Source organism: Solanum lycopersicum, chromosome 2 (genome assembly GCF_036512215.1).
Source record: "Solanum lycopersicum chromosome 2, SLM_r2.1".
Taxonomy (NCBI): domain Eukaryota; kingdom Viridiplantae; phylum Streptophyta; class Magnoliopsida; order Solanales; family Solanaceae; genus Solanum; species Solanum lycopersicum.
The window spans coordinates 64063187-64334714 of record NC_090801.1 but is presented as its reverse complement, the minus strand read 5'-3'; the positions used below and the strand labels follow the sequence as shown (position 1 = coordinate 64334714).

Here is a 271528-nt window from a genome sequence, read left to right as displayed (position 1 = left end):
TTTCATAAAATACCTAAAATGCACAATTTAAAACAGTTTTAGTATAATAATTTAAATTAAATTAATCAGTAATCTATATATATATCTATATATATATATATATAAATGAAAGATATAGACCGCTGATGTGACATGCTTCTAATGCATAACTATCTTTTCTTTATATGATGTAACACAATTAATTTCAATCTTTTACTTTATGAAAAGGAAAAGGCATAAGTTGGACTTTTAAAGTTTTTATAACTCCTATTGTCCAATTAACCACACCCTTTTTAGTGTATTTCAAAAAGAATAATTCCTTTCCTTTTTGGCAACATTTTAACTTCAAATTTCCACAAGTCTTCTTTTTTTTAATTACATATTTTTAAATTGAGGGAGTAATATTCCACTATAGTTTATATTTAGGCTATAAAATGGAAAGATTATAACATCCATAGACAACTATAACTCACTTCTTAACTTTGTTGCAGTTTTATTTTTTATCTTCATGTCAATCACTTTCTAATATCATGGTGTATACATATTTCTATTAAGAATGTATTATGTCGATTTGATATTATTAAGAATGTATTATGTCGATTTGATATTATATGTATGTCAGCATCGTCAGCATTATCATGACTCATGATCAATTCATCATGTCAACGGTTTGTCCAACTTCATATTAGCGGGAATGATCCATTAATATACATTTTTCTATTTCATTCAAAAGGAAAAGAGAGATATTACATTGGTGTGGGAAGAAAGATTATGTTGTATCTCTTCAAAATAAAGGTTCGAAAGGATGTTGAGAAAAGTATTTATTTAGTGGAAAATTTATAAGTGTGAAAAGTACTCAAGGGCAAGAAGATTATTGGAGAAAAAATCAATCTATTTATGTAATTCATATTAAATTAGGAAGAGAATAAGGAAGAACTATTTGAAAAAAATTAATTTATTTAAAGAATTTATATCAAATTAGGAAAAGAATAAGGAGAAATTTGTTATGTAATTTAAAAAGTGACGAAATTAATATTGACATTATTTCTTTCTATCTTTTTTGTTCTACTAATTCCCTTTCTTTGATCATAATTAAGGATATGATGTTAATTTAGGAACAAGTAATATATATATATATAAAAGTTTCATTGAACATATATGTAATTGTGAAAGGAAGATTCAACAACGCAAACAAAAGTTAATAACAATCATTAAAAAGAGAAAGATAACTCGCGATAGAAAAAGAACAATAAAATTGACACAACACATTAAATGCTAATTTAGAAATGAGGAGAAGAGATCTTAGTGAAAAAAGAACAACGCGAATCTTTTGCTCTGTCTCTTATTCTTTTGATGAAAGAATGTTATTTTTTCATGAAAAAAGAAAGAGATGATTGCTCGTTATACTTCTGAAGATACTAAAGAAAATCATGTAATAATCAAATTTCGTCAAAATATTAAGAATTTTTAAAAGAATATTGCATTATAATTTCTATTGAGAGAAAATCATATTGATTGAGAAATCTGTAGAAAAAATAATAAGTGGTCCAAGACCTAAGAAAAATTATTTAGACAGAGATTCAATTTATTTATGGAATTTATATTAAATTAGAAGGAAAATAAGAAGAAATCTATCAATATTTTAAATTTCATTTTTTTTCCTTCAAATGTTTTTCTAATTTATTTTTCCTTAACTATCTTTAATTAAATTTTGTTTTATTATCTTTTATATATTTTTCACTGCAGTTTGTCTGTATTTTTGTAGTTTTTTATTTTTAAATATAATATTATTATTTTTATTTTTGAAAGGCTGAAAATTTCACTTTTAAATTTTATTGAATATCAAAGTTCTACCATATTTAATTTCTTTCATCATTAATCATACTATTATTATTTTTTTCTTTGCTTTTTTGCCTTAATTTGATCTATTTATTCTCATTTATATCATTTCTTTAAATTGCTTCTTTCTTTTTTCTTTTTTTTCTTAATTTTTTTATTTATTTATTACCAGAAAATAGTTATTATAAATTGATAAGAATTTCATATATATATTACAAAATTTATTTTATTTTATTTAAATTTAGATCATTTCTTCCGTTAAATTGTGTCTAAAAGTTTATTCATTTATTTTTCTAATCCTTATTTTATGCATTTTTTCTATTTTTTAAAATAATAGAGAGTTTTACCTTGAAAATTTGCAGAATATCAAATATGACCATATTTAAATCCTTTCATCATAGATGCTATTAATTTTCAAAATCTTCTGTCCTTAATCTCATCATTAATGTAATTTGTGTCATTTCCTTAAAATTGATTTTTTCCTTTCTTTGTTCTTTATTTATTTTTTATTATTTTAAAAGTTGATTGTTATACCTTATAAGAGTTGCATTTTTTATACATAAATAGATTTAAATTTGTCATTTATTTTTAATTTCCCTTTTTTTTCTTAAAACGTTTTTTTTTTCTTATCTATCTTTAATTATAGTTTTTTTAAAATTTTATTTTATATAACTTTAATTGAAGTTTGTTTTACTTTCTTTAATATATCTTTGATTAAGCTATATATATATATATATTATTATGTTATTGTTGTTGTTGTTGTATAAAAGTATTGGGGAAAATACTTTTTATAAGGTATTAATAAATAGGTGCCAGGAAATTATAAGTTTTGGAATGAAGAAGAAAAATTATGTATTATAGCATTATATATTTAATTTTTAATTATTTAAGTCGGGATACATTTAATTATTCATAAAATATTAAAATAATTATAAATCTTCAATAATTTAAATAAGCAAAAAGGCAAGGATAGGATTTACCTTGTAAAACGATTTTGAGAAATATAATTATCTATAGTTTTTAAACTATAAATAAAATATTTATTATTTTTCTTTTCTATAGTTTTTAAAATTTCTTTTCTTAATTTTAAAGCTGATAATTCTACCTTACAATTTCATATTTAAGATATATTTAAACTTTCATCCTATTAATGTCTTTTCTTACCATTCTTCAATTTATTCATTAATGTTATTTATATCATTTTCTTAAGTTATTCATTTATTTGTTTTTTTATTTATCTATTTAATTTAAGGAATTAGTTATTATTATAACTTTATAAGCATTGTATTTTACTTTTTTTTTAATTGTTTTACATAATTTAATTTTTCATAATTTGAAATTTTAGATAATTTCTTTTGCTAAAAACCTATACTTACATATAATATTAAAATCGAATGATAAAAAAAAGGTTACATGTCTTCAAAGCTATCGACATTTCTCCCCCCCCCCACCCACCCATTAACTATGGAGATTTATTTCATTTCTTCAAAGCATATCTTTGCTCTTTCTCTTTCTTTCATCTTCCTTTAAACAAATATGTATATAAATTTCTCATTATTGTCATTTTATTTTATTTCTTTAAAATATCTCTCGTCATTCTCATCTTAACATATCTGTTTTTTAATATATATATATATATATATATATATATATATATATAGGATTCTTAAATAAGGAAGAAAAACACGTAATAATAAAGAATATTAATATTGATTGAACAATAATTTAATTATTTTTCTCAAATTTAATATACAGTTTTGATAAAAAAAAAACATCTTTATTTCATTATTCTAATCATTTAAATTGTAATTATACAATTATGGTATTAAATTGTATTTAGATTAGTATTATATTTGTCTTTTCAAATTCACTATTCGATATAAAATTCAAAACATATTTATATATATTACATTTCTTTTCTCATTAATTATTATTCTTCCAAAAGTAAAATCTATTATTATTTTCTTCTATTTGTTTTTTTTTCTAAATTAATTTGTCTCAACATACTCAACTTGATTGAATAATAATTTAACCATTGTGCTCACATTTTTATTTAGAATTTCATACAATCTCTTCACTTTTTTTTCCATCCATCTTCACTTCATTTTCAACCATTAAAATAGTTATTATACAATTATGACTGTTAAGTGCATTCGAATTTTTATTTTATATTTTGTTCTTTCAAATTCACTATCTGATGGTACATTTACCATTATATATATTATTTATATTTTATCGTTATTCAACAATGAATTAAAAGAATGTGATATAATAAATTTTTTTAACAATTATAATAAATATATTTAAATTAATAATACAATACAATATATAACAATCATTCAATAAGATGTAATTTTTAAAAAGTGCAACCAACCAACACATATGTTCCAACAATAATTTACAATTATAAATATAATTTTTTTGTTTACTAATAAATTTATAACCGAAGCGCGACTATGCTCACTAGTTAATCATGAACATTATGAGAAGGAGTTACAAAGGGATAACAAGAGGCAAATGATATAATTCCTTCATGAGAATTATAGAAGGTTAATTTAACAAAGGAGTAAATTGGTAAATTTCAAGGCTAGAAGATCATATTATTTAATAGGTGTATATGAATTTGAGTTCTTTATTTGAGAATTTATGGTAATGTTAGTTCTACTAGTAGTGACCATAAATGGTATAACTTGATTGAATTTGTTGTTTTCTTCTCTTATTTTTTTATTATTGAAAGATCATAATCTAGAAAAACGAGGGTTTGATTAAAGAAAAGTTCATTTTAATAGTTTGATTGTTGTTCTCCAATTCTATAAGAGCTATGTTGTATCAAATATAATAGTTATACTATATCCAATTCAAAGATTTAAACTTGAATTTAATTACAATTTCAATAACTCCTTCATCCTAGGTCCGATTGAATTTTTGGTATGAAATCGTCTTTATTAAGGAGCATTTAATCCACTCAAAAAATTATATTTTTTAAAATTATTTTATATTGCACTAAATTTATTTGTTAGCTATGTTGTATCAAATTTATTTTTAATGATCATGTAAAAAAAAATTTAAAAATCTAAATTATCACTGTTTTGAATGTATTTATTTTTACTTAAAGGTCTCACATTAATTTATTTTTTTCATCATCCATTATAATAACACATCCTTTATTAGGGAGTGTTTTATTTCAATATAAGATTTTAAACAAATTTAAATAATCAAACTTTAAGGTGGAAAAAACAACAACACACCCTCTATGGGATTGTTGTGTAGGACAAAGTTAAAAGGAAACGTTATTCCACATGTCTCTACATTGGTATTTCAACAAGGTTCATAACTCTCTCTTTACCAAAGTGTCGGCATTTGCAGCATTATTTTCTTTAGTTCATAATCATACTTACATGCACTCAACTGCATCTTGTACACATGCAAATATTTTATTTGTTTTGTGTTTGTATATGGTAATCAAGCATAAAAAGTAAATCGACTAGTGAATGTATCGATTTAGTCATAATCAAATTCACGATAAGTTTTTTAATTGAATCGAATAATATTTTAAATTTGATATCTCAATGTATCTAAAACTACTGATATTATGATTTATCAACGATTATCTTAAGGTGACCACCGATATCCATGTCCGGTGCTCAAAGGGAGCATATTGACAATGATATTTGGCCTAACACCAATCAACCCAAACACAACGCCATATTCCAAATATGGAAAAATAGTATTTCCAGATTTATTTTGCCTCGTTAAATAAATTTGGGGAGGGATTATGACCATTTTCACTTATAAAACAATATATTGTCAAGATTGAAAAAAAAATTAAGTTTTTTTTTTAAAATTTTTTTTTTACACTAATTGTTAATTACACCTACTATTCGTGCAATTTATATTCTTTCATATATTCTTACTTTATCTATTTAGCTATAAAAAAAATTTAAAAAGAAGAGCTTGATGACCATTATTCACGGCAAACATGTATTCAAAGTGTATAGCTCTATGGATGATGACTTGAAGCAACGAATTATTCCCTAAGTTAAAAAAGTTTTCTCAACTATCACGCAGAGGGAACTCTTATGTAGGGAAAGAGGAATCTAATAATTTTGATTTTAGAATAGTAATATATATACATAAATAATTTATTAAAAATTAAGTAAATTATATTGTGTAAAAATTAAAATTCATATACTCAAAACTTAATCCTGTCCTTACTCTAACGATCAAAATTAAAGACACAACTCAAGTGCTTAGCACGGCTTTTCTAACTAGGGATGCAATGACTATGGACGAACGTATGTACACGGATAACACATGTTAATGTATTTACCTCACTTCATTCAGTCTAGAGTCAACTATAAAATCAATTTTTATTTACCTAATTTTAAATAAATTATCTAATTAATAAATCATATAAAATTTTTAAATACAAATATAAAATTTTATAATCAAATTGTTGGTGTAACATACTAAAAATATAATAAACTACAGCTGAAAATAAAATGACAAAATAAATAAAAAGGTATTCGATTGATCTCGCTCTTTTTAAGAAGATTCAAATCCATTATGACATAATTTATATCGATTCCACATTAATACTCTTGACTTGTTCCCTCCAAGATACAACAGTCCAACAATATCGTACAAAACAATCAAGTCCAGATTAGTTGAAGAGATCAAAGCTCCACAAAAGAAACACCTTCCTTCAACACATAAATACTCTCTCTTTTATTCAGTGAATGAAGTTTGAAAACTTAAAATATTTTCTTTGTCTCAATTCCCTTTTTACACTATATTTCATTTACTTCCCAATACAAATGAAGATACTATTTATTGGTGAAGAAGTCTTCCATGTAACCAATGATAGAATGAAGGGTGATTATGTGAATAGATAAATGTGATAGATTACATGAGTTATAAAAAAACAATTTTTATATGAGTTTGAAGAAATTAATGACCATGATAATAACAAAATCTAATAGTCATCTTCTACCACAACTTACATAATTAACATACACAGTCAATATTTTATTTTAACAATAAAATGGTTATGCACCAACATAAATTATATCAGACTAGTAATTAATACATGTAGACACGCAGTTAAAACTTAAAAACCAAGTGTGAATTTATGAGGCCTATTTATGCGTATTGTTGCAAAAGTTAAGAGAAATGAGAATAGAGAAGTTTCAAAATTTACATTTCTGCTGTATCTAAAATGTAAATTTATGCGCATTGTTGAATACCCTTTTCTTTAGTTTGTTTTAGAAAACATTATTTTATTATAATTATAAAGAAATTTTTATTTGACCTTAATAAAGTAATTTACAACTTCCTTAAAAATTTTATTTTCTATTATATTCTTTTAGTCATTCATATCGGTAATAAATTACTCTATATTTAGAATAATATGTCATAATGCTAACGAATTTCGCACCGACGAACTTGACATTTTTTTACCTTTATTTAATTTGAAAAAAAAAATGGTTCGTAACTCTAAAAATTTCAGCCCACTCCTTTTTTTTCCTTTTTTAGAACCTCTCAGAACCAACCAATTGGCAGTCACTGTTAACTTTTCTCCCATACCTGATAATACTTGTGGTGGTGGGGCCACTCTATTGCACAGAGCTTTATACAAATCCTCACCCCATTCTCAACTGCCAATAAAATGCTTTTACTCTGTGAACTTCAAAATCCACAATATTGAGAAATCAAAATAGAAATGAAGAAGCATTTCGCTTACGCATTTCTTCTAATTTTCTTGTTGCAGCATGTATGTTTATTCGTTCAAGTTGAAGCAGGGGATGGGTTCATTAGGACCAGAGGAATACATTTCATGTTGAATGGTGACCCTTTTTATGCTAATGGATTTAATGCCTACTGGTTAATGTATATTGCTGCTGACCCATCTCAAAGATCTAAAGTAACAGATGCATTTAGAGAAGCTTCGAGCCATGGACTCACTGTTGCTAGAACTTGGGCTTTTAGTGATGGTGGATACAGGCCATTACAATATGCTCCTGGATCTTACAATGAGGACATGTTTAAGGTCTTTTTGTACTACTCATTTAGTTCTATTTTTTTATGCCTAGTCCTAACTTTTGTGTAACTAATTGATTTTTGAAGGGTTTGGATTTTGTGATATCTGAAGCAAGAAGGTATGGGATTAAGGTTATATTAAGCTTTGCAAACAATTACGAGAGCTTTGGGGGAAAGAAACAGTATGTGAATTGGGCTAGAAGTCATGGACAGTACCTCAATTCAGATGATGATTTCTTCAAAAACTCAGTTGTTAAGGGCTATTACAAGAATCATATTATGGTAAAAGAAATTTAATTGCATTTTACAAAAATCAGAATCGTTTGTTTCTAATTGGTTTCTGTTTCTGTTTCTACTACTGCAGACTGTATTGAACAGATACAACAGATTCAGTGGAGTTGTTTATAAGAATGATCCTACAATCATGGCGTGGGAACTTATGAATGAACCTAGATGCACATCAGATCATTCAGGAAGAACCATTCAGGTACTTAGTGCTTTTGAGCTCTCTACTTTTCTCTTTCTCTGCTTTAAATTTTAAGAAGCAGAGTAGCGTCCCACATGAGTGGTTCATTTTCTCTCTACTCTTCACTTTAATGAATCATAAATACTCCAAGGATAATTTCATTAATTTATTTGATTTTTCCTTTAAAAAAATTATAATCTCATTTATATTATTTTAATAACTTAATTATAAAGATAAAATAGAAAGAAATTTAATTAATTTTTTAAATTGACAAGTAACTTGGATAATCAATAAGTATGAAAATGGAGGCAATATCTTTTAATTCCTCTTCGCTGAATTTTTAATTAAACTGTGGTCGGATTCCTTTTTTGTTTTGCTGGTTTTACTTTTACACTTTTGCAAGTTTAGATGCAGACAATTAAGCCGTGAAATGCGGGGATGAGTTTTGATATTAGTATGAGTAGATCAAATAACATTAATTTATTGATTTAACTTGAGATTATAAAAAATAAAGAATTGTTTATATCTTATGATTTTCTTAAAGTGAAGAATCTTTAAATGAATTAAAATATTTTTAAATTTTGTAAACATATTAGGTTATAAAGAACAATCAACAAAGGAAAAAATAAAACAATTTTTTTAAATTGACTCAAAAGGGAAGATAAGAGAAACAAGTTAAAATTTAAGGGAGTACATGAATTATAAAGTGAGATTAAATAATCCATAAACAATTATCTTATTATCTTGTGTTTGGTTTGTCCTACTAAAATGAGTATGTGACATAATGATTATATGGCTCGCAACTAGAGCAACTTTTTTTATCAATTTTAACTTTGTGGGACTTTCATAATGGAACACCCTACACTCATATTAGTAAAGATATAGCCTTTGTTAGCAATAAATAATACGAAAGTTGGTGAATATCATAATAGCACAGATCAGGGGTGGATCCACGTTGGGTTAAGCGTGTTCATTCGAACATTCTGGGCAAAAAAATACACGATATATATAAGGTAATTTTCTGTATTTTTATAGATGCATAAATTTTGAACCCCCTCAATAACAAATAAAAATAGATGGTTCAATGGTAAGACCCTGAATATTAAGCTGATTTAGAATGTGCAACTTTTATTAAATATGCATAATTCGATTCGAAAGCATTAAGTTGTCATCGAATACATGATCCCATCAAGTTCTCAATTAATTTTCATAGGACAACCCTCTCATAAGAGCCGCAAATTGACTAGAAATTACTGTCATCTGTTTTCCCTGCGATTTTCAAGTGCACTCATTTATTGCTTCTATTTTCTGGAGGGGAACAATATAGAAAGGAGTTGTGCTAAGTTTAATTTGTTGTTTGCAGGCATGGGCAACAGAGATGGCCTCTTATGTTAAGTCCATTGACAGAAACCATTTGTTAGAAGTTGGCTTAGAAGGATTCTACGGGCAAACAACTCCGCAGAGGAGAAATCTGAATCCTAATTTTGACATAGGAACTGATTTCATCGCCAACAACCGCATCCCTGGCATTGATTTTGCCACTGTTCATGCCTATCCTGATCAATGGTAAATTTTTCAGGACCACATTGCACATTGCAATAATATCCTTTACAGAAATTACATCATTTTCATTAGCTGTCTTAGAAATTCAAGTGTTTTATGTCATCATCTCATTTAAAATGTTTAAACTATTAAATAGAGTAGTCATTATGATATCGAACCAGCAATCCTGTAGAAACAAAAATAGTTGTGTGCTTGAAATGGAAAAAGAATCAGGCCTATACATGAGAAGCGTGTTACAAAATTTATGAGTTTCTTAATGATAAAGTTGTGATATGACAGGGTAACAAACTCAAATGATCAAGGCCAACTATCATTTCTGAACAATTGGCTAGACTCCCACATTCAAGATGCTCAATATATTCTCCGTAAGCCATTGCTGATCACAGAGTTTGGAAAATCTTCGAAAGATTCAGGTTTCAGCTCCTACCAAAGGGACCTTCTTTACAATACAGTCTACTACAAGATATATTCATCAGCTAAGCGCGGGGGAGCAGCAGCAGGGGGACTCTTCTGGCAACTTTTAAGTGAAGGAATGAACTCATTTGGAGATGGATATGAGATTATCTTAAGCCAGAACCCTTCAACTGCAAATTTAATTGCTCAACAATCTCATAAGCTGTACCAGATTCGGAAAATATTTGCAAGAATGAGAAACATTCAGAGGTGGAAGAGAGCAAAGGCTGCTAGAAGGAGTGATTGGACAAATAGGAACAAAGGAAAGCGAATCGGAAACTAATGATAAGATGCTTTACGTTTGAAGCTATAACTTATGATTTAAAGTAGTGTGTGTGACAGAAAAAACTGTCCTGAAGGATTTTGTATGACATATAGTGTTTGCAAAAGCCCTCTTAGAGATGATTATGGTTCATCCAGGTGGCTTAATAGAGATTATTACTTACGGTAACTATGTTGTTTTCTGGATACTTGACTACTTGTATTGTTACTTGCATGTTTGTTGTTTTCCAATTATATTCCTGTCAGTAATGGAAAAGAAAAAGAAAGATATTTAAATTTTCATTCTGCGTTTTACCCTATTATTGATTACAAAAAAATCTATTCAGAAGATTATCTTATAGCCGAAGTAACAATTTAAATTCCAAATGTGATGGAATTTAAATATCTCTGTGTATCAACTATCTTAGACGGTACTCTCAAAAGAATAATGCATGAGAAAATTTTTAGAATTGATGATGAAAATCTACTGATGAAGCATTTAGGTGGGTTCATGAAATGATGAACCAAAAGTGGCTGTGTTTGAAGCTTCATAAAAGGCCTGGACGGCTAGCCAGGATTCCATGAGTTAAGGCCCTTTTCTCAGCCACCAAAACGGAATTATTACGCGAAATGACAAACATTTATAGTATATACGCTTCATGGCTACAGTTTTAGATATTTAAATTGCACGGATACAGTTTCTTAAATTTTGCTTACTTGTTTCCTAATTGTATAAATTCAAAATTTATAGTTTGATTTTTGATTGTATAAATTAAGATTTTGTATATTCCCACCCTAGCTATTTATATATGATTTGCTCATACATTTGATTCGTATATGTTAAGAAAAATTCATTAAATTTCTTTATTCGTATATTAGCAAGCGAAATATACAAATAGAGTTCTGAAAAATTCCTATGGGTAGCAAAATATACAAAAGGTGTTTTGAAAAATTCTAAATATATATAAATACAGAATTTGTATATACTTGCCCTATTTGTATATTAACAAACAAAATATACAAACGAGAATACACATATCAAACGTAACTATAACCATGAAACGTAATTAAACTAGCTGTGGAACGTAACTAAGTTTAATCTCTTTGCGATTTGTGAATATTGGAAAAATTAATGGATCTCTTTTTAGAGGCCCCTGTTCGGGTTGGCATAGCAAGGCCTTTTTTTCAGCCAGGGCTCCTTGATCCGTTAGAAATTCTAGGCCCATAACCAATTTTACAAGACTAAATCCTTCTTCTGATATCCAATTAATCTCACTAAAGTTGGCAAATTTGAATTTCTACATTTTTAGAGTCAATAGTCAACAATGTTGCTTAGCTTAAAACGAACTCTGGAAAATTTGAGCATCGTTGTAACAACAAATCACATTGTCTTTCTTAATCATATCAAAATCTTTAAAATATTATGAATAATGTAATCTTTAATTTTTTCAAATCTACGGCCGTCTTTAATCTTACTAAGGTTGTTACATTTATTTATTTTTATTTTTTTTTACATTTTTTGGACTGAATATGTAGTTAATACTACCACTTAGAATACTAAATCGTTTAAAAGAGCATAATTTTGACCTAAATTCTTTAAATAACAGGCTCCTCTACTTTGCAAGATAGAGCAGATCCCATTCCATTAAACATTGAAAAATTTGAGAATCATAATCCACCTCTCCAACCCCACAACCTGGAAGACTCTTTGTTGTAAGCAACAAATCACACCATTTTTCATAAGAATACCAAAATTTTTAGAATATTGTGGAAAATTTTTACTCGTATTGTTATTCACAATTACTGCCACTTTTAATCTTATTAAACCTGGCAATTTGAAAATATTACATTTTTTTAGTCAATAGTCAATATTGTAACTTACCATGCAACAAACTCGGTAAAATTTGATAACGATGGACCACTCCTCCAACCCCCACCATCAAATAGACTCTTCATTTTAATATCAAATAATCTCATCTTCCTTAATCACATCATGATTTCTAAAATAAATAAATAATGTAAGTCTATTTCACTATTCGAAATTATTGTCCTCGTTAATCTTATTGAAGTATCAAACTAAAATTTTCTACATTTTTCAACGAATAGTCAATAGGATTACTTAACTTACGCAATAAACTCTTCAAAATTTTGGGAACTACCGCAATGCAATAGACTCTTTGTTATAGTATCAAATCCCATCTTCCAAAATAACATCAAAATATTTAAAATAATATAAGCCTCTCATTTATTTCCCCTGCTAAATTACTATCATCTATATATTAAAGGTGTCAAATTTGAATTTTCTACATTTTTAGAATGAATAATCAATAATATCGCTTAGCATGCAACAAACTCTGGAATTTTTTTAAAACCATGACCCACACCTCCAACCCCCACCACGACTAAGTAGCAACAAATCAAATCATCTTCCTTAATCAACTCAATTTCCTTATAAACTCAATTTCCATTTATATATTTCGTTTTTACTAAATATAAATTATTCTTATTATTTCTATTTTACAAAATTAATGCATTAGTAACACTATTTTTTCTATTTTATCCTTTAGAAATTATCATCCTTGAAGTTATGCATCTATCCAATATAGACAAACTAAGTAATTAATTTATTTTAGTTAAATGAGTTCATCAAAGTAAATCAATTCATGTTTATTTACTGAATACTTTACTTAAAAAGCACTAAATAACAAAATTACATATTTTTTTAAGAAATATAAAACCTAAATAGTTATACTAAATAGGAACGGAGGAGGTAATAATATTTCAGTAAATGCCAAGGTTGCTCACTACTCATCAGTTAGCAGTCAAAAGGCTATAACTCAACTACTCTATTTCATTAGGATAAATTTTTGGTCGGTTTTGTGTGCGACTACAATTATCTCCTTATCTTAACGCTACCATTCAAAATTAACCACACTTGTCACTCAATTCATATTAACTTTCACACACAAGTGTTAACTAATACACCTAACTAACATAACTACTACATAATGAAAAACAATAATTAAATTAAGACAAGGCAGAAAAAATAGCTCTAAAATATTCAACTTTTAGCAAATGTGGCATATCTCATCCTCCCTTTTATGATACGTGGCAATATTTTACCGCTCGCAGTATAGACACGCTTTAGATATGGGCCCACTTTTAACCTCCCTAACTCCTGTGGGGCCAGTTTTCGTTGAGATATGGGACTCTTTTTAAACCTCCATAACTGCCGTGGGACCCTTTCTTATTGAAGAAAATCTCTATAGATAGCCCACACCGAGTGGTACACGCCACGTGGCTAGAGTTAGACACGTGGCGGCATTTTGATGAGTTCGATCGTAAATAGGTTTGGGTCGGCTACAGTTACAACTTTGTCAATAGTCAAAACCCGCGTTGTTTAGGAAATGATTTTGTAGTTTATTGTACGTAAGCCAAAAAAAGGAAATATATTCTATATTATGGTATTTCTTAATCTAGCACCAGTACTCCCTCACATTATAACAAAAATAACTATTAATAACATTTAATTCTTAATTATTGTTAAATATAATTTTTTAAAAAAATCGTCATTTTTTGTATATTTTTCTAAAGTCTTTAGTGATATTAGTTTTAATGACACTTAATTGATGTCGGTAAAAATTTTAGCATTCTTTATTAGTGTCAATATTTAATACTGCTAAAAATTATTTTTATTATAATGTCACTCTCGTTTAATATTTTTAAATTATTTTGTTTTTATTTTATAAGTTTAAATTAAATTATATATAAATAAAGATAAAATAAAAATATATATAAATTAAAGTTTCTTGTATAAGAGCCTATAAGAAAATGACACGATACATAATTTAAAACCGTGAAAGTATCATTATATTTTACAAGGTCTTTATGTCATTACGTGGTTAATTCTATTTTTATATAACTATTTTCTCAGATATTGAGGTTCATTCTTTTTTATAATAATACTTTATGGATCTGAAGTCTATCAATTTAATTGAATAGTTCAAACTTCTAACCAAGCAATTGTCTAAACTTTTTAAATAATTATTTATAAAGTATGAATAAATATTAATCCTAGTCAAACACCAATTTTTCATATATTTTTTTGAACAAAAATATCATTTAATAAGATAATAAAATCAAGCGAGATCGGTATCCTAGGTTATGAAAGGTAGACCAACAATTTAAAATTAAAAAAAAAGAGCTAGACTTTGCGCAATCACTATCTAGTTTAAATTATGTAACCCTTTCATTTGCCACATTGTTCTTAGAAAATATTAAGAAAGAATAAAATATTTTTGCTTACCTTCTTATGAATAATATATCAGGAGCTCACTCAACTACAACTTATCAATAAGAGAAGGTTAATCATAATTAATTACTAAACTCCTCTAGCTAGCAATTTTTTTTGTCAAAATAATTTGTTGCATATAGTTAATTTGGGTGTTAGAAAAAATAAATCTTGGTCAATTTGTGGCCTTATGGGTGTTACATACCTTATAGACAACAACCGTAGCAATCAGTAGTTTGGTCCCCTGCCTTACAAATAGCTTGATGTGTTTTAATATTAGAGTTATAGGTTTAAATAGACTTCATATTTGTGTGTTATTTTCCATCAAAATCAAATTATATTAATTTTGTTTAATATTGATAAATATGCAGGACGTACGTGTTTGTGTTACATGGTTGATATTATAATATATTGTGCTGTATGATATTCAAAGGTTTGATCATAATACTTTATCCTAAATTAATAACTCAATTGAAAGCGAAATCTAAGATTTTAATTTTCGTGGTTAATTTATGGAGTGAGATAATGGTGGGCCAAATGAAAGATTATTCTAGTGTTTACTACTTTAATTAATTACTGTAGAAAAAGAAACATTTATTAATTATTACTCAAACCACCGCCCAGTTTCCAGAGATTTCTCAACAACAACAAATAACCGTCACTATTTGAAATTATAGAAAGCAACAAAAAAATCTGAACCGTTGGATCTTACCTGACCACAACACGTACAGTCCGATCCTTGTGGTGCAAAATATAATTTTTAAGATTTATAGGGCCCAAATGCTCTACTTCAAAGAAACTTACACAGACAATAAAAGTAAAACGACGTCGTATTGCGTAAACGCCATGCAATCTAATTTTTTATTTTTTTTTACATATTTTTAATTCCCACCCAAGGCCTATATAAACAACGTCAAAAACACTCAAATCTCATCAACAAACAAACAGCAATCTTCTCAAAAAACAATCTTTTCTTATTCAACTACTCTTTACTAGCTTCTTTTTTTCTCATTTTAAATCTCACAAAAAACACTCATTTCTAATTTACCAATTATAAAAAAAAAATGGCACCTAATGTTTTTGGTCTTGCAACTAAGGCAACTGGTTTAGCCAAGGCAAAAAGTTTGTCAAGCCGTGCCTATGTTACATTTTTAGCTGGAAATGGTGATTATTGGAAAGGCGTTGTTGGTTTGGTTAAAGGTTTGCGAAAGGCGAAATCCGCTTATCCACTTGTTGTGGCTTGTTTGCCTGATGTCCCGGAGGAACATCGACGTATACTCATTAACCAAGGTTGCATCGTTCGAGAGATCGAGCCTGTTTATCCTCCTCACAATCAAACTCAATTTGCTATGGCTTATTATGTTATCAACTATTCAAAGCTTCGTATTTGGGAGGTACAACTGTCCTTTCTGTTTCAGTAATTATAATGTTTATTTATTTTGTATATATGCTAAAAGTGTTTTTATTTTTTTTTTTGGGATGCAGTTTGTGGAGTATAGCAAGATGATATACTTGGACGGTGATATTCAGGTGTTTGATAACATAGACCACTTGTTTGACTTGCCAGATGGCTATTTTTATGCTGTGATGGATTGTTTTTGTGAGAAAACATGGAGTCACACCCCACAATATAAAGTTGGCTACTGTCAACAGTGTCCTGATAAGGTCCAGTGGACTGAAGACTTGGGCCCTAAGCCATCACTCTATTTTAATGCTGGCATGTTTGTGTATGAGCCAAGTCTCTCCACTTATGATGATCTCTTGAAAACACTCAAAGTTACCCCTCCTACCCCATTTGCTGAACAGGTAACAATCTTTTTTTTAAGCCCTTTTTCTGGACTCTAATTGTTGAAATGATTAAAAATTTTTATGTTAACTTTTTGCAGGATTTTTTGAACATGTATTTCAGAGATGTCTACAAGCCAATTCCGAACGATTATAACTTAGTTTTAGCTATGTTGTGGCGTCACCCTGAGAATGTGGATCTTGAGAAAGTAAAAGTTGTTCACTACTGTGCGGCGGGGTCGAAGCCATGGAGGTACACTGGCAAGGAAGAGAACATGGACAGAGAAGACATTAAGATGCTGATAAAAAAATGGTGGGATATTTATGATGACGAGTCATTGGATTACAAGAATTCCAACGTTGTTATGAATGCCGTAGATGGAGAAGTTGAAGCTCAAAAAATTATGGAAGCGTTATCAGAGGCTGGTGTTGTGCACTACATAACTGCTCCATCGGCCGCTTAGAATATTATAGGAAGCTTTCAAATTGTTTTTTATCTTTAAAAAAACAACAACTTTGGGATACATAGTCTTAAAGCAAATTATACTAGCTTTACAGAGTGCTTTTGTTATTTATTTTTTTACAAAAGGATTATAAATTGTCTGTATATAATAGGGGAGCAGGCAATTTAAGTTCTTCTATAAGTTAAAGAGTGTTTTTGTTTGTTTGTTTGTGGATATTGGAAGAACACAGAAATGAAAAAAAGTACGTATTTATGTTTATACTGAATCTTGAGATACGTATTTATGTTATGGCTCGAGTAATCTTTTGTCTTTTGTTAATTGCACTAAATATTTTGAGTAAATCCGTAGGTGGATAATTTATTCAGAAAGTTAAATAATTCATGTGATTGTTTGCAATAACTATAAGCTCCTAAATTAACTATAAGAATCCAAAAAAGTAGTAACTGTCTCAGTCTATGTGACAACAAGATAGCTATAGATGTGAAAGAGTTGAAGGGGAAATGGTTGAATATTCATTATATTGCTTGTGTATTTGAAACCTGTTGGTGTTCGTGGATAAGGACTACTTTTACTAAACTTGGAATTTTTTTGTGTTAATTCGATTCCAGATAAAACTTGTTATTCATAGGATATTTTGCCTTGCAGGTTTAATTTATGGAATTCATTTTTATTTCCTTAACTTAAATGTGTCGTACTAGTCTGTAAATCTTTTTTAAAAAAGATAAGCATTACCAAAAATATTTACTTACAAGTTGCTATTGTTTTTTCCGTTTCTACCTATTATTAATAATCCTTTAACTTGGTGTCTTATCGATTGATTATAACTCCAAGCTTATTAACACACGTACTCAGGTACAAGTAGTAAAATGCAAAATAATGACGGTTTTTGTATGAATAGAAATTGTGCTTTCTGTACACCTTAATTATTTGTTGATCACAATCACTGTTGTGTTTTACTCTCATCAGTCGTATACACTATAAATTAAGAATCAATGTTTGTTGTCATGAACCCATTTTTGAATATCTTATATACGTTTTCGTTAATATTTATTTATTTTTACTGAAAGCAAAATTGTCCAAAGTGAGAACAATTATCTTATAGACTTCATGTATACGAGTGTCTATGACAATTCTTTGTATAATTGAAAGTGTCATTGTCTCTTCCTTCTAGGCCAAAATCATGAATTTTAAAGCTTTATTCGTAGTAAATTCACAATGAAAAGTAATGTAATGTGAGTTATATTAACTATTACTTCTTCCGTCCGGTATTGTTTGTTATGCTGCGCTTTTCAAAAGTTGATTTGATTAATTTTCAAAGTTAAATTAGATCACATTAATTCGATATTTTAAACAAAAAAATTAGATATTCTAAAACTATATGAAAAGTATTATAAATTGCATTTTTTTTGCATATTAATATAATGAAAAAATGCATCTTAAAATATTAATCAAAGTTTTTATAGTTTGACTCTAAAAATAAAAAATCATGACAAACAATACCGAATGAAAGGAGTATTATATGTTGCGGAAGCCGAATATATAGAGAGTGATGGAATCACAACTGCTATATCTAAATGTAGCTAATAAATAGTAAATGAGACAACAACAAAAAAGAACGCCAGGAATTAACGAGGTTCGGTAAACTTTTGTTTTCTTTTGCCTAGTCCTCGGACACAACCAACCAATATTTATTTCACTCCAAAGGAGTACAAGTGAAATACTACAAGAGAGAAAGAAGAACAAATGCCTTAGGAGATGAGAAGGCAAGTGAGAGGTATGTTACAAATGAATTAGGAGCTACCTATTTATAAGAGTGAATTCTTCTTATTGATGTCATCCATGACATCACAATATGTCAAAATATAAACATTTACCTTGTGAAATCAAATGGTTCACCTAAATTATCCTCCTAACCACTATATCTTCTAATTAATCCATTTTTGAATCTTGTCAAATTTAACATTATATTCGTTTTGAATGAATTATTGTCACTTCTTTCATGTTTTGAATGAATTATTTCTTTATCCTTTTATATGATTATTAACCGAATCAAAACTAGTAACAACCAAACTAATAACTATAAATTACATTTGATTTGATTTAATTTTGATAATTTATAAATTAACTAAATTAATTTAATTTTAATCAATGACAAATTCAAATCGAGCGATGAACCCCATAAGATCAACCGACTAGCTAAACCTTTGTTTTTCTCGGTGAGAGTTGGATTCTCACTTTATAATCTTGTGTCCCATTTTTCTTTTCTGTACCCTGAAAGAGAAAATAGATTAACCAGGTTGTTGAGAGCAGCTTGAATTCCAGCGGAAGAAAAAATCATGGACCCATGAATGAGAGCTTCTTGTTCTAAGCCTTCAAAACGGGCACCTTCAGAGACTAAAATCTTTTAGTAAAGAAAATCATGTACAATTAAATGAGAATTGATCGCTAATCAGCTAACTAAATAAGTCAAACATCATTTGGCCGTTGCATAAGAGACAACAAATAGTATTATATCAATTATGTACATAAAAATACATATTTACATAAAAAGACCATAATCACGTTCATCACTAAGCTAATTTTCAAAACTAAATTAAATTAAAAATCATTTTTTTAAAATATAATATCAGAGCAAGATCTATTTTTTTAAAACATAATATCATAGCTAGCATTCATCCCAATTATTCTTTATTGATGATGGCTCTAGATTAAATTGTCCAATGTCTATATTGGGGGTAAAGTGGGGTGTTAAATAATCCCACATAAGCTCAATGAATTTTATCCAACTTTTACATTTTCTCTGTTGGTATCATATATATGAATGAAGTAAGATATTTCTCAACAGTTTCAGACAATTTGCCCAGTAGAAAGGTAATTTATTTTTGTAGATATTGTAATTATTGAACCCTATGATAAAAAGCTTTTAAGTCTCTGCATGTGGATGTTTAACTTCGTCCCTTGTCGATTGTATTCTAATACTATAATGCAAGTCTTTATTATGATGTCCTATTCAAAACTATACTTCATTCACATGACACCAAGTCTCCAACATTACAAGATGTAAAATGCAAAATAATGAGAGGTAGAATTTGAGAAGAAATTGTTTTATTTGTATACCCTAATTATTTCAATTGCTATACGAATAATCTTTACACATACTATATTGAATCAATGTAGGTCTTCAATAACCCAATTTCGAATCACATATAGGAGAAAACCAACACTAAAACCAGCTGCACCAACAACAGCTACAATCCGAACCCAATAGTGGTTTATAAATGCCTTCATGACTATGGCATCCCATAGCCAGAACCAGAAAATAGAGAAACAGAATCCTAGTATTGCACCCACTGCTACTTGGTTTAGCGTGTGAAATCGTTGCGAAACTCGTAGCCATGACTGTAAAGTGATAGTAAAGAAAACATGTATCATTTTCTGCACCAGTTTTACTTGGGATGGAAGTTACAATTCAGAAAATCACTTGAAGAACCAGTAATCAAATACGTTCTGCCAGCTTACTAATAAAATTAAAAGGTACAACTCCACACTTACAAAGTAAGAACCCATTGCAAAGATAAGCGTACTAGTGACTGCAGTCATTTCATTGAACCCGAAAAATTTAATCACTGTGTCAAACAATTCAAAAAAAAAAATGAGAAGTGGAAATGGATTATCTGGAGGAAAATTATCTCATCATTTGGTAAAGATGGAGTTTACTTACTTAAGATGATAGAAAATGCGACTGTGTAGAAGATAGATTGCGCGTGTGAAGAAGGCATCCCAGGATCCGATCTTAAAGTTGAAACGGGGCGTTCATGGTTAAGTATCCTCTTCAGTGCAATTGAAAGACAGGTATTGACAACTCCACCTGAAGTAACCCACAGGGCTTCCATATCATGCCTCCACAGCAAGATCATACCATAAACTGCAGCCATCAGCCACTTACTCTGTACTTATTCAGGACTACTAATCATTAAACAACAACACCAAAGCAGCAATTAGAAGTTCGACATAGCTAGTCACATCAAAATGATTATTGTGAGGAACATTACCTTAAACTAATTGTTGGGACATGCCATCATGCATAAGCTAATAATTGCAAACTTAAATGACGTTCAAGTTAGACTACAAAAGAAAAAACTTTAAAATGACTTTATGATACATGAATTTGATACATTAAGCTACGTATGATTAATGCTAGCTTTTTAACAATTGAGAGTAAACCTTTTCTAAACAAAACTCGTTAAATGACTATACTATTATGTTGTGTATTAGAAGTAAACATATCTATTTTAGAGTCCTTTTTTTACCAACAAGACAACCTTTTTGAGCTTTGTATTCAACATTTTAACATTTTTTCCATAATTTTCCATGTAAATCCAATAAACAAGTTCAAATTTATTCACCAGCCGGCAAATCGATCCAATAATTGTACGACAGAGTGCAGGTCAAACGTGAAGAACTGATAAAACAGAGCAGATCAAAGGTTGAATTACCATGCTATTGAGAAAAGCTTGAATTCCATCGGAAGAAAAATTCATGGATCCATCAATAACAGCTTCTTTCTCTAATCCTCCAAGACTGACTCCTTCATCGCCGGCAGCAGCTGCAGCTCGATTCTCGACGGAATCCATCATCATTTTAGGGGGAATTAGTGTACAATGCGATATGGACTTTTTGAACTTGAATTTTCCACAGATATCCAATTTGAAAGTGGAAAATCTATCGAGTCTGCGAAATTGAAGCTGATTAACTAGTATTGATCCATTTACAAGGGTAGTTGCAACAACCATTTTGCTACCAGATTTTTTCTTCGATAAAGAGCTGAGATATGTGATTTGAATTAGAAGGTGTATCAAGTGGAATTTTATTTTTCATAACCCTATAATAATCCTAACTAATTAAATTAGATTTGTGTCCTATAAAGTTATTTATGATATTGATAGCCAAAGTTTACTGTTCGTCTATTAAATTGACTCTTCAATGTTGTACACATTTTTTGACTTTAGTATTTGGCGCAAGATAACAAATTTGGCATCTGTCTGACGGGAACTTATAGCTCTAGGAGTCCGTTTTAACGGGATCTTGCCGTTTATTATTTATTTATGTATTACAATTATTTCACTTTTAAAATTTAATTTTACAATATAATTTTAAAAGTGTTAAAATAGGTTTTTAATGATTATTTTAATATTTTTTCTGCTATAAAAAAAAGAAAAAAAAAGTAAGTCAGAAACATTATATTTCCACCTCACGTGTAGTCAGACTTCCTTCTATCAAATCTAGCCAATTATATTTTTCATCGATAGAATTTATTTATTTTTTACAACAAGTACTTTTGTTTTCCATAAATAGTACTTTTAAAAAATGACTTTTTTAAATCAAATCATTAAAGCTATTTTCCACAAGTTGAAACCACCACGCTTGGCTAATGTTTAACTCAACGGCTATTTTGTTTGTTTTTCGGTTATTTAATATAAGGAAATTGCTAAAATTGAAATTTTAGTGCTACTAGACTTTACTCCACACAAATTTGGTCCAAGATTATTTAGATAGAAAAATTGTATATAATAGCAAACTAATAATCTAAAATAAATGGAGTAGCTAGGGTTTGATTTAATTGTGCTTCTTAACAAACGTTAGATAAAGTTTGTCAAGCGTCTCTCTCCCAAAAATCTCGCTCGCCACATAGGTGTATAAATTCTGTTTTTGTTTTGTATAAAGCGAGAGAAAATTGTATATACACTATATCTTCGTGTTATATACTTAATTATACAATTTACAAACATTTTACTTCAAATATTGCAGAGAAAAAGGCCAACGAATTATACAATTGCGAATTATATAATTGCAGTGGAATACAATTTTCTCTAGCTTTATACAACAAAAGTGTATATTGTGTTTCTGTTTTTGTATAAAGCGAGAGAAAAACATATATATCTTCTTGCTATACACTTAAATTATGCAATATACATATATTTTAATTCGATTCAAATGTATGCAAAGCAAATTTTATAAAAATATTGCAGCGAAATATGCAGCGAATTATATAATTGTGCAATATACAATCGCAATGAAATAGGATAGCGAATTATACAATTGCAGCGAAATAGATTAGCGAATTGTATAATTTAGGTCAGCGAATTATACAATTGTATATGTATAGCGAGTTATACAGTTTTATGTTTGCTATGGAACGCAATTATGCAAACTTTGTTATAGCATACAAATATAAATATTTTGTTTGCTATATATGAAAGTTGTCCTATTTAGATAGGAGTATGGACTTTTTAATGCTTTACGTCCAACTCAGGTTTATAGGATTTCAAACCGTACCCAACAATACTTCTTTTATCGGGCTTCAGATAGGCAGGCCCAATACCCTCTTTGCATCTTCAATATTGGGCCTAAAATAATAAAAGTATAGCTTATATAAATATTATAGTGTAAATCTTTATTCTTTAATTATCTTTTATTCTTATTATTTTTATAATTATATAAATTCATTTTTTTAGGCATTTCAGATACATAATTAAAAATTTGAATACATTATTGTTGATACATTATGTATCAATTATTGCATTTATTAAGGAAAAAACAGCTGTAAAATTAATTTAAAATCTCATAGTATCCATTTGTTGCATTAATTAAGCGAGAAAACTGAAGATTAAATTAAGATCTCATAAATTACGTTATTTCATTCAAAAATATTGTCAAAAATTCAAAATCCTATTGTGTAACAAACCAAAAAAAATTAAAAATTAAATTTCTTTTTCTTGTTGGATAAACGATTTCTTTTGTGAATCTTCAAGTTCATTGAATATCATTTCGATTTTGATTCAAGATTGTCGAAAATTTTGAGATTCAAAATTCTTCTCAAGTTCAGTGAAGATCCTTTACATTTTGATTCAAAATTGTTGAAAATTTTTAATTTTAAAATTATTCTCCTAGTTCATTGAAGATTTTTTCAATTTTGATTAAAATATCATTTTTTTAGAAGATACATCATGAAGATCATTTCAATTTAAATTGATAAGTGTTGTATTTTTACTACATACACTAAATAAGACTAAGTGTTGCCCATAAGATTTTAGGTTTGAGATCGATACATTATTATTTGGTAATTGTTATGTATTAGATACATTAAGTATAGATTTAAATTTACGTATAATAACTAAAAAAAATTAGTACATGATACATTATTATTTATTTATTTGTGTATCTTATTTTGTTTGAGATCATGAAGATCCTTTCGATTTAAATTGATAAATGCTGAATTTCTACTAGATACATTAAATAAATGTTGCCCATAAGATTGTAAGTTTGAGATCGATACGCTATTGTTTGGTAATTTTTATGTATAGACATATTCTGTATAAATTTACATTTACATATCAAAACTAAAAAAAATAGTGTATGATACATTATTATTTATATCTCTTATTTTGTTTGAGAAATATTACATTTTTAAATTTTTTTAAAATACATTATAGTAATTGCTTGAGATAGATACATTATTGTTTGGTAATTGTTATGTAGCAGATACATTTAGTACAACTTTGAATTTACGTATCATAACTAAAAAAAATGGTGTATGATACATTATATTTATGTATCTTATTTTGTTTGAGAAATTCTATAATTTAAAATTTTAAAAAAAAACAATATACATGGAATTGTTCTAAAATAGCATCTTTTTGATGTGTGTGATAAATAACACAAAATTTATGTATCAAATATATTTATATTGAACGTGATAAACAATCAAAGATTGAATAACATTAGAGTTATGTATCAATATCTTAAATATAAACATTATACATTGCATAAAACAAAAGTTATTGTAGCAGTGATGTATCAGATCAATGATAACACTAACAAAGATTAATTTAAGATTCAAAATAAACGGGATATAAAATTTGTATCTTTAATAGTGATGGTCATGCTACGGCAGATTCAATTTTTCTTCTTCTTTTTTTTTTTTTTGATGTTTTTCATTAATAGAAACATTAAAAAGTATATATTTTTCAAGAAAAATTTTCGACGAAAATATAATTAACTAACTATGAAAAATTTACAAATATTATACTAATTAATTATTATTAAATAAAAACTACTACTATTACTTTTTACATTGTAAAAGCCTATCCATCACATAATTATTTGTTTCATGTAGATATGTTTCTAATGTAAGATATATCTTAGCGAGTTTGTATATGTATTTTCTGGTAACATATACTTTTTTTTGTTATATCCTTAAAAAAAATAGTGATAATTCATCTTTTTACGGTTAAATTAAATTTCATCATACACTAAATTTTCAATTTTTATTCGGTAATTCAATAGTATATTTCAAATAGCAAAATATCAGATTTTAAACTTGAATGAGAAAATAACTTTTAAGATTGTGTAACTTAAAATAGAGAAAGATTTGTGGAGTGAAATAAGAAAGGAATAAACATTGATTTTCAGAGATATGATTTATGTATCCTTGGGGGTTAGAGAGTAAAATATGGAATTTTGGAAAATTTTAAAACTAGTAGGGAATAATAAAAATTATTGAAAGAAAGATGTGTATATATGTAATTTAAAAATATTGGGCCTAAAGAAAAGAAAAGTTCCAAAACAAAAAAAAATTAATTATGGTATAATTTCATAAATCTCACAGTGTTAAAAGTCTACTACATTATTTTTCAACTCTTTATCAAATTAAACTCTGTTAAGATTTATGAATTTCGATTACATCATTGGACTTCTGAATATATCATTGGACATTCAGATACATAAGTAAAGGATGTAACAGAGAGTGAGAAATGTATCAAAGAAGGAGTAAAACATCCGAACACATAGGTGAGAGATGTATAAGAGGGGGAGAGGTGTGTATCCAAAATGGGGATATAAATATATTAGCAAAAATAGAGAATTGAATTGAACTATTGGAGAGGAGATTTTCAAAAATTTTAAATGATAGATGGGGATATAAATATATTAGCAAAAGTAGAGAATGGAAATAATCTATTCGAGAGAAGATTTTTAAAATTTTTAAATGATAGAGAATTTCATAAATTATAATAAATTATGATGTGTATTAAATAATTTTCCCCTACTTATATCTAACAAAACGCGGGACAGGGCGAAGCAACGAGGGTTGAAAACAGTAAATTATGCTAATTATTATTTTTTCATAACGAAAAGCTCGTCCAACTTTACACAAGTATACTAAAAAGTATCTTATTTGTTTTCATTCGGTAAATTTTTAATACGAAAAATAATTGAACGACTCTTAACAATTTATACAAGCAACTTTCAATAATTTTTTTGGCTACTTGAAATAGTTTAGTACAATGAATAAAAAAATAATACAAGTAACTCAGGTATTGAGTAGTGACATACACGAGTTCGACGCGGAAACGACGGCATATTCGCATACAAAATATCTTAATCTACTACATATACAATCACCATAGAACAAGTTTTGATGCTTGATTCTCTTTGAGTTGATGGAACAAAATTTCGAATAGACAAATATAACAATTTAAAATAAATGGTGACACACACGCAAATCAGTTCCATATTCTCCTTTTATTTTATAATTAGTTAGAAAACTCCAAAACACCACAGATGCATGCATGCATGCAATGTCAAAATTCAAAAGCATAAAACGATTGGCTCAACAGAATCATGAGCATCGCAACTCCAAGTTTAAGTTATATGCACTATAATCAATAACAACTTATGAAGTCAAAATTACTAATAATTAACTTTTTTAGTGACAAATATTAGTTATGAACGTAAACATGATACTCCTAGCTACACTATTATTACACGAAAATATTTAATGGATATAAGATCAATCCATGCATAAATAAAGTTGGATATAAGTCATTTCGAATTAAAGAAAGAAAGCAAAGGGGAAGTTGTCGCATATATATATATATATAATCTTTTTGAAGGGATGAGTTCGACCGCATAAGTTGTCTCATAAAAGAAGCAAAATAAGATATAGTATTAAGGGTTTATCTAAAAGATGAGTAGCCTAAATGACCTTTACAAATATTCTTCAACCTCTTTACACGCAAGCTACTTCTATTGTGGGTTCTTATAATATATTCTTCTACTATATATAATTATCTAAAATACAAATTCAAATTCTCTTGGGAAATAATATGTTTGAAAATCAGTTGCCTTTTGTCAATTTTCATCAGAACCATAAGCTTTCACTGGCAGCAGATTCTCCACCACGAGGGTAACAGACACTTTTTAGGATAATCTTGGTAAGGACATGGAGCCCATATTTTTCAACATATCCGATCCTCTTTAATTTTTTTGTTCCAACCTATCTTTTTTTGTGACATGACTATAATTAAGTTGGATATTTTAAGTTATATTAAGTCTCTCAAGTCGCAAAGCGAATTTCTCATGGTCAACATTAAAAGTATATAAATTAGTCATATCAACAACTTATTATGTAGTGGAGCAGTCTCATATCGGTTGATAAAGATATAGTTTTTCGTTTTATGATTTGGACCATCCATGTTTTTTAAGCTAGTCGTACATGCACTCAGTTACACAATCGTCAGTAGACACCAAATTTTAAATTTGATGTAAAAGAATATGATGTAAAATTTGGTGTTTTGAGTTTTAACCACGCCAATTTTTACAAAATATAAAATTTAGTTTTTTATAAATTAATTTTTTCTATATTTAACTTTTTTAAAATAATATGTTAGGTAACAAAATAAATATATGTTAATTTTACTATAAAGTATAATATATATTATCAATGATATAAAAAAAAAACAATATGAATTCTATACGGAGAATGTTTTAGAAAGAATTTATTTTATGCAATAGTAAAATATAAATGAAATAAGAAATAATAATATAATAATGAAAAAAAAAATATTATTTTTTTTTTGATGTAAACTTTGATACGATGAGTTAAAGTTGATTACACAAAAAAATGATGCTAACACTAAATTAATACAAAATTTGATGTTTTGGATTGGAGCATTCTTCCGGTCCAAAATAGAACACATCCCAATTCTTTCTCTGTTGGCGGTCACTAATTAATATGTAAACGAAACGACCCTTAATTAATGCATTTGAGGAAGATTGCTTGTATTTCGAGCCATTTAATTGTAAGTATAATAAAAAAAATGAGAGTCAAAAAGATCTTGGATTTAAATAGTTTTTAAATCAGTTGAACTCTAAAACCCATTCCCAACACCAGAGTCAAAAACTAAAAAATGTATTGCATATGTAGTACTAGATCCAAATCAAAACAGTCACTCGACACTCGTTATCAAGTTGCTTAAGTGAAAATTACTTATAATTAATGGTCACGTGAAAAAGTATTTCAGGTTGTGTAACATGATTTTTAATTTTTTAAGTCCATTTAATTTTAGAATAAGATATATCTACACTTTTAAATTTGAATAAAATTAACTTTATATACTCTTTTTATATTTCACCCTTAACATGAAATTCACTTTATATCTGTAAAAAAAAGTTACGTTATGTTAAACAATATCACGTAGCAGCTAGGTAGCTAGTTGCTGCAAACAAAGCTTTTCGTTGAACAGTACGCATTATTGCCCTTTTGATTCATGGAAGAAAAAACAAAGTATAAACAGAGATTCAAAACAGCCTTTGTCGTTTTAGTTCATTTTTGTTTTGTCATGTATCCAATACAGCTACACGATAGAAAAAACGAGGGTGTATATAAAGTGTCGTTGAAGAAAATTTTTAAAATTGTGTCAGTAATATGTGTTAGTAAATTTAGTTTTGGTTTAATTTTTTTTTATTTTAGGAAATCATTTGGATTTATATGCCAATAAAATATATAGAGAATTATAAGTATTATGTATTTATTCTATACTATTATATTATCCTTTGATTAGGATGGTTTTGAATTTGTGATAGTGACTGAAATTCAAAAGTATTCCCTAATACACAAGGTTTGCATTTAACAATAATACTAGTAGATCAATTTATGAGTAAGTAATTGTGTGTTTGAGAGTTTGGATTTGGGATAATTTATTTATTTGGTAGAAGTATTTGCAAGAGAATTACATTTGCCAACTATTATATTAATAAGGATCTGGAGTGGATCGATGCGTCTTCACTCAAATCTCTCAATAAAAATTACATTATATATAAGTTAATATGTATTTTTTTATATGTTTAGTATATATAAATAGATATTGAATTCCTTGAACATGGCATAGAGGTTAGCCCACTGTCACTCTTAATGTGTGGTCTCATATATTTGTCAAGTAATTTATTCTAGCTTTACCTGAAAGAGTTCATAGTTATAAAAAAAAAAAAAAGGTATATGAATTGTTGCATAAATATCTTTGAAAGACGAAATGAGTGAAACAAGCACATGATGAGAATAATTATATTTGACTTCTTTAGCGCATTGTTGGTGAAAGGGGGGAAAGAAGAGAGTAGAATATGGGAGAAATTAAACAATCAACAAAAATATTTTCATTTCTTTTCCTTTTACATGAAAACAAGGTGAAGGGGAAAATATATTTACCTTCATTGTAGGTCTAAAAATAAGAATACAAACAATATACTTCACACTCAAACAACATATGCCCTCCATTGTAAAAAAAATTCCACGTTCAATTTTCGTACTTTGTTTTACTATATTTTTTTTTATTTTTACAAAATAAGTAGGAGTAGCATGTACCAACCATGTTGTTCCACCTTCTTTGCTACTCCCGTGATAGCAAGCTACTTGTGATTAGCCCAACCAAAAATATAAAGACTGAGATTCCAAGTGCAGGACGAAAAAGAAAAAATTATTTTTTGGTAGACAGAATTACCTAGTGCTAATATAAATTATCGATGGAAAGTTAAATTTGTACTAAAACTTTTCATGGCAACCCTATGTATCTCATGTGTTAATCAGACATTAATTAGTTTTAACCATAAGCGGAAAAAAAAGGAAGAATAAGTTAAAAAATATAAAAGCACAATGTTGTACGAGATGACATGCAATTTAAGATATAATATCTCTATAAAAGTTGTAAAAGCGTGCATAAGACAAATTAATTAAATATTCTTTTTCTTTCGACCTATGTGATTCATTTTAGCTAATTATATTATTTCAGTAAGAGAGAAAAATTTTTATATCGTTACAAAATATTTGTATAGATATAAATTATTCTATTAAAAATAAATAAAGAATTTAAATATATTTTTTACTAACTACATAATAAAGTCATATAAATTAAAATAAATAGAATATATCCTTTTATACATGTGAATGGGGCAAATCAAATCCCACCTACGAGGCTTAGCCTAAAAGGATTAGTGTTTAGAAATAAGAAGCATTGCCTGGTGCGGAATTAGATTCGAAACAAGTCCCATTCCATTATTGCTTTTGTAAACATGGATAGAGTCACTTAGCAGGGGATGGTAGTGCAGTAAACAGGACAAGGGAAAAAATCTCTATTCAATTTTTTATGAAATGATTCATTTTTTAAAACTCGAATTATTTATTTATTTAATTTTCACATATAAATATAAATTGAAACAGAAAAAAAAAAAAAGATGACGAGGGGTGGACTGGTCAAATGGGCTATAAAATTGAGAATTAGATTCATGGATGGGAAAGTGATGGACGTACCATGGGATTCAGAGTTAGGGTGCACCAGTTATCGCGTAAATGGTGCTGCCATTTTGCCGTACGCCTCTCTAGTCTCTTCAGTCTTCGCCTTGCACACTTGCGCTTTATGGTGGTCCCATTTTCCCAACTCCTACATTTAGCCTCTTTCATGTGACATAAAAGTAATTAAACCCTAGTTTAGACGGTGGTTATTTACGTAGATAACTCATGATCAAATTCTCTCGATGTTTTTCGAATCGAACCTATCATATAAAACGTATTTAACGAGGTTTATATTTTTCACGTAGTTTGCAGCTTATTACACAAACAAAGATTTTTCTAGTGCATACAAAGTGTTTACCAAAGGGCAAAAGCTACAGCGATAGTGGGTTATCCTAAACTCCTAAAATTACCCTTTTAGACCTTATTTTATCTAGTTTAACAGGAACAACTTATAGTGAATAGATTAGTTTTTTATTAATCATTTGATTCTTTCATAGAGTAATTTCTTTTCCCTTTTCGAAGACTAAGAGAGTTTAATATACTGAAGAGATTCCCCTCATGTAATCAATCTCTAAATTTGGTTTAATTTCATATACTTTATCTCGTAAAAAATCCAATGGACTGGATTGATTTTTAAACTAAATTACAAAGTATTTGTTTATTTGAAGTAATAATTAGAGAATAGCGCAATAATATAATTCAAATATGGTCATATGTGTCATAAATATAGACTTGTCTTTTAATTAATAAAATGTCACTGTTACATGTACCCTCCCGAGGCTCCTATCAGAATCTGGTTAGGTTTCTTTCTTCAGTATCTAACCTCTGTAAAAAAATAAAAAATTAAAAAAAATGATGTACCTAACTTATAAAAATAGTAAAAAAGCATTGAATTGTAGTAAGATTAGGTAAAACAAGATTTGCTCCACTCAGTTGATGTAGCCATGAGACTTAATCCCATATGAGTTCAAATCGTGGCAAAGTTTTATTGCTTTCTTCCATATTGTCCTTCCCTATACACACCAAAATAGGAAAGTGGAGGTTAGGGAACAATTGTCAAAAACAATTTTCGATAAAATAAAATAAATTATTGCAGTTTTAAACTGGAAAATAGAGTACAAGAACTGCAATAATGCAATAACAAGGGCATTCGAGAAAAAAAAAAGTTAAATTTTAGCTATTTACTGTTATATGTAAATTTAACTAGTTAAAAAAAGATCGAGATAAATTTTAAATTACATGAAGTAAGGAGGATAAGCTATTTACTATGATATTTTAAGACTATATTTCCATACATGATACGATCATCAATTATTTATGAAATGTGTGTAAAATGTTTTGATTTTAATAAAACCATAAGGAGGCCTAATTAATTTGCACGGGGATAATAGAAACTTGTATCTAGTCTAGTCAAAGAAATTAAAAGTTCTAGTTTAGATTCTCTTTTTTATCTTTGAAACGTTGACCAAATGAACTTCAGTATGCCACAACTCGTAGAGAATACACTAGCAAATTGTCTAATTTCTATGACCATCTTTAAACGGTAAATAATCTTTTATGCACGGGAATGCTTTGATTTAGTTTTTATAGTGATATATTTTACTTGATTGAAAAGCTTTTTAGTATATAATAAAAGTGTTTATTTTCTTTTTTGATGTATTTTATTTGATTGAATTGATCCTTAATATATAATAAAAAATATTTAATTTGATTCTTTATCTTAATTATAACAGATTTTTTTTTAAAACAAAAGTGTTTTTATTTAACTGTGACTAATAAAATTCATTATTATTGTCTTTTTTATTAACTCCAAAGAAAAACTCAATAAAATTTAACATTATTGCCTCAACTTTCTAGAGTAGAATCTACTATTTTCTCTTACTTAAAATAGAAATTGGTATTAGGTCGATGGAAATAATGTTTAGAAAAGAAAAAATAGTAATTTATTGAAGAAAGTAGAGAAAGTAGTGCTAAATTTTATGGAATTCTTTCTTTGAAGCTAATAAAAAAATAACAATTGTGAATTTTATCATCCACAAAAAAAGCAAAAAACAAAATGAACACTTCTTGTTTTGGATTAAGGATTATTTTAATCAAGTGATATATATTAAGGACCATTATAATCTCATTTATCATACATCAAAGACCAGTTTAATCATATGAAATATATTAAAGATCAAAATAATACGTTACTAATACGTTAAAGACCATTTTAATTATTTTATCATCTTTAAACACAAACTTCTAGAAATCCTTTTGCTATTAGGACAAAATAATATTAATAAAAATAACAGAAGTAAGTACTAAGAAATCAACAAATTAAACGAGATGGAAGCGTCTGAAGAATCAGTGATTGTTTTCTTCAATTTTGCAGTTTAGAAATCAAATACATAATTGACTAAGTTGAAACTAAAAGATGAACCTATTTCTATTAGATTCAGAGTAAAACTCAAAGGTACTTCTAGTATTTAAAAGATACCTTTTATTTTAATGGTGCATATCTATTAATTTATATATAATTTGATTTTTCTATAATATTCATCTTCTATGACAATATTTTACCATAGAAATTAAGTTTTATTTAAAATATATTTTCTCTTAATATAAGTTAAAATTATTTGACCAAATATTATGTAAAATAACAATAACATATAACAACATATTTGATATAGACAAAGTTGACATATTAAAATTTAAAGACTACTAATTATTTGATATAATTCCATAAGTGGAAGGTAGCCATTATAGGATCTAAATATTTAATTACATAATATATGTTACACTTGTACTATATTTTTGAAGAATTTTCACAATATATGGGGTTTGATATTTTAGAAGGGGTGCATAAGAGACTTAATATTATAAGGGTGTTGCAAGTAAATTATCATATTTTTGTAAGTATAGCAAAAAGTAGTTAAAAATCAAATCCATTACTCCCTCTTTCCAATTTACGTGAAATTAAACTAGTTTAATTGTACAAAGGTTATATATATATATATTATGAAAAAAAGGTTTTTAAATTTTTTTGTGAAAAAATAATCATTAATATTTATGTGATTTTATATTTATTTTAGAAAAACATGAATACTTTAAAATTTATTTTTTTACTAAATATAGAGATATATTAATATTTTCGAAAGAACACACAAGTAAAATTGAAACTATTTTTTTTTATCATTGATAAGGAAGATATCATGAATAAGTGATTAAATAAAAAAAATTCCAAACACAATCTTAAAAAATGATTTCTTATTATCACTTACAAATTAAGTTTTCTTTAAAAAAGAAAACTTTTTCAATGACATAAAAGATGGGAGATATAAAATTAAAATAGATTTATACAAAACTACCGAATCAAATCATTATTGGAACCTAAATTAAAATAGAACTACAAAATCAAATCTTTATTGGAACCTATTGTAGAACTCTTTGAATATCACTTTGTGTCAAATACGTACTATTGACCAAACACGAAGAGAAGATTTTTCTTTTTCAATTATTCGCCATCTGATTAAAACATAAATAGCTTTTGCAAAATCGTATTGTTTATTCTACGTAACAATATTACTACTCTATAAAATGGCACGACCTATTCATTTAAAACGGTTCTATTACTTCCATCCAATAAATCTAAATTCCTCACTCTTTTTCTCTTCCCTCTCTGTAAGCAAAACCGTTCTGTGAAAAAACAACTTTTTCTGTCGATCAGCATAGCTTGTTTTGATTGCTCTTCAAATGGATGCTTTCGATTTCGGTACTGAAAAAATGGAAAACAGAGTAATTCTGATAGTCCACAGTTTCAAAAGCGTTGCCAAGCTTTTCCGAATTGTTGAGCTTTGCGTTGGAGTTTTTGTGCTCTTATGGAGTTCTACTCGGTTACCTTTTGTCGTCAAAATATCCGGCGAGTATTTCCGTCAACTTATCTCCATGATACTTAGTCCTCTCTTCATATTCCTTATTAGCAACGTCATCGTTCTCACTCTCTTCTTCAAATCTGGCCGATTCTCCGTCGATTCATCAACGATCTCAAATAACACCGAAACTGAACTCTACGATTCATTCATCGAAAAGGAAACATGCTCCGGGAATTTCACCGCCGAAAACTCCTCACCCGCACCGGCACGTGAGCAAACTGTCTACCAAGACAAACAGACTATACTTGAAGTGAATGCTCAGACGATTACGGAATCAGACGGTTCCGAAGAAACAGAGACGGAAACTGAAAAGGATTTTTGTTCTCAAATTCCTCGGAGAACTAAATCGGCCAAGTTTAATAGGGGAAGCAACAAGGAAATATACGGTAAGCTCCGTAGATCGGAGACAGAGATGTACCGAAAAATCGATAATTCCGTTGATCCGTCGGAAACGGTTTATCCGGTGGATGAATTAAGCAATGAAGAGTTTCAGAAAGCCATTGAGGATTTCATTGCTAGGCAAATCAAATTTCATCAGGAAGAGAAGTTGGCTATTGTTCTTCATAGCTAAACTTAATAAAAGTGTATTTCTTAATATTTACTGTATTGCCCATTAAAAGTAAAAATAAAAATAAAAATTAGATAACATAAAATTAGGGGTTAATGTACAGAGTTAATGAATAATAGGAAGGAGGCGTAAATCTGATGTGGCAAATAGGGGGAGAGCTTGTAGTTAATCTGAGCCGTTGATCTTCGCAGCGGATAAAGAAGATTCACTAAAATTCCGTGAATGCGTTGCGCTCGCTGTTTTACAAGAGTGGGCTATGGTTGTTAGGCTCAGAAAGTTAAAAAAGTGTGGTTTGGTTTGGTTTTCTATCTTTTGTATTAAAATTAATTAATCAAGATGGAAAAAGGGAGGGAATGTATTCTCAAATTCCCACTTATGTTATTCTTCGTGTATTATATTTTAATTTTTTTCTTTTCAGGTAATATTCCTTGAGGAAAAAAAATAGTTTCTCGTGGAACTATTTTAATCTAAACCTATGTGCAATAAACATATCGTTAGTCTTATGTTCGATATCAGAAAAGATACTTGAACATACTTGATCTAAAAAGATAAACTAATTAACTAAGCAGGCATGTTTAGTTAAGTTGCAGATTTAGGAAAGATAAAATAAAAATGTCCCTTTTCACTTATTATTCTATAGTTTACACATGATGGTCAACATAGATATATAACAATTTAGAAAATTTTAAGCAAAACACAATAGAAGCGTTGATCAAGTGAAAAACACTTAACGCCTTCAATTTTAAGTTTGTGATTCTTAAACAAGTTATGTAGGGATATGAATAAAGGACCCAACGCGACATAGATTAGGCAATATAAACGAATTTGAAGAGCAAAAAATAGTAACTCGGGTAAATAATGTCCCTTAATCTCTTGATTAATCAATTATATAAGCTGCTGTAAAGCCTCTATGGAACAGGTATTAACATGAAATAATAATATCATGAGACCAAGAAGTGAATGACCATTCACGTGAAAAGTTGGGCATGCCAAAATATTTGGAGAGGCACAATGCAAGTTGATCTGTCTGAACTCTGAATAATTATCAGTATTACTGTTTAGGATAAATAAGGGATTAATGAAAAGACTTTGACTAGAAATAGTGTGGGTTCATTTTCAAACTTTGGAAAGACTAATTATGGATCATATATGAAACAAAAAGCCCAGACACTAAATCATAGCAAGGGACTTAACTATCATTAGGTTAGCAAATATTTATTGTACTACTAATTAGGAGTCCCTTTTCACCGCCATCATTAATATCCATTCCCCCAAAAAAACATGACGAAGATCTAGTAATATATGACATACAATTTACAATTTCTATTTACTATGAAACTGAGTTATAAATTTTTTTAAAAAAATAAAATAAAAAAACAATCGATCAAATTAATATATTCTAAGAAGAAAGATTATAATATCAATCTCATGCCTAATTTGATTCTCTCCGAGTTAATTTACTTGTCAATTTTTCTTTTACATTCCCTTTCAGACAAAAATTCTAAATAAAAAGTAGTTTCATTAATTTACTTCTATCTTAATTAATTATGTATTGTTCTTGCTATAATAATTAATCTCTTTCACATTTGTTAAGTCTGACATGAAAATATAAAGGATCCATTCTTCATTCTTTTTGTTTTGATTAAATGATAAGTATCTCTAAATAACTATGATGAGTAAAAAAAAGAAAAGAAATAATTTTACCTATAAAGATTCATCATTGCTAAATTAGTTTCACGAATAATTTATTATTTTTGCAATCATTTAGGTAATCAAATTTGGCTACTAATACCGAATTTTCAGCCCATAGGGCATAGACTACCCCCACTTTAAGATGGCTGTGCTTTGAACTTTTTGGTAAAGAGAATTTCCAATGGATTAATTAAAATTTTTAAAAAAATAAAGGAAATGAAGAAGAAGAAGCTTTTAGATTATTCTAGTGTGAAAAAAGGGACAAAGCAGTATTTAATGATCCACGCGTTAATATAATCTTTTTCACTTTAATTATCTCCGTAATCTCTGTTCCAAAAGAGCCACTTTTACGCTTTTTTTTGTACAATTAGTGATTAAAGAATCTTTAATTACCGACGCATTTGGATTTCTTCTGCTCAAACTTTGTTATAAAAAATGAGGATTAAATTTGTGTTTTCCTACTTGTTTTGGGAGACAACATGATTACAATTTCCACCAAAAATTGCATGTGTGGAATTTCTTTTGTAGTAGTTATAAGATGGATATCTCGTTGGTTAACAGAAAGAGTGAAGTGATATATAATATATATATATATATACACTTTATTAATATTTGATAATGTGCAAATGGGTAATATAATGATACTGTTTTCGTGGTCGTATGCCAAACACATTGAAGTCCTATTCTTTCAAGTTTGCCCCATTTTTCTCTTTTCCTTCTTTTTAAATTCCATGTGCTTTGGAGGGAAATGAAAAAGTATACATACTTACTTATATCTATCTTCTTTAATTTTAGGGAAAATATTAAGTGTATATTGATAATGGCCAAAAGGGTGCAAAGAGATATTGCCACTAGCATTTTTTTTTTTTTAACTTGAAGATTGAGTTGTCTATTCAATTGTGATCTTTAGATTTTGAAGCTAAGTTTGAATATATATTTACTTGATTTTTATCGTTTTTTTTTTTGAAGTTCTGTGAAAAAAAAAGTTAAAAAATCTGGTTTTAAAAATTTGAAATATTTGAATATCGAAGTATTAATATGATAAGTAAATATTTCTAGACTTCATAGGAATCAGGAGATGCATGTATTTCGAGACTTCAGATATAAAATTCTAAATTTCAAATATTATTTATATAAAAAATATTTTACTCAAAATAATCAATTATTTTTTAACTTAAAAAGTATGAATGTTAGTACATTCATAATTTTTGATTTAATAAATCCATAGAGTAACTAATTCGCAGTTCGCACCATCCGGCCAAATTTGTTTAAGATCAACACTATTCACTTTTCTACCTTCTCGATAGTATAGAACAATTTCTTTTAACCTACTCTTTGGGAATTTCTACTTTTGAAAATATTCTTATTGAATTCTGTTTTTTTTTTTTTTTTAATTAAAGGACAGTGTATAAAAAAAAAAGATTCTAACCTCATAGAATAATCTTTCTGAATAATTTGGACATGAGTGGATACACTGCGTGAATTCAAGTTATATACGTTAAACATGTTAAATTATCATATTAATGTGGCACGTGTTAATTCCTATAATTATAAAGTAATGTTCAATAGAAGTAATCCAAGTGAATTATTTCATTTTTGGTTTTTTCAAATTTTCGTTTTTCACAAGTTTAATTGAAAACAAACTGAATATTTAGATTCGAACAGTTTGCATTTGGTTGGCTGACTGCCACTCCAATAAAAATAATTTTTAGCGGCATTGAATATTGACACTAATAAAGAGTGCTAAAGTCATAACCGATATTAGTTAAGTGTCATTAGAACCAATGTCGCTAAAGACTTTAGAAATATATATGAAAAGTGACAATTACCGCTAAAAATACATATTTAACGATAATTAAAAATTAATTACCACTAATAATCATTTTTATTTTAGTGTTCACAATTTTTCATAATCGTGGTACTTCACAATAAACCAAAGACCACCGATTATAACCCACAAAATAATACAACAGCCAACTTTATTCAAATAATTTTTCATGATCGTGGTACTTCACAATAAACCAAAGACCACCAATTATAACCCACAAAATAATACAACAGCCAACTTTATTCATCTAAAAAATTTCTAAGTAGTACTTCACAATAAAACACTGTATTTTTCTTGGGCCACTGGTTTGGGCTTTAGCCTGTGTTGACAATTGGGCTATTTTTGAAAAATTCGGTTATCAGATTAACCGAAAAGTTGTGCTATTGCTATTTTGAGAATGAACTAATGCCCTGTTCAGGTATCTCGATTCAAATTCCCATAAACGATATTTTCGGAAGAAAGAGTTCGTACAACAAAAACTCCCACTACCCATATTTCGCTTCATTTTTTATGGACAATTTTGGAACTCGAACTTGCAAAATTCCTTAGCTAACCCACGCGCTACGGAATTGGCCTCATGATACATATGGTGTATGGGAGGATGATCCATTGTCGTGACTCTGGATAATAGAGCAGCTAATTAGTACCTGTGAATTTTGATTCTAAGTACAATTAACAACTGATAGTGAAACCCAATTTCAGTTCCTTAGATGTGAACCACGCGACTATGTGAACTATGTACCGTAATAACTTGGTCTTTTAACTATAGGAATGTGTGTATCAAATGCCTACTACTATCATAAATGATTAATATTGTGATCACAAAACCTTAAGAGGTTCACCGAGAAATTCACTATAAATACTCTCATATAGGGACGGACCCACTTGGGTTCCAGAGGTTCACTCGGTAAAAAAATTATACTATATATGTATGATAATTTTTTTTTTATATTTATGCGAATATATATATTTTGAACCTCTCAATGACAAAGAAAAACTGATAGCCCAGCTGAAGGACTTCCATTTTAGATTACCGATCTTTTAAACGTATACTACTAATACTAATAGTAAAGGGCAAATACGGCTCAACTTTCTTTGTGCACTTGATTGGAGGGTAAATCAAATGATCAATTAATTGCAGAGATATAGTAGCTGGATGTACAAATTAAACAATTATCACAACGACTTAGATATTATATACACGGATTTTTCTATGGTTTTCGAAGAACGAGAAGAAAAGTGATAGGCCTAATTTCCTCTTTCTCCATTTCTTCATCCACCAATCTACCATATTCTTTAAACAACCCTTCTATAATTGCTTCTCCAAAATGGTGAGCCAGCATTGATTCTTGGATTGATCTAACTGTCATAGCCACCATTGTCCCATAGCTCATGCCTTTTCCAATTGTTTTCTCTATTTCAAACATTTCAAGCCTCTCCACTTCAAAACACCCGTTTTCTCTTGCTACCTTTTCTATTTCTTCCTTGCAAGGTGCATAAAAGTGTACTTCGTAAGAATCAAGCTTTTCCTTTTCCACTTCACCCTGTAACAATAATCACAAATTAATAATTACATACAATCATCCAAAAAACCTAGTATTGCTTATGAAATTTCTCACTTATCGGTTTCTAAAGAGATCTTTGATTCTATCATTAAATACTACTACTAACACCTCACACCTGTTAAAGCATGACAAGTCTCACATCGGTGGTTAATGAGCTAGCTTTTGAGTGTGAGTTACGCCTAAGACCTAGTTTCACATGGTATCAGAGTAGGGCCCGTCTCACCCGATATTGGGACCCCCAAAAATCAAAATTGCCCATGCACTAGATGCTAAGCACTGAGCATTAGTTTGGGAGTTTAAAAATGATTTCACATAGGGCTGAACATTTGTGAGTGGACAACTTTAATGTTCTACGGCCCAAACTATACATGAGATGGATTTTGCTCTGATATCATAATAAAATTAAGCCTTGACACACCAAAAATAGATGAAAAGGAAGAGTGTTATTCAAACCTTACAAGGCGATCACCTGTCTCATTATCACGAAACTTTTTCCATTCCTGAACAATTACACTATAAGTGCTAGACATTAAATTGAGTAACGCATAATGTTTACTATATATTGTTAAGTATGTGCATTTAAATTTAATTGCATATCCGGTAAATTCTTCATTTATGAAAACTTTATACAAACAGTAAACTAAAAATTAATTACTAATGACTGAGGATTACCTTGCTAATTAAATTTGTTAATGCTTGATAGAGGATTTTCCAGAAGAAAGCATTTCCTCTGTCAACATGATTAAAACCTTCTCTTCCTAATAAAATTAGCACCATCTTTCCTCTACTAACCAGCTCATCCGACCGTGATTGAAGAAACAATGAGAAGTCTTCCTTAAACTGATCAAAGTAAACTTTCGAAACCTCACAAGGACTATTTTCAGATATGTATATGCTTTTTTTGTTCAAGGAATTCCCCTGTTCATCATACAGTCCTCGTGGAACCTAACACAAAAAAATTTAAAGAAATAGTTATATATCCATTTTATTTACTGTGATTGCTAACCTAGAATAATAGTATGTTGAGTTTTACTTTGTAATAATTGTTTTGAAGTTTCAAGTTACTTCGAATAGACATATTTGTTCGTGAAAAAGAATGATTCTTTTGATAAGTGTATTCTCAACTTCTTTACATAAAGTAAATATATATATATATATATATATATATATATATATATATATATATATATATATATATATATATATATATATATATGCTGAATGATCTTGTCCGTAAGTCTCCAAATAATAAACGGACAAGTCATTTTGACGCCACAAATAGTGTAAGTAAAAGATGATGGGTTTATAATATTGAATTGAAGAGACAAACCTTAGAAAGCCAGTGCAAACTATAAGAGGAATAGATAAAGTGCAAGCAATGATCTGGAAAAAGTCTTCCATAAAATGAGCCTGGATAAGCAGCTACATATATATTTGATGAATTAGTTACTCTATTTTCATCATCATCACTTCCATCTTTCTGCTTTAACCATTGATGAAATTCAGGTAAGGCCTGGAATATTGCGTTGAAATCGTTTGTTGGAAGGTCGTTTAGAAATACTCGAAACTCCGGTGCTGATTGCTTCAGCTTATTGTGGCTGATACCTTCGATTTTATCCAGGATGTCTTTAATGTTTGACAAAGTATTAGGTCCTGAGGAACAACCTAAGTCAGCTATGCCTATGCTTTTAGGCTTTGTTGCTACATATACTTCTTCCACTGTCTCGAGAGTTATATGCTTTACCATTTCAGATGCCTTCTTCTGCATAAACAAATACTTCATGTGATAATTAGTCCATATGAAAAGAATTTAATTTACAATTTTAGTTAGAGACGTGTAACGCCCAAACAATTCACTTATTTTGAACCAGAGTGAGTAAGTATAGTGAGCAAGTATACATTATTATGTGAGGGGAAATTTGATGTATTGTAAAAGAAAAAGAGTGAGAGACCTGAAGTGAAGAATTTCTGGAATAGCTAGTTTCTCCAACTCCTCCTGTCATGTGGAAGACTTTCTCAACATCCATGGTAGTGATGATGAGTATGAGAGTATGATTTCTTCAAGCTTTACACTCAATTGTGTGTTTTCCATCTCCTTTTAAAGGAGAATAAAGGGGTTTTCTTTTATTTTGGTGTCATCTCAAGTCTTATCAAAATTCAAAAGTAGTTGTCAAAATAATTATCATGAGTGGAGAAAAAAACTACTCCTATCGATCACTTTTTCTAATATCATAAATTTTAAAAGTTTTTTTTTTTGTGTCAAATCAAATAATGTTATATAATTTTTTAAAAATTAAGACAGAGGAAGAACGTAGAAATAGTAAGAAATTTTTCGGTCTTGGTAAATTTTTTGAATGACATACTCCATGAGCAACGAGATTATTAAGATTTAAGAGGGTGTTCGTCTACTCTTTAAGCTAAAATGAATCAAACATTACGATTTAACATTCAGGCAATAAATATGTTTTATTTGATCAAAATATCAACAGCATTATTTTATCATTGGTATTTTTTAATATGTATAATCAAAACTTTTGACTCTCTTCCTATACCATTCAACCATAGTCAATCTTTTTCGTTATATTATATGACTTGATATTTTCATTATATTGAATCGAAGAGACTAACACTAAGACATTTTTTAATTTACTTTTAATCAGTTGAAGCCAGATAAATTCAAAATACATTTAAACAATTGAAATTTTAGTAATATTCGATGGCATTTGATAAGACTTTAATTTTTAACAACAGAGTTCAGCGAAAGCTCATCGAAACCCTTAAATTTGAAGTGCTTTTCTGTTCTCTCTAGAATGTTTTGTGGCCGTTGTTATATCATTTTTCTTACCACCATCAAATTAAAGAATGTGATGCAATGAAATCGATGAAACTATTCTTTACTTCACTATAGATCTTGGGTTTGAGTTCTAAAAATAAAAAAAAAATACTAGGTAAGAAGCATTTTTCCTTGACTAAATCTCACGCGCCATGCGAATTTAAAATAGTCGAAATTCAATATAAGTACAAATGACTAAACCTCACGCGCCATGCGAATCCAAAATAGTCGAAATTCAATATAAGTACCTGACAACGGATGGAAAATTAAAAAAGGAAATACTTTCTCTATTCAATTTATACAACACAATTCGAATTTTACAATTCAAACAAAATTTATCTTCCATTATAATTTTTTTATATATGTTTAAATATTTTAAATTTTAATTTGTAGTATAACTTTTTCCTATATTACATCATATCGAAAACAGGTGTAAGAAGGGTTACAAATTAAAATTCCAAGTACTTAATGAAGGACCAATCAGGATTAAAGCCTTTTTTGTCGCACTTCACTTTTCATATGGATGAATTGAGGACCACGAATTACATCATGGGCGCAGGCCAAACGAATCGTATGTTTTTTCTTAAATAAAAATAATAATAATAATAATGAAAATAGGATAAGGTAAAGAAAAATGGAGAACGTAATTGGAAAATAAAATCTTCATCAATGAAAAAAAATCTAAATAACTATCAACGACGGTATTAAAATTCTCCTTTTTAAGTGCTCAACTTTTTTATGTTTTTTTGCGTGAAGTAACCGAATACAGATTATAATCGAACTGTCAACCACTTTGCCATATATACTCTCTTTTTTCCCCTATCTTTAGGTTCCAGTTCCACTAAGTACTCTTTTGGCTCCTATTGCAACAACGAACTTAGTTTCAAGTTCAATCACTACTTTTGCTTTTTGGTCAGTTCACTACTCATCTAATGATTGCGACCAAAGAAAATATTAATACTTTGTGAGAAATAATATTCTTTCTGTTCATTTTTATTTGTTTACTTTAGATTTTATTATGTTTTTCTCTAAATAATATGAGTATTTCAGTATAATATTCATATTAATCTTGAAAAATAAAATTATAATATAGTGTACAAATAAATGTGAATTAACTGAGCTAGTAGAAGAGGACTCTCACTTGTTAACCCCAAAAATGATGTAAATTATTATTCGGTAAACATCTCTTAATTAGGCAACCAATAAATCATCATTCATGTGGCCCGGCCCTTGCCTTATTTGTGCAAACTAAATGGGCAATAAAGCCTATTGTTGTGGCTATCAAGTGGGTTTATAGTGTTTTCTGCACTGGACATTTGATAAGACACTCAACTCACCACAAACTCTTATTATGCTTCTCAACAACACTTCTCCAGCCCCTGCCGTGTCTACACGTGTCATATGAGGGATTATAAATAGGATACAAATTTTGCATCTTTGAATTGGGGTGGGGGCGGGGGTGATAGAGATTCTAATATTGTTTGTGCCTTATTTGCTCTAAATAATGTAAAATCTCATTAATTAATTACTACCTTGATAAAAAAGATAAATCGTAATTAGAGATATCATAATTTTTTTTGGGGTTATCTACAAGCACGCACTTGATAATGCGGTGGCCATGATTAGTCCTAATTCTGGTGCAGAGTACTATGTCCTTTCTGTAGCAATTGATGTGAATGGAAGGACAAAATAAGTGAAGTTTGAGAAATTGTTACTCCCATTTCAGTTTTGAGTTATTGACAAACCTTTTTTATTTGACGCCCTTTTTAAAAAAGTAATAAATAAAATGATAAATTTTATATAACCCTTTCATCATTATAAATAAATTCAATGTTCGGGGAAAAATAAATTTATCTCTTATTTTTCTTAATTAAACACATATGAGAGGGTAGCGATTGTTTATTAGAAACACAAGACTTTGCTAAGTGGTAACACGATGTATAGAGTCTGACACCTGCTCGGTGCTGAAAGGTCGGGAGGAGAAGTAAGTAAAAATAAATAACTATTTCTAGTATATAAAACAAATAAAGTGATAATAGGAGTAAAATAATTTTTAGACCACACAAAAAGGAAGGAGTAACACAAGAAAGATGAAATTAAATAAGCTAATATATTAAATAAACCCTAAACACCAAAGAGCTACGAAAAGACAGTGTTCATCTTGTTTACTTATTATTTTTTAATGAAATCAAGCGTTGGAGGGAATGCCCCCTTGCTTTTCAGGCTTTTTTTTGCTTATCCCCACATAATGCTTTGAGCAATCATGTTGTTTGCTTCTTGCCATAGAATGCGCTTGAGCCATTTGTGCCACCCATTCTATTACTAATTAAATTATAACAATGTCAACTTATAAAAATGACTATAATTTTATGGCTATTAAATTAGAATAGCTATGATAAGTATGAAAATATTGGGGTATGGACCAATTAGAATGAGGTTTATGAGATACAATGTGCATTGTACGTGGGCGGCTAGTTAATTTCTTGATTCATCGCAATACTTTAATTTTTCTCCGTCCACAAAAATTTAAAAAAAAAAGTTTTGATTGTTGAGTTCAACATACGACACTTGACTAACTGGATCCAAGCTAAGTCCATATTGTTTGTTACATAGATGATATAACATTCGAGAAGAAATTAATATATAGTCAAATATATAAAGGAGGGGGCAGAAAAAATTGTACGTAGTAGAAAAAACCAAACGTTGAAAATAATTAGAAATATAACATTGTTTTCTAAGACGGAAAATGACAATTGGAATTTGGAAGGAATTGCATTTATTTATTGGAAACAAAATGAGAAGAGGCCGCCGGTGAACAACCCAAAGCATTTATTGGAGATCATAAATGAGAAGGCAATTGAGTTTTAGTGCTTCCTTTCAATAAACATAATTCATTGTCCAATTATTTTGAGATATATTCTGAAATAGATCCAAAAATAGAGCTTCTTGCTAATGGTGCAAAAGACTGTATTGAAGATTGATGTTTCTTGTGAAAAATGCAAGAAGAAGATCCTCAAAGCTGTTTCAGGTCTGCCAGGTACTGCAACTTTGTTTTGTAATTTGGATTGCTAATCAATAAATCTTTACTACCTAATTAAATTAAAGTATGTTTTCTTGTTCTGGAATAGAATTTGAAACAACATCATCTGTTGTCTGAAAATGTAAATTGGCACACAAAACTTATTAGGCATCACACTTTTTTGTTTCAAAGAAAGTTATGATGATATTTTTGGTGTTTTATCTAGTTCATGGCATATATTTTGGGACCTGATTAGTTTGGATTTGTATTGGAAAATTTTATTTTCGAGTAACGTGAGACAAGTTTTTTTCGAAGCTCAATTCAAAAACTTACTATTAAAGATTTTTTTTAAAAAAAATTACCCTATCGTACTACAATTTTTTTGTGGTAAATATGCCTAAAGGAGATGTGATCATATAGGCAAGTTTTATTTATTCTAATTAAAGTTTTTTCAATATTTTCATGTATCGAATACTCTTTCTGTGTGTCCTATTGATTTCATCTTACATATCATTATTATTATTTTGGGAATTGAACAATTTGTTTTTTTAACTAGAATTTTCGCAAAACTTTGTAAACTAAAAAATTAGGACATAGAGGTATTTATAACTGGATTAATTCAAAATTTTATCAAGAGCAACTTTCACATATAACAAACACAAAAATTCATATTTGTATGTTATAGTAAAGTTTGTATAATGCGCTCCATAACAAACATAAATATATATAATTTGCTATACATATACAAAGAAACCAATTGTATAATTCGCTATATATATATATATATATATAAAAGAAAGCAGTTGTATACAAATCAGTTGTATAATTTGTGTACGTATAAACGAGAAAAAGAGAAAGACAAAGAAAATTGGGCAGGAGAATATTTATATTGTATAATTATAAGTGTATAAGACGAGGATATATGATTTGCAAGTGTATATGCAATTTTCTCTTACTTTATACAAACATAAACACAATTTATACATTTTGTGTTTGTTTGTATAAGCGATAGAGGAGAGGGTGGCGAACGAGATCTGAGAGAGTGACGAGCGTGATCTGAGAGAGGGGAACAAAAATATATGTATATATACAATTTTTTCTCGCTTTATACAAACAGAAACACATTTTATACATTTGTGTTTGTATAAAAGTGAGAGAGAGAGTTTGAGGGAGAGATGTGATTGATAAACAGTTTGCTACAGGATACTATTAAATTAAAGTGTGATTATAACTTTTAATTTAATTTATTAATTTGCCATTATATACAATTTTTTCATTTATCAATTCTCATCCTATAGTTGGTTGGTTGTAAAGGAAGTAATTTATGAAACTATAACTCTAGAAATTTGATATGGAAGGTATAGAGAAAATTGAAATTGATGGAGCAAAAGGGACTTTGAGCGTAACGGGGAACGCTGACCCATACGAGGTCATTGTAAGATCAAGGAAAGCTGGGAAATTTGCGGAAGTGATCAGTATTGGGCCTCCACCAGCTCCTCCAAAACCAGATGGACCGAAAAAGCCCGAGGAGAAGAAGCCCGAACCGAAAGGGCCCAAGCCCCATATGTATGGGCCTCCCTCTCCCTTAATCTGTCCTTGCTGTCAGAGATATTCACATGTCGTTCACGTGACACGCAGGGAAGAACCCACCCCACAATGCTCAATTTTGTAAGTGCGCAATTTTGATATGGACCAATCAATGTTATAAGTTCGACTACTGATAGGGGCGAATTTATTAAAATTCATGATTACTCTTTGTATTTATTCAAAATTTTCAATTCGTTGTACGAAAATCTTTTTTTATTCAAAATTTTAAATTCGTTGTATTTGTCCCCAAGTACGTACTTAGACCTTTTCTTTTTTTCTTCTTCTTCATATTCATACTTTTGAATTATCAACTAGCAAAAGCACGGAAAAGTTGGATTACATCATCCATTCACATTATCAATTTTTTTGTAACTTGTTAATTGGCCCATTTGGAGTAGTTTGCTATTCATCCGGCAAGGCTGTCAAAGTTATTGGACACCCACTTCTTAATCTGGGAATATGGGCTTTTCTTTCCAAGCTGCGATCTGGATCGTCAACTGTCCATCTATACAATGATGATAGTAAATGTAAGTTAATAGGAAAATGACATATAAATTAGAATTAAGGATTTACTTACTTGTATCCAGTTGTTAATCTGTGCAAAAACACCAACATGGTGACTTTTGCCATGTTAATTCCCAAGCAAGTTCGGGGTCCTGATCCAAAAGGAATGTAGCTATATGGTTTTTGAATTTCCTGAATATGAGAAAAATAGGCATGGTTAAATAGTACTATGTGTTCATAACATTTATAAGTTAAACGTAATTAGTACGTCGAATCTTGAAGGATTGAACTGCATAGGGTCTTTGTATAATGTTGGATCGTAGTGTATGCACGTTGCATCTATGTTCGCATGCCATCCTTTCTTTATTTCAAAACCTGTCACCACCATACACATAAATTTAGTTGTCGGATGATGATTCTGGAACTACAACCAACTAACAAAAGGAATTCTGTTTTCACAAACTTTTGAACATATGGAGTAATTCTTAACTTGCCTTCAATACTACAGTCATTAAGTGCAACTCGAGGGAACCATAGCAAGACATTCGACATCCTCAACGTCTCTTTCACAACCTAAGTATAGAGGAAATAGAGTCGCATCTTATGTGATTCTTGTGCAGATATAATATGGTTAAAAATTATTAATAGTAAGAGTTAGATAAATCAAGAAGAACGACTATAAGTTGTAGTTTCTACAAACCTTTGACGCATAGGACATGCTGTTGAGATCATCCATGGTTAGTAAGGCTCCAGTAGGCTTGCTTCTGAGTATTGAGAGTTGTTCTTCCTGTAAGTTGATAGTATTATTATAAGTCATAATACCGACCACATGTTTGTGTTTTATATGAATAAAATTTCCGGATATGTTAGAGTTTTACTTTTATTCAGTTTCCATACCCGCACATGTAAGCCAAAGTTAATTGAAAAAATGTGTTTTTCAACATAATGTCATCAGTTACATCCAAGTCTAATAGAGAAATAATGCTTTTGAAATGTAGGACAATTAATCATTTTGTCAGCATAAAAGTGCATAAAGTAACAGAATGTCTTTGTGATATATGGATACTCACTCTGAGCCTGTTCTGGGCTTCTCTGTGCTCATCCAAAAACTTGACACTCCACATCATTGCAGCAGCAGTTGTTGTCTGCCCTGCAATTATCAGCGTTAACAAATTATCCATGATCTCTTCATCATCAAGCTTTTGATTGGCTGGACATGAATCCTTCTCCAACATGGACTGCAGGAAGTCTTCATAATATTCCTTCCCATTGCGCCGAGCTGCTATCATTCCCTTAAAGGTCTCCATTAGCCTCCCACGTGCCTGCACGAAAAATGAGATGAGCATAACCTAATAGTTCATGTTAATTTCTCTTATATTAAACGAAAAATCTTATTTATCTTGTCCCTTCTAATAGTGAATGATCTGTTTCCTCAAGTCCAATTTTGTTCACATGGTGAGTAATTTTTTCCAGAGATGTTGCAAGCCATCAAGTGCACTGCATTAACGGTCACCCCTACCTTGATGCCTTTAAAATATCTGGTGCCCGGAATCATGACTGGAAAGGACAGCATGGCATCAGAAATTGCAGTGCAGTCTTTTTCAATTTGTTCTACCACAGAAGAATCTTTGATGCTCATCAGCATATCGCACATCGCATCAAATGTTGTCTGCAGCCAAATTTCACATGGTCAGCGAACACTCACTGCAGCACACAACACTACTATTTCTTTTGGTAATTGTATACTTCAACATATAGCTATCTCCCTACAGTATGCTTAGAATCTAGTAATTAGGATGACACATCGATCTTTTTCTGCCTGGTTTATTGTATCAAAACTAAATCTTGTTTCAAACAAATCAAAAGGGACTAAATTTTTTCCAAGCTTTGTGTTATTACTAATTAAAACTAGTGGAGTAATAGATTATAGACAAGTTACCTTCATGTTGAAGTCAAGCACAGTGAAACTCTTTCTTTGCTTTTGTACTTTCTTCAATCTTTCATATAGCATTTCATCAAATCTCTGTACAAATTTTGACAGTGAATTCATAGAGAAAGGATCAGATAGTAGGCGCCTAATCCTTTTGTGACTCTCTTGAGGAACACATAACAAACTTTTCTTTCCCACAGCATCTGCCATCGATTTGACGTAGCCCTTGTTGAATAGAGCAAAATCATTAGTAAAAATTGCTTTCGCACCCTCAACACTTGGAACAAACACATGTATTTTCCCGAAAATTCTGGTTTTGAACCATTTCCCATGCCTGTATTAAACAAAACAATAATCAATCTAGCAAAATTTTGCAATATAAACTATAGCTGATAAGCTGGAGGAACTTTGGTAGGATTTTTATCATAACCATAGGAACTTATTTATAAACATTTGGGAAAAATATTGAATAAAAATCCTATGAACTTTCTCTGTTTTTTTTTTAAATCATTGGAACAGTTGACCTAGTATCCGTCATCTCAATATAAAATTAAAGCTAGTATATATGTTTGATCTCAATATGGAAAAAAGCAAATTGCTGGATTTGATATTGCATTAGAACTACATGGATTTAAAACAAATAGAGTTTCTTACCGCTCGCGTCGAAGTCTAACAAATTCATAACAACCTTTGACACTGTTGGTTGCTGATAGAAGTGCGAAGGTTTCACCCACGAAAGGTATTCCCAAACTCCCAGGTATGCAACTTTTTGCATTTTTAGCTCCCTTTGACAAGTAAAGTGCAGTAATACTTATGACAAGTATTGAAACTAGAAGAATATCATAGTATTTGCTTAGTAGGAGAAGTATGTCTTCCATTGACATAGTAAGCATATTCTGATTTTAATGTCAACCTGAAAGGACAAACTATCACTAATAAGTAATATATAGTAATGCACTCACTTTCTAAGACATAATTTAAAAATGCATTAGGTAGAGATTAGAAAATTCAAATGTAAGTATAGGACAAGATGCCATAAGCCTGGATCTTTTGTCTTCACTTGCTTTCCACAATGGCTACGGATCTATCTTTTAAGATACTACTTAAAATAAAATATAAGGATGACAAATATATGCAAGTTGCTTTCAATTACTTTTCTTTGTGCTCACTGAAACCTTATATACTCCCACCTCCGTCCGTTTCAAATTAAGTGTCATCTAAATTTTTTTAATTATACCCTTATATTATTGTCTTTTTAATAATCTCGTATTTAATTAATTGTCAAGATACATTTATTAAATAAGTATAGTTTAGCAAGCTACACGTTGTATTTATTGATTTTTTTAGCGAATGTGGTGAGTACCTTGGTAAGCCGGCATGGTCTATTATTATGAATGAGTGACCACTTAAAAGATGATATTGACAGCTAGTCATGAAAATTTGTGAACAATAATCAAACATATACGAGGTAGTGACTAGTGAGTACAATCTTCAAAAAAGAAAATAAAAACATAAGCAAACCTCTTGGTCTTGGATGCTTTTTATGTGTTCAAATGAGTTCTGCTCATTTGGCCATGTTTTATTATAAAAAAAAAGTATTAAAAATAGTTTTTGAAAAATGATATTTAGTAACTTTGAATATAATATAAAAAATTCATGGTCAAACACCTCGTATCAAGAGTGATTAGGTATGTTTATATGATTGTGACATTCAAAGAACTTAGATGGGATATAGGAAAAATGAATTGGTAGGTACAAATTATAGATAAAATTGGACATCTCCATTTTCCAATTGATATCCTTTGGCATGCCCAAAAAGAGGGCAAATTCTTGACATGTGACAAATGAGATGGTGCACTCATTTCGGCTGTGATCTAAATTCTATCCAGTTATCGGCATACTCTCTTTTGTTTAGTCTAAACTAGATTTTCAACTATCCAAATATTTTTAGAATTTCTCAACTTCAACATAATATTTTTAGAGTTCGTTACGACAATTGAGGTTTTTTGAAATTAAACATTTTCATCTCATAAAGATAGTAGTAAGGGTATAAGACTTGCCTGCCTGCCTCCTTAATTCTACTTTGTAAGATATATTAATATTTTAACTAAAACTCAAAAAGTCCAAATAGAGAATTTGAAGTTAAAAAGCTTATTTGAGGAGTATTTGATTTGAAATTATGATTATTTTTTAATAAGATTTTAATTTTTCTTTTTTCAAGTGAAATATGACAACAACACACACCCACACACAAAAAAAAACAAAAACTTTCATATATAGCAAACATAAAATTCATATTTGTATGCTATAACAAAGTTTGTATAATTGCGCTCCATAACGAACTTATGTATGTATAATTCACTATACATATATAACTGAAGCAAATTGTATAAAACGAGAAAGAGAGAAATTATATACAATTTGAATCGTATAAAACGAGAAAGCGAGAAAGACATAATTGAATTGTATAAAACGAGAAAGAGAGAAATTATATACAATTTGAATTTGTATAATATGAGAAGAGAGAAAGGCAAAGAGACTTGAGCAGGAAATATACAATTGAATCGAATTGTATAAAACGAGAAAAAGAGAAATTATATACAATTTGAATTCGTATAAAACGAGAAAGAGAGAAAGACAAAAGAGACTTGGGCAGAGAAGTACTTTTAATGTTCTTGGGCAAGGAACAAAAAACCCATTTTTAAGTGGACAGAATATTGGGCCTAATGAGGAAGCAATCGGGGGCCTTTTTAACACTAAGCCCATCTAGCGCTCATAGTCAGATGACTTGCTGAAGACGAATCATCAGTCCTTCAAATTGAATCTTCTTCTGCAACCCTAGATCCATCTCTCTTTCTCTCTACGCATCGAATCACCATGACGAAGCAGCAAGCTAACTGGTCTCCTTATGACAACAATGGCGGGTAATGTTTCGTAGATATTTACTTTTGTTTTTGCTTTCTTTCTTTCATTTTCTGTATCGGTGCTTATGCCCCTCGCGTTTCGACTTTGCAGAACCTGTGTGGCAGTAGCTGGAGCAGATTACTGTGTAATTGCAGCAGATACTCGCATGTCCACTGGCTACAACATTCTTACTCGCGATTACTCCAAGATCATTAAACTGTATGTTCCTTTTATTTATTTCAAATAACTTGTTTTCTGTGCCATTTAGCTAGTTAATACTATGAAGTAGGCTAATAACATCTTGTACATAGATCTATATATTTGATAGACAAAGCTCCATGCTTTGCAATCACTTTTTTGGTAGAAAGTAAAAGTTGCTCTTCTATACTGATCAAGGTAAAATTTATCCCATGCATAATGATTTGTACTATGGAATTGGAGAAAATTATTCAAACCGCCACTAGTCTTGCGGGATTTCTCGGTCATAAAAGAATGTTGTTATTCAATTTTTGTTTTCATATCAAATGGATGAACTGAACTATTAGTACTTTTAATTTTAAAGAAACGGACTAGCATAAAATTATCACAGTTCAAGATTAGTTATTGACTCAACATATTAAAAGGAGAAGAAGTGAACTAAATCTCATTGAGTTGCCGCCAGAAATCAAAGAGAGAGGGTTGGACTATGGGTGAGAGGGTGCTGGTTGGGAGTGGGTAGCAAGTTTGGAAGAGGAAAAAGAGGGAGCAGTCAAAGATCAGAATGCAAACCTGGGTTGCATTTCTCTGTTTGGATGAATCTCGAATGGAACTAATTTCAGTGCTGTTCTCGTTGTTTGCTTGACGAGGCGCAGTCAGTAATTAAAAAGAAAATTTAGCCAAGAGGCAAAATCAAGTTCCATGGCTCATAATTGTATAAAATGTGTTTGACCTTTACTATATAGACTCTGTATTTGCTAAGTACTCCCTCTATCCCTATTTAGTTGTCCACTTTAGAAGTGTCACACATATTTTTTTGGCAATAAACTGTGAATATTACCATACAAAAAAAAAACAAAGTATTACAATTTCGTAAAGTGAACACAACACTAACATCTAGCTATTAACTATCTACCACACATCCTATGTATTAAATCTTGACACTTTCTTGCTTTTCTAGACTCCTGTACTCTTTCTAATCTAACTAATAACTCCTTCTTTATTTGTGTGATGATAAAATTTGTATTTACATGTTCCTGCCTATAGTGCCTCCAATTCCTCACTTGCCAGGTATAATAAATTGTTGCTCCATACATTGCAGCTACTGCTTCCTTCTTGAATTGTTTCCAACGTCTTCTTTTAATCCACGCCACTATTTGTTGTATTGTGCGTCTTAGCATTGCCACACCCACCCAGTTAGCCAAATCCTCTCTCACTGCATTCCCCAAATGACAATCAGGAAACAAATGTTGATGTGTTTCATCACTCTCTTGCTGACACAAACCACATGCGACATCTTCAACTTGTATATGCATATGTTATAGTCCATCTTTAGTGAGCAGTCTTCCTTGGTATGTAAGCCATAAGATAAATCTCTGTCTAGGCTGCATAATAGAGCTCCAAAGTAAGTCTGCTTCTGGGCATTTATGTAGCACACCTAGCATGGCTTGGTAGCTACTGGTCATGGAGTATACACCATTTGATGTCAAAACATATTGTCCCCCTTGATACCATTGGAGCATTTCCGTCTTCAAAACATTCAGTTTTTTCCAATACCAACTACAATCTTGGGGTGGTATGTGTTCCCAAATGTTATCGGTATCCTTCATATAGATCCCATGTACCCATTTGACCCATAATACATCTTTCTTGTTTGACAGCTGCCATAAAAGCTTCCCGATAGCAGCTATATTCCATAATTTGCAGCTCTTGATATTTAATCCTCCATACTTCTGAGCTTCCCCACAAGAATTCTCTGCATTTTTTATCTACTTCCTGCAACACACTTTGTGGGAGGATAAACACTGTCCCCCAAAAATTATATATCGAGAACAAAACAGCATTAACTATCTGTAGCCTCCCTGCTTATGACAACTGCTTTGAATAACCTATTGTGATTCTCTTTGTGATCTTCTCCACCAATTGGTAACAATCCACCTTGTTCCATTTTTTTGAGGATAGTGACAATCCCAGATACCGTATAGGTAGTACACCCATTGAGAACCCTGTACTACTCAAAATTCTCAACTTTGCTTCCTCAGTCATTCCAGCAAGAAATATGTTAGATTTCTGCAAATTTGCTTCCACGCCAGTCACAGCACTAAAATGTTTCAAAGCCTCCATCACCCTTTTAATAGATTTTGTGTCTCCTTTGCAGAACACCATTAAATCATCTGCAAATATTAAATGTGTAAGTTTTGCTGCTTTGCACATTGGGTGGTATTTGAAATCAGCCAGATCACTCATCCTCCTAAGAATTCTCGTAAGATACTCCATAACTAACACAAATAACAGAGGAGAAATAGGGTCCCCTTGTCGAAGCCCCCTCTTGCCCTCAAAATATCCATAGCCTTCTCCATTCACTTTAACTGTGAACCTCGTAGTGGTCACACATGTCATTACCAACTGCACAGAGGTTCGTGGAAAATTATAACCCTTTAAAGATTCCTCTATAAAGTCCCAACTTACCATATGATATGCCTTCCGTAGATCTATCTTCATCATACATATTAAGGCACCAAGTATTATCATAGGTTAGTTACAATTATACCCTTAACTTAAAAGATTATGCAACTCCCCAAGTATAATAAACTTATTTTCTGGTTCCAAAAAGCATGCATTACAACTTAGTAGTACTAGAAATTTTCTAGAATTAAATAAGGGCATATTAGGAAAAAAATTGTTGTCCTTTCTTGATTTGTTAAAATAGACAAGTAAATAGGGACATATATAAAAGGAAATATGGACAAGTAAATAAGGACAGAGGGAGTATAACTTTCCCATGAATATAGAAATTCTTTTTGTGAAGCGGTTTTAAAACCAACTTGCCTTTAACTGCCTCTGCTTGGGGGATGAGAGTATAACAAGGTTTGCACTTTCAGGATTAACAATAAACTCATGTATAATTATCTCCTCCAGTCCTCCTATGCATCATAGCATGAGAGAATGAATTAGATGGGTATGCATACATGTAATCTTCACCTTCCGTCATGATACTAGTTGGTTTCTCTGCTTTTATCTTTACCCAAACCTTTTCCTAATACATCAGTTTTGCATGTTAACTGTCTGATTATGTAGAGCGGATAAATGTGTGATGGCATCGTCAGGATTTCAGGCTGACGTGAGAGCTTTGCAAAAGGTTTTGGCATCAAGGCATCTGGTAAAAATGCTAGAAGTTTTTGTTAATCCTTTATCTCTTCAGTCAGTTTGGTATGGAGCATGTAGGATGTTTTGTATCTTCGTTCAGTGTGCTTCACCTGTTTGTGCAATATGAACTTATCAACTCATTGTGAACCAAAAATTTGATTGTTAGCTTGCATGATGTGCGTGTCTTTATGGACAAAAGTGAGTTTGCATTATGTGATAGAGAGACAGAACAGTGACCATGATCTGATCCATGAGCTTTACAATATTTAGCCAGAGGATATGATTATGGGCAGGATTGGGGTGGGGTGGGGTGGGGATGGGGTTTCTAGGTGTTATAATTAATACATAAATTAGGCTTGTTTTCTTTTCTTCCAATTGATGGGGTGGCTTGGAGTAACTGGTAAAGTTGCTGCAATGTGACCGGAGTCACGGGTTCGAGCCTTGGAGACATCCTCCGGCAGAAATGCAAGTTAAGGCTGTCTATAATAGGCCCTTGTGGTCAGGCTCTTTGCCAGACCCTACGCATAACGGAGCTTTAGTGCACTAGGCCCCGACTGCCCTTTTCTTTTCTTCCAATTATCAATGACATGATCAGAACCTTTTTTCTGGGTACGCGCATTGTGTGTGTCCCTTATTGATGAGTACAAGTTTTCTAAAAAGTCACATAAATACTAGTAAAATATGTATTTGAGTTGTGAATAAAATTAAAGAAAAACAATTCAAGTCCCTGAAAATAGTAAAAATCAGTGATATTTAAACTAAACTCAATATCAAGGACGAAATTGTTCCTCTAAAAGGTACAAAAATGTCTTCCTGAGTCATTCACATATTGTTGAATATTACTACGACATAACAGCTTCTCCTCTTCACCCCCGAGAAAGCATGATCACTCATTTGTATCACTTAGTCACGTTAATCAACACAGATACACTGTCATTAACACTTGAAATCTTGGGTTCTTTTTTCAATAATCGAGTAATCTGTTGTTTTTTTGGTTTCAAAACTCAGTGGAAATGGTCTCACCCATCTATACTATATTTTAGGGCTCAATAGATGTTGACAATTTTAAACGCAGGGAAAAGTGTAAAGCATGTATCATTTAGCTTGTTTCACTTAAATGTACATCATATTTTTTGAAACATTTCTTGCAATAAAAATTGCAAATTGAGGAACTTCTCCTGACATTCTTTGGGATAAGGCATTAACTATTAAGGTACAACTGTTGCTTCCAAATCTAATTTTCATTCTTCTAGTTCAGTTGTATTTTCATTTCTTATGAAACTAAATATTGATTTTCACCTTACATGTTATCTACTTATGAAATGGTATGTTTATAGTATCCTAATGGGACTAAAATATAGGACGACATCTGAAATGGTAATCTGTAGTTCTTTTATCATGTATCATGTGCTGTCCAGAGTTTAGCATTTACATTTTTCTGTGATACTGGATAATGATCTTTTGATGTTTATTATTTTGCAATAGATCTACCAGCACCAGCACAATAAGCAGATGAGCTGTCCAGCTATGGGCCAGCTCCTTTCGAACACACTATACTACAAACGTTTCTTCCCCTACTATTCGTTTAATGTTCTAGGTGGCCTTGACAATGAAGGTAATGGGTTAGCTATGGTCTAAAGGTTATTTGTTTGTAGTCTTTTCTGGTAAAGAAGCTTATACAATTTAGTCCATAAAATTTGTAGGGAAGGGGTGTGTCTTCACCTATGATGCTGTGGGATCATATGAGAGGGTTGGCTACAGCTCTCAAGGTTCTGGTTCAACTCTGATCATGCCTTTCTTGGACAACCAACTGAAGTCTCCTAGCCCTCTTTTGCTGCCTGCTGTGGTTTGCTCCATATATTATCTGTTCAAATTTTCTCACATAGTCGAAGCATTTGAAATTGACCTAAAAATGAGGAGAAAAATATAGCCATTTGCTAACGGAGTTCCCATGACCTCTGCAGGATGCTGTTACTCCACTTTCTGAATCAGAAGCCATTGATTTAGTCAAGACTTGCTTTGCTTCAGCAACAGAAAGGGATATATACACTGTAAGTCATTTGTATGATATCATAGAGAAATAAACACTTTCACTATCAACCCGTATTTCTGAATGTTTTGCTTTCTTATTGCAGGGTGACAAACTGGAGATAGTTGTATTAAATGCTGATGGCATCCGTAGAGAAGAAATGGATCTGAGGAAAGACTGATTTCTTGTGTTTGTTATCCGATTATGAATGAATGTAATGAGATAAGATTGACAGTTTAAACTTGAACTAATTTGGTTTGAAAAAGAAGGTAAGTGTGTTTGATGGGTTATTGGGCTTCCTCGTTAGATCCAGACTGTGGAGTGAGTGTACTTGAGAATCTCTGTAGGGCGTGGATTTTATGTACTATTTGTTAAGTTTTCATCAAAAAGGAAATCTTTTGGCTCAAAGTGGTGCATTTAGTGGACAGCTTTGGAATCAAAACGGTGCTTTTCTTCCTTTCTTTCAATTATTATGTAATGTTCTGAATCAAACCAGTATCTTCTGACATTTGGCCAATGCTTGCCCTTCCACACCACATTAATTAGGTTAGGTGGGTGTTGTTATTTTATTGATCCCCAAATTTTCGACCAGAGCACCGTTGTCTGCGAGAAAAATTTCCCATCTCTTTCAAAATGATGATACTGTATTGAAACGAGTAGAAGTTATTTTTTTTATTCGTCTCTTTTTGTTCGGAACTGGTTGCTTGCACATGTAAATCACATGTTTTTAGGGGCTGATTGGTTGGGGCAATCTTTCGCTGTCCACTCGTCTTGGCTGGAAGAAGAAGTTACTACTCCATACCACCTTTTTTCTTTTAAATTAATGACCTTTATTTAGATTCACTGAACTTGTTGCCTCAGCAGTACTGAGAAAAACTATAGTTTGGCCATGAATAATACTAGTATTTTAGTATTTGCAAGTATCGGTTTAGCCTAGTTTCCTTTAAAATGCCTTCTTTTCTTTTTAGTCTGTTTTAAAAATATTGTCATCTTGTTATACTATAGTTGTTTTTTCGTTCTCTCTCCCCTATTTCATACGCTTTGATGTTAGTAAGTGTAGACTTGTCATGCAACCACCATAGAATATTTAAATTTAACTTTTAACTTTTTTGAATAATTTACTACTATTTTAACTTTAATACTACTTTTTTTTCCAATTTGCGTCAGATGTTATCCATAGAATGGAGGTTTTCTTGTAAAAGTAACCTTTCTACTGATGGCATAGTTTTGGCATATTGCATCTTGGTGATGTTAAAATTACACTAGTTGAAAAGATAGGTGACTTGGAATTAGGCTTTGATTGCGACCCACATACAAAATAGGCACTATGTAAGGCCAACGCCTATCCTCATTATTCGTTAAAGCATCAAGCAGTGTAATTCTACATAATTGGTGGGAAAAAGTTGTAGTTGTTGTTTGACCTCATTTTGATCAACCTTTCAGTTGATGAATGGATTAGAAGTGGCGTATTTGAATAAACAGGCATCGTCTTTTTCCTCATACTATTCTACTGCTCCTAGATGTCATTTACTTAAAATATTGTATCTATATACAAATATAAAATAATAATGACGTGACGCGACTTTTTTTAACGTTTTTTTTCTTCTGGAATTTTAAATTTTTCCCTTAAATTGTTTTCCATTTTTATTTATTTTAAATCTTTCCTCTATTTTCCGGAACTGCATGCAACAAATAAATGAATTAAACACACATTTTCATCCCTTTATGATTACCTAACATTTCAGGTTGTAAATGGAAACGATTTACTTTGAGATTTACTAAAAAAAACTTATAAATAATGAAATTTACAAAGTATATCTTTTCCCCTTAAAGAGTTAAACTTTTATAAATTTGACATTTCCTTTTTGTTCTCAATGATTAATTGATTAATTCAATTACGTGGATCTTCATTTTGATTCTCACCATGCTCTTATAAAAGTTTCAATTTTTAGCTTTGATTACCTATGATCAATACTTTCTTTAAGATATTCATTACAAACTATCAAAACAGTATAAACTTAGAGCGTACTCCAATTTTTTCTTTTTACTTTTACTTTTCTATCAATTCTGTTTTTTTCATTTCTTTTGATGTTTGGTAATTAACCCTTTGAAATCCTTATTTTTATTTTCTTTTATTTTTGAAATATTTATATAATATTATATTGTTACTTGTGATATATGTTGGTGAGTTTTTGCAAATCGAAAATAGGTGACTAATGGAATTATAAGTGGATGTAAATTTACCCTAGTTTGTTTGGTAAGTTATTAATGTATTACTTTTGATGAATTGATATGATTTTTTAAATTTATGTTACTCTCTTCTTTGTTTTCTTCTAATGTTCATAAACTTTCTTGAATTATTTTAGCAGGTACTATAGAGTATTTGATGTTAATTGTTTTTGTCTATGTTTTTATGATAATATGTTTTCTCATTCCTCTATCTTATATTACTATTACTATATGTAGATAGAAGATAGTGTAAGCATGTTGTTGTTGTTTAGTTGTTTGCGGTTAAAAGTTATAAATATATCAGTAATAATAAGTGAATACGTTATTTTACGATAAGTTTTACTAGTTAATTTTATATGTTCTCAATTAAAGTAACAAGTATACAATAAATAAAATTAAGTTTGTTGAAAGATGAATAGGAACTTGAAAATTCAGCTGTTTTTGGAATTCTCTCTTTCTAACAAGTATGTTTTATTCCCTTCACTTATTATTTTCGTGGTAATAATATCGAATTTTTCTTTTAAAAAAATAAGTATAGCTCTTGAAAGTTGGAAAACTACGTAGATATATGCATAATAAACAAAGAAAATTATATTTAAATTTTCTATACAAATCAACTTATCAATATAAAGATATAAACTTCTTTTTTTAGAAGATCACGTCCTTTTAAAGTAAATTATAGTTCCACTACTATAGATTATTATTTATTATACATAATTCAAGTATTTTTGGATAATAAAGAAAAACAAAATAAATGACAATAATAAAGTAGCTTAAAACTACAGATCCAATTAATTATAGTAGTTTTAATCATCTAACTAATTCACCACTATTAAAATAAAAAAAACTTTTTGAATGGTACTATATACTTAATAGGACAAGTGTCGACCTAGTACACTTTAAAGTACTTCAATTAAATATATTCAACGGTGAGATCACTAGGACAAGTTTCAGCTTGTCAGTCTACTTTATAATAAATTATGAAAATATTTTCAAAATTAATTAATCATTTTTGGAAGAATATAATAGGTAAAATATGATACTTTTTTCGTATCAAAAGAATAAATATTTTTTAGTCTGTTTAAAAAAGAATGATTTTTTTTTTTGCAACACTTTAATTTTTAGTTTACATGTGACATGTTTAAGATCATAATATTAAAGGAAATTTTGGTACATTAGACATAACTTTAAATTAGAATCACAAGATTAAAAAGTTCTTTTTTTTTTCTTAAACTTCATTTTAAGTCAAACTAGGTTAATCTTTTTGAAACAGAGGGAATAATTTATTTATAAATTTTACAAAATAATAAATATTGTGGTAATCCATTAATTATTTATAAAAAAAGGTATTAAGGGTTATCTTTTTCACTTTTTGTTTTTTTACCCTTTGAGATTGCTTATGTAAAGTTCGCTTTTTTCATGTAAGTTTCACTGTCCTTTTCCTATACAACTTCGCTTTCGCATTATTTAAAACTAGTCTTTTTCTTGTTTTCAAATTTTATGATTCAAAAGCCACACCAAGTAGGGTAAAGGAATTTTGATTCCTTATTTCTGTAGGAATAGGAATTAAAGGAAGTAGTATATTAATAGCAGAAGTTATCTGCTGAATATATTGTTTGTTGATATGATGAGTCTCTCAAGTATGCCTTCAGCGGCTACAATGTTCCAGGTGTATGCCTCAATATCTACTGCCATTACAATGTTTAAAACAATGATCCACCAGTTGGTCCCTCAGCAAGTTCAGTGCTATATTGAAACCAAAATTCGTAGATATTTTCGCCCAAATTCGTCAGATGTGACTTTGGTTATCGAAGAAAGAGATGGCATGGGCATCAACGATGTCTTCACTTGTGCTGAAATCTATTTGTCTGCACGAATCAGCCCAGAATTTCAACGTTTCAAAATTACCAAACGACCCAAAGACACAGGGGTCAATGTTAAATTTGGGAATTGTGGGAAAATTACTGATTCCTTTGAAGAGATTGAATTGGTATGGAAGTTTGTTAATGAAGCGAAGAAGTCGATTTCGAGATTTCAAGATGATGATGAAGGTGATTTTTCTGAGAAACATACGTTTGAGCTGAGCTTTAGCAAACAACACAAGGAAAGGATTCTGAATACCTACATCCCTTTTGTACTTAACACGGCCAAAACGATGCGGAACGAGAAAAAAATTATTCAATTGCATTCTCTATCTGGTAACTGTTATAGCTCTATAAATTGGGATTCTGTGAACCTTGAGCACCCTTCAACTTTTGAGACATTAGCTTTAGAACCAGCACTTAAAAAAACCATAATACAGGACCTTGATAGGTTTTTAAAGAGGAAGGAGTTTTACAGGAGAGTTGGAAAAGCATGGAAAAGGGGATACTTATTGTACGGACCACCCGGGACAGGGAAATCAAGCTTAGTTGCTGCAATTGCTAATTATTTGAAGTTTGACATATATGATCTAGAATTTTCAAATATAAAGCGGGATGCTGATTTGAGAAGGCTCCTTCTCAGCACAAAGAATAGATCTATACTTGTTATCGAAGATATTGACTGCAGCGTTACCATGCCCGAAAGAAATGTAGCTCGCACAAATCACAATATTCGCCGGGATCGGGATCAAGAGGTACGTATAACTTGTGTATTTAATTTCTAGGCCTAAATAATTCTTCTTCACTCAGTTTGTTTTGGTTAAACTTTTTCAGATTACACTTGGTGGGTTATTAAACTTCATAGACGGGCTATGGTCGAGTTGTGGTGATGAAAGGATCGTTATATTTACGACAAATCACAAAGAGAAGATTGATCCAGCTCTATTGCGACCTGGAAGAATGGACATGCATATTCATATGTCTTACTTAACTAGTGAAAGCTTTACAGTGTTGGCAAATAATTATCTGGAAATAAGTGATCCTCTTTACAACACTTTTAAAGAAGCAAAAGAATTGATTGAAGGGGCACAAGTTACTCCCGCAGAAGTTGCTGAGCAATTTATGAAGAGTGAAGATCCTGATGTTTGCCTTGAAAGTCTTGTCAAATTTCTAAAGCTAAAAAAAATTAATGAGCAGATGCAGAAGAAGAAGCACGAGGAGGCAAATACTACTGATGATGACAAACAACTTCAAAGGATCAAAACTTTGAGTATTGATAATTCACTTCACTCCTAAAAGTTGAAAAGATTTGTACACTAATTTAACTTATGGTAGTGAGTTTTTAGTTACACAAAATTTTCTTCATGTATTTTTTCCCTTCCTGACAACTTTAGTTTCATTATTATTCTTCAACAATTTTCATCTTGTTTGTTTTGAAATTTTTAGCTAGCTTTATTTTTTATGATGCATTAATCCTTCTTCAAAATATTTTGGGTGCGAAGAGTGAGATTGATTGCCGTCTCAATTTATGTGACATAATTAAAATTTTGAGCATCAATTAAATTTTTTAGAAAAAATTAGAATTCCTTCATACATGTCTTTTTAATATTTTAAGTTAATTACTTAATATTTTTATATAATTTTCAAATCTATCAAAATTTAAATCTTTTTAATTATGATGAATGAATTGAGTTAGAAATATTATAGTTATGAACTTTAAGAGTGTTGGGTTATCCCACATCGAAAGTGGAAGGGGCTGGTGGTCAATTTATAAGTTTGAGGGAAAGTCTCAACCTTTGAGCTAGCTTTTGGGTTTAGAAGGCCCAAGACCAACAAGTCTCAGTTCACCGAGAGGAACTGAATGGGGAGATTGTTGAGTTATCCCATATCGAAAGTGGCTGATGGTCAATTTATAAGTGTAAGGAAAAACCTCTAAGTAACGTAGTGGCAAAAGCTCAAGGGACAATTTTCGGTAGAAAAGTGCACTCGATTAATCTTTGATTTGAATGAACAATCAAAATTTATGCAACAATAGTTGGACTCTATTAAACATTTGTCTTTATATGGTTTTTCAGTGTATGTGCTTCTTTCTTTTTTAAAGATTACTTTACATGTGTTTTTTAATATATACAAAGGAAAAGGGTCTAAAACATAGTATACAATTATCCCTTATCCATCTATTGATCCCCAAATACCCTTCACATCCACCTTTGGGTTCAAATTTATCCCTTTATTAACGGACCAAAATTAAAAATAATTAAATAATATTTTTTAATTACGTGACACTTAATCATTGATACAAAATTGTTAATTAATACTTTTTCGATTATTTTTAACTGTCATAATTTTCCCTTTTTAAAGTTAAATTATAAAAATTTTGGTTAGTATTTTTATGAAATATTTTTTTATTATATTAACATACAAAATATTACAATTTACAATATTTTTCATAATACTTTTAAATATTTAATTGTTAATTATTTTATTTAAAATATTAAATTAATATAATTTAATTTTACTTAAAGCAGTGTCAGCACCCGTGCTATACATACAAGTACGAGTATTGTGACTTCTCTGTTTCTTTTTTGTTTTGTTTTTTTCCAGAAAACTTGACATGTGGTTTATTTTCTAAATAAAGATATGAGCATTAAAATACTCTCTCATTCAGACACAATTTGTGGTGATTAATTCACAAACAATAATAATGGTACAAGGACATTATTATCTTTCGATAAGTGTATTTGTGGGTTTCTTTCCTAATTTTCACACTTTTTTTCCCTCAAATTTTAGTCATTTCTTCTTTTACACTTTTTCTTTGCAAAACTTTTTTTATTTTATCTCACTATTTTTTTAACTAATGTTTCTATAGCTTTTTTACTTTTAGTCTTAAAATCTTTTGGTGCAAAAAATATATTGATACTATTATTATCTTTTACTTTCACAAATTCATTTGGTTGACTCTTTTTTTTTTTATTAATTTTAGTATCTCCTCCGAAAAAATGGTGCTATAAAAGTTTTATTTCAACATTAAACATACACAAAAAATTTTAAAAAAATTCAAAACAAAAACATAAAATTAATATTAGGAATAATTATTTGATGGGTGTCAAGCACGTAGAGAATTTAACCAATATTGAAAAAAAGATAATTGAGTTCTTAGTATCATTAATATATATTATTATAAATAATTATTATTCAGATAGATTGAGTGGTTACAAAACAAATAAAATATATTTAATAATTAAAAATTGCATGATTAAAACTAAAATTTCACTGTCTTCAAATTCATTCAAAGTTAGTATTTGAAATTTTCAAATACATTACTTTAATTTTTCCTTAAATAAATGATAATAGAGATAACTTAAACATATTAGATATTGGGAAATTTCCAAAGTTTGTTTATGATTTTAAAAAAAAACATATTACGCTAAGGAGGAAAAAAATACAAGTGAGAAAGAAAAGTAAAAGGAATGATTAAACTTGAAGAAGAAAAAGTAAAAATAGATAAATTGTGGGGCCTACAATACAAATGGCAGCCAACGAGACCTTCATACAACAGAAAATACTTGTATCTCTTACGTAATAAAATATTTTCTCTCATTCATGTTATATTTTGTCAAGGACTTCTCCAAAAATAACATTTGAAAATTAGTTTTCTATAAAAGTTTTAAATATGACAACACGCAGCGGGGCGGGCAGCGAGATTGTCTAAATTTTTATGTTAATAACGGCAGTTAAAATTAAAATCAAGAAATGTTTCGTGGTTAGTTTTCCCTTTTGATTTTCTTAAACATGATTAACCTGTCACATTTTAGAGGAAAAAATGGTTATTTTGACTTTGCTAACACCTTGTTTTCATATATTTGTCTCATGAAAAAAAAATTCTTAACTTTATTAGATACTCTATTAAACAATAATTATTACTCTATCGTTTTAAAATAAGTGACATAGTTTGATTTGATACAAAGTTAAAAAAAGTAAAAAGAATTTTTGAATTTTATGAATTTAAATTAAAATTATTTCAAATATATAAAGTTATCTTTTAATTTTACGATGTTAAACATTTCCTATGAAAAAGTGAAAATAAAATATTAAAAAAAAAAGTCATTTTCTAAGCAAACTAAAAACAGAGGTACTAGAAGTGTTTGGAAACTTGGAGATTGTGATCTGTGCTTTGCAGAAAAGTTCACATGTGTTCTTATTTCATTTCGTCCGCTCATGTGCTTTGTTTTCCAATCCAAAGTAATAACTAACGTGTAAATATAGCGGGAAATTCGTTTTCTCATAAGTTTGGAATAAGCACATTAAACTTTTTCAAAGCTACTTATAACTTGTAATTTGTTAAATTTATAAATTTTAAAGTTTTTAGGTTTATATTAATTGAAGTAGATGAATTAAGTTTTTAATTTGAAAAAATTAGATAAAAAAAAAGGAAAATTGAATATAATAGTAGCAAACTATCAATTTAAATTAAATGTTATGAATATAGTTTGATTTAATTGTACCCCATAACAAATTAATGTTATTTCGCCTCTCTCCTAGTGAATTTCGCTCATCATTCTCTTTCGCCTCTCTCGCTTTTATAAAAACACAAATATATAAAATGTGTTTGTGTTTGTATAAAGTGGGAGACAATTGTATATATACATATATTTTCGTTGCACTCTCTCCCCTCTCCTAGATCTCACTCGCCACCTTACAGATTTCGCTCACCACACTCACTTGCCTCTTACTTTATGCAAACACACATATACACAATGTGTTTGTGTTTGTGTTAAAGCGAGAGCTAATTGTATATCTAAATACCAATGCATATGTTTTTGTCCTATACACTTAGTATTATACAAATACGATATTTCACTTGCTCAGTTTTCTTTTCTCTTTCTCTTTTTATCACTTTATACAAACACATATTATACAGTTGATCATTTGTATATGTTTATCGAAACATAAGCAGATTATACAACTTTTTCTTGGTCTATATATAGCGAAATATACATATTTGAGCATAATTATGCAAACTATAATTATATCATACAAAGTATAATTTTTATATTTGCTTTATGTGAAAGTTACTCAAAAAATGTTAATAAAAATATAAAACAATAACAAAAATTAAAAAAGTCAATTTAGTTTCAAAGACCAAATCTGATCGAACTGAATTAGATCGAATCGGAATGAACCAACATTTATATATGGATATCAAACTATGATATCGTTATATTTCAAATATTAATTCAGTGTAACACATTTCATCCCGAATACTATCAAATCAGAACAAACTGAAACGATAACCGAGCCGAACCGGTAGGTCAGAGAGAAACAAATGGCGGATTAGATATACATAAAATAAAAAGGTCATAATCAACTAATAATAACCAGTCAACCAAAAAAATAAAAAATAAAAATAAGGAGGTAGTTGAGAATCAACAAACAGAAATACTTCGGTCAGAGTTGTTGTGCAGTAATTTAACTAGATGTCTCAAATTTAAATATAAATACAAATAAAATCTTATCAGAAAAGCCACTCAAAATAAATTTCAATTCAAATTTAATTAAAATTTCAATTTGAGCTATGTTATAACGAGTTCGAAGCCTAAAGGGTAAAAAATGTTAACAAAAATTTTAAAACGGTATAAGAAATTTCTTTTTAACCAAAAGGGCAAAATCGCTCGCGAAGTAGCGATTTTTTCCATTGGAAAAAGCAAAATCGCTGCTATAGCAGCGATTTTGTTAATTTTATTTTTTTTAATTTTCAATTTTTTTTTATAACCTTTTTAAGTAAGTCGCTGCTTATTCAGCGACATTACCTTAATTTATTTATTTTTTGCTTCTTTTATTTAAAAAAGTTTAAATGAAAAAAAATATTTTTTTAAAATTAAATTGCTGCGATTTTTAATTATTTCTTTTTCAATTTTTAAAAATTAAATCACAAAAAAAAATTTGATTTAAAATCGCTGCCTTGGTAGCGATTTATTTTTTATTTTTTTTAAAAAAAATTAATTAAAAATCATTACTTTGGCAGCTATTTGATATAAAAAATAAATAAAAAATTGATTTAAACTTTTTTTATATAAAAAAAAGCAAAATTAATTAAAAAAAATTATACACAAGTCGCTGAAAGATTTTTATTTTGAAAATCGCTCCCGAGGGAGCGATTTTGTTATAATTTTTTTTTTAAAAAAAACAAATTTAACAAATCGCTGCTATATCAGCGATTTTGCTTTTTTCAGTGGACAAAATCGCTACTTCGCGAGCGATTTTGCCTTTTTGATTAAAAAGAAATTTTATATATCGTTTTGAAATTTTTGTTAACATTTTTTTACCCTTTAGGCTCCGGACTCATGTTATAACCTCTTTCCGCCCAGAAAAAAACAAAACCACAATACACCACGTGAAGGATTCCCTCTGCTTGGTGCCCAAATTAGAGGTACATTGCCACTTTCTCATCGTACAACAATCGAAACTTCAATCACTGAAAACATGCAATGTCAGTAAGTTAACCAGAACTTGTGAGTTCTGAAATTTTGAACCAAATTGACAAATCTCTGAAGATTAAGTACCTCCGTACAGCCCTTTGAATAAGTTTGTATACATTAACTAATATATTTTTTAATACTTCGATAATCTCTATTATATTTTATTAACTCACTTTAATTATGATTTGTTCTAGTTTATCATTTGAATACATATCAAAATGTTCATATTAGATGTTTTCTAATGAAAATTTAAGACAACAATAATCACAAGTATTTTTGTAGATTAATATAAAGAGAGATTCTTAATAAATGGAGGATTTGGATTTTTTTTTTTGTTTAAATTTTCTTATGACGAGAATTTTAACATATATTCCCATACAAGGAAAGTTGATTTCTCGGTCTAGATATTTTGCTTGTGGTTCCAAAATATTTTCCCCGTTTTGCATTGTTTACTTCTTACACTAAAAATAATATTTTCCATTTGCTTATTTAGAAAATTTAGAGAAATTTATTATTTTTTCTCATACTATTTTAAAATTAAATTGATACATAAAAGGATGGTAATGATAAAATTTAACTTAAGAGTTATAAAACATCATTAAATAGATCGTTTTGTATGATACACCCATGATAAAAACTTGCTTAAGAATTATGTTAAGTTGACTTGGATCAAGTAAATAAAATAAATAATTATCATTTTAAAAAATTCATACAACCGATTATTTTTACTTTTTAATTCTTGTTCAATAAATGTGGTGAAAAGTAAAATAGCACTAATTTGTAACTAAACCTATTTTGTTTTAAATTATATTTTAATTACTAATATTTTGATAATTTTTTAAAATATGATAAAATAAAGTGTATCAAATGACACGTGGAGTATATACTATTCAATACCCACGCCCTAAGACCTAATTTAAGAGTATATTCTCTATTTTTAAATATAAATATAACTTCCTTCTCGTTTTAAATATCAAAATATAATTCGTCACAACTAATAAAAAAGAAAAAAAAAGATTAAACACAATATCATACGCTCTTAGCAGCACTTGTAGTTTGAAAACTTCATAACATTTTTACGTCGAGAACAATCAAATAAACATTCAAAGTTAAATTTTTTCAAAATATTAAACAATGTCATAAGGTTTTAAGATTCAAAGTACTTGATTTAGTAAAAGATAAATGTGATTAGGTTATCCCCGCTATCACTAAAGTTTTAATTTAATCAATAATTATAATTTCAAATCATAATTTTATATTTTGTAAAAAACGCTTGCTTTTCTCAAATGATCATTGTGCAACAATTCTCCAAATTAGTCCATTCCAGCATGGATACCAAATACTCAAAAGATTAGTGGATATGTGAAAACCCCAAAGATGAAATTTAATAAATAGTATTCCAGCTAAGATCTATGTACCCATATATTCGTGGCGACCAAGTTTGCTAAGATCTAATAAATAGTAGTTGAAATCCTCAAGCCTCCGCGTATAAATAGTCTCAATCTATCCCTGTCTCTCAAAATCATCGTGTCCCTAAACCATCGCCAGCCGGATTCACTGTGTCCCGGCAATCCAATTATCGAAAATGTACGACATCTCAAAAATGCAGAACACGGCATCGACTTTATTCTCGGCGTACGCTTCTCTTGCGGCGTCGATGATGCTTGTTCGCACCATGGCTAACGATATCATCCCAAAATCACTCCTCACATATATCCAATCAGCTATCAGCTATCTCTTCACTCCACTTTCTACCCAACTCACCATCATCGTCGATGAACAGTGTGGAATGACCCGAAATCAAGTTTACGAGGCCGCCGAAATTTACCTCCGTACAAAGATCGGTCCGAACGCCGACAAAGTCCGGGCCCACAAAACCCCTAAACAGAAAAACATCAACGTGAGCATAGAGAAGGATGAAGAGATCACTGATGTATACGGCGTCGTACAGATGAAATGGAGATTGGTCTCTGTTGAGCCTCAGGATAGACATGGGTATACCCCAGAGAAAAGATTCTTTGAGCTGAGTTTTAATAAAAGGTTTAAAGAAAGTGTTTTGAATGAGTATTTACCCTTTGTGTTGACAAAGGCTAAAGAAATTCAAGATAACGATAGGGCTGTGAAATTGTATACAAGGGATTGTCCTTGTGGTAGTGATGATGATGGGTACGGGTATGGAGGTGGGGGTGGTGGGGTTTGGGGTTCCATAAATTTGGATCATCCTGCAACTTTTGATACTTTGGCTATGGAACCTGAAATGAAGAAGATGATAATTGAGGATCTTGATAGATTTGTGAAAAGGAGGGATTTTTACAAGAAAGTTGGTAAGGCATGGAAAAGAGGATATCTTTTGTATGGACCTCCAGGAACAGGGAAATCTAGCTTGATTGCTGCCATGGCCAATTACTTAAAGTTCGATATTTATGATTTGGAACTCACCAGTTTGTATTCTAATTCGGAATTGAGAAGGATTTTGATCTCCACTTCAAATCGATCCATTATTGTGATTGAAGATATTGATTGTAGTGTGGAAATGCATGATCGAAATCTTGGACATCAACCCAGTGACACTAAGGTTTGACTTATTTCCTCTTCTGTTAGTATTTTCATTTTTAATCTTGTAGTGCTTTAGTATTGAGTCAAAATCTGATTGTTATTATTGTGTTTCTTGTGCAGATAACGTTATCGGGTTTGTTGAACTTCATTGATGGATTGTGGTCCAATTGCGGGGATGAAAGAATTATTGTATTTACAACCAACCATAAGGAGAAGTTGGATCCTGCTTTGTTGAGACCTGGTCGAATGGATATGCACATTCATATGTCCTATTGTACTAATCAGAGTTTCAAGATTCTGGCTTTTAACTACTTGGGTGTATCTGATCATAGACTATTCGGGGAGATTGAAGGCCTAATCAAGAATGTAGAGGTGACCCCTGCAGAAGTTGCAGAGGAACTGATGAGAAGTGAGGATGCTGAGGTTGTCCTTGAGGGAGTGCTTAATTTGCTCAAGCGAAAAGCTGATGAAGCCAATGAAATCAAGGAGGAGAAGAGTCCTAGCACCCCAGAAGACGATGAGAAGGAAGAGATTGAGGACAAAAAGGTTGATGAAGGTGAGATTCAAGAAGCTAAAAGACTGAGAACTGAAGTGTTGGTTCATACTTTGAGAAACCAAAGGAGAGGAAGAATGAGAATAGGAAGACCGAATAGAGGACGAGGGGGGCGTTGGTAAGGGAAACGGAAGATGTAGTAGGTATTATTCTAGTGCAATACCTCGATGCTTAATGTGTAAACTTATGCACTTTTCACTTGTTTTTTGATCAAATATAGAAGTGCATGGTAACGAGTAAAGAAATTTCTTAACTTTCGAGATCAGGGCAATTGCAATGCAGATGTTATTGTAACAAGTTCTCAGCAACTTTTCATGGTTCTTATGTTATCTTAGTACAGTATTACTAGCATTTTTTGAATCAATTGTAGTAGCCATTGCAGTAACGAGTCAGCCGAAAGGTGAAAGTGACACCACTACTTTTAACGTTATTTCACTCGTTTCATGAATCGGATCCATGCGAAACACGGTCAATTTACTACTGTTGAGAAATGTAGTAATCCAGTAACTCTCAACTAAGACTATATTTCAGTCCTCCAACTACCAAAATTCAGCTGTCAACACGTCGTTACATGCGGCCTCTTCTTCATCCAATGAAAATGGGGAGAAAAAAAAACTGTCTTCTTCTTCCAATGAAAAAAATGTGAAAATCAATCTAAGATTTCAATTGTAAACTTACCTTCTTAAGATCCTTCACAAGATCGAGTCATGAAAATAATTTATGGGCTTCATTTATATTTTATATTAATTATATTTAATTTTATTATAGTTTATTCTTGAAATTCTATCGTTGAAATATCATAAATAATGAAAAAATTATGCGGTTAAGTAAACTTATACTATTTAATTATTCATCATAGTTATAGTTTACTATAACTATCACTACGACTTAACATTATACATTAATTACATGGGTTGACTTCGAGTTTGTATAATTAGCCACGTTTGTATACGTATAATTTGCTAGAATATACAAATATATATGTATGATATTCAATTATCTAAGTGATATACATATACAATTCACCTCTCTCCCAATCTCTCGCTCACCTCTCTCCTCCATCCCCCTATCTCACTTGTCATATATACAAATGCATATGTATAATATACAATTATCTAACCGATAAACATATATAGTTCACTTCTCTCCCACTTTTTGCCCTCTCTCGCTCGCCTCTCTCCTCTCTCTCCCAGTATCGCCACCTCTCTTCTCCCTTTAACATGTAATTACGAATTTTAATTATCAAACTATAACTATTGAGAGTAATTAAGCTATTTTTGAGTGTCTATAAGTGAAAGTTCCACACTAAACATTACGAAATTCAAATTATAATAATTGCGCCAGTGCAAAGCACGGACTTCCCTTTTCTAGCTTTAAAAGAAAGGTTTACAACTTCATTCTTGGTTCTTATTTTTAAAGGAAAAATGACAGAAATCCCACATTTAAATTCTCTTATTACCATTATCCCTTATTAGTTTTACAAATTCCCAAAGTTTCTCATTTTCATGCATTAGATTAATGTACGGAAAAATTACATAAATTGGTACATTTTAATAAATAATTACTGATTTTAACGATTATTTTTATTTATTACTATTTATAACAATATTATGTAAAATCTGTAAAATAAATTAAAAGTGAATTATGTATGCAATATATATAAATTATAATTGGTTTTTTGAATATATTATGTCTGTTTGGTAAAATTTTGAAAGATTGTATTATAAATGTATTAAAATATGTGGAAAACTTATTATCTATCATTAAAACTTGTACTATATGTGAATAATAAATTGTTCTTTGTACTATGTATTAAACTTGTATTATAAATGAATTAAAACTGATGAAGTGAAAAAATAATTATTATTGCTATAAATGGTAAATATTTTTTTATTATAGTATATTTATGTAAATTTCCCTTAATGTATCAGCGCATCAGATCAATGTATCTTGCGTATCATATTAGTGTATCATATATAAAATGTATATCAGATTAGTGTATCATGTATAAAATGTAATGTACCTTACTTAAGAATTAATGTATATCACGCATCATATTAATGTATCAGCACTTATATTATTGTATCAGTTTGAGAAATTTCTGTAATTATAAACTTATAAGAGAAATGATAATTTTGTCTTTTTAAAGAATTATGTACTTGTCTAGATATGGTGATGAATGAGTAATTAGAAAATTAAAATAGGTACGAGAAATAAAATACTAATAAAAATTAAGGTCAAACTAAAAGAGCTTATAAGATAAAATATTTGATTTTGAACCATGAGAATTTTTGGTATTTTAGTAAGTACATAAATAAATCGAAATGTAGGTGTTTAGCCACTAAGATCAATTTCTATTATTATTACATATATGATTCATATGTATAATCATTATAGTACTAATAATATATAAAGTGGCATTAGAACTTAATTGTTTAAATAATAGAATATTGACTACTCTATAATTGACACGACTGTCTTACTATAACTTAATTGAGATGTTTTTTTGGAAAATTGAAATTATATTTCAGTATGGTATCCGATAAATTATGACTACTAATTCACCGCTGCAAATTAACGAACTTAAATATATTAATACTGAAATAATTTGATAAAATAATGATATAGTATTTTAAAAATATCAAGAAAATTGAATATCTTATTATACTTATCGTTGACTTGAAATAATTCTTCAACCGTGTTGGCCCCGTTTCACTCAATTTCTCGTCTTCTTCCTTTACTCATTCTCTGTTAATTTCCTTTTCTTTGTTTTTCCTCTTCTTTTATCACTGCAACTTTTAATAACTTGATTTCCCCAAATCCATTTGGTGATAACTGTGGCAGCATCTTTTTCTTTCACAAGTAAGTGTTACATATATCTATTCAATTTTGTTAGCCATCCTTTCTTTTATGAACAATTAATCTGGTCTTCTATTTTGTTAACTATCACGGAAAATTTGGCTCTAAATTACTCAGTTCTTTGGCGTTTTAGTATAGAACAGTTCTTTGGGTTTTTAGTATAGAACAGGAACCATAAAAAATGAACTGGTTATGCAGAATTATAATACTCCACATGGTTGTTACTTGTTATGTGATGACTCATAATTACCATTTAAAAGTTTGGGGATTAAATTTTCCAAACCTAAGAATTAGTTTGTCTTAAATTTGTGTCTCCTTCATTACTAAAACAAACAAACAAGAATGCTTACTTAAAGGGCTAATTTTTAGCACCAATTTAGGGTCTTATTCAGGTATTTCTAGTAGTACATGTATCTTTTCTTTGTAGAGTATCCGATTTAAAACTATACTAGATCCGGGTTATATATTGTTAATATGGAAAATAAATTGAACCATACATTGTATTACTAGTTCGATCTTGCATTATATTATTCTTACAAGGTAAGCCAAACTGGTTTAAGTGTGTGAAGAAGTTACTATCATTTTAGTTTTTGTTGGAGGTACCACTTAATTGCAAAACAATTTTCATGTTTACAACAAATACAACATATCCAATGTAATCCCACAAGTGGTGTTTGGGGAGGTTAGGATGTAGACAGATGTTATCACCACACTTGTGGGGTAGAGAGCCTGTTTGCTGTTTATGAAAATGGCAATGCGAAATCAACTGTATATCCTTGAGTCCGTAGCAATAATTTGTTTCTTTGGTTTTATCAGGCGAGCCAATTTCCTTGGGCCGCATTTCAGAAATCAGAAGCAGAAGAAATGGTGGACGCAGTGGTAACTGTATTCTTAGAGAAACTTCTAAATGTTCTCACTGAGGAAAGCAGATTTCTAAGTCAACACAGACAACAGTTTGAAAAGTTAAAGAATGAATTATTATTCATGCAAAGCTTTCTCAAGGATGTAGAGAGGCTCAAGAGGAAACACACCACTCTTAAAACGGTCATGGCCTCTTTGAGAGACTTAATCTTTGAAGCTGAAGAGATACTGGAGGACTGCCAGAATCAGTCAGCAGATAGTGATGGGTCTACTAGATTCTCTACGCGCTTACATCCCAAAAGGTTATCTCATCGCCATCAAACTGGGAAGCGACTTTCTGAAATCAATGACAAGATCACGGAAATAAAGCAAAACATTTCGACATACCTTGGAGTGCCACTTATGAAAGAAGGAAGTATAGAGGCACACGATAATCTAATGACAAGATGGACTTCTTCCCTTTACAACCACACTCAGGTAGTTGGTTTGGAAGGTGACACAGAGAAGATAAAGGATTGGCTATTTGAAGCAAGTGATGGTTTACTTGCCGTTGCATTTGTGGGTATGGGAGGGCTCGGTAAAACCACTCTTGCTCAGAAAGTCTTCAATGAGAGAAGCATGGAGAATCACTTTGAGAGGAGAATTTGGGTATCTGTTTCTCAAACATTTACTGACGAACAAGTCATGAGAAGCATATTGAAGAGTTTGGGAGATGCATGCATTGGTGACGACCAGGGTGAATTGTTAAGAAAAATTAACCAGTACCTTTTAGGAAAGAGGTTTTTGATTGTTATGGATGACGTTTGGAGCTTGGACAATGCTTGGTGGCAGAAAATCTATTCTGGACTACCCAAAGGTAATGGGAGCAGTGTTATTGTAACTACAAGAAATGAGTTAGTTGCTCGCAAGATGGGAGTCACAGAAGCAAGGACACACTGGCCAAAATTCCTGAATGAGCACTACAGTTGGTTACTGTTCCGGAAGATTGCATTTGCAGCAACTGCAGGTGAATGCAATTTTCCTGAATTGGAGGATATGGGAAAGGAGATCGTGGAAAAATGTAAGGGTCTTCCATTAGCAATCAAAGCAGTAGGAGGAGTGATGCTTTGTAAACCACCTTACTATCACGAATGGAGGCGTATTGCAGATCATTTCCGCGATGAATTGAAAGAAAATGATAACTCAGTGATGGCTTCATTACAGTTGAGCTATGATGAACTACCTCCATACTTAAAATCCTGCTTCCTTTGTTTTTCACTCTTTCCTGAGGATTGTGTCATACTTAAAGACAAGCTGATCCGTTGGTGGATCGGAGAAAGTTTCATCCCTCTGAGAAGTGGTAGGTTATCAACTGAAGTTGGAGAAGATTGTTTCTCGCAACTATCCAATCGATGTTTGATTGAAGTTGTTGATAAGGCTTACAATGGTGTGATCCATACTTGCAAAATGCATGATATGGTTCGTGATTTGGTGATCAAAATTGCAGATGATGATTCATTTTCCACCCCATCTGATGCAAATTGTCGGCATTTGGGTATTAATAGTGCGATGAATGGGAAGCAACTACTGAGCAATCGAAAATTACGAGCACTGCTGACAACCACCAAGAGTGGTGAAGTAAACAAAATCCCTTCTGATATTGCTAGGAAGTTCTGCAATAGTCGACACCTCCAGGTACTGGATCTGTCCAAATCAATTTTCGATGTGCCTCTTTCAAGTTTGCTGGAAGGCATTGGATCTGCCAGACAGCTTGCTTATCTCAGTTTAAGCAATACACACCCGTTGATTGGTGTTCCAGATTCCATATCCAATCTTGAAAAATTACAGATTTTGGACTTCAGCTATTGCCAGAATATGAAAATGCTCCCCTCTTGTGTTTTAACATTTGTGGAACTAGCAATTTTAGATTTGAACCACTGTGGGTCACTTGAGTACCTGCCAAAAGGATTGAGTAAGCTTTCCAATCTTCAAGTACTGCTTGGATTTAAGCCTGCAAAATTAAGCCAGCGTGGAGGTTGTCGTATTTCTGAACTCAGAAGCCTTACTCGACTGAGAAGGCTCAGTTTAAGACTAACTCAGGATGAGGAGATTGGCGATGATGAGGGGAATGCACTGATAGGTCTCCAAGAACTTCAACTTTTGACAATAAGTTGCTTTGACAGTCAAGATGATGGACTAGTCACAAAACTTGGTAAACTTTATCCTCCTCGACAACTCCACGAGCTGATTCTTAAATTCTATCCAGGTAAAATAAGTCCTGAATGGCTTAACCCCACATCTCTCCCCATGTTGCGATATATGTCAATCAATTCAGGTGATATGAAAGAAATGCACGACAACTTCTGGGGTGATCACACTACTGTTTGGAAAATTGAGGGGTTAATGTTGGAAGCTTTAACTGATTTGAGATTGGAGTGGTCAGCAGTAAATCGAGTGATGCCTTCGTTAAGAATACTCAAGGCTAGCTGGTGCCCCGAGGTGGAGGCATTTCCAATTGAAGATGCAGGATTCAGAGGGGGCTTATGGAAGAAGGAAGAATATAGCCATAGGTGTTGACAAGAGACACTTCAACTCAATAGTTACATCCTCTTTTATATCTTACTTTTCTTTTGTGAATCCCAATACTTTGTATAAATACGTTGAGTTCATGATTTTTTTTTCCCTCCAGCTGTAAAAGTTTAATTATTTATCCAGAGATTGAAACATAAGTTTCTTGGATTTTTTCTTGTCAATGCAATGACAGATCATTATTGTATAATCTCATACAAGTAATAACATTTTTCCACTTAGATTCGTTCACTCTATTCCCGTCTATAAGTTTTGGTAAGTACAATAATACAAGACTGTTTATTTCTCCATATCCAAATTTTTCTACATTTCAGTTATTCCCTCTTGTCCCAATTTCTGTGATGCTGGGTCACCTTGACTATTCGTGTGACTATAAATCATTTTATTAGGAATAGAAATGAAATTTTAAAGTTAAATTACTTCTATTTATAAAATGATAGACCTATTATTTGGAGAGTCGAGAATTGAGTGGAGTCCTCCAAATCTTAATTTACATAAAGAGCACTATGGACAACGCCCAGTTTAGGACAAACGGTACTAATCTTTTTAAGTGATTATAAATAGCAAATTAAACATATAGTATGTCACGATAAACATTATGTGCATGATTTTGGGCATGAAAAGTCACAGCAACTGTACAATTTATCCTACCCGCCATATGCTTCCACGAAAGTAATAGTTGTCCAACGATTTCTCAATCACAGGACTGAGAGATGTAAGAAGAAAATGATGTTGGCACCAAACATAATCCTCTACTCTCTAGATCTAGCACTGCCTCTATGCTCGAATCCTGTTACACCAAATGAAAATTTGCTTTCAGAATATTATTCAATTGAAAAATTATTTATACAGTTAAGTCACTCAGTTATAACGCTACTCCCTCAATAACAAAATACATGTCAGGTTTCGTCATATAAAGGCTACTTAAAGTTATAATTATACAGTTTTTGTTAGTTATGAACAGAAGGTCCAGAGAAAATTACAGCTTTGGATCACTTAGTTTACAAATATATATTCATAGTGTATACTTCGTACTAATATACATATATTTATTCATACATGGACATATAATAAATATATATATACACACATATAATCAACATATCATATATTACTAAAAGCATGAACAAAAAAATTGAAAGTTGAATTACGGTTTTACCCTTTCTATAAATTTAATTGTTATAAAATATTTAAATATTTTATTGTATAAATTTAATTAAATGTTAATGACTTCTAGACTTCCTAAGATTAATTCCTAATTAAATATCTAATCTATTAATATTTATCATCTATAATCTATATGTATATAATAATTATAATTTTTTTTTTAAATCTTTACCTAAATTTCTTTTTTTTTCCCTCTTGTTATAACTTTTTCCTTAACCCCTCTCATAAATAATATAATTGATGTGGATAAAGTATTATCTTTTATGATAAATAACGAAATTTAATAACTTAAAGGCTGCAAAATCTACAAAATGGAGATGCACATTGATAATGTCGTCTTGATTATTATTAAAGAATGACTCTAGCTTCACAAATTTAAATTCATTAATACTTAATTACATGATCAGAACTTTAGTTGTTCTTTTTACGTGGTTTGCTAACTTTAATTTTTTTTTCATATTCTTCATTTATTTATTATTATTTTCTAATTACTTATTTAACTTTTATACTCTTAATATTCATAACTTTCATCTTTTCATATTCATAACCTCCAAATATTTAAACTAAAACTTTAAGATATCTTTTGATATTCCTTCTATTTTATTTATATAAATTCAACTTCTTTTATCTCATGAAACACATATCAAATGTATTATTTTTATTCTATAGTAAAAACAGATGATGAAGACTCTTGAATTTTGATAGGATATACATCAATCTTATAAGAATAATGTCTATATTGTATTTTTTCTTAAATATTCTGTTTCTTTTTGTCTTTCTTTCATTCTGTTAGACTTCTTAATTTAGTTTTCTGTGAATGTTTTATTGCCGTAAGTCTTTGAATTTTGTAATTGTTATATTTTATTATTCATTATAATTTACATATATATTTCCATGAGATTTTAGTCATTCTAATGTATCTATAAAAATTCACATGAAATACACGTGCGAAGCACGTCCTCAGAAACTAGTATACTTATACGCACCATATATAACCAAGTATACTTCAGTCATGTTTAGTAAACTAGATGTCCGGAATAGTATATATTGGTAACTATATTTAATGCAAGGGAAGTATGCAATATATAAAGCTCAAAAACGTGAGTTCCGGTCTCTGAAATTATCCCAGTATATTTTAACAATATTAATTTCTTATTTACCTTTAGATTTATGTGATGGAGCTTCCTTTCAGTTGATTTCGAATAAGGCATACTCAATGTCTGCATAATTATAAGGGATTTTTTTATATGAACATCAAGATGAATCCAAGAGGAAATTAATAAAGCAGAATGAGTATGTTATTACCAGTATTTGGTCCTGAAGGAACTGAATATAGCCAATGGCTTCTGTTAATACTGATGCAGTATCAGTCTTGTGGGAGAAAAGAAAGAAAAATCAGCATGGTATAAAAATTAAAATATTACAACTGTTAGTCTCCTTCAGCCAGTTTTTGCGTTTTAGTGGATTCTGATGATATGTACTATTTAATGGAGTAGAGTATATCTACCTTGCCAAAAGGTGCCACTAATCTGTGTAGAGCTGAAATCCTGTCTCCTAGTTTTTCCTTTCTCACCTGCTTCAAAAAATTTATCTCGAAATCACGTAACTAAAATGTGTTTTATGTAATAACTTTTAACTTTTTAAATGAGACAGTTACATATCTTTTTTTGATTGTTATGTGGGAATTTTAATTATACACAAACTTCAATTTCTTTTCTCTTAATTCCTTTTTCACCTTTAGCATTAATGTGCTTGGAGATTGCGATGTAACTCGAGACTTCTTTGATGCTTCTTGACATGGATTAGCTTCATCTTCAGCAGATCTTTTTGCTTTTGAAGAAACTCCAATGTTCTTCCTAACGTTTGATGTGATCTGGTGAAAGCAATTTAATTAAGACACATCAGTGAAAGTAAATAATTAGCAGAGAGAAATTGAAAGAACAAGTAACAAAAAAAAAGAAGGTCCTTACTTTTTTGGATGATGGACTATGGGTTAATTCTTGTAGTCCATCAGCAAAACCCGAAGACATCCTTTCTGTAGTGAAATGGCCAAAGCAATTACTATTACTATCATGGCTGTTCTTGAAAGTTAGTCCATTAAATGCTAACTTCAACCCCTGGAAATCTGAATATTCCATATCATGACTTGAGACATAACTCGAATTATTAGCATTGTTCATGTAAGAATCTTCGGACAGAAGATTCTCATTCAGATCAAAAGCATGTTGTTGTTCGTTTTCAAAGTAACTTTCTTTGAACATGTTGTTACTCAAACTATTCATATCTTTCATTTTGAGGAAATAATCATTGGATATTATGTAGCCGGCCTTGTTATTTTTGTCATCCAGCGGATCGTTGGATGATTCATGATGTCCGTCGTGGAACATTGAGGTGTTCATTAATGGAAATGTGTCGATGCCTCTTTTCCACATGAGCTCTTCTGATGAGATCCTTTTCATGTGTCCCAGCTTGTAGTAATATTCTTCTTCCCTGTAGTATATATATTACATATTGATATATAGATGAGACCAATAAACCCTAAAATTCATACGAGTATTTATTATGACATAACAGAAAACTAAAAAGCAATGGATCAATAATACAGTTCGTGTCTACTTTAACTTAGTAGGTCCACTTCTTCCCCGGGTAAGGCAACAAAAAGAGTGAAGACTACCATTAAAGAAGTTCAAGTAAAACTTGTTATATCCATGTGAATTATTTTGACTTGCTAATTGAACCTACAAATTCACCAATTCTGAGTTGGACGCTTTAGCCAAAATCTTTTACTGATAAATAAGATGAATGAAGAAATATATGGAGATGGAAAGACATATATTAATTAATTTAACAACTTACGAGGTGATGCCTGAGTTCCAATCATGTAGAGTTGAAACTCCAGTACTGAAAAAGGGATATCCAGCAAGCTGTTGAAGTTGATGATGATTATAAAGATTCGTAGAATCCATGGACAAATCTAGAAATTATATCAAAAGAAAAAAAGAAAGAAGAGGAAGTTGTTGAATGGCTAGCTAGGTTAAATTTAGTTCTTTCTCAAGGGTAGCACGTATATTTGCACGCATGGTCGGTTCAGTAAGGAAGAGAGAGACTGAGGGGAATTAGACAAGAGAGACAAAGGAATAGAAGAAAATTAATGTGCACTGAGATAAGTGTGTGTCCCTATTCATTTTGCTAGCAGGCTATTCAATGATGGCAATCTCAGAAAACATGTGCAATTTTAAGTTTAGAAGCTAAGCAAACTAACCTTTATATATATGGTGGAAAGTGATGTAAATATGATGTCCATTTATATCGATGTTAGACTCTATAATTTGCATATATCTTATTCAAAAATATAACAAAAAGAGGTAAAAAAATGTCCTTAAATTATACGAAATTGAACAAAAATATAATGTCTTTGATTAACTAAACATATGTTCCTCTTTTCTTTTTACTTTTTCAAAATTTATAAAGCTCATGAGGATCGGATACAATGTTAAGCAAATAAATTTATGGGTCTATCTCAATTTAAATAAAGTGATGATTGTCCAATATAATTAAGTAGATGAAACCTACTTCCTAAACTAAGTACTCCATTTAATGAATTATGTTTGAATGAGGCATGTATTAATATGTAGTCGTCCTAATTATAATTATTCCACTAGAAAAATTGTTACAGCTACCAATATTAATTAGCTAGTACTAGTTTATACTAATTGCTTCGTTTTTTTCTTTTGTTGTAATTGTTTAAAAAATACGTAGTGTATACTTTGTTTATCATCGTGTGCCTAGTTAAACCAGTACTGGATCAAGTCGTATTCTCAACATTTCATACAGATGGCAAATGTCTTTATTCGTAGTTGATGTATCCTTTTTCCTATCCAATCTATATAATCTTAATTGCCTGACATATTTTTTACTCTAACTTATAGGTTTGATGAAGTTCAGTAAAAATGCAAGAAGAATTTTTGAAGACTGTATGTAAAATTCCTCGTGATTCAACCGATATCATTATTACTTTTTTATTCCAGCTTATTTTTCACATGGGGCTTGTAAATTCTAATTCTAAATACGAAGAAGGCAACACATGATTTAAGTTACTGAAATAAAAATTTATCGATGAGATGTTCTGCTAACCTAAAAGTTTATTTCATGTTACACGAACATTTGATGGAATGATTCCTCGTGTAAACACATGTTTTATTGATAACACGTTAGTGAAATTGATTTGGCAATAACGGTACTTATCCCATTTTTCCTTTAATACATGAAACAAACATTAAGAATAAATGGATGTCCCTATTGTATTTTAGATAGAATATATTTTTGAGGGGCGCAAAATAAGAATTGATTTCACAATTTCATCAATAATATATAGTCCACCCATTGTAATGACTTTTTGATAGTTATAGGTATATGCATAGCAAGGAAAATGATAGGATTATTTTAGGGGGAAAGTAGGATATTATTGAAGGCGTGTTAACATAAAGGGCCAGAGTCCAAAATCAAGTACCCACCAAAGGCAACGTCAGATAAAAAGGTATAAGGAATAATCAATTTACTAAATATGAAATTATGGCCCATTTTTTGTCCTCTATATTTTGGCTTCTTCTTAATTGGCCTCATTGTTGAACAACCCCCTCTACTTTTCAAAAGTGTTTTAGGAGATAATAATCGGTGTATATTCAAATAAAGAAAAAGTACAAATTAAATCAAACACAATAAGGTGGATAAAATTATTGATTCAAATATCCCGAATATTGTGCTGAAAAATTCTAGGGTGGATTAAAATAAATAGAATCAAGAAACATGTTCATGAGTTATATGATGAAGTTCATAATATATTATAGGCATAATACATATATTGAACCCTAAACTTGACTTAACTTTGATCTCCAACTTTCATAATGCACAAATAGACACTTTAACTATCAAACTTTTAAATAAATAAACACACGAATCCTACGTGGCTCAATACACGTAAGACACCATGTAGCACAAAAAGTGACATGTAGGATGACATATAGGACACGTGTATTTATTTGTTCAACTTTATACAGATTTAAGTGTCTACTTGTGCACGCCCAAAATTGAAGGGCGTAAATGTGATTCGGCACAATTATGTATTTTGCCTATATTATAGCTCCACAACTTTCTAGCAGAAATACATAATAATGTACATGGTCCTAATTAATTCCTATATATATTATTGAATCCAGAGAAAAATATTATATACTATATACGGTTAAGCATCCAATCATATGAGGCATTGGAAATGACCAAGAATCTGAAAAGTTTATGCTTTGCTAAATAAGAAAAGGAATGAAATCCCAGTAATAAAGATGTTGTATATTAAATTTGCTGGGGGTTGTAGAGAAGAAATGGAATCCTAGTTGGACGCACTATGATTATATTTAAATACAAAAAGGAGTTAATATATTCAACAATCATTGGAGTGCTTGAATAATGCAAATACTGTAGCTATTACAATCATTATCCATTCACTTTTGTCACCCACGTCTAGTACTACCAAATGTTTCAGAGCTATAGCTACATCTTTTTAATTTTTCATTTCACTTTCTTCTCATCAAACATAATATAATATAATAATGTCCACAAATTCTAACTTATTTTAAACTTGTCTTAATATTTTAATTAACTAATATTTTTTTACTTTATAAAAATGGTTTATAACGACATTCATTAGTTATTAGGTCATACATTTTTTAGTGAGTACTATAATATAATTGAAATAAATTCAGACTCTTGGCCACCAAGTGGCTGTAGTTTAGTGGTAAGAATTCCACGTTGTGGCCGTGGAGACCTGGGCTCGAATCCCAGCAGCCACACAAACTTTTAAAAAAAAAAATTATTTTCCTTCTAATTATTTTTGTTAGTCAAGTTTCATGGTAACAATATTACCATATCATCCATTTTTACTTTTTTTAAAAGGATTCTAATCGAGTATTTCTTGTTGTATTTGGGGTCAAATTTCTTGAAAATGGTACTCCAATATGAATTGATTCATTAACAATTATTCTTTCCTTTTTATTTTATATGTCATTTCTTTCTATAAATAGTTGAACCATAATACTTGTCATTTTATAAAATTTATGCTCTTGATAGAATAATTAATTAATCTTGAAAGTGTATTGATCATTTATTATAAAGTTAACTTAAAAACATTAAATAAGAATAGAAAGACATCTAAAATGGGACGGAAGGAGTACAACTTATTGATTACTTTCAAATACATTCAAACTTGATCAGACCATTACGAGTATGAATCACTTGATAGAGTAAATCCTTCAGCTAAACTAATTTTTGAATTGAGTTAGGCTGGAAGTTTATTTCTATATCAAATTAGTGTAGATATCCATTAAGCAGTGGTTGGCTGGTCTCTATGCAATCTCAATCTCAATAATAAAGAGTAAAAGGTCGGCATCTAATTGATAAGAAATTAACTTAGTGTCAATTGAACTACATTTTCCGTGGGAAAGTCATATAAAGCATTTTACCAAAATTGAATGAATAATTAATTGTCCCACTTTTCTACATCTAATTGTAAGGTATAAATACACAATTGAGTAGAGTTACGTTAGACATACTTTTCAGTAGACCTACAAAGAAAAAAAATATAGACCTACTTAATTCCTCCTATATATGTTGTAATTTTTTATTGGTCCGAATAAATTATTAAAATCTCCATAAGCTTGTCAAATTTTATTCCGTACATACCTAAATTTGAAAATATATTTAGATTAACATAAAATTTAGATATGCACTGAGTAAAATTTATTCAACAAGTTTTATATATATATATATATATGCATGCATTATTTATTACATTATTACAAGTTAATACAAAATTGAATTGAAAGCTCGAAACAAATTAAAGCAGTCTTAATCTTATCTCTTAAATGAATTTAGGCTAATTTTCTGTACTAGCTTTTATACTGGTTCGATTAGTCATTAGTCAACTCATGATGGAAAGCTATCAGCTGCCTAAAAAGATAATCAATTTGCAAAATAAAATGAACCAACTCACACCAATATTGATGCTTATATATATTAAATAAATAATAATTAATGAACTATATTCTAAAGCTGCTGAAGTACCGCTAGAAATTTTAACCATGTGTCTCACGTAACCGATACTGGTAATAAAGTGAAGGAGTTCAAGAATTAGAACTAACTAATTATATATATGACGACTTACTTTTTATTTCTCTTCTATGAGAGCGATTTGATTAAAACTTTAAGGGATGATTTTAGAGATTTTCCTATATTTATGACTTCGTAATTAAGTTTTTGATTAAAATTTATTTTTATTGGGTGTTTATATCAAGTCAATACATACATCTCATGTGTTTAAATTTATGGTTCATTATTTCATTAAATCACGTATAATAAAAATTACATTGATGTAGTATTGCGGGTAAATTTTTTCCTCATCTTTCTTTCTCGTGACTTTCTACGTTTGTACTTTTCCATTTGATGAATAATAACATGATGCATCTTTGATAACACCAACACGTACATGCCATGTGTATGTGAAAACAAAGAGTATTATGTATAGCCGTCCAAGTAAAATATCACAAAAGACTTAGATTAATTGTGAAAAGTCACAATTTTAATTTCTTGTTGAAATTACTATTGTTTAATTAGATCTAATTGACAAGTTTCCATTTTGAGTGATGCTCTTTGAGACTTTTATGTACATTATATGATTACTATTTACTCTTCTCATATAAATAATTCCACTGAATTCTACAAAACAATTGATTATTCACACAACATTTTGGGAAGCATGAACGAAATTACTCAAGTGTTCAATCCTCACAAAAATATGATGATCTACCTTACCTAACCATATGTCCTACACACTAGGGAATATATACAGTGCCTTTTAAATCAACTTTAAATTAAATATATTTTAGTATATATTCGACCAAATAAAAATATATAAAAATGTGAAATAAATGAGTTGGAGGCCACAGTAGGGGCTGCAGGTAGAAGGCAACGGACGCCTAAGGGCTAGTTGGATCACCAACATTTGATGCAATAATTTAGATATTTTATTTTTAATTAAAAATTTTAAATTTTTAAAATTAATAAATATTATTTTTAAAGTGTCACCTCCTAAAATGAATGTTATATTATTAACATTAAATTAATTATATTTAGTATATCTATCAAATATCAAACAAAAAATTAAATCGAACCCGCCTTTTCGAAAACAAGGTTGGTTGGGTCATATCGACGTACAATGGTCCATTACTTAAGGCACCAATATTAGCACATTCTCCCATTATGGAATGTCTCCCCACTTTTTATTCAAACATCCACATTTATTTTCCACGAACCAAACGTTTCATTCAAAGTAAAGTTGGCATTTTCCGGCCAAAAGCATATCCTTCATTTCTTCAACAGTCTGATGATTGGAGTCGGGTGAAAAATATTAACAAGAATTTTAAAATGGTATATGTGATTTTTAAAATTAAAATGATAAAATTGCTGAGGAAGAAGCGATTTATTTTTATAAAAAAGTTTCGTAAATCATTGCGCTGACAGCGATTTACTTAAAATTAAAACAAAAAAATTATAAATCGGTAAATTGCTAAAAAAAAATTAAAAAAAAATTAATGTAAAATCGCTGCCTTTTGCAGCGATTTATGAAAAAATAATAAATAAAAAATTGATAAGGAGGCGATTTGGATTTAATTTTTTAAAAAAGAAAAACAAATTGTACAAATCGCTTTAACTCATGCGAACAAAATCGCTACCTCCGTAGCGATTTTATCGTTTTTATTTTAAAAATATTTATATATCATTTTAAAATTTGTATTAATTTTTTTCACCCTTTAAGCTCCGAACTCTTGATAATTAATACTCTCCTGATTCAATTTTTACTGGTTAAATATTTTTTAATTTAAATTTATTTTTACTTATTATTTTCAATAAATTAAAAATTATCTTTTTAATATATCTTAAATTTATTTATATTAAGTTAATATTTTTTAAAAATATAGTGAATAAATATGTTTAATACCTTATTAATTAATATGAATATTAATTATATTTATTTTAATAATTGTGTCAAGTTAAAATTTAACAAGTAAATTTAAATAAAGGTAAGAAATAATATTTAACAGAAAGATTGATGACATGAGACTCCACGTAGGTTAAGAGTTGCTTAAAGGCTTAAAAGTCTCACCAAGCTGATTTTCTCCAAATTAAATAATGTACTAGTAAATAATCCAAATTAAACTTTCAAATTTCACAACACGGATCATTTAAATTATAATTGTAAATTTATCCAATAATGCACCCGTCCATCGAGTCGTGTTTTGTGTAGCAATATTCAACCGAATATAAAGTTTTAAAATATTAAAATTGATTTGCTTAATATTAGTAATAGTGAAACACATCATCGAAGATTGATAAATTAGTTAATAAAATGAATATTACTACATCATAATTGAATTACAGTGAAACACAGTATCGAAGATTGATAAATTAGTTAATAAAGTGAATATTACATCATAATTTAAAATTCAATAGTATATTAAAAATATATTAACAAATAAAAGCTAGACATTAATTATTGTATCAAAAAATAATTTATTAGTATTTGTTAAATAATATATTGGTTCACTTTTTACTTGTTCCTTATTCAAAAATATTTCTTTTTGTGATATTTTCCTCAAGAAAAAAGTATTATTATTTTTTTGGAAATCTGATCCAGTGTTAAGAGCTAATAACATTCTATTTCTACTTTTGTTCAATTTACAAAATTTTCTTAAATTTGGTGGAATCAGAGTACAACTCAAAAAAATTTCGAATACATCTTTGTACATCACGTCTCAAATTGAATATATCACTCAACGTTCCGTAACATTGCGTACATATACTGTTACAATAATATATCCGACTGACATATCGCGTAAAATAATATATCTAACCAATACATCACATACAATAATATATTCGAGCAAGAAGAGAGTGAGAAATTTTGTAATTTTTTCAGATGTTAGAAAAATTTTAAAAATATAATAAATATAAATTGCATATTTAAACAATTTTTCCTTTCTTATGTTTTAATGAGCATCAAGTGTTTATACCACGAATCACTTTTTTAGGCCTAACATTAATAAACGGACAATTTAATAAAATAATGTCAATTGCTCTTTTGTTTCATATGAGTTGATTCATTTTTTATATTTATATATTGTTTGAAATAAAATAATATTTTAATTTATTTTTAAAAAATCTTTTATAAATAAATGAGTACACTTTCAAAAAGAATAAATTAAAAAAATAGTAATAAAAAAATTAATAAATATTTTCTTAATTTAACCATATGACTTTTAGTATAATTCAAGGGAAGAAAAGTAATATTTTGTAAACCAAATCCGACTGGAACAAGTAAAAGTAAAATTGAGGAGAAAGTAATTGAAAAGTAGTTATTATTAAGGAAATAAACATGTTGGTCACTCTTGACCAAGAAAATCGAATCGTGTTAAGTAGAGGTGAGGGATGAAGAAATAATGAAAGCAATTCTTGAAAATTAAATAACAGTAAAATTAATTTGTCGATAAGTATTAAATTTATAGGAGGTATTGTGCATGAATGTGAACTAGTTTATAGGTATACGGTAGCTGTCGTGTTCTTGAGATAATCGTCCTTCCCTCAAATACTCCTTTTATTGTCCTTTCTGTTTTGTTTTTCTTTCTATTTTAATATCGCTTTCAGTTCACGCTTACCAATTACTTATAATCAATTACAGATTTGAAGTAATATATGAAATTCTTGCTTTATTTTGATTGCGTGAACCCCATTTTTTAGTTTCTTGATACAAAATTCGAAGCAACTTTTATTCTCTGCTTAGAGTGAAATTTCTGGAGGAATTTATGATGCTTTCGGTTTACTACACTCAGAAAGTTGTTCTGAATTTGGTGCAAGATTGAAGTTAAAGAAAAGGGGAAATTTCTGAATTTAAAAAAAAAAGAAGATCAGAAGAAGATCGAATCGACACAAAACAAAGTATATATTCTCTTCTGCCCCTTTTTCTGCTTATTAGTATACTGTTTTTATTCTTTGCTTTCTAAGTTATGAGTGCAAAACATGTTGCTTTATTGAAGTTAGGATTATATAATTTTGGATATTGAAAATTTGGGGTATTGAGAAATTGATTTTTTTTTTTTGGTTATATGGAAAATAACAGAGGAATGGCAACTCAAGTGGAGGCTCCGAATGGAATTAGGTCACGAGGGAAGCATTACTACACAATGTGGCAAACAGTATTTGAAGTGGATACGAAATACGTGCCGATCAAACCTATTGGGAGAGGAGCTTATGGTGTGGTTTGTTCCTCAGTGAATAAGGAGACAAATGAGAAAGTTGCTATCAAGAAAATTAATAACGTGTTTTCGAATAGAATTGATGCACTTAGAACTCTGAGAGAATTGAAGCTATTGCGGCATATAAGGCATGAGAATGTGATTGCTTTGAAGGATGTGATGATGCCTATTCACAGAAGTAGTTTCAAGGATATCTATTTGGTTTATGAGTTGATGGATACGGATCTCAATCATATCATTAAGTCGCCGCAGCCTTTGTCTGATGATCATTGCAAGTATTTTCTTTTTCAGGTAATGGGTAGCTTGTGAACTCATTTCTGTTTGCTCTACACATAATGCATTCTATCTTAATGGTAAGCTTTTGAGCACTTGATTGAGTTTTATCTTCTCGATGTTTAGTTGTTGGTTGCATTCAGGATTCTTATTTTTATCTCATATCTAGATGGAGAAAGGAAGGGAAGAAGAAAAAACGACTTCCCTAAGCAAAAAGTTTACCCTTTTTGACAATTTTACTTGTAGCAAGCAGACCAAAGAGAGAAATGATATCAAATCGCTAAAATTGAACTAGCTATATCATTCTCCTTTTGGCTACCTTTTTGTTATCAACTGTCAAGTAACTCGTATGTTCGCCTCTATCTTGTTTTAGTGTGTTTCTCTGCATGAAACATATAGTGCAAATAAGCTTTGGCATGTAACGGACATCATCAAGTGGCAATTATGGAGGTTGCTGGTTGAAAAATTGATGTAGTTTCTACTTGTTCTGCAATTTTTACTGTATACTGTATCAAAAAGTTACTGTACACAAGCTGTTGGTAGAATTAAATGGTGCTCCAGTTGAAACCTTTCCACAGATTGTTTTTCCTCATTTGGGTTCTTAGATTAATGGAGTATACTGGAAAGATTATAGTGTAAACGTTTTATCAGAAACATTCATGTAGTGAGAAAACTATAATATAAACGTTTTATCAGAAACATTCATGATTTTAACTTATGAGAAAACTATTCTCCTTCTGCACTAGTCTTGTAGAACTTTGAGAAGTCGTGAGAGAATGAATTCATAAAACCTGGATTGCTAAGCTGGAAAGTACTCCAAAGGAGTTCTAATTTCCTGGTACAAGAAGAAAATCTAGGAAGAATAGTGTTGAAACTGCAGTGTTTACAGTGATTTTTTCTTCTAAATGAACCTTGCTTTAATGCTAGATTGTTCTTGGGTGTGTTTTCTTTTGAAGTTCACTTAATCTTGATTGTGCATCATACATCACAGCTATAGAATGGAATAGTTCCACTTTCCACAAAAGGAAGTTGGTAAATAATTGAATAGTATTGAAGGTAATAGAAATTGGTTTAAACCATTTTCCCCTGCACCAGCTGATCTGCACATACTATAACCTTTTAGAGACAATACTTTTTTCTTGTCAGTATTAATCATCATGTATCAGAAGTCTGATTCTACATTAAGCAAGTTTGATATCATTACTACACCTCTTGATCTCTATCGTTCTAATGTGTTCTTTCTAACCAACCACTTTTCTTGTGATGTATACATGTGTAGCTCCTTCGTGGCTTGAAATATCTCCATTCAGCTAATATTCTTCACCGGGACTTGAAACCTGGGAATCTCCTTGTGAATGCCAACTGTGAGTTAAAGATTTGTGACTTTGGACTGGCTAGGACTAGCAGAAACAATGGGCAGTTCATGACTGAATATGTTGTAACTCGTTGGTATCGTGCACCGGAGCTACTTCTTTGCTGTGACAATTATGGAACATCCATTGATGTCTGGTCTGTTGGATGCATCTTTGCAGAAATTCTTGGCCGGAAGCCTCTATTTCCAGGAACTGAGTGCCTCAATCAGCTTAAACTTATTCTCAATATCCTTGGTAGCCAGCCTGAAGCTGATCTTCATTTCATTGATAACCCAAGGGCTAAAGGATTCATCCGATCTCTTCCTTTTACACGAGGAGCTCACTTTTCTTCTCTTTTCCCTCATGCTGATCCTTTAGCAATAGACTTACTGCAGCGAATGCTCATTTTTGATCCCTCGAAGAGAATAACAGTTACAGAAGCTCTCTATCACCCTTACCTATCAAGTCTTTATGATCCAACATGCAATCTTCCCGCTCAATTTCCTCTTAATCTGGATATTGACGAGAATATGGCAGAACCATTGATTCGGGAGATGATGCTGAGAGAAATCTTTCATTACCATCCTGAAGCAGCTTATATCAACACATTTTACTAGTTTCCGTCTATGTAGTAGTACTGTATTACTTCCGATTGGGACACAAGAAGAAGACCTAAGTAAGTGGGATTTTTTGTTCTGTACTATGATAAAAAAATACACAGTTAAGATGTTATCATCACTTGGAGACATTTGGAGCAGGGAGGTGATCATTCTGAGGATCACTTAAGGTTATAATTGGAGACTTCATTTCATCTTCGATTATTAGCAAGAGTAAGTTGTCTCCGTATGACGTATAGGTCACAGATTTGAGTTATGAAATCAAATTATTGATGCATGTTTCTGGGTAAACTACCTACCGGCTGCATCACACCCTCTTATCCTGTCCCGGGACACATACTTGGTACACCGAGCTACCTTTTTTCTTGTACTTTTTAGATTGTTACTCCTCCATATGAAATATTTTTGGTGTGTATTGAGCTGAGGACCGGATAAGGCAATCTGTTCAGCCTGTCCTTATGGACCCTTGGACTAGACTTCTTGTAAGTTGTACATAATTTATGGGCTAAGCTTTCCATTTTCCTTCCAGCTTGAGTGTAATTGGCGTCATTGATCCTTTTATTAGTGCTATTCAATGGTTATATGCACAGCTAGTGGACTGCCATTATAACTTGGAGAATATCGATAAGATTGTTAAACTATAATATTACTTGGAAGATAACATGTAACTGATCATAAAAATTGATATTGGTAGTATGAAGAGTAAGCTAATTTACCTGCTAAAATGGGTTAAGGATAATGATATACTGTCATAAATTTTGCACAGTGTATAACAGTTATATCTTCGAACAAATGTAAGTACGACTCTCTCTTTAGATGCTCATTAACATTCAAAATTACTGAAGTGAGCTGATAAGACTATATGCTTAATATGAAAGTTACAGGTTTCATGCATTAGAAGTAAAAATGATCACAAAATCTAGAAATTAGTTGCTCTAATTGATGTTATTATAATATTTATTAGCATTTGTTCTAATCTTCATTCATAAGTTACACAAAAGGCTCTCTTTTTTTTTAAACCTTTTCTTAACTACCAAAAAAAAAAAAAAAGACCAAAACTTTCTTTAAAGGTTGATACAAGTTTTGTTAACCAAATATATTAATTGGGCTGACATAGCCCAGACCAGTTAGCCTCTCTGGACCATATGCAAAGAGATTTTGACAACTCTGCTATAATACAGACTAGTCACCTGCGGCCCATTTTCAGAGTAACCTGTAACAACAACGACAACATCTTCAGTGGAATTTCATAAGTGGAGTTTGAGGCATACAATATATGTAGATCTTACCATTCATTGTGGAGGTAGAAATATTGTTCTGAAAGACGAGTAAGATTTGAAAGAACCAACTTCCCACAAGTAGAATAGGTGGTGAGTGTTGAAATGAAGTCTAAAAACTAGTAAATATATTCAGTTACACTAGTATATCAATCGAGTCGTTGTAGTATAGTGGTAAGTATTCCTGCCTGTCACGCCGGTGACCCGGGTTCGATCCCCGGCAGCGGCGCTTGTATTTTTTCTTTTTTTGCTCCTTGCCTATTTTATCGGTTATTATTTCTTCTTTTTGCTCCTTGCCTAATTTTATTGGTAATTAGGGTGAAATTTTATTTCAACCAACATTTAAAATAGTAAAACAGTATATTTGTATCTTCTTTCTTGTCTTGTACTTTGATGTAACAAATGGTTTACATACCAAATAAAGGAGGAGAAATATTTACAATCCAAATATAGTCAATATCACGTTATATGGTTATAGTGGAAATATGCAAAATTAAGAAATTTCAAGTTGTTGACTAGCTGGTAACGTCATAAAAATTAACTCTTTAAGTTTAGAATTTAGATACAAGAAAAGACGAGAGCTTCTTGTCCAACGTCAAGTACTAAAAAGTTTTTGGTTAATCTTTATAATGAATAGACATGAGAGAAACTATACATTTGGAAATTGCTAGCTTAAGCTATTTAATGGAGTAAGTAAAGAGAGGATTATATTAATCAATTAATTAGACGATCGAAAACCTAGATTAACGAATATGCTTATTAAGATACTTTAGTTGCAGACTGACACAAACTAAAAATAAGATATGTACACAAAGGAAAACAGAAGGGAAGAAAATGATAGGTCACCAAACCTTTATTCTTTTATGGTGTTGCACTAGTTGAACACTTTTCTTCACTTAAAGTTTAATTTCAATGCTATATAGGGCAGTATATTATGCCTCTTGTACATGAATCTCCTATTCTCCAAAATAATTAAGTCATATACTATTTTAGTTTATAATTGGCTACAGAGAAACTATTCAAAAAGGCTGCCAAGAAATTGTCAAAATTTTAGGTTAGTTCAGGTTCTCAATATTATGATAGAAATATCTACTCCAATGAGTCCGTATATTCTATTAAGACACAAGAGCACCTAATTCCTGACGAGCAATTTAAATTCTTTAATCAAATCCTAGAGACTAGAGAGTGAATTATTAACCAAGGATAACTTATTCGAGATCTCAAAGTCTACACCACAAACGTATTGGGTAATGTCAATATCCTGTCTGTGACAAGATCGTTGGATGGCTTGAATGGAGTCATAATCAAACATTATGCTTACTTGTTGAATTTAGTTAAAAAATAAAATAATCCTAACATCTATTATTACATGTCAAATACCGTGCACTTATACTAAAATTATTAATAAAATAAATTTTAAAACTAACTCAACTCAAAAAAAGTATATTTCATAAGATATCAATGGTGGAACACTTGAACATACATAACCATTTCGAATATAAAACTAAGTCATGTTACTACATAGTACTTAAATTATTTAATTGCAGGTCGTATTTGTCAAGTGCCTTGGCCAACATTGTCTCTGACTAAATAAACACTAGAAAAATCGATAAAAATGAAGAAGTCGGTGGGTTTTGAGATTCAGATGCATGCGTGTTGAATCTTGACATATATAGATTGAGAGAGAGTAACTCTTCGCCATTCTTAAGGGGTCTGATATTATCGTACGGCAACGAAAATTTGTCGGTGACCTTTATTCTTTTTAATGTACTTAATTCATCTACATATATATTTTAGGCACAACCTTTTTGAAATGGTGAGGTAAATTCTGTATTGAGATATTTTTACTTTACTTAAACAAGAGAACTCGAGTGCATGATAAAATATGTTTAGTACATACTATTGTGTACATTATACGCTTTACCCCATGTGCAATAGAATCTTCCAAATAGTAAAACCAAGTGGTATGTAATGTGTATGTATTCAAGTTTCTCTCATACCTACCTTAATAAAATAAAAGATTAACCAATAGAAAGCCACTCTTTTTCGACGCTTAACATAATAAGCTTTAAGAGTCGTTTCTAATGAGATATAAAGTATATTTAATCTTAAAATAAAATGTATAAATATTTTATTTTATATTTGATTACAGTTATTAAATTTTTTATCTTATCATTTATATTATAATAATAGATAGAATAATCAATCTCATGATAAAATAATTTTGAGATAACTTATTTTCAAATAAATGACCATATAGAATTTTATATTTGATTGATTGATAGTCGTATTACTTTATTTCGATGACCATCAACATAGTCTATAAAATGAATCTTCATTACCATCAAAAGCCCCTTCCTCCTCCTCCTATTCTTCAATATATGTTCACAAAACCTCTGCTCTCTGTTCTTCTTTCATACTCTGTTTTCAGAAAATTCAAAAATATTTCTCTTTCACTAAACTATTTTGATGCATATCTATAGAGCTTTGATTTTTGATGTAGTTTAAGATTCATGACTCCAGTAATCAGTGAAGTTCTTCTTTCTGGTTTTACTATTAACTCAACGCTTCGTCGTGGAACTCACTTAGTCCAATCCTTCTCTGTTGTCTTCCTCTACTGGTTCTACGTGTTCTCATGAAAATACTCTGTTTTCTTCTCCCTAACAAAAGTTAAACTCTTATTGATTCTAATATAGTTACTTATTATTACTGATATTTATTTAGTTATAACGCGTTTTTAAATTAAAAGTATTATGGCTTCTCCTAGTGGAAATTCTTCATCAGGGTCAGAGGATCTTCAACAACTAATGGATCAAAGAAAACGTAAAAGAATGATATCGAACAGGGAATCAGCAAGAAGGTCAAGAATGAAGAAGCAGACACATTTGAATGAACTAATGGCTCAAGTGAATCAACTGAAGGAACAAAATAATCAAATTGTGAGTAACATAAATATGGTGAGTCAGGTTTATTTGAATGTGGAAGCAGAAAACTCTGTTCTCAGAGCACAAATGGCAGAGTTGAGTAACAGGCTACAGTCTTTAAATGAGATCATAAACTGCATCAACTCAGCAAACTCAACAATTGATGAAACAGAGATTAATTGTGAAGATGATTTCTTGAATCCTTGGAATTTGCTACATGTGAATCAGCCAATTATGGCTTCTGCTGATGCCTTCATGTACTGATTTAGTATCACTTTGGTCATTGAAAAGTCGATTTTTTTAAAAAAAAGACAATGTTGTTTTTGGGATTCTTGGATTGGCTCTAGATGAAGGTGTTTGGTTGGGTTCACTAATAAATAATTGGATTTGATAAAATAGTTGATGGCGCCTTCTCGATTTGTAAGAGCTTGGGCTGTTACCGTATTGTATTCCGATCATATTTCTGATGAATATAATATTTGGATATATTGTATTATTTTTTTATATTTATAATTTGAATAAGTCTATAATGTTAAAAAAAGAAATGCAAAGTTAAAAAAAAAAAAAATTATTAGATTAAAAAAGTAATAAAATACATAACACAATCATTGAAATTTTATAAATGAGATTCACAATGGTAAAGTATACCAGTTCTTACTTATACTTCTTCTTCTCAGAAATAAAGAGATTTTTTTAAAAAAACTCTTCAATCGTATAGTAAAATATTTTGAAAGCCATTTGTAAAAGGGAAAGACATGAGTGAAAGCAATAACAACAATGAAATAATGAAAAATTTAGGTCTACATGCAAAAGAAAAAAAAAATAACAAAATAAAATAATAAGATAATCAAAATACAAAACAAAAAATAATGAACAAAATCGAGAAATAAAATTCAATGATATTATAAAATAAAATTTCACTGACAATTTAACAAATATGTATTGAAGTAACAGTACATAGGTAGCCACCATTCCAATATTACTAGATTAATCGTTAAGTTTAATCTTTGGTAGAGATTAATTATGAAGTGGCTAGTCTCTCTTGTTAGTTTATTAAAGATAATTAGATCGTTGGCTTGTGCGCAACACACTTCTATTCTCTTTGTATTAAGTTAATCTCTCTTTTTATTTTTCGTTTAATTACTTTTAGTGAGGAAATAGTGAAAGGACCATGAGAACCAAACACAAATTCTCAAGTGCGATAACTTTTAATTTTTTCTTTCAACTTTTCGGCTTGTAGAGGATTAGCAATATTTTTATCCTTTAATTATATTTTCTAGTGGGTGCTTTATGATCAATTTTAGTTCCACTTTATGGCAAAGTAGTGACATAAGTTTATTTAACATATAATATAATCACTTGTTAATTTTTGCTCAACCGATCTTTAGACTTTGATAAATGGTTATTGAAGAATTTTCTGGTGGAGGTTTGTTATCATTTATCTAATCTAAACTAAAGGTTAGGCCGGACGTGCTGGAAATTAAAATATCTGTAAATGAAAATATATATCAGGCTTGAATTATTGGGGAAGAAAAATACAATATATGAATATGATTAAGATAATACAACAAACTAAACCTAACTATGCCTAATAATTGTCTAGAAAATTACTTAAATCTGCGTCACTATAGCATAATCATATTTTCTATTTTTTCTAGTTTTGGCGCTTTCTCTATGATTGGATAAACGCATTGTGTTCAAACAATTTACAAATTCTGGATCAGATTATTAAAACTTAAACGGATGGCATGCTGTTTGCATACTTAATTTCCTTCATATTGAATTGAAATATGAAAAGAAACCAAATTGTTCCTCATTTGTAGATTTATACGATAAGTGTTTAATATAATACTATAGCCTAATTAAAAGGGTAGCCCCACATCTAAGCACTTCAAATATATTTATTTTAAATATTTTTTAATAAAATATTTTTTTTAAATTTAAAATAAATGGCTATTGGAAACAGGCGTTCAAGAAGGTATGGTCTACTTTAATAGTTGTATTTTTAATTAGAGATATGTCTAATTTTTATTATAAATACATGTATTACGCCTTCAAAAGTAATTACAATAAGATTTTCCTAATTATTTACTTTTCTGCCTCACCCTTAATTATTTGCACTGTAATCCATAGCAGATAGGTTCAGAACTCTAATTTCGTGTATTTTTGTAAATATTCAAGGAATATAGTGATTTCTTTCTATTCGGAGATAATGTGTAAATACCTTTCAATCTATACTCAAAATCTTAGCGATATACTAATATTATACTAAGGTTTTATAAAATAAGTTCAGGATGATAATAAAATCTTAGTATAGTATAAGTGTATCGCTGAAATTTCGGACATAAATTGAATGACTACTCATGCATTTTCCCTTTCTATTTATATAAAACTTTAACCAACAAAGTTGCTTTGTATCGATTTTCTCATATTACAACACTTCACTAGAGCGGTGTTTTCTTTATGATTGGGATAACATAATTTTGTTCAACTACGAAGTTTACATTAAAAAAGGAATTTCCATAATTAAGTTTATTTACTATGGAGAAAAGAAACTTGTTATAATTAGCATTTGATTAATTTGCAAGTAGACTCTTCGTATCAACAAATCATTAATAGTTGATTACCTTCCCAGAATTAATTAGTAGCTCACACAAATTTCCATGTGATTGTTACGCATATGTAAGCAATCACGAGTACCTTCTTTAATTTTATTTTAAACTTTAAACAAACAAATAAACACTTAAATAAATTAGAATAGTCGTTTTTTGCGGAATAATACTGACAAAAGAAACAAGGCATATGGTAGTCCACTAGAATTTTCTCAAGAGTATAATTAAGTAATTGTACATGTCAAGTTATTTTTTCCATTTCTTTATTCTTAATCTGATTGTCTTACACCCCTCAGAGTATAATTAGTGTTTCCTAATCAAAATTAACTAAAGATCCATATCTGTCGGTGACGTGAGCTAGTCTTTTTCAGAATAAAGTAAAAGAGCACCCATTTCAAAATTCAGACCAATTAAGGGCCTTTCATTTAATTAACTAATTAATTATTTTTTATTAGTAAGAGAAGAGAAGTGGCATGTAACGTGTACAGCCTGTCGATGGAGACTAATGGCCTCCCAAATCAAAAGTCATAACCATCCAGTTAGTCCGTACTTAAGTGATTCTGGTACTTTGATTTGGTTTAATTAATTAGGTATTGCTCTCACTTTTTTTTTTATTTTTAAAAAAAACATTTATAAGCATGTGATTAGCAGTACAAGCATATGATGGAGCATAATCTGCATAAAAATTAGGGTAAACTACTTTATTCCTTTAAAATCTGATTACATGTTAGGTTAGGCCATGACATTTAACAGCATAAGTTAAGAAACACTAGTATTAGATCATGTGGACAGCCATATATAACGCATGCTTTTACTAGACATAAATGTTAAAAAGAGCCTGTTTGAGATATTCGAAAATCAGTTTTAGTTGCTGGGCTTGATAAAATTGTTTGAACTGATAAAAATAAATCCTCTCCAAGACCAAAAAAAAATTATATTAACGAACAATGACAACGCTAGACGTTCTCTACACAACAGAAACTGTAAAACGAGAAATGCAAAAAAAATTGGGATCGCCTAAGATCATATATTATGATATATAGTAAGTAACATGTTTCATCAAAATCCCGCAATCATCTTTCACAAAAAGTCCAATCCATCATTTCGAAAAAAACAGAAAAGAAATTGGTGTTGAAAGTCCATTGGGCTGGAGACCCATTTCCCTACGTGATTCTTGAGTAAATGTTGGGTCATCCAATAAGAAATCTTGTCAAGCCCAAAATGGCTCAAATAAAGAATTGAGATTATTTAATTTATGAAGAGTATAAGTGAGTATATAATATTAGAAAGTCTGTAGATTTATGACTTGGAGAAAATAATAATAATAATATTTTGTTACAACAAGAATTGATTTAATTTTGTATATTGATAGTTTATATTTTTGCCATAAATTTTCCCTGTGATGTACATGGATTTAATTCCGACTCTCCTCTTCCTTTCACTAATAACTCATAAACAAAACAAATGATACGAAAGAAGATAGAAGTTATATATTTAAATTTTTTATTAAACTAAGTCATTATATAAAGTAATTTATCAAAATAATACGGCTTTTAAAATTTTTACAAAATTAGTATAAACGTATTTCACTGTAGCGTTTTATGGTATATTTCATTTTTTAAAAGCTGACGGCGTTAGGTTGATATACATCAGTGTAATTAACATTTTACTCCTAAAACGTTACTATGAATAACGTTTTAGGATTAAAACGTTACTTACAGTAACAGTAATAAAACGTTATTACGAGTAACGTATTTCAACTAATATCGTCGGCTTTTAAAAATGAAATATACCCTAAAACATTACTGTGAAATACGTTTATACTAATTTTGTAAAACTTTAAAAAACATATTATTAATAAATTACTTTATATATTGATCTAGTTTGGTCAAAACGTCCGTATATTAGTTAGAGTTATGACAACATTCATGGGGCGGGCTTCCAAATTTTATGAAGCAAAAAACTGTACGTTCTTATCGTAAAAGAAAATGAAGGTTATCACTGGAATTATGAGTCATAGCTTTGCTGCCTCTCTTACGATGCCACGTTTACGGCTATTATAGACTGCAAAGAGTCTTGAAATGTCGGTACGTTCAAAAATGAATCTTTGCAAGTGTGTACTATTAATTTTACTTTTTTTTAATCTTTATGACCAGTCAATATTACACTTGGCTTCCAGTCTATGCTCTTGAATGTCTCCTTTCGAGTTTCTGTGTTTGGGTTTTAGTTAAATATCTGTTTATTTATGCCGACACTCTTACACTTGTTTCCAACTTTCATTTGCCACGATCCCGCTAAAGGCTCCATCCATTACTCGCTTAACACCTGTTGTGCCTCTAATCAGCCTATCCTACTTTTACTTTCCCTATATAAATCCCTACTCCCTGAACCTCCATACTTGAATGTTATCTGCAGTAGCCAAAAACAAAGTAAAAAATTAAACAGTGTTTTTTAAAAAAAAAGAATTTTTGATCAAAGATGGCACAATACGGCAATCAAGACCAAATGCGCAAGACTGATGAATATGGAAACCATGTCCAAGAAACAGGAGTCTATCAAGGTACCGGTACTGGCGGTATGATGGGGGGCACGGGTACTGGCGGTATGATGGGGGGCACTGGTGGAGAATATGGAACTCAAGGCATGGGTACTGGTACTCATCACCATGAGGGGCAACAGCAGCTTCGTCGATCCGACAGCTCTAGCTCGGTACGTTTCGTTAATCCAGTATACGATTGAATACAATTGTGTGAGCACACTTTTATCATTTGATTATATTTTCAACAATTTTCAACACCCATCAGATCATATTATAACATTAACATATCAACCGTAAACTTGGAGTATATGAAATCAAACATTTCATGATATTCTAATGGCATGGCACGTTACTAACGTGATATTTTTTTAAATTAAATTATGATCAGTCGGAGGATGATGGAGAAGGTGGGAGGAGAAAGAAGGGTTTGAAGGAGAAGATAATGGAGAAGATGCCTGGACAACATGAAGGTGAGTATGGACAAACAACAGGTGAAGAGAAGAAAGGAATGATGGACAAAATCAAGGACAAGATCCCTGGGATGCATTGAACACCTTTGTTTTCATCTCCATCTTATCTTATGAATAAATAAGGTAGTGCTTGATTCTATTTCATGCACTAATTAGTAGTAATCGTTATGCCAGTAATTATCTAATTACGTACACTCTTGTGTTTAAAGTCGTGTAAAGTGTGCTGACGCTATATACATGTGTGTGTATATTGGCGGCCATGCCCTGCCCCTTCTGTATTTTTAAAACAAGAATATTGCTTCCATGCTTGGAAAGCAATGATCATGTTGATGTGTGTTATGGTGTCCCGTGTTTAATGATGTTTTGGAAATAATATAACTTGTGCTATATTTCTTTTGAGTTCAAGTTTCATCCTTTAATTTATTAAAACGAGTTGAAGATATACTAGACAAATAAATGATTTCTTTATCATCACATACAAATCAAATAAGTACCATTTTGCTACCATCAGCAAATAATTTCTGAAACCTGACTCTCTGTATATTTAGACCAACTTGGGCTACGAATCCTCATTGTTGAATTAAGGTCTGCAGTTGGATTAAATCGAATGTTTAGATTGAATTTTTATTTGGATTAGCTTTTTTATTTTTATCTTTTTTGATTGTTCGGATAATAAGTTACTTTGTTTGGTTTTTTGGTTTGATTTTGAATATCAAAAAATAAAATCAAAGTTAGACTTGATTACTTTTGTCCCTACTGTTTGCTTATTGTTTTTTTTATGATGATTACATGTTTGAACATCTATAATAGGTGTATAGATAAATATTGTGTTTTAAGTTTTACTTATAATTTATATTAGAAGATGTGTTTATGGGATTAAATATTATTCTCTCTAGTCCGATTTATATGATACTTTTTATGTTTTGAAATTTAAATATTTTAAGTTAGTCGAAAATTTGCTCATAAAATTTTTAATTTTTTTTAAATGAAATTTTGTATTTGTAAACTACGTAAAAGGTACTATGAGTCACAATAATTGATAATTTATAATGTTCAAAAGGTCTATAAAAATATTTACGGTCAAACGTAGATTTGTTTAACTTTTGAAATTCGAAAGGTAACATACAAAATGGAACAAATGGAGAATTATAATAAAACCTCTATAAATTAATATAGATGGAATTATGAAATTTTATTATTTTATAAAGATGTTATTTAATCAATAAATTAATATTTATTAATTTAAAGAATGGTTTGAAATTTAGCGAAGGTTAATTTTGAATATAAAATTATTGTATCTTACTAACCTTATGATGTTGAATAATAAGAGCTTTCAAAGTGTATTATTGTAATAAAGTTTATCATAGGATATTAGAGGATTATGATGCGGAACAAACTGATCCAATAAGGATTAATATTTTGATTGCTATTAGTTTGTAGTTCTTTCTTGGATAATAAATGTTCCAACAAGAGATGAAATAAAAATTATTTTCGATACTGTAAAATTGTTAGGGGAATGAACATCATTCATGAACTTGAGGACATGATATAAAATTATTTTCGATACTGTAAAATTGTTTGGGGAATAAACATCATTCATGAACTTGAGGACATGAAATAAAATTATTTTCGATACTGTAAAATTGTTCGGGAAATAAACATCATTCATGAACTCGAGGACATGAAATAAAATTATTTTCGATACTGTAAAATTGTTCGGGGAATAAACATCATTCATGAACTTGATGACATGATTAATGATCTCAATTACCACAATAAAATAGATGTCAATAACCTGTTAGATTATCCGGATGAAAAATATACAGGTTCAGAGGTCCAAAGCTTAAAAGATATTGTGAATATTATTTAGAGCAGTAATGTTTATGATAAAATTGAAGATAATACTATACCTTTAGAACTAATTAAGCGTAAGAAAACACTTATTGCATCTAAAATTCTTCACAATTTTATGGTGCAGTTCGAAAAGACAACATTGAAGCTCTTGGATACAGTAATAAAAGTTAGAGACGAGCTTTATCTGTACTTAAATTTTAAGAAAAAATTGAATACAAATAAAATTATATTTCACTAAATTGTCTTAATTATATTTGTATATTTAAGAATTATTAATTTATGATATTAATGGGATTATATATTTACAAAAAGTGATCTGAAAATATATTATCATATTATCTTATCGAAATTAATATTTTTCAGTTAGTATAATCGAGATCAAAAAAAAATATTATTTTAAAGAAATTATTAATTTATCCACTAACAAATTATAGAGGTTTATTGTACTTTAATTATATTATTAAATATTAACATAATCAAAATTAAACCAAAAAACATCAAACCAAATAGAGAAAATCAATTCAAATTAAATTTATTTCAAATTAAATTAAATTACACTTTTACAAAATCATAAATCAAAAATTCATATCCGCTAATGAAATCAAATGGAATGCACACCAGGCACCCCTATTATTGAACATTGTCCATGACCGTCTTACTTTCCCAATTTGTAACTTTTATTTTATTACTCATATTATTTTTTATTTAATTCGTATTTTCTCCGTTTTAAAAAAAAAATCTTTTAATCTATTTTAAAAATATTAATTTTTTTTATCACTTTTTGATTTTAACTTTTTAGGTGACAAGATAAATATGTAATTTTTTATATTTGACATAATTTCAAGTTAAGATCACAAAAGGTTTTTTTTAATTTTTTTTTTAACTTAACATCAAGTTAAATTAGGTTATTCCTTGTGAATTGAAGAAAGTATTAACTTTTAAAAATAATAAAGTTAAACTAGATTATTCGTTATGAATTGGAAAAAGTGTTTTAACTTTTAAAAATAATAAACAGAATGAAAATTCTAGTATATTGCTCTAAGAATATAACCAATTCAATATTTTGAAAAATGATAATAATAATAATAGGACAAATCATCTCTTATATTGTAAAATCAGAAAAATAAAATTAGACGTATATTTGAATACAGTGAACAATAAAAAAGTAGACAGAATATGTGCATATGCATCAAAAGGTGGAAGGATTTTTAACTCCTAATCCTTAAAAAGATGAACTTCAAGGGAGATAATTATTTTGGTGGTAAAAATACGGGGACAGCTATTTTTCAGTCCTATAATTTTAAAAAAATATTCATTGTCATTGAATTTCATACTTTAATATGTGAAATGTCAAATTAGGCCTCATCAGCTGAAGAATGGTGAAGGCAATTTTGTCATTGATAGATTTGGTCGTTTGGCCAAACTACAACAAAAGGGGATCAAAATATAGGAATTAGATGTTGATTTGACCTTTGGTATTATCCCGGGACCCAAAATTTCTGGAGTATTTCACTCCAGAGAACATTTCTACCTCCCCCGGAACTAGAACCTAGTGGACCTGAGCTTCTCATATCTGTAAACTAAAAATTCGTTTGAATTGGCTTAAAATCAATCAAATTTATTTTTTAGTCAGTGTTTAACTTGTGAATGTGTCTGATAAATATAAAAAATATCTTTAAAAAAAGTAAAAAAACGATTTAAAATAAGTTATACAGAATTTGACAAGGTAAAAAATGACTTAAAATAAGTTAGAAATCAAAAATAAATCTCCCCTATTTTTTATTTTAATTTAATTTTTTATTTTTAACAAAAGAAATTAAGACTTTTCTTTTTAAGTCAATCCAAACGGGCTCTAAAAATTGAAACTAACCGTTCTTAATAAGCTTCTTATTAAGTCGATAAACAAGCATATGTCACCCTATGATTATTAGTTAGCTTCCATCAACCTGTACATTGGCCTGTATGGCCTTTTCGAAAATTTAAATTCTTGAAAGTTAGACGTGATACCATAAGTTTTACTAATTCGTTGCGCCAACGATTTAATTTGCATGTTGAGCTTTTTATATAGGTATTATTTGCTAAAATCTATCTGGTAATTCGGGTCTTAATGATAGCAAATAAGATGCTCCACAGTCCACTGATCACGATCGGTGGCGAACACATGATTTTTCCCGCGGGATCTCTTATTAGGTGAATCTGGAGCAACTAACCACCAGGCCATTCATCCTTTTGGTATTATTACCTTTTATTTTTGTTTATATTATAATAAATTAAATCCACCCGACTGGGAAACATATAAGACCTGATTTTACACCGCAGTCCGATCGAGTATCCTTTATAACTTCGAAGTTATGTGCAGTCTCTTAGGCCTTAAGTTTCCAGCAGCAGAATTTGACCGAATCTAATCTCAACGCTGACAGAGGAAAAAACGTGTCAGTCTTTGATGCTGCCACATTGACGCCGACTGTTTAATTCACGTAACACATGTGATGCTCTGGTGCCATGCATGCACCTCCACTTCTTCCACACCCTTATCTTCAGTTTCTTTTTCCGTGCCTATATCTATCCCTTATTTCGCACTCAAATTTTATAACACTTCATCGAATACTCTCAACAAAAATTACGATTGTGTAGAAAAAAAATAAAATAATCATGGCACACTACGAGAACCAATATAGTGCAGGGCAGGCTCTGCAGACGGACGAATACGGCAACCCAGTCCGCCAAACTGACGAATATGGCAACCCAATCCAGCAGACTGGAGGGACCATGGGAGAATATGGAACCACCGGTACCGGCTATGGAACTCAGGCTGGACACACCACTGGCGTGCTTGGTGGCACCGGTACCGGCTATGGAACTCAGGCTGGACACACCAGTGGCGTACTTGGTGGGGAACAACGCCAGCATGGTACTCTTGGTGGCATGCTTCACCGTTCTGGCAGCTCTAGCTCCAGTAGCTCTGTATGTTAAATCTTTTGTTTCAACTGATGTCTTCTCTATCTGCATGTATTTTTTTATGTCGCTTCTCTTAATAATATTTAACGTGTGTGTTTTGATTTTGAAGTCTGAGGATGATGGACATGGCGGTAGAAGGAAGAAGAAAGGGATCAAGGACAAGGTGAAGGAGAAATTGCCAGGAGGTCACAGAGATGATCAAGCCCATTCAACTGCAACAACTACAACTACTGGTTATGGCATGGAAGGCACTCATGAGAAGAAGGGAATTATGGAGAAGATTAAGGAGAAGCTTCCAGGCCATCATGGCCCTGGACACCACTAGGAATTGAAGCCGTGGCTAAAAGAATAAATTATCCTTTTAAATATATACATATAAAATGTTTGGCTAATTACTTGTATTAGCAGTCGTTTCTAGTTTGTCCTTGCTGTGTGTTTTAAGCTTGGCCTGTCATGTGAATAATAAAGCCATGCTAGCCCTTGAAGTGCTAGTGGAAGTATAATCACACATGTAATAAGTCTTTTTTAAGTATGTCGTACCATGTACCTCATGAAAAATTCCAACACTGGGTTATAAATGTATTTTAGTTCATATGGCACCATTTGCTTTCTTGGGTGGGAATATGACTCGAAATAATCAGTGACCGTTGGATAATGTGGATTTTTTTTTTTGAAAACGTAAAAAAAAATGGATGGATGGTTTTCGAAAGAGGGTCGATTTATTTTTAGCGAACACCACTCTAGGCAGTTACAAACGTCTGTAACACTCGGCTCATTTTACACCCACGAAATTGAATAAGTATAGAAATACTTAAACAACAAAGTTAAACAGCAAGCAGACTTTATAGGAATTTGTTCCAATCTTTATTAATCTGTATACTAATACAAAGGAAGGCTTCACGAATTAGTCTAAGGCTAGAAACACTCTGTCTAAGCTTTAGACGAATTTTCACTCTTAATAAAAATTCTGCACATGACAGTTACATGCGGCAGTTACAAGTGATACCTGTTCAACATTTGTCACAGGTTCAAATTTTTCAACGGCTATATTTCTAACAAATAGAATCTAATTCAAATTACAGTCTTATCTTGCACGAAATACTAATATTCTTACACTTAGAATATTTCAGGCTACATTTCAATACTTAGAATATTTCAGCTAGCTTCCAACACTTTAAATATTTTAGTTGTCCTCCAACACTTAGTTTTATTTCAGCAAGTCGAGTGAACTGTCTTTGTTCTTGCTGTTGTCAAGTCTTCACAGCCTTGTCTTGTCAAGCTAACACGCTGCCTTGCCAATGCCCTTAGCCCGCACGTAAGTCTTGCATGTTCAAGCTGCCTTGCCAACACCCAAGCATCTTGAACTTGTGTTGCACTATTTTGTCATCATCCATGTCAAGATCAATGCCCAAGTCCTTGACATATCTGCATGTAGTTAGATCAAGTAGTTTGCGGGTCTAACAGTTTTTAACAATGACAGGATAGATACCGTAATGGGAACTCTCCATCTGTTGAAAGCTGGAAGAAAGGCGAGAAAAGGAAGGTTTGCCAATTACTAGCAAGGCGGGTAAGAAGGAGAGGTGAGGTGACTAGCTTGGTAAATAATGATCATCTCTCTATTTATTAAAATCCGTATGCAATTAATTGGGATTGAAACCAGAACTTCGTATAGTTATAACGACGCCCTTCTTAAAATAAAATTCAACTTCTGGTAAGTTAAAAGATTTTACAAGAGTGAAAATTGGACTTGCTAAAGATGGAAGTTATATACCAGCTCTATGCTCGGCCTTGTGGAAGTATGAAATTGCTTCAAAAAATTCTAGTTCATTAACCACATCGGAACGCCCCTGCCTCCTGTAACGAATGGGCTGGGGAGTTGGACAGAGTATCATGAAAAATTGACCGGACATATCACATCTTCAGATATATAATTTTGAAATAAGAACTTCAGTCTAATAGCTACCGGCGTCGAATCTTCTAAAACCACAGAGGTGCTACTTTGGAATTGCCTTTTTCAGTCTTTTGCTGCAACAAGCTTCCCGCTGAACTTTGTCAAACAAGTTTTAGCAAGCAAAATGCCAGTAATAATGTTCCAGGTCTTGCCCCATGTTTAGAACCCAAAGATGCCTTGAACTTTGCGTTGCACTTCCCTCACCCTGTAAGTGGCGGAGAATGGACCTTCACATTCACACATTCACACAGAACATTTATGTTAAAAAAACGACACCATAAAGATATAAGAAGTTGGAAATTGCAAGCGTGAGTGTAAGAAAGCAGATTTTCTGGAACAGGCGAATCATTACGTTGAGTCACTTTTACTATGAAAAAGGGAATGAGTATCCCGTTGTTGCTTAAAGCTTTGCAAGAATCCCTAAGGGCAATTAAAGATTGTACTAGGTGAGTGCAATTTCAATCACAAGTACGCAGTATGATAAATTACCTGTTATATAACTTGGCACCTGGAATTTACACAATTCTGGAACTCAGATTTTCCCCTGAATGAATTAATCATATCCTTCAGGCTTCGGTCGACTAAGAAGTCCAATTCCTCACAATTGTGTATTGTGGCACTGTTACCGAGCAATGTACATTTCCAAATGAAAAGGATTCTTCAAACTAACATACACTGGGATTTAAGAGATCTTAACGGTTCATCTATCAATTACCAGAAGTTACCACAAGAGCATACACCATTACGGAAATGGTGAAATCTCTTGTTATCCCTGACAATGATCTCCCTGCCAGTGATTTGAGATGCACCGCCCATGAAGGAGTGGCAATCTTCACAGATTCTTAGATTTTTCATGATCTTGATGGTAGACCCAGCAGAATCAGTGATGAGCAGCCCATATGCCAAAGCCAGCTTCTCACTATGTGTGAGAAGTATTCTCCTTTTATGTTCTTCATTCAGATCATAAGGTACAGAGCTTAAATTTGGCTCGTATCCATGTGACTTAAGCCGACCAATAAGATCCTCAAGTGCTTCCTTAATCTCTTTAGAATTTGGGTGGGTCATATCACCAGCATAGAATTCATGAATCACCCCCTCTTTGCCTTCAATCCAGCTGCGTGAAGGGTCCTTTCTCAGCAATTTTTGTTTTATTGATTTCCTTACCCCTAAAACATCTTCCCACCTTCCTGCTGAAGCATATGTATTGGCAAGCAAGACATAGTTACCAATGCTATCAGGTTCAAGCTCAAATAAATGGTTAGCAGCAACTTCTGCAATATCAGGATTACCATGAATCCGACAAGCTCCCAGCAGGGCACCCCAGACACCACTATTAGGCTCCATTGGCATAGCTTTGATAAGCTCACGAGCCTCTTCTAGTTGCCCAGCCCTGCCAAGGAGATCAATCATGCAAGCATAGTGTTCTACTGATGGTTCAACACTATAATGTTTCTCCATTGTATCAAACAGGTTTCGACCCCGCTCTACCAAACCTGCATGAGTACAAGCCATAAGAACACCAATGAATGTCACCTTATTAGGCTTTACCTCAGTTTTCACCATTTCTTCAAATAAATCTAGCGCAGCATTCGCACATCCATGCATTGCAAAACCCATAATCATCGAACTATATGAGAACACATTCTTTTCCTTCATCTTCTCGAAAACCTTGTATGCTTCCTCCACATTCCCACACTTGGAGTACATATCAATCAATGCAGACCCTACCATAACATGATTGGCAGGTCCAAAACCATATCCCTCTGCCATATCACGAACCCAATTTGCATACTTAGCAGCCCCTAACTGTGCACAAGCTGAAATAACCCCAACTAATGTCAACTCATCAGTCTCAACACCTTCAGACTGCATTCTATGGAAGAACTCCAATGCCTCCCTTGGTTTAGCATTCTGGGCAAAACCTGACACCATAGCCGTCCATGCAACCAAATCTTTCACAGGCAATCTCTCAAACATCTCAGCAGCTGCCGCCATATCTCCAGCCTTCGAATACGCAACAATTAACGAAGTCCACGAAATCACATCCCTCTCAGACATTTCATCGAACACCTTTCGACCATAATCCAACCAGCCACATTTAACATACATATCAATCAAAATATTATGAACAAACAAATCTTCACAGAATCCACCAAGCTTTATGCTCTGACAATGAATCTGCCTACCTAAATTCAACTCAAGCTCATCGCTAGAACCCTTGAGCAAAGCCGTGAAAGTAAAAGAAACAGGCGATATACTTTCCCTTCTCATAGCATTATACAAACTCACCGCCTCTTTCAGTGGTCCTTGAATTGAATAACCCCGAATTAACGCGGTCCATAGAAAAGGGTTGCGGTATTCCACTTGGTGAAACACAAGACGGGGATATGGGTCCATTGGGACATTTATTTTTGTGAGCAAACGGATTAGCTTTGCGAGAACATAGCAGCATTGGTCGAGACCTCTGCGGATAACGTGAGCATGTACTTGTTTGATCTGATTTAGGCTGCTACAGTTGTCAAGAAGTGAAACTAGATGAGATTCTAAGAGTTTTGTCTCTTGAAGCCGGGAAAATGGGACGAAGACTTCTGGATTTCCGAACTCGTAGCTTCTGGATGTTGGAATAGGGTTCCTTGATGCGATCAGCTTCCGAGCAAGTGAAACCATTACATGCAAAGCTAAATGAAACCAGAAGAGTTAACTTCTCTTAATTATCTCGGTTCCAATTGAATTTGGAAGATATTATTGAATTCATATTGAATCAAATTTTTTTATTGTGTCGGAGTTGCAGAACATTGTAGTATGAACTTTACTTTTTGATTGATTAGCTAATATAAAGTTGGCTCACGCCTGCATTTTTAACTCAGTTCCGCCCAAATAATTTTTAAATGGTCTAGCCTTTTACTAAATTTGCCACACTTTTACCTAGGTCATAGATGGTCGACCGTAATTACTTTGAGATGCATACAAAATACATCAACTCCAAGTGTGTTTTTGTGTGCGCTAATTACTGAGAAGAGATAATGTTAGCATTCTCGACCCAAATAAGGAACAGAATGATGCAAAGGCCATAAAATCATACTATAACCCCTCCAGTCTTTCTACTAACCTGCTCACAAAAAAAAAAATGCAAAATTATGATGAATGATTAGCAGCGTAAGTCCTTCAGACACCAGATTGACAACATCAAGGATGAAAAAGTCGTTTCTTTTTTACACTTGGAAAATATATAAGCAAGAGGACATTGAACTGTTCGGTTCTCCATCCTGTTGTTACTCATAGCTTGCAATTTCCACATCACACTACAAAATGCAGCTCCAGCTGAGAACGCCAATCACAATAAATTATCATGTCCTTTGATGTTCCATTGCTTTTTGCAACACGTCCTTTAGAACTCCTGCAATTCTTTCTTCCATGTGATGCTCCAGAAAAGTCTCTTTAACCTTCTCATACCCTTTTTTACCCATTGTAAGCCTCCTCTCAACGTGAGTGGCTAATCTAACAATGTTTTTTGCAAGAGGCATTATCCCTTCTTTCCCCACAGGATGTAGAAGACCAGTTGTTCCATTTGTTACAATTTCTTGGGTGCCACCAGCAGCAGTTCCCTGAAATGGAAAGGCAAGAAGATAAGAAGGCAAGCTTTTCCAATCCAATGAAATGTTTAAGATTATAAAAAAGAATTGCTGCCTGTAAAAGATCAACTATACAACAAGACAAGATGGAGGAAGAAAAATGGCAATTACCAACACAGGCAGCTGAAACGCCATCGCCTCAATAGTAATCCTACCAAAGCATTCACCTCGTGCCTACATTATTAAAATAGAAGGGAGGAAATATATGGAGTTAGTTACTACCGCATTAATAAAATTATCATACTCAAAAATTGACCTAGCATCACGACCATGCCTACAAACCTGAGAATTCTGAACAAGAACATCAACTGCAGCAAGATATGGGGCTACCGTCAGTGTCTTATTAACAAAATGAACATAATTCTGGATCTTCTTTGATATGACAAAGTTCCTAAGCTCTGTCTCAAATTTACTATGACTAGTCATGTCACTCCCTACAACAACAGCATGAATTGATGGTAATTGTAACTTCCGTTCTTGAATAATCTGCAAGCTCTCATAAAACGACCGTAAAAATAAGTCTTGACCCTTCCCACGAGTAACACCTGCAATATTGCAAGTCCAGGTCATAGTGTAGTTAAAAAAGGACAGTTCGTGAGATATGCTACCAAAATTCAAACCCAAGTTGCACAGTAGTTAAAAAAACTCTGTACAGCATGATGATGAATACAAGTGAATCATAGTGATCAGATAAATTTAGAAAATAATCAAGTAATCCACCCAAACAGGTATTCAAGAAAGCAACTTCTATTGCAAGTCCAGGTCAGTGTAATAAAAAAGGACCATTGCCAAGATACGCTACTAAAATTTCAAATCAAAGTTGCAAAGTAGTTTTAAAAAAATCTGTACAGCATGATGATGAATACGAGAGAATCATATTGATCAGATAAATTTAGAAGAAAAATCAAGAGCAATCCAGCCAAACAGGTATTCAAGAAAGCAACTTCTATCAGGATCTGAAGCATGATAGACTGTAATGCGTAATAGTATTACAGGAAAAGGCTTACTATTTATGAGGGAGAACAGTATATCTTCGTTTCGAACTCCAAGAGATTCACGAACATGTTCCCTCAAAATCCTTTTTGCCACACTATCTTCAGCAATTTCCATTAGCTCATTGCTGTTGCCAAGATGAACGACATGGGTTTTGGGCATTTTGATCCTACAAATATAAATAAAGCTAAGAAAGGTTTTACAACATCTACAAACAAGAATGAATAATGAAGAATAAGCACTGTAATATACAACATAGATCTAGACATAACTGGGAAGTTCATCCAGGAGCAATCTTTCTCGGTTCAACCAAAGCTTGAGCATTCAGACCGAAGTATTAGAAAGAACATTTACATTATATTCCCTTACCCAAGGAGAAATAAAGTCAGCCAAATATTTTTTTCAGGTTAAGACGTAAAGTAGAATAAATTCAACTAAACTTTATGCCTCAAAATAGATTGAGATGCCTTTTGAGCTTAAAATTACCTCAGCATTTAAAATTTTCAGAGAAACATACCAAATAATCACCATAATTAGGATCAGCGTACTTTCAGTACATGTTACTCTACAATTTCTGTTAGCATTTTCTACTTCCCATGATAATACAAGTACTCATCTATGTAACACACTACAAACCAAATTAGTTATCCTGGAGTGGTGCATTTTCACTTCCTGATTCCAATAGAATCTCATTAGGAAAGATATCAATAAAGACATCAATGACAGATCAGAAACCAAATGGTGAAAGTTTAACTAAAATGAGAAGCAATCTAATCTAAACATGCATAGTAGAAGATTTACTTTTATCAGTTGGATTTGTATGACGTACAAACTAACCTATCTCAGAGAGAGGGGTGGGAGAGGAAGAGGTAGAAAGAGAGCGAGAACAGGTTACAGACTGTTGATTCACCAACTTTTTATGTTGTGAGAATACAATTTCCATAACCAAAATGCTGCAGGTCAAATGTTGGATTGATATATGAAGGCCATTTAATTTTTTTTATATGACATAATTCAATGAGATTATTCGTCTCCTTCTTTGATAATACATCTACTAAACTTTGAATAGCTACAGCAACTCCCTATAGCCAGCTAAATCTTGCATACCCCATCTTGTCTCCTTTTTTAAAAAGGGAGGAGAAGTAGATCTATATGCAAGAATGTGCACACACAACTTATGTACTGCATAAATCTTATGTCATTCAATATATGTATTAACATCCCTTTTCCTTCCCCTATCATATCTTATGGTGACCGTCCAAGTCAACAGGAAAGAAAATAAAAAAAATAGATGCATGCCAATGGGAAATGAAGGCAGCTTGAGAGAGTGACCTGACATTCTAAGAAAAAACAATTTCATTTACTCAACTTAAATGATCAAAAAGAAAGAAAATATTTCATCTACTCCACTTATCATGTAAAGATTCATAGTAGTGTGTATTAACAGAACTTTCTGGCCTCACAACCAAATGATGTTCAAGGTACGGTTTATATCTATAGATGCATAACCTCAAAAGACCACTAGAAGTAGATCCCTTGCCAACTTAGTAGCAAGATTACAGAACTTCTAAACGTACCTTAGCCGTTCCTGTGTCCTATTCTTCCAGTATTCAGCTGTTACATGTGAATCAATCATTGCACCAGCAACATATGGAAGGTGTTTCACATAATCTAGACTGAAGTAATGACCGCGCATTTCATGGATCCACCACAAAACTTTGGGAAGGACTTCAGAAACGTGTTCCTTAAGAACAGCATCCAACCATTTCCCAGCAACGGCAGTGTTTAAAACAACCAAGTCAGCTTTCAAAGCAGTATCTATTGCCTCCTGGCCCTTCGCAGAGACAACCTGAAAGCACACACGCACTCATAAGCACAACCATTCAAATCTTTACTACTAAAGTATTAAGTTTCAGAATGTAGAGGTATAAATTCTGAGATGTCAGTGCAAATATGCCAGCTAATTAATTGCCTGAGGCTGCTGGACCAGAATGCCCACAGAAAATACTTCCATTATTAGAAAGATGAAATTGTCCAAATATAGAAAGGTATAAAAACTCAAACTGGAAGAAATATTGCTAAGTACAACCTGAACTCCTCGGTGTAACATTTTGTGCTCCAAACTGTATACAATGTTATTTGTTTCAGATGGCCTTTGATTTGTGATCCAACAGACTTCAGCACCAACACCTCTCAACAAAAATGCCAGCTCCATCAACAACAGAGGTCCACCTATGTGAAAAGAAAGAACAATCAGAGTGATTAAAAATATTTGTTCCCGTGATATGGCCCTTTCTTTTTCTTTTTCTTTTTCTTTTCTTTTTTCATAAATCAAAGTACACATTGACACTCAACCAAGATGGTGTCATAATTACAAAAACAAGATAGTAAACAGATAAAGTCCAAAGGTTGTTTCAATCCCATCAGGAAAGATGCCAAGCTTCTCTCCTGTCTATGGACACAATTACAAAGGAGGTAAAGATTCAAGCATTCTTTAAGCATCCAAAAGTCCTAAGTTCCTAATCAACACCATGTTGATGTTTCTTCCTTCCATCATAAATGTAAAATAGACAGAATGAACTCCTAATCAATGTATTTCAGACTCTTCGGAAGTTCTTCATTTCACTTCTCTCGTAATTATCTAAAATATGCAATAGGGCCCCATTCTCCATATACTCTTTCTCCTAGATCCCAAACCAGTTATTTTCCAGCACTGAACTCAGGATTCAAGTGCAAGGAAAACCACTCATAGGGTTTTTCTTTTAATAAGAAAAAAGACAAATTAAGGTAGAGGAGTTGGTCAATTTACTATGTAAAGTTTAGATTTGAATCTAGGAATTGAACCAATCTCTATTACAGCACCAAACTGAATGAATGAATTGTCTAATAAGATGGTGGATCCAACTAGACTAAAACAGCTAAATAGCACTCTTCAGTCCAGCTAAACTAGCAACGTTTCACTCTACAATGCTCCATAAGTAACATTGAGGAACCGAACTTAACATAGTAGACGATCTGTAAGTAAAAAAGACGAAATTTAGACAAAGAAAAATAAATTAAAAGGTACCAGAAAGGGAAAGCTCATGGGAGACAAGAAGCACAAGCCTAGACTTCATGAAACTGAGTGGGCTCTGAGTGACAGCTACCCCAATCGGTTTAGTTAATTCCGGAGAAGCGTTATACCGCTTCTGATTAGTCGCATATAAGCGGCAATCACAGGAGGACTCAAGGCTAGCTCTGACGATAAAAGCAATGGCAGTGGTAACTGAAACCATCACAAGGAGCGCTACAACAGTCAGCCAGCGTTTTCGAAACAGAGCCATCGCCACGGAAGAATGCTTCGCCATGTCCAACACTAGGGCTTGTGAGAGTGCAAAAGTGGATCTGTGTCACCTTTCTCTGCATTTTAGAGTTGGGGTTTTTGGTCCGGACTGATAATTGGCGTACATTTGGCTTTTAATTTGACACTTGGAGATAAATAGTTCCTCTTTTTTTTTTTATAGATTGAAATCTCTGGCGCTGTTGGAGTGGCGAAGATCTACTGCGCCGGATTCGACAACTGCCGCGGAGACGACTTGGAGCGTTTTGTGTTTGATGACACGCTTCAATATTAATGGCAAATTGGCAATGGCGATGCTGTCAGTTCAGCCTCGAGAGAAAATTTGTCAATACTTTTGTAGTCTAGTTAGTTTATTGCATTTTTCAGTAGTAATAAGATTCAATTTGCTGCTAAGTTTTTCCAACCATTCTTGGGTAATGTAGCCGGTTACGTGCGTCTGGGAAATATTGCCTATTGTACAGGTATTTACACTTTCACCCCTCTAAAGTGTGCTAAAAAAAAAAAATTCTTTCATCTCCGCCCAACTTTATTTTACTCAAGTTTCTCTATAAGACATAATAAATAAATAGGATTCTTAACTTAGTTTCAGTTGGTAATTACGACTTTTAAATTTGTATAAAATTTAACAAATACATATATTCATTCTACATATCAACTTATATGATAATTTTGTATCCAACGTGGCGGACTGCGTGTATTATGTCATGTATGTACATGTGTCTGTTTATTCAATTTTATATAAGTTTAAGTGTTTACTTATGCACATTTAAAGTTGGAGGACATAGTTATTCGTTGAAATCAAGTTAAGAGTCATGTTTATATATTATACATTTTCTATATTTGGAGAAGTAAGATAGAGAATCTAAGGACATCTCCGACCTTAAACTCTATTTTACTCTCCAAATATAGAGTTCTCTATTTTTTCAGACAATTAACTTCAATTCAATTCTCAATTTTACTTCTTACTCTCTCCTTAATATAATATTATTATTTCTATTTCATTTTAATTTCTTATTTAATAATATAAATTATTTCTTTTTTCTCAAATAATTATTTTTTATAATTTCCATGTGATATAAAATTTATTTTTTCAAACTTTTTATTCTAAATTTCTAAATAAATCAAATTTCAGATGTTATATAATATACAAATTAATGGACAAATTCAAATAGAAGTGAAATACAATTAGCTAAACATTAAATACAAATTCAAACTTTCAAAATTATTATGTTGATCCCATAAATATTCTATTAATGCATTACGAAGTAAAAAAAAACATATTTTCTTAAATCTTATGTAACCAGCTAAAAATTGTTCAAATCAGAGATTTTCATTTATCATCATACACTAAACTTTTTCTGAATAGTGCTAAATTTGTAAACGACCTACAAGATAAGTAAATTATTGTTGTGATAAATTAGTTATTATTATGCTATGTATTGTATCTTATCTTATATTTAAGTTTTTATGTTATATATTATATCTTTAAATCAAAGTATTTATCTTATCATTTTATTTTTGTGTATTCTTTATAGTGAATATTAAAAATAAAATAAAATCATGTTATTGACAAAAATTAGAAAGAAAAAATACTTTTAATATGGGATGAAAATAGTATATATTAAATAATATATTTTTTAAAATATCATACTACATTTAGATATTTAATTAAATTATATTTAAAATAACATGTTAATTAGAAAATATTTAAATTAATAATAAAATATTGAAAAGTGAAATAAAGAGTATGAATAGTAGTTTTTCATATCTCCAAATAGAACTACTGCTCAATTCTCTAAATGTGAAGAATAGAGAATAATATGGAAAGAGGTTGGAGTGCTCATTCTCTATTTTACTCCCACAATATAGAATATAGAGAGTAAAATAGATATGGTTTGAAGATGGTTTAATAGGGCATCTCTGGGGAGATCCAACATTGTGTAAGGGAGGTCACCTGAACCCCTTTGATTAGTTTGTATGTTTATTTTTTTTACATGGTTAAATTTTTTTTTATGTACATATAGTAGATGTTGAACCCCTTTAATTAGTTTGTATGTTTATTTTTTTCAAATTTTGAACCCCCTTATTAAACATTTTAGCTTCGCCACTGTCTCTAGACTTATTATCTATTTTACTCTCAAAATATATAGTTTTTTATTTTGTCACACAACCAACTTTCATTCAATTTTATATTTTACTCTCTAGAAATAATATTCTTCTCTCTCTTTGATATTATATTACTATTATTTAATATATACTACTTTCATTCCGTAATAATATTTTAATTTTTTTTTATCAATTTAATATAATTTAATTTCATTATTAATTTATACTATAAAAAATATACAACTTTAAATGGTCTACAATTGTTTAAACTATTCGTACTCCACATTCTCAAATGATGAAATATTTTTGGATGAAACAAAAATTGAGCTACTTAAATGGTTTCTAAATACATAATATTATTTTCAAAATAATCAAAGAATGAATAATTGAAAAATTAAGTAGGCATTTGGCTAAAGAAATAAAATATTTTTCATTTTATTATATATAATTTTTTGAAGGTAAAGTTTTGTTTTGGTTATAGTTTTTGCGAGAATATTTAAAATATTATTCTATGTTTAGATGTACTCTTACTAAAAAAATGTATATATAAAATATAATTTATATCTCACAAAGTTTATAAATTATTAGGATCGCATTATTTGGCTAATTCACTTGCACAAATAAATGCACAATGTATTGTCTATTTGAGATAAAATATGAACCAAAAAGAAAAATACAAAAAGAATATCAAGTTTTCATAAAATCAAAGTACATAAATCACGTACTAACATAACATACACAAATAAATGTTACATAATAATATAAGTGATATAAATTTTGTATTGCTTCTCGAAATTGTTTGAGTCATAACTCATAAGTGATTTCGAATTGCATTTTTCTTACGTGAAACAAATATGAAACATAATAATAGAAAATCAGAACTAACAAGTTGCTACGATGCAATTAATATAAAAATAGAATTATTTTTGTTACAAATAAAATATAGGGCTATTTTTTTAAAAAAATAATTCTAAAGTAAAAAGTAAGTTAAAAAAAATATTTCATCAATTATTTTTAAGGGAAAATGCATAAGTATCCCTTTAATCTATGTCCGAAATCTCAGAGACATATTTCTACTATACTAAAGTCCTAGTAACTCTCTGAACTTATTTTATAAGTTTTCTACTTCTTTTCGATATACGTGACACTAACTTGAAAAAAAATCAACCAACGTTAAGCCCACAAAATAGTGTCACGTAGGTCAAAAAGAATAAAAAATTATTAATAAAATAAATTTAAAAAATAATATAAGCTTAATATAATATAAATGTATCTCTAAATTTTGGCATAGATTGAAAATTACTCGTACATTATCCTTATTTTTAAATATGGGATTTGATGTTTTGTTTATCACACGCTGATTTCATGAAGTGAAAGTGGAATTTTTTTTCATGGTATTATAGTACTACCATCGTAATAATTTCTTCTCACCGTCAGATTTATTTTACTTAATCAAAATAAAATAAAAAAGGCGCTTGCTGATTAAACTATTTGGCGAAGTAACTTTTCCAAGTCATGTTGTCTAAAACAAATAATAATTTCCAAATCACATCAAAAGACAGGTGCAAACAATAAGGGAACTGGGGAGAACTCGATTGAAAGTTTTGGACGAAGAAATGTTATAGAGCAATTCATCGGAATCTGTACAGCGACGAGTGCTTACAACGCCGGCGGAAATTTTCTGGTGGTTTCCTTATCTCCATTCTCGCGCACAGGCATTGCTAATTCGGCTACTCGTGTTCCACTTCCATAGAAAGCAAGCTTCTACCGGCAAGGTATGAACTCTTAACTATAGACATAGCAATAAACCTAGCAATAATCACAATCACTTGTAATTTCCTCTGATTAATTAGTCGTTACAGTGCTGTGATAAAATACAATAAACTATATTAGCAGGACTGCCGTGTATTCGGCGAGATGAGGAGCCTAAAAAAATGCTCTGGTGAAGATGTGGCGTATCATTTGCTAGTCACAGTAGTAGCAGGTGATAATATTAGTATATGAGGAAGCATCCTCTGGAATTACTTTGTCTCTATACTGACGGATTTGGAACTTCTTAATCTAATTCTATCCTTTCATATTCTCTCAGCTGTATTGTTGCAAGCAATCGGAGCTTTTTCAGTTGCCACACCAAATACTGGTTGCTATGCTCTGGATAACTCCAGCCATATTCATGATTTTGTATCCTTTGAAATTCTTGCTTGTCGATCGATTCATTAAGAAGAGGCACAAAATTGCAAAATTGACTATTTTTAGTGTGAAAGTCTAAGTTCACCTTATAGTGTTACTTACCATGAGCCACATTTCAGTCTGATGGATGTTTGCAATTTTCTTACATTTCTTATTCTGAGAAATGGAATCTCCTATATAAAATCATCATGATGGTGCCACAATACTTGCAAACTTATTATAGGTTGTACTTTTTATCACTCTCGAGATCTGAATGCTTAAAACTGGTCATTTTACTGGAGGTACATGTTGAATAGAGTTGATGTTTCTTAACCTATGTTCCAGAGTAGTTGGATTGGACAACCATTTGAGTATGAGGGGAAGGGGAAGGTGATGTCTGATTTGATATATGAGCTACTATGTCCACCAACAGCTTTGGTTATGTGCAAAATGTAATGCTCGTGAGTTGTATATTGTAGGATGCTGACTTGGTGGTTCGATTTTGCAAAGATGTTGAGTCTAGATCGCAAGCGGTAATGCATTTTATGAAATCTCATTCGTTTATTCACTTTATATATAACTTGCAGCTTATTTGCCCTTCCATTTTTTTCTCTTTTTGATGAAAAATGTTCTCTCTGACTCTTACAAACTTCTTATCTAGCAATCCGCGACTAGCTTCTTCCCTGCTAGTCAACTTTGCATCCCTAACCTTATGCACAAAAGACATCCTTTAGGGACTCATAGCTAATTAGATTTAGAGTTATTGAGCATGCTAGTTGGTACTGATTATGACATGTGTAATATCTAGTCACTTTAAAGAAAAATAAGTATGTTAGCTCTATATTCAACATATTTGTTTGAGCTTACTTTTGCATTTGCAATATACACGGTCATTTAAAAGGTAGACTCACAGTGGGAATCTCAAAAAGTGATTTGAGGATTGCATTCTACTGGCAAAAAACAGGGTTTACTATTTTTTTGTTTTTTGTTTCTTGTTTCTTGATAGGTGGTAGGGTTTAGGAGTATATATATGTCAAATTAATGAATGAACTATGCCTAATTAAGTTAACATAAACTCTAGTTTGGGAAGGTAAATGTTTGAAGCCAGTTTCTGGAAGGTATGGAATAGGTTGTTAAATATTGAAATGAGTGAACTGCCTAGCCTCAAAAATTATATTGGATAGAAAGATGACATTCTTATATATGTATATTTAGGTTTGCCAAACGTACCTTCATGTGTAGTCCTAATTCTTCTTTATCAGATATGCATATAGGAATATCTTATTGACAGGCGGTAGGGAGACTCAAGCCTCTTTACCTTCTTTATGATATTGAATCAAGTGAACCACCTCATGTAAAAGTTTAACATGTTAGAGACGAGATACTTCTATTTATATATGACCTAATGAATAAAATAGACTCCAACTTCCTCACTTCTGGCGAGTCAGTCCCTCCTACTTAGTATTGGCCAATTTTAGCACATCTACTTGTTGAAATCCCACAAATAAACCCCTCTGACAACTGACTATGCTTAAGCGGCATCAAAGTGGTTGACCTGGCTTAAGGAATGCGTAAAACACTCATTTAAGTAGCATGGACGTGGTGAAGACGTGTGATGTTTATTCCGAATGATGAGAAACCTTGTTTCTTCCTAGTTTCCTTCGTGTGTCTTTCTTTTGGTTTTTCTTCCACTTACTTTTCTCCATGGTTGTGATGAATATTTTCTTAAGCTGGCACCTCTGAAGTGCCCAAGAGTAGAAATTAACTGCCTATTAAGAAATTGATGAACAAAGAAAAGCTGGATTTGCTTGCGAGTTCCAAGTGGAAGTGGGGAAAATAATTCTTACTTTTTACATCTGTTAGCGGAACTTTTAGATTGTTAGAAAGACCGGGATGTTATACTAAGAAAACGTCTACTTAATTGAAATGTCCATAATATACTCTTGGAATTCTGATTCCTTGCAATAAAGAGCGACCTTGAACTGCAGGGATATGTGGACTATGGCAGATTTGATAAACTCAACTTTTTTCGTGCTGGGTCAGGACATGTCAGCTTCATTCAGGTGAGCTTTTGAACTGTTGGTGCATATTAATCTTATACCGGAAAAACTTAAAGATTCATGCATGTTCCTCAAGTCGGGTCAATCTGCTCCTCAGATGCACCAATTCCTTGCTTCATATTATTGTGTACCCTTCTTTTTTATTCCAATCTTATCTGCAAAGCTAATATTAATTTGCAATGTTTCTATTGACCCCTAGGAATATTTTAATGGTGACCTGATGAACTGTGAGCAGAGTTATGATAAGATGGGCCGAACAGCTAAGGTTTGAATGATCTCTCTCTCTTACTATAAATATGAAACATTTACTACTTTGTATTTTCAAGAAATCAAATTATAGATCCTCTGAAAAGATAGAAGTGTAGTACTGGGCCCTGTACGATTATTACATTTCAATATTTGGTGTCCATATACTGAACTCCAACACAGTTAGACTGAATCTCTCACTTTCTGGATTAATAGGTCAATATTATATGTGGAAACTGCCCTCATGGACAATGCAAAGGTATGTAAACCCTTCATTTGACTAGTAAGACAGCTTGTTAATTTCAGATGTATGAAATAGCCTCACTAAACTACATATTTTCCAAGTTAGTGTCTTTGATTTATATCTAATATACCTCTGAACCACTCAACCGATTCTGAAAATTTGGATCTACGATGGCATTATAGAAATGAAGCCTGTGGGTATTCGTCAAATAAAATAAAAAGAATAAACATGAAGCCTGGGGTCAGCTAAGAGAAGCATAATTTTGATATCACATATTAATGCACAAGATTTTGCTAGCTGAAAATATTGCACTAAGTGTTGCAAGCGTTATGAACAACCTTGGACAATTTCATTTTTGGTGACTCATATATGTGTGACTTATCCAGTGAATGTCAAGTGTCTACTGCAGTTACTTCTGTGACCATAATTAGCTGTTGACCGATTTGTATTTCCTAAATACCTATTTTTAGATTTCCTTAGGGGTGCCGGTGGTTTGAGCTTGGGACTTCCATGTTGGGGGTCTCAAGTTCGAAACCCTTTGCCAGCGAAAGCAAAGGGTTTGCCTTCTGGGTCGAGCTCGTCGCCTGGTGCGGGTTACCTCTCCTATGTGGTCTGCGAGCTATTGCATAGGAGCGGGGATTTTACCTTGTGCGCACCCAAAGGGTAGCAGCTGCGGGTTTCTCTTTTCATAAAAAAATAAATAAATACCTATTTTAGATTTCCCATGGCTCTTCGTGTGGGGGGGAAATGTTATGTTCCTCCGGTTGACAGTGTGAGGTGGTTCCTGGAAATTTGGTTTCAATTCCGGGGACGGGATAAATTACAAAAGCAGTAGGTCTTTCATTGCTTTATAGTATAGTATGAGGGTTGCTAGCAGTGCTCGGATCTGAAGTTCATCTTTATATCTGAAGTACATTATTGGACGAAATTTGTCATTCACGTATCTTTCTCCCTGATTTCTGTGTCTTCTGTACCTCAATACTAAACTTTGAAAGCTAATTCTTTGAATGAAAATTTATTCTGGCAGCGTAGGTAGTGATTTTAGTGCAATTTAATGTATTAACTTAACTACTTCGTAGAAAAGGGCGAAGTGTTACAAGAAGCTGGGTTCTTAAATTTTTTAAAAATTTTGACTCATGAATTCACTATCACCTCTTTTTTCAACAATGATGTGGGGTTTGGAATTGTGGGCGGGAGTCTGTTATTGAATGTATCATAGTCTGTCATGCTAACTATTTTGTGAAATTCAATTCCTCAGGCGGACTTGGATGCATCTGCAATGTTGAATATGAGTCTGCTTGTAGGTATTTTCCCCATCATTCAGCTAACCCCCCCCCCCCCCCCCCCCCAAAAAAAAAAAAAAAAAGAGAGAGAGAGAGAAACTGCATCTGGGGTGAGGTCTTTCAGATTGGAAAGTTTTATTCTCTTCATTCCTTTGTATGACTGTATTTTACTGCCCTCATAGTTTTGAATATTAATGTGACATACATTACATTCCTCCGTTTAACTGTATTTTACTGCCCTCATAATTTTGAATATTAATGTGACATACATTACATTAGTGGTATTGGAAAAAAATATTAAAGTAATTATTGAAAAGTTAGATCCTGTTTGGATTGGCTTATTTTAAGTGCTTTTAAGCACTTTTTTAGTGTTTGGGCAAATTAAAAAAATGCTTATAAGCACTTGATTTTCTGCTAAAATGATAAAAATAAGTCAAAAGCTAATCCAAACAGGCTCTTAGTTTGATAGAGAAATCATCACCATAGAGTTCAAAATTTGATAAATTCATTCTTAAAAGTTGAGGAATTATACTTTGGAGCATTTCAAAATGGAAAGAGTGCCATATAAAATCAAACAGAAGGAGTATATATTTGAAGTTGGGGGTACATTCCCTTTCCAGTCCCTTGCAAACATAACTACTTATGATTTAACACTATTATCATGTTTTTTTTGGGAATGGTAACAATATATCATCAGCATTAAGAAATTGATAGCCACCCTATTTACAATTTCAAAACAGAAGTCTTGTTACTATTATCATGTTTCCTTTAGCTGAATTACTCCCTTCGTCCAACAATAATTGTCCACTATACTATTATGGGATATCCAACAATACTTCCTCTTTATTAAATCAATAGATAATTTTGCACTTAGTTCCTAATTTACCTTCATCATCAATTATAGTCATTTTCCTATCAAACTTTTCAAGACATTGTATTTATTATATTCAAAGGGTAATATAGTATAATTACTCGGCTATTTATAGTTTCTTAAGAAATGTGCAAAGTTAATAATGGGCAACTATTTGTTAGATGCATGAGTTCTCACTTCCCAGACAACTGGGAGTGGGGTGAACATGAGGTGGGTTCACAACTCTTATGGGTTGCTGTAATTAGGTAGTGTATTTATTGGAGGCAGTGGCGTAGCCACATGGTGGTCAGGGACACCCTTCATCGAAAAAAAATGCTTGAAATTATTAAATTAACATATTTTGGACACCCTTAACATAACAAGTTGTTATAGCGCAATGGTTTCACCTCCTTGAAATGAGGAAGTGCTCGTTTGTTCGAATCTCACTAGTTCTACTTTTTGAAAAGAGTTTTTGTTTGTGCTATTTTTGGCCAATTCCTGGCTTCGCCACTGCAGTAGGAGGATGGCATATTTTCTTGTCCAAGTTGCTCCAATGTACTTTTGGCAGTTTTTAATACGTCTCTTCAATATTTTGTTATAAAAGCTTTGTAACTCCAAGTATGTTTCATTTTGTTTGTAAATCCTTGTGTTTTGTTCTAAAAAGAAGACATAATTCATATCAATCAAATTGACTTTTAAGTGTATTGTGACTAAGACTAAAGGATTTCTTCTTGTAGAAGTTACTCTACTTCAATAACCTCTTGAGTTTTCCTGCAATTTGTTTGATCAAGTTAAGAGAACATCTCTTGCACTGCTCCAAATATTTGCAGCCCAACCAACCCATTTACTCATTGTCATGGCAGGCCTCTGTTTGGACTTTAGAAATTAAGGGACATTTCTCTACCTGTACATTGCAGAGAAATTTGTGGAATCGTAATACTTCATTAAGCTCATATTATGAAGTTTGGAATTATTTCTCTGATGTCTTTATACCATGTATTAGCGACATGATATGAGGTCAAAAGTTGACCAGCGAGGGTAATTGAAAAGGTTTGATTATTGGTGGAGTTATAAAATAATGTGAATTCCATGATGACATCACTAAATGTAGGGGTTTAAAAAGTGCATGATTTCTAAACTTCAATTTCTAGTTCTAGCTGTATGTCTAATATGACTTTTGGACAGAACTGTCGTCGAACTTGCCGTTCCATGTGAGAAACCAGGTCTGCGCGTCTTTGAAGGTTTCACTGTTGGTTTTCATCCACGGTCATGGGAAATTGTAAGGAAAACATATCTTCTTTCACGCAGTACCTTCAATCTGTCACACATGGCTTATGGTCTGGAGGCCCTTGCTTGTGAATTCACAGGTTTACAATGGCTTGACTCAATTGGGCTATGAAGAAGCTCACAAGGAATTCAGGTAATGAGAATTAATTATCTCATTACTTATAAATATTATATATATATATGTGTGTGTGTGTGTGTGTGTGTATACACACACATATATATATACACATATATATATACACACACGTATATATATGTATATGTATATATATATACACACACACATATATATACATACATATATATATATATATACATATATATATATGTATATGTATGTATATATATATATATATACACATATACATATACACACACAGACACACACAAACACTCCCTTTAACTAGAATTCTGCCTTCATTTATTCATTATTTGCTGAACAGTAACGGCTCAATTTGTCAGATTGGTCCAATTTTTGTTAACAACTGTGATTTTCAACTATACACTGAAACTCCATGTGTATTCAAGCTAAGACAATCAAAAGGAGACACTGATATTATTACTATTGTTGTTGCTTCTGACACTGATATTATTACTTTTGTTGTTGCTTCTGTTTATTTGTTTTTAAAGATTTTTTCTTTGTACTTATCTTGATCTTGTACGGCTTAACTCTTCAAATAAAATAATTGTATCTCTATTTTTCTAGTCTGGCACTCCACCTAGGTAGGGTTATATGGTTACTCCTGCATTTTGTAACAGGATAGATCCTGCAAGACATAAGATGTTGAATTGGACAGGCATACACACATATGCTGATGTTATCCCACCCCCCCAAAGGGAAAAATTGAACAAAGATATCTGATTTTAGGTGGCCATATTTTGTCACGTGTCCACATCTGCTTTCCTTCAATTTGATGTTCGGGTACTCTTTGCTGTAAAATATCATTTGCCTCTTCATGATTCCACAGAGATGCTTTGCATTTATTTAGGAATATGCTTTGGTACAGGTGCCAAGCAATACCCTGGAGAGGACTTATTGTCATGCTAGTCTTTTTGTTGGTCAACTTTGCCAACAGTTTACCACTGCCTGTTTTATACTTGTCCTGTTCTTGCAGGATGGAGACATCCCATGTTTTATCATAAGCTGCGTAGCTCCAGCAGTTATCATATCACAGTCTAAAATGCATGAAACAATTTCAATTGATTCTTCATTGTTCTCTTGTAGCTTCAACACTGCACAAACTCGTGTAGCCCTTTATATGACCGCGATTGCTTCGGTTTCAGGTTCTGTGCAGAAACCATTAGTAAAGGTGCTTAAGTTTTTTATCATGCATTTACATTTTTGTGCTTGATTGTTATTCACTTGGAAATCACTGATTCTCTCTTTCATGCCCCTCTCAATATACATGTTAGGTTTCTCCGGAGCAAGGATTAAAGGTCACATTATCTGGTTCAGCAGCAACTGGGGGATCACCAACAACTTTGTCACCAACATCATTACTGATTGACTGGAGATGTATAATGACTTGACAATTCTGCTTATGAGACTGTTTTGGGAGATATTTCTTGTTTCTCTATTATATTATCTTTTGGCACAACTTTGTTCCTCAATTGCTGATTGTATTTTCAGGTGATGTTGCTCGTGATAACCCATATGAAGTTGAGGTCACCATTCCTATAGAAAACTATGATCCTGTTCAGTTCACCCTCACAAAGATGTGTGGTAAGTGCAATCTGGCCTTTATTCAACTTCACTTGAATACGTGCCAGTTATAATCCTTCCGTTTCATTTTATGTGTTTTAGTATGATTTTTGGATAATGAAGAAGACTTTTGAATCAACGGTCTTAATTCAAGTTGCGTGTGACATACAAAAATTATCCTTTGAATCTTGTGGTGTTATTAGGGGTAAAATGAGAATGTTGGAATTAAAAAGTTAAGTAAATATAGAAATTAGAAAGAGACATTCTTCTTGAGCAAACTTAAAAGAAAGTAAGATACATACATTGAAACGGAGAGAGTGTACACTTCTCATTGATGAACGTACATTATGCTCATAGAGCAATGCATGTTTGAGTCTTTTGACAGTCTATGGTACCAATCACTAACGAGCAAAGAAAAAGCTTTAAAACAAAAGGGAAAAAAGATTGTGGTTTAGCCTCTTAGCTAACCATCTACAGCCCTCCCTAGTCCCTATCCACCTTTTCCGCCATATGAGAATATATTGGTAGAGATATTTTATGGTGGTGGGTGGAGGAAGAGGAGACCTTAGTAGTGTGTTTCAGGGAGGGAATACCTGGTGCTAGGGATGGTTTTGCGCAATATGAATTACATAGTTCTAGCAATGCTATGTCTTTTCTAGCTGGTGCATTACTGTTCTTAGTGTCTGTTCCATGTAAATTTTTTAGAGAAGGAAAAACATAACAATCATATCTTCTTTTGTTATTGAACAAGTAGGAATATTAGTTTGATAAACGAACAAAGAAAAATTTATGAAAAGCAAAACTTCTTACTTCATTATAACACAGATATTTATAGGAGTTTACAAGTAAACCAACTCCTAAGGATAAGGTTAAAAAACTAAGGATAAGGATAAGGATAAGATATGATTTAACCACTAAACAGTAAATAACTACCCTAGTAAATAACTACCCTACAATACAGACAATTTGGACTGATGCAATTCTTATGCATATTTCTAACAGGAATGAAATTTTTGCAGAATATCAGCAAAGCGAAGGTGGAGGTGCTGCAGGAGGATGGGCCATATTTGGAGTATTATCGTGCATGTATGTCATGTTCCTTTTCAGCCTTTTATTTTCACGTTAAAATGTCTGAGTGAGTTCTTGTGGTTATTATGCAGCTTTACATCATATGTTTTGCTGCAGCATAACTGGTTATCTTGCTTAGGAAGTTGTTGATTCTGTAGTTGAAATTTACATTTAGTAGTGTTTGTATATTCAGATGCTGCTCTTGGTCATCTTGTGTAGCATCATATAAATATTGACATATCGTGTGAAACAGAGTATTAGTTGCCTCAACACTATTCTGCTGTGGAGGGTTCATTTACAAGACACGGGTGTATAATCAGGTAGGTTAACTATTCATGCTTTTTGCTGTTTGCTATCCTTTCTCTTTTTGTCCAGCTCTGTTTTCAATTGTACAATTCTTTTGTAACATTCAATAATTCATTAGATCTCACTTTTACAGCGTGGGCTTGATGCATTGCCTGGAATGACACTTTTATCCGCATGTTTGGAAACTGTAAGTCTACCTACTTGGGAATTTTAACTTCTTGGGATGGTGTGTGGAAGGCTTTGGGTGAGCTATTAAAGCATTTCCGAAAAGTGAAATATGTGGGGGTTACACCTTAGGGGATAGAGAGGGGAGAGTGACAGCTTAATGTGTAAGTAATGCTAGGGGTATGGTTGTTCAGGGTAAGGGTGTATGGATATAGTAGAGGGGTATATGCTAGGGAAAATGTTATTTTGAGCATGCTGTGAAAATCATGAGAGCTGAACTGGTTTAATGTGCTGATTTGATCTCTTTAGCACATTCTGACACTGCACTTTTGGAACTGAAAAATAGGTAAGTGGGGTAGGCCATGGCTATTCACGACCAGAAGATGTCAATAATCCATTTGCAAATCAAGCTTCATGGGAGCGTCAACCTGCTTCTACTCAAGCAACAGGGAGAACTAGTGAAGTTAGGTACGGATCAATCTGAGTCCTGTTTGTTTCTAAATGGAAGAGCCTTTCCACGTCCCAGTCCTAGTGTTCCAGGTTGTAAAAATGTGCAAGACGGGTCTGTCCTTGGAAGCAGCTGATATTTGGTGCTCTGCTTCTGCATACAAAACGTTGCTTAAGCCTTCTCATTTTTGTGGCAGTAAAGATTGAGAAACCATGAACTTTTTTTTTGAAAACTCTGATATATCAGCAATTTTGGTATTAATTCCCATCCGTGAAGCATACTTGGAAATGCTGGCCGAGTGGCCGTCATGCTACCTGTAACAGCTTTTATTTTAAGCTGCCAACAGATACCTCTCTGTACGTATAGCTTTGGAATTTTAATGATTACTTTACTGGTGCTCAAGCAGATTATTAGGTGGGATCGGGAATGCTGTGAACTTGAAAGATTATTATTAAGTGGTATGGTACTTTACTTATGAAACACTTGCTGCGTCTTTTTGACAATCTTGTTGAGTTGACAAGATTAATGACAATAATGTTTCGCATCCAAGAGCTTAACACGAGAATCAGATTCCTATGACACCACTTCAAGTCAATCGTCTGCTTTATCTTTTTAAAGTAAAAACAATCATACCATCAAAGTTGTGATATTGCTTACTCTAGACTTCTAATATGTTGCTGCGTCTTTTCACATCCGGATAACTCTCAACATTTACCAAACCACCATAACAAATATCTAATTTAGTGAGTCTGAATATAGTTAAAAATAATGTTTTATGCGGTTGTTTGGTAGAGTGTAATAACAAAATAATACATGTATTAACTCTATGTATGAGTAATACCTTGCTCAATAGATTTCTTCTTTACACCATTGTAGGTGTCTATTAATAATATCATGAATTTCTAAATGTTAGTAGTGCAAAGGGGCTTTAATGCACACATTAACATGGTTAATTAAAGACCCCACCGCTCCTAATACTTTTAACAACTTTTCCATTATAATTGTGAATGATATGTGTGTAAATCATGTTATTTTTAATTCATCAAATCAAATAATGCATAAGAAAAATAATCTATGTTTAATTATTGGAACTCCCCCATTCCCTCTGATGCGTGCGGAGAATCAAGACTCCCGAGTTCAATTTTTGTTTATTCACCTTGCTTTAAGCTGCTTTAGGAAGGTCTTGCTTGCAACTATATCAAAAGAGAATATAATACAGTTCGTTAATTAAGACAGCCAATCTGCTTGAACCCCTTTGTCCTCAATGTGTTAAAGAACAAATTTGGCATGTTTGAAAAAGTAGAGGAGCAGTTCTCCTAACATTTTCATTGTTAATCATTTCATGAGACCAATCAGATTCACCTAATATTCGCTTTATCCAGTTGTTGGTCACCTTCCTCACTTCTGTAATTATAATGCACGAGAACAGACATAGACCAAGTTGCCCTAGTCCTCAGTACTACTATATTTTAATCCCGTTTCTATTTTTCTATGAAATTGTCAATAGCGTAGCTTAAAGTACATAACAAAAAAAAATTCTCCTTGTTTGACCATCTTGATTTAGATTAGGTGAATGCAATAAAATTTAGCTGAAAAAGTTGACTATATCATCTAGTAAATAGTATTCAAAATAAGTAAATTATATACGTTAGGTAAATTTAATATAAAACTTCCTCATGAAATTGCGAAGAGGAAAAACAAAAAGGTATCTTCATGAGATCATACATTTTTAATATATAAAACCAAAAAAGAAAAAAAGAAAAAGAAGAGGAATTAAGAAATGGCGTGAGTATATAGGAGCTGGAGTAATTGAGGTCAAATAATAATATTGTGGAGGTCCTCTTTTTGTCAACAAAGCAGGTGAATTCTGTCCCACTTTTATCAACTCTTTTTGTTATTATAGTATTATATAGCCATGTTTATCATCTTTGCATCTCTTGAACTCAAAGCAATCAATTAAGGTGTGTGTGGGGTTGACTAGATCAAGTCATTATTTAGCGCTTAAACAATATTATAACTTCAATTTTCCTAAACATCTTCTCGATAGCATAATACAAACAATTAATAAATCTGGATTTTGGGTAGGAGAGGACTAAGCCAATTCATGTACATTAAAAATAAATAAATTATATTATTGATTTACAGAAGAATATTTTCTCCTAAAAGTCATTTGATTAAGAAACCTTAAATTATTATATTCTCTTAAAGTTGGATATCAACTGCTTCCCCCGGATTACTTTCATTTTGCACTGTGCTTAACAAATCATAAAATAAGAAGATAATTTACTAACACACCCTTCAAAAACTTCTTGACAATTTTACAAACAAACATGAACACTTTAAAAAAGAATTAATTGCAAGGGTAATATATAAAAAATTAATTGATGCTTTCTTGATTTAATAAGGTGAATAATTAATATGAGACAACTATTTTCAGAATAATAATTAACTAGTATGAGATGGAGGAGTATCTCCCTGTTCACTTTACTTGTCACTTTTAACATATCAAGAAAAGACAATTTTACTTTTTTAATGTTTTACCCCGACTTATTTCTTAAATTTTTTTTAAAGATTCAACACTAAACATCGATTAATATGGATAATATGATAGAATAATCATATCAATTATTGTTTGCTAAGAAGCATGCAAAATTCAAAATGGACAAGTAAAAGTGAACGGAGAGAATAAGTTACAATGTTAAAAAATATTGCCAAGTCAACAATTAGTAAGATAAGCAGTCATAATCAACTTCATGTCATGCATTACAATTGAATTGATATTGCAACATTTACAGTAGCTTGTAAATGTGTTTTTACTATCATGGACCAGAATCAATCATCATACTTGTTAAAACACAAGTTTGCATCGATTTGCAAATAATTCAGAAATAAATATACTAATCCCAACTAAAAAGTTACCAACTCCATTTATTTCTGACTCTTCTTCCATTGAACACCCTATATATACTAGTGAAACTCCATTCAATTTCATCACAGCAAGCCAGGCTTCTTCAATATTTTATCTTCTTTCTACAACAAGTCCTTAGAACTTAAACTTCAAGATGGCTCAGTCTACGAGCTTCTTCGTTCTCGTAACTCTTCTTGTTTTTGCACCAATTTGTTTCTCTTTTAAGAGTGACAATGCTAACTTATACCCCCAATACTATTATAAATCATGCCCAAAAGCACAAGAAATTGTCAAGTCTGTTGTTGCCAAGGCTGTTGCCAAAGAAGCCCGAATGGCTGCTTCTTTGTTGAGGCTCCATTTCCATGACTGCTTTGTCAAGGTAAACTATCTCTCTGTTAATATTTGATCACTTTGTATTATAACAATGCACACTAGTACACAACTGAAATTACTTTTGCTACGAACAAATATGTGCCATAAAAAATTGATAGCTAATCATTTTTTTTTACTATGCCAATGTAGGGGTGTGATGCATCTTTGCTTCTGGATAGCAGGGGAAGCATAGTAACTGAGAAGAGATCAAACCCCAACAGGAACTCGGCTCGTGGATTTGATGTCATTGATGATATTAAATCTGCACTGGAGAAAGAATGCCCACAAACTGTCTCTTGTGCTGATATCTTGGCACTTGCTGCAAGGGACTCCACTGTTTTAGTAAGTAGATCCATAAGAAGTGGATAACAGTATTTCCTAGGAGGCGCGAGAATAAATAGAAACAGAACTAATTTTCATTTGTTTTTAGGCTGGTGGACCAAACTGGGAGGTTCCATTGGGAAGAAGAGACTCTAGAAGTGCCAGTTTAAGTGGCTCCAACAATGACATTCCTGCTCCAAACAACACATTTAACACCATTCTCACTAAATTCAAGAGGCAGGGGCTTGATCTTGTTGACCTTGTCGCGTTATCTGGTAAAAACTACTCCCTTTAATTTCTTGTTACTACATAGTTATTCTGACATACTTGAAATCTTAGTTAACATCAATGTATTCATGTTATGCAGGGAGCCACACAATTGGAAATTCAAGATGTGTCAGCTTCAGGCAAAGGCTCTACAACCAGTCAGGAAACAGTAAACCAGACACTACTCTGGATGAATCATATGCTGCCCAATTGCGCAGTAGGTGCCCAAAATCTGGTGGTGACCAAAACTTATTCTTCTTGGACTTTGTTTCCCCAACAAAATTTGATAACAGCTACTTCAAGCTCTTGTTGGCTTCAAAGGGTCTGCTCAACTCTGACCAAGTTCTTACTACTAAGAGTCAAGCATCATTAGCCTTGGTGAAGCAATATGCAGAGAACAATGCACTTTTCTTCGACCACTTCGCCAAGTCTATGGTTAAGATGGGAAACATTTCTCCTTTGACAGGTTCCAGAGGAGAAATCAGGAAGACATGCAGGAAGATCAACTCGTCTTAAGTTGTTTTGTTATGTATCTTCTCTATTGTTCTTTTGTTATGTATCTTTCCGTTCTTCTTTTTACCTTCTTCATTTTTCGTTATTGAGATCACATCGCTTGTGCTATCTGTTTTTAATAAGGAATCTATACCATTGTGGATCTTATTTTTCCTAGCTCTCACATTTCATGACAAAGTAAATTAATTGAAACCAACGAAGGAAGCTACAGATATTACATAAAATATTATGCTATAAGATAGTACAATAATTTAATACCTTTAGACCAAATTACATAAAAATATTAGGAAAAAAAATTATTTTATAAGTAATTTTCTATCCCTTTACGGTCTACGTGACACTATCTTAAAAGAAAAAGTGAACCAGCGTTGGGCTAACAAGATAGTGCTACATAGGTCGAAAATAGGTAGAAAATTATTTATAAAATAAATTCAGGGTAATAGGACCTTAGTATAGTATAAGTACGTCTCTGAAATTTTAGGCATAGATTAAGAAGATATTTGTGCATTATCCCAAAATATTACACTATTGGTTAAGAGAATATTCGCTCTCAATTTTTCAACTAATCATATCATATCATATTATCTAATTCATTCTCTTAATCATTTTTCATGACTAAATATTTCAGTTAATATATCGAAAAGGGTGCTCATTTTTGAGAAATTTATTAAGTAAATTTATTAAATTTTGTTTTGTATTAATAGAATTATTCAACTTAAATTTTATATCAATAAAATCACGTAACTAAATTTATCATTAAAAAAAATGATATAACAAAATAAGTTACTTTTATACCATGTAAATATGACATCATAAATAAAATTAAATTAAAGAAAATTTATTAAATAATATACGGAAAACTTAATTAGGGAAAAACATATTATGGGGATAAAGATTCGGTCAAGTAATATTAGGTCAAGTAATGTTCAATACCTCATAGATTAATAATATGTTTACTATAGAATAATTTATGGTTGAGATTCATTTGAATTATATACTCATCATCATAATAAAAATAATAAAGTTGCCAACTTTTATATTTCGTAAAACTATCAAATAAAACAATTAAGTGTACCCAAACTAATACTTTTAAGAAAAAAATTTAAGATTGACGGGAATAAACAAATTTCATGACTTTTTACCCTCCAAACTTCTTTGAGAGTAATTTCACACATACTTTCTCAAATATCTGAAGCAATCTCCAAAAATAGATCAAACTTAAAAATAAAATTGAGTTATAAATAAAAATTCAACAAAAGAACATGATGATACATTTTTTTAAAAAAACTTATTTGGAGGTTTCAATATTATAAAAATATATTTAATCAGATTCTTCAAAAGTGTCGGGTTCTTCAAAATTAGTATTAATTTGAAAAATTCAATACAAATACGAGGTTTCGCAGGTAAAAAAATCAAAAAATCCGCATATTGCTGCTAGTCTTATTTTTTTTTTTAAAAATATTAGGTAGGATACACTTAATTGTTTTATTTGATAGTTTTAAAAAATAAAAAAAATTGACGATTTTGTTGTTTTTATTATTATAATGAGCATATAATTTCAATAAATATCAATCATAAGTTATTATATAGTACACATGACATAAATTTATAAAATCATTGAACATTACTTGACCTAAGTATAGTTGACCGGATCTTTATTCATATTATTCTTTTCATAACAAGTCTCTTGCAGCATTCCCAAATGGAAGGTAAAAATAGGCATTAAAAAAAGTATAAATTAGGCAAATGACATACTGTAAATGATAAATTACATTCTATCCCTATAATATCAATATTTACCAAAAATCCCTTATTTTTAAGAATTCCGGATACTTTATAAAACAGAAATGATACTTAAATATAACTGAATATAAATGACTGAATTTATTTTTTATGTAACTGTTATAGCTAAAATCAAGGGTAACTGATTTCCCTTAAATTGATTTATGTTAATCTTGTAACTAATTGACGGTGTTAATTGCTTCAGAAATTACTACATTAAATAATCATTTAATGTAATGATTTTCCTTCCCTTTATTTATGTTAATTTTGAAACCAAATCACTGTGAAAACTGATTCCAAATTACTACATTCAATTTTATTCAATTTAAAAATTTTAAAATTGTCATTCAAAATCAGAAAAAAAAAAACACTATTCTGCTTTAAAAAAACTCTGAAAGGTCAATTCTATCTTTTCAAATATGAATATTTCGATCTTGTTGCGACATTCTGGAATATGTGAAAGTGATGTTATGTACGAGCGATACAAAAGTGATGAAATAGTGGTTGGTGAAAATATTTCGTTCATGAATCTTATTTCAACAATTGCGGCTGAGTTGGGTATTGACGATTCGAAAAAAAATATAGATATTAGATATGTTGTTGAAGGAAATTCGTCTCCATTGTGTATTCGAAATGATATGGGTGTAAAATTGTATGTAGAAATTAAGAAACATGAGGCTGGGTTCGAAACTTATCCTTTATGCATTGATACTTCAGATAAAGGTGTTGAAGTATTGAGCGCATATAATAATATTAATGTTTTAAATTGTACTAAAAATTGCATAATGCTGATACTAAATATAAATAAACACGTTAACGTGACACTTACAAATACTATTTGAAACTATATATAAACGAAATATTAAATTTAAATATATTTCTTTGATACATTAAATTTCATGTCCAACACATAAAAAGATACTCAAATTCACAATTTAAATTAGATACTTAAATTTTTATATACTTATCAATAATTCATATAAATATGATACTTAAATAACAGATGTATGACAGTATGATACACATATACTATTATTTGATACCTTAATATATACGAAATATAAGTAAAAATAAAACAAAGAATCCTTCTATCATGAGCACCAAAAAATGATACTTAATAAAATTAATTGAACATACTAACAAATTTATTCAAAAATCATGATAAGATTAAAAAGATACTTAATACAATTCATCTTATACTAAAATATAAATAAACAGGTTAACATGATACTTATAAAATATTAATTGAAACTATATATATAAACGAAATATTAAATTTAAAATATATTTCTTTGATACATTAAATTTCATGTCCAACACGTGAAAATATACTCAAATACACAATTTAAATTAGATACTTTAATTTTTATACACATATACTATTATTTGATACCTTAATATATACGAAATATAAGTAAAAAGAAAACAAAAAATCATTCTATCACGTGATACTTACAAAATACTATTTGAATCTATACATAAACGAAAAAATTAAATTTAAATATATTTCTTTGATACATTAAATTTCATGTCCAACAAATAAAAAGATAACTCAAATTCACAATTTAAATTTGATACTTAAATTTTAGTTACAATATATCATCTCACCGGAGCTCTGGCGACAAATACTTATCAAACGGCGACAAATACTTATCAAAGGGCATCGTTAATAAATGAGCTGTTGTGGTATTTGTAATGTTGGTCGAACAATAGGAGGTGCCGCCTTTCTACCCCTCTTTTGTAGGGTTTTCGGATCTTTAAATGTAGATGCATCTTTGTTTTTTGAAGAATTTTTCTTGGTAGAGCTTGATTTTTCATGACCATAGTTTCATTCAACTATAAAGAACCTAGATCTACATAGAATTTGATTATGAAAATCAACAATAAAAATTTTTGAACAATAATCACAGAAAATATAATAAAAGGGAAAAAATTGAAAAATAACAATGTGGATGATCATATATCATCACTAAAAATACAAAAAATGAGAAAAAATTGAAAAATTGTAATAAGGATGATGATACACCTGATTTAGGACTCAAATTCAGAAGAGTATTGATAATAATCCTTAGAATAATTCGAATTTCAAATTTGATTCACAAATTTTAATTGAAATTAGTGGGAAAAAATTAGGAGAAGTTTTTTTTTTTTTTTGGGTGGGGTGGGGTGGGGTGGGGAGGCGAAAAATCTTAAGAGTAGGTAAAATTCAATTAATATCATTTGGGATAAAAAAGAAATTTTTGTAATTTAATACATCAGTAGAGAATTAATGAAATTAAATAAATTAAAATAGTGTATTTTAGTAATTTTTCCTTAAAAAAATTTGAACATTACCAACAACACTAGCTAATTGAAATCTTGTACAAACTGATTAATAAAATAAGTTGACAAAAGCCTGTTTAATTTCCTCGCAGCATATTCAAGGTTGGTGTTCTCACGGACGTAAATATATAGAGTAGTAACACCATAATATAGTTTTGATGAGCTTTTTTTTTTAAAAAAAAAAAATATTTATTTGTGGAGTTTATAAGTGATTTTATTGATACAAAGTTCTGAGTCTAGTGATTTTATGGATACAAAATAAAGTTTAATAATTTTATTAAATAATTCTCAAAATTGAATGACTATTAAGGGCCCGTTTGGATGGGCTTAATAAAAGCAGCTTTAAAAAAATACTTTTGAAAGTGCTGAAACTTATTTTTAAAATAAGCAGTTATGCGTTTGGATAAAAGTGCTGAAGTTGTTATGCCAAACGTGAAAAGGGAAAAATAGAAGAAAGAGATGTTAGAGTTATATGGATAATTTGGATATTGTATAAAAATATTAAGGGAAAAAACATAAAAATATGGTCAACTTAAAACAGCTTATAAGCTAAAAAAAAAGCACCCTACCCCAGCTTTTAACTTTTGGCTTAAAATAAGTTTTTTTTAACTTAAAATAAGCTGTTTTGAGTATTGCCAAACAGTTAAATAAATCAAAAGGTTTAAAACTTGTGCTGCAACTCAATATGACGTTTCTTGCCTTACCACATACTCTTTCATTCAAATGGACATTTACTAGGTTACCCTTTTTTTTTTTTGTTGTTGATAAATACATGTCAATCACCCTAAATATTACTCATTGATTAGGAGCCGCATGCGGTATCTATTTTTTGTTGATAAAAAGGCCAACATTAAGAAAAAAAAGTTCATTAAAATGTGCAATGATACTTTTAATAGTGCGAGGTCTTTCGTGTGTTTATGTTGTCATACTACAATAATCAAAATTATCATAAATTTCCACAGAAGTGAAATTAAATGCTTAATGATTTGAGAGTTGATCGAGTTGCAATAGGAATACATGTAGTACGTAGATGTATTGCAAATATTTGATAAAAGACATACACAGTTCGCTGATCATCCTTTACCACATTAATCAATTCTACTCATGCGACTAAAATCATTTTTTTCCAAGCATAAATAAATGTTCTGTTCATGTTTGAAAATAGTAGCAGAGCAGTTCTCCTAACCCCTTTTACCTGAATATATTTTTGTCCATTCAATTGGATTCACCTAATATTCACATTTAGCTTAGATACCTGTGCTTGTGTAACGCATGAGAACATACATACAACAAATTATACTAGTAATACCATTTTAGTCTAATCGTTTGACGTAATAATTTTTTTAGACTATGTTTAAGATTTCCAAGTTTGATATGTTTTACTGTTTCGCAATACTTCTCTAATAAGATGGAGTAATCAAAGGCAAATAATGTTGAGGCTCTGTTTTTCAAGAAAGCAGGTGCGGCTTCTATGTATTATATGTAATACTATATAAACTCTTTTGTGACTTTATACATTTCATGCCTTGAGCAATTAAGGCGTGTGGAGCTGACCAGATCAAGTCATTTTCTCATGCTTATTTTTTTTAGTATTACTAGTAAAGATTTTCCTCTATAGCATGACAGCTGAGTACAATTTACTATTATTAAGTTTGATATTGGTAAGGGCAGGACTATAGGACGATTGATGCCTATATTATATTCAAATTGATTGACAAATAGATGAACTTTGACAATTTTCTCTCAAGAATTATTTGTTTAAGAAACCTGGATTCTTTTCACTTTTATTTCCAAAGTCAACAAGTAGTTAGTAAAGTGTAAGATAAAGAGTCGTAATCAACCTCCTGTCCTGCATAACAATTGAGTTAATATTGGAAAATTTACGTAGCTGGTGAAAGTCTTTTGTCTATTATGGAACAAATCAATCATCATTTACATGTAGAACATAAGTCTTCTTGGATTGGCAAATTAAAATCATTACATTATCCCAACTAAAAGGCTACCAACTCCATTTATTTACTAGTCAATTGTAACACATCTTTCACTGATCTCACTATATAAACTCGTGAACTCTCTCTCAATTTCATCACAGCAAAGCTAGCCTTCCTCAGTATTAATCAAAATAAATTTCTTCTAAATCTAAGTCTTTAACTTCAAGATGGCTCGGTCCATGAGTTTCTTCATTTTCATTGCTCTGCTTGCTTTTTCACCAATTTGTTTCTCTTTTAAGAGTAACAATGATAAACTATACCCGCAATACTATTATAAATCATGCCCACGAGCTTTAGAAATTGTCAAGTCTGTTGTTGCCAAGGCTGTTGCCAAAGAAGCCCGAATGGCTGCTTCTCTGTTGAGGCTCCATTTCCACGACTGTTTTGTCAAGGTAAAACACACATATATATGCTGTTGAATATCAGTAGTGCATTGACTATACCGTGTTGAATATACATATAATATAAGTTGTATGATGAACGATATCGACATGTCAGAAAGTAATTACAAGATGGAAACACTTCGAACAGTAAGTGCACTAGCATACTAGCATGCAAAAATACACTTGCTAAATGTTGCTTTTACACCGAGAGTGTAAACTGATGGCTAGTTATTGTTTCACTATGTGATGTAGGGATGTGATGCATCTTTGCTTCTGGATAGTAGCAATGGTATTGTGACAGAAAAAGGATCAAACCCCAACAGGAATTCAGCTCGTGGATTCGAAGTCCTTGACGAGATTAAATCTGCACTAGAGAAGGAATGTCCTCAAACTGTTTCTTGTGCTGATATCTTGGCACTTGCTGCAAGGGATTCTACTGTACTGGTAAGTACTGCCACAGCATATATAGTGTGATCAGAGTACCTCCTCAAGAATTAATAAAACACGAGCTTACTTTTTTCGTTCATACAGGCTGGTGGACCAAACTGGGAGGTTCCATTAGGAAGAAGAGACTCCAGAAGCGCTAGTCTAAGTGGCTCCAACAACAATATTCCTGCTCCAAACAACACATTTGATTCCATTCTCTCAAAGTTCAAGAGACAAGGACTTGATCTTGTTGACCTTATAGCTTTGTCCGGTAAGTGTTACTCTTTTTTTTTTTTCCTGTTGGATTGCTCTTTCCTTCTAAGTTCTTTCCTTGACATTGCTGAATTTTTAGCCAGACTAGTTATCAGACATGAAATCATAGTTAACACCGATAAGTTGTAATGCAGGAAGCCACACAATTGGAAATTCAAGATGTACCAGCTTCAGACAAAGGCTCTACAACCAGTCAGGAAATAATAAACCAGACTCAACTCTGGATGAATCATATGCTGCCCAATTGCGCAATAGATGCCCAAAATCTGGTGGTGACCAAAACTTATTCTTCTTGGACTTTGTTTCCCCAACAAAATTTGATAACAGCTACTTCAAGCTCTTGTTGGCTTCAAAGGGTCTGTTGAATTCTGACCAAGTTCTTACTACTAAGAGTCGAGAATCATTAGCCTTGGTGAAGCAATATGCAGAGAACAATGCACTTTTCTTCGACCACTTCGCCAAGTCTATGGTAAAGATGGGGAACATTTCTCCTTTGACAGGTTCCAGTGGAGAAATCAGGAAGACTTGCAGGAAGATCAACTCATCATAAGAGAGCACATCAACTTTCATTTGCAGAAACTGATTCAATAATTGTGCTGTTATGTTATGTATCTTTTCCATTGTTTCATTTTTCGTCCTTGTCCTCGACAATCACATCTCTCGTATCGTTGTTTATCATGAATCTATACTATTCGTGGATCTTATTTATAGCTGCTTTCACACTTCATTTCATCACAGGACAAAGTGAATTAATTGGAACCAACAAACAAAATCTACACATATTTTTATACTTAATTAGTAGGCAAACATAAGTTGGTATAGATATGAAGTCAAAAGAGCACGAATATACGATAACACAGTAACGACATATAGTAATATTCTAATACCTTCAGACCAAATTAGCGAAAATATTATACTATTAACAAGCCTCTTAATCATAATTAAAGAACAAATCAAGAAAACACTCACTAACTTTGGTAAGAAAATTTTCATCTTCCACTAATTTTGACTCTTTATGTATGTCATCAATTTAATTATATTTTATTTCTTGTTGATATAATTTTGATCTTATTTAAAAATTTAATCAATTGAAATAAGAATAACCTTAATAAAGAAAATACATAGAAGATACAAAATACACAAAAGTAACCTCTAAAAAATTAGTATTAAAAAAATTTCGATCATATTTTCTAAATTAATGTTAACATATACCATTATATTTTTTTTAATTGAAATCTTGTAAACTACCTTTGACAGAAAAAAAAAATCTAAGTATTTGGCAAATAAATTATACCAAAAATGAAAAGAAAATGGAGAGAAAAGAAGCTATTGTATAAAAATAATTGTAAAATATTTTAGAATAATTTCTGTTTTTAAAAATAAAGTTGGTCTCCTCTTTTTCTCTTAACTAGACCAAATGCGTACATATACACTCAAGTGTTTGCTCAGAATTTTTGTCCCCGTGTTCCTTTTTTTGGTTGGCTGACATATTTTCTTGAACCGCAAAATAAATATTAATATTTTTTAAAAAAAACTTCGAAAATTACTTAATGATTCACACATGAAAGAATTCGTAAAGAGAAATTATTTTTTTATGATACATATATATATAGCTAAAAATTTATAGAATAAGATGAAAAAGTGAAAAGTTATTTACATTAATTTTCTGAAGCTAGTGATCTTAGATATACAGAGAGGAAAGATTGATTGTTTTTACTAATAATTCAATATATTACACTAATTATATAGAAAGGATAATAAATTTAATCAATTTGTTCACACTAATTATATATAAAAAATAAAGGATAAACACTTTAATTATCTATTTTTTTTTTTATATAAAAACGCTTTATCTAATTAAGAAGTTTAATCCATTTAGACATTACCGTTCTTAAAAGAATTAGATAAAGTGTTTTTATATTTTTTTTAAAAAAAATTCCTAACAACTTTATATGAAATAATTTCTAATAATTTTCTATGAAATATTTTTATCTTTCAAAGTTTGACTTTACACTTTCTTATTTTTTGTATTTAGGATAATATAATATAATTATTACTTAGTAGTTAAATAATTAGATATTTTAATTTAGTATATATATATATACTAAATGCATGAATTTAAATAAAATTATTATTTAATATTAAATTAATTATATATTAATATTTATATTAATTTAAGAATAAAATAAAAATAGAATGGTAATTTAATTTTTACGTTAGAAACTTTTCACTTATAACAATATATGATGACATGATTATTTTGCGGTCAGTTATAAAAAAAAAAATTTAAAAATGAAGGATATTCTTTAACTTTAGATTAGGAAAATGATATCAATGCAGAGGTAGGAGATATATTATAAAAAGATAATGATATTAGAGACGAGTCAAAATGAGTGAAAGATGATATTTTTCTAACTAAAGTTGGTGATTTCTTTTTCTAATTTATCTTAAGAGGCTATTAATTTAACTTAATCTAAATTTTAAGCTTTTTTAAATTATAAATATGATAAGTGTCACATATCTAAATATGCACTCGAGGAAATGATAAACCAAATCTCAATTAAACACCCTAATTTTTTTAACAAAAAAATGTTTTTGTCTCAAAATAATTGTTTTTACCTCTTATTTATAATGTGACAGGCTCCAAATAGAGAGGATTAATTCATGTACACGGGCTGTGACCAACCTGGATTACCTTAGGATTATTGTTGTACAGTTGTAATAGGCCATTTGATCTTAATTACTTAGTGGAGATTAGCGGTCCAGGCTTGGAGCTCAGACACAGGTTGATGCCTGTAAGTCTCAATTCATTTAAAACATGATGGTAGAATTAGAACCACTGCTCAACCTAAGGCAATACATAGGTCCACGGCCCTAATTAAGTTGGAAATACATCTGAGCGACTTGGGGCGCCTGCAAATGAGGAAAAACTCAAAATAGTCCCTCATCTTTGAGCGTGATCCTTGAGTTTTCAAATGAAACACTAATAATTCCTCATGTTTGCAATATAGTGCACTTTTGATTCTCACGTAAAAATTTACCTATTTTTTAACATTAATTTTATTCAAAATTTTATATAAGGAATGTCCAATCATCTTTATATATATATATATATATATATATATATATATATATATATATATATATATATATATATATATATATATATATATATAATAGAAATAATAATTCTATTTGAAAGAAGGTGATAAGAAAAACACGTTATTTTGTTCACTAAAAATATTACTGCATCTAAACTAAAAACATCTTAACGTATGAATTTGCAAAAAAAAGAAAAAATTGTACTATTGCACGTGAAATTATCTTAATAAACCTCTCGACTTTACCCGCAATACGATTTCTACTAAACAAAACAAAGTGTTTTTCTTCTCACATTCTTTCATATGGAGTTGTTATTTCTACTAAATAGATAAAATGATTATTGAAAATCTCATACATAGGTTATAAATAAAATCAGTTAAAAATAGGTAAAATTTTGGAGGAGGACCAGAAGTGCATCAATATTGCAAACATGAGGGACTATTAGTATTCCATGTGAAAACTCAAGATCACTTTGAATCTTAACACAAAGAAAAGAGACTATTTTGATCCTTTCCTCGCCTGCAAATATTTGATATAGCCAATCATTAATTAATTCTGCTGATGCGACTAAAAACTGTTTTTTTCAAAGCAGAAATCCTATTCTGTTCATGTTTGAAAATAGTAGCAGAGCAGTTCCCCTAACCCCTTTTACCTGAATATTTTTTTGTCCATTCGTTTGGATTCACCTAATCTTCACATTCACTAAGCCATTTGTGGATCAGCTTAAGCCTTAGACTGCTGTGCTTATGTAACGCATGAGAACATACATACAACAAATTATACTAGTCATAGCATTTATCTTGTTTGACATAATGATTTTTTTCTCAAGTTTTGTTTAGACTATATATGTATTTAAGATTTCCAACTTTGATATGTTTTACAAAGCTAATTCTTTCGCAATACATAGCGGAAAAGCTGAATTATTTCATGTATAGAGCAGGTGTGATTCAAACTACGTATATTATAAATGTTGGATATAGCTATTTGCTTACCTGAGTTATTAATGAATTGTTAAGTTCAACAATATTTTCCTAAAATTGAAAAGAGGATAAAAATAAAGGAAAACAATCATCAGATACATACTTTTCTAATAACATGGAGTAATCAAAGACAAATAATGTTGAGGCTCTGTTTGTCAAGAAAGCAGGTGTATTAAAATATTATATAAACTCTTGATATATTTCATGCCTTGAGCAATTAAAGGCGTGTGGGGCTGACCAGATCAGGTCATTCTCTCATGCTTAATATTTTAGTATTACTAGTAAAGATTTTCCTCTGTAGCATGATAGCTGAGTACAATTTATTAAGTTTTGTATTGGTTAGGGGAGGACTATTATTATATTCAAATCGATTGACAAATAGATGAACTTTGACAATCGTCTCCCAAGACCTATTTGTTTAAGAAGCCTGGATTCTTTTCACTTTTAATTCCAACCTCATCAACTTTACAAAAGGCTCGAAAATAACTAAGTCAACAAGTAGTAGTTAGTAATGTGTAAGATAGAGTCTAATCAACCTCCATAACAATTGAGTTAATGTGAGAAAATTTACGTAGCTGGTGAAGTCTTTTGTCTATTATGGACCAAATCAATCATCATTTACTTGTAGAGCATAAGTCTTCTTGGATTGGCAAATTAAAATCATGCATAATTATATTTGGGTATTTTATCCCAACTAAAAGGCTACCAACTCCATTTATTTACTTGTCCATTGTAAAACTTCTTTCACGGAAAGCACTATATAAACTCGTGAACTTCATGTCAAATTCATCACAGCAAAAGCTAGTGTTCCTCAGCATTAATCAAATTAAATTTCTTTTAAATCCAAGTCCTTTTAACTTCAAGATGGCTCCGTCCATGAGCTTCTTCATTTTCATTACTCTGCTTTCTTTTGCACCAATTTGTTTCTCTTTTAAGAGTAACAATGATAACCTATACCCGCAATACTACTATAAGTCATGCCCACAAGCGCAACAAATTGTCAAGTCTGTAGTTGCCAAGGCTGTTGCCAAAGAAGCCCGAATGGCTGCTTCTCTGTTGAGGCTCCATTTCCACGACTGTTTTGTCAAGGTAAATCATATATATTTCCTGTCACTAAATATTTATGACACTTAAGTATAATAACTTTTGAGTCCATTGACGTACCGTGTTAAATGTACATGTAATATAATAACTTGTGTCGGGACAATTTCTACATGGCAGTAAGTAATTACAAGTTGGAAACTTTGTGAACAGTGAGTGCACTAGCATGCAAGAATAGACTCGCTAAATGTTGCTTTTGCACTGACAGTATACACAAAATATAGCCTTTTTTTTCTTTTGGCTTTTGCAGCTTTGTACTTCTTAATTATTGCGTATCAGAAAGTGAAAACTGATGGCTAGTTATTGTTTCACTATGTGACGCAGGGATGTGATGCATCTTTGCTTCTGGATAGTAGCAGAGGTATTGTGACAGAAAAAGGATCAAACCCCAACAAGAATTCAGCTCGTGGATTCGAAGTCCTTGACGAGATTAAATCTGCACTGGAGAAGGAATGTCCTCAAACTGTTTCTTGCGCTGATATCTTGGCACTTGCTGCTAGGGATTCTACTGTATTGGTAAGTACTTCCACGGCTATATAGTTTGATCAGGGTATCTCCTTAATAATGAATAAAACATGAGCTTACTTTTTTCATTTATACAGGCTGGAGGACCGAGCTGGGAGGTTCCATTGGGCAGGAGAGACTCTAGAAGCGCCAGTTTAAGTGGCTCCAACAACAACATTCCTGCTCCAAACAACACATTTGATTCCATTCTCTCAAAGTTCAAGAGACAAGGACTTGATCTTGTTGACCTTGTAGCTTTGTCTGGTAAATGTTGCTGTTTCCTTGACATTGCTTAATTTATTGTCAGACTAGTTATCACATGTGAAATCATTGTTCACACCGATGAATTATGATGCAGGGAGTCACACCATTGGAAATTCAAGATGTACCAGCTTTAGACAAAGGCTCTACAACCAGTCAGGAAATAATAAACCAGACTCAACTCTGGATCAATCATATGCTACCCAATTGCGCAATAGGTGTCCAAAATCTGGTGGTGACCAGAACTTATTCTTCTTGGACTTTGTTTCCCCCACAAAATTTGACAACAGCTACTTCAAGCTCTTGTTGGCTTCAAAGGGCCTGCTGAACTCTGACCAAGTTCTTACTACTAAAAGTCAAGCATCATTAGCCTTGGTGAAGCAATATGCAGAAGACAATGCACTTTTTTTCGACCACTTCGCCAAGTCTATGGTGAAGATGGGGAACATATCTCCTTTGACAGGTTCCAGTGGGGAAATCAGGAAGACTTGCAGGAAGATCAACTCATCTTAAAAGAGCACAACTTGTTATCTTGGAGAGAACATTACCTCAATGATTGTGCCTGTATTATGAATTCGTTATGTATTTTATACTTTTGTTCTTTTTCCAACAATCTTCTAGCTCTTTTTTTGGTCTTTGAGGATTTCACTGCTGGTGTCCATTCTTAGACCACCTTTCGAGTTGTTTTACTGTATTTTTGTGTAATAAACATGAATCCCTGGGTTCATAGACATCGTCTTAAACACTTTGCCCTTTGTTTGAAATTGTCAACCAGAAGCCTGGAAACCTGCAAATCTTACTTCTTAGCACCTTCATTTAACATTGTACCAAGCCAGTAGGAGCTACAACTATTATACTCATTAATTAAAATCAGTGAGAAAACATAACTGGGTGCAGACCTGAAGTTAAAAAAGAAATAGTTAGGCATGAGCACATCTAAACTATAGACTAAAAAAAATAAGTTAAAAGCACAACATATACATACAAAGGCGGCAGGCCTATACTAAATCACAATAAAAGTCCAACTATTTAATTTCACTCTTTCATATTCAAATCTATCGGATCTCAGAGTCTTTTTAAGTCTCACCCCTTTGTCCTCTTATTTGCACTACTATCATTGGAGTAAAAATTACATTGTCAAGAAAAATTCGATACAAAGCACTATATGTTACAATATACCTACCTGTTGTATTTTCTTAATAATGCATAAATTGACATTTTAACATGTCCGAAAGAAAATTATTACCAACCTTGACTTTACAAACACAAAATTGGCGTTATATTCGAAAAAAATTATTTATATATCCTAGTTTATTCGAAAAAAATAATTATACGCCTAACACAAATTGAGAAAAGGCTGTTTCAAATTTTCCACAATTACTGTTGCAGGCGCAAGCTGCGGACATGTCGGGCGTTCACCAGCAGGTCAATACGACACCGCTTCGTTTGCGTAGGAAGGTCCCTCTCATTAAAGTAAACGGTGTAAAGGAAAGCCAGCGGTAGACGGGGCCATGAAAAAAATGGCAGCTTTGCCGTCGGCAGACTGGCAATGGGAAAATGCCGTCGCCGGCGCCGCCGCGGGTCTCGCCACTGTCACTTTCTCTCATCCACTTGACGTTGTTCGTACCAGGTTCCAGGGTAAGTGTGTCATACTCTTTCCCGCTATTGCAAATTAATGATCTCGTGTTGTTTCCTTTCCTTGGAGCTTGATTTGTTGTAAATGTTAATCGCAGTTTACGATGGAAGAATTTCCAATGTCCCTGCCTATAGGAACACACCTCACGCTTTATATGCCATTGCTCGAAGTGAGGTTTGTTTTTCTAAATCTTTCCAATTTCTGCAAATACTGAAGCTTATCTACATATGCACTGCTAGCTGCTACTATTCCAAAACTCACCCTCTAGTTCATGATTCGATAAAGAAGTTGCTTTTCAATTCGTATAGTTAGTATCTCTGGTGAAAGACAAATCATTTACTAATATGTTAAGGATGCATGTTTTATGAACTTTGAGTTTCTGAAATAGGTAATATCAGCTTCAGGAAAAATGCATAAGCAACAGTGTTTAACAAGATATGTTCCATCCTCTATCAGGGAAGGACACTTGGTTTAATGTTGAGGGGATATCCTGACCTTGGTGTTTCTAAATGGCAAATTGCTGTAAATACTCTTCTAAGGATATATGTGGTCATGTTCTCCTGGACTAGGTACAATCTTAGTTGCGCGAACTCTTCACTTTTGATCCCGCGCCCGTCTCGAATTCTTCAAAAATACACTACTTTTGGCGAATCCGACACGCACACGTTGGCATTTTTGAAGAGTCCGAGCAAAATAGGGTACAATGGATACCTATGGAGTTTTATGGTTGTTTTGTGAATTCCCCACATTATGATATCCAATCCACTGTAACAGTTCCATTTTCTCCCTCAGGAATCTTCTTGGAAAAATTGAGAGCAAGTGTATCCTAGTAGAGTTTGTATATGGCTACTCTAACAGGAAAGATAGGTTATTTGATTTCTTATAAATATGGTTAGGTCCTTTATTTGAATGTCAAGAGTGGAGTGAGATGTCAGTTATCTATCACAGTGGTGCTTGCACCAGCTTACTATCACAGTGGTGCATGACCTGCTTGGACACACCGGTTCTACTCCAGATCTTGACCGGGGGCTTTTCTGTTCCATTTACCTGTTTTCACAGGAAAATTGATTCAGTCAGTTTCATAACATAGTCATAGCAAGAAACTCCATCACACTTTGTCAATCACAATCAAACATTCCACTGACATATGCTTTTGAAGATGAAGCTCCTTTCCTTGCTGTAGACTGTTGAATGCTTACCTTACCGCTCATATACGACTTCATGTTTCCATTAAATTGACTAATTAGTTATCATATTGTCTTTGCATCAGGGTTTTAGAGGACTTTATGCTGGTTTTTACCCTGCTGTTCTTGGGTCAACTATTTCATGGGGTTTATATTTTTTCTTGTAAGTAACATCTTTTCCTTTTGTTGATAATGTTCTTGTAAGTAACATGTTCTGTTTCCAGAAGGCTACTCTCAGTGTCCTTTCCTTTTTCTCTCTTCTGAAGATTTTGCTCTATGCAACTTGTGTTTATGAGTATGTGAAACAGATTTAGACTCGTTCAATACCTGATGGGGTTTCCCCTTTTCAGTTTTGGCCTATTTTATTATATTTGTTTGGGTTACCTTTGTAAGGCAATAAAAAGGAGACAACAACATTTCAACATCGAAAAGAACAAATCTTGATTGATAGAGCTTCTTATTATACGTATGAAATCCATTGCTCTTAGAAATGATACTACATCGGAAGATCCCATTAGGTCTTTCAGTGAGTGGATTGATTGTTTCACTAGGATCTTGTATAGTCAATTTTAATGATTGACAAGCTGTTAGTATTATTCTGCTAACATAATCCATTTACCTATTAATTAAAAGAAAAATAATTTCTTGACACGCTATTTACTTTTCTGTTTTTTATACTGAATTTATGGGTGCTGAAATGTACATCTACATCCATAACATGTTAGTTAAGAGGCAACAGTCATTATTTCTTACATGAGATTGATTGTAAAAGACTAATGTTCTCTTTGTAGGAAGCAGTCACATATTAGGTTGCTTTCTCTTTGATTACTTACATTTATAGGCTTGAAACACGTCTTTTTCTGACTCATACATTTTCTTGGAATCTACTTCTGTAGCTATAGCAAGGCTAAGCAAAGGTATCTGAGGAACAGGGAGGAACTGAGTCCAGGCCTTCACCTTGCTTCAGCTGCAGAAGCAGGAGCGCTGGTCAGTAGTCAAATTTCTGATGCTTTAATGAAAGAACAATGGGCAGTTCTTGTATTCATATGTTCATATTCAATTGACTAGTTTTTGACAGGAGTGCCGAAGACAGATAGTTAGATGCTGTGATTCTTTATTTGCTCTAGGGGTGCCATTGTAATTGTCTTGCTGGTGATGAATCCATTACTTTTACTGCTGTTAGAAATTAGAAGTCTTACCAATATAAAATCCTGAAAGGCAGGCAAGGTCGAATAGTGAAACTATTCTTTGAGACTTCAACACACGCAAAAAAGCGAATATCTGTGCTTAGGTGTTAGTTAAATAAGGGAACTGGAGAATCTTATAGACACACAACTTTGATTGTGTTGATCTTTTTGTGGATAACCTTTATCCCCCACTATTTCAGTTTTGATGACAACAGATTGATGACTTGTTCTGACATGAAAATCTTTAGGTATACAAAATATGTGTGCCGTACTTACTTCAGTAGCTTTAAGCACAAACCTCAAATATTGCAGACTATGGCATATCTTAAAAGGTGTGTTTGTCGGCATTCAGGTCTGTTTTTGTACCAACCCTCTTTGGCTTGTGAAAACAAGATTGCAACTTCAGACTCCTGATCAGATTCGTCCATACACCGGGTTTCATGGTCCGTTTCACTCTTGTATTAATTTGTCAGTTTTCATTGTGTATTTATCTACCTTTGAGCACTCTAGGACCATTTCTTTCCATCGTAATGTTATATAAGAATTCTACCTTTATTTCTGCAGTTTTGAGTTTCTTTAGTTTTGTATCCTCCTTTTGTTTACTGAGGTTCTATTACAACTTCTGCTCTCTTTTGTATGTGCATGCACATTTGGATTTGATTATCCAATTGGCCTCTTTTGTATTTTCTATCCTACTTATTAACTTCACATGAACTTTGTTGTTTATGGATTGATTCAGATGCTTTAAGAACCATAATTAAAGAAGAAGGATGGAGGGCACTTTACAAGGGACTTATGCCAGGCCTATTTATGGTTAGAATCACATTTTCTCTAATTCATGCACATAATTTCGTTCTGTAAAAGGATGTGTTCTTATCTTGACGTAAATTTTTGAAGTTAACCCTCAGTTTATTTTACTTTTTGGATAGATTGTCTAAACAATATACAACCACTTTAATGCTGTCATGTAACCCTTCATTGGTGAAATGCACTGATCTGTTGTTTTGCTTCAGCAGGTTACACATGGTGCTATTCAGTTCACGGCATATGAGGAATTTCGCAAGTTTCTTGTTAGCTCCAAAGCTCAGGAAAATGAGAACACACTTGCCACAGCTGCTGACTTGTTGGTGAGGCTCTAAAACCAATGTCTGTTGCAATTTTTGGATGTAATTCAACTCAGTAGCTGTTTTTATGTTTGAATGACCAGCAAAACTAATCCCTGCATGTACAGTAGATAATTGGAATTCAGATGTGGTTAGCAGGATAAGAACCAAGTACAGATTGGGCAGGATTTTTTTAGTTAATGGGCAAATGGCCCAGATGAGAATAAATTGTTCAACTCTTAGGATATGTTTGGTATGGAGGAAAATATTTTCCAATTCCCATGTTTGGTTGGTCAAAATATTTTCTCTTGGAAAACAAGTTCTTTAAAATAAGAAAAATGACTTACTTCATCAAAATAGGGAAAACAAGTTACGCAAGTGGCATTGCAGGTTCATTATCTCTTCCCCATCAACCCAACACCCCCACCCCCACCCCCACCCCCACCCCCCTCCCCCTCCATCGCCCCCAAAGCCCCATTCTCCACCACATCTCTCACCCCATATAGTGTTTTGCTAGATAACATAAAAATACTCTTGAAATAATATTGTTTTGCTTGCCTACCAAACATTAGAAATAAGTAAGAAATCCATATGGAAAACATTTTCCTCCATACTGGACACACCCTTAGTATTGCACTTTCTTTCCTCGTTGTTTTCGTCAAGGTACTTGTGCAGACACATCCTCTAGGTGTCTTAGGAAATCTTGTGAGTAGAAACTTCTCCCAGGTAACTCTGTCCACCAAGGCTAGGACAGATGTGAAGAATCACTTAATGTTTTTTTTGTCTCCACCTTAGGGTTCTTAACCACTTCATTGACCATTAGGTCACGTGCAAATATTTCTTCTATTTTCATGTATATGGATTATCCAAAGGCACATTAGATTTCTTTTCAGTCCCTTATTTTCTGCATCAGAGTGTCACTAGCCTGCTCAATCCCTTCCCCTCCCCATTAGAAACGTAATATAAAAAGAGATAAGCTCCAGCTACTAGAAGAAAAGTTAAATGGAATATTTCTCTTTGTTAAGCATATCAGAGTGAAGAATGCTTGAATTATTTTCTGAACCGACTATGTGGTTCTTGTTACTGTTTTATGTGGTGAGAGATGATTTATTTCGAACCAGTGAACTGCCTCTCATTGATCAATTAATGGAAGCCTATTTTCTGCTAAGTGGTGATATACTGTATCTTCTTTTTTGTGTGGTTAGCTAGAAATGTCTTTAAGGCTCAATGTAAATGCAAAAGAATTGGTTGTACGATTTCTGGAGGTTGATTATTGCTCAAGAGCACTGTCAGATGACAATGATATTGTGATCACTGTAATGATTAGTTCTTTCATATGGAATACTGTTGTAGAAAATTGACCATTTCAGTTTCCAATAAGAGAGAACTTATTAACTTCTCTTAGCCTTGAAGTAATATTGGTAAACGCCTCAGGATTTGCTCTTACATTTCTTTCACAGGATTCAGTTGACTATGCAACACTAGGAGCTTCTTCTAAGCTGGCAGCCATTCTTACAACATACCCATTTCAGGTATGTTAGGGGTGTCACACCCACACCCAGAAAAAAATTCAAAATTTTTTTGCCCCCACTCCTAATTTTTTAAATTTATTTTTATTTTAAAAAATGAACAGTGCAATTAGGGATTTTTATTAATAAGTGAATGATATATGGGTATAAATTGATTCTCATGTTTATCCATTTTGTCCATATTTGTATGAGCTTAAATAGGTTGAAATCCATATTTATCCATTTAAGAAAATATGAGTGATCCATTTAATTTAATTAATATGGAAAAAATGAATTCATTTCATTTATATGGGCTGAAATTGCCATCCCTGGTGTGTGATAAGTTTGTTCTTTTCTCCATACTTGGGAATATGGGTTCAGGGACACAGAAGGCTTTGAGAGCATTATGGAGCACCCGTCTAAATGCCAATTTGTTCTAACAATCTTTTACCCTGTGCCCCCTTCACTTTCCTCTTTAACTAATAATGTATTTAAATGAAACCTTTTCAGGTTGTGCGATCTCGATTGCAGGTAACTGCTTTTCATATTACTGCTTTATGCGTCACTTGATAAAACAACTCTTCCCGGTAGACAAGCCTCTGGTAGCTCTTGATTCAGTTTTTCTGTAGAGTAGTTAAAGATATATCTTCTCTTTGAACAGCAACGACCAAGTACAACTGGAGTTCCAAGGTACATTGATAGCTGGCATGTTGTGAAAGAAACTGCGAGGTCAGGATGAAATTCAGACTTATTTCAGCTGATGCACTTGATTAATTGTACACGAATATCAAGCATTGAGTTCGCTAGATATTAAAATGTTTTCAGAATCTAAATACAAGTTCATCTAATGCTCTTAACGGTGGCTGGCTTTCACTATCAAGGAATCAAACTGAGAATAAACAAAAGCTGAAGAAATTCAAAATCCCTTTGATTGAATATTTCTACTTTGACTGTGTTATTCTTTTTTAAGACCATTAACTTAAGAAAAAGGTTTTCAGTCTTAATCCTAAATTTCTTCCGTCCCGACTCTTCCTCTCATCTGATACATATAATAGAAGTTATCATAATCGTAAAATAAGAGAAGAAAGTAGAACCCTCCCCCTCCCCACCCCCTTATTGGTAAATTTATCCCTTTAAATTTCTATCTTTTTTTTTTTTTGAGCTTACAGGTTTGAGGGCGTACGAGGCTTCTACAGAGGTATCACTCCAAACATGCTGAAAAATGTTCCTGCAGCTTCAGTTACCTTCATTGTCTATGAAAACGTCCTAAACCTGTTAAAATTGTCTAGAAGAGAGTATTAGTTCTTCTACATCTTTTTTGCCTCAAACTCCTGCTATAGCACTAGGACTCTATACTAGTGAAACAATATCTGGAAAAGAGTACTCACAGATTTGACAGAAGTACAAATAGAATCACGATGATGCTTAAGACTGTATAAAGTGTACAATATTTCTAGTCTTTGTAATTTATCAAGATAAGAAATAACTTTTTGAGTCCTTGTTTAAGTGCTCACAAAGCTGCTTTTGTAGCAACAATATTTGATGGAAGCCATTCTTTGACATCTGATAATACTGTGGTTTGCAAACTATTCATAGGAGTGGGTGTTTTACCCTACGCACCCAAAGGATGGCGGCAATGGATTTTCCTTGTCATCAAAAAAAATAATACCGTATGTGAACCTTGTTAGTTAAACGCATGTTGATCGTTGTTGGCAAAAACACTAGGTGCTTTGTCCAAGTACACCATGCTACCAACTTCCTTAAGGGGGAAAAAGAGAGTTGAGGAATAATTTCAGTCTAGCTTCGAAACTACACTTATCAGTTCTCTAATGTGTATGTTCTTAGATTCTAACTGTGGTATTATGTTGGAATAGACAAGTGCGCATGTTTTAGCAACTTTGACAAATTAATGTTCGGACGTTAGATGACACGTCTTATCATTTAAAAGTGGCAAAGAAGAAATAAAACAAACCTATCAAACAAAATTAAGAGATATGTAATCATGCAATTTGCTTAGAGATATGAATTGTGTCTTTGCAAGTACAACAAGACCAAGCAATTCGGGTGAGTTTATGGAAATACTCATAGCATGATTGCATTTAAGGATATGAAAATCACAAATCCTAAAACTGATTCGACCTCAACAAATAACAATAGTAGTACATATCTGCATATGTGCAAATATGCATACGTACAATAACTATTTTTTTTCTTTCTTGCCTTCTGAAAATGACTATTTTTTTTCTTTCTTGCCTTCTGAAAATGACAGTACCTGGATCAACTTATGCAAACTTGACTATTTCACCGAGTACTTGCTAACCTCTGCTTACCAAGACTTTGGGAATGAGAAGAAATCACCTAATGTTTCTTGTCTCTATTGACATTTGAACCCTAATTTCCAATGATCTCCTCCCCCCCCCCCCCAAAAAATCGACCAGTAGACCACACTATTGGGTGCACACATAAGCATAGCTATCTAATTGCAGAAAGCACCAACAAGAAGGAGCAGAAGCACACATCCTGTGATTTACCTGATGTTACTGGCTAAGGAAAAGAAGTCAACAACAAGAACAATGCAAAGTAAATACAAACTTGTCGTTTAGACGCCAGAAGAAAACTCTTCATGGACTATAAATTAGGTTGTTGTGTATTTCCATAAGAGTACATAATGTTGCACAAGAAGCTCAAAAGGAAAATCATCTCCATTTACAAATATTGGACAGTAAAGGCCAATTTGCTGCACATTATGCACTAGCAGTGGCCATGCATATGTAGAATTGTTTTTCGATTAGCATTTGATGTAAAATAAGCCAAAGCAACAATGTTGCCTCAAGGGTCAGAAGGACACCCTTCACACCTTATCATCATGGAACCACCACCTGGTTTCCTTGGGAGATCTGCCGTTTCTGCAGTTCTTCACATAGCGGTCATTATCTTCAGGGCGTTGCTGCATAAGTGATGGGAACCAATAAGAACTAAAAACTAAAAACATGAGAAGCTTGGCAGAATAATGTGCTGTGTTACATATTTAAACCGACAAGGAAGAAATAGGTTCGTATTTGGAATAGAAGTTCTTTTCTAATAGTGGATCTCATAAAAGCAACTCAAATTAACATTAGTATGAATATGGGAAATGCACCTTCACGGTTGAACTTGACAACATGGAGAGAATGCTGATGCATATAGAACTGACTGTCATGGCAGGAGACCATGAATCATAGAGAATATCTGCAAGACATGAAGAAGCTGTTGTCAACTGCTGGTTCTCATTATATATGTCCAATTTCTATAAGATGTTGAAAAATCTTTCATGAGGTGGAAGCTTAGCACTAGCAGACCAATTAGCAAACTGCGCATGAACCTTCAAGTTTTCACTTCCCCCACACAAAAACAAAATACGGTATGGAACGCTTATGCTTTCACTTTCACTCACAGAATAACCAAAAATCTGCTATATAACTGCATAATAGGAGGAAACCAAAGATGGTATTTCAAAGTTTTCCTCTTCTCCAAAGGTCACTACTTAAGATGTTAAGTAATATTATTTCTGTAAACCCACATGACAGGAAGAAACTACAGAAGAGGGAAAAAAGTGAAGAATATGGCATTGAAAAGTTCTCTTCAGCACCGTCCTAATCAAGAGGTCACTAAGGATGAGGTTATGTGAATATGATTTCTACAAACCTTCCCAGTGTATCTGAAAAACCTTTCAGTTTGACTGCGGCAATACGTGATAAGATTATTTAGTTGAGACAAGAATAGCATCTCCTCTATTATATAACATACAATTTTTACACACATTATAACAAGAGTCATTATGCTGAAGATAAGACTATTTTGAAAGATTTTAGTAATATAGACTTCACAAACTGCAACGGGACAGTAACTTACTTAAATTACGATTTCAAGCAAGACATTGATGGCAAAAATATCCACCAGAAAAGGGAAAACATAGCAGATAACAACTCGACGATCTCCATCAGTCCAGACATGGTATGCCATATTCAAAGTCAAACAGTCATCTTTCAGCTTCTCAAAACTTATTCCAATCACTGTTTGGCCATTAAAGGATAGCTACCAAACATTGCCACTCGTTGATACACTAATTCAATCCATTGAGCCGAATTCAAGCACAACATTGACACCTTTTGATTTGTCTAATGACGAAATTGTTCACATCTGAATTATAAATGTTAATTGGCAATATCTATACCTAAGAGAAAGGAAGGGAATTGGTGGAAGTCATGATTTCGAAGATAAGTACAAAGTATGTAACTTTGATCCAAATGAAAATGAACTGGACCATAATGAACCATTATAGAAAGAGCCAATAAAGAAATCTTTGATGTGGTATCATAGTGAATAGCCCAACTTTAAGTTAATACGGCTCTTACGCAATTAGGCAAGTAAGAAGAAGATTTACCACAATTATGTCACACAAAAGTAGAAACTGGGGGCATATTAATGTACAAGAGACATTTATTTTTAAGCGGATAACGGGATTGCTGCTTTTTATAACAAGACTCAGGAAAATTCAAATTTACTTCAGAATAAAGTAATAGAATGGACCCAAAAACAGACAAAATGAAGAGACAATGCTTATTCTACTCATGCAATGTGTAAGAATCAGCATGCGGTCGGTCTAGTTCTATTCTAATCTATTTTGGTTAAGATTGTTTGTTTACAATCTGTAGATAGGAAAACAAATCATTGTCCACTTAGGTTTTTTTTATTTTCTCTTTCCGATTTGTGCCTCTTATGGGTATCTAATTTGTTTCTTTTTGGCTTCTTATCTGTGATTGTCCTAAATTTTATCCTTGCACACTCCCATGTGTCGTGATCATTCACATCAACCTCCAATTACACAAGTGGAATATTGACTAGGAGAAGTTTAATGTTTCTAGGCTCTATCCCCGGTAAGGTACATGAATATGAAAATCTTATTAAGATATCAATGTGTTGTCTCTATCGTGATCATGAAAATCTAATTAAGATATCAATGTGTTATCTTTAGCGAGAATATGACAATTGTTATCTTTGGCAGTGATAGAGCCATTTGAGGAGATCTTGTCAAGTGTTGGGAGCCTAGGATACTTAATAAACGAAGCTTTAGCCAAATCGTTGGTGACTCAAGCCACAAGAACAATGATTAGAATCATGTGGGCAGCCAGCTTCCACCTCCATCAAGTAATCCTAGATAAATTTTCATATTATATCTCAAAAATTATGATTTTTCAATGTAGAGGGGTTTTTTCTTTCTTTCAGAAAATCGAAAATGAACCAAAAATTTGGATTCTCATAAACAAACTCTGAAAATAAGAATGTAAATGTTGCTTGAGGTGCGCAAGCTAGCCCGGATACCCCAGTTTACAAGAAGAAATAACACGTTCCTTCTAGAAAGAGTATCACAGTCAAAAGCATTTACTACACCCTCAATCCAATGAAAAGGCATAAGTTTTTTTTATAAGTAGTACGCACTGCTTTCTCTTTGCTTACTATATGCAATTTCAGAATTGTATGCTCAGCCTATTCAGTGACAAATTGGAATTGTTTAAAGGAAGTGCAAGAGACCCGTGACCTATGTGATGGTGGTTTGACCAAGTTTAAATTATCATTCTACAAAAACTGTTTAAAAATTTCAGTTAAAACCGCATAACGCACACTACCTTGGCAAAGAGAGTTTTACATAAGAAAAAGATTACTTATTTGTTATCCGTGTTGACTATTGCTCCCTCAGAAGGTATGTATAATAAAAAAGAATTGGACTTGAATCAAGATCAGTCAATAAAAATAAAATCCACTGAAACCATCAACAATGTCATTGACATCAGCCAGCAATCTACTGTTGACACCAATTCGTTGAAAAGAACTGGTTAAAAGTCATAAAAGCACTTTGAGCACCATAATACCAAGCATATAATCTTTAACAGAAACAAGTATGCACCACAAATCATTTACCACGTGACCATGCATAGAAATTCAAACATTTGAACAACATAGAAACAACATATAGTGACCAATTTAACAAGTGTCTCGTGGTAGTAAGAGAATGAAAGATATTTGATTACATATATAACTACCTAAGCAAATGTGCCCGTTGCTATAGATATGAGGGTGTAACGGAGCGGGTGGCACAAAAATCACCTGCATCAATATGGTAGCAGCAAAAATAATTAGGGTATGAGTTTCAATTGCAATCTTTAAAAGAAACAACAATCCCTAGACCCCCATAAGAGAATATCAATCAGTATCAACCATCACAAAGACAAAGGAGTGTTAGCATAGTGGAGGGCCCTGCCATATCAAACTATGAGGTTGGTTACTCAAGTCACGAGGAGAGTGAAGTGAAAAAAAAAATGGGTAGGGAAATTTGGAGTGTGGGCGCTAGGGTTACCACATCAAAATAGGCACAAAACTTTACCCACCTGCGGAGCTTCCATGGGATAATGTTCTGGAAAATCAACTTGAAGATTATAGGTTTCATCCGCATAGAGAGTTCCAGGAGCCCCAATCACTTCAATCACCCACCTTTTCACCAAAGAAATCAATCTCAGAAAAGAACCACATCAATCAAAAGTTAATGCAACTATATAAATACCGTCTAATCCAAAGAAAGCAAAAAAATCAATCGAGAATCTTTAGTGAATTATTGTACCCCGGATCATAAATTCAAGTAGGCTAAAAAGGGTAACCAAGAAATTCACTGAAAACCCTAGAAAAATTTAAAGAAAACCCAATTAAACAAAAAAGAGTGAGACCTTTGAAGATTATCAGTAACTTTATGTTTGAAACCAGCAGGGGGATTGACTTGCCACTCCGCCAACTCTTTCTGGAGTCGATTGCATGCTATCTTGCTTAATGTCTGATCAAGAATTCAACGAAAACAGCAAAACCCACATCGGAATTACCAGAAAGAGAAAGGGTCAAATAGAGGTAAAATTAAGACAGAAAGGCGGAGAAAAAAAAAAGAAAGCAAGAAAAGGGAAAGAAGATGAAGAAGAAGAACCTTGCGAGAAGAGGCAGAGGAGGCCGACATGGCTGACAGCAGCGTCAACGACGACGACAACGATGAGAACTATACACACAGATGACAGAAGTGAAGAAAAGAAAAGGTTTGGGAAATCATGTATTCATTGGCCCCGCTTCCATTTTTTGTTTTTTCTATTACTATGACTATTTATATTTATTAGTTTCCACCTTCTACTTCCCTTATTTAGTTCTTTTTTGGGGGGTTACATTTTATATCCTTTATTTTTAGTGGACTAGCTAACAACTAATTAAAGTGAAAGGTAAGTAAAAAATTGTATTTGTTAACTTATTGTACGTAAAAGTTGGACAGCACCGTTATAATATAAGAAAAAAAAAATTGTTTTGTCTTTGGTTTACTGATATTATTTTATTATTACGGACTTATTATTAATATATCTTTTAGAGTATAAATTTTTATTTCTATTTATTTTTAAAGGAGGTAATATTTCTTTTAAAATACTTCAATATCTTCGGCTCTTTTTAATAATGAAAATATAATATAATACATATGTATTATTTTCCTAATGTATATTAAGTATATTCTTAATTAAAATAAGTTAAAGTTCGAAAATATACTGAAATTAAAAATTATGAAGCTCTTTGGGGATAAAGTAGTGATTTTTTGGTGCGATTTTATGTTTAAATAAATGAAAAAATACAGACAAATAAGATAGCAGTATTAATGTATAAGGCATACCTGTCTAAGTACACTGTATTGCTCTGTGTCTTGTTTTTAGGGAAGAAAAGCATTGTTTATTTGATTTAATTAAGTAAAATGTATGTTAATTAATTAAAATTAAAAAAAATGATAAATTTAAACACATTATGCATATATTAAATTAATGTAAACACTCGATTCGGATAAGTTTTACCCAAATAAATATATATAACATAGAATAATATCATGCCATGAATAACAAGTCTTATATATGTAGCACAAATTTAAATTAATCCAAACAAATATCAAGTAATGGATATAAATAAAGAAAGAAATTTCTTTTGAAAATATTTGTGTTCAATTTATTTATCTTTCTTATTTTTTTAGTTCAATTGGAAAAGAGTTTTTTTTTTCTTTTTTAATAACTCGTTACTTTAATTTAGCCCATAATATGCTTAGAAATACAGAATTAAATAATATTTTTAACTTTAAACGTGCTTTTAATAATTATAAATTCAAAAAAAAATATTTACTCTGATAATATTACGTCAAATTAAAATCAGTAATTAAAATGAGGGAGAATCATTCAATGAAATTAGAAAGTAGAATATAGTAGAGAATATGTAGATAAAGATCATCTACTTGCCGATTGGAATAAGCGTTAGGTGTAAGGTTTTCGTATCAGACTTTATAAAACTAGGTTTTCTTTAAGTTTCCAAAGTACAACTCTTAAAAAAAACTAGTAGTACATATCTTCTGAATTATATATGGAGATGTTATAGTTATGTAAATTGACATTTAGTATGGTATTTTTAATTGTTTGTTTCTTCGATAAGATGAGAGATGCATTTATAGGAGCATTTTAGGACTAAATAATTGATAATAAGAATAATTTTAGATCAAAACTATTAGTTGAGAATATCTTTACGTAAATTTATATAATGTTTATTTAAATATAAAATGACGTCGGATGAGGTGTCTCATAAGCTATTTAAGGGAAGTGAACAGCAAAGTATCAAAGCCAAAATATGATGCCATTTATTCAAATTCCTTCTCAATTAGCTCACAAAAGCATGAGCGTGATCCAAGGAAAGGTCTTTTAGCACTTCGTTAGGAAGTAAGGAATCTGGATTAATTTCTCTAAGTTCTCATATAATATTGGTACGCCATACATGGAATTAAATTACTTATTTGGAACTATTTTTTTTAATCTATTATTATTTTTATTGAAGCTCAATTAATTTAAATTCGCGTTATGCATATAATTCACTAAGGAAAAAACGCATCATACCAAAAGTTTTTCTATATCAAGATTCATCATCAAAACTTTTGATCGAGTAAAAAGCAACGGACCCATCTATATCACTTAGGACCCGTTTGGTAGGAAGTATTAATCAAAATAATCCATGGATTAAAATATAGTTCAAACAAAAACATTGTTTGGTTACTTTATTTAACCTAATTCATGGATTACTAATACTTCATACATGGTCTTATTTTATCCCTAGGAAAGGGAGGGATAGCTAATCCAAGGTTTAGCAATCCTTGGATAAGACCCCTAATGACTAAATTATCCCCAAATTTTTTTTCCTTTTTTTTTTTGTAATTCATGTTCTTTTTTTATTTATATGAGAATATTTATAATTGTTCATTTAATTCTCCAAATTTATTCCATGTAATTTGATGATTTCACAAACTAATATTTTCTTTTCCATGTTTGAGTTGTTATATTGGGTTGATTTTTTGTTTTTTTGTTTTTAAATGTAGTTCGTCAATTGACCACATAAACTATTTTTTTTAATTTTTAAAATAAGCTAAGTGTATTTGAACAATTTAAGTAGCCTTAAATTCATGTTAAGTTCAAGTTATATTTGACCAACAAAAAATTAGAAATATACCATGTGACATATTACACCTCAAAATTAATAATATTTTTATAAATTTTTTTTAATATTTAACTTGACTAGTTAAATGAAACATAATCTCACAATAGCTAAAGGGTATAATAGGAAATAAACTTTTTCTAAAGTTTTAAACCAAACATAAGACTAGGTAGGAAATAATGAACCAAACACTTGCTAAAAAATAATCTCTGCATTACTAAACCCTGCATTACTAATTCATGCATTACTAATCCATGCATTAGTAATCCCTGCATTATGTATCTTTGTACCAAACGACCCCTTAGGGGTTGTTTGATTACTGGTTAGATTTATGCAGGTATTAGATGTGCAGGGTTTAGTTATGCATGTACTAGTTATGCACATATTTAGTTATGCAGGATATTGTTATGCAGGTATTAGCTATGCAAGGTATTAGTTATGCAAGGTTTAGAGATTACAATATATGAATTATTAACTATCGAATATTAAACTTTTTGTAAATTATTAATATATATTATTTACAAAATAATAATAAATGCTAATAAAATGTGAAATATACCGAATAATATATAATGCTAATATTTGATTAGCATCTGTACCGTTAAAAAATATACAATCTAATATTAAAAAAAATATTTATATTTGCATAAATCAATCAAAATGTTAAGTATATAAAAAGAAATGAAAAAAATTATATATAATAAGAAATAAAAACAACGCAGTTGATAGGAAATAATAAAGTTTCTAATTAAAAAAATTAAAAGAAATAAAAATGGTCTAAATATATATATATAAAAACAACAACAACAACAACAAACTTATATATAGGAAAACAATAAAATTTCCAATTAAAAATAATAAAATAAATTAATAGGGTAAAAATGCAATTTATTACTTTAATGCATGTATAATTAATACTCACGTAACTTAATGCATCTTTTACTGTGCATAACTTTATATATAGATTTCCTCTTAAGTTATATTGGTATTAATTATATAGGACTATAAAAATGCAACCAAACATGGTATAAGTTATGTTGACTTTTCTACCTACACAAAAATTTCTACCAAACATAATTATAACTTAATACATTGTTTTATACATGAGCAAAATGTAAGTTATACCGTAAATCATCATTGTTAAAAACTAATTATTTCTCTAAAGCACCTTTTTAAAATGAGTTTTTAGAAAAATGCTTTTGAAAAAAAAAACAATATGTGTTTGAGTAATTTATTTGAAAAATATTTTTGATAAGCAAATTATGTTTGGCTAATTCTTTTAAAAATATTTTTTAAAAGTTAAACTACAAAAGTAAGTATCTCAACGTAATTATATTGTTAAGATTAATTTATAGAGAGAAACTATTTTAAATATCTATTACAAAAATGTTAATTAAAGTAGAATGCATATATTAAAATTTTCAATCAATATTATACATAAATAAATAAATTAAATATTATATATATTAAAAATTAAAAAACTATTATATTAAAGTAAAAATAAAATTTTGATTTAAACTTATTGATATGCTTATTAATATTAATTAATAAAAAATATATTAATAAATACGTATATATGAGAGGGATATTTAGTCTCAAGAAAATACTTTTCTACCTACTTTTGTTTGGTTCTCCTAAGAATTAGAAAATTTTAGCTTATTCCTAAGCTATTTTTTGGGGCTCCTATTTTTAAAAAGCAATTATGCATGTATGTTATTTTTTAAAAAGAATATTATATGTACTATAAGTGCTATATTTTTTATCAAAGAAATCGCAGGTGAGATAAATATAAATATGAATTAATTTAATAAAAATATGGATAAAGAAATCATAAAGTCACTTGAGGAATCTTTTTGAGTTGATTATTTTATATACGTAGAGAAGATCAAACTATTTTTCATTTCAAAATAGATTTGAAATAATTAAAGCATATGAAAAAAGAAAATCTTATTTAGTAGTAAAAGATTGAGATTTCTAGATGATGAGAATTTTTAAAAATATTGTGTTTACCTTTAAACTTTCTTTAACACGTAATAGTTATTCCGATATTCATAATTTAGATTTATTTTTTTAATTAAAAGTGTTAAAGTGAAATAATATTAGTAGAAGATTATGATCTAATGAAAATACTCAATCAAATAAAAAAATTTGATTCTTTTCCAAATACACATATCGCTTATAGAATAATGTTAACAATTCTTGTAACTGTTACTTCACCCGAAAGAAGTTTTTTCAAAATTAAAATTGATTAAATCTCTTTAAGATCAACACTGTCTCAACTATCAAAAATAGATAGACTGAATTAGTTATACTATCATTTGAAAAGGAATTATTAAAACAAATTGATTATAAAATGATACTTAATGATTTCGCTGGTTGCATCTAAAATAGATAGAAAAGTACATTCAAATAAAAATACATACGACCAAAAAAAAAAAACATTAAGACCCCTCTTTTAAATTTCGCTTTAGGCCCTAAATATTGTTGAGTCGGTCCAGTTAATTAGTTAGAAGTGAGTAATGAATACATATATTTTTTAACGGCTTGCTCATCCTATAGCTAAATATACCGTGACGAAAATACTTATCCTTACAAGTGTTTATATCAAATCAATGCAGTTTTTATTATTACGTGATTTAATAATATTAAGTAGGCGTTTAGCCTTGTGATACCATATCACGATATGATATCATGAAATGAAATCAGCGTTTGGACATTCGATTTTACGTTAATTCCGTCTCATGATTTCATATAATGAGATGTGATACCATATTCTCCAAAAACCATGATATGGAATCACACATGAAAACCATATCATGATTTGAATTATTTTAATACAAAAAAGTTGATCCACAAGTTTATATTTTGTTAAAACAACCCCACATTTATATCTACTAACCATTTATTTCACATGTAAATAAAATTTATAAACACATCATTACTTTTTAAAATTTATTATTCCCACTGACAGAAATTTATTATCCTCACCAACATATAATCAATCACTTTAACTCACACTTCACGAGTGTTGAGTAATAAAATCTTAATGAGCCCGTGAAAGGTGCTTCATTTTTACTCAAATATATTAATGAAACAATTACTTAAATGGAGAACAAATAACTTTATAATAATTTATTGTACGATTTGATGATTTTTTTTGTTTATTTGATAATATTGAATAAACAATGGGTGTTATTTTAATAGTTTTAGAACTTATGAAATTTTATGTTTATAAAAAAATAGACAACACTAAAATTTCAAAATTTCAATTTCATTTCATGATTCTATATCATGATACCATATTATGATACGATATCGCATAGACATACCCTAAATAAAAATGGTAAAACAAAATAAATATTAAAAAAAAAAATCTTATTTTAATTTAAATTCAATATAATAGAGTACCAAAACCGGATATGTCACGAAATAGTAGTACGACCGGTTTGTTTTTCGCCTTCTGTGAGCCGCCGAAGCCAGCTCGCCGGTTTGGTTGTGGCCATTCGTAGCCCTATCCACAGTCTGCAACCACAACAAACCCAAACCAAAAAAATGGCGTCTTCTCTATCTTCTCTATCGACCATGTTGAGCCAACCTCACTGTGCTGTGCGCATCAAATTCCCTAAACAATATTCGGTCAGATTCCTTTCTTCGAAGCTTCTTGAAGTTCAATCAACCTCCTCCCGCCGCACCTCAGTTTCTCTTGGGAGGAGTTCTACATTCTCTATCAAGATATCCAGGAATTTCTCGCAGTGTCACTCCCGCACTTCCTTAACCAGCAAGAACCAAATTCCAACCCTCCGTGACTTCATACCCAAAGCTACTCAGACTGTTTCTTCTTCCGATGTTCAGCAGGAGTAAGTTTCTTTGCTTTCCTTTCTCTCATTTGACGCCCTTTTTGTGTGATCAACGTGCTTACCATTCCATGCTGGCTAGACAAACAATTTAAAATGGTTTTAGGTGATGGAATTGCAGTGAGTGGTGTTGACATTCAGCTCTAGCACCGCCCCTCCGGTTAATCTGTAGATATGATCAAACAATTTCTTCAAAAAGTTATGTAATTTAACACTGTAAATGAAAACTTACAATATAACCAAAAAAAAAAAAATTACAAGATTACAATTGATACTAAGTTGCTAAGACAAGTACTTGGCACCCTCTGGGTTAAAATCTTGGATTTGCTTCTCATTTTCATTATTGGATCAAAGTACAAGCCTTATGTTGCATTGCAATTTTTTATTTTTTGGATTGCAGACATATTAGATCATGTTTGAGTGGAAGTCAATCCATTTAATTAGCATGGTCTCTCTAACATTTCATACAGTCGGAAATGGTCCATTGCTTCCTCTAAGTTGTTAAAATCAGACATGAGTTCTGTTGTTGCCAACCCTGTGAACTTTGGAGCTTTAATTTTATTGTTGCCAACCATTGTTTCCATAAGAGTTCAGTGTTCTTGGGGAGCAAATTCGCATGAACTCAACTCGCCAGATACAAGTTATTGACTGCCCATGGTAACTTAATAGCTCTAGGATTTATAGTTCACTACTACACTACAATGTGAGTGACATGCTTTAAGCACCATTATGTTCTGAGGGCCAAAAGGCTTAGATGATTTCCGAATGCATCATTTGGAAGGAATAAGCTCCCTGAGATGCTAGAAATTGCAGGACTTACTCTTTTTTTGTATTTGATATTAATGAACTACCTTACCTGATAAAAACAAAAGAAGAGCGGGGAAGGGTGTATGTTTGGTTCGAATGAACTGTTGAGTTTGTTTGATTGGAGGAAGGAGAGGCAAAGATAACGAAGAGAAATTTGTCTCATTAACTATGCTCCAGTGAAGCATTAATGATTTACTTCCCTTAATTGATATCCTTATTCCTTTCCGTTCAATGTTGAAAGGATTTAAAAGGCTATATAGGAGGTATGCAAAAACTCCAATTTATTCCTTGTTGGCTAATGCAAATATTTCTCTAACCTTACTTCCATTCATCTGACTTCTCCCCTTTTCGGTTGAACCAAACTCCACATTACATGGAACTACATGCCTCTACTTCACCCTAGCTTCCAAGTTGTTCCTAGCACAGAGGGTAGCAGGTGTTTTCATGTGTCTGAGTATTTATCATTATAACTGAACAAAAAGGCTGCCTTTGGGATGTTAGACTCAACCTTATTTGGGTTATAACCTGAAGTCAGATCGTTTGCTATTTCTGCTTGTAAAAAAAAAATCCATCTGAAAACTACCACATGTCCTTAAGATGGACCATTCCTGTCTTTGTTACAGTGATCTTGATCCATTGGCTGCATTAAGGAGAGACATAGTGACACCACTCTTGTCTAGGAACTCGCCAGTACCTGTGAGGTTCTTAACTACAATAATTGTGTGTCGTATATTCTCAATACACATTTGACAATTTTGGAAGTCAGCCAATATGTATGATAATTTTTCTTTATCATCTTGCCCTTAATACCAATATAGGATTTCATCCTTATGTACATATTATCCATCAAATACCACAGTTCTAGTGCAAATTAAAAATATCATCGAAGTAGTACTGAAATGAAAGCTGTGAATAGGAATAGAAAAAGGAAAAAAAGAGGGGCATGGAAAAATTATAAGACGATCTCCTTCTCAAGTTTATTATGCCATCATACAAAGAACTTGAGGTCATCAGTGCGAGTAATTTTTTTTTATTAGAGTAGACTAAAGGTATCAAACAGTTTGTATGTAATGTTGTCGTCTAGTTGCACTTATCTTTGATATATCAGGCTCCACAAAAACTATGAGGAGCTTTTTGAGCAAATAATTGCATGGAATTCCAATTATTCAAACTAAAGGGAGTAGAAAAGTTTCAACTCAAAACCTACAAACCCGGATTTTTACGTTGAACTATCGGAATATTTGGAACATTTTATTGACTTGCAAGTTTTGCCTCAAAAGTTCCAAAAGATGTTGCTCTGTTTTGTTCAAACTTCAGAATGGGATAATTCAATACTCAGATGGTAGATCTACTGAAGTGTGATCTATAGGCAATTTTATATGATAACGATTCTTTATATTTCTGATTTTCTTGTTTCGCTAAGAATTTATAACCTTATTTTCATTTATAGTGCCAATTTAGTAATCTTAGTTTTCTCAGAATTGTTTCTTTTGCTTTAGGTCTGTGATGATATCTGACGTTATGCCTAGAGGACGCATCTATCATGAAACTTATGGATGTCAAATGAATGTCAATGATATGGAGATTGTTTTATCCATCATGAAAAATGCTGGATACACTGAAAGTGTGGAAGTCCCAGAAAATGCTGAGATAATATTTATAAATACTTGTGCTATAAGGGACAATGCAGAACTTAAGGTTTGGCAGAGGCTCAATTATTTTTGGTTTCTTAAGAGGCAATGGAAGAGCAATGTTGCCTCTGGAAGGTCACAGTCTGCACATCCCCCCAAAGTAGTTGTGCTGGGGTGTATGGCTGAGAGGTTGAAGGACAAAATATTGGATGCAGATAAGATGGTTGACGTAGTTTGTGGGCCTGATGCTTATCGAGACTTGCCACGCCTATTGGAAGAAGTGGACTATGGTCAAAAAGGTATCAATACTCTACTTTCACTTGAAGAAACTTACGCAGATATTAATCCAGTCCGCATCTCCAAAAATTCTATATCTGCATTTGTATCTGTGATGAGGGGTTGCAATAATATGTGTTCATTCTGCATTGTTCCCTTCACTAGAGGGAGAGAACGGTCTCGCCCAGTGGAATCAATCGTGAAAGAGGTCGCGGAACTTTGGAAAGAGGGAGTCAAAGAGGTTACGCTTCTCGGCCAAAATGTAAATAGCTATAATGATACATCTGGAGTTGAAAATCCGGATGAACCAGCAGTCAGTTGGGAACTTAGTGATGGATTCTCCAGCATGTTTAAAGTAAAACATGTGGGTCTACGGTTTGCTGATCTCCTAGATAGACTTGCCATAGAATTTCCTGAAATGCGGTTCAGATACACTTCCCCACATCCTAAAGATTTTCCAGATGATTTGTTGTATGTAATGCGGGACAGGTACAATATCTGCAAAAGCATTCATTTGCCAGCACAATCAGGCAGCAGTGCAGTGCTTGAAAGAATGCGTCGTGGATACACTCGCGAAGTATATTTAGATCTCGTGAAGAAGATAAGGGATATAATACCGGATATGGGTATAAGCAGTGACTTCATATGTGGTAAGATTACATTCCATTGTGTTTTCTTAACTACAGGGACCTCACTTAAGGCCGTCCACACATGCTACATTATTCTATAATCAGAAATTGTCTGTTGCTTTAGGTTTTTGGGAAATATTTTTATTTTATTTTCTGGTTATTTTATGATACTTGTTTATTTACTCTTTTTTCAAGAATAAGAGTTGAATATACAAAGAGCTGCTACAGTATTTTATATTTACATAAGATGAGCTGACTACTTCTGCTTCCTGACTTCTCGGATAGAAAAATTGATCTTGGAGTTCTTGAATTATTCTAATGTCATAAGAGGACAAACTGTTCATAGTTTATAGGTAAATATACATGGGAGCTATACAATATCACTTATTTAGCTTTTAATTCTTTTGACGCGTTTCAGGTTTCTGTGGAGAAACGGAAGAGGATCATGAAGACACACTAAGCCTTGTAAAGACTGTTTGTTATGATATGGCATACATGTTTGCTTACAGCATGAGAGAGAAAACACACGCGCACAGAAAATATGTTGATGATGTTCCTGAAGATGTGAAGCAGAGGAGGCTCACAGAACTAATAGAAGCTTTTCGCGGGAGTACAGGTCAGTGCTATGACGCTAAAATTGGTACAATCCAACTTGTGCTAGTTGAAGGGCCAAATAAGAGAGCCCCCGACACAGAGTTAATTGGTAAGAGCGATAGAGGCCATAGGGTATCATTTACGAACCTGCTTATCCCAGATAAGGTTGATAATAATGGAAAGCGCAATCCAAAGGTTGGTGATTATGTTGAAGTACACATCACGAAATCCACAAGGGCATCTCTGTTTGGAGAAGCACTCGCTATAACCAAATTAAGCTCATTTTACAACACTTCACATGAAGAAGCTGTTGCCTTTGCCAGCAGAACTTAAGCTATTATTAAAGCTTCTGTACAACAGTTTGCTCTTCCATCTTGCTTTTCTTTTGAAATCACAAAGTATTGTTAATAGTTTTAGCATTCTTGGTAGCTTAAAGATCTTTTGCTTCCATACTGGAGTTTTATATCTGGCTGTTCCAGATAGTGCAGAGATGAGTCATCTTTGAGCTGGTTAATTTTCAGTATCCAATTTTAGACAAGAAGTCTTGTTTGCTTAATAATATTTGAAAATCCCGGAAATTTTGTTCTCGATAATAGTTATGGTAACCTTATCAACTGTCTTCTCATGTTGAGATTTTGTCTGGCCATTAACCGTTCCTTGTATATTCATCAAACTGAACTATATTCAAATGTCGCATACAAAACCTTTGTATCCCTAAATTGATTACCAGGTGTATTAGTTTAGAACTCAATAACGCAAAAGAAAAAAATATAGAGGAAAATAGTAAATCATACAAGTAAAATATAGCTCTGTGGACAGAAGATGGAGCAATGTGTACTAGCTACAACTGAATGTTATCAGTTGGTAGTGATCAATAACGTTAAGGTTAGGTTTGCATCCTGTGTCTAGTCTACTCTCTTTTCTGGCGATTTATAGGCCCACTATATTTTTCAAGGCTTGCAGCATGCATCCATGGAGTGGGGTTATCCTTCCTAACCTATACTTTTATGTTTAAAATGAGTTTATCCTTGCATGAATTCATACTAATCAAGCTCAAAAGGTGATATCAGAAAGTTTATAATTTCATATTGTATATGCTCTATTTTATTATGTATCAAATAAATTAAGTTGGAGCGCACCGATGAAAGCATCAAGTTAAACAAATATTTGTTGACTGTAATGAGGTGAAATATAATTGGGTAGAGCATAAAGTAATTTTGGGATCATCATTGTCCTCTACGCTCATAACTCCTATCGCCAGACTAGAAGTTTCAAACTCAAATGAATTATTTGATTAAAAAAAATGTTTGTTTATTTGATTTTGAATTTCAATTTTAAGGAATAAATTTGTTATAATAGAAAATATTCTCTTTTGATTAATAATATTCAGCCTGAATCTGAATCATTTATGTTTTTCTTTAAATTATCAACTACTCATAATAATACTTTTAAGAAAAAATTCTTGTGACTAGAAAATTTGATCAGAATGATATTTTATTTTTATGTTATTTTATTTTTAAAAATATTTTTATCTTTTAAATTTTTATATATTTTAATTAAAAATGAAAAAATAACAATTTATTTTAAAATAAAAAAATTATTATATTTTTTTTAAAAAATATTCTGGTGAGAGTTTTTCGTAATCTCCCTTGAATACTCAACTACCGTGTATACTGTGTATTGGAGTATGGAAGAAAAAAAGATTACATCTCGTAAATTATATTTTCTCAGTTTCAAAAAGATTAAAAAAATAATTTTATAATTTTAAATCAAAGTTATGTCAAATATATCAAAATGCTCTTTAATTTTATGATTTTAAATATGTCACGTAAAAAATTAAAATTAAAATATTATAAAAATAAAAAAAATCATCCTTTTTAAAAAAGACTTAAAAAAAAATATGATATTTTTTTTATACGATGAAATAATAATTATGACATGTGATAGCATTTGACCAAATTCTACTTTTTACTATTAAAAAGTAATGATGATTTGACTCATTGAATCCACATATCCCTGGATTTTGGCAACCCAACTTGGGTTATTTTGGTAAAGGAAACAAGATGTCTTAAAAGATTAGTAATATTAAAATTACTTTTAACTCTGATTAAGTTTAGCATGTTGAGGTTAATGTATATACTACTTTTAAATATTTTTTATCAAACAATCCTTAAACGATAACTGTATCTGAGATCACCTTTTTTATATACCAAAACCTTCATAATTAAGGTATGTTGGGTGGAGATGATGTACTATTAAAGTAATTTTGACAATACAAAGCTGGTAAAAACAACTGTTGAATAACATGTCAAAATACTGACAACTTTATATATTAAAAAAAAGAAAAACATTTCTAGTCCGATTGTAATATTAATAATCTGATTTTGTAACTAAAAAGTAATATATTGAGTCAACAACTTGTTCAAAATTAGTAAATAAAACAACTATAATTGGACTTCTTTCATATGTTTTGGTAAGGCTCTATTTTGACTGGATACAAATATTAATAGTAAAAACCTGATTAGGAAAAAAATATTATGTGCATTTAAAATTCAGAAAGTACTTAATATCAGTCTTGAGTCAATTGATCAATATAATATTAACAAGATCTGTTCGAAATTATGTATTTTTATATTTTTTTGTCCATATAAATATCAAATTAGACCATAGGAAAATAAAATTTAAAAAAGAGAAAGGTATTAAAATATTTTTAAATTTAACATAAATTATTAATATTGTTCTGAATTATTGATTTTATTTTCTTATAGGAGTATGTAACTGTAAATAAAATGAAGAAAAATATTAAAAACTTTTTTAAATTTGGTGAAATTTATTATATGGTAAGATTGGAGATGTATTTAAATTATAAAAAAAAATATTTTTAAAACTATTATTAATTAAATCTTAAAGGCTCAAGATGTATAAAATTTAGTAATTTAATTGTCGTTAGTGTATGTTTGGAAAAGCAGGGGACTGAGACAAAAAGAATAGAGCAAATACATTTATGGTAATTTACTTGAGTCGGATAATACTCTGTTATATATTTCTTCGAAAAATAAAACCTCACCGGCCACCTCTTCTCTCTCTTTTCTTCTACAGAGATTTTTGTGAAAATGGAAGAGAAATCAGAAAATTGGATTTGGATATGTATGGTAACAGTTTTTTGGTTGATTTATAAGATTAGAAAAAAGCAAAAAGAAGATAAAGAAAGGGAAATTGGAGTTCCAAGGGGAAATTCTGGTTGGCCTCTTTTAGGAGAAACGCTCGATTTCATTGCTTCTGGATACACTTCTCGTCCTGTCACTTTCATGGAAAAACGAAAATCTCTGTAAGTAAACACCACAACTTTTTCTATTCCCTTCACTGATTTTTGCTTTTTTCAAATTCATGTTTTCTACTGTTATTATATATAACAGAGATTCGAATGATTAACAAAGGACTTTTATCCATTGAAGATCGGTCATTTTAATTCGTTATCCGTTAAGAAAATTATTTTCTCCCCATTTTAATTTGATTTAGCAAGAAGCTGAAGAAAATATATAGAAAAAAAAAATGGATCTTGATCATAAAATCAAAGTTTTATACCTTTAAACATGTGTTTGAAGTTAAAATATTCTTCTGTTTGTTTGCGTTTGAAAGTTGATTTCACTAATATGTAAAATTAGTTTACATTAATTTAATATTTTAAATAAAAAGTTTAAATATTTAAAATTTATATGAAAAATATTAATTTTTTATATAAAAGATCCATTATAAATTTTTAATTAGTATTTTTATCATTATTATACTCTGAAAAAAATTATGACAGATTAAAAATGATCAAAAGTGATGTATAAAAAAGGATCATTCTTTTTTACAACACTAAAAGGTATTGAATGGAGGTAAAAGAAAGTTAAAAGTAATAAAAGATATATTAATAATATTCATTAGGTATTTAATAAATAAATAGTACTACTTTCTACTATATCTTATCTTTGATTTTCTTAAAATAAAATTATTTTTCAAATAGCCTTTTTTTAAAAATTATTTTTGAAACTGAGGGAGTATTCTTTAAAGAAATTTTCTTCTTTTAAATAAGGGTCATGGCGTGGTCACGCACGTGAGCGTCAATCAGTTTACTCCGTTCAGCTGCACGGCATTTTGATTAAAATATTATTTCATCAATTTTAATTGTTAAATATATTGTAGAATTAAAACGAGTTGCTAAAAAATGAAAAGATATTTTTTCCTAACAAAAATGAATTTAATAGAAAGAATACTTTTTTGGGTACAAGATTACAATATTACTAGTATAGTGAGCTGTCCTTTTAATTTTCTAAAATTAAAAAATAAAAAGTAGAATTGGAAAAGTAATAATAGTAAGTAATAATTCTCCCAAGTCCCCGTTGTTGACTGAAGAAAGAACATTAATTCCTACGTTGATTTTCACTTGTTAATATTTGATTTGGTATATTTATTAAAAAAAAATTATTATTTATTATTGAGATTCAACTTGAAAAAAGTAATTATTTTTACCTATTACAAGTGACAAATAGTATTATTTATTGAAGTAATTATTTTTACCTATCACAAGTGACAAATAGTATCATCTATTGTTGAGGTTTAACATGAAAGAAATAATTATTTTTATCTATTATAAGTGATAAATAAAAGTAAATAGAGTGAAAATTTAAATGAGTAATATTGTGATGGGATTACGATGATCATTTACATTTAAAAGTGTTCTCCTTGACATCATTTTATTGAAACTGTAATCATTTTATCTCTTTTTCCCAATACTCATTTGCTATTATGCCGACACTTGCTAATAATACATATAATTCCAAAATTTATCGGCCCTCAATTATAATTGCGTGTCCGCTATGTTTTAACATGTTGACCATAGACACATGGAGCATGTTTTTGTAAAATGCTTATAAATTAGGAGCTCAAGTTCATAATCGTTGATAATTAAACCGAGTTTCGCATTGACGTAATCAATTTAATTAGTAGTACAATAATTATATATAACTCCTCAATTAGTAGTACAATAATTTGCAGAGGAAGAAACATACCATCTTTGACTTGTTCAATTTATATGACATAATTTTTTTTTTCTATGCTATCAAAAAGAAAAGAATTGGTAAATTATTTTATAAGTTGAGATCAAGGAGTATCGTTTTATTTTGCAGAATCAGCATCGATACCGTTCTTTTAACCAATGGTACCATGTCATATGACTTGGCCAAAATCATGAAAAAAGATTTTGTGTAACCATTTTGCAAAAAGCTGTGATATCTCTCTTTTACAGTTAACAGTACATCTCTTCCACTCTAGCTAGTACCTAGGAGCTCAATTGCAGACCCTAATCAACCTTCCTCATTAAAATTCACTGATCCCTTCTTCCAAAACTTTATTTGCACATGTATTCTGATAATCGTGGTAAATAATAGTAGTGAAATTATATTAAATATGTTATTCATTAACTATTTTGTTCTCTGAAATTCTTTTTAAGGTACGGGAATGTGTTTAAAAGTAATATACTAGGAAAAGGAATAATAGTATCCACAGATGCAGAGGTGAACAAAGTGGTTCTACAGAACAATGGAGATGTATTTATACCATGTTATCCAAAATCAATAACAGAATTATTTGGGAAGAATTCAATATTGCAAATGAATGGGGCAGTACATAAAAGACTACACGGACTGATCGGAAGCTTCTTAAAATCGCCACAACTCAAGGCTCGTATCACACGGGACATTGAAGCCTCTGTCCGCCATTTCTTGTCAACATGGCTCGAAAAACAACACAACGTCGTCTACCTACAAGATGAAGCCAAAAAGGTCTATATCTAAATTCTTTGCTGCACATGCATGCATTTATGTTATGTTATGTCTCATCGTCCCCCATCACTACGTTTAATTTGAGCCCACTCCGCTCAATGTCACATCATATGGGCACCATCAAATGTAATAGTATTTCATTCTTTATCAATATCTTATAGTATGTAATAATAATAATAAAAATATTGTCAATTAGTAAATATATTCAGTCTAATTTCACAAGTTCATGAAGTACAGAATATATGCGGACATTACTTTTTATTGGTCCATTTTTGTAACATCTCCTGTTGTTGGCTATTGAAGATTTCATTTGAAGTATTAGTCAAGCTGATACTAGGCGTGGACCCTGGAGAAGAATTGAACTTACTCAAGAAAGAATTTGAAGAACTCACCAAAGGCTTGATTTGTTTGCCCATTAAGCTTCCTGGAACCACTCTCTACAAATCATTAAAGGTAATCTTTTGTTGATTATTATATATAAACTTATATGTATGTGTGAGTTGTAGTAACACTATTTTTAAGTGTTTGTTTAGGCGAAAGAAAGGTTAACAAGAATGGTAGAGAAGATGGTAGAGGAGAGAAAATTAAGCATGGAGAAAAAAGAAGAAAAGGGTTTCCCAAATGATGCAATTGACGTGCTCTTAGGGAATGCTGATGGGGCAAAGCAACCTCTGCCGTATGATTTCACCAGTGGCAACTTGATAGAGATGATGATCCCTGGAGAAGAGACCGTACCAACCGTGATCACCTTAGCCGTCAAATTTCTAAGCGACAATCCCGTCGCTCTGCATCGCTTGCTGGTATGTACTACGATTTAACTTATATGAATTGACAGTATAAAAATCGTCGAATTAAAACAAAACAGAGCTATAGATAGGTCTTAACTTAAAAATAAACCTTAGTAAAATTGACTGTTTTGGATATAATAAATGGACGGATAGGCTTTGCTTGGGCTAAAGTACGAAGGTTTGGGAGGAATGATTGCTTGCTTGCCCCACGTGTGGGTGGTGGGGAATTATATGTCATAGTCATATGATCTTTTAACTTTTATTTAATTAATTTATCCTTTTCTACCAAGTCATTTTCAAAACTGTGGACACACCAAAACTATTTAAAATGGAGTATTTTTTTAAATAAATATGGAAGACTATGGTTTTTAGCCGTACGATATTGATTTAACGGCTGTCAGTTGTGGACCAACTTTACAACCCCCGTGCTCTTCTTCTTGAAACTTGTGCCGACACTTTTTTTGGTGGTCTTGCTTGGTCGCAAATTATCCTAAAATAAGTGTTGCTTTAGAAAACTTTGAGATAAAAAATAGTAATGTTTCCAAGTATACTCCTATATGAAATAGCTACAGTTTTTTATACTGCTCAATTCTTCAAACCGATTATTAAATATGAGTAATTTAGCAAACTAGAAAACCTTACATTTATTATTCTTTCATAATGACATGAACTAAGCTAATACACTCTGTATTTTTCTATATATACTTACTGATAAGAGTGACAATTAGTTTGGCTAGGATGTAGGTTGAAAAAAATATTACAATACAAAGTAGTGTTACTCTGGACCAATTCTAACAATATAGAGATTAGAATGAATTTTATTCTGAGTCATTGGAGAAGACAAAAGTTGAGGCGTCGTTCTATACATTAGTTCTCTGTTCTTGATTACTCTCTTTTTAATTTTCTTATCACAAATTAGTTGTTTTGCTGGAATAATTGCAGGAGGAGAATTTGGAATTGAAGCAGCAGAAGATAAGCTGTTGTGAGGACTATAGTTGGACTGATTATTTGTCAATGCCCTTCACTCAGAATGTTAGGTTTCATTTTTATCATATAAAAATAAATTGTCATACTTTTTCAGTCTAGTGTTGCACTATATACATGTAGGTTCAATCAAGTCCTTTTATAAATGTACTCACAGTGCCAAAAATAATACCCTAGTAATCTTTAATTCTGTCTTTTTTAAAAAAATTATATAAACAGGTTGAAAATTTGATCAAATTTTTGAATGTTTATGATAAAGAGAAGATTAAATTCAGTTTTATGGGATGACAGGTTATCAGTGAAACGTTGAGATTGGCAAATATCATTAATGCAGTTTGGAGAAAATCTCTCAAAGATGTCAAAATTAAAGGTATGTATTTCACTTCTTTATGATACACCATTTTCCCTTCTCTGTGTAGGCCTCCTAAATTAACTAGTGTACCTGCTTCATACGCGTTACAAATATTACTTTAATTTTAGCGGGGTAAAAATAAAAGTTGAGTGACCATCCATAAAACTAACTCGAAATATATATTGTGGTGTTGTGAATACAGGGCATTTGATACCAAAAGGATGGTGTGTTTTGGCATCCTTCACTTCAGTTCACATGGATGAAGAAAATTATGAAAATCCATACAATTTTGATCCCTCCAGATGGGAGGTCAGTTTTTAATTCCTTTTATACAATTAAAAAATTGAAGCAATTAAAATTCTAACTAATTGTTTGGCTTGGCAGAAAGTTGGAGTTGCTGTGACCAGCAATACATTTACACCCTTTGGTGGAGGACAGAGGCTATGTCCTGGTTTAGAACTTTCAAGGCTTGAAATCTCAATTTTCCTCCACCATCTTGTCACCACCTACCGGTAAAAACGCGACCTCCAATATATATTTTTCGTAGCTTGAGATTGAGACGTAGTTGTTGGAACGGAAAAAAATAAAAAAGAAGTGGGAATAGTAGTGTTTAGTTATTTTGTTATCAAGTAGCTAAGCAAGAAAGATAGTGGTAATTGAGTATACTACAAGAGTAATAATTAATGAGCAATCACTTTCTATTGTGTTGATGAACAGATGGGTGGCAGAGAAGGATGAGATTGTCTATTTTCCAACAGTGAAGATGAAGAACAAACTGCCTATCAACATCATGCCCCTTCAGCAAAACCCACTAATTCAAACCAAACAAAACTAAATTTCTTCTTTATTAATTCCATCCTTAATTTCTCCAACATGCTGCTGTTTTTTTTTTTTTATGTAACCAACATCTTTTATTATCTCAACCAAATATACATCTCTATGTTTAAGGTAGCGAACCATGTACAAGTTTTTAATTTTTTTAAAAATAGATTAATATTTAGTTACGTTATGAATAGTTTGGAAATGAGATGTAGTCGTTGCAATGTCTCCATTTCATTGTTATAGTCCTAGTGTATGAGAAAAATATGGTGGTGGAAAAATCAATTCAAAATTTTCATCCTTATCGTCGATTTATATGTCCTTTTGTTCCCAAAAAAGAAAAAATATGCGGTGGCTGTAAACTAGATATGTAGAATGAAGTTGAAAGGTGGGTAGCGGGTCCTATGCCACACGTGCAACACTTGCCTAACAAATAATTTGGTTGGTAAATCAGACGAGAAAGTACAGAATTTATAAAATATATAGTCAATAATTGAAAGGAACTCTCATATCATGTCCCAAGTATTGCTGGTATTTTAGTTCATCAACCGAAGTCCACTGCTTTATACGTGTTATTTGTCGCTTAAAATTATTAAAAGATTTTTAAATTTCTTGCTTCCTTGATAACTTGAATGTACAATGTTAGGATTGTACGTGGAGAATATTTTATTTTATGAGCACCCATGATCTGGTCGTCTCTTGTTCCAATGGTGTCCGACATGTTATCTGTTTACACCAAAGCATTGAGAAACTGTTATAAAATTAGCTAGAAGCTGGCCAAGTTGCCTTGAAAGTGCCCAGAACTTTGAACCAGAACCCAAAACCATCTCTTAGGAAAGATTAATTAATGGTGAATAACGACATCTGCCCGTCTAGCTCAGTTGGTAGAGCGCAAGGCTCTTAACCTTGTGGTCGTGGGTTCGAGCCCCACAGTGGGCGTGTTTGTATCTGTTTTTTTAATATAAAAACAATACACAATACATTTGAAGAGCATGAACAAAACATTTTGTGGTTATAGGGATGTAAATGTTTCTTGAATATCTACTATCTTCATTCAACTTCAAGTTGGAAGGCAAACAAAAGAACGCGCCTTCTCTGACAAAAAAATAGTGGCTACCAAAAAAATTTGAAATTGTTCCTTTACATGCAGGAAAATGAATATTATTTCTTTGGCTAAAACCAATATTCCAGCATGAATATTGGCCCTTGTTAAGCTGGTTCTTTCCACGCGAAGCTTCTTGTTGGCCCTTCCCTTGCTGGTGACCGTCGGTTAAGCTGTAAAAACCTTATGAAAGGCTCGGGTAAAGTTTGCCAAATACAAGCCGGAGCCCCAGTTTTGCACTGGAAGAGGAGGCCAACAAGGTGGGTAGCAAACGAATGGATACTCTCAGGACTGACAGAAGGATTTTAGAAACGAGTCCAACAATCTGTCTCAAGGCTCAGAAACTCATTTCCCTGATGCACAATTCGAAATTGGGTTCCAGTGGGAGTCAATCCATCTGCTAAATAGATTAAACAACAACACCTAATAAGGTCCCATTTGGCATTCCACCAATTGAAGGAAACATAAAGTTTGTGTCCAGAATCCAGTAGTCATGATATGACTAAGATGCACAGACCAATCAATCACCTTCAAAGTAGGAACTTTCTGAGGGTGAAGTGACATCTTCTGCAAAAAATTGATAATCTGTGCCTTGGATGAATTTCCATTTATGAAAATGAGGTAAGAAACCGTGCGCACGTATTTACACAAGCATAGGTGCATTAAGGCTCTATAATGGACCAAATGCAGAAGCAAGTTCGGCATCACATTCATCCTTAGGATTTACTTGACCATGAAAATGTATCCTAGCACGATTGAATAAAGAAAGCAAGTCAAGTAGCTCCTTGTGGGAGAGCTTTGAAGGCCTCTTATCTTCAAATCCAGATGTTCTTAAAATGTCATTGATTATATCTCTAAACAAATTTAGGTCCTTCCCTATATCAGGAGAGAAATTAACATTGTCTTCATTGCTCAGCCCGTCTTCATCTTCGGTATCATTAACATGATAATCACTGTACAATGCATTATTCTCTTCATCTCCTTTGGTTTCTTGCAGCTTCATTAACTCCATCAACATTCTTTTCTGCTTAAAGATCGCACCCAATGTTTTATTTTTCTTGGTGAAGCAAGTTCTTGTAAACGCACACCATTCTTCATAGTCTACCTCTGGAATTTCAGTTTTAGGATATATCTTCACAACAGAAGAATCAACCTTTGGACATGGCAAAAAGTCCTTCTTGCTCACATTCATGACAAACTCTACGTCAGCCACCAGCTTCACGTTCACAGCTAATCTATTAAACTCTGAATCCCCTGGATTTGCCAATAGCCTCCTAGCAAATTCTTTCTGCAGCAATAGTGTCCCACTCCTATAAGAGTTCTTTCCGTAAACTAATTTAGCAACCAAAGGCGAAGAAATTCCATAAGGGATATTGGCAACCATAAGATCAAACCGTGGAAACTCAGTCTTTAAAGCATCTTGGCAAATAACCTGCAAAACCCAAATGAAAACTACTCAATTGAACTAAGTATGAAGTCCTACACATGTCAGACTCAACGTAACTGCACTAAGCAGTCCTTTGGTTCAATGACAAGTTATACCAGGATTATAATATAACGGTTATTATATAGTGTAATAATCATACACGCATAGTCACAATCGAGAATGCAACAATGCCCGTACCAAAATCAAGAATTTCCTTAATCCTTGTATTACTAATACACCTAGTCTTATATCATTCATTTTGGATTTTAAGTTTATGGTACTCTTTCTAACTTCAACGCGGTAAATTAAGTGTATCTGTTTGTGCCTAATTTTAACAGGAAACCACATTAAAATTATAATGCAAAATTTTATACTAAAAAGGCATAAGGCATTTCGTCGAACAATATGCAAGCATATAAACTTACAGTTAAACGGTCTTGAAGTCCTAGTTCAGAGACGCGCTTATGAAGAATCTCTACCATACGTTTGTCGATTTCGATGGCTATGACTTTTTGGGCGACTTCTAGAAGCTTCAGGGTGAGATTTCCGGTGCCTGGTCCAATTTCTAGAACTGTATCAGTAGGAAGTATGTTGGATTTTTGGACTATGGAATTAAGGACTCGAGGATTCATGAGAAGATGTTGACCTCTACTCTTAAGTAAATAAATTTGTGCTTCTTCATTTTCAGTTTTTCTTCGAACTTTGTTATATTCTTCATCTTTGACATTGTTGAAACGGCGAGTCGACTGCGAACGATAACTTCGCCGGAAAAAATGTTGGCTAATGATTAGTTTGCTCGACAAAATTTTGATACGATCAAGCATTGTCAAAAATTGAACTTTTCAGTTGAAGAGATTTTCAATTTCAGCGGGAATTACATGGGGATTTCATCACCGAAAATTTAGTTTAATTTATTTTTGTTAAAAAAAATAAAAAAGGAAAAGATGATAGGTGAGTCCCAGTTCAGTTCATAGTTCTGGGCCGAGCCCAAATTGAAGGACCCAAAAGTACAAATTACTTATCTGGGCCTAGGCCCGCCTATTATAGAAAGAAGGGAAAATTGTATAAAATAGCAAACTAATAACTTAAATTAAATTGAATAGCTAGGGTTTGATTTAATTGTGCTCCATAGCAAACATTGACAAAAATTTGCCAGGCGTCTCTCTCCCAGAAGTCTCGCTCGCCACTCTCCCATTCTCGCCTCTCTCGCTTTATACACAGAAGTGTATAATTTCTGTTTCTGTTTTGTATAAAGCGAGAGAAAATTGTATATACACATGCAAAAATGTATATCTTCGTGTTATACACTTAATTATATAATTTACAAACATTTTACTTCAAATATTGCAGAGAAAAAGGCCAAAGAATTATACAATTGTGAATTATACAATTGCAGTGAAATACAAATTTTCTAGCTTTATACAACAGAAGTGTATATATTGTGTTTCTGTTTTTGTATAAAGCGAGAAAAACATATATTTTCTTGCTATACACTTATAATTATGCAATATACATATATTTTAATTCGATTCAACTGTATGCAAAGCTAATTATACAATTGCAGCGAAATAGGCCAGCGAATTATACAATTTAGGCCAGCGAATTATACACTTTTATATGTATAGCGAATTATACAGTTTTTATGTTTGCTATGGAGCGCAATTATGCAAAGTTTGCTATATTATACAAATATGAGTTTTTTGTTTGCTATATGTGAAAGTTGCCCTAGAAAGAAAGGTCCAAATAAACATCTTTGGAACATTATGCAACACTTCTACTTATATATGGAAAATAACAGCTTATTATTATGTCATATTTGAATGTTAATACATACCATAATTCTCTTCATTGTGTACTTGCATGTAGTTATGATGTTAACGATATGTGGAAGCAAGAATGATCATGTTGAGAATGTAAAAAAGTTGAATTAAAAAAAGCATAAAAATATTAATGATTGATTTTACGGCTCGAACTTCTGACCTATACGTCAGACAAGAAGGATTATTAGGATATAAGAACTTTAATGATTACTATCTAATTAAAACCTGATAAACAAGGCATGGATGTCCCGTAATTGTATTATTCCTCAATACCAGTATAATATACAACAATTATTTTGATCGAGTTCCATACCGGTCAATGCTAGTGGTATTAATTAGAGTGTCACAAATTGAAACCTTCCAATTATGGATTTTTTTTAATAATGACTATACAAACAAGTTCACATCATTTTGTCATACAATTAGAAAGAAAAAAAAACATCCCTTAAATCACTTTTTTATGAACTCAACTAGTAATAATGTTCGTCACGTTTTTCTGTGGGTAATATTCTTTCAAGAGCAACATAAAGGGAATATAATTTGTAGATATTGTCGAGTTTTGTGCATACAACTTTTCTTTTTCCTGAAATAAAGGATAAGATTGAGGAGGATTATTCAGCTATCTATAGAAGATGGGACTTCGTAATTCCCATAGATCTGCAATCATACATGGCAGATTAATTTTATAAAAAATTTGTTGACTATTTCCATTAATTTTATGCACCTACATTATAAGTAAAATTTTTATTTTACTTATTCATATATATTTTCGGATTCATTTTTTTCTCTTAGTATCAACAATAATTGCATAAAGAGTTTCAAAACACCAGTAATAAAGTTTTTAGTAGATCAACACTCCTTTCACTTTTACTTGTCACATTTTGACTTAGTACATCCATTAAAATTTATTTGAGGAATAAGTAACAAGTAAAAGTGAACAATGAAGATGAAATAGTACCTCCATCTCTATTTACATGTAATCATTTTAGATTAAAAAAACCAAGTAAGTTTACTATTCTACACTTATTTAATGTTCTTATGAAGTCAAGATTTCAATCAATGAACATTAATTGATTAATTTTAATTAATTAATTTGACCAATGAATATTAATTATTTACTTTATTTTTCAATGTTGATCAAATTTATATATTTTCAAGGCTAATAACCCATAAGAGTAAAATAAGACAAATAATATTATTTATGCATTGATTTGTTAAAACAATAATACTCGTTAAGAAACAATAAATTTAATAAAGTTGGATGACAAAATAATAAACTAGCCCTATTATTAGAGAACTATGTTATAGTGTAATACCGGAGAATTATTATTAGCTAGAGTGAGTATAAAATAGGGGGAGTACATTAAGGGAACGTGGAGGTCTGAGAAACCCATGGGATGTTTCAATTAATTAACGCAAATCACATTTGTACTATCACAGATTTTAAATGCCAACATTTCATATTCAGAAAAAATCACTTCAAAATAATTAGCACTGGAATTAAATATACTCCTAAAACAATTTTAATGTGTTTATTTAATCACATAAAATTGATTACCTAATCAACGTGAAACAATAGTACCCACCAATTTTTAAGAGGAGGTAAAAAATGATGAATCAAGGCTATAACGAAAATACTGCTTAAGGAAAAACTTAGATGTATATGTGAGGCCAAAAGAGAAAAGAAACAAATCAAATAATCGTGTGGCAAATGTCCCTATCATCTATAAAAGACAGAAGTTGGACATAATTAATCAAGTGTCATTTCTCGACAACAAGTCCTTCAATTGTAAGGAATATAATAATACACCTAAAAATATTTTATTATAATTAGATTTCTGGTACCAAAAGAGCCACGTTAAAAAAAAAAGAAAAAAAAAGGGCACAAATATTACTTGGACGTATCCTTGTGGAGTATAATATTAGTCCATATGAACTCCTTCTTTAATGAAATTCTTAAAGAAGCAGCAAATAAATAAAGAGGATAGGAAGCATGGTAATAGAGCAATCACTTTTGTGATTTATTTCTGAGGGAAAAAGAAAGTCCCCATAACTCTTTCGTACTGGAGAAGGCACCCATACTTGATATTTTGTGTCTCCATGCTGGTCCCATTCTATCAGAGGGCATTTGTTTCGATCACTTCACATGCTTAATAATTCTTATAGACATTCTCTTTTTAAATTCTACCAGAAATTATTCCTCCATCTATCATAAAATTAAAAATCGATTTAGTAGTGATAAAGCTAGAATTATTTTACCAGGAGGCTTGTTAAGAAAATGAAAGATTATATATATTAAAAATGGGTTATGTAATGTGTAAATTCCTTGTTCAGCCAGATATAGTTAAATTAGTAAAGGGGCATTTCCGCATTAGGTGTGGCAAAAACTAGTCAGAAAGTATGTACTAATTTGAATGATAGAGGACTAGAGAAGATGCTGAGGAGAAAATAGAAAAGTGGAAAGTGAAAAGTGAAAGAAAAACTAAAGACATGGGGACACAAAATTATGTGAAAATTTTGTAGGCTGAGACAACCAAGGCCCAAATTTTAGGAGATTGACAGTACCCATCACATGCAAAAGAGTAATTGCAAGCATAATCTCTTAGTCTAACGTAATTAAAGAGTCGTGAATATGAAGGAACAATCTTGTGTAGGGGACTTGGAGGCGTGCATAGTCCTAATCAATGGCAACCAAATTAAAATTTTCATTAAATATTTTACAATATGAAAAAATAAAAACATAATGAAATTTAATATTCAACGTATTAAGTATATATGAATAATAAAGAAGAGAATCAAATATACCCTTGAACTATATTTCAGCTCTCAAGTATATCCTTTCTGTCAAACTATAGGATCAAAAATACCCTTCTCATAAACAAAATGTGTTAAACTCCATTTGGATTCCATGGGGATGCCGCATGGCGTGCCAACTGCCACATAAGCCAATAGGGTTCCACTCATGTCACGTAGACTAATAAACTTTCCCCTAATTTTCGTTATTTTTTTCCATTTTTCTTATAATTTAAAAACGATTTCACTGAAGAACATAGTTGCCCCTTTTCCTCATTTCTCCATTTCCGTAATTTGGTATGTGTGATGTAATAGGGAGGCATCTAAAAAGACATCAATTTTGATATCTGTAATGATGGTCAAATTTATCGCGTTAGTTTACGTAGGTTGCTCCGTATAAGAGAATTCAGAGAGTTGCATTTGTGACTTCCATACCCAAGAATCCTTCTAGATTTAATAAAGCTAGCAAAATCAAAACTCTGAGAACAAAAATGAAAATTTTTGCATTTTAGCAAGTGTACCTTTTTCAGCTAGTCTTGTTATTGTGCTAAATAATGAGTGTGTACTGAAGCTTATTCTTGTTGATTATAACAGATGTAAAGGCTTTTGATGTGGTTATATTTTTCCACGTGATGGAGAAGGTGAAACTGTTTCTAAATTTTAAGGGAAATGGAGAAAATTAGGGCTAAGTTTATTAGTTTACGTGGCATGATTGAAATCGTATTGGCTTATGTAGCATCCACATGACGTTTAACATAATCTGTTAATGAAAAGAGTATTTTTGACCCTATAGTTTGGCGGGAAGGGTATATTTGAATCGAAATATAGTTCAAGGGTATATTTGAGCTATTTCGAATAATTCAAGGATATATTTGACCCTTTACTGTAAATAATATAATTTTTTCATCAGATGAGATTTGAATGAACCCACTCAACGACTCTATTCCAGTTCCTAATAACTTAGAGTCAAAATCATAATTTGCTCCATGCATGTGTTTATGTTACTCAACAGTTCTTAAATAGTAATTCACTAATGTGCAATTAGGTAGATAATCAAACAGGTATATACATAAATGTGGTTTACATAAGCAACACTGATATAAATAGAAGTAATTATCAAAATAAGTGATCATGAAGGTGTTTGGGTAAGTTCAAAAAACGGATCAAGTTGGTTATAAACACTTTTTACTTTATTTGAGCTTAATTAGTAAAACATCAAAAGTTGTAAAGTCAACTTGACGCATTACTGATTACTTATTTAATTTACCTAGTATTTGCGTAACCAAACAATGTTAAATCTACGTATGGTTTTAAATCATCAAGTCTAAAACTAGCCAAAGTAAGTGACTAAGACAATTAATTTATCATTAAAAAAAGGTAGGTATTTTATTAAGTAATAATTATTTTTAATAAACTCAAAAAGTATAATAACCAAACAATGAGTTTGGTCGATGAAAACAACTAAAAGTAGAAGATGAATAGATCATATTAGAAGTCCATATCAAGCATATCATAAACATTTAAGTAAATCAAAATACAATGATCTCGTGATGTTTATGTAATTAAGTGGAAAATTTGTGTGTAATTAATTAGGAAGAACACATCATTCATTCCTATACTATACAGTAATACACATTAGCAGTAATAATAATCCAAATCCTACTGTCTCATGTTATTATGAGGTTAAATCATCAAATGTAAAACCCTAGATTCTAGAATCCCTTAATTCACTTGTTATGTCAAAGTTTATACATAGTGTATTCTTGATCCAAAAAATAAAATAAAATAAAAAATCTGAGCAACGTTTAACCGATGAATGCGGGAAGTGGATAACACCAATGATGAGTTAAAGAATTATAAATCATTGAAGATGTCAAAGCCTACTACTATTAATCAACCGTTAAATAATCAATAAGATCAAAAGGTTAAAAACATAACCGTTGAAATGTCACGATTAGTAACTCCTCCTATATCTTGTTTTACCGTTAAAACATAATAACGCTTTGCACCATGGTCGAAAACTAATAATTCAGACATGTAATTTGTGGATTTTAAATAAAGACATAATGATTAATGAACAAGGAAATTATGTTATTAGTCCTACCGAAAGGAAGTAATCACGTCTCTAATTCAAGTAAATAATTATGCATGTTTGTTATCCGTTAATGCTTATCCTTTTGAGCTCAAAAGAAAAAATTGAACAATCCTAATCATAATTATAAGATAGTATTTTAATTAAAGCAAAATAAGTAGCAATTAGAAAACATAAAAAAAAGGTACTACTTTTTCTTTTACTCATTTATAATTAAAATAAAGTAAAGAGCAAACCGAACAGAAGTCAAAGGGTACCAAAATTAACCACGTTGCCCTTCACAAAAATGATAAGATTACCTTTAATTTCTTTTTCAAAACCACGAGTGGTCCGACCAAAGTTTTAATTAACAGAGAATTCACATATAAAATGATTTTTTTTATCCTTAAAAAATATTTTTTGAAGGACCCGTTTGGCCCCAATAATACTTTAAGGAAAAAATTTAGGAAAAACTTGAAAAGTGGTATTTAATTATATAACTCTGTAAATATATTTGTCAAGTATTTCAAGTTCCAAAACACTAAAAACAAATTAGTATTTGGGTCAAGTTCTAATATTTGAAAATTTTAAAAAAATTAAAAATTACCCTAAGCTTCTTTTATAAAAAAATATCCTTTATTTATTAAATCTAATTAATATTTATTATTAACTCGTTCGAAAAAATTGAGTTCTAATTTGAAAAAGAACAACTGAGTTTAATGATTTATAATTATAATTGAATCACTGACAAATTTGAGGACGCGATTAATTTATTGTCTTGCCTATATTATTATTTTGTTATTATTGATTGTTAGCAATTATATTATAAGGTTATTTTTTAACCGAATATATTCATTATAAAATATGAAAATAAATTTGTGAATACTTCCAATAATTTTTAGAACTTGTGAATATAAAACATAGTTTTTGAAATAGTCAAAATTTTAAAGGAAGTTTTTGACCAAACGAATAGTGAAACTTCACCCAAATTTAAATTTTTTGTTATAGATAATTAGAATTTCATGAAATAGTGTATTGAGTTACATATATATTTCAGAATTTGATATATATATATATATATATATATATATATATATATATATATTCTACACGGTTCAAAATTCTAATTTTTCTACTATTTCTGTGGGGTCTAATTCAACTTATGAAAATGAGAAAAATGGAAAAAGAAGATTCTGTAAGAGAGTAACGGCTCGTTTGGATGAGCTTAGTAAAAGCAACTTTAAAAAAATACTTTTGAAAGTGTTGAAACTTATTTTTAAAATAAGCAGTTATGTGTTAGGATAAAAGTGCTGAAGTTAAAAAAAAAATTGTTGATGTGTTTGACAAATAAGTGCTGATAAATAACTTTTTAAATCAAAATGTCTGAAATACCCTTAAAAGTTGTTAACATAATAAAAGTTAATTAATTTATATTTTACAGACATAAATAATTATATTTTGCTATCATTCACATATTTCTTTCTCATCACAAATTATTTATAAGAGGAACATAAACTTATTATAGATTTTAAAGATATATAATTTGAATAGATTAAAGAACGATTTAAGATTTTATTTTAGTTTCATCCATAGATAATAATAATTGTCTATCATTCACATATTTCTTTATTATCACAAATTATTTATGAGAGGAATATAAATTTTTATTTAAGTCATATGTGCAACTTATTTTACATTTTAATAATATATAATTTGAATAGATCACTTGAAAGATTTAAGATTTATTTTATTTTCATTCATTAGTAATAGTAATTGTCTATCATCCACACGTGAAAAAATAGAAGAAATAGATGTTAGGGTTATGTGGGTAATTTGGAGATTGTATAAAAATATTAAGGGCAAAAAGGTAAAAATGTGGTTAACTTAAAACAACTTATAAGTTGGGGGAAAAAAATCACCCCTACCCCTGCTTTTAACTTTTGATTTAAAATAATTTTTTTTTAACTTAAAAGAAGCTATTTTAAGTATTGTCAAACAATCAAATAAGTAAAAAATCAACTTTTAAATCGATTTGACCAGCTTTTAAACTGAGTCAAGCAGACTCTAAAAAAGTGGTGTTATAATCGATACTTACTCGGAAGTAAAAAAGAAGATGCACACCAATTAAGGGTGAGAATTAACGGTTCTTCAGCTCACCGACGCTAACAGAATGAGGGCTTTCTTTGAGACAGAAAAGTTGGGTAGCGGTAATTAAATATGAAGGAGGGGGTCACGGCGTTAATAATTATTGGCGCCATTTATGACTGCCACGTGCCACTTGTTTTTATAAGTGGGCCCCACTCAACAACCTACCGTACTTCTTTTGCCTTTTTTTTTTTTTTTTGGCTTGTAGACTTTTATCACCAATCACGCTTTAAATTTTCATAGACGAGAGCTTTAACATCAAAATGATGGGAATGTTCTTTTATATAATTACTCTTTCCGTCCGGAGTCCGGAATCGATTGTTATATTATGTTTATTGAAAATTTATTTAATTAAATTTTAAAGATAAATTAAATTAAATTTAATATTTTAAATAAAAAATTAAATATTTTAAAATTATATGAAAATTATTATAAATTATAATTTTTTAAATATTAATATGATGAAAAATACATTTTAAAATGTTAATCAAAATTTTTATAGTTTGATTCTAAAAATAGAAATTGTGATAAACAATACTGAATGAAAGATGTATAATTTATAAATTAATTATTTTTATACAAATACATAACCTTATCTAATTCTAATATAGGAGACGGGATGACAATAGATTTAACTTGTGTATCATAAACTTATTTGAAACTTTAATAAAATAATATGATTTATATAAAATACTTATGGTGTCGAACTAGTGTATATACTGGTTTTAATTTGAAATGATGCAACAAAGGAAGATTTGTTTACTGCAGCTAAAAAAAAAAGAACCTCAAACAACACAATGAGTATTCATTCAATTGACAATTCGACAAAGACTGACCAACCATTCATTTTCGTCCACGCTTAATTGCTTAATTACTCTTCTTTTTTTTTTTGAAATGGACATATTGAATTTTTATTTATTCTAATTATTGTATCTTCATTTATTAATACAGAAAAAATGGTCATCGAGAACCAATCAGTACTTAAAAAAGATGAATGATCTCTTTTTCTTTTAGGTATAATTTAAAATAGAGTTTTCATGAGCAGACCCAACTAACATAATTACTGTTTTCACCCTGGTGTTTTGTTGAAGTAGGGAACAGTCTTTTATCATAGCATAGGACCTATTTACATGGTATTAATTTCTTTATTATTATTGCAAAACCTGAAATTAATTAGTAGGAGTATGATCATGTGCAAATTAAAACTTAAGTTATGACCCTTTCACTTTGGATGGTCCCATGCGTTAGCCATGCCATAGCTTTATGGGATTTATGATGTTTTGATAACTTACCACTATTGGGTTGCTAACAAGATTTCAAATGATTGGTTAAATTTATTTTTTTGATAAGAGAAAATTAATCTTCTATATTTACTTACAACAAAGAAAAAATTGAAAGAACAATACATTTGTTTCAAATCAGACAGTCTCTAACATTGATTTTAATTCACACAAAATTTAAATGTGTTTCAGATTCAGTAAACTCTATCTTTCTTTGATTCACTTATTACAAATTTCACACTAATTATTTAATTTGATACATTACAAACTCAACCTTTCTTTTTTAGTAATAAAAATCTTATGATGACGTGAAATCGATCGCCCAGACTTACAATATATTTTTTTTCCATATAACCATTGTAAAATTTAAATATCTCAACTATAGTAGTTAAAAGTTAATATAATTGAGGAAATGGTCTCTAGTGATTAACCACAAAGCATGATATAATTAGGTAAATCCCATGAGAATATCTATGTCATTTGCTCAGCCACATTCACCCCACTGATGCTGGATTAGATTCTTTCTTTACTTCCTTTATAACTAACAAATTATTGATTTTTTTTGTACCGACTTAAGATAAAATGTGAAGGAACTCTATAAGAATACCTAAAAATGAGCTTTTAGCAACTAGTGGACTACTAATTAAACTAGTTTAATGTTTAATTAATTGACATGTTTAGTGTTAAGCAAAGAAGCATTAGCGAGACAGAATCTGCAATCTGCCCGTTCATCACGCCGTCGAAAGCTTAAAAAGCGTAATGGAAAAGTTAACAAAAGCAACAAAAAAGGCTTACGACTCCTATTATTTTGACTCCCAAAAGACTGCAGCAACCACTAATTAGGATCCAATGTTTATTACTAATTTAATTTACAATTTGGGCTCTAAACCAAACAATTAGTAATTAAACAAAAAGGAAAAGAATAATCAATTCAATTTGTCTTGCTTCTTTTGACCAAAGAACAGATTTAAAAATGCCCTTTTTTGTCTGAAACAATTAGAAGTCATGTATAGATTCCGTGTAACAACTAATAAATTGTAACTTCACTCTAATCTTACTTCTCTTTTGAGATTGACCATACTTAAAGTTTCGTAATTAGGGACATGTTTGAGGTTAACTTGACAATAAAGTAAAAAACGTTAACTTGCAACGTTACTTAATTAAGCTTGCTTCAATATTTATTGATTGTATGAGTTCTAATATTGGACGTTGTTAATATTTTTCTAATGCTATTTAAATGGAACTCCTAACAACATCTGATCTGTTTCACAACTAAGTTTAAGGTTATATTGACAATGAAGGAAAACATCAACTTGTAAGGTTGCTAATTAATCTCGCTTCAATATTCAAATATTTAATAATTTCATGAATTTTCTAATACTATAACGTTAAATAGATTAAAATAGAGCTCCTAACAATATATGATCTGTTTTACAACTAAAATTTTAATGTTAACTAGTTGGTGATTGTGAAAATAAATCTCAGGCCTAACTCGCACTCCACAAGTTATCTCACTCAAAGGGAGGAGGATTACACAGACTTTATATGGTGTCTACTCATCTCATTTACCTCAAAATGTAAGACTTTTACATTTTTTAACAATGTCGCTTATTTCAATTAAAATTTTTAACTTCATTAAATGTCTAAATGTGAGATCTATTTATTGATCTAGACTATCGTAAAATGTAAATCATCCAAATTCAACCCAAGTACTCATTTATTTGTTGGTAACTTTGACATACCTTGGCATACGAAGAAAAAAGAACCATTGTGTAATTGAACCCATAAACTTTGACTATTTATTTGTTTGTTTTGTTGAACTCCAGTAACGTGAAGTGATATGTTAGGCCAGAATCTGATAATTAGGGATACTGACCTTATTGCAAAAAAAAAAAAAAGAAGCTACTCCTATTACTCATTTTAATATTGTATTTAATAATGTTTTCACAACTAACATTTATGATAGGAAAAGCATTATATTATAGCATGAAATAATTGCCAATTTTCATGCTATGTTTCGGGTAATGGAGAATTATATATATTTATATTCATTCTCATGTAAAAGTTTCAGTATATTATACATACAATTTTGCTCCATTATGATATATACTAAAGCAATTTTAAAATAGAATATTGAAGTAGAACCATATATATAGTATTACTATTACTTTCTGACTCACACAAATTACCTTAGTTCTCCCCTTGTGGGGGACCTCTCTTTTTATTACTCTCCTGTTACAAATGGAAATAAACTAAACTCTTTTAAATTTTGTGATATAAAATGAAAAAAATATATTAAATGTATTAAAATATCGTCTTAAATATGTTAAGTAAAAAGTTAAAATTTTAGAAGTTTTTAAAAAAGAAAAGGAAAGTATCATTTCTTAGAAATGAACTAAGAAAATAAACCAAACAAAATGAAACAATAAAGTAATAGACAACAAAGTTTTATTTTATTTTTTTTTAAAAAAAGGAACAGAAACATAAAGAAAGTTTAATTAGTGGAGTAGCTTTTCAATTTCCAACTACTTGCTCCCACCATTTTATATTAAGAATTAGCATTTTCTTGTTGATTCTTGACATGTGTTATAGAGTTTAAACCAAATATATTGGGCAAGTTTGACACTCAATTAGTAAGAAATAAGTACATGTAAACTTAGGTGGGGGTTGTGCGCAAACGCCATGGAACTAGAAAATGACATAATTTTGGGAGACACTGACAATATACTGCATTGATATATCAAAAACGACATTCATGAAATTAAAATATGTGTAGTGGCCTAGCTGTAATTTCTGTGGATTATTGTCAAGTAGAAAAAAAAAAAAGACTAGTTATTGAGTTTTACTCTTTCTAAATGAAAATGACTGACCAATTTATTTTTGGATGTAATGTAAACACACGTACTAGTTTGCTTCAACATGGATTATTATACATAGACTATAGTTGTGGTGTGTCACAATTCGGCCTAAACATTTTTGTGAACGACTTGTACTACTTCCTCTCTTATAGGAATTAGCTACATACATTTATTATTCACTCAATAAATAAATAAATTATCGAAACATAACATATGTTACTGAATAACTACTACTTATCTCTAGTTCGTTATTATTTTAAATTTATTTTATTTAATTCAGGTTGACTTGATATTTTTTTAAAAAGACATTATTTAGCGGTTTCTTTTATTAAAATTAGACAGTTTAACGCATAAAATATCCTGTTGATATTTATTATTATTATTAATTATGCTTTGAAAAATTGTAGTGATTAGAGAGATGCGGTTCCTCCGATCCTTGTTATTAATTAGCCAGTTTTAACCAGAATAATTTAATTAAAAAATTATATTCTTATTGTTTTAGTAAATCATATGGAAGCATTCAAAGAGTAATCTAAGTTAAAGTGTACCATTGGTGTAATCATACGAATTTCTTAGTGGATGTAACCAAACATTAAACAACATATCAAAAGGCACCAAGGGAGTAATATATTATGTATAATTAATAATTTTTTTAAAATTAAATTAGTCAATTTACCAAACAACTAGCTAAGCTAGTAACTCCAATATAATTTGGAATCATGTGAATTGAGTGATCAGTTGGGAAAGTGACATTAATTCATGATGTCTAAATATCTTAAGATTGGACACTTGACCATCTTCTTTGTTTGACACAAATCAAATTATTGTATTTTATGTACTATTGCTAATTGTTCTGTCGGTGAGGTGAGCTCTTTATAACTCAATAACCAATTTCTGTATAATAATGGATGCTACGTATACACACTATACGAAAGCTTTCACGTTTAGTTAACTCTATATAATATTTGTCGTTTTCTTTTTCACATTTTATGTGCTTTTTGTTTCTGGTGAAACACACATACATTATTTATTAACTATAAAATTTTTAGTGTTTTGTTTTTTATTTTTTAACTTGATGTTTGTATTGTAATTTTTTAAACAAAAATGACAGTATACCTCTATTTTAAATCTTTGTTGTTACTGAATTTTGAGATTACGTTATATACCTTGTTAGCGTATTTTTAAAAAATAAATAAAATTTTATTGAGAATAAAAGAAGAAATTTCTAAATAAATTAGTTTGACCAGAAAAAATAAAATGGAACCGGTCGATACTTTCACGAGACTTGGTCAGAAGTTAAAAATTTTCAAATCATTTAAAATATTCTCGTTAGATCAGATTAAGAATCAAAGATTTCATTTTTAATTAATCACAATTAAATGAGACCCGAAAATATACATTCGTGTGTCAGCTCGGTGGATCTAAAATCTATAAATCCAGGTGTACAATTTTGACCATCAGCAGTGACAGCTAGGAAAACAGTTGAAAAATAAAAATAAAATTGATACTGTAACAAATAAGTAAAATACAACTCTTTCCTTGTTAGCAAAATATTTTTTAACAAATATTATGAAAATAAAATCTAGCCATATGTTTCCCACTAATTAATTAATGACCCCGCTAAACCTGCACAAATTTCATTAATGCGCCAAAATCACTCTCTTCCCTCCACTTCAAAACCTTACACTTTATTTTCAATTTTCAACCAATTAAAAATGAAAAAAAAAAATAGAGCAGTGGGAAAAGCTTCTTAGATTTACACATGATATTCTTGTTTCCTTTTTTTCTGTTTGTCAGCTTCTTTTACTACTCCATGTGCTTTTATCGAGTACTGCTGAATGAATGTTCTCTTCGTAATTAAAATCACGAAATTAAATATCTCATATTATTACAATCAGATAAATAAATTAAAACGAAAGAAATAACATAATTAAATTATTTTAGTAATTTCTTTTTGAGGGTTGAGCTCAGAGTCACGCACTGATGACTCTCTCTCTCTCCCTTTTTTATTTTTCTTGGCAATAGTGAAATTAAAGCTGTACATTACAACTGTCTCTCTATATATAAACTTGTATTTCCATCACTTCCAAGACTTGCACATTATAGTTTTGAGGTGGAGGAAGAGGCAATTACTTGGACACAAGCACTGTGGTTGATCTTCAAAGCAAAAGTGGACTGACTTGCTGTGCACCCACATTGCAATTAAGCCTACCCTCCATAAATTTTCACCTTTTTGTTCCAAGATTCTTGATCTTGCTTCAAATTTCCCTCCACCCAGAAAGGAAAGTTGTGTTCTTGGATGTGTTTGTAAGATTAAAAAAAAAAGAGAAAAAAAGGGAGGTGGAATCATGGAGGTTAACTCACTTCAGAAGTGGGTTCTGCTATGGTGTATAGTATTGTTTATTAGCTCTGGGTTGGTTCACTGTGATGTTACATATGATAGGAAAGCTATTGTGATTAATGGGCAAAGAAGATTACTTTTCTCTGGTTCTATACATTACCCTAGAAGTACCCCTGAGGTACTTCAATTCTTGCCCATTTATGCTCTCTTTTTTCTTTTTACTGTGAAAGTGTTTATGAAGTGAGCTTTAAAATGTGGTTTTGTAGATGTGGGAAGATCTGATAAACAAGGCAAAAGAAGGGGGTTTGGATGTGGTTGAGACCTATGTCTTTTGGAATGTTCATGAGCCTTCTCCTGGCAATGTACTTCATTCCTTTCTTATTTCTGTTCAAATTAGCTTGTCTTCATTCATGTTTTGTGCTCAAAGATTAAATCTTTTTTTTTTTGGGTGTTTTCAGTACAATTTTGAAGGAAGATATGACCTGGTGAGGTTTGTAAAAACGATTCAGAAAGCAGGGCTGTATGCTCATCTTCGAATTGGCCCTTACGTTTGTGCAGAGTGGAATTTTGGGTACATTTCTTCTTTTTTTCTCTCTCTTCACTAGATCTATAAAACATGTTCATACCAAGAGGTACTAATTTTTACTGTTAAATTCCACAGAGGGTTTCCAGTATGGCTGAAGTATGTACCTGGCATTAGCTTCAGAGCTGATAATGAACCTTTCAAGGTTTCAGCCTTCTCCTGAAAATAATTGAAAAAAAAGAAATTCACCATTAGAAGATTATCATTTTAAATGGAGGATAGTTAATGAAATTTAATTGTTTTATGGATTGACAGAACGCAATGAAAGGGTATGCTGAGAAAATTGTTAACTTGATGAAGAGTCATAATCTTTTCGAGTCTCAGGGTGGTCCAATCATACTCTCACAGGTTGTTTATCTTTCAGGATTTTTTATTCCAATTAGTTCATTATACTCTACAATTCTTGTGTTTGCTGAAGCCTAATTCCACTAAAACTAGTTCAATTCTCATGTAACCTTTCTGTCTGATCTGCTACTGCAGATTGAGAATGAGTATGGGCCTCAAGCCAAGGTACTTGGAGCACCGGGACATCAGTATTCAACATGGGCTGCAAATATGGCAGTTGGATTAGACACAGGCGTCCCATGGGTGATGTGCAAGGAAGAAGATGCACCAGATCCTGTGGTAAGCAAACATAGTTGTTAGAGCTTCCCATACTCCATTTGGCTTTGTTTTGTAGCATGTTCTAGTTTAGTTTAACTTACATACACCTGTCAATCTTGCTATAAAAGTTACCTGTAATTAGCTTTTAAATGACCTAATTTTACACTTAAGTGCATATTAGTTAACCTCCTCCTAATGAGCCAAACAGTTCTGCTCTTATCGATCCTCTCCAATTTTGCTTCAGTTTCTAATAAAAATCCAAAAATTTTACAACTGATTAGCTCTCTACAACTTCTTAAACAACTTTTTCTTATTGCTGATAACAGATCAACACATGCAATGGTTTCTACTGTGATAATTTCTTCCCAAACAAACCATACAAACCTGCAATTTGGACTGAAGCTTGGAGTGGATGGTAAATCTTGTCTCTTCCTTTAAACTTTTGATTATATTTGAAGTTGGGTCATTTTTGACTTGTTTTCTCAATAAATTTAAGGTTCTCGGAATTTGGCGGTCCCCTTCATCAGAGACCAGTTCAGGATTTGGCATTTGCTGTTGCCCAATTTATACAAAGAGGAGGATCTTTTGTTAACTATTACATGGTTAGTTCCATTTCACTACTTCGGCTAATGCCTGATGTGGAGAAGTCATACTTCTTCTTTATAAATCGAAAGCATGCTTGAAGTCCCATATAGTAACAACATTTCCTCTCTTTGCCTAACAGTACCATGGGGGCACGAACTTTGGACGCACTGCGGGTGGGCCATTCATCACTACCAGCTATGATTATGATGCTCCAATTGATGAGTATGGTGAGTGTAGAGCTGTTGTTTCCTCTTTACTTCTCTTCTCTTGTAGATTTAAACTCACATGCCTTGAGTATTATTTAAGGAGTTGTGATGGTCTTCGAAATTGTGGATTGTTTCAGTGAGACCATGTTTCCTTCACTGATATTTGTTCTATAAGGATTTCCTTCTCTAATTTGTGTACGCTTTAAAAGCTTTGTAGCATAAAAATTTGCCTGTCATTATTCAATTCCGCTTAACTGTAAGGAGTCCTTTAAACTCCCTTCCATTCAACAGGTTTGATCAGACAGCCAAAATATGGTCATCTCAAGGAGCTTCATAGAGCTGTCAAGATGTGTGAGAAATCCATAGTTTCTGCAGATCCAGCAATCACATCCTTGGGAAACCTTCAACAAGTACATAATTCTGCATAAACATCTGTAATCTTGTAACTATGGTTCATTGTAATTTGTCTCTCATTGAATATTCTCTGTTGCTGTAGGCATATGTGTACTCTTCAGAGACAGGGGGTTGTGCAGCTTTCTTGTCAAACAATGACTGGAAATCTGCTGCTAGAGTAATGTTCAATAATATGCACTATAATTTGCCTCCTTGGTCCATTAGCATCCTTCCTGATTGCAGAAATGTAGTCTTCAACACGGCCAAAGTACGTAATACACCCGTGTGGGAACTTCTGTACATTCAATAGTACTCATGAGCTGCTTTAGCATCCTCCGAAAGATATAGTTCATTTATGCTACTCGCTGACAACTCTGAAAGCAAGGATTTAACAGCTTTTAAATTCATATGTAGGTTGGAGTTCAAACATCAAAGATGGAAATGCTACCGACTAACTCAGAGATGCTATCTTGGGAGACTTACAGTGAAGATATATCTGCATTAGATGACAGCTCATCAATTAGGTCTTTTGGTCTCTTGGAGCAAATAAATGTAACCAGAGATACAAGTGATTATTTGTGGTACATAACTAGGTGAGTTTGGTTTTGTATCTGACTATTAAACCTGTTTCCTCGATTTGCCTCTCATGGGGAATTGGATTGTCTGCCAGTGCAAATGTTTTATTGCTCATCTCTTTTTACTGCACGACGTGTCTGAAGAGAAGGGGAGAATGGGAAGGGGGTTACAGGTGGAGGGTGGATTGTCTTGAAGTACCTCCTTTACAGAGAATAATGTGTTTTAATCTTCTAGGAAATTAAGTAAATGTTCCACTCGCTCGAGGAGTATTTCTAGATGAATTGACACTTTCGGTTCTCATATTACTCATCCTTGCGACCTCTCCTACTTCTTTGAACGCTTGTGACCTGAAAGCTGAAATTTTAGCTTTATGTGACATGTATGATGTTTTCCTCTGTTACAGTGTTGATATTGGTTCAACTGAGTCCTTCTTGCATGGTGGAGAGCTCCCTACTCTTATAGTTGAGACAACAGGCCATGCTATGCATGTGTTTATTAATGGTCAGCTCTCAGGTAATGCAGTCAATGTTACTTCATCAAAAGTATCTATGATTATGCTTAAACTTGCTAATTTCAATGAATGCTCCTACACATTTTAAAGGTTCTGCATTTGGGACAAGGAAGAATAGGAGATTTGTATTTAAAGGAAAAGTCAATCTTCGTGCTGGCTCAAACAGAATTGCACTGCTTAGCGTGGCTGTCGGGCTGCCGGTTAGTTAATCCTCACCTTCGGTCTTCCAAATAGCATGCATACCTGAGGTCAATTCAAGTTTGAGTAACTCATGAAGAAAATAAAATAAGTTTCTACGGTTAAATAGCTTCAAATAAAGTCAACAATAAGTGTTGAGCATCACTAACATATATCAGAATCATTAATCAGCTGCAGTATCACTGATTACTATGCTAGCGCAAAAAACAAAATGCTGGTACCAGCAAGTGAAGAAAAGAAATAATTATTAGAGGTTACAATGTTGCATAGCTTAAAACTATTGAGCATGGGTTAATGGCTACTTTCGGCAGAGTTAATGATAATTTGTAGACAACGTTTTTCCTTATTACCGCTGGGATTGGCAAAAGCATGAAACTTAAGCGCACAAGAAAATACAGCCTCACGTTGCTTACCTTGCAGTGTAAGAAGGCCATTGTGCATTCTTTGATTGCTATATACCCGTGTGAGAGGAAGGTAATGTAAATTCTCCTTTCCCAGCAGTAAAGGGATAGGAAAAAGTCTTATCAAAAAAGAAGGGATAGAAAACCAGTTCATCAGTGCAACTAGCTATTATCATCATGATCACTGATATGTTGAAGCAACACTTTGTAGCCTATTTACTGTCGTGAGATCATTTATACATTCTTTTTTAATGTACTCTTGATTCTTAATATTTCTTTTTGTTTTCTGAAGAACATTGGTGGACATTTTGAAACATGGAGCACTGGCGTACTAGGTCCTGTTGCAATTCAAGGACTTGACCATGGAAAATGGGACTTGTCCTGGGCAAAGTGGACATATCAGGTGCACTAACTTATAGCCCTATTGTTCAATCAATCATCAATTACTTCAACTGCAACCTTTAACTGATATGGACTTACTAACAGGTTGGGCTTAAAGGGGAGGCCATGAATCTTGTTTCGACAAATGGTATTTCTGCCGTTGACTGGATGCAAGGTTCATTAATTGCACAGAAACAACAACCCTTGACATGGCATAAGGTATGAAACTAGGAGTTAGGTTCCAAAGATGCAATTGATGGTAGTCATGTCTTACAACTCATCATATTGCAGGCTTACTTCAATACACCCGAAGGAGATGAGCCATTGGCTTTGGACATGAGCAGTATGGGTAAAGGTCAAGTATGGATTAATGGCCAGAGTATTGGTAGATATTGGACTGCATATGCTACTGGAGATTGCAATGGGTGCCAATATTCTGGAGTTTTTCGGCCTCCAAAATGTCAACTGGGATGTGGGGAACCAACTCAAAAATGGTAAGCCACTTCTTCCCAGCTATACACTGCTTCCTGACAATTTGACAGAACACCATAAATAACTGGAAACTGGAGGTCCTTGTACTGGTAACTTGAAGATTTTATTTTTTCAGGTACCATGTTCCTCGGTCTTGGTTAAAACCCACTCAAAATCTGTTGGTGCTTTTTGAAGAACTTGGCGGAGATCCCACAAGAATTTCTCTCGTGAAAAGATCAGTCACTAACGTATGTTCGAATGTAGCTGAATATCATCCAAACATTAAGAACTGGCAAATTGAGAACTACGGCAAAACCGAAGAGTTTCACCTACCCAAAGTTCGCATTCACTGTGCTCCTGGTCAATCTATTTCCTCCATTAAATTTGCAAGCTTCGGAACTCCTCTCGGAACCTGTGGGAGCTTCAAGCAAGGAACTTGCCATGCTCCCGACTCACACGCCGTTGTAGAAAAGGTACCCTCAGCGACAAAAATAAATTGTTTACTTTAGTTCAGCCACTCACTCGGCAGCCTAATTTCACTTGACTCACATTTTGTTCTTGTAACTTTGCCAGAAATGTCTAGGACGCCAAACATGTGCTGTGACAATATCAAATAGCAACTTTGGAGAAGATCCCTGCCCCAACGTACTGAAGCGGTTGTCTGTAGAAGCACATTGTACACCTACTCAGAATTGAACAGTAAAAAAAAGAAAAGTTGTTCAGATGTTGCGTAACTTAGTGTACACCCATGAGGAAAAGGCTAGTGAGGTAAGAATAAACTGTGAAGCAAAGGAAATAGGAGGTAGTAGTTTGGTTGGTGAATGTTGTCAAGGAAAACTCCTGATACACGTTCATTAGGTAGTACTCTAAATTTTGGGGGTGCCGAAGGGGACTCTGTGAAGATAGCATATTTATACACGAGTTTGTAGATTGTTGGGAGTTCCAAAATGCCACTCCCATCTTAGAGTCTGGTCCCTTTCTGCTTTTAAATTGGAAATATGGACCGGATAAGGTCATTTATGTACTGTTTAGTCAGTGTGATAGCTTGTCTTCCTGGGAAAACCAAACCCCTTAGGTTCATGTTAGGAACGGATCCTAACATGAACCTTTATAGTCGTCTGTGATGTGCTGTTGGCAGAAAGAATTCAATGGAAAAGTGTAATTTGCATCTACGTTGTCTTTCATTTTCATGTAACCTAGCGCCATATATGAGCATGTTAATTAAGCCTAAACAGAAGTACATGGGACGGGACTCATGACACTCACCAAAGCATTTCTCTTGTAAGGTACCATTGTTCCGTTTTGAGTTCACACCCTGCATCCATTTTTTATGGTTCGATTGCTGATGTCTTCACCCTGTGCTTGGATTATTCAACTCTTCTTACAACAAACTGAACAGAAGTTTGCAGTTCAAATTTTGATTTTCATTACCATCAATCTTCTGTGCTAGTTGATGTCTTTTTTCACAGTAGAACTCCCCAGGATATATTCAAATGTGTTATTTTGAAGACTGGAGTCGACTTATTAGGTTACACTTGTGTCAGTCGAGGCAAGTGGTTCACCAACAGTACACTTGGATATTGTTACACGGACAACATAAACAATTGAAATGGAAAAACACCCATTGAAATAACTAAGGACCACGTTTATCATTCAACGCAAAAAATCCCTTTTTTGATTAGATACGGAATAGTGCAAACTGCAGAATAATATTTGACTAATAATAAGAACTTGCAATATCCAACAAAAATTAAACTGATTCTTGCTCATATAAAGATAGATGTCACTCAACCAAGTGCAATATAATAGGGAGTAAAACTAATTAATTAGGCTGATGAGGTACTACTGATGTGCTTGGCAATGGTCTGCTGCAGCTCATCTTTTTTGGCTCCTACCACCTTATCAACGATCTTCCCCTCCTTGATGAACATGAAGGTTGGCATCGCCTCCACGGCCCAATCAGTAGCTACCGACTGCGACGAGTAAGTAAGACATCATCAGGATCATTCGTACTAGGAAATTTACTTCCTTATATGTTGAATCACATTGTTAGGTAAACATTAATAGAGTCTTAGTTATATGCCACCAAACGTATTAAATGTTCGGCTCCATAATTTTACCTTCAATTCATCCACATCCACCTTCAGGAAGGTAACAGTGGGTATCTTCTTGGCCAACTCTGCAAGGAATGGAGCAATGAACTTGCAGGGACCACACCAGGAAGCAGTAAAGTCCACAACTAACTGCAACATTAGTAAATATGATTAAAAAAAATTTGATGAGGGGTAGTATTACTAGCACAAAACTAGACACGATCAATCAATCCATGCCTAAATGAATCACCCAAACGATAATCATACACAAGTACTGAACAGGAGTTAAGAACATCAAGATCACTGATAGAAGTAAGTCATTGGTAAAATCTCTTTTTTCGAAATAAACATATGTTATGTTCTCATCGATGTGAAACACGGATGAGCCTAAACAATAAAAATCTTTTATTGTGGGTGCATTGATGGAATATTCTCTACATTGTAGAGAAAATAAATAAATTGGGAAACGATGTCGAGATTTTAATCCTCAATTCATAATGGAGATCAACAAACCGAACAAGAAACTAAAATGTGTAAAAAAAAACATACGATTTTGCTAGATTCAAAACGAAACAGAACGATGTGCAATCGGTTTATATAATCATATAAAACACAGAGCCCAATTTTCTTTTTAACAGTTTCCAATTCCCGATCTCGACAAACCCACGCCAAATCAAGATTCGATCCGTCATAACATACAGCAAGAAACTCAACGATGAACGAAGAAATTAATACTCCATATTGATATCATACAAGAAAAGAAAACAACAAAAAGAGAAAAGACAAGAGTTACCAGTTTTTTGTTATCAATTCCCTTTTGGAGATGCTGGTGCCATTCATCAACGGTGTGGACGCCAAAGACTTGTCCCCCCTCTGCCATTTCTCTGAGTTGTTCTTTTTCTCTATCGGCTTCGCAAAAATTAGCTTACCAAACAAGAAAGCTCTGCGCATTTGGATCGGCTCTCTTCGTCTTATATAGAGCTTAGATTAGGATGGAAGCAAGAAGATTCTATACATTTACATATATGCCCCTACTCGCACTTTTTTTTTTTATCCTAGGCCAATGGAATACGTGGACGGAAACAAACAAAAATTTTATTTTTATTTTAAACTTTTTGAGATCATTGATTTTGATTTTATAACATAACTTTCTTAATTTTTTCATATAAATATTTTTGAACATTAAAAGGATGAGCAAATCTTGGTGATTTCATATATTGTGATTACCTTATTTATTTTTAATTTAGTATAATTAAATTAATTTGGATGATTATTATATAGATTGAGTAAAACTATAATATAATATTTGGGGGTAAGTTTAGCTGACAGAACTTATATGATAAGATAGATATGAACAAATATAATGTATTTTCAAGTATCAAATAATTAAGAAAAAATTAGATTATTCTCATTTCGTTTGTCACTATTTGAAAATCTCTTTTGCTTTATTTTCTTGACTACTAGGATGTTTTAATTTGTCAGGTTATTTCTGGTCTGTCCACGAATTCAATAATAATTTGAATGGTGACCCTATTCAAAAATTCTCATATCTACGCTTATTTTTGACTCTCAGGAGTATTTAAAAGATTGACAATAATATGTATTGTATTAGAGTAGGATATATGAAATGAAAGTTGCACATTCACTATCAATGTGTGATAAGAACATATCACACAAGACTTAAAAGTAGGTTTTATGAAGTAGCTATTAGACTTTATGAACATGTAAGGTTCGTCATTAGGCTTTTAAGTTCCATTTCATGTGCATAAGCAAGTCAAGTTGACATAGCTTATATTTGCTGATAATCTTATGGAATTTTCTAAAAAGAAAGTTAATCACTGATAAAATGTTTGAAGCACTAGCACATTTTAGCCACCTCAGATCATCGACTAAGAGGGAAGCTAAAGAAGAAATATTCGGTAGAATTGACTTTACACTTGGCTCATTTTTCAGATATATGAATTACCTTTGTTCTCCCAAAAGTGATCGAAGATAGAATGCCATCAATTGATTGCCAAAATAACACACCAAATAAATGCCACTTATTCGAAGAAGTTATCATACACATGAAGATTGCAAGTGATATCATCACTCCTATTTCCATTACATAGCTTGGGAGAATTTGTCTCTGTACTACCCCAAAATGTCGTTTAAGAGGTAAACAAAATTTGGAAGAATTACTTATGAGACAATAGCAATGATGCCTTGTTTACTTGGGAGAAGGTTTGGACACCTAAAGTGCTCAACATTAATGTTTGTCATGGCTTGAATATTGCTTCAACGCGAAATCTATTATGACAATTAATTAAGCATTGAGAATCTTTGTGGATAAATATCGTTTATATGAAATCAGATGATAATGTTGTCCCTTCAAACAATAATTGATACCGAAGGAAATTAAATAACTTGAAGAATGAAATGAAGCATTGATATACCCAAGATAGATATAACCTAACATTGAAGGAAGATAAAGTATCACCACAAGTTACATTATCGTCATTTAGCCACAAAACCTTTGAAATCTGCTACACTAATATGAAATACTATATATAAAAAAAGATAATAATAATATAAAATAGTATAGCACAACCAAGGCACAAGTTTAATTTGTGGTTAGCTACATTGGACTAATTCATTTCTAACAAAAGGTTAATGAAGATGTAACCTCTTTCCCGGTCAGAGATAGGAAAGAATCCAAAGCTCGCAAGGATGTTGTTATTCTTACAATAACTTGTATTTATGAAGTTAATGAACAGAAACAGAAACAAGATGAAGCAGAAAAAATTTAAAATAGAAGAATTAATTCGAGTCCACAGAAAATACTGTGTGTCCTTAAGAAATTTAATCCCCTCACTGTACCCAAGGTTATGGATTAATTTCTCCCAAGATAAAACGAATTAAACCTGTTAAAGAAATAGCGGTACCTCAAACTTCTTTAACTTCAACGAACTGAAGAACAACAACAAGTCACACAGACTCAGTCGATCGACACTTTGATTTTATTTTGAGAGAAAAAATAAATGCAGAGAAAGAAAAATTTTCAGTGATTAAAAAATCAAAAATTGACTTCCTTTTATAGCCATTTTCAGCAAGGAACATGTCTGTTCAGTGAAATCTGTTCAGACCCATTTTATCCAGAAAGTTGTGTCTTTTGAAAAAATAACAACTTTTCGAAAAATTGTGTCTGTTAGGAAAATAACTACTTTTTGAAAAGTAACGACTTTTCGAAAAGAGTAACAACTTTTCGGAATGTTACCGTTACCTGCAAATTTATAAGAAATGACTTTTCATTTGCACTTTGCAAATGACTTTTCATTTTCTCTCCAAAGTAGTTTCCTCACTTTTGATATTTTCTCTTTTCTTTTCTCATTCACACTTGCTAAAACCCAACAAGATGGAAAATGAATATTGTTTTCACACATGGTTAAGTCAACAATTTATTTATTAGTTGATATGTATAATTGCAAAAAGTAAAAGAAACAATTGAGGATTCACGTGTAGATACAAGCAACTTAAATTAATTAGATACTACTGAAAATTAACAAGAAGCATTGGAGTAAAACAAAAAAATAAGTACTTGCTGCTCTATGCGCGCTATGATATATCACATTTGGAGATTACGAAACTGAAAAATATACAGAGTAAAATGTCTAAAAAAGAGCAAGTAATAACACAGATCAAACAAAAATTCATATACATGATAGGTAGATTTTCAGGAATAAAAAAAACTATATAAATATAAGAGTTTTTATTCAAACTTAAGGTGCTAACTAGTTGTGAGAAATAGGCAAACAAGGTGCTTTGCGTTGTAACTGCTGGGTGGTTAAAGCTGTAATTATCATTTATTATTAAAGATAATGTTCATAGTTATTACAAAAAAATAGTTATTAGACTTTGGAGATAGTTTTAAAAAATTCTTAATTACTTTTGTATGAATGAATAAAAAATATTTGATGATAAATTACTATGTTTAATCATTTTTTAAAGAAGTATTTGAGTATCAAATTGTGAAAGAGAAATTCCATTAAATCCATTTTACTTGTGTTTGAATGAATAAAAAATATTTGATGATAAATTACTATGTTTAATCATTTTTTTAAAGAAGCTATTTGAGTATCAAACTGTGAATGAAAAATTCCATTAAATTCGTTTTAGATTAGTACTGTATTATTTAGAAAAAGAAAATGTTTTTGATATTTCTATTCAAAAGATTTTTGTTAGATTTTATACTTTTATCTAGTTAAAAAAACTCTAAAACTACACATAAGATTTAAGAGTTTTAATAACTAGATTTATTTAAAACACCTTTAATTAACTAAATTAAATTTAATCAGCTGGATAAATATAAATTTCAATAAAGAATTGAGAGTTTTAATAACTAGATTTATTTAAAACACCTTTAATTAACTAAATTAAATTTAATCAGCTGGATAAATATAAATTTCAATAAAGAATTGACAGTATAAAAAGGAGAAAGAGATTTGAGTATTAAAAAGGCAGACTAAACAGACTTTAGACAGTAGTCTTGCAAAACCCTCAAGATTGAAGAAACCTCTAAGTGATCAAAGGATCACTGATTTCTTCGCATCTAATTCTTTCGAAATGCCGCCTAAGGTAGAGAAGCTTCCAATTAATGTCGTCGAACTCGACAGTAGCGACGACGAGGGCACCGGCGTTCCCGTCGTCGGGATGACAAAACCAGAAATTAATCACGGTGGTAACTCACTGAGTAAATCACCGGTAATAGAAAATCCCAACGCCGTTGTTCCACCGGATTCTAATTACAGGCCACTGGATTCTCGAAGTTTCTGGAGAGCTGGCAATTTTGAAGTTGGTCGTATCAAATCATCTGCTATACACGGTTCATCTCTCATCTTTTTTTTTTTTTCGCAATTCACAATTTAATTTTACTTGTAACATGAGGTAAGAATTACGTTGGTTGGTTAACTGTAGGTGAATTGGAACATGCTCGTGTTCATCCCAAATTTCTGCATTCCAATGCTACTTCTCATAAATGGGCGTTTGGAGGTAAATTTTATGGTTAAGTAGAGTTAGAATTCAATTGCTTTTTGTTGTATTTGTTGCAAGGTCCTATTCATGTTCCAGTGTTGTCTTTTGTTGGATGGACTTATTTTATAATCAGAATTATTTTCTATCTATCTTAATGAGATTGTGAAAGAAAACGTCTTCTATCTATCTTAATGAGATTGTTAAAGAAAACCTTTTTTATCTATCTTAATGAGATTGTTAAAGAAAATCTGCATGACACTTGTTCTATGCCGAAGCAAAAGTGCCTTGTCCTCGGAACATAAAAACTAACCCGAGGATACTTTCGAGGTTGTCTAACAATTATTGTGTGCTGTACATTTACATGTGGCACTTTGATCTACTATATTATTTTTGGTTGATAGAAGAGCATAGTGCCAATCTTATCAGTCGTAGTTTTGTGGTAGTGGGAGATAGTTAATTAATAAGTACATTTCTGTGTGGATCCATTCTGCTCTTACTATTGCATGACCATTGATATTTTGAATGTCATTGCAGCAATAGCTGAGCTTTTGGACAATGCTGTTGATGAGGTATATTTAGAAGTTCAGTATTTCATGTATAATATATTGATTCTATCGATTCTACTTGAAATTTGGTATCTGTTGAATTGGAGCTTGTCACCCATATGTCTTTGAGAGTTCTGCTATATTTTGTTGTCCGACACTGTCTTCTTGATAGTTTGTAAGTAATGCAATAGAAGAACTTTTGCAGGACGAACAAAGCTCAATGATTCAGTTAAAAAGCACATTTTCTTCTTTTTGTATTTTGGAGGAAACATAAATTACCCTTTTTAAATATAGTTGGACAGTTCCTTGAGTTACTTAACCATGTAGTGTCCTTGAATGCGGCTGTATACTGGGTTTCCCCTGTTCGCCAATTGTATCCTCATAAAAAAAATTAGTTGTGAATACTACCTAGGATTTAGGCATCTTTGGATTGGTTTTTGGCGAAAAACATAGCTTTTAATTGTTCATACGGACATTATATTTTTATCTGATTGGTCTTAAAGTGATGTTCACAGTTGGATTGGTGGAAATCACTACTTGTAAGAGAACCATTCTCTTTTTGTTTCTATTATTATTTTCATTTGTCTTCTTGTTGTCTAAGTGGACCGTGGCCCTCAGATGTTGTTGTGGATACATTTTTTTTGGTACTTTTCAGAGATTATTTAATCCGCAAGAGGTTTTGCAATTGGAATATGGTTCCTGTGTCTATGTTTCTTTGAAGAGATAGACATATGAGGTATCACGATCATCTTTTCAGCCAAGAGCTTGTTGGGTCTCCATAGGGAAGTTTGATTGGGTTTTGTAAATTTTGTTACCAACAACTTTTTAAATTACTATGGCACCAAGTCATTAGAACAAGAAGGGTACAAGTTTACCCTTCTTTCTCTCCCCTTGTCTATTAAGTAGGAAATGGAAGATCCCTTTTGGTTAGAATTTTAGGTCAGATGCCAGTTTGTTTTGGATACCTTCACAACTTTATTGACTTTCTAACCTTCAGTGTGTTTCATTTCCTCCTTTGCCATTTTGATAGAAATTCAACTTTTTAGAGACTTAAATGTCTTAACAATAATTCTCACTAACCTTTGGTTTCTTCAATTATACCTAGTAATTCTCAAGGTAATCGAGTTTGGCTCCCAATGTTTTGGTAATTGCCGTTGTAAATATTTCTTTCTCTCATTCTTTTTTGTTCAATGGATAAGGTTTCACTCACAATAAGTGCATCCTCTTCGATTGTTGTTTCGAACACAACATCATCAAGTTGAGAGTGCCTTATATTAATGTCTAATGTGCACATTTCCTTTGACAAGGAAGAGCTGTGAGACACATTCTATATGTACTGTTTTACTGTTTTGCAACAAAGTAGGGACTGCAATTGTTATTATTCTAAGGAATCACTTGCTTTTCCCTCTTCAATTTTGTACTTTCTGGTCTTGAAAAAGCGGGCCTTGAATTTATAGCACTTACAACATTCTTATATTGATTTTTTCTTTATAAATGTGAGCGTAACTATCCTCCATTCTTCAAGACTAGAGATCTCTTCAATTTTTTGCTTCTCAAGTTCTCCTCTTCTTTTAGATCTACAATAGAAATTGTTATGTTGGTTCTACTTAAATTGTTTGTTGCTTGAATTTAGGGTATAAATGCCTAGATCTCTTGATGTGTTTTCTTCTTGATTATGACATGCAGACAACTTAGCTGATAATTTTGCTCTTTCGACCTGAACCCAGCACATCTGTCTATCTGTAGTTCTCTGGGGAGTTTTCCTTTTACTGAAGATTATATGCTCACAAACTCATATCATCTCATTATTACCCATCCGTTAACATCGAAGGTCTTATGATTTATAAGGATGACATCCTTCTCCCCCATGCCTTCTTGTAAAAAGAAAATTCTGTCTCTGCTGCTTGCACTGATAGATTATGTGGTTTCACTTTCATGTAATATCTTATTAAGCAATTTAGATAATGTGAATAAAAATAAGATTTTATGTTGAAATCAATCTCTCTTGCACTTGCATAAATTTTCTTTTGTCTAATGACAATTGTTCTGTCTTTAATTGCATGTTAGGTAAGTAGTGGCGCAACATTCGTGAAAATTGACAGAATCTCTAACCCAAGGGACAACTCTCCTGCATTGCTCTTCCAGGGTGTGGTATCGCTGTTACTTAACCTTCATCACTATCATACTATACCTTGTTACAATTGCCGTAACATGTATTATATCATATTGAGCAGACGATGGGGGTGGTATGGATCCAGACCGCCTTCGCAAATGCATGAGCCTGGGTTATTCTTCAAAAACATCAAACTCAACAATTGGACAATGTGAGCTTCTTCCTAGAGTTACAAATAATTGGGTCTGGTGTACTAATTTGTGTTACTGCCATAATCAAATTTTTGCACTCATTGCTGCTTGGGAATCACTTATACTCCTGTTAGGTTTTGAGGCATTTTATGCTACTTGACTTTTCTTTTTGATGAATAAGCTGCTTGAATATTTTTTTAAAGCTATAGCTTTACCTGGATTTTAGATGGTAATGGATTCAAGACGAGCACCATGCGGTTAGGCGCTGATGTAATTGTCTTCAGCCGTTCATCCCGTTCAGGGTATCTTCTCTTTCCACCTCTCTGTCTACATATATCTATATATCTATCTATCTTGAAGATAGGGGCAAGGTCGCGTATATCCTTACTGCACTTGTTGGATTACATTGGGTATATCGTTGTTGTATATATTGCATCTTTAACATACCAATGACAATACCTTAGATAGGAGGTTATGAAGGTCGCAAATTGGTGTAGATGGTTAATGGTTAATAGGTAGTTGAGCGTTGTCTCGCTTTCCCAAGAATAGGTGTGGTGGTAGTTTGGTGCACTCTACCAATTTCCCCTTCATACCAGTTGTAGTAGCATCTTTCTCGTAGTTGTCTGTCCTATGATTTTTGATGCTACTTGTTATTTCTTGTACTTCAGTTATCACATTATTTGATTATTTGGCTCCTTGTTTTCTAAATACTATGTTATGTGTTCCTTTTATTTGCTATGTCTTCTTTACTTCTGTGTTCTTCTTTTTTAATTGCTTTTATATGCGTTACTCATGCTGAGAGTCTTTTGGGATCAACCGCTCTACATCTACGAGGTAGGGATAAGGCTTGTGTACACTTTACCCTTCCTAGGCCCTACTTATGAGATTACACTAGGTATGTTGTTGTGCGCGCGTGTGTATATATATAATTATATATATTAATTATGGAACCTTAGGTTCTTCAAGAAATCACATTGGGTTCTTCATGAGTTGTTTTGCGAATTACCAACTCTATAAGGTTTATATTATTTCCCTTCAAGAATAGCTTATTATATAATTTAATTACAAACAAAATCCCCTGTAACGGACACCAAACCACTCACCTTTCAAACTCTTCTATTGGTAAACATGTAAACCTAACTAAGATATTCAAGACCAAGGAAGTGACGTCTCTTATGACTTTGGTGGTTAAAATGCCAGTTTTCATTATAACAACATTTGTAATATCTCTGATGACAGCGTGCCTTCCAATTTCCATAGAGAACTATGTTCTTGTGTAGTTTCTCTACTTACTGTATACTTCTTGTTTACGTGATGGATTCGGGGTGGGGGTGTTCCCACAACATCAATACACTACTTACTTTATTTAAAATTTACGACGTCTCAGATATCATTGTAAAATACCTAATTTCATTTACAAAAGAGTAATCTTTGTTTTTTTTTGTTATGGTTGACTTATGAAACTGAAAATAAGATTATTTTCAATTTTAGTTATCTGTTAATACTTTCATTATTGTATGTCTGATATAAAACTAGTGATGTCAATTATAACTTGGATTTTACAAGTACCGAATTGACACATTAGGTATTTACTATAGCTTCGTTAAGCTGTGCGCATCAGTTGGAAGAAGAGTTCACATTCTATTGAATCGGTTTTGCATAAGCTGTTTCTTGCTAGCCCATCAGTCTTGTGTTTTTCTTGGCACTTTTTGTTTTTAGAGTATATTGGTTATGTGTAGTGAAGTATATTGTTTATCCTGAAAATCACATTTGTCAAAGCACTATTCAGGTTATCAAGTGCTTCACATTCGGGAACAAAGGAACTCTTTCTACAACTTTCTCATGACTGCCAAGTTTGTCAATAGTTCATTTCCTTCTTTCGTTTTATTTCAGTGTACTTCTTTCAAACAAGAATCTGTGTGACTACTTCTATTTTTAGAAGCGCTTGGATAAGCTTATCATTATCGTTATTCTCTTGGATAACAGTGGTGCTCGGGGGAATTTGTGCACACCTTGACTGATCCACTTGGTATTTGCTTTTTTTAACCAGTACAACTATTGAGTAACTCTGCCAGTCGAGACTAAGGCAAATAAGAACTCACCTAGGTGTTGCTTCTGTTGGGATTTGAACCTTGGTTTTCAAGATGGTTACTCCAATTTTTTTATTGCAAGGCAGCTCTGGAGTGGAACAGGCTTATATTTGAACAGATATTAGTTCTTGTATAGAATGAATCCAAATGAATTGGAGAAAAATAAAAGAGGAAGGAGCGGCCCAGAAGTTAATTGATGGGGGTTTGTTTGCAATGTGCTGCTTGATATGTAACAACATGCTATTTCTGAAGTTAATTGGTCACTGGTGTTACCAAACAATTAGTTATGTTGCTAGAAATTAGAATTGATGTTGTGCTTGAGAATGTTATGAATTTTGATATTTTCTGCACTTTTATGGTCTAGCCGAGCAACTCAAAGTGTTGGCCTTCTGTCCTATACATTTCTTCGGAGAACAGGGCAAGATGATGTGATTGTTCCAATGGTAAAAAGTCTTTACATTCTGTTGAAACTTGTAATATTTGGCACTTGAAGTTTGTAATATATTTCTAACATGAACATCTATCTTTAGTTTTTCTTTTTTCAATTGAAAATGAATGCAGATCGATTATGATATCACCGGCCATTGGGCTGAACCAATAGTATATGGCTCTCAAGATGATTGGTCAACAAATTTGAATACAATTCTTGAGTGGTCCCCTTTTGCAACAAAATTGGATCTTCTGCAACAGGTTGATTGGATAATTGTACATATACTTTAAAGCTATATTTTTATATCATGAATTTATTTTGTATGAATTGTCATTTCTAGAAAGTTACTTTTATAGATTAATTCTTTGTTGCAGACTCTGAGCTTTGATGGTGTTATTTGAATTTTCTTGTTTTTGTTATGAGATCATGCTATGGTCATAATATAACTAGCAAATATTAAAATATCCATGTATATGCACATGTTTGAGATGACATGGTTTTAAAGTTGAGTTGTAAATTGTATGTTTCTTCCTATTAAATTGGGTACATGTGTAGCCTACTAGTTACTTCAGGACTTTTTATGGATGGAGGAGAAAAAAGTTGAACAGAAAACGGTAAAATGGAGCACATTTAACTTTCATCATTATGTATAGCATATTAAAATTTCACTTCCAATTGGAGCTGAGATAAGTTTCTAGATTATGCAATAAGTATGCAGATTTTAGTTCTAGGTCACCTTGTTTTATTTAGGAAACAACTTCTCTATCCCTCAAAAGGTAGGGATAGGGTTTGTGTACATCCCACCCTCCCAGACGCCACTTGTGGAACACACTGGGTATGTTGTTGGGCTATATTGTGGACATTTGGCAAGGTGGTATGTTAGGCATATCAAAAATCTGATAAGTGATCTTGCAATTAGGAAAAAGATAACAAGTATTCATCAGGGTTCTCTCACAGAGGGGACACCTGCTACACAATTGCATTTGTCTTCTCTGAATAGTTTGATCAAGTGAGGATGCTTCCTTAGACACAAGCCACCGAAAACAAGAAACCTTCAAGGGGTGCTTTGTTGTGTAAAATCTTCTTCCAAGGTCAACGGTCGGTGTCGGAAGAAGTCAGTGACATTTAGCAAGTATTAACCAAGAATGTTTCACCTGTATCATACCTTCATATAATAGAATCACCCTTGGGTTGATCCAGGATGAAGGTGCTAAGGGACTAATAGAAAACGAAATCTTGCAGCTCCCCAATCATTTAAATTCTTTCTTAGAAATAGATTCCATCTTTGGACATCAGAAGAATCAGCTATAGAATAGATTCCACCAGCAATTATTTTTACCAGAAATTATTTATTTTTTATTACTGAATGCTCTATCTTTTCTCTTATATGTTCTCCAGTTTGATGATATAAAATCACATGGAACTAGGATTATTGTCTTCAACCTATGGCTAAACGATGAAGGCATTTATGAACTGAACTTTGATGACGATGATGAGGTATGTCTATTTCTTGAAAATATTTGGCTCAACTTTCAGACTCCTGTAAACCACATACCTTAGGTTAGTGTGTCTATAGCTGCTCTTAAGGCTCGTCCAGTATAAGGAATAACTAGTCCCAGGATAATTTTAGGATGAGTTTATCCCATGTTTGGTTTGGTTGGGAAAAATAGCGAGATAACTTATCCCGCGATTGTATTTTTTTTTTTGGTTTCACATTGAGGGTGGGATAGAAATCCTGGGATAACTTGTTCCCTAACCAGATGAGCCCTTAATCCTGACATAGGAGAAAAAGGTGATAAGAAGGTCTCGATAAACGAATGGTTTTTGATTTAAAAAAAAACGAATGGTTTTTGATGATCCTGTCTATGTCAAATGTTTTTCTTTTTGTTTGTTTGTTTGAAGAAGGTAATACTTTCATATATAAAATGGTGACAGTAGGCTGTGCAACTACAAATTGTGAAGTACCCCTTAAATTTACAAGACTATAAAGAGGAAAAGGCTGCAGCATACGCAGATTCTAAATGTAATCTAAGAGATAAAATATAGACTCTACATCTTCTGTATTTCATCTTTACTATAAAAGTAGTACAAAACCCATAATTCTTTTCATATGATAAACAGCTAAATGTCATTTCTATTGGGCTGTAATTTTACTTCATTCCTCTAACCTAGGGGTCGTTTGGTAGGGGTATTTGAAGAAATAGTCCATGTATGATGTATGGTATTCTTTAATACTATGTTTGGTAGGAATTGGGGCCTATGTATATGCATTAGTAATACCTTCCATTTGGAGGTATTATTAATATATAAGATTTAATACCATGGGATAAGTTTATGTAAAGGCAAAAATATACCTCTAATCATTTTAATTATTTTATTTATTTTCTTGATTTTATGATTTGTATTAAATTATTTAAATTATTAATCTCTGTGCCAAACGACCCCTTAATGACAATTCCTCTTATAATACTGTTTGGTATTGTGTTTTTTTTATATATCCATCTATATATATATATATTCTTTGAACTTGGTAACTTTGTATTATATCACAAGACAATACATGGGTTTGATTGAAACCTTATGTACAAGAGTACTCCTCATTTCACTTCTCTATGGTTTAAATTGAATCTAGCACATGAATAATAGAGATAGTGTCATTTGAGTACTAATTACACCAAAAAACTAAAAAAAGAATGCAGTTAAGTTTAACTTTCTGCACATTGTTCACTATGCTCTCAAAATAGCGTCGTATTATATTTTTGGCATCACAGATTTTGCTCTCAATGCTCTTTGAACATTTCCTCCTTTTTCTGCCTCATCCTTCTCTTGCTTATTTGAAGGAAGCCTTATCCTTTCTTTTTTTGGTCATGCAGGACATAACGTTGAGAGATGAAGCTAATCATGGAAATACATCAAAAACGAACAAGAGAGGGCGTGAACTGCAATCCCATATTTCGTACCGTTTACGATACTCTCTAAGAGTAACCATTTAATTTTACTTAATTTCTATAAACATCCCTGCCGATTATTTTGCTAATGTATTTTAATGCTTCCTTATATCTCTTATCAGGCATACACATCCATATTATACCTCAAAAAATTTACAAATTTTAGTATCATACTAAGAGGGAAGCCTGTTGAGCAGTATAATATTCTTGATGAGTTGAAGCTCACAAAAGTAATCACTTACAGGCCGCAACTTGCTGGAACATCAAAGGAGGTACAGAATGATATGGGTTCTTGATTTTCCTGCTTTAGAGGGATGTACGTTCACATTAGACTAGAAGTCCAACTATAGATTGTAAACTGTTTATTGATTCAAATGTACACAATGAGAACAAAACAGCGGTTTTACCATTATAACATTAATATTCTCCTCAGATATGATTTTTTGTGTGTGGGGACTTACTAATTGCAAATCGGTTATTGGGCTTGTGGCTATATTTGCTAATCATCTAGATTTGTGGATTCAAACAGCTTTGCTGCTCTGCTGCAGATCTTGGTTGAAACAAGTCTTGGCTTCGTCAAGGATACTCCATCATCAGTTTGTGGATTCAATGTTTACCACAAAAATCGCCTCATCAGGGTACGCGATGTTGTGTCTGGAGAAAGATGTTATATGCAATATTTTTTTGTTCATCTTAGCTGAAGATGGTAACAAAAAAGCTTATCTGATTTGGCCTGGTTTAACACCCCCCACCCTCCACCCCCAAACAGAAAATAGAGAAAAAGAAAAGAGGAAAACCAAATTCGAATAGACCTTAAACCTCTGATCCAAACATTGCGGTTGGCCTGAATTGAGAATCTTGCTGGACTTGAGATAACTTCATAATTTTTTTTCTAAGTAACTTGAATTTGCCTATTGCTGATTATGTTCTTCTGGGTTTTCTTAGCCATTCTGGAAAGTTACTGCAGACGGTTCTTCCAAAGGAAATGGTGTTGTTGGTATGTATTTTAAGTATTCAGACCCACTTCTATCATTATGGTATGACAATGATGTACTCAATTGCTCGACTCAGGTGTTCTGGAAGCAAATTTCATAGAACCTGCACATGACAAGCAAGATTTTGAACGATCTTCTCTGTTTTTCAAGCTGGAGACTAAACTAAAGCAAATAGTGATGGATTACTGGTATGTTCTGTGCTGTAATTTCAGATAACGGAGTTCATCATCTTTTTGTTTGTTTAGTTATGTAAATTTGTAGGTCATATGTTCAATTCCTTTTGATTAAACAGAACCGATGCTGCAGTTAAATCTTCATTCAAAACCCTTGGGGTGGGGGCGTGTTTCATTTGGTAGAGTGCATTTTCATTTGTTTAGAAACTATGCAATGCATGTTATTTTTAATACACCAAACTATAAACACTGCATAGCATAACTACTAAAAGCATACACCATATTCAACACTATTTTTATACACCCTACCAAATGATCCCTTAAGATCCTCCCCCCCCCCCCCCCCCTTTTGTTTTTCTGGATGAAATGGTGGTTGTGTTATAGATGGAGGGTTTGCTTTGTACTTCGTTTGCATTTGTAAGTCTTTAGAAGTTGAAACTAATGGAGATCTAGTAATTTTGTCACTTTTTCTTTAGAATTCATTCATTGTCAAATCCTGCTTGAAGTTGTGAGGTAGCTAAAGTGCATGTGGTCAGTCATGATTGTCATTTTCTCCTATCCATGATTAAAGCCTGTCCCGTTCTTGCTTACCGAGAACAAAATTTGAATTTCCATCAGATGAACAGTGGGTGGGCTGGTGGCTGTGAGTTAATTAAGTTTTTTTTTTTATGAAGAAAGTTTATACTTCTAATATTTCTAGCTTCTGGTAGGCTTAGCTGTACTTTTCTTCTCCTCTCCGTTTCCACCTACCTACTAGGCTACTACACCTCTGAAATTTATTTCGCGAATTGCTATGTTTCATCACGGTATTCTGTCACTGTTAGCCATTGAAATAGTTGTACTTCTCAACTTGTGACATAGGCATGTTTCTTGTGATCATAATACAGGAAAGGTCATTGTCACTTGATAGGATTGAAGCCTCTTGAACCGCATTTACAAAACCTTCTGAGAGAATCTTTTGTTCCACCCCAAGTTCAAGTGGCTAATGCTCAAACACCGTCGCCAACAAAATTTCAAACAGTTACAGATCTTGCAGCTCATCCCAGGCCACATCTCCGTTCTGCACAGAGTGGCAACAGTAGAAGAACCAACTGCAACATGGAATTGCCAGGTGTACAGCCTATGACAGGGAATGCAACTGTAGGACCTTGTTCTTTCTTTTCTCGTTTTTTGTTTGATTCACTTTTTTTTTTATGGTTCTTTTACGTTGTTGAGAAGTTGATATTACTATATTCATGTTCTTAATAAGGATATCAAACGTCTAATGGGTTTGTGTCAATTTATTAGAGTACATACATAAATGATGTTCTTTATTGGTATTTTTGCAGGAGTCTGTTAAAAAAGATACACAAATATCCAGTTCAAGTTGCATGTCAATTGATCAGATTTGTGAAGAAAATATCCAACTCTTTAGGAGGTACATGTTTTTTAAAGCTCTCTTTAAGATACAGCTGCACGGCATACATTTTGCCTTTGCATGATTGATCAATTTTGATGGATTTATACACTTGAGAGTCATTTGATACCCCTCATATAGGATAAGGTCGGACTGTATCCCCTCAGATTGGATTGTTAATAACGGGAAGTGGGATTATATCCATCCATATTGTATTTCAATTAGGGAATTTGTAGGCAAATCAAATATCTGTCCTACATTACACTATGCTGGAACTTAAAATCTTAGTACAAGAATGGCCTTAAGACTATTTAGCAATTTCACAGATTTGTTACACAGGTTACTGTAACAACATACCTAGTGTAATCTCACAAGTGGGTCTGAAGAGGGTGGAGTGTATGAATACCTTACCTCTACTTCCATGAGGTTGTTTTTGGAAGACCCTCGGCTCAAGTAATGCAATATTAAAGCAATATGAAAAAGAACATACAGAAGTAAAGAAGACATAAGAAATAATAGAGAAAGCATCCTTATAAAAAATAAAAATAAAAAATAATAGAGAAAGCATTACCTAACATGTAGAAGAAAAAAACAGCAATTAACAGAATAATGTGATACTCGAAGCACAAGAAACAATAGGTAGTAGAAGAAAAGAAACTATGGGTATACTGCTAATACTACTTATATGAAAGGAGAAACATGTACCGGTTTACCAAACTACCGACAAGCCTATCCAGAAAGCGAGACAATGCTCCACTACCTACTAACATTCTATCCTAACTCTCCTATCTAAGGTCTTGTCCTCAGTAAATTGAAGATGCACCATGTCCTATCCAATCACCTCTTCCCAATACTTCTTCAGTCTTTAATCCGATTTCCTTGGATACCCAAGATACTTGAAGCTTTCTCACTTTTGCTACTTAGGACTCTCCTAAGTATGCATTGTAATTGTTGTCGTGTTCTTGTGGCTTGTTTGTTTTTGTTATGTTACTAATCTTATCTTTTTAAGAATTACATTCTTCTTCTGGTGTGTTTCTTCTTCTTCTGCTTGTTAGTCCTTTCGGCTTATCTTCTAGTTCTCTAGTCTACTCATTCTTGCTGTTGACATGTAAAAACCCAAAAACTGTAACGTGTGACCTGGGTTGACTTATCAGGCGAACCCTGTACCTGATGCTAAGACAAAGCAAACAATTATAACCACTAAATGTAGCATAACAGAATATGAACTATCTTTATCCCACTCAGCCAGTATTGTCAAACCTGGTCAGAAAGCACGTCGCAGGAGCTGCACATGATTAGATGTAATGCAATAAGTCGTCTTTTTTTCTCCTTCACTAGAATTGAAGAGAAGCCTTTGACGTGGTGCTTGTCAGAAAAATCAGTGGTTGTTGTGGCACAAAGTGTCTTTTCTAGCAATCAATGAAGCTGGAATGGGTCGTGGAAGACTCAAGTTGAATGCCAATAGAGGTAGAAAATGGCAGGTGATTCTTCTCTTATGTCTTAAGCCTTGGTGGACACAGTAACCCCCACACTTGTGTTGGTATAAGGAAGCAGGTCACCGTTGAATTAGTTGAGATGTGCGTATGGTGGCTTGGGCACCACATCTATTATTTAAAAAGCGTTGCAGTGTACAACTGAATTTTAGGGGAAAAGATTCTGCAGAATTCATGCTACTGTTTCCTCTCGAGTTTGTTGATCAATGAATGAGTGACAACTGACAACCACCACATGTTGCTTCTTGGGGATGGGCCTTCCAATATGAGGACATGATTAGTGCTTTTTTCTCTTGATTTTGGTTTTGCCCTTAAATTTGACTTGGGAGATTTAAACGATATAAACTTCTCAGCCTTTTATCTCTCTTTCATCTCTGATTTTAGCCTAAAATTTCAGGCAGCCTCAAATCTCAATGCAGTGTCTCTGGACTAATCCTTGTTTCCAGTTTCCTTCTCTATTTATATCTTCCAGCTTTTGGCCTCCTCTAGAAACTAAAACTGATTGGCTCTGCAGTTGGTAACATTTTGAATCCTTATTCCACAGGTGTGAATCATTCATCCAGAGAGAAACCGAGTTGAAACGTACAGTATGTAGCACTTCCTTGAGGAGCATGTGTTTGATACTTTTAACTTTTCTTTTAAGTTATGCTTTTGAAATTATGCGTCCTTATATCTGACATAAATGACGCAGATAGAGGAGCTGGAGAAAGAGTTAGAGGACACTAAAAAGAAAACTTCCGAGCTTTCGACGCGTCTGGAAAGTCAGAAAAAGCTTAAACTTTTGAAACAACTTGGACAGAAAGCATAGTAAAGTTTTTATTCTCTTGTGAATTGTATGCATCCAGCTGGACCTTGACGAATTGATAACCATAGGCCTCTGAATGTTGAATTTTACACATGGGGTTTTACTTCAACTCATCCTGCATTCTGTTTTGAATTTATACAGCAAATTCTGTAGGCTCACAAGTCTCCTGAATTATTATACTATTTAGTTTCATTTGTATGATGATTTCAGTTTATGCTGCCCCACCCTCACCCCCTGAAAAAAGATGAAGTAATTATCATCAACACAGGCGCGTTAGATTGGTTCATGTTTCTTCAATTACACAATTTTTTCATTTAAAGGGAAACCGAAAAATGTTCTCCCCTGTAAGTTTGGTTTCATTAAGGAAAAAAAAGAAAGAATAATCCTTCTCTTGATGAATAAAGTTGTACGCTTTGGAGTAGGTGAAGTAAAGGTGGAAAAGAATGCTTCTCAAGTCAGCAAGTTCTTTTGTATTGCTGACTATAGCACGGTGGTTGAGAGTCAATTCTGATCAAATTACCCTTGTTAGTTTCGTATTTGTTTTGCTAGCTTAGGAGCATGTCCTGTACCTTCCATTTTCCCTTATTCATCAAGATTTGCTATATGACCAGCTTTTCCAAAACTGCGACGACAAAACTCCAGTTGTCTCTAACACGAGTTTGCAATTAGGGTGATCTTTGACACAGAATGGTTCAACAGACATGATTCTCTTCTGTGCTTGCTAGAGCAACGTTTCTCATGTGCTTAGATTTCCGTATCTTGTCATTCGTTGTGCATCAAACAGTTTATTGATATTCTTGCACACATCTGAAGTAGGGTATGCATACGCATGGTAGCCTTACCATAGTATTGATACAGATGGTGTCCAGATTATTGAAAAAATCCCTAATTGTTATTGTAGACATTCTTTTTAGATATACACAAACTAAGTACCTAATTATCTGCGTTGAGCTAACGGTCAGTCTTGGAGAGAGGTTTAGGACAGGAACGAATAATACGATATATGATATGCCGATGATAAAGAGAGAGGTTGTAAAACAGGTGAGACAGATCGAATGAAATGTTTTCTTACTAATACAAGAAGATATATTCTAACAATTGATACATGGTGTATTATGAGACGCTTTCCTTGATAGCAACCACTATTCTTCACCATATTCCTACCCAATTTATTTATTTTTTTATGACAAGGGAAATCCGCAGCTCGCAAATTACATAGGAGACTAGGCAAGTCTGGTACGACGAGCTCGACCCAGAAGGCAAATTCATTGCTTTCATTGGTAAGGGATTTCGAACTTGAGACCTCCATCATGGAAGTTCTAAACTCAAATCACTGGACCATCTCGAAGGATCAAATTCCTACCAATTCTCTTATACACTAACACCATCTCCATCCAAAAAATAACAGGAACTTACACAATTTTTTTTAAAAAAAGGTTCCTTTTAATTGATACAATAAGAAACCTATTCAAGTTTAAACATCATCATCAACAACTAATGTAGTCAATGTAATCTCACAGTGGAGTATGAAATATTTTATGTTAATCTTATCATTGCCTTTTGTGGGAATAAATAGAGAAACTGTTTTTCATGGGTTCTCCATTCAAAAACGTTTTTAGTACGTTATATGTAGAGAAGAATTATATGCACAAAACAGTCAAATTGGAAAAGGTATTTGGGAATTCTTTTGGAAGAAGAGTGACATAAGTAGAGAATTTGTGTGATGGTTATGGCAATTTATAACGATCTTCTCTGATTTATAAGATTAGTAAGATCATAGCTTCTCAACCCAATTTTACTGGGCCAGAATGTAGAAGCGGGTTGACCCGGAAAAAAAAATCAAGCCGTAGTCAAACGTTACAACTGAGTTCTTCATTGAAGTTAAGAACGCTAGCACATCTTCCTCCTTGCGACTGTGTGAGTCGCTGATCAATCAGCAAGAACAAGAAGATGAGGAAACGCGATTTAGCTATTCTGATGCTATCTGCCTTCGCTATTTTCTTCTCTCTACAGGTAAAATTCATTTCTCTATTCAATCCTATTTTCATACTGCTAGAAAAATCTCCGATCTTCAAAAACCCTAGCGTTTTTATATCACTTCTCCTAATTGAAAAATTCATACTTTAAACTGATTTATTGTCTATTGGCGGTTAATTCCAGCACGAAGGTGATTTATCGTTCAAGGAGGCATGGTATCATCTTTTCGAAGAGTATCCCATCAAATACGAGGCTGAGCGTCTTCCTCCCCCAATTGTTGCCGATCTCAACGGTGATGGAAAGAAAGAGGTCCTTGTCGCTACTCATGATGCCAAAATTCAGGTGATTTTTACATTACAGTCCATTGGATTATATACAGATTAAGAATTTATTGTCAGTGGATGGGTTCCGACTGGTGCATTTACATACCTGTATATAATGTGTAGACACTTTTGGTTTGGTTAATCAGATAGAAAGGGCTGAGCTGAAACCTACTAGGCTATGCGGCTACCTACTTTTCCACTTATATGATGTAGAAGAGTACTGCTGACATTTGAATAGAAGGAACTAGGAGAGTAGAGATTCTTGTACCTGACCCTCAGGAAAAATCCGTGGGTGCAACTGCAACTGCACTGATGAAATTAGTCTTAATCTGCCCTTGCATTAGGTCTTTGATTTATTCTTTGTGCCTGGATCATGTGCTAGAATTTTCAATTACAGAGCAGCATTTTCTTAATCAATTTTTGGATGGAGCTTAATCTTTTTTTTTTTTTGCTGAGAAGTTTCTTGTCTGGTGTTTGGTTTCTTATCATATGGCATATGGGTATTGGCTAGGTTTTGGAACCACATTCTAGGCGTGTTGATGAAGGCTTCAGTGAAGCACGGTTGCTCGCGGAGGTGTCCCTCTTGCCAGACAAAATTCGTATTGTCTCAGGAAGACGAGCGGTGGCGATGGCCACTGGTGTGATAGATAGGAACTATAATCACAGGGAGCCTCGAAAACAGGTCCTAGTTGTTGTTACCTCAGGTTGGTCTGTGATGTGTTTCGATCACAATCTCAAAAAGCTATGGGAGGTCAACTTGCAGGTGCTTTTATGCATGGAGATTCTCACATTTTGACTTACAGTGACCTCTGATATACTTCGTGATAAACTGATGGTCTATTCTTTCTTCCTGGTTAATTCATACAGGAGGATTTTCCACACAATGCTCATCACAGGGAGATAGCAATTTCCATAAGTAATTATACTGTAAAGCATGGAGATTCAGGTTTGGTGATTGTTGGCGGACGGATGGAAATGCAGCCTCATGTATGTAATTAGCCTAACTGTTTTCTAGAAGTGATCTTTTTTGTAAGAATGTCATTTCAAATACAACTTAAGGTAGTATTTACAAAGTAAAAAATCTCAGAAGGAAATACAACTTTATATGATTCAATGACCATGTAGCATTTGTTAGCTAGTCTCTTACCCCTTTTGTAGCTTTTCTTTGAGTAAGTAAAACATCTGGAGCTAAATTTTTAATTCTTTGAGTAAGTAAAACATCTGGAGCTAAATTTCTCTTATTCTTTGAGTAAGTAAAACATCTGGAGCTAAACTTCTCCTTTTCTTTGAGTAAGTAAAACATCTGAGCTAAATTTCTCATAAGTTACATCTTCTCCCTTTTCAGATGCATATTGATCCATTTGAAGAGATTGAAATGGCTGAGAAAAGTGCAGAGCAGCATAGAAGAAGTGCTGCTGAGAAGGAGGTAAACATTCATGCTTTTTCTACAAACATTTCTTTTTGCTCGTCTTACAGTCTCTATCAAGTATAGCCATGCTTTATTTTTGTTCCCCACAGAAACATAATATCATTGTATCAATCATGTTGTTATTTGGGGAAGAAAGAAATAGAATACAGAATATGTGCTATTCGCTTGCATATTGAGATCGAGAAGAGATGTAAAAGAAAAACTTAAGTGTCGTGGCTTTCATTCAAGGAGTCTGACTTGAAAATGACTTATATTAGTTCTTGTCGTCTAAGCCTGTAAAATGACTCTTTTGTATTTCCGATTTCGCTCTTTCATATTTCTGGTCTGAGCAAATAAGAGAAGTAATTATCTCTCTTTGTCAAATTAAATATCACAAAGAAAAATTGTAGATACTTTCATTAGTCTGCATAAGCCAGCTTCTTATTGAAATAATAATAGCTCTCCTTGAGCAAAATGTCTGAGCTTGGACCTTATTCTTCGTCACTTCTTATGATTTTGTATTAAGGTCCTTGGTGAATTACTTTTTTTTTAAAAAAAACAACTGGAAAATTTGTATTCCTCAGCATTAAGGGTATGTTGTCCACCTCCAAATATTTACGCTTACGGAAAGTAATTACAGAAGTCTATCCACTAACTGACCTTCCTCCTCTATATATTGCTCTTTACACCAAAAACATTAAGTGATAAGCTTCCACTCGATCTTCTGTATTTTACATTGTTTGCCTTCAAAAATATTTTCATTTCTTTCTTCCAAATGTTCCACCAAATGCAGGCAGGTATTATTTCCACCATATCTTTTGGCTCTTGCTTTCTTCCCTTCTAATCCAACAACCTAGAAGGTCTTCAGTATGCTCTGGCATAGATCAGGTCACCTTAGCCATATTGAAAAATTATGCCACACTCATGTTGCCACTCTACAGTGAAAAAAGATGGTTGTTTTTCTCTTGAGGCCTCCTTACATAATGAGCACATTGAAACAATGCAAATTCCCTTTTTTTGTAGTGCCTCATGAGTCAAACAGACTCTCCTGGGTCCTGGCTACCTGAAGCACTTCACCTTTGTTGGTACCACACTCTTCCAAATAGATTTCCAGGGTCCTTGGTGAAGTACTTATAAACATGTGACTTTTAAGATGATAGTGCTCATGAATTGTGATTCACATGTGCTAGTGTACCTCCATATGAGGAGGATGGAGAAATCACCATCATTATACCTGTTATTCCCTATTTTTGTGTGTTGAGTTCTTGTTTGTTTTGGGGCCTTGGGGGAAGGCATGATGAAAATGAAGCATCTAGTCCTTCCTGAGGGGTTGTGTATATTCAGTTTTATTTTTATCTTCTTTTCATGAATTTTATTGTTTTTTTTTTAATTATTAATTATATATACTTATGGTGACAAGGTATTCCTAGGCTTCCTTTTTATTTAGTTCTAAAATTTGACATACTTGTTTAATCCAGGCATCTGAGAATTCAGGAGTTGTGGATTTACGCCATTTTGCCCTTTATGCACTTGCTGGTCGGACCGGCCAACTACGTTGGAGCAGGAAGATAGAGGTTTCCCACCAACTCTCCATCCCATAATAGAAGCCTTTTCTGTTTCATGTTATGTTTTTTTCCCAAGGAATAAAGATGATTTTAGCAGTGTCCCTTGTTTTCCTTTTGTGATTTGTTGTTTTCCGTTAGTTCTAGAATACCTTTCAGGTCTAATATTTGGTTAAGTGTGTATATCCTTTACTTATCTGTACCATAAACCAATGTTATAGTTTGTAGTTGCATCATTGCTGGTCTGCTATTTGTTGAACAGGGCACCATTGAGTTAATGTCAATTTGGAATTGAATATCTTGTCAGAGCTAGCTAGATTAATTGTTTGCGAAAATCTTACACATGCTGATACAACTTGAACTTACTGGTGTTTTTTCTAGCTTAGAGTTTGTCATGTGAACTCGGTCAGTTTGGGTATGACTAAACTTGAGAGAATATTCAGATATTTATCTACTAATGATCTTCCATTTCCTTTTATCCTCCTGATATTGCAGAATATTCAGTCGCCATCTTCTGATGAATCTCTTCTGATTCCACAACATAATTACAAACTTGATGCTCATGCTTTGAACATTCGTCATCCTGGGGAGGTATGGCAACATACTAGCTCAATTTTGAATGCCTTAATTACCTAACAATGTGAAGCCAGCTTCTATAGAATAGTTATGAGACCAACAATGTTACGTGGAAATGAATTCAGAACTTAGAACTTTCAAGGACACATAATGAATATCAGAACTTAGAACTTTCAAGGACCAACAAATGTTATCTTTCCCTACTATTTCTGCCTTGCTTGTTGAACAATGTTTTATTCAACTGTATAAACATATTCATCTCTAAGCTAACTTGAATTGTTTGTAATACTAGTACGAATGTCGGGAATTTAGAGAATCTATTCTTGGAGTTATGCCACATAACTGGGTGAGTATGTCATCTTATTGTTCCATTCTGCTAGTCATTGCGACGTATGTTGGTGGTTGTGTTAATTAATATGGCAAGTTCTTTTGGACCAGGATCGGCGAGAAGACACCAGGTTAAAGTTGGCACACTTCAGGCAACACAAAAGGAAGGCGGTTAAGAAAGTACCTGGGAAGTCCACTACTTACCCTTTCCAGAAGCCTGAGGAAAAGCATACTCCTGGGAAGGACACTACCAAAAGAATCTCAAATGCTATAGGAAAGGCAGTAAATTATGCAAAATCGGCAAAACCCAAAAAGGTGATCTGTTTACTGTTATTTTAGTTCTCTTCTCCCTCCCCTTTTTTCTCCATAATGTCTTGTATTTTATGTTGTTTTTGGCATGTAGAGATAGTCAGTAGAGGTGAGATTATACAAAAACTGGATTAAGCACTTCTAGGCCAGGTAGTGGTTGCTAAAGATTGAGCGAGAGAGCTCTAAAATCTGGAAAGGAAATTCTAAAACCAAACTGTTTCTACTAGCCCTCTAAAATTGTAACCTACTTTCCTTGTATGCTTCTGTTATCATAAAACGATTGTGGTTCATTTCCTTACTGCATCAAGAAATGAACAATTAAATCCGGATCTTCATCTCCATTTTGACTGTAATTTCTTTGCCAAGGTTATACAATTTTGCTCACTAAAACAGTGCCTGTTTTGTGAAGGAAACTGTATTTCTATGGAACCATTTAATGGAGCAGCTGTTTCCAGCTGGCAATTGATTAGGAGTTAGAATCATTCATAGATAGTCAGCTAGACTTAATTGGGTGAAATTAAGAATATTTTGACTACATTGAATTCCTCAAAACATATCAGCACTCGATCACATTATCCATTCTCAGTTTTTTCTTTTCTGCAGCCTTCGCCCTATATACCTACTATTACCAATTATACCCAGCTCTGGTGGGTCCCTAACGTTGTCGTGGCTCATGAGAAGGAAGGAATTGAAGCTGTTCATATAGCAACGGGACGTACAGTGTGCAAGGTATGAACTGCCACATATCACATATCTGACGTGGTGATTCAAGTATTGCTGTGTATATGTACAACATTCTGGTAATAGAAGTCTTGATTGCATTGTCTGAGTAAACGGGGTCTCGGATAGTAGCTGCCTAATATTGCTAAGCATACTGCCATATCTTGTTTTTCTATACAGCAATATATCATGAACACCTAGAAAAGATATTCTACACTTTCTTAGACCAGAAGATTCTTTACAAGGGAACTCTAGATCCTATTCACCCTCCATCTTCTTGCCTATTAGCTCATGTCTAATGTGAAGTCATGATTTCACCAGCTTCACCTCCTAGAAGGCGGGCTTCATGCAGATATTAATGGCGATGGAGTGTTGGACCATGTCCAGGTAACATATAACTTTTGATGTATCACGTCTTCTTTCTCCATTTCAAATTGAAATGATTGTTTCAGTTCAAGGTGTGAAATATGGTCATGTTTGTCAAGCATTTTCTTGAAGTTACTTTTTTCTTTTCAGATTGAAATGAACTATATTGTCCGAGTGTCAATTATCAAATTTGGGCTTTAATATAGCGTATTGGAAAATCTCTATTAGCTTTGGTATATGAGCCTTTGCTTAAATGTGAATAAACATGGATAATGAATCTTAGAATAAAGTAGCAAATAGATGCTCCATCAACAGATAGAAAAATGTGAAATGCTAGATAAAACTCGCGTAAGATGGATGAAGTTAACAAAAAAACTTGTGGACCCCAAATAACAACATAAAATTGCACTCGGGAATTAGGCTCAATAGCACTGACATTTATACAGGAATAGTATAAAATATGCGCCGAGGATGAGATAATTTTGGAGAACACTCTTTCCCTCTTGAACTTGTCAGCCTTTATGGATGATGTGTATATATTATGCTTGATCGCAAAATAAAAATAAAAATGAATGAACGATACACATGAGGATACTGGATGTTAAAACTGAAAGTGGAAAGTATGAATCAGTATTAGGAGAGAAACCAATCTTTCCCATATTTCAGAGACCAAAGAACTAGCAGACTAGAATGCAATATATGAAGTATTTTGACTCTACATGAATGTTGAAGGGAAAAAATTGGTGGCTCGGTAGTACTGTTCTAATAAATCAATCAGCATTCTAATACGAGTTCTTTTTTTACACGAACAAGCATGTTGGTCTAAAGACAAAAACATGTCCTTTTATTTTCTAATTTTGCTCTTTTGCAGGTTGTTGGGGCCAATGGTGCTGAACAGACTGTTGTTAGTGGATCAATGGAGGTGCTGCGTCCCTGTTGGGCTGTTGCCACCTCTGGTGTTCCAGTGCGAGAACAGCTTTTCAATGCTTCTATTTGTCGTCATTCTCCTTTTAACTTATTCCAGGCTGGTGAATTCTCCAGAGGATTTGGTCACACTTTTGATGCAAGTTCACTGGAGGTAGCAACGCCTATCCTCATCCCCAGAAATGATGGCCATCGACATCGTAAGGGAAGCCATGGAGATGTTGTCTTCTTGACAAACCGTGGCGAGGTATTCTCTCAACTTAGGAACAAGAGTTTAGTTTTAACAGTAACACACAATTGTTCCTTCACAGAGAGTAGTTTGAATCCTGAAAAAATGAGTTCACATGTCATGGACATGCTTAATTTCTTGTCTTTTTTATGATGTTTGGGCACATCCATTTTTACACAATAATTGACTACTGGTTACTTGTACTCTTTTCAGGTAACATCGTATTCACCGGGCTTGCATGGACATGGTGCTCTGTGGAATTGGCAGGTATTGACGGGTGCCACATGGTCAAACCTTCAATCGCCAGCGGGGATGATGGAAGCTGGTAAAGTTGTCCCAACCCTGAAGGCATTTCCTCTACGGGTACATGACAGTCAAGAACTGATCCTTGCAGCAGGAGACCAAGAAGCTGTAATATTATCTCCTGGAGGGAGTGTGTTGACTACTATTGACCTCCCAGCACCTCCCACTCACGCTTTGGTGTCCGAAGACTTCTCAAATGATGGATTAACTGATCTTATCCTTGTCACATCAAGTGGAGTTTATGGTTTCGTTCAAACTAGGCAACCTGGTGCGCTCTTCTTTAGCACACTCGTTGGCTGCCTTATAATTGTAATGGGAGTGCTCTTTGTCTCACAGTATCTAAATTCTACAAAGGGAAAACCTAGAGCATCTTCTGGTCAGTGGTGACGAGTGAGACATGCTGAGAGTTCTATCTGGTGGCGTAAGCCATGAGATCCCTGACTTCATGCAGAAAACAAACAACTACGATGGAATTTCAGCCATAAGCATAGGGGAAGGGCTTGGGTTCGGCCAAAGGAAATCGTTGCAGAGGAAAAGATTGGAACACTGTAAACTTTTAGTGAGCTCTTTTTGTTCTTTCTCCTATAGGATTGAGTTGTATATTACTGCACGACTTGTTACGTATAAACTATGCCTGTTTGGGGTTAGATTAAGGCAAGTTTATCTGTCAACATTTCATCCTTGATGTCGTTTTTCACTTATCTCCAAATGTTACAAGGACGATTCTCTGGGTGCACTATATACATCTTGCTTAAAATATGCATTTTTGTACTCATCTGCTGTTTCATAATATAGGCAAAATGTCTGTAAACAGACTCCAGTGTGGCCTGTATTATTAATTTTTGTCCAATTTGAAAGGAAAGACGGTTCTATTCTTTTCTGATTAAATATTTCAAAACGTATATTATTCTCTCGAGAAAATGTCATAAATAATCCTTTTAAGTATATGAGTATATTTAAAATGATTCTTTTAAATGTACTTTTAACAGATTTAATGTTTAATTATTTAAAATTTTATCAGATTTGGTCTCTTAACTATACATTTAAAGGAAAAGAATTATTACCCGCAGGAATCATTGTGTAGTTGCCCTAGATAAGTGTTAGAACAGAGTTAACACCTTAGAAGGTTAGAACTTTGGTATATTTTGTTCTATTTCACCAATTTCTCAACAATTGTAAACCAAAAATAATTTTATAAAGAATATACCATATTCTGCGTCAAACTCTCTCCCCATTTCACAAAGACCTACCTTGCTTGAAACAATGCACATTAGATTATCTTGGTGTAACGTTAGATCGACCTTAAAATTCCATGTCAAACTAGATTCTTTTTCTTGCTACTAACATTTATATATAGTTAAACGTCCTATAATAATGCCGATTGTCGAAAAGTTTATCAAGACATTTCTTTTGTTTGATATGCTTCACATAAACATTAGCTATAATAAAGAGGAAAAAAAAACTTTGATGGAGAATAAGTGCAACTCTCTTTACCAAAAACATCACAAGAGGAGTTTCTTTTTGTTCTTTCCGATATTCCTAGTCAGTAGACATTTTATTTCTATGGCCAGAGTAAAAAGAGAACAAAAATAATTATCGACCTTCGAACCTTTGTGTTTTTAGTATCAATTTTTCAAAGAACCATTCACTTTGGCTTTTCTAGTGAGCAATTAATCTGGCCTTTGAAAAATGAATAAGACCCCCATAAGCCTCTCTTTGTAAGAAAAAGATAGAAAAGAGAAAATACATACTACTTGTAGATATGTTTTATCTATTACTTGGTGACAAATTGACGCTTGAATGGATTTAAATTAGTTAAAATGAGATGAATAAATTAATAAATTATTGCGTATTTATTTTATCTTGTCTAAAAAAAGTTATCTGAGATGAAATAAGGTAAGTCAAGATGAACTAAATAATAAGTCATGTCCTAATATGTCCCACTCTTATCAATTTTTAATTTTTTTTTTTTTTGATGATTCGTCTATTACCAACAACACCCTTCTTGAACAAATATATTTTTATGGAAAAATAAAACGTTTAGTAGAAACCTATGCTAAGTTATATATGCAAAACATTCCTCTTTATCTTAAGGAGGTAGTTTTCAATAGATTCTCGTCCGAACGAATAACAAAATTTGTTCGATTACCAAATAAATTAATTCTTTTTTCTTTAAAGTTATATAGGTATAACATTTCACAAATGAAACTTTTTTATTTTAATTATTTATTAGTTATATGGGTTATGCCTAATCTTAAACAAATAAAACATTTCATATTTTTTTGAGCTAATTTTATCGCCCGTTTCAGTGAAACTAATCCAAAACAACCTTATGAGAGTATATATGTATAGTATATATGTATATAGGGTCATGTGAGTTCACTGTACATTTCTAGTCTGATACACCCTACTGCTACCCTTTTTTTTATATAACCCTAGCTGCCAGTACAAGGTATCGACTAGCAACATGTATTACAACAATTGGATCTAAAATTAGATATAAATACATAACTGTGTATTTTTGGAACTTTGTTCATATATAAACAACGTTATTATCACAAACCCTTCACATTCTCGTACATATGATTCCACAAATATACAGTAGCTCCAATATTATATAAATTTGACCCCACCACAAAATAAAAATATGGGTCCTCCATGAAATCATCTTATGCTTCATCAAAGAATATTTGTAAAAAAAATTTTCAGTTCTGGCTAAGCTTCTGCATGTTCTTTTATTTCCTTTTGAAGACTACACATTTATATGCATATACTCATTTTTTTTTTTTAATTTAAACTTTGGCAGCATCTTCTAATCCAAATAACAATCATTCTTGTACTCAAGTGTTGAGAAACTTTAGGTTGACCCTATGGAATGGAGCTAGCTAGGGGACCACTCCATTATCTTGCATTGGGGTTGGAGATGATTCCTATATATATATATGTATTTTTTTTCTTTATAAAGAAATAAGACTAATTAACCTAGTAATCCTGTTTTGTGATTTAAAAAAAAAGAAAGAAAGAACCCTAAAAGGAAAAGATGCTACTATTATAATCCTTAATAAGAAATGCTAGTATAGATATATAATCCAACTCTTTAACACTACAAAACCCTAATTACACTCCTTTCATTAAGTTGTCTTTTTTTTCAATATCTATTCCCCCTATCACCCCAAAATTCATTGCAATCTCAAGCATATATAATCACTCATTTCTTTTTAATTCAATCTGGAACTTTACATCACTTCGTCTTATGTCCAGGACTAAATTAAACATCGTCTCTAATATTATGTAAGAAAATAAATACCGAGTCTAACTAAATCTGAAAAGGCTATCTTATACATTCTAATAAAATCATTCATTCATTTTTCACGTGATGTAGAACTCTTCAACAGATAATTCATGTGAAAATTTACAATGGTGTGAGACTGTTAAAATGCTTAATTGATTGCTAAAAAATATTAGAACGGTTAACCTAAACTAGGTAGAAATCAAAGCTATTTCTTGTCAAAGCATTATTAGCTCTTTCCAAATTTATGTGTTGCTTTTAGGACCATAGCAATTACATTAAGGAATATTGGAAAATAAATAAAGGAACATACATGGACTGTGAGCAAGTAGGCCATCATTCTAAAAGTTGAAGTGTCAGTCAAGTTGACCTAATCCAAACAAATAAGCCAAATTGGCATCTTCTAATTCAATGGAAACTTTCTACTCTTCTCAAACATTAATTTTCACAAGCAGACGTTTTACAAGATTTAATATAACTAGTTAAATTATATTAATTTCCTACTTCAAAAACGAAATACGATAATTTTGGGGGAAAATTGTGAGTACAAAACAAGTCTACATGTAATTCCTTTCTAGGTTCAAGATTAGTCCGTGTCTTCGACTAACTTTGTTACACTTTAAGCGATTGAATAGACATATTGATAAGAGTCAAGTTTAACGTATACACCAATGGTGATGACATTAAATAAAGACTAATTAGTGTTACCCATTATTTCAGCATTGTATTGTACGGTATTATATAATAGATACAAATTTTGACTAGATTGTATTGTTTCTTGTTGTTCAGTAACATTTTTGTGATTTATAAATTTACTTAATTATTATAGGGTAGGAGGTTTAACTAGTTAAGGTAAAGGATAAAATAATATTTTAAAATATTATGTAAAGATATAATTGAAAAAAGAAATTAAGTAACAATTGGAACACACCAAATTGATTGTTCCATCAAATAGGAGTTTCTATTGCTACATAATAACAAAATTTAACAATAAAGTATAATAAATTTTAAGTAACAATCAAAATAGACATTGTAGGTATAGTAACAATACAATATACAATACAATGGATTATAATGATCCAAACATAGTGTTCGTATTAAAAAAGTGATTGAGATTCTCTCAAATAAAATAACTTTATTAAGCATAAGCATCTTTAGATAGTCAATTTAAACAAAAAAATAAAATCCAAAAATGGAAAAGAACTATAGTCATATGGAATGCATGCTTTAATAATTCAATTGTCTGGCATGTTAACGACAAACAAATATTTCCAATATTGTCTAGAGCAACTAAATTATTATTGTTTATTTATTTTTTTTCAAATTATCAAGTAGTGTAAATATTTGTTTAACGGAAATTATTTCGTACAAATGATGAAATAATTATATCATATATTTAGGGTATAGGGAGGAAATAATGTTGAAAGGATAATTGCAGTAGATGAGGATTTTGTTTTTGTTGCTCGAGGATTTCTTGAATCTGAGGAAAGTGAATATATTTCTTTTTTTGTTGGAACCATGAATTCGAATTCATTTTTTTTAATTGTCCAAGAATATATGATCGAATCTAATTGTTCAAAATTCACACAGAAAGTAAGCATGCAAACAATAATAGTATAGTTGTCAGCATTGGGAATAGGAAAATAGTTGCTCATATCATCTTTCCCCTTCCACAATTTAAAACAGCAACATTCAGACGATATGTCCCCCATCTATTTTTTTTTTCATGCATATACTTTTTGTTCGAAATTTGAATCTTGTAATTTTAAAAGTTATAATGTAAAAAAATTTAAGATAAATATAAAATTTAAATTAAAGATACTGAATTTAATTAAATCGGTAAACTAGCTCCGCTACAATTTCTTCATCTTCATTCGATGTATGTTCTTTCATTTTGGCCTTTATATATGTGTCAGTATCCGTGGATATTTATTGCTTATTTCATAGTGATTTGACAAGTTTATGCATCTCAAATATTCTATCAAGTACTACTGTCAAAACGACTATCTATCAAAGCTTAGCCAAATTGAAAAAAATAATCACTAAAATTTTCTGGCTACCAGAATTTCCAAGGTTTAAAAAATCACATTATTGAGTACTAAAATTAGAGGATAAAATACACTTGAATAACATCATGATGAAATCCTACCAATTGCCTTAAAATTTATGCTCACATTCTTTCATGTCATATCATACTGAACTTGATTTACTTGTCTATCAATTTAAGCTACTAATAATGCTCGACGCACCATTGCCAAACCTGTCTTTTTCTAGTTGGATCTCTAAAATTTTAGAATGCTCCAAATTCGAATTAAGCATCTATACCAAGCATGTCCATGACTACTTTCTTCATGCCCTACCGCTTTGGGCTTCTCTGACTTCCAATTCAAATCAATCTATTGAGTTACTAAAATTTCTTCACGCTTACTGTAAGTCAGTTGACCTAGTTATTTTTCTCCCTCTCTCCATATATATATATATATATATACACACTCCAAGTTACACCCCTATTGACCTTTCTCTTTCCCTCCACTTCAGAAGAGAAAAAAGAATTCACATGAACACATGTGATAAGAAAGTTACACCTATTTGCGCTTTGGTTGGTAAGAATTAACCAAGGAGATTTAAATGGTACCAGCAATTGAATTATGCGTAGCGTAGGTTAAGATTATATGTACATACGACAAGTAACGTTACATTTTCTTTAAAATCAAATAGAAAAAATGAAAATAAGTGGGAAATTAATGCGCAGTAACAAATTAACATGCAAACTAGCATAACTATAAAATCAACTCATTGACTACCTAAACTTTCACGGAAAGTTCGATTTAATTATCTCCCTCATTTCCCTTTCCCCTCCCTACTAGGTAAACTTTAAAAAAAAATGTTATCTACAAGCACATGCAATCACATTCCCAAGTTGAAATAATGAGTATTAATATGAGACAGTTCATGTAGACTATGGTCCAAAAAAATGTACTTAAACAACAAGGAAGTGTACCTTAGTTGAATAATGGCATCTTATATATAGACCAGACAAGGCCAGTGTGCTGGACCAAACCAGGGAATTTCTATTACATAAAATGAAAAAATATTCATTGCACTTTTAACCTTGGTCTAAATAAATTTTAAAAAGAGTTTGAATGCGTATCAGATTTACAATATTTTTATAAATCCAACATGAGTGCATCAAAAAGTGAATAGTCCACGACAAACATTAACAATACAACTAATGGATCCCCTGTGGGCTTATAAACATATAAACAGCAGTATTACGTACCCAATACAAGTTGATATAGATCATCAACCGTTTTACAAGAGTTCGTACGTCAAAAAGGAAGTTTTAAGAGCATTCATATATACCATTATGATATACAGCAGTTAGTAGAACTGGACCATAGTTCATAAATACAAGTAAATATACCCTTAACTCATGTTGTCTCACTTAAATTGCAAAATGCATACTCATTTAAAAATTCAAACAATGGCAATTAATGACCAATTAATATTTGTCATCATAACAAGTAAATAGATAGAGAGGTTATCTTTGATAAATCCTCTACTAACATTTTTATAATCGGTCTTTTAACTTATGAGATATTTTCGTATAAAAATAGAAGGAATGTATAATTAGGCACATTTTCTTCATTATCTAAAGAAATAGTGACAAAAAGAGAAGGAGAAAGTGACAATATATATTATATTACCTTACAGAAATAAGACGTAATTATGGTCTGGTTGGTACAGGTGTTAAACATTGCTGTATCCTTCGAAGTCTTGGGACATATACATTTTTTTTTTAACACTTTTACGTCTTTTCTTATCTAAAATAAAATCGAAAATACTGCTCATCTTTTTGTTTTTTCTATTCTTTTAACTTCTCCCTAAATGCTACTAATTAATGTTCGAACCATTAAAGAAACCTATCAACTAATTAAAACCTACGGAAAATTGATATTTCCAGCTAAGAATACGGTTATTTTCCCTCATAGATACAAGGTCATTAAAATAAGTTGGTTACAAAATCAATGTGTATGTAAATATTATTGTTTTTTAAAATAGGACACATCAAATCAAACACTACATTAACTAACCCATAGATAATAATAAACGGTTAGTTGGAATTAGTACTGGAGTCTAACCCAAGTGAAGTGAAGGGTTTTAGCTGCATTAACTATATTTAAGACATAATTTACTAATAATGATTAGAATAATCAAAATCTCAAATAAGAAGAATGTTTTTCACCTATATAATATTTACACTTTCCAAACTTAAGTGAAAGTACTATTTCCTTCTCATTCTGTTTTTTCTATATAAATATAAAAAAAAAATATACTCCCTTTATCTCAATGTAAGCAATATTTTTTGCTTCTTAGGATTCAAATTATGAGACGTTTAACCAATATTCAAAAATGTATTTTTTTTTTCCAGGTCTCTCGGGAAGAATTGCAACTTACAGTACTTTTTATTTAATTTTTTAATATTTAAATTATAATTTTAAAATATTGAATTGATGTACTCCAATTCAAATTTAATTTTAAACTTCTTACTAACATGTATTTATAGCCATGTGAATGCCATAACATGTTCAACTAAAGTCACTATTTCTACGTTTTGTTTTTTCTTAAACTTCATATCTAATCAAACGTACTCATCGAGATAGTAACCTAACAAATAATTGGAAGAATTGTCAAAGATGCAACAGAAGAGATAGTAGAAATCTGGAAAATGACAGACTGAGAGGAACAAAAGAGGCCTTTCAATGAAATTCAGATCAGATAGTAACAGGCAACAGCAGGTCAGAAAAATTTGCATCCAAAGGGAAACTATTGAATTTATCTGTTGCACACAGTTTACCACAGAAGTAGACATTGACAATGAAAACAGTAAAACACCTTGATGTATATATATTGGGTACGTAAATGCTCTTTAAATTACTTTTTTTTTCCTCTCTCTCTCTCTCTCTTTACTTTATGCCACTTAATTAATTTTAACTTAATGCTTCTGCCAATGCATTTAATCAAACCTGAACCAATCAAAAGCAGCAATCCATCTCTTACATGCAAATCAAATCTCATAGATACTCAAAAGCTAATTCAAGATACAACGGACATAACATAGCAACAAGCCAACAACACATAAAATTCTCTTCTGTCCACAGAGTTTAATTACAGTAGTGTAAGTCTAACAAAATTTACTTTGTCACCTTTTTTCTAAAAAATCAAGATTCACTTGTCAATTATATGCAGGCTTTATAGCTAGCATAAAAAGGTAACCTATAAACTAATAAATGAGTAATACGTGAAAATAAAATGATAGTACATGAATATGTTAAACACTTAACCATACACATATGAAGAGAAGTTAGAAAAATGGAGATTAACCAAAGGAAGAAATACCTCTTTTGAGTGTCACTACATCTCAAATGGTTGAGTGGGATGGATAAGATCTCATCACCCTTAACTAATGAGGTCTCAATTTCATGACTTGTAAATGGAAAAAATGCTTATAGAAAACACTTTTCTGCTCAAAGAATCTTATGTGTTTGCAAACTTAGTTTAGTCGAGTCCCAGAGTTGATTATAAAAATTAGTATCATTTTAAAAGGTACTATACACGTTTATAGAGAATAAAAAGGTACTATATTCAAAACACAATTTATGTCTTTGATCATGAGGGTAGCCTTGAAAACATGTCATTTGAAACTCACAAATTGGAAATTTTCAAAACGGATTAAGTGAAAATCAAGCGAGAAAATAGTGTGGAATGAATTATAGTAGTTGTATAGCTTAAAGGACAAAATGAAACAAGAAATCCAACATTTCAGCTCAAAGGGAGAGACCTTATAAGAGATTCCATGAGAATTAATGGAAATAATCCAATTATGATAGAAATTAGAACTTGAAAACTAAACATCATCCCCTCCAAATTCTCTCAATTTGCTTCTATTCCAACCCCCCCACCCCTAGAATTTATCAGCCTTAACGACTACTTACTAACACAACTGTATCTCATTACAGAGTAAAAAGTCAAATGTCAATTTTTTTGGGTGTGTAGAAGAATATTGAAGCTCATCAAGATCTTGGAGGTGGAAAGAATTGCGTACCAGCCATGAAAGTGTTGAGAGGAGCTGGATATAATGAAGGATCCAGATAAGGTGAGGCTTCGGGTGCTGCACCACCACTTGTAGCTGCTGATGTGGCAGTGCCTGCAGCACCAATAAGGTTATGCTGGTGACTAGCACTGCCGCCTCCGGATGAGCTTTCACCACCACCCATGTACTGATTGTCCGGACCTTGATCATACAAAATTCCTTTAAACACGTGGCCACCAATGTTTACAGCTGTTTGATATGCGAATTGATCATCGGCATCGTCAACGGAGCTCATTCGAACGCAGTGAAATACGGCATTTGAAGTTACTTTGGCTGGAAAATTCCCCACTTCTAACCCTAGCCACATCAAAAACAAATTGAAGTAATGTTTAATTGGTTCGAGAAGAATTTGCGTAAAATGAGGAAAAAAGAGAGAGGCATGTGGCTACACAGATATCAATAGCATAAAGAGAAGAGAGAGAGAGAATAGCGTCTTCTTTGTCAGGATTACCAAAACACAGTGATGAGAAGTTTGAAATATAAGAAAAAGCAAAAGCTGTGGTTTTACTATTTAACTACAATGGAAGCTCGTTTTTGTCTTTTGTCAAAAATATAGAGTGCCGAGGGTCTGTCGCAAACTCTCGTGAAATAACGCTTGGTATGTTTGTTTGTTGTTGGGAACTCTTTTTTTTTTTCTTTCTTAATTTTCATTATGATATGTTGTGAATTACTTTGTACGAATGTTAAGCTTTTAGTCCTTTATATGAAATTCATGAGTGTATATATAGATATTTCTGTGTATAGAGTAAGGAATCAGGAAAGACAAAAAAAAGTTTACCAGAAGTACTGGAAGGTAATATACGAGTGCAAACAAGAGAGGAAGCACTTGGATCCTCTCTTGGCCTTTTGGGGTTATCTCTGTGGAGCTGCAGCGTTTGTTGCTGCTGCTGCTGCTGCTGTTGTTCTTCTTCCTCTTGCTGTTGCTGTAAAGTAGAAAGCTGTTGTTGCCTTTCTCTCCTTTTAGCGGCTGGAACCCAAGTGCTTCTCACATGGGTTTGGCACTGAAAGCCTCGACTCTTGCAACAAGTCCTACATCTCATGTGTGGACAATCTTTTTTCGCTTGATTACCACAATCCTGGCAGCTAATTCCCCCTCCCCCACTCCTCATCATCACCAAACCCGATCCTCCTCCTCCTCCTGAAGGAGGGTCGTGATTGGGCCGAGCCATAGAAGGAAAACCACTATGGCTCGGCCCGATACCTAATCCAACAGCGGCTGTAGGATAAAGATCTTGAAGAGGATTAATTGGGTTGCGAATCTGAGGTTGGGAATTAGTATTTTGCCATAACTCAAAACCTCTGTAGGTTGTGGGCAATTCTTGATGATGATCATTTCTGTACAAAAACCAATTACTTTCTGGATTATTGGTGGTCTCCTGCTGCTGATCTTGGCTGGTAGTTGCTGCTGCTCCACCACCTAGTGAAAAGAAGCCAGCCATTTTGTTGCCTCCTTTAAGACTTTTCCAAAATTCAATTGTGACTGACAATCCATAGCAGATCACGAACACTGGGTTTGATTATGACCCAAGAATGATATGGGTAGTAGGTACCTCTCCCTTCACTTTTTCTTGATTTGTGAGTATAATAAAAGAAAAGAATTAAGTTTTTTTAATTATTTTTTACAGTTATTGTCTGTACTATATAAGCGCGTGAGCATTTGGCTTAGATAAAAGTTGCAGCTTTTATGTTAAAATTTTCTTGGATTGAGGAAGAGAGAAGACTTTTTGTAGATAGAGATAAATCACAAAGAAAGAGATGGAAGAAAGAAGAAGTAGTATTTGCTTTTTAGGCTTGTATTATGTGGCTTGTGCTTTCGGAGCATTAAAAAGAGGTAGACTTACAACTCTCTGCAACGCCGCCATGGCCAAAAAAGCAGCAAACGTCTCTCTCTCTCTGCTCTTTCTGTTCTGCAAATCTCACACACTAATTTAAGTTCTCTACACATACATATACATACACACACAGAGCCAGTACCAGTACACTCTCTCTCTATAAACTCACACTAAAAATCGATCGGTGGTTGTTAAAGTGTTTTTGTGCTTTTACTAAGCCAGTGTTCTTTCTCTCTCACAAATTACTTACTTATCATCCTATGGCTCTAAGACACATTACATTCCAATCTGTCGGCTATTCTTTTGACACGTGTCAAACACGCACCAGTTCCTTCCTTTGGCCTTCGTACCCCCCAAAAAACCTCCTGCTTTATGTCTCTATCCATTTAATTGTGTGTTAATAATGAAAACAATAAAATGGTTCCCTTTCATTTTTTTCGTTTCCTAATTACCATGCAACGATGCATTTAAAAATTACATTAGCATGAACTTGAGTAGGTTTTCAAATATTTTTCTACTTAAATTAGGATGGAGATTTTAAAATGCTCTATTTTTTAAAATATATTTCACTTTTTTTTGTTTTGAAAAACATGAAATATGAGTAAATTTGACATGAAATTACTTTTTAAAATGAACTAAAGTACAATATTCTAAAATCATAGCATGATACTTTCGTAAAAACTAGTACAATACAATTACTAGCCACTACAATTTTTTCTAATGAAAATTAGTTACGAAGCAAAAAATTAAATATAGATAACGATATTAACTAGTTATGTTTTACATAATCATTAAACAAACAATCTCTTCACTTTGATATGCATGAAAATTAGTTGGGATAATATATAGATGGCCTTTTAATCTTTATAAACAATCTCACTCAGTTTTTTTTTAGATTGCATTTGTATTAGAGTTTACTTATTATCATTATCTACTATAAGTTTTACAAATCTCCAAAATCTCATATTTTTCTCTTAAGGCAAAAATGTTATTAATTTATCCGACTCTCTTTTTAATATATCAGCATCATTAATTTATCTGATCCTCTTGTTAATGTATTAACGCATATATTCGACTCTCTTTTTAATGTATCAGCGCTATGATTTTTTGGCCATTAAGTTATCTGGTCCTCTTCTTAATGTACTAACGCATATATCCGACCTTCTTTTTAATGTATCAGCACTTTGATCTTTTAGTCATTATTGTATCCGGCCCTCTTTTTAATGTATTAGCGTTTATATTATTGTATTCGTTTGAGAGAATTTTGTAATTATAAATTTTTAAGAGATAAATTGTAATTTTTATCTTAAAAATATGTGATTTTTGTAATTTACACTTATTATTAATATTTCAACCATTTATAAAAAGAGATGATATATAAAAAGAAACGGCGAAAAAAATGAAAGTTGGGATGAATTTTAAAAGAAATCCAAGGCTAGAGGCCTAAATATAAGTGTTTAGACGAGCATTATTTTATTTTATTCTTGCAATATTGTTATATTCATTCCATCCCTGTATGTTTCTGTCCATTTGGTTCACATAGTAATGGTTACGGAGAATATTTTGTTATAAATTATCTATGTAAAAGCTTATAATAACAATTTTTTATTAAGGTTACTGACAAAAAATTATTGCTACCCTAAAATGATTACTAACACTAAAAATTTTTTTAACTTTGGATAGTTTATATAATCACCGTCTGTTAATACATGAATTATTTTTCCCATGATATAAATTTTCTTTATTTTGTATTCATTAAAATTAATTGAATTACTTTTTAGTCACCCTCATTTTTTTAAATCACACTCAGTAAAATTATGTCGGACAAATTTTTATTTGTCGTTGTCCCAAATATTTAATTTGTATGTTCTCTTCTTAAAAGAATTAATTTATTTCATGTTCCTATCTTTTGATCGGCCACATGCATTTCATTAATGTCATTAAACTTCTTTAAATTTAATCGTTCTAACAAATATATAGGTACAACTCTTCTTCTGTTAGTTTTAAATAATACTTTTATTTTTTTCTTCTAACTTTTCGAAAACCAAAATAATAAAATAGTTGAATTAAGGAGAATATGATTAGAGTCGTAGTGCACAAAACATGGGAATATAATTTAATTTGATGTAACATATATATTGACCTAAAGTGAAAGGGATAGTTTCATCCATTTCACTTAGCTTGAAACAATACAATGAAATAGTTTGAATTCAGTAGCTTTTCCGTGGGATATGAAAGAGAGATCTTTTTTCATAAGAAGAAAGGAAAGTATGGAGGATTCTATGCTCAATTGAACAAAAAAACTCGAAAATTCTATTTTCACTAGAAAATTAAGTAATAACTTGTGAACTCTTAACAATACTGATTGACAGTCCAATCGTTAGAGAGATAAAAGAAATTTAGGACCCCCAAGCTACTAATACCAGCTCCGCCTCTGGATATAAATTTAGTTCATGCATGTACATGATGTAATTTATTTGTTTTGTTGATCCTCACAATGCAGGGATCCGATCCTCAGTAGACTACTATTTTCGTCCAGGTACAAAATAGTGTATAGTTGGAAAGTTGTCTTGTCAGTATATTAGTGAAACTGTGAGCGTATTTCAACAATAGAAATGGATGACGTTGTTTGTCAAGTGGTCAAATATTCTTCTTGATTGATATTATAAAACAAGCAAACAACTTGAAGATTCACTAATTCAATGAAAGTGAAACTAAGCTTCAAACAGACAAATAAAATAAGGAACCTGATCAACGTAAGAAGTGTTTTTTGTGTAGGCTGCTGTTTTGAAAGTATGTATTATGCTAAACTTATAGGATTCGTTTCACTCTTGTTAAAAACATTTTAAATCTTTGTGTGAATCATTGCAAAAACATTGTTAGAATTAATTTTGTGTTTTACGATTTAAAGTTTATATTAATAGTGATAGTTAATATTGTGGGGGCAATGGATGCATTGTAAGTAATAGGCATATTACTTAGTGTGAGATAAAGAGTTTAATCTCTATGGGGTGGATGAGGTCTTCACTTTTGCTAGGTGAGTAGTGAAAATAATTTGAAATCCTTTTAGATAGGTCGTTAATTTACTCCTTTAAATAAGTAGGTTTTCACGTAAATTTTGTATTCCCATTTTACTTCCAATTATTTACTTTCAACATTTTAATTGCATTAAATGACCCCGTACTGTGATTCCTAGTGAACGCGTACATTCCATCAGTACGAAATGCATATATGAATCAGATCATTACTTCTTTTTTTGAAAAATAAAACTAAAATTAAAGCAGAAAAAAATGATTAAAAAATGAACACAAGTCACAAATATGTCTATTAGTAGCTAGTAATTATGACTAAGCAAACCTAAAACATGTAATGAAAATTAAACTTAGTATCAAGTTTAGAGGGATCAAAAGGTATATATTAATTTCAAATATTTGACAGGAAAAAAAAAAGAAGAAGAAAAAGAAAAACAGTGGTAGTCGGATCATCAGTTCATAACCGGCGCTTAGTACCTATTCCATTCGTCTCGTTTTCTTTTTTTAAATTAGATTTAAATAGGAAGTAATATTTTTATAATTAAAAATTAATTAAGTTTACAATTTTACTTTTATTCTTTCTCAAACATAATGCCATTTTTTCAAAACTAAAAACTAACTTAGCGTAAGAATATCGTTTACTATGAAAAAAAATAAAATCTTTTACTCTTACTGATAAAATTTATATTCATATAAATATTTATAATTTACTTTAAATCGCAGTTTTTTGAAAAACAATTATGTAATGTAGAATGACATTCTCTCTATTTCACATTAACTGAACTTATGAAAAATGCACACTTACTAAAAACATAAGTAATGCTTCAAAAATCGTACTTTCTATTATGATTTTTTATGAAATCATAAATATAATTTTGCAAATTATGTAATTTATCTCCTAAAGGATATAAACTTTATTTCAAAAATGCTAATATAGAAAGAAAAAAAAATCCAAACATTCCTCTTGAAATTTGAACAAATCAATTATTTTAAAACAATAAAAAGAACCCCCAAAAATCAATCTATGTCCAACAATATTTGTCCATTAATCACAATTGGCTTTGCATATTATTAGAAAATTATAAATACAATGTAATTTTACTGCATCATCCTTTAAATATAATAAATATAATATTTTAAAAAATATAATAGAAGAATGAAAATAAATAATAGTAAGAATAAATTAGAAATTACGTATAAAATTATTTTTGTATTTTATAAAATAGATAACTATCGTTTGAAGTAAGAAACAAAGAAAATACTATATAAATTGAAAGAGAGAGAGAGAGAGAGTGTAGTTAGTGCACCAATTATCTTTGCTCATCACGAGAAGACTAATAGCATTCCATATTCCACGTCCTGTCATAAAAAGTAAATCCATATGGAGTTTATATTGAAGAATCGTAATTTTGTATTAATATGAAAAGAGACAAATAATTTTCTAAAAAGAAATTAAAAGCGCAAGCTTATTGATGATTAAAAAAAAATCTATTTAATTGTATTTTTGAAAGACACATACAATATACATAACAAAAAATGTGAGGACTTTTTAATAATTAGATACACATGTTTTCGTAACTCTTTCGTACAAATTATATTGTTTCGATTTTCTGTCTTAGTAATTCTAGTATACTATAGTTTTTATTAAATTAAATCTGTCATGAAATATTTTTGTCATAGAGTAGAATTTGTAATAACGTTCTCCACGTAATTTAACGGTCCAAATTAAAGGATTTGCAATATATCTTTTTTTTTTTAAATCCAGAAACTTCGGAAAAGTAATGAAAAACGGATTTAATTACATATTTTTATCACCAAAAACCATTTAAACCTATAGTTTTATTTGAGTTAGCAGACATAAATGTTAGATAAATTGTGTATAGTATTAAAAATGTTGCAATAATGAGGACTAAACAGTGTAGTATAGAGATGATTCCATCAATGTTTTTCTTTTCCCCTATTTCCGGAGACACTTTCAAATTTTAATAATTGTTGTTTTCACGAATGACTTTGAGTGGCCCATTTTAAATGTTGCACAAAGGGAAAATCTATCAATTTTTTACTAGTAATTAAGTTATATTATTACTCCATATATTTTTTCCATATAAAAGAATGTATTCTTATTTAGTTTTTAATCCTAAATCCCCTTGTTTGTTGTTGGGAGGTAAGATTTATGTCTTGTAATTTAAATTTTCAATAATTTATAAGATAGGGGTCCAGACTAAACCCTTGGTCACAATGAGAGGTGAAAGTACGAGTGGATGGATTATAATTTATTTCTTTTTTTAAAAAATAAAATAAAATAGCAGTACTTGTTTTTAGTTCCTGGACATTAGTTTGAAAGGGATGGGAGTTGACTAGTACAGTGAGAGCATCTAATTTTTCTTAACAAGATACTATTCAAATTATGATAAATGTGAATCTATGTTTAAAAAATATATCGAACCTTGCACCACATCCCTAATTTCCTTCGATTTAGATTCGTCTTTGAAAAATAGAATGAATCGAATTATACTCGAGTTAGTCTAATTTTTGTTAGATCCAAATAGTATCTAAAGATATTTGCATATTGCCAGTTGCACCTGCATTCGTAAGAAGTAGTACTTGGAATCAATATGATTTCCTAAAAATTATTATTTTTTAATTGCAGTTTTGATCTTTTATATTTCTTTTTTATTTTAGTCAAATGTTTTATGTATTTTGAGATATATTTTTTGTTACTTTCATCTATCTTTTTGTGTGATTTAGTTTTTGATATTGCAGGTTATTGTATTTCGTGGAAATTTATGGCTTTTTTTAAAAAAAATAAAAACAATTTTCATAAAATCTAGCCGATAGAGTTTTGTAAAAATGCCAACCTTATACAAACTTAAATTACCAAAAGTATTAAGTAATATCATCAAGGGATATTTTTGTCCTTTTTTTTCCTTACTAACCCCTTATTTTGATGTGGAGTATGAGAAATTGACATAATACTATTTTATTTTATATTTTTTAGACATAGTAGTATTACTTTAGAGTGTGGTCAAACCATCTAAATTTTAGAAACCCTATTAATTTTTAAAAATTATGCGTCATTACATAAATACTCTTTTAATTAATTATGTTATATTTATAACACGAATTATCGATTTTATTGATCTGAAAAATTTAAATTCGCGTTGTATATTCATGATTCATAAAAAAAAACATTTTAAGTAATTATTATTTATAAATCTTTAATTAAAAATAAAATAATCCAATATAAAGTAGGTTACTTAGTACTAGTTATTATAATAATTTCTTTATGGTAAGTGATATTCCTTCATTTGACACTCATACGCTTTCTTCAATCCTTCCTTTATTCTTTTCTTGTACTTGATTATGACTTAAATGGAACCGCTCTTTGTTGTGACCAATTGTGTCTTGCTTCCTCCAATGTCCATATATTCCTAGTTTTCTTTGTCAACTATACACTTTTCTTAATCAATCCACGAATTATAGTTATCTATTACTCGTTGTCACAAATTATCTGTTATGTTTTTTCTAAAATCCTTGAAAAACACTTATTAGAAGGTGCTTCGGGCCCGTTTGGATGAGCTTAATAAAAACAGTTTTAAAAAAATATTTTTGAAAGTGCTGAAACTTATTTTTAAAATAAGCAGTTATGCGGTTAGATAAAAGTGCTGAAGTTAAAAAAAAAAGTTGTTGATGTGTTTGGCAAATAAGTGCTGATAAACAACTTTTTAAATCAAAATGTCTGAAATACCCTTAAAAGCTGTTAACATAATAAAAGTTAATTAATTTATATTTTACAGCCATAAATAATTATATTTTGCTATCATTCACATATTTCTTTCTCATCACAAATTATTTATAATGGGAATATAAACTTATTATAGATTTTAAAGATATATAATTTGAATAGATTAAAGAACGATTTAAGATTTTATTTTAGTTTCATCCATAGGTATTAATAATTGTCTATCATTCACATATTTCTTTATTATCACAAATTATTTATAAGAGGAATATAAATTTTTATTTAAGTTATATGTGCAACTTATTTTACATTTTAATAATATATAATTTGAATAGATCACTTGAAAGATTTAAGATTTATTTTATTTTCATTCATTAGTAAGAGTAATTGTCTATCATCCACACGTGAAAAGGGAAAAATAGAAGAAAGAGATGTTAGGGTTATGTGGGTAATTTGGAGATTGTATAAAAATATTAAGGGCAAAAAGGTAAAAATGTGGTCAACTTAAAACAGTTTATAAGCTGGAAAAAAAAACATTCCTACCCCAACTTTTAACTTTTGGCTTAAAATAAGTTTTTTTTAACTTAAAATAAGTTGTTTTGAGTATTATCAAACAGCTAAATAAGTCAAAAACTAACTTTTAAGTCAGTTTGACCAGCTTTTAAGCTGAGCCAAACAGGCTCTTAGACTATTTTTCCTTATTTATATTTTAAGATAGATCTTTTTCTATTAAATATTTTCTCTGTTTATGTGTTATCACTCATCACCCCATAATTAGATATTTGTAGACATGAAGAGCAATTACAAGTAAGGGTAAAATGGGGACAAAATAAATAATATTATCTTGAACTTCAAAAATAATAAATAATTTGTGATAAAGATTTTTGAATATTACGACAGACAGATAATTAGAGCCGAATGAAGAGCTGAATTCAATTATTATGTTACACGAAAATTTAATTGACTACATTTTCCATCGAATGGTAATTAAAAATGTCGTGCATGTGAAGTAGAACTAAATATGGTATTTTGTTTTTTAACAAGAAAAGAATTTAGATCAGAAGGGAGAATTTGTCTTAAAATGTCGATTTGACACCACGCAAGTTAAATCACAATTTCGGAATATTATAAATGATTAAGGAAAACTCAAATAAAATATTAAGAACACTATTTAAAATTGGTTACTTGGTGAGTAGTATTTGTTTTACATCAGTATTCAGTCCTAATAAATATTCTTTTATTGTATAATAATGTTTTTCATCACTATAAAATGAATGAAAAATACCGTCTCTAGTAACTTAAAGTAGCTTAGAGTACTAAAATATAATTTTAAAAAATATATATATGTATATATTTAATTTGATTCAAAATAACTGGGAAAATTGATCTAAATATAAAAAATATATATATATTTTTAATCAGATAAATAATCAATACTCAAACTCCAAAATTTAAGCCCTAGTGTCACTGTATTATGAAAAAAGAAAAGAATATCCACACATTTTACTTAAAATCTTCAAAATATTGGAAACAAATAAAAGATTTATACAGTTTTCAAATAAATATGGAAGTTGGATTTAATTAATTCTTAATAGCCATATGTAAGGTAGTAGTTAGTTGGTGCATAGGAGAGAATCTAAATAGAAGTTGGGTCAGCTTTTGCCATGTGATTCTCAATCCAAAGGATTCTAAGGACATTTAATAATGAATAGTGTGAGTTTAAATAATTTTATAAAAATATACATTAAAATACAATTCCAATTCTATACACTTAAAATAAAATAAACATTTGGAATCATTGGCCAAATATAAAATACCTTCTAAGACTCGATCCCAGGTTTAGAGAAAATTATATTGTTAGTGCAGCTAATTATTATTATCAAATACCGAATAAGGATATGGTTCCATTTAATTAGTTGGGACAAATTACGATACGTTTTTAAATAATTATTTTACGTGCCTTTATAAATAATTGATCATATGGAATATATTTTCATGCTTAGTGCCAACTTTGAATCCTTTTAAATGATTTTGGCCCCTTTATTTATTTCCAGTAGGTCATAGTTATTTCATTCAATCTAGAGTAGTATTATTGGTGATACCCTAAATATAAAACAAAAGAGTAGCCTATATAATAGATTGCTACTTAACATTATATATACGTTTAAATAGTGGGTGCCTCTGCAAATTAACTGTCAATAACTATACTAAAATATGATGAAGGACCAATCCTAATTCCTAAACGATATCGAAAAGGAAAAAATAAAAGATTGCAAAAGAAATGACAATGACTGTTTATTTGAACAAATATATTTTTTGTTTGTTTGTTTGTATAAACATTTTGTATGAGTATAATTTGTTTATTCTTAGTTGATCGATGATAAATGACTAAATTTTTCGCCAAATAAGGCACTATTAAATATGAATTACTATAAAACAAACGTTCTACTGATCAATAAGTAATTTTTAATGATAAATTTTTATAAATAGAACTATTAGCGTCCGTTTTGGCAAAAATATAACCAATCTTTTCTTAAGGCATGACAAAATACATTGTAGCCAAAATCAAATTCTAACTTAAATCGAATGGATATTGTAACGGTATGTGTGATTAATTGTACATATATGTAAGTGTTCTAAGCAAAAGTTAGAACATTTGTTAATATAGGTGGTTAACATGTAAAGGAATTAAGAGTAAATGTTGACGTGCCTTAGTCCAAGTAGTTAAGTCATGTTGTTAGTTGTTATGATTACGCATTACAATGTTAGTGATGCAAGTAGGCTAGTTAGTTACAGATTAGTAGCTTTAAAGAGATTTAGTTACAATTAGTTACACAACTATATATATATATATATATATATATGTATATATATAATGTATTACTGAGTCCGGAGCCTAAATGGTACAAAATATTAATAAAAATTCTAAAACGATATATAAAATTTTATATTAGTGAAAAAGACAAAATTGCTGAAACAAACTAATTTATATATAATTTATTCTAAATTCGTGTTTTATCTCCAAATCCATCTCCAATCCGCTGCATATATGCCACTTGAACTTAGACCATTCTCCACAAGCTAATTAGTCTTCCCTAAAACAATAGTCCTTTAGTCTGTAAACGTCGAAACTTCTAAAAAAAACTGACTACATTAATTTTTTTTGCCAATAAAAAGTTTGAAAGCTATTGATCCCTTAAGATATTGAGAAACTTATATGGTAAATGGTCAATGCAATAAAGCGTCCTATCACGAACTTTTTAAAAAAAATGTAGTTATCAAACTTGTTTAGATTTGTATAGTAACTAACCAACAAAGATTATAATAGTGTCGTAACTACTCTGTTTTCAATCATAAATCTTAGATTCAAATTTTTTGAATATAGAATTATTTTTGTTAGAAAGCGTTTAACTTCTCAATGTGATAATTTCCAATGCGAATTCGAATTGAACCGAGTTTCTATATCAAAAAATAACTAGAACCACAAAACTCTTGCTCTGCTTGATAATTTCCAACTCGAATTCGAATTGAACCGAGTTTCTATATCAAAAAGTAACTAGAACCACAAAACTCTTGCTCTGCTTTCTCAATATTAGTCAATTAGAACCACAAATCTGTGGTCCATTATTAATTAAATAAGTTGTTGACTTGATAACACATTCAGGTGTGGTGATCAAAGGGTCAATGTCCCTCAAATCTTCTTATTTAATTTTGTATCTATATATATAAACCCTAATAGATTGTCCATAAGTTATTTTGTGGACCTTTTTTTTTGCCTTTATGCGCAAAAGTAGCAAGTGGTACACTATATGAATTAAACAAAAATTAAAATTATTTTTAGCGGTAACTTGTAATTAATTAACAGTAATAGTTTAATTGATATTAAATATGTAATTTTAACGGTCATTGAATCTCTTTGTAAATGTTTCTAAACTCTATAACGATATTGAATCAAATAACAACAAACTAACACAGAAAAAACTTTTAATACTCTTATTAAAACGAAGAAAGTAGTATTAATCGCTAATTCTAATAAATTTCAATTAATAAACAAGTGTCATGCCTCGAACCATCACTTGGGACTCATCATTAACCAACATTAAAAAATTTGAATTTTTGAAAATATAAATATCGTACAATGTAGTACAACATTATTATTTTTATAGAATAAATAATAATAGTATCAAAATATATTTTTCGATATGCTAGCGTAGAAAAGGTATGCTACAATGATCAGGCGTTGTTTAGCATTTCTCGAGCCGTGTGTAATCAATTGTTCCCTCTCGGGTTCGCAACACCTCTTGCCCCTATTGTTTCACTAATTTTTTTTTCTTTTTAGGTAGTTGTTTCGTATTTTTCATATCTTAAAATATTTATCGCATTATTTATTTATATTTTTTTAAAAATAGTTATAAAAGTTGATGGTTGATTATATTACCTCTATTTATATCTTAAAGAAATGATCTTTCTACATTTAATATCTACTATTTTATTTATATGAGCCGTTAATGATTTTCAAAAATAATTATTACCTAGTATAAAAAACTCATATATATAAAAAAGAAACTGTCTTGCACATCTAAAACGACAAACATTTTGAGACATACTTATTATTACCTAGAGATAAAAGTATTTTGAGGCGGAATGATATGCGGTACTAATCCCTAGTTTTCTTCGTTCATCAAAAAAATTACTCAGTTAACTTTTCCCACTAATGTTTTTTAAGCATCTTATTAAAATCATATATTTTATATACGTTTTATTTTTAAACTTTGATTAAGAAAATAATGTTGAATTCACACAAAGTAAAGTATTTTAATTTTCTTGGTTGAATTTTGTCACACAACTTGAAAGTAGTGAGTAATTTTTCTGCCAAATAAGGAAGCGTCGGTGGCATATTCTCTTCCATTTTTTCTAAATATAGTACACACAACAGAACACGATAAGTCATTCACAAACGAACAGGCCAGATGAGACTTTGTGTGCCACATCTAGTAAATGGAAACACTATTAAAAAGTAACAAAGACATAATAAAAATTTGAATATTTATCATAGATCCAAAATTTCATCATAATTTTCCCTTTTATGTATACAGTTGGAACTCAATTATTTGCTTTTTTTTCTGAATATATGAATATGCTTATAAAGTATAAATCCAAGCCAAACCTACTAAAATCAAATGAATTTTTAAGTCCTTTAAATCTATCTATCAGCCCACGTAGATAAGACATAGTCAGAGGGGTAATCAAAAATTAAAAGTTGTAGAAGATTAAAATCAAAATGATTAAATTTAGATGAAGTGAAATCAATACTCTAGCTCTATCTCTGACCCTTAATTAGGATGAAGCAATTAGCCAAAATAATTGAAGCAAAATAATTGGTGTTGATGGAGGTGTAAGTCGGTGTCGGGCACAATTAAGAGGACTTTGATATTGATTTGCATGTGAAAAGTTTAAAAAGTTTATTTTAAGTAGGTGGTCTCCAAGCTAGCTAAAAGAAAAATGCATGCACAATCATCAAATAAAAGGGGCTAAATTTTCAAATGACATAATAAATATATACGAGTCTTAATTTAAATTTAACGAATAATTGTACCCTTCGACTTTAATCATGCATAATAAACATTTAAATATATATAAAATTAAATAAATAATAATTGTGTCTTACATATATATAATACATATAGAACGTCAGATAAAATATAAAATTACTATATAAAATATCACATGCATGTAGAATGAATGTATTTAATTGTTTAATTTCATATAAGTTTAAGTATATATTATTCAAAGTTAAATATTACGATGTCCGACTGATGTCAAGATCATGTTTATGTATTTCTATATCATAAAAAAAAATATGACCAACTAGTTAAAAAATTTTAAATAAAATAAATTCAATTGGGTATAGTTTCTAAGCTTAAGTCACATGCAAGGTTCAATTATGGACCCACTAAATCCGACTTTATTTTCTCAGATTTTAAGTCACTTAAATTATAATGTCTCCTTGCTGGCAAATAGCAGTAAAACTACTACAGTACAAGCAGTTGGAATTAATAATCATATAATCTAATGTGTATATATATATATATATTAAAGTACGGTTAAGTAATAAAAGTAGCAGCCGCAGTTTTAATTCAATTTGGTACCATATTATTTGGTACAAAATCAACGAACTTTTCTGCCATTTCATAGTTGTTTCTTCACATCCTGGCTCATCAACTGTCCTACCTAAATTCACATAAGCTAATATATCTTTTTTTAATATAAATTTTAGATATTTATATAATTATTAAATTACTTCACTAACGACGTAGAAGAAATTTTCAAATAATAGAAAATAATATATTTGAGACGTGTGAGAAGAAAACATGTGTTAGTATAAGCTGCATAAAATAATGGGAGTAAAAAAAAACACGTATAAAAATATAACAATACATGTACATTCCGTCTATCAATATATTTCTTACATGCCTGGAATTGATGATTCGAAAATGTAAAATGCCTAATTTATGCAATACCTCTCATCAAAATGAAGTGCCTAACTAATTAAATTAGGAAGAAATCTGTTATACACCGAATAATTAAAATTAGGCAAGGGCCAAGTACGTATCATTGCTAGTCAACTCTTAGCTATATTGGTAGAATATTAATCAAATTAAAAAAAATAATCTTGATTTATAAAGTCAATATATAACCACAACATAATTGAAAAAACATAGTTATATCCAAATAGAAAAATAACAAAGTAAATAATGCAAGGAGTAATAAAATGAAGAGTAAGATAGAATGCTAAAATAATAATTTACGTGCATGCATTTCTTATATTGTTCATTTAGAAAGGGGTCACATTTCTATAATTAAAAAAAAAATCTTGATCACTCTGTATAAATAATTTATGGTTATACAAATAATTAAGGATGTTGTAGCCCACAAATTTTAAAATTGCTTCTTTTTTCTTTAACATTTTATGAAGTTAAACATTACGACATAAATGAGATACATGAAGTCTACTAAATAAGAAGCCAGGCCATTGTCTCTCTCATATGAGAGTAGTACGGTACTTAACTAACTATTTTTCTATTTTAATCCTTGATCAAATTAAATAAACTATATTATAAATGTAAATTATTTAATAAATATAAAGGTGGCCTAGTGTTCCATATAACCTCAAATAAACAAAGTGTCTTCTGTTAGACTGGTCTTATTCCTGAATTAACCATCCTACAAGGAGACCATATAGATATATACATACATACAACAAATAAATGCTAATAATATTATTTAAACAGAATCTCAATAATATTTTAGACAGGTAAAACAAGCTGTTGAAGTTTAATTAATCAAAATTTCGACCATTATATTAAAAATGAAAGAAAATACAAACATGGAAAACCAAAACCGTATGCATATTCCTCAACATAGAAACTAGAAAGCGATTAACATAAAATAAAGGGCCTACTATACACTATTTTTAAAATTTGTTTTTTTGTGTACTAAAAGCATCCCTAGTAATGAATGCAATATATATATAGCTTCTTATTTTCCTTCTTAGTCAAGCTTTCAAAAGAATTTCCTTAAATAGCGAAGAGGGATTTTATAAACATAATAAATATAGTACTCCTATTAGTTTTTATTTTCTGTTACTTGTGGGATATGGCAGTGAAATAAATATTCTTCTATAATATTATATTGAATTTATGTATCATCTTATTGAATTGCCTAAGTTGATAATTAGAGAAAAAGTCTTTTTTATTTACTAAAGTATATTTTCAACTGTTGATAAATAAATATTTGAGTGAAGTTTTAAATGACTCACGTTAAATGAATAAATAAATTGTTCGATAACTTATGAATCTTTAATTTTACTGTGTCTTTCAACTTTGTGTTCCACAAATCTTTCCTTGGCACAACTTACTAACAATTACTAAAAACACAAAATTGGACTAAAAATATATCACTTTTTAAGTCTAACATTTCATTAATGAACATCGCACGGGTCATTATCGAAGCAACTGACTATTCAAAGGTTCTTATAATAATCTAATTTCAACACAATAATTCAGTACTTTGTTAATCATAACATGACTAGATACGCTATATGAAAATAAATAATAATTAATTGATAGGTGAATGATTATATGCTACTGCATTATTTGTGAGAGTGTAGCAATTTGGAAAATAATAAGTTTATACGAAGTGCTAGTGATGTTGACAAGTTGAAGTGCGTAGTTTGAAATGAAACTAATTTCTAAGCTAATCACAAATGGAGTGTTCAAGCACTGAGTTTATTTGAATGAACTACTTTTGACGCAATGAAAAATTTGTATAGTTACCGATTAAAATTGCAATTAGCACATTTGAATGATTGTATTAATATATAATATGTTTGAACTTTTAATTCATAAAATTTAAATCTTGTATCCAAGCAATTTAAATATATGGGTAAAAGAGAGATTAGTGCGAGAGGTGGATTTAGTAATTTGCTAATTACTTTCAGCACAATTAGGCTTCCATAATATATAAGTAAAAATACCATGGAAATTAGATAGTTGTGCAATAAAGGTGATGGTCCACCCAAACGTGTAACCCGGCCAAATTTAACTTTATTTTATGATTTTAAATTTTTTTTATGTGTTATCTATTTTAATTTATTCGCCTGGTTTAATATTGACACAAGTTTTTAAAAATTAAAAAAATAATAATTAAATTTTGTGATATTAAATTAAAGTATGTGAAATGTACTAAAATATTTTTTAATATTATAGTTCTAATTAAATATATCACGTAAAAAGTTAAAATTAACGAGATATAAAAATAATAATAATTTTTTTAGAAAAACAAATTAAAACGATAGTTTAGAAGGATCAAAAGATGCACACAGATTTTATACATTGGCTAACTTAATCCTTCATAACTAATATTAAGGCGGTACTTAATTAAGTCCTTATTACATGGTAATTTTATAACTTCCGTCATATTTTTTTTTTGTTTTAAAAAACAAACATAATACTATTTTGGGATCGCTTGGTTATCTCTATAAAATTCTTCATATTTAGTTAATGATATTCGCTACAGAACAATATTATTTTTTATATAAAATAATTGTTATAGACTATGGAGAAATTAGTGATATGTCGAGTAACTATTCATGAAATAGAAAGTGATAAGAGAAAACAAACCTTAGCACAGGTGGATATTTTGTTTTATACTGCACTTGTGTCTAACAAATAGTCGATAACCTTTTTTCTAAATTTTTCAGAGAAAAGTCAATAACCAAATGATTACTACTATGGTTTTATGTCTTTAATAAAAATATAAAGTGATAACTACTCATCCTATAGAAGAAATTATCAAATGGTAAGACACTTTTGGTTTCTTTTTGAGCAATTGATTCACTTTTAATTTCTTTTTGTGACCCATTAAACTCCAGTGGGACTTTATTTTTTTGGATAAATGGGATCAAAGTTATATGGAAAAAGCAGATTAATATGCTACTAAAATATCAAGTACGAAAACCGGAGACAAAAATGTTTTCAACATAGCTATGATGATGGCATTGACGTATTTTTTTTAAAAAAGAATATAATTTGGAAGCTTCTAATCTTAAATCTTTATAGGATTTTAATTAAAGTTTTTTTCAAGTTTATACTTTCTTTCTTTTTTTTTTGGATTCTTAAGATGTTCTCACTTTCGGTCTCAAAGGAACACTTTCAAACACATTGGTCCATTATATTTATGTTTTGTCAAATTGCACTTTTGGAACATAATTTTCAATTGTCTATTCGTAATCTTTCCATCTACATCAGACAACTGGCCATCACTTCAACTGGATTTTTTAAAAAAAATATAAAAATAAAAATTGAGCCAACAAGAGGCGAATTTTTAGGGGGATAATTCCAACATTTTGATGATTGTTGCTTTTTTTTTTAGAAAAAAAAAAGAAATTAATATAATAACGTCTTTTAAGATTTTAATCTAATTTTATTTAACGTATAAGTTAATAACAGTGAGATTCTTTATGATATATGAACTAGTTTAATATCTCTATGAATTTAGGAGATACTTCTATCTTTGCTAGAAGGATCACATATAGATCCCTATATGAATGTTTTTCAAAGTAAGAAAAAATAGGTTTAGAACTTCTTCTTTTTTTACTTTTGTTTGATGAAGAGTGTTTTGTAACCGTAAGAATAGATGTGAGTCATTTGTATAATCGTGAATAATGTATATATCAGTCATTTTCATAACGAAGAGTATATCAATTATAAATGACAAAGCTAAAGGTACATCTGACTTTTTTACTCTCTCTATATAATATAACTAGTTCACAATGATATAAGTTTCGAGATCGAGATAACTCGATTAATGGATTTGCAAAACATATATACTTCAATCGTTTTAATGTATTCGCTATTTTTATTCTTTTAAGTCAGTCTAAAAATATGATAAGTATGTTTCCTTATTATTAATAATATGACTTGCAACTATATTCATAATGAGACGAGTTATAGTTAAAAGATATTTATTTTATTTTTAAATTTTATCCTCGATCAAATAAATACATATAAATTAGGATGATGGAGTACATGAGGCACAGATTTGAATGAATCTAATAATTTTTTATTCGAATTTATATTAAGAAAATATTATTAAATATATTATAATTATGTGACACTTTTAATTTTTTAGAGTCAAACAGTTTAAGTTTTTGATCGAAAATTTGCATATGAAATCTTTAAAAAAATTAAAATGAAATTTATATATTTATTAACTATATAAAAAGATTTATGAAAATATTACGATTAAAAATAGACTTGTTTTAATTTGAAATTAAAAAAATATCACATAAAATAAGATAAAAACTATTAATTTAAAATTTAACAACTCAAAAATATATATGATAAAATTTTATATAGACTTTAAATTCTAATTCCGACTCTGAATTAGCGGGAAGGGAAACATGAGAAATGATTTGGGAAGCTAAGATGGTTGGGATTTGGGAGAACAGTTAGAAAAAGAGATTGATTATGCTAAAACCTCAGACACACATTATATATTATATGTGTAATGTGTTGACAAAAAGAACCGACCATACATTTAGATGTGAATCATCATATAAAAATCATACTAGTTGCTAATTAATCATCTATCATCATATATCTGCAAAAATGGGAGTATATATTTATTGTGGATGTCCAAATCATATACTATATGTTAGTAATAATATAGTATACTATTAATTAATTCAAGGGACCCATGAAACATCGATCTGCTGTGTCACCTTCTTGTGCATGTGGCGGGGCCTCTCTATTTTATTTTGTTTGATAGACATTATTATTTTGATTTTATTTTATAACCCAATCAAATAATATTATTACAAATATATATTAGGGTTTTCTCATTCAGAAAGCTCACTCATTATTGTACTGCTAGTTAGCTGACAATCTTCTCATTTTGGAATTATACTCACGTGAGAGTCCCCCCTAACCTCAAAAAAAAAATTAAAAATATATTGTACAACTTTTTATCATTTACCACTTGTTAAACCAACCATATGTAATTAAACTTTATATTAATATTAAGTAGTTGTATTTATTATGGCTCTAATTTTTTGCTTACTTTTATAAATGTCGTCGTCATGAGAGACAGTATGCATTACGAACGTACAACAAATTATTTTAATCTTCTTCTTCTTTTAATTATATTCTATCCGAACAATAATTAATAATAATCAAGCATGGACTGGTTCAATAAAAGAACAACATCTGTGTTTTTTCTACTCATATTTATTTTTCTTAATTATGAATAAATAGTGAAAGACGTGTGGGTGAACACAAAATAATATTGCTTTTGTCCCCATTTTAAATTATGTCCTTTTTTTAAAAAAAAAACTGTTAATTTTATAATTAGAAATAATTCTATTGTAAAATTCTCCTCTTATAAGTTATAATCCTTGTAGCACATTTAGTACTATAGAAATAAGAGATAACTAATTGTGAGTTTTATGATCAAATTGACGGAATAACTTATTTCAAAATTATAATGCTAACAATCACGTGATAACTAATAAAAAGAAAGAACTTGTTCCTCCGTCAGCTATAATGAGCCATATAATGAAAAAAATTAATTATAATACAAATATCTAAGAATTGTCTCCCAGACTTAAACTACTACAATTTCAAAAACCTTTTATTTTTTCTTAAATGTTATTACCATATTTGAAAAAAATGTCAAAGATAAATTAGAGCGGAGCGAGCGTATAAGCTGGTCCAGCTTTCTCCCTAGATCGAATTAAGTTCATAAAAAAAAGTCGTAAAGAATTAGGCAACGAAGAGTACTAATGCATATGAGTGACATTAGAAAGTATTGACCCATCATTCTTTCAATTTTTTTTTTTTTTTTTTGCAATATGATATTACTTCTCAATTGACTTTAAAATAGTGAGAGAAAAAAAAGAAATATAAAAGAGAAGTGGAAGTAGGTACGTGTGTTACAAATTTCAGAGGAGAGATTCTTTGTGTGTTGCTCAATTTGATGTTCAAACAAAGTACAGAAGATTAGACTTATGGAGACAAAAATATATATATTTCAAGAATTAGAGATTAGACACATTGGACTGTTGCTGGCTGGGACATGTCATGTTAAATTTATGAATATTGCACCGATTGACAGATGTGAAATATGGGTATGTACAAAATTTCAATAGTTTTATTCAATCAGGCAAATGAAGACTTCAATTTTTTTTCACGAGTATTTACATAGCCAGCCTACATGATATACTTAATTTAAGAGGCTTTGGCTGCCTAACTTCTTTTATGACTTTTAGATGGTGGAATACATAAATAACAATTGTTGTATTCTCATGCATGAAATAAAAATTTAAGGACCAACACCTTTAATATCATCATCATCGTCATGTGTGTTATTATCACATGTTAAATCATATTGATACTATATTTTTTTTGTAAAAAAAAAAAGCAGCCCTCACGACTCACGTACCATGATATTTTGAAAAATAGTGAAGAATGAGAAAGGAAAAAACCTAATAGATAATTGAGAATTTTATACGTAATATTTTTGTGAATTATTATAAGTATATATATATATATATATATTTAGAATACAAAACACAAAGATCCAGCAGATAAGCGGAAGAGATGGATCTGGCCCAGTCATTTCCATCACAACAAGTCAATAACATCCTTTTGTCTTACCATTTTTGGGCCTAATAACTTCTGAATAAAGGAAATAGATTCTACCAAAAACATATGGCAAATTCATCACACCTCCTAAGAAATATATATTTGTCCTTTTCTCTCCCAGGATCAAATAAACAAATTAAACTTGTACATGTTGTTAAGTACATTATTATTTTGTACATTATCAGCGTGATTTTATTTGATTATAACATGTTATTTATTTATTTTTCCGATTACTGCATTATGCTATACATATGGAGAGACTGCGGGAGTGTAGAAAATTTCTATAATATCAGCACAATTTAACTTACTATAGTAAATTATTTATCTTGTAAGTAATTTTATCAGCTTTCTATGAAGAATTAGGCCGTTATTCTTAGTCAATTTATCTGAAAGTGTAAAGAATATATTATACGTGGATAATTCAAAACTTTTTAAAAATGTTTACATTTGATATAACGTACCATTCTTTTCGCTTTAAATGAGTGATATTAGTTAATTGGGAAATTTTAGAGGTCAAGAGTCAAAATTACTAAACAAAAAAAGCAAATGAGAACAATATGTGGCAAAACTTTTATTAAACTTTGATTGAAGAAGCAGAGATCATTCTTATATATTACCCAAAAGATTTATGGGCTGTCTTATTTTTTAATTTTTGCACGTTTATTCACTTCGAAATAACTTTATATAGTCTATATGTGAACTTCCCCATTGGTCATCCGGTAGTGGGCTTGTTTTGAGTTATTTGGACGCAATCTTGGGCCATGCTTCATTTTCCATTTACAACTCCATTGTTTCACTTGTCATTCTACTCAAATTCAAAGACCCTCTTATTTATCTTTTCCAAATAAAAAAATTCCCCAAACCCCGTTCAAGTTGTTAAATCAGGAATTCCTATATTAAAAAAACTAACAAATTCAATACAAATTTTTAAAAGTAACTAAAATATTTTTGTTTGACTGCAGCCAGCACCAAAGAAAATTATTCTGATTACTTATAAAAAATTTGTTAAGTTGTTTATTATTTATATTATGTTGGTTAAAAAAAGTTAATTGAGTGTAACATGTTGTTTCCTTTTCCTACTCTGTTGGATCATTGATAACAAACCAGGTTGGACTATTTCTCCCTTACTTTGGCCTTCATCTCCCTCCACAAAACAAACTGAATCCTCTCATCTCATTTTTTTTCCCACTTATTTCTTTTACCAATTTCAACATAAAGGCTAATGCAGAACAAAAAGTAGCTAAAGTTGCAAAAAAAGAAAATAAAATAATATTGAATGTAATCGAAAAAATCAACAAAAATATGCCAACAACAAGAGCTCGTTTGGGCAGAAGACCATCCTCTTCTTCCTATTCATCAACTATTACTACCATAGTGTTTGTGTCATTATGTGTGTTGGGAGTATGGCTTCTAACCTCCACCTCTGTTGTTCCTCCCAAATCCACCTCTCGAACGGCTACAACCGATTCTACCCCTTCTTCTTTTACTTCCACAATTATGAATGCACACAAGACCATTTCTAACGCTGTAAAACCAACTCCTGTTTTCAAAGACTCACAAGGAGACCTTCCTGATGATGCCCTTAAAACTGGTGACGCTAACCGGCCTCAGGATACTAGCGAAATTGACAAGCTACAGACAGATGTCTCATCAGATATTACAAAGGATGGTGGAGGAGATGCTTTGAATGTGAATGTTGATCAATCATTGCAAGGTAATGAAAATGTGAAACCAGAGATGGAGAAGAAAAATGTGAATCCAGTTGTGGCAGAGAACGCTCAGGGATTGCATGGAACTGAATCTGTTGACGAGCGAGAGAAGCAGAAACAACTGGAGACGCAAACGTCTGAAGAAAGTTCCATCACTCACAAGCAAGAAGCTGAGCAAATAACTGCAGCAACAGGAAAAACAACAACCGGAAAAGAAAAGGCTGAAGAGGACGTCTCTTTAGATTCAGGAAATGATGCCCACGGAGTTGCAACAGACAACACCAAGAACTTGTTGTCAGATCACGAGCAACAAATACGACTTGAGCAGCATCAACAACAAGAAGATGACCAAATGCAACAGAAACCGAAACAACCAGAAGAACATACTCAAGGGGTAACCAGTAAAGATCAAATCAAACATGATGAAGCACCTTTACTAAAAGATGTTAAGATTCAAAATGATCACAAGGCTCCCGTAAACTTAACTAATAACCCACCTGTTCTGAAGAATGAAAATAACAAGACCGAAATGATTGTACCGAAAGAGTCTAAGGAATCAAAGAAGGCCTGGTCGACACAAGCTGATCAGTCAGTGAACCAGAAAGAAAGACGAACAGTTGGTAAAAATAACCAAGACAGCAGCGTCCCCGAACAGAATTGGCAGCTATGCGAGGTGGAAGCCCTTGCAGACTACATACCATGTTTAGACAATGAAGACGCAATAAAGAAGCTAAAATCCACAAAACATTATGAACATCGTGAAAGACATTGTCCTCAGGAACCTCCTACCTGTCTCGTCCCCTTGCCTGAGGGATACAAGCCATCAATTGAGTGGCCTACAAGCAGAGATAAGGTAGTTGCCTACTTAAACTACTTTGTTAGTACTTAATATGGATTGGGAAAATGTTAATCTTATGAGAATTTCTGCTTTTATCCAGATATGGTACCATAATGTGCCTCATACATTGTTAGCAGAGGTGAAGGGGCACCAAAACTGGGTGAAAGTTTCTGGAGAATTCCTTACTTTCCCAGGTGGAGGTACTCAGTTTATCCATGGAGCATTGCATTACCTAGATTTTGTACAAGAGGTATGTTATCCATCACCAACGACTACAAAAACAACATCATAGGATGATCAAACCCAAAAAACACAAGAATATTTTAAAAATTAACTACTAGTATATGCTACATTAGACAATTCATTGATGCTGGTGATTGATGTAAATCAACTGGTTGTAGGCAGTTCCAGATATAGCATGGGGAAAGCGCACTAGAACAGTATTAGATGTTGGCTGTGGAGTCGCTAGTTTTGGTGGTTATCTTTTCGAGAGAGATGTTCTTGCAATGTCTTTCGCACCTAAAGATGAACATGAGGCACAAGTTCAATTCGCACTGGAAAGGGGAATACCTGCAATATCTGCTGTGATGGGTACTCAGAGATTGCCATTTCCAAGTGGAGTTTTTGACCTTGTGCATTGTGCACGCTGCAGAGTCCCTTGGCATGAGGAAGGTGTTTCCTAGAAATAATATATATTTTAGAACTATTTATACATTCATTTTGACTTTGCCTTTGAATGAATTCCTTAATTAAGCTTAAATTTGCAATGAAGGTGGTGCTCTTCTCCTGGAACTGAATCGTGTTCTTCGCCCCGGAGGTTACTTTGCCTGGTCTGCAACTCCCGTCTACCAAACTCTGGAAGAAGATGTCGAGATATGGAAGGGTAAGGTTCATTTGTTTCTATCCTTTAATGCCATTAGAGTAAAATTGACGCTTTTTTTTTTCCTTCCCCTTCTTCGGTTATCTATTACCAGAAATGTCTAACTTGACGGTGGCCATGTGCTGGGAGCTTATCACAATAAAGAAGGATAAACTAAACTCTGCTGGTGTTGCCATCTACCACAAATCAGACACAAATGAATGCTACGATCAAAGAAAACAAAACAAACCTCCAATGTGTAAACAAGATGATGATCCTAATGCTGCCTGGTAAGCTCATTGTTCTCTGGCAATTTTTTTGTTTACTCCGTGAAATCTGCCTGCCAATGCCATTTGCAACATCTACAAAGAATAATTGTAATTTCCACATATTTATTTGTTACCAACTTTAATGAGATCGGAAATATTACACGTGTTTCAGGTATGTCCCCTTCAATTCATGTATGCATAGGGTGCCAAGTAAAGAAACGGAAAGAGGATATCGGTGGCCTGTAGAGTGGCCTGAGCGACTGCAGACACCTCCATACTGGCTAAACCGATCACAAATTGGAATTTATGGAAAGCCAGCACCAGATGACTTCAAAGCAGATTTAGAACATTGGAAACGTTTGATAAGTAAGGTGTATATGAAAGGACTAGGAATTAGCTGGTCAAATGTGAGAAATGCCATGGACATGAGAGCAGTATATGGAGGGTGATTAACTTCTCTCTTGTACCTTTTCTTATGCACCAAAAAAGAATACTAACAAAAGGCTACTCCTATTAATTAACAGGTTTGCTGCAGCACTTAGAGATCTCAAACTGTGGGTTGTGAATGTGGTGAATGTCAATGCACCAGATACACTTCCCATAATATATGAACGTGGTCTTTTTGGAATTTATCATGATTGGTGTGAATCATTTAGTACATACCCAAGGACGTACGATCTTCTACATGCTGATCATCTTTTCTCCCAGTTGAAGAAGAGGTATATAATACTACAGTAGTTTTGTTTACTTATGGAGTAGAAGTGACTTCTAACTAATGTGGCATTTGTAGGTGCAAAATTGTTGCTGTAATGGCAGAGGTTGACAGAATAGTTAGACCTGGAGGTAAATTGATTGTCCGCGATGACTCTGCTACAACTAAGGAAGTAGAAAATTTACTCAAGTCTCTGCATTGGGAAATCCGGAAGACCATCTTCCAGAACCAAGTTGGAATACTAAGTGCACAGAAGACTTTCTGGCGGCCAAACGCTACTGCTGCACCTACATGACTGCACACTCTCACTCATCTAAATATGTAGCAAGCAATTCTTACTTTGTAGCCTAAAGGTCTTCATGTACTAATTCCAGCAGAAAAAGAAGCAGTTGTCGTAGCTCTTGTTATTTATTCTTGTTTCTACTTAATTTATTTATTTGATAGATAAAGAAGGCAAAGTGCTGCAGGGGCAAATGCCGTAAATGTTGTTATTGATTAATTGCAAGGTTAATGTTTACACTTAGCATACAATGACAGAGATCTGAAGTTCACTATGTATCTCCGTCTCTTCATCAAGCATGTCCCCCAGTCCTTTCATTTTTCTTTCTCTTCTTTGCCATTTTTACTTTCTCTCTGCACGGATTGTTCCCATTTTTTTTTCCACTCACCAACTTCATCTTTGTCCATGACAACTACTTGACAAAGAAGACGGAACAAAAATTCTTTGATAAGAATATATTAAAAATCTGACACATTTTGAGTGAACACTTCCAGTCGATCCTAAGACTTAATCTATCCTTACCAAATCATTCTATTCACATGTAAATGGATCTGCAGCAGTGCAGAGCTCATGAAAAAATGGCACTTGACGGTAATAATCAAATGCAACAGCTTAGGCCCACTGAATATTTCTCTAGATGATTGAGTTATCAAATCTCCTTATGTGCCATTCATGGCATCTCTTCAGTTCTTATTTCTCTATACACAATCAGGATCTATACAAGTTTTTCATCATGCAATTTGCTCAGAAGATCTGTCCACTGATTCTAGAATTTAGATGCACTTAAAATTGCATACCCAATTATGAAATTTGAACATAACTGAAACAGGAGTAAAGTATGTACTAAACAATTTCTCTAGTTCAACGCTTCTGTGTTATCACATTCCATTTTACTTTTGTTCATTTGTAAACAACCTACTAGCGCAAAGTTATAGCAAGTGAAGGTTATAAGCTCTGGAATTACGTTCAGATCCCTTGTTTTTCTCCAAATACCATATTTTCAGCATAAGAAACGAAACAAACACCATATCAGCATACAAATATTTAGTTTACACCTGGACCTACCAAACATAACTAAGCTATCCACGAGCCACTGCAGTTTCAGAACTTCAGGAGAGATGCTTCAATCTCTTGACTTACAGCACAACTTTACTCTTTCTTAAGAAGACTTTGCAAACGCCCACTCTCGACAGCGTTTCGGAGATCTAATAAGAAGCCAACACACAGATGACAACAATCAAAAACAAGAATCAAGTGTTACAAGCTGATAAATATTTCAGAGAACAGGAATCGGAAAACTGAAATCACAAAGCCTACCATCTGAACCACCAATATGCTTCCCATTCACAAACACTTGAGGGACTGTGCTGCGACCCACCAGATCTAGAAGGACATCTTGTATACGAGCGCCATCATCTAAACTGATATATCGTTAGTTTGAAACAATTCATAAATTTCCATCACTAGATGACACAATCAATGTAGACTAAGTATAGCTCTTACGAGGAGGAAACACAGATAGGCAATAAAATAGTCATGAATACTGTACATACCTCCATGAATAGTTTTCAAGTATTGTACTTTACTTTTATTTCTTTCTACAGG

The 271528-nt window shown here is 31.5% G+C and overlaps 33 protein-coding genes, 2 long non-coding RNA genes and 3 other non-coding genes across 45 annotated transcripts in view; 26 read left to right on the top strand and 12 right to left on the bottom strand.

Annotated features, from left to right (window-relative positions):
* Positions 1–7316: 7316 nt before the first annotated feature.
* LOC101265391 (mannan endo-1,4-beta-mannosidase 7) lies at positions 7317–10903 on the top strand. The gene is made up of 5 exons (XM_004232379.5): positions 7317–7867; positions 7945–8139; positions 8222–8344; positions 9687–9889; positions 10166–10903. Exons 1-5 carry the CDS (start codon positions 7541–7543, stop codon positions 10620–10622), a joined length of 1305 nt encoding a protein of 434 aa, XP_004232427.1. The 5' UTR covers positions 7317–7540; the 3' UTR covers positions 10623–10903.
* A 4940-nt stretch (positions 10904–15843) lies between these two features.
* GolS2 (galactinol synthase) lies at positions 15844–17383 on the top strand. The gene is given in 3 exon segments (NM_001247739.2): positions 15844–16285; positions 16377–16697; positions 16778–17383. Coding segments are annotated over 3 exon segments (1014 nt in total). The 5' UTR covers positions 15844–15955; the 3' UTR covers positions 17141–17383.
* Positions 17384–20228: 2845 nt separating this feature from the next.
* On the bottom strand, positions 20229–22134 carry LOC101265697 (lipid phosphate phosphatase epsilon 2, chloroplastic-like). The gene is made up of 4 exons (XM_004232380.5): positions 21637–22134; positions 20862–21087; positions 20693–20766; positions 20229–20539 (listed from the first exon to the last, which is right to left on the bottom strand). Exons 1-4 carry the CDS (start codon positions 21931–21933, stop codon positions 20309–20311), a joined length of 828 nt encoding a protein of 275 aa, XP_004232428.1. The 5' UTR covers positions 21934–22134; the 3' UTR covers positions 20229–20308.
* An 11867-nt stretch (positions 22135–34001) lies between these two features.
* LOC104645741 (uncharacterized) lies at positions 34002–35627 on the top strand. Its single transcript, XM_010318084.4, has one exon. The coding sequence runs from the start codon at positions 34500–34502 to the stop codon at positions 35247–35249; it is 750 nt and encodes a 249-aa protein (XP_010316386.1). The 5' UTR covers positions 34002–34499; the 3' UTR covers positions 35250–35627.
* Positions 35628–39873: 4246 nt separating this feature from the next.
* On the bottom strand, positions 39874–42824 carry LOC101265985 (probable methyltransferase TCM_000336). Of its 2 annotated transcripts, XM_010318085.4 has the most exons (5): positions 42284–42474; positions 41662–42093; positions 41004–41276; positions 40785–40831; positions 39874–40310 (listed from the first exon to the last, which is right to left on the bottom strand). In XM_010318085.4, the coding sequence occupies exons 1-5, from the start codon at positions 42356–42358 to the stop codon at positions 40241–40243; spliced, it is 897 nt and encodes a 298-aa protein (XP_010316387.1). In that variant the 5' UTR covers positions 42359–42474; the 3' UTR covers positions 39874–40240. The 2 variants fall into 2 exon arrangements, with proteins under 2 accessions (XP_010316387.1, XP_004232429.1); XM_004232381.5 differs by lacking the exon at positions 40785–40831 and having other exon boundaries at positions 42284–42824.
* A 2768-nt stretch (positions 42825–45592) lies between these two features.
* Positions 45593–50158, top strand: LOC104645742 (uncharacterized). 2 transcript variants are annotated; one of them, XR_011215061.1, is made up of 3 exons: positions 45593–46201; positions 47542–48297; positions 49748–50158. It is a non-coding gene; the product is annotated as an uncharacterized lncRNA (long non-coding RNA). The 2 variants fall into 2 exon arrangements; XR_011215062.1 differs by lacking the exon at positions 45593–46201 and adding an exon at positions 49407–49573 and having other exon boundaries at positions 48158–48297.
* LOC101266289 (abscisic acid 8'-hydroxylase 3-like) lies at positions 47915–52465 on the bottom strand. Its single transcript, XM_004232382.5, has 9 exons — positions 50859–52465; positions 50214–50538; positions 49794–49943; positions 49345–49596; positions 48975–49061; positions 48769–48847; positions 48543–48649; positions 48348–48466; positions 47915–48275 (listed from the first exon to the last, which is right to left on the bottom strand). Exons 1-9 carry the CDS (start codon positions 51095–51097, stop codon positions 48173–48175), a joined length of 1461 nt encoding a protein of 486 aa, XP_004232430.1. The 5' UTR covers positions 51098–52465; the 3' UTR covers positions 47915–48172.
* A 458-nt stretch (positions 52466–52923) lies between these two features.
* On the top strand, positions 52924–58887 carry LOC101266585 (proteasome subunit beta type-1). The gene is made up of 7 exons (XM_004232383.4): positions 52924–53128; positions 53220–53327; positions 56382–56463; positions 57936–58065; positions 58154–58296; positions 58415–58501; positions 58586–58887. Exons 1-7 carry the CDS (start codon positions 53082–53084, stop codon positions 58658–58660), a joined length of 672 nt encoding a protein of 223 aa, XP_004232431.1. The 5' UTR covers positions 52924–53081; the 3' UTR covers positions 58661–58887.
* Positions 58888–61485: 2598 nt separating this feature from the next.
* Positions 61486–63986, top strand: LOC101259707 (AAA-ATPase At5g17760-like). The gene is made up of 2 exons (XM_004233678.5): positions 61486–63325; positions 63405–63986. Exons 1-2 carry the CDS (start codon positions 62333–62335, stop codon positions 63864–63866), a joined length of 1455 nt encoding a protein of 484 aa, XP_004233726.1. The 5' UTR covers positions 61486–62332; the 3' UTR covers positions 63867–63986.
* Positions 63987–70337: 6351 nt separating this feature from the next.
* Positions 70338–72455, top strand: LOC101266892 (AAA-ATPase At2g18193-like). Its single transcript, XM_004232384.5, has 2 exons — positions 70338–71624; positions 71726–72455. Exons 1-2 carry the CDS (start codon positions 70635–70637, stop codon positions 72278–72280), a joined length of 1545 nt encoding a protein of 514 aa, XP_004232432.1. The 5' UTR covers positions 70338–70634; the 3' UTR covers positions 72281–72455.
* Positions 72456–74787: 2332 nt separating this feature from the next.
* On the top strand, positions 74788–78672 carry LOC101267186 (disease resistance RPP13-like protein 4). Its single transcript, XM_004232385.5, has 2 exons — positions 74788–75020; positions 75834–78672. Exon 2 carries the CDS (start codon positions 75882–75884, stop codon positions 78432–78434), a length of 2553 nt encoding a protein of 850 aa, XP_004232433.1. The 5' UTR covers positions 74788–75020; positions 75834–75881; the 3' UTR covers positions 78435–78672.
* A 177-nt stretch (positions 78673–78849) lies between these two features.
* LOC101267471 (transcription factor bHLH110-like) lies at positions 78850–82887 on the bottom strand. Its single transcript, XM_004232386.5, has 7 exons — positions 82470–82887; positions 81584–82103; positions 81349–81486; positions 81121–81186; positions 80919–80984; positions 80774–80833; positions 78850–79236 (listed from the first exon to the last, which is right to left on the bottom strand). The coding sequence occupies exons 1-7, from the start codon at positions 82577–82579 to the stop codon at positions 79141–79143; spliced, it is 1056 nt and encodes a 351-aa protein (XP_004232434.2). The 5' UTR covers positions 82580–82887; the 3' UTR covers positions 78850–79140.
* A 2500-nt stretch (positions 82888–85387) lies between these two features.
* On the top strand, positions 85388–85459 carry TRNAH-GUG (transfer RNA histidin (anticodon GUG)). The gene has a single exon. It is a non-coding gene; the product is annotated as a tRNA-His (tRNA).
* Positions 85460–90031: 4572 nt separating this feature from the next.
* Positions 90032–93743, top strand: MAPK8 (mitogen-activated protein kinase 8). Of its 2 annotated transcripts, XM_010317553.4 has the most exons (3): positions 90032–90656; positions 90838–91264; positions 92526–93743. In XM_010317553.4, exons 2-3 carry the CDS (start codon positions 90842–90844, stop codon positions 93213–93215), a joined length of 1113 nt encoding a protein of 370 aa, XP_010315855.1. In that variant the 5' UTR covers positions 90032–90656; positions 90838–90841; the 3' UTR covers positions 93216–93743. The 2 variants fall into 2 exon arrangements, with proteins under 2 accessions (XP_010315855.1, NP_001234876.1); NM_001247947.2 differs by lacking the exon at positions 90032–90656 and having other exon boundaries at positions 92526–93360.
* A 402-nt stretch (positions 93744–94145) lies between these two features.
* On the top strand, positions 94146–97812 carry LOC101267761 (bZIP transcription factor 11-like). Its single transcript, XM_004232387.5, has one exon. It carries the CDS (start codon positions 97246–97248, stop codon positions 97678–97680), a length of 435 nt encoding a protein of 144 aa, XP_004232435.1. The 5' UTR covers positions 94146–97245; the 3' UTR covers positions 97681–97812.
* TRNAD-GUC (transfer RNA aspartic acid (anticodon GUC)) lies at positions 94650–94721 on the top strand. The gene has a single exon. It is a non-coding gene; the product is annotated as a tRNA-Asp (tRNA).
* A 4647-nt stretch (positions 97813–102459) lies between the features above and the next one.
* TAS14 (TAS14 peptide (AA 1-130)) lies at positions 102460–103423 on the top strand. Its single transcript, NM_001247109.1, has 2 exons — positions 102460–102737; positions 102956–103423. The coding sequence occupies exons 1-2, from the start codon at positions 102507–102509 to the stop codon at positions 103115–103117; spliced, it is 393 nt and encodes a 130-aa protein (NP_001234038.1). The 5' UTR covers positions 102460–102506; the 3' UTR covers positions 103118–103423.
* A 3950-nt stretch (positions 103424–107373) lies between these two features.
* On the top strand, positions 107374–108448 carry LOC101268052 (desiccation-related protein clone PCC6-19). Its single transcript, XM_004232388.5, has 2 exons — positions 107374–107855; positions 107959–108448. The coding sequence occupies exons 1-2, from the start codon at positions 107544–107546 to the stop codon at positions 108172–108174; spliced, it is 528 nt and encodes a 175-aa protein (XP_004232436.1). The 5' UTR covers positions 107374–107543; the 3' UTR covers positions 108175–108448.
* A 297-nt stretch (positions 108449–108745) lies between these two features.
* LOC101260303 (pentatricopeptide repeat-containing protein At5g44230) lies at positions 108746–112721 on the bottom strand. The gene is made up of 2 exons (XM_004233680.5): positions 110290–112721; positions 108746–110027 (listed from the first exon to the last, which is right to left on the bottom strand). Exon 1 carries the CDS (start codon positions 112465–112467, stop codon positions 110512–110514), a length of 1956 nt encoding a protein of 651 aa, XP_004233728.1. The 5' UTR covers positions 112468–112721; the 3' UTR covers positions 108746–110027; positions 110290–110511.
* A 136-nt stretch (positions 112722–112857) lies between these two features.
* LOC101268534 (uncharacterized) lies at positions 112858–118203 on the bottom strand. Its single transcript, XM_004232390.5, has 7 exons — positions 117493–118203; positions 116515–116657; positions 116003–116274; positions 114440–114594; positions 113715–113977; positions 113544–113606; positions 112858–113405 (listed from the first exon to the last, which is right to left on the bottom strand). The coding sequence occupies exons 1-7, from the start codon at positions 117770–117772 to the stop codon at positions 113148–113150; spliced, it is 1434 nt and encodes a 477-aa protein (XP_004232438.1). The 5' UTR covers positions 117773–118203; the 3' UTR covers positions 112858–113147.
* A 3148-nt stretch (positions 118204–121351) lies between these two features.
* On the top strand, positions 121352–132179 carry LOC101268823 (uncharacterized). Of its 3 annotated transcripts, none has more exons than XM_004232391.5 (18): positions 121352–121646; positions 121765–121855; positions 121961–122052; positions 122386–122430; positions 122520–122573; positions 124029–124103; positions 124300–124365; positions 124563–124605; positions 125849–125894; positions 127909–128002; positions 128091–128143; positions 129236–129320; positions 129424–129526; positions 129641–129733; positions 130732–130798; positions 131034–131100; positions 131220–131273; positions 131598–132179. In XM_004232391.5, the coding sequence occupies exons 2-18, from the start codon at positions 121789–121791 to the stop codon at positions 131733–131735; spliced, it is 1242 nt and encodes a 413-aa protein (XP_004232439.1). In that variant the 5' UTR covers positions 121352–121646; positions 121765–121788; the 3' UTR covers positions 131736–132179. The 3 variants fall into 3 exon arrangements, 2 of the variants coding, with proteins under 2 accessions (XP_004232439.1, XP_010316391.1); XR_003245542.2 differs by having other exon boundaries at positions 121384–121646; positions 121768–121855; positions 130715–130798; XM_010318089.4 differs by having other exon boundaries at positions 121384–121646; positions 121768–121855.
* Positions 132180–134452: 2273 nt separating this feature from the next.
* On the top strand, positions 134453–136227 carry LOC101243845 (peroxidase 72). The gene is made up of 4 exons (XM_069293870.1): positions 134453–134986; positions 135130–135321; positions 135410–135575; positions 135668–136227. The coding sequence occupies exons 1-4, from the start codon at positions 134762–134764 to the stop codon at positions 136081–136083; spliced, it is 999 nt and encodes a 332-aa protein (XP_069149971.1). The 5' UTR covers positions 134453–134761; the 3' UTR covers positions 136084–136227.
* Positions 136228–142055: 5828 nt separating this feature from the next.
* Positions 142056–143965, top strand: LOC101244141 (peroxidase 72). Its single transcript, XM_004232393.5, has 4 exons — positions 142056–142567; positions 142811–143002; positions 143090–143255; positions 143392–143965. Exons 1-4 carry the CDS (start codon positions 142343–142345, stop codon positions 143805–143807), a joined length of 999 nt encoding a protein of 332 aa, XP_004232441.1. The 5' UTR covers positions 142056–142342; the 3' UTR covers positions 143808–143965.
* A 4173-nt stretch (positions 143966–148138) lies between these two features.
* Positions 148139–149948, top strand: LOC101244438 (peroxidase superfamily protein). Its single transcript, NM_001348001.1, has 4 exons — positions 148139–148428; positions 148765–148956; positions 149043–149208; positions 149303–149948. The coding sequence occupies exons 1-4, from the start codon at positions 148204–148206 to the stop codon at positions 149716–149718; spliced, it is 999 nt and encodes a 332-aa protein (NP_001334930.1). The 5' UTR covers positions 148139–148203; the 3' UTR covers positions 149719–149948.
* Positions 149949–150513: 565 nt separating this feature from the next.
* On the top strand, positions 150514–157393 carry LOC101244730 (folate transporter 1, chloroplastic). 2 transcript variants are annotated; one of them, XM_010318090.4, is made up of 11 exons: positions 150514–150843; positions 150939–151015; positions 152112–152188; positions 152922–153012; positions 153565–153655; positions 153952–154025; positions 154226–154339; positions 155776–155847; positions 156334–156354; positions 156485–156552; positions 156993–157393. In XM_010318090.4, the coding sequence occupies exons 1-11, from the start codon at positions 150717–150719 to the stop codon at positions 157123–157125; spliced, it is 945 nt and encodes a 314-aa protein (XP_010316392.1). In that variant the 5' UTR covers positions 150514–150716; the 3' UTR covers positions 157126–157393. The 2 variants fall into 2 exon arrangements, with proteins under 2 accessions (XP_010316392.1, XP_004232443.1); XM_004232395.5 differs by having other exon boundaries at positions 150573–150843; positions 154229–154339.
* Positions 157394–158404: 1011 nt separating this feature from the next.
* Positions 158405–163145, bottom strand: LOC101245015 (probable ubiquitin-conjugating enzyme E2 18). The gene is made up of 6 exons (XM_004232396.5): positions 162830–163145; positions 162582–162685; positions 162249–162351; positions 161904–161967; positions 158963–159051; positions 158405–158770 (listed from the first exon to the last, which is right to left on the bottom strand). The coding sequence occupies exons 1-6, from the start codon at positions 162857–162859 to the stop codon at positions 158675–158677; spliced, it is 486 nt and encodes a 161-aa protein (XP_004232444.1). The 5' UTR covers positions 162860–163145; the 3' UTR covers positions 158405–158674.
* A 5659-nt stretch (positions 163146–168804) lies between these two features.
* LOC101245311 (CDK5RAP1-like protein) lies at positions 168805–173762 on the top strand. The gene is made up of 3 exons (XM_004232397.5): positions 168805–169250; positions 171554–172611; positions 173009–173762. Exons 1-3 carry the CDS (start codon positions 168946–168948, stop codon positions 173515–173517), a joined length of 1872 nt encoding a protein of 623 aa, XP_004232445.1. The 5' UTR covers positions 168805–168945; the 3' UTR covers positions 173518–173762.
* Positions 173763–175656: 1894 nt separating this feature from the next.
* On the top strand, positions 175657–182084 carry LOC101245605 (3-epi-6-deoxocathasterone 23-monooxygenase CYP90C1). 2 transcript variants are annotated; one of them, XM_010318091.4, is made up of 10 exons: positions 175657–176191; positions 176284–176512; positions 178679–179009; positions 179313–179462; positions 179543–179809; positions 180740–180829; positions 181073–181151; positions 181336–181442; positions 181518–181645; positions 181851–182084. In XM_010318091.4, the coding sequence occupies exons 2-10, from the start codon at positions 176298–176300 to the stop codon at positions 181966–181968; spliced, it is 1485 nt and encodes a 494-aa protein (XP_010316393.1). In that variant the 5' UTR covers positions 175657–176191; positions 176284–176297; the 3' UTR covers positions 181969–182084. The 2 variants fall into 2 exon arrangements, with proteins under 2 accessions (XP_010316393.1, XP_025885299.1); XM_026029514.2 differs by lacking the exon at positions 175657–176191 and having other exon boundaries at positions 176199–176512.
* A 734-nt stretch (positions 182085–182818) lies between these two features.
* TRNAK-CUU (transfer RNA lysine (anticodon CUU)) lies at positions 182819–182891 on the top strand. Its single transcript has one exon. It is a non-coding gene; the product is annotated as a tRNA-Lys (tRNA).
* A 90-nt stretch (positions 182892–182981) lies between these two features.
* On the bottom strand, positions 182982–185431 carry LOC101260604 (ribosomal RNA small subunit methyltransferase, mitochondrial). The gene is made up of 2 exons (XM_004233681.5): positions 184906–185431; positions 182982–184486 (listed from the first exon to the last, which is right to left on the bottom strand). Exons 1-2 carry the CDS (start codon positions 185302–185304, stop codon positions 183725–183727), a joined length of 1161 nt encoding a protein of 386 aa, XP_004233729.1. The 5' UTR covers positions 185305–185431; the 3' UTR covers positions 182982–183724.
* A 14111-nt stretch (positions 185432–199542) lies between these two features.
* TBG6 (beta-galactosidase 6) lies at positions 199543–206108 on the top strand. The gene is given in 19 exon segments (NM_001247388.3): positions 199543–199966; positions 200055–200150; positions 200247–200359; positions 200450–200516; positions 200627–200719; positions 200852–200995; positions 201301–201389; positions 201471–201576; positions 201699–201786; positions 202057–202175; positions 202262–202426; positions 202573–202751; positions 203138–203247; positions 203336–203445; positions 204137–204247; positions 204331–204444; positions 204517–204719; positions 204833–205169; positions 205270–206108. Coding segments are annotated over 19 exon segments (2538 nt in total). The 5' UTR covers positions 199543–199795; the 3' UTR covers positions 205393–206108.
* Positions 206109–206320: 212 nt separating this feature from the next.
* Positions 206321–207814, bottom strand: LOC101245904 (thioredoxin H-type 2). The gene is made up of 3 exons (XM_004232399.5): positions 207583–207814; positions 206817–206939; positions 206321–206669 (listed from the first exon to the last, which is right to left on the bottom strand). Exons 1-3 carry the CDS (start codon positions 207667–207669, stop codon positions 206523–206525), a joined length of 357 nt encoding a protein of 118 aa, XP_004232447.1. The 5' UTR covers positions 207670–207814; the 3' UTR covers positions 206321–206522.
* Positions 207815–211258: 3444 nt separating this feature from the next.
* On the top strand, positions 211259–225176 carry LOC101246200 (protein MICRORCHIDIA 2-like). The gene is made up of 18 exons (XM_004232400.5): positions 211259–211650; positions 211743–211817; positions 212334–212368; positions 214412–214490; positions 214579–214668; positions 214875–214950; positions 217103–217181; positions 217300–217428; positions 218567–218665; positions 220042–220149; positions 220239–220388; positions 220665–220754; positions 221062–221113; positions 221188–221299; positions 222172–222424; positions 222613–222701; positions 224718–224760; positions 224865–225176. Exons 1-18 carry the CDS (start codon positions 211392–211394, stop codon positions 224979–224981), a joined length of 1935 nt encoding a protein of 644 aa, XP_004232448.1. The 5' UTR covers positions 211259–211391; the 3' UTR covers positions 224982–225176.
* On the bottom strand, positions 223194–225310 carry LOC138342236 (uncharacterized). The gene is made up of 2 exons (XR_011215060.1): positions 223941–225310; positions 223194–223853 (listed from the first exon to the last, which is right to left on the bottom strand). It is a non-coding gene; the product is annotated as an uncharacterized lncRNA (long non-coding RNA).
* Positions 225311–226145: 835 nt separating this feature from the next.
* Positions 226146–234777, top strand: LOC101246491 (uncharacterized). The gene is made up of 13 exons (XM_004232401.4): positions 226146–226991; positions 227139–227297; positions 227790–228041; positions 228146–228265; positions 228624–228704; positions 230165–230260; positions 230744–230839; positions 231117–231170; positions 231263–231466; positions 232064–232189; positions 232502–232567; positions 233418–233717; positions 233913–234777. The coding sequence occupies exons 1-13, from the start codon at positions 226929–226931 to the stop codon at positions 234387–234389; spliced, it is 2094 nt and encodes a 697-aa protein (XP_004232449.1). The 5' UTR covers positions 226146–226928; the 3' UTR covers positions 234390–234777.
* Positions 234778–243112: 8335 nt separating this feature from the next.
* Positions 243113–245621, bottom strand: LOC101246779 (protein EXPRESSION OF TERPENOIDS 1-like). Its single transcript, XM_004232402.5, has 2 exons — positions 244224–245621; positions 243113–243742 (listed from the first exon to the last, which is right to left on the bottom strand). Exons 1-2 carry the CDS (start codon positions 244882–244884, stop codon positions 243366–243368), a joined length of 1038 nt encoding a protein of 345 aa, XP_004232450.1. The 5' UTR covers positions 244885–245621; the 3' UTR covers positions 243113–243365.
* A 20696-nt stretch (positions 245622–266317) lies between these two features.
* On the top strand, positions 266318–270181 carry LOC101260899 (probable methyltransferase PMT27). Its single transcript, XM_004233682.5, has 8 exons — positions 266318–267818; positions 267904–268053; positions 268205–268475; positions 268576–268686; positions 268778–268952; positions 269104–269376; positions 269456–269650; positions 269722–270181. The coding sequence occupies exons 1-8, from the start codon at positions 266559–266561 to the stop codon at positions 269936–269938; spliced, it is 2652 nt and encodes an 883-aa protein (XP_004233730.3). The 5' UTR covers positions 266318–266558; the 3' UTR covers positions 269939–270181.
* A 671-nt stretch (positions 270182–270852) lies between these two features.
* Positions 270853–271528, bottom strand: part of LOC101247085 (glutaredoxin-C3) — a 2760-nt gene continuing 2084 nt past the window's right edge. The window contains exons 3-4 of the mRNA XM_010318093.4: positions 271241–271339; positions 270853–271128 (exon numbers count right to left, since the gene is read on the bottom strand). Of these exons, the coding sequence (XP_010316395.1) occupies positions 271073–271128; positions 271241–271339 (155 nt within the window). The 3' untranslated portion in view covers positions 270853–271072. The remainder of the gene's footprint in view (positions 271129–271240; positions 271340–271528) is intronic.

What these genes read in the sequence shown, in the direction of transcription:
- LOC101265391 (XM_004232379.5), top strand. Translation starts at nt 7,541, where the DNA reads ATGAAGAAGCATTTCGCTTACGCATTTCTTCTAATTTTCTTGTTGCAG. An exon ending in ATTCAGGAAGAACCATTCAG is followed by an intron (nt 8,345 to 9,686) that starts GTACTTAGTGCT and finishes TGTTGTTTGCAG; the next exon opens with GCATGGGCAACAGAGATGGC. An exon ending in CATGCCTATCCTGATCAATG is followed by an intron (nt 9,890 to 10,165) that starts GTAAATTTTTCA and finishes GTGATATGACAG; the next exon opens with GGTAACAAACTCAAATGATC.
- LOC101265697 (XM_004232380.5), bottom strand. Translation starts at nt 21,933, where the DNA reads ATGGTTGTTGCAACTACCCTTGTAAATGGATCAATACTAGTTAATCAG. An exon ending in AAGCTTTTCTCAATAGCATG is followed by an intron (nt 21,088 to 21,636) that starts GTAATTCAACCT and finishes GAATAAGTACAG; the next exon opens with AGTAAGTGGCTGATGGCTGC. An exon ending in CGCATTTTCTATCATCTTAA is followed by an intron (nt 20,767 to 20,861) that starts GTAAGTAAACTC and finishes TGTTTGACACAG; the next exon opens with TGATTAAATTTTTCGGGTTC.
- LOC104645741 (XM_010318084.4), top strand. Translation starts at nt 34,500, where the DNA reads ATGGATGCTTTCGATTTCGGTACTGAAAAAATGGAAAACAGAGTAATT.
- LOC101265985 (XM_004232381.5), bottom strand. Translation starts at nt 42,358, where the DNA reads ATGGATGTTGAGAAAGTCTTCCACATGACAGGAGGAGTTGGAGAAACT. An exon ending in CCAGAAATTCTTCACTTCAG is followed by an intron (nt 42,094 to 42,283) that starts GTCTCTCACTCT and finishes TTGTTTATGCAG; the next exon opens with AAGAAGGCATCTGAAATGGT. An exon ending in TAACAAATTTAATTAGCAAG is followed by an intron (nt 40,311 to 41,003) that starts GTAATCCTCAGT and finishes TTATTGTTACAG; the next exon opens with GGTGAAGTGGAAAAGGAAAA.
- LOC101266289 (XM_004232382.5), bottom strand. Translation starts at nt 51,097, where the DNA reads ATGCTTACTATGTCAATGGAAGACATACTTCTCCTACTAAGCAAATAC. An exon ending in AAGCCCAGAACAGGCTCAGA is followed by an intron (nt 49,062 to 49,344) that starts GTGAGTATCCAT and finishes ATCAACTTACAG; the next exon opens with GAAGAACAACTCTCAATACT. An exon ending in TCAATCCTTCAAGATTCGAC is followed by an intron (nt 48,467 to 48,542) that starts GTACTAATTACG and finishes TCTCATATTCAG; the next exon opens with GAAATTCAAAAACCATATAG.
- LOC101266585 (XM_004232383.4), top strand. Translation starts at nt 53,082, where the DNA reads ATGACGAAGCAGCAAGCTAACTGGTCTCCTTATGACAACAATGGCGG. An exon ending in CCTTATGACAACAATGGCGG is followed by an intron (nt 53,129 to 53,219) that starts GTAATGTTTCGT and finishes TCGACTTTGCAG; the next exon opens with AACCTGTGTGGCAGTAGCTG. An exon ending in AGGTGGCCTTGACAATGAAG is followed by an intron (nt 58,066 to 58,153) that starts GTAATGGGTTAG and finishes TAAAATTTGTAG; the next exon opens with GGAAGGGGTGTGTCTTCACC.
- LOC101259707 (XM_004233678.5), top strand. Translation starts at nt 62,333, where the DNA reads ATGATGAGTCTCTCAAGTATGCCTTCAGCGGCTACAATGTTCCAGGTG. An exon ending in GCCGGGATCGGGATCAAGAG is followed by an intron (nt 63,326 to 63,404) that starts GTACGTATAACT and finishes AAACTTTTTCAG; the next exon opens with ATTACACTTGGTGGGTTATT.
- LOC101266892 (XM_004232384.5), top strand. Translation starts at nt 70,635, where the DNA reads ATGTACGACATCTCAAAAATGCAGAACACGGCATCGACTTTATTCTCG. An exon ending in ATCAACCCAGTGACACTAAG is followed by an intron (nt 71,625 to 71,725) that starts GTTTGACTTATT and finishes TTTCTTGTGCAG; the next exon opens with ATAACGTTATCGGGTTTGTT.
- LOC101267186 (XM_004232385.5), top strand. Translation starts at nt 75,882, where the DNA reads ATGGTGGACGCAGTGGTAACTGTATTCTTAGAGAAACTTCTAAATGTT.
- LOC101267471 (XM_004232386.5), bottom strand. Translation starts at nt 82,579, where the DNA reads ATGGATTCTACGAATCTTTATAATCATCATCAACTTCAACAGCTTGCT. An exon ending in TGGAACTCAGGCATCACCTC is followed by an intron (nt 82,104 to 82,469) that starts GTAAGTTGTTAA and finishes TATATACTACAG; the next exon opens with GGAAGAAGAATATTACTACA. An exon ending in TCCATCACATAAATCTAAAG is followed by an intron (nt 79,237 to 80,773) that starts GTAAATAAGAAA and finishes TTGGTGTAACAG; the next exon opens with GATTCGAGCATAGAGGCAGT.
- MAPK8 (XM_010317553.4), top strand. Translation starts at nt 90,842, where the DNA reads ATGGCAACTCAAGTGGAGGCTCCGAATGGAATTAGGTCACGAGGGAAG. An exon ending in GCAAGTATTTTCTTTTTCAG is followed by an intron (nt 91,265 to 92,525) that starts GTAATGGGTAGC and finishes ATACATGTGTAG; the next exon opens with CTCCTTCGTGGCTTGAAATA.
- LOC101267761 (XM_004232387.5), top strand. Translation starts at nt 97,246, where the DNA reads ATGGCTTCTCCTAGTGGAAATTCTTCATCAGGGTCAGAGGATCTTCAA.
- TAS14 (NM_001247109.1), top strand. Translation starts at nt 102,507, where the DNA reads ATGGCACAATACGGCAATCAAGACCAAATGCGCAAGACTGATGAATAT. An exon ending in GATCCGACAGCTCTAGCTCG is followed by an intron (nt 102,738 to 102,955) that starts GTACGTTTCGTT and finishes AATTATGATCAG; the next exon opens with TCGGAGGATGATGGAGAAGG.
- LOC101268052 (XM_004232388.5), top strand. Translation starts at nt 107,544, where the DNA reads ATGGCACACTACGAGAACCAATATAGTGCAGGGCAGGCTCTGCAGACG. An exon ending in GCTCTAGCTCCAGTAGCTCT is followed by an intron (nt 107,856 to 107,958) that starts GTATGTTAAATC and finishes TTGATTTTGAAG; the next exon opens with TCTGAGGATGATGGACATGG.
- LOC101260303 (XM_004233680.5), bottom strand. Translation starts at nt 112,467, where the DNA reads ATGGTTTCACTTGCTCGGAAGCTGATCGCATCAAGGAACCCTATTCCA.
- LOC101268534 (XM_004232390.5), bottom strand. Translation starts at nt 117,772, where the DNA reads ATGGCGAAGCATTCTTCCGTGGCGATGGCTCTGTTTCGAAAACGCTGG. An exon ending in TGTTACACCGAGGAGTTCAG is followed by an intron (nt 116,275 to 116,514) that starts GTTGTACTTAGC and finishes GTGTGCTTTCAG; the next exon opens with GTTGTCTCTGCGAAGGGCCA. An exon ending in ACTGTTCTCCCTCATAAATA is followed by an intron (nt 113,978 to 114,439) that starts GTAAGCCTTTTC and finishes GCAATATTGCAG; the next exon opens with GTGTTACTCGTGGGAAGGGT.
- LOC101268823 (XM_004232391.5), top strand. Translation starts at nt 121,789, where the DNA reads ATGAGGAGCCTAAAAAAATGCTCTGGTGAAGATGTGGCGTATCATTTG. An exon ending in GCTAGTCACAGTAGTAGCAG is followed by an intron (nt 121,856 to 121,960) that starts GTGATAATATTA and finishes ATATTCTCTCAG; the next exon opens with CTGTATTGTTGCAAGCAATC. An exon ending in GAAGCTCACAAGGAATTCAG is followed by an intron (nt 128,144 to 129,235) that starts GTAATGAGAATT and finishes GTTCTCTTGTAG; the next exon opens with CTTCAACACTGCACAAACTC.
- LOC101243845 (XM_069293870.1), top strand. Translation starts at nt 134,762, where the DNA reads ATGGCTCAGTCTACGAGCTTCTTCGTTCTCGTAACTCTTCTTGTTTTT. An exon ending in TCCATGACTGCTTTGTCAAG is followed by an intron (nt 134,987 to 135,129) that starts GTAAACTATCTC and finishes ATGCCAATGTAG; the next exon opens with GGGTGTGATGCATCTTTGCT. An exon ending in TGACCTTGTCGCGTTATCTG is followed by an intron (nt 135,576 to 135,667) that starts GTAAAAACTACT and finishes CATGTTATGCAG; the next exon opens with GGAGCCACACAATTGGAAAT.
- LOC101244141 (XM_004232393.5), top strand. Translation starts at nt 142,343, where the DNA reads ATGGCTCGGTCCATGAGTTTCTTCATTTTCATTGCTCTGCTTGCTTTT. An exon ending in TCCACGACTGTTTTGTCAAG is followed by an intron (nt 142,568 to 142,810) that starts GTAAAACACACA and finishes TATGTGATGTAG; the next exon opens with GGATGTGATGCATCTTTGCT. An exon ending in CAAGGGATTCTACTGTACTG is followed by an intron (nt 143,003 to 143,089) that starts GTAAGTACTGCC and finishes TCGTTCATACAG; the next exon opens with GCTGGTGGACCAAACTGGGA.
- LOC101244438 (NM_001348001.1), top strand. Translation starts at nt 148,204, where the DNA reads ATGGCTCCGTCCATGAGCTTCTTCATTTTCATTACTCTGCTTTCTTTT. An exon ending in TCCACGACTGTTTTGTCAAG is followed by an intron (nt 148,429 to 148,764) that starts GTAAATCATATA and finishes TATGTGACGCAG; the next exon opens with GGATGTGATGCATCTTTGCT. An exon ending in TGACCTTGTAGCTTTGTCTG is followed by an intron (nt 149,209 to 149,302) that starts GTAAATGTTGCT and finishes ATTATGATGCAG; the next exon opens with GGAGTCACACCATTGGAAAT.
- LOC101244730 (XM_010318090.4), top strand. Translation starts at nt 150,717, where the DNA reads ATGAAAAAAATGGCAGCTTTGCCGTCGGCAGACTGGCAATGGGAAAAT. An exon ending in TGGGGTTTATATTTTTTCTT is followed by an intron (nt 152,189 to 152,921) that starts GTAAGTAACATC and finishes CTACTTCTGTAG; the next exon opens with CTATAGCAAGGCTAAGCAAA. An exon ending in TTATGCCAGGCCTATTTATG is followed by an intron (nt 154,026 to 154,225) that starts GTTAGAATCACA and finishes GTTTTGCTTCAG; the next exon opens with CAGGTTACACATGGTGCTAT.
- LOC101245015 (XM_004232396.5), bottom strand. Translation starts at nt 162,859, where the DNA reads ATGTCGGCCTCCTCTGCCTCTTCTCGCAAG. An exon ending in CAACGGGCACATTTGCTTAG is followed by an intron (nt 159,052 to 161,903) that starts GTAGTTATATAT and finishes CATGTCTTGCAG; the next exon opens with ATATTCTCTATGATTCATGG. An exon ending in TGTCAAGTTCAACCGTGAAG is followed by an intron (nt 158,771 to 158,962) that starts GTGCATTTCCCA and finishes TCACTTATGCAG; the next exon opens with CAACGCCCTGAAGATAATGA.
- LOC101245311 (XM_004232397.5), top strand. Translation starts at nt 168,946, where the DNA reads ATGGCGTCTTCTCTATCTTCTCTATCGACCATGTTGAGCCAACCTCAC. An exon ending in TCTTCCGATGTTCAGCAGGA is followed by an intron (nt 169,251 to 171,553) that starts GTAAGTTTCTTT and finishes CTTTTGCTTTAG; the next exon opens with GTCTGTGATGATATCTGACG. An exon ending in AAGCAGTGACTTCATATGTG is followed by an intron (nt 172,612 to 173,008) that starts GTAAGATTACAT and finishes GACGCGTTTCAG; the next exon opens with GTTTCTGTGGAGAAACGGAA.
- LOC101245605 (XM_010318091.4), top strand. Translation starts at nt 176,298, where the DNA reads ATGGAAGAGAAATCAGAAAATTGGATTTGGATATGTATGGTAACAGTT. An exon ending in TCGCTCTGCATCGCTTGCTG is followed by an intron (nt 179,810 to 180,739) that starts GTATGTACTACG and finishes GAATAATTGCAG; the next exon opens with GAGGAGAATTTGGAATTGAA. An exon ending in CATCTTGTCACCACCTACCG is followed by an intron (nt 181,646 to 181,850) that starts GTAAAAACGCGA and finishes GTTGATGAACAG; the next exon opens with ATGGGTGGCAGAGAAGGATG.
- LOC101260604 (XM_004233681.5), bottom strand. Translation starts at nt 185,304, where the DNA reads ATGCTTGATCGTATCAAAATTTTGTCGAGCAAACTAATCATTAGCCAA. An exon ending in GACTTCAAGACCGTTTAACT is followed by an intron (nt 184,487 to 184,905) that starts GTAAGTTTATAT and finishes TGGGTTTTGCAG; the next exon opens with GTTATTTGCCAAGATGCTTT.
- LOC101245904 (XM_004232399.5), bottom strand. Translation starts at nt 207,669, where the DNA reads ATGGCAGAGGGGGGACAAGTCTTTGGCGTCCACACCGTTGATGAATGG. An exon ending in GAATTGATAACAAAAAACTG is followed by an intron (nt 206,940 to 207,582) that starts GTAACTCTTGTC and finishes CTAATGTTGCAG; the next exon opens with TTAGTTGTGGACTTTACTGC. An exon ending in TGGATGTGGATGAATTGAAG is followed by an intron (nt 206,670 to 206,816) that starts GTAAAATTATGG and finishes TACTCGTCGCAG; the next exon opens with TCGGTAGCTACTGATTGGGC.
- LOC101246200 (XM_004232400.5), top strand. Translation starts at nt 211,392, where the DNA reads ATGCCGCCTAAGGTAGAGAAGCTTCCAATTAATGTCGTCGAACTCGAC. An exon ending in TGGACAATGCTGTTGATGAG is followed by an intron (nt 212,369 to 214,411) that starts GTATATTTAGAA and finishes ATTGCATGTTAG; the next exon opens with GTAAGTAGTGGCGCAACATT. An exon ending in CTATGACAGGGAATGCAACT is followed by an intron (nt 222,425 to 222,612) that starts GTAGGACCTTGT and finishes GTATTTTTGCAG; the next exon opens with GAGTCTGTTAAAAAAGATAC.
- LOC101246491 (XM_004232401.4), top strand. Translation starts at nt 226,929, where the DNA reads ATGAGGAAACGCGATTTAGCTATTCTGATGCTATCTGCCTTCGCTATT. An exon ending in GAAGTGCTGCTGAGAAGGAG is followed by an intron (nt 228,705 to 230,164) that starts GTAAACATTCAT and finishes TGTTTAATCCAG; the next exon opens with GCATCTGAGAATTCAGGAGT. An exon ending in TCTTGACAAACCGTGGCGAG is followed by an intron (nt 233,718 to 233,912) that starts GTATTCTCTCAA and finishes TACTCTTTTCAG; the next exon opens with GTAACATCGTATTCACCGGG.
- LOC101246779 (XM_004232402.5), bottom strand. Translation starts at nt 244,884, where the DNA reads ATGGCTGGCTTCTTTTCACTAGGTGGTGGAGCAGCAGCAACTACCAGC. An exon ending in ATTACCTTCCAGTACTTCTG is followed by an intron (nt 243,743 to 244,223) that starts GTAAACTTTTTT and finishes TGATGTGGCTAG; the next exon opens with GGTTAGAAGTGGGGAATTTT.
- LOC101260899 (XM_004233682.5), top strand. Translation starts at nt 266,559, where the DNA reads ATGCCAACAACAAGAGCTCGTTTGGGCAGAAGACCATCCTCTTCTTCC. An exon ending in AGATGTCGAGATATGGAAGG is followed by an intron (nt 268,687 to 268,777) that starts GTAAGGTTCATT and finishes ATCTATTACCAG; the next exon opens with AAATGTCTAACTTGACGGTG. An exon ending in ATGAGAGCAGTATATGGAGG is followed by an intron (nt 269,377 to 269,455) that starts GTGATTAACTTC and finishes ATTAATTAACAG; the next exon opens with GTTTGCTGCAGCACTTAGAG.